The sequence below is a fragment of the Amblyomma mixtum genome, chromosome 2, assembly GCF_055824585.1.
Source record: "Amblyomma mixtum isolate Tamu chromosome 2, ASM5582458v1, whole genome shotgun sequence".
Taxonomy (NCBI): Eukaryota; Metazoa; Arthropoda; class Arachnida; order Ixodida; family Ixodidae; genus Amblyomma; species Amblyomma mixtum.
This window is the reverse complement of record NC_143013.1, coordinates 280,061,365-280,327,281: the sequence shown is the minus strand read 5'-3', so window position 1 is coordinate 280,327,281 and position 265,917 is coordinate 280,061,365. Positions and strand designations below refer to the sequence as shown.

Sequence of the window (265,917 nt, the reverse complement as noted above, 5' to 3'; positions counted from 1 at the left end):
TACACTTTATTCTGTCGCACTATATTAGACCAGCAGTTGTAAATCTGGGTGTTACACATCCTGCTCATGTCCAGATAATGTTTGCCCGCACTTAAAGACATTACATTCCTTAGCATATGTGGGAACACTTGAAGGCTAATGAATAGCGATTACTTCGGAAATAAATCTTTTCTTTTTGCTTTATTTGTCACAGTACAAATTCGCGCGAGCTTACAACGTGTGCACCACTTTCTCCTCTCTCTCCTGTTTCCCTCTCTCTTGTTTCTCTCTCTCTTCTTTTCCATTTTTTCCGGCTCCTCACTCTGCGTATGCGGCTAGAGAGCTTTATCGGCACGTCCATATTGTTCTTAGACATCCAAATAGCTCTTGATTACACTACACTGCACGCTATTTTTTCCAAATATTTTTTTGTGGACTAGTCCGGAGCATCACAACGCTGAGTAATTGCTAAAAATTGTTGCTTTTGCAAAAAAAGGCACTGTGAGCGGTTGAGGGTTACCATGGCAGACCAGAAAACTTACCAACGTCATCACTAACCATAAGCATAGTCTGCTCGAAGCAAACCATGTCTACATATTTCGCTTGTTACTATACATCCATAGCAATCGCTTGTATGCCATCGGTCCTAACCGGCCTCGTCCGAAGTACCCCCTCCGGCAACGAAGAAACTTAGTCCCTAAAACAAGGACTAAGTGCGGAAAACAGCCGCTCGATTACCAGATTCTAATTATTCTCAATAACCCATCTTTAAGGGTCATGTTTGGTCTCTCTAGAAAAAAATTAAAAAACATTAAAAAAGCAACTCATCAATGCTGACCTAAAATAACGACTTTTTCTTTTATGCCAAGCATCCTTTCGTTTCGCGTCAAGTGCGAGTCTTTTCTTCACTGATTTCGTGTCATCCTTATAACTGCTGCCTTGACTTTATAGTGTACTGCTTGTGAATAGATCTAATAATTATGCTCTAATACTGTCGCTTGTTGCAAATATATTGTTACCTATCATGCTGTGTTAATATTTGGAATTTTTGTGTTGCGCACTGTTGTATGCACTGTTTTGAAGAACTGTGAATTCGCCAGGCTCAACTGCCTTTTGTCACCTTCCCCTCGTTCAACTCTAAAAGAAATAAACCTCAGTATCAAAACCACTTCAACACTTCTAGCTACGCGAAAAGGGAACGACGCTTTTCGCACTCGGGCACTGAATACAGGAAATGAAGATGGCACAGTTTCGAATAAAGGGAATAGGCGTGCTACAGCCTCACTCTGAGCGGACACTTGAACCACGCTGTAAAAAAATGGATGAAGGGGGTGAAATATGGGAGGGAACAGTGATGTTCCATATAGTAACAATATTCCTTAATTACCTCAAAAATCCCTTTTCTTGCCCTTTTTACCTGCAGCAGGTGGAAAAACGAGAAAATTTCGGTTACAAAAATTATCTGAAAACCCATGAAAATGACATTTTTGCAAACTTTTACTCCTAAAATTGCCCGAAAAGAAAGCAAAAATGCCCCGAATGGAACATCATTGTAAAGGGAAAGAAGGGCAGTTGTGTCTACGGGTAACGCGGGCGGGTCCAAGCAACTTGTGCTTGGGATCGATGAGAGGCAGCTCATAGAATTCAGCACTTCCGAAAACACACCCTGGAGACACAACATTATAGTTGTGCAAGTGTCCATGAACAAGGTGGTTTTTCTGTCACTTTTCATAGCACCTTATTAATTCTTCATCACAGCTCACTCTTTTTTGTCGCAGAAGTAACAGATGAGATCAGAATGACGACTAATGACCTGCCACAAAGAAAAAAAAGGAAAATAAATAGAAGCAATTAAGAATGAAAGAGGAAAAGAAGGAAAGTAAAAGAAAGAAGGAAAGAAAGAAAGGAAGAAAGAAAGGAAGGAAGAAGGAAATGAAGGTAGAAAAAAGAAAGAAAGAACGAAATAAAGAAAAAATAAAGAAAGGAAGAAAGACAGAAAGAAAGAACAGAGAAAAGAAAGAAAGAAAGAAAGAAAGAAAGGAGGAAGGAAGGAAGGAAGGAAGGAAGGAAGGAAGGAAGGAAGGAAGGAAGGAAGGAAGGAAGGAAGGAAGGAAGAGAAAGCAAGAAGAAAAAAGTTTAATGAGAATAACAAAGAAAAAAGAAATAAAAGATAGAGGTAAAGGAAGGAAGAAAGAAATAAAAGGAAGAGGTAAGAGAAAGAAATAAAGAGAGAAAGAGAAAAGAAAAAAGAGGAAAGGAAAAGAAAGAAAGAAAGAAAGAAAGAAAGAAAGAAAGAAAGAAAGAAAGAAGGAAAGAAAGAAAGAAAGAAAGAAAGAAAGAAAGAAAGAAAGAAAGAAAGAAAGAAAGAAAGAAAGAAAGAAAGAAAGAAAGAAAGAAAGAATTTGTTTAGTGCAATGTGCAATTGGGGTTGTTCAGAGCAGGACGACGTAAACGACGCAGTACACCGACTCGTGTGCGCAGCTAACTTGTCGTCACGAACGAACGACAAAGAGAAAACAAAGAAGGAAGAAGGAAACAACGAATAACAAACATAAATCGAAGCAGCGAGCAAACAAATAACCCAGGGAAATGGAGGGCACATCGTGAGGAGAAACTAGCGGCTACAGAGCAATAGACGGATGCGTTCACGCGCGCCACTTTCACCCCACGAAGTGGATCAAGGGCTGCTCACTTGCGCCCTCTCCACTCAGCACGCGCGCAACCGGTGCACACGTCGCCGACAACAGTGAGGACGCCGGATGCAATTCGTCTGAGCGACGTACCGTACCGTACGTGCGGCGACATTAGTCGTGCCCGCGGCATGTGCGTCATTTTCCAAACAAAGCGTGGCTGAAACAATCGCATCTTTCACTCTGTGCTTGTTGTTTAGCTTTGTTGACAGCGTTGACTTTTCAGTGCGCACAATTGCATGGCACCGGCGCTTCCGTTGCCTGATATTTCACATTTGTACGTTGCAGCATACGGGGCATTTGGATCAGGGCGAAAGTTCCGCTCCCGTTACGTGGGAGGAAGCGGAACACGGTTAGATCGGAGCGTTCACTTTGTAATAGTTTCTGTGTGTAAACGAGTTTCTCTGGAGCACAATCGCTTTAGTGTTACGTCGTATTATGTCGTCGCAAAAAAAACTCCCGTTTTTACCTGTTGTCGATTGAGGAGGCCGGTGAGTACGCTGCAATAATAATCTTTACGATATTTTGATGTGGCTGCAACTAACACCCCTGCAGCCCCAAAGATAGACTTAAGGTTGTCTAATACAATCATACGATGAGTGATGGGCCTCAATGTCACACCTTTTGAACAATTACTTTACAGCGCACAAAGTGATCGCTTTGAACGGCGCTAGTCTTTTGGTGGTTTATTCACTATTAAAAGAAGAGCGGCAGTCCATAGAGAAAAATATATCAGCACCTTGTAATAGGCTTAGGTTGTCTTCTAGGTTTACGGTTACCGTGACTGTCGTGATAATAAGGCATGTTTTCCACGGCCAGCCTACACATATTTTCAGAGAGGCCGCACTTTTTATGGCCGGATCATGTTTACAGTGTCGTCTTTCTTGGATTATGTCCGGGACATAAAAAGAAAAGCTGTGCTTCCAAGGCGACTAACCTCCAGCAAGCTCACTTGCAGAGCAATACAACGCTAGCATATTCCCTACGAAGCGTCAAGGACTCGAGTAACTAGGGTTAGATGGTTACTAGTGTCTTCGTCCTTTCCTGACCCCTCTAAGATGCCGCATTTTTGAGCATTGGATTCGCTGATGACATTGCCTTGCTAAGTCACTCAGGACATGAACTGCAAAGCATGGTCAATGAATTGGACAGGCAGAGCAGAACGGTGGGGCTAAAAATTAACATGCAGAAAACCAAAGTAATGTTCAACAGCCTAGCAAGGGAACAGCAGTTCGCAGTTGGTAGCCAGGTGCTGGAAGTAGTAGGAGAATATGTATATTTAGGGCAGGTAGTGACAGCTGATCCAGATCATGAGGGGAAAATAACTAGAAGAATAAGAATGGGATGGAGCGCATATGGCAGGTTATCTCAGATCATGAATGGCAGTTTAGCAATATCCCTCAAGAGAAAAGTATGCAACAGGTGTATCTTACCGGTACTCACCTATGGGGCAGAAACGTGGAGGCTACCAAAGAGGGTTCAGCTTAAGTTAAGGACAACTCAGCGAGCTATGGAAAGAAAAATGATAGGTGTAATGTTAAGAGATCGGAAGCGAGCGGAGTGGGTGAGAGAACAAACGCGCGTTGATGATATCCTAGTTGAAATCAAGAGGAAGAAGTGGGCTTGGGCAGGGCATGTAATGCGAATGCAAGATAACCGCTGGTCCTTAAGGGTAACGGAGTGGATTTCAAGAGAAGGCAAACGTAGCAGGGGGCGGCAGAAAATTAGGTGGGCGGATGAGATTAAGAAATTTGCGGGAATATGGTGGCCGCGGCTGGCGCAGGACAGGGTTAATTGGAGAGACATCGGAGAGGCCTTTGCCCTGCAGTGGGCGTAGTCAGGCTGATGATGATGATGATGATTCCGACAATCAAGGCTCCGGCATCAAGGATCCTGGCATCAAGGCTCCGCAGTAGCTTGCGGCAGAACGCTACGTTTAGCCAGGTATGAATGCCTGCGTGCGTCCGACGGCACGCTCTTGTCTTTCTTGTCAGAGAGCCGGAGTGTATCGCCACGGCCGAAGTCCCCTGCAGCCGTTCCTCCCGCCAAGAGAACTCTTCCAAAAAGTTCACATTGACATCATCGGCCCCATTGCTACGCGAAAAGCAATATCTATACGTTCCAAGAATGGTCGGCCATTGTACCGGATGGCCTGAAGATGCGTCAGTGCAAGACATCACGTCATAAACTGCGGCAGGCGCCTTTGTGAGCAGCTGGATATCACGTTCTGGAAAAACTGAAGTTATCACCGGCCGATGCCTGCAGTTCGAGAGCACACTTTTCCGACAACTTTCCACTCGACTTGGTCCACTGCTCATCACAATGACTGCTTATCGACCCAAAGGGAACGGACTTGTCGAGCATTTCCACGCGCAGTGCAAGGCAGCAATCATGACTCGTGGCGGCAACCCGCAGCGGTGGTTCAGGGGTTAGGGCGCTCTTCTATTGACCCGGAGAACCTGGGTTCGAACCAGGCCGCGGTGGCCGCGTTTCGATGAAGGCGATGCGCAAAAGGCGCCCATGTGCTGTGCGTTGTCAGTGCACGTTCAAGATTTCCAGATGGTAAACATTTTCCCGGAACCCCTAAGCACGGCACCTCTCTCTGTCTTTGCGCTTTTACTCCCTCCTTCATCCCTTTCCTCACGGCGTGGTCGAGGTGTCCACTGCGAAGTGAGACAATTACTGCGCCATTTCATTTCCTCAAAAACATAATTTCAGTTTTTGTAGCGACATGGCACACTGTGTTCATTTCCTTCCGCTTGTCCTGGCTATGTTCTGCATTCAAGGAGGATTTAGAATGCGTCCCATGCTCAATCACTTTAGGGAACAACCGTCCGATTTCTGGCCTAGCTCGTCCAGCCGCTCTCTTTCTCTCTCTCCGCACCTTTGGACTTGGTTTTAGACCGCACGCCCGAACACTTCACCCTTGTCGGTGACAAGCAGACAGTCGCGTCAATCAATAGATTAAAGCTATGCTTCATCGACAACACCGATATTCACAGTGATTGCCTTGCCCCGTTTTCTCCACCTACGACCTACTTGCAACCACTACCTCCAGCCTCTAGCCATCGCAAGCACGTACCATCGGAGGCAAAAGTAACAGACCTCTCCCAACTCCCCTGCAAGTTCCAGCCCGTGCCACTCTGCGTAGAGGCGCCACCTGACAAGGCACTTCTGATGTCGAAACGGGGCCATGACGTAGACATGTGACGTACTCCACCAGACACCATGCCTCCCCTAACATCGGTGGAGGAAGGGCGAATTTCCCTTGCGGAGCCTACTCGACGAGGTGAGAGAGAGAAAAATCTCGGGGAGGGGACAGAAGAGGAGCATGGCGAAGTAGCTTGATTGCGATGGCTATAACTACTCTATTGTGAGTCTTTTCAAAAAATGTTTGCAGCCGCACCTTCCTGGAACGATGCCTCGCTACAAGAGAGGTAGAAAATATTTTCGACCTGAAGGTGGTCAGTGGCCCTTTAACATGTGGCCTAGTGTACGTGCAACCTAGAGCACATCCAAAGTGAAACTTAGCGCAAACAAAAGAAAAACCAGCAGACAAACAACGCCAAGCCGTGCTTTCGGACGTCTAATACGGTCCAAACTTATTAAAAACCCTTCTAAATTCTTTTTATTCTGAAAAAGGAGTCGCGAAGCCACCTTTTTCAGGTGCCATTGGTTAAGCTTCTTGATGCGATGATGATGTCACTAACGACGTCACGATTTTCAAGCCCCAGATTTGAAGACGCTTTTGAGGAGGAAATACTGCGCTAAAAGTTGCCCAAAATTCACTGAAAATAGCCTGGTGATGCTCAACTTCGCGTGCTCATTGCAGGTGCATGGAACATGAAATCATCTTTGCTGTCCCTTTAACCACCAGTTGCCGTTTAGCTGTGCATTTGAACCTAAAATATAACCGACAATGTGCTATATCTTGAACGCACTGCCGCTCCACTTGCGCTCTTTGCTTCGATCTTCTCTTCGCTCATCTTCGAATAAGTCAAGTGCGAACAGACTGAGTAGTGCCGGATGAAGGTACAACACCAAGCGCCCTGTAGCGCATGCGGTTGAAATCAGGGAGCGGCATCACGCGGAGACGACTGGTGGAGGTGTGAACGTGACAGCAGCTGTCGCGCACCTGAGGACGTCATCTCCGAAACAAGGAGCAACGCAGGGAGGACAGTGGTTCTAACTACGATTAAAAGCATTTTTGAAGTTTTTGAAGCTCAATGTATTTCCGCATTTGCGTGCAAGGTTTTTAGCACTTAAGCGCTATACATATAACTTTTTTTGAGGAAGTATACATGTCATAGAAAGAGGTACATACATACATACATACGTACATACATGCATACGTACATACATACATACATACATACATACATACATACATACATACATACATACATACATACATACATACATACATACATACATACATACATACATACATACATACATACATACATACATACATACATGCATACATGCATGGATGCATGCATGCATACATACATACATACATACATACATACATACATACATACATACATACATACATACATACATACATACATACATACATACATACATACATACATACATACATACATACATACATACATACATACATACATACATACATACATACATACATACATACATACATACATACATACATACATACATACATACATACATACATACATGCAAAAGTACCTACTCGGCACATTATAAAATGCACACGGCACAGGCATCAACGACTTTAGATTTCTTCTAAAAACTGTTGAAATGAAAGTGCACGAGTTGCAGCGGACAAGGAGTTGCAGCTTTCGATCACACATAAGGGTAAACTCTATATGTGTCAGTGCGAGCGTAAATGGGAGAGATATTTCCTCTTTGGTTGCGCCTTGTTGATAATGCTCATCAAAATAACTGACATAGGGGCTCAGTGTCATGATGCGAGTCGGGTTATTTAGCGTGTCTACGTTCTTGGGGCATTCTGGGTGCCGGCGTGTCGAAAATGGGGTTAGAGATAATGCGAGATTGCAGGAGGGCAAGAAATATCTGTTTTAACGACAGCAGATAAAACGAATTGCTTTCTTCTGGAAAGATTCATTTTTCTGGATGCTGGCTGTGTATAGGGATGCCATACAATTGAGCCGTAAACATTACGCGATCGGATGAGTGTTTTGTAATCTACAGGGAATGCATGCTGCAGGTACTCATGTCTCTGGAGTGCTTTGTTACGTGTCAGATTGATGTGTTTCGATCAAGAAGTAATGTAAGTGAAAAGCAAAGCAGACATTTGGGCTAGTTAGTGTGAATTCATGGTGCAAAAACAGCGCAAACTAAGACAGAGAACACAGAACAAGAGGGGAGACACTACAAGCGCTGACTCGCAACTAAGGTTTATTAGAAAAAGGGAACAGAATATATACAGTAACCACCTAAGACTGCTTGCGTCATAACGTCGCAAACGGGGCGTCAGCGAACTTTCAGTGGCCTTGTCAGATATGGAACTCAGATACTTGAATAACCGGGTGCACACGCGCGCCGGCGCCGCTCCTGTTTAGATTCTCTTTCACGCCATGCACGTAATCTGTTTCCCCGAGGTTATGACGTAAGGAGTCTTAGATGGTTACTGTATATATTCTGTTCCGTTTTTCTAATAAACCTTAGTTGCGAGTCAGCGCTTGTAGTGTCTCCCCTCTTGTTCTGTGTTCTCTGTCTTAGTTTGCGCTGTTTTTGCACCATGTAAGTGAGAAGCTGTCCGAGGTACTTATATTCCGTTACTCTGTTCGAGAACGAACAATCAAACAAATTTGTGAATAGGGAAGTAGATGAGGATTTACTAAAGGATATTAAGACGTCTATATCGAAGTTATTTTTAATTTGAACTTGTTACAGCAACGATAAAAGCTTGCAAAAGAATCAGAAAGTTGCGGTCCCGAGAAGAGGTGACGGTATCGTAGAGCACGCAATCGCCAGCATATAGGCGAATTTTCGTAGAAATGTTGGAAGGCAGGTCATAATGCGAGTCGAGTCACCAAAAGTAAAACAGAGCACGCGAGCGGTGGCCAAACTAGGAAAGACTGCATGCCAGCGCGATCTATCAGCAGATGTGCAGCACAGAGCGAAAGGGTGTCGGCACATCCGGCTGACCCATCTCGATGATCTGATGCTCGCCTCATCGCCGGCACCAGCGAAGCCGCGCTGCTCGCCAGAAGCGCTTGCAGAGCTTCAAGCAAGGCTTTACTGCTTCCCCGCATCGTGCAGAAAAGCTGGCCTTCGGCTACGTGCGGTTTCTTCTTCGTCAGTAATGGAAACATTTTCAGTTCCGCGTGACCGCAGTGGTTTTCGCTTCACTTGGCGGCGAGTTTGTTGAGCTATGAAGTATAAAAGCTAGTGCATCGGTTTTACAAGTGGGGCCAAAAATTTGCTTAGCTCAAGGGAACAAATGAAAAAAGGAGAAATTCTAGAGGCCCGTGTACTGTGCGGTGTCAGTGCACGTTAAGGAACCCCAGGTGGTCGAAATGTCCGGAGCCCTCCACTACAGCGTCTCTCATAGCCTGAGTCGCTTTGGGACGTTAAACCCCATAAACTAAACCAAACCAAAAAAAGAACAGTATGCATGTATTTGCTGCGTTGTCTTCATCATATAAATAAAATACAACCGATCGAGGATCACTCAAGCAGAGACAACATTATTTTCTATGAAAATTTGTTTAACTTAATTTTCTCCTCTGTAAGAAAGCTAATTAGTGTGGAAGCAAGTGGTCTTCAGTTACCTCGTTTGCTATGCCGTTGATAATCTATTTGTATCATAAAGACAATGGAGCCAATATATGCATGCGATTCTTTTTTTCGTGCGTTCCCTTTAGGCATGCAAAATTTTGAGCGCACTTTGAAACCGATGCAGAGGAGTTTACGCTGAATAGCGCAACCAACTCCTGCCAAGTGAAGCGCTAACCACGGCTGTCATGCTTATTGAAAACTGTGTTACTCCTGACGAAGCACTGAAAGCGCTCTTGGCGAGCAGTGCTGGTAACGGCGCGGCATCTGCTAACAGAGCGTGCTGACATGCAGTTTCTCCCAGTTTGGCCACAGCTCGAGTGCTTCGTTTTACTTTTAGGTGCAGCTGTACAACACGAAAAGAATTGATCCTAGAACAGACCCTTGGTGAACGCCTGATGACATATCCACAATACAAGAAAGGGTCGAGTTGAAATTTACGTACCGTGATCGAAAAACAAGAAAACTAGAAATTCAATTAACAACGAAGGGATTGTTTAATATAGGGTTGAGGTTTTGCATGCGATTAGGATGAGAAACTGTATAAATGCTTTTCATACATCTACGAATATGGTGTCAACCCGGTTACCAAGAAAGCGACTCAGGACAGCACTCGCCCTGCATCGCTTTCATCCTGTCGTTATTTATTTTGTGTTGCAGTTCAAATAGTGCAGAAAAAGACACGTACAGCAGTCGAGCTTCGTTTATAGAGCAAGAAATGAACATTGCTTGAACTGTGCTGAACTCCTGTGGCCATGTCGCATGGACCCTACTGTATTCTTCGGTTTGAATGTAGGAACTAAACGAATGATTACGCACTATGTCCCACGTAACTTGACCTTAGGAATTCGAAAAAAAGATACGATGCTCGGGAACCGGGCTAAAATGTAATATTGTAAGTGACTGCCGGGGAGGAAGCGAAATATATTTTTTTTATTCCGAATTCATTTTAATAACAAGCTTGGGCTAATTGGTTCATGCGGAAGATGTCATGCGAGGACAGCAGTAGAACACAAACGGCAAGAGAAGCGCAACTAAGATTTGAGTATTTTGCATACGCGCTGACGTGTCCTGAAGATGGCTGAAGATGAAGATGCTGTGTGTTAGCCTGATCGCCGTCTCAACCTGTCAGTCTCGAGTGGTGTCGTATTGCTTGAGAAAAAAAAACTAGTGCCATTGGGAGTACAGTCTATCTTCGGCGTTTTGGAGCCATTGTACGCAAAATACTCAAGTCCGAGTGGTGGTGGTTCTGTCGTGCTTGTTCTACTTTTGCCCTCGTTCGTCGCGCCGTTTTTTACTACATCTTCAGGCATTTTAACAACGATTTAAGATGAAACTACTTGGGCTAAAATTGTTGGAGGCGCATGAAAGGTTTAAATTAGAAAGGGCTGGAGCGTCGAAAGAAAACATAAATGATGTCATTGTGATATAGGTTCATTCCGGACGTTTTTTTCCGTGCCCTGAAAATAGTGCGTGAAGCCTCAGGGTAGCGCAACATTACAACCACTCATCATCATCATCATCAGCCTGACTACACCCACTGCAGGGTAAAGGCCTCTCCCATGTCTCTCCAATTAACCCTGTCCTTTGTCAGTTGCCGCCACTGTATCCCCGCAAGCTTCTTAATCTCATCCGCCCCCCTAACTTTCTGCCGTCCCCTGCTACGTTTCGCTTTCTCTTGGAATCCACTCCGTTACCCTTAAGGACCAGCGGTTATCTTGCCTTCGCATTACATGCCCTGCCCAAGCGCATTTCTTCTGACCGATTTCGACCAGGATGTCATTAACCCGCGTTTGTTCTCCCACCCACTCCGCCCTCTTCCGATCTCTTAACGTTACACCTATCATTTTCCTTTCCATAGCTCGCTGCGTTGTTCTTAGCTTAAGACAACCGCTCACATGTTGTCATAGTGATCGCGGCAGCACGCCGAATCCAGGGAAAACGGATTAGTTTTGACGCTAAAAAGCGTTGTAGTTAAACTTTTTCACATAATACATCCTTATTTTAAGGCTTTCGTAGACAGTTTTTTACGCATTGCCATTTCTGAAATACTAGCGGCCAATTCGTCACAACACAAAATCAAGAAAGCATCAACATGTGCACTTTACGGAGGTAATGGTGGAGCTTTCATATGCCATACGTAACCTATTTCATTTTGCACAAATAAAATTGATACTTTGATTTTTGTAAAATGCATTTAGAAGTATATTCTCATTTATTTTTCATCTGACTGATTTTTTGGTTTCATGATGTGCGTAAGCAGGTATCTTCCTTCATTTTTCATCGTAATGTGATTTTATGTTCTGTTGCAAATATGTTATTTCATACATGTTGAATATGTATTGAATCTACAATTTCGCTCTTATGATTTGGATGCATTGTGTGCAGTAGCCAGCGAAGGTCAACTTACCGCCGGCCGACTTCACCTCCTTTCCTTTCATTAAATTACTTTCTCTCTCTCATTTGTTGTCATTGAAATTCTGTAAGTAGTTGCCACTGCTGTTAAGGTTGGTATGGCCTCGTCAGGCGGGAAACTGCCTTTAGCCTACTCACCAAAGCCAAATTTTGTAAATGCTTGTCCCAAATACTACTACTACTACTACTACTACTACTACTACTACTACTACTACTACTACTACTACTACTACTACTACTACTACTACTACTACTAACCAGTACTCGCACGCGAAGATCCACAGACTCGTTAGTGTGTCTGTAAAATAATTTGAATTACTTCGACTAACAAATCCAATTAATGAGGTAGAGGCCACTTCTGCTTAATGGGCGTGACCTCGAGCAATATGCTGCTTCAGTTTCGTTTCCTGTGAGCATCATATCCCTTTTTTTAAAGCCTTGGCTAAAACGTTACGTTGGACGTCGTGTATAGCATGACCCGATAGGCTGTTACGCAAAAACCTCGTGCGATGTTTAGCCTACTCTTAACAAAGGCATGTTATCACTACTGTGGTATTCCGATAGCGTGCTCACCCTCGTATAGCAGGCATCTGTGGACACTTTTTCTCCTCTTACCAGCACGCTTTACATTCGCCAGTTTATATTTCCTGCGAAATGTCCCGACACACTCCAGCCGCGTATCCAGCAGATATTACGAAACCATTTATCGCACTCCAAATGGAGTGGCATTTCGCTTTTCTTGGAACCCTAACAATCTGCAGACTGCCTCTACTTCAGAGGCGACGATAAACTTTTCGCTAGTTCCGCTCACTATCACTGTATATCATCATGCGCCACTTTAGAAGGATACTACTTGTCGACTTTCAGAGAAGCAGCGCACTTCAGCTCTATCTGATCGCCTTGCCCTGCCTCACTATGACGCCGCTCATGAACTAAGCGGCTGAACGGCAGCACTGGCGGAGCTGTGGTGTTATAGGGGGCTATTTCGTGGCGCTAGAACGCAGGATCACGGGAGCTGTGGGCCAAAGGTCAGCCTTTCCATGATGTGCACCTCTGCCTCTCGAATCACGTGACCCTATGACGTCGCAAGAAATCGAACACTGAACGTCGCGAAACCAGCCAATGGCTCTTGTGCAGCTTGCGTTGTAATAGACTCCTCGCAATTCTGAAAGGCGAGGGAAGAACTGCACCACCTGTGCCCCCCCCCCCCCCCTCCACCCTTTCCGAAGGCATCTTGCCACCCAGGCTCAAATAGGCTGTGCCCTTCTCAATCACGTGACCACGCAAAAGACGTGCTCGAGTACTCGTTGTCACTGCAAATTGTCATTTCAAGCATTGCTGCCCAGCTGCTTCAGTTTGTTAAAGGCCCCCGACCACTCTGTGGTGGAAAATTTGCTCTACTCTTGTCAGATATCAACTCCTGGAGGCGTGGTCTCACTTTTTTTTGTATTCATTAACAGCAACCGTCACAACTGTCAAACCAAGGTATTGCGCCGCACTAAGCCTTCGCACGCGATATTATCCTTTCTCCTCTGCTTTTAGTGGAGAGTACGTCAGATGTCTGCGTTATAGTCTCCCCCCCCCCCCCCCCCCCCTCCTCTTCGGGAGGTATCTTTTTCTTGCTTTTTGCTTTCAGACTTACGCGCGTCTGCTGTCTCGAGAAAGTGCTTTAAATTAAATCACGTCACTTTATACGGCAATGCGTGAAACATTCATACTGGGGGACGGGGCCACGGACATGGCGAGCAGATGGTGCTCCTGCGAGAGCGGTGAAGTAGGAAGAAATGAATGACGCGAACGATACACGAACGTCAGAATACATACACGCACAGACATAAACGTAGCAAGGCAAAAAACTTAATTGTATGTTTTTATTTATTTACAAAAACGAATGGCGCAACGAAAAAGAGAGGAATCCATTAAAAAATTCAGGGGCACTTTGACTGTCTAAGTGCGTAGAGGCGAAAGCGTTTTCCGCACCACTTTGACTGCCTCTGTGGCAGTCTAGTAGTGGCAGTGGTGACGTCCCCGCTGGATGACGTCACACCTGATTATTGACTCATTACTAAGTAATGACTAATCACTATCAATGACGCTCAAGCTTCGCTTTTAGGAGTGGAACGCGCCAGCATGTTGCAACGCTGCCACGGAGTCCACGGAATGCCACCGTCCGTTCGGCGCGATGCCTTGCCCGTTGGAAACACCTTTGAACGCAACGCATTTTTGAGGAAAGGAAATAGCGCAGTAATTCTCTGTCCTCTAGGTGGACACCCGAACAGCGTCGTAGAGGAAGGGAGGTAGTGGGGGTGATCGAAAGAAGAAAGAGAAAGAAGTGCCGTAGTGAAGAAAATGATAATTGTATTTGAGGAAAGGAAATGAGGCAGTAACTGTCTCACATATCTCGGTGGACGCCTGTCATAGATGACGTCACCTTTTGGCAGCTGCGCTCGTCGATGAGCCACTCCAGGCGCTGAATGTAATGCCGGACGGATGGGAGAATGAGCCACTCAGGGCTTTCGCCTTAATGGCGGACGACAATACGTCATCCGCCATTCGCCCGTGACTAAGGGCGAAAGACCAACGAAATTTTCAGTCTCAGTGTCGGCACATCCGTGCCACGGGCGCCAGTAGCGTGGTCGACTAAATTGGCTGTGTCCAAAGATAGCCCGAACTGGCTTTGATTTGAATTTTCATCGCTCTTTGGGGCACGTGTGCTCTAATATTCTGCAGAGACTATCATAACGGCCCGATCTACGCAGTGATAGGGACAGATTTAGGTCCCCCCCCCCCCCCCTTGCCGCCTCACAGGCGAAAAATTTTATATAGAAAAACCATGCTGAACAGCATTCTTTAGGCGAAAAAATACCAATAAATACATGATACAAATGGCTCCAATTGGCTAGGTGACATGGCTCCACTCCCTCTCAACCGTTTCCTCCAGGGGCGACCCAAAATCTGCTGTTGATTATTTGAAAGGTCCATAACCGGTTAAAGGTTCTTCAATACCGGCTTACTGACAGCCATTTGCTCTGTTCGTTTCCTATGCCATTGCAATAAATCATATGCCAATGACGCTCGTAACTGAACCTACTGCTTTTCTAAATTGACGTAAAAATAAACTTTTCTTGTGGTCTCGTGCCCAAATCGTCTCTCGAAATTGATGTCGTGGTCTTATGCGAATACAATCCTCGCCTCGATGGTCGCATTTCCACGGAATCAAAATGCCAAATTGCACGTGCGCTGTGTGATGTCGGACCAATATATTCAAAATAAATTCAGTAAAACGGCGAGTTGAGCGAGTTGTCCCTTCCAGTGACAGATAGAAAGCATTTTAAAGGTTTTTGACGATTGCGGACAAGGCTTAAAATTCACCTTTGAAACACCGCAAAAGAATGAGCTACAATTCCTTGATATTAGATTGGTTTTAAAGCCAGACCATGTGTGCTGGTCTTTCTTTCAGAGGTCAGTGAAGCCCTTGCTCAGTTACCGTTCTGGCCAATCTAAGATAGTCAAATGTGGTATAGCCGTCTCTTGTTTAGGTTCTGCGATTAACAAGTCATGCGTGCATGCTATCAGTGAGGGTTTTAGTCAACAAGTTCACAGGCTGAGGTAAGCAGGCTTTCCGGATGATGCTATAATACTGGCATGCAATAAAATACTTTAAAAAAATCAAGTCCTCTTGTAGACACGAGACACCGGAGCCTTCAGGTCAGGTAAAATAGAAATTCACTGTCGTGCCCTACGTTCACCAGTTGTCCCACCGTTGAAAGCAGGTAGGCCGCAGATATGGAGTAAATGTGCTTTTTTCAGCACCTAATAAGCTGGGCAAAATTTTCGCCAGGGTTGATAGGCAAAGCAGAGAAGAAAAACAAAAAAAAAATGGCTGAGACTTAGCTAAGGTTAAGCCTAGTCAGATGCGAAGCATATTGATGGCTAGGCTTGGTAATACATGGCTTTCCTTGGTTGACGTTCATCCCGCTCTTCATCGGTCTCTGTGGCACGCTGAAGCTTTCGCTTCTCGTTCAAATCAGCCCTGCTTCTAGGCGGCATCCCAACACCTGGCCGCCTCGTAAGTGCCCGGAGAGCGAGGCAAGCTCAGCTTTATACCGCTGCTGTAGCGTCACGTGGTCAGCTGCAGCGCCTCTGATGTGGAGCCTCCACCGCCGCGGCCGACCGCGCGAGCCGGCAGCCCATCTCTCCTCTGCTGTGACGTCATGTTGTCACGTGGTCAGCCACCGCGCCTCTGATTTGGAGCCTCCACCGCCGCTGCCGACCGCGCGAGCCGGCAGCCCATCTCTCCTCTGCTGTGACGTCATGTTGTCACGTGGTGTCACGTGGTCACGCTAAAGGTCATAGGTAGCTCCACCGCCGCGCTCGACGGGCTGTAGTGTAGCTCTAGTAATATGCTTCGCATAAAAGAGTGTGAAATAAATCATGATTTAAAGTTCGTCCCTTGTGTCAAGGGTGTGGTGTATAGGGTTCCCTTCACGTGCAGCAAGAACTATATAGGCCAGATGGGAAGATGCCTGAATTCCCGCCTGCGTGAACACACCACCTCTTTGAAAGGGGCCCCTTTTTCGAACCTAGCCTTGCACTACAAAGAATGTGGTAGTAACACCTCCGCGCCTGCTGCCCAACCATGTATTCCACTTTTTAACGACACAAAGGTCTTGTACAATCACAAAGATAGATTAACTAGGGAAATCAGCGAAGCATTTCATATTCAGAAAAACCGCGACACATGTGTAAGCACCCCATCCGTCCTCGTTCATGACTGATTGTGACATCTTATCAGTGTTATTGGCGTAGATCATGCGTGCTCCTGGTTGTTTGGAGAGTATATTTTTTCTGTTCCGTGCAATGAACCTTCAGTTGCTAGCCAGCGCCTGTCCTGTCGTCTTCTTTTCTCTTGTCCCTGTTGCTGCGCTGTTTTCCTCACGAAATAAATTCGATGTCCTCCGCCACGGCTCCTCCTTTTCTATTCATTCTTTCAATCTCGATTTTATCTCTTCCCCCAAGGCGTGGTCCAGGTACCCACGAAGAGCGACGACCACTGTTGTTCTTGCTCTTCTCTTGAAACATTCTCTTGAAATACTTTTTTTTTTTGCATGCCGTTGCAACCGCAGAACACTCGGGATCAAAAAGTTTAAATGAGCGTACAATTCGTGTATTCTACAACGTCCTAAACGTCGATGTTGTCACCGCAACGTCCTCGTTCGAATGAGAACTGTTTGGAAACGTCATAACTTGCCAAGCATGCTGGCTTCCCCACGTTTCTCTTTCACTCATAACAGCTGGACAACGCGAGAAAGCCAACTTCACAACGAGACGAACATCTTGATTCGCAGTTTGCGACATGCAGTCCGAGTTCTTTCTCGTGTTTTTCTTTTCTTTCGTGGAATATTCATGGAACACCATGAATATTCTGAGATTTAAGTACAACCCTCATTTTCGGGCTGTGAGTTGGGAGTGAATACTCTGGTTCGAGAACTTACGCATGCGCCCCTGCTTGTCGCCGCTGATGCAGAGGAGCTCAAGTGCGCATTCATCAGGGAATAATAGTTGGTCAAATGTTTAGGGGAATCTCCCAAGGTGGAGTAGATTTTGTAATCAGGGAGTATTTACGCCTTGACGTCCACCCGAGCGCCGCCATACGGCTACAAAGGAAAGCTATACAGCTTTCGCAGAAACTTCCTAGTTAAAGCAAAAATTTGCCCTCATCCGGGGTTCGAACCCGAGACCACCGTTTCACCAGAGCAGTCGCTCTACCAATAATAGTGCACTGTCGACGCGTGTGTGCTGGGTGTCTCTTTTGAGGCAAGAGATCGCAAATCCAAGAAGCAAGAATCGAAAGGCAGTGGGACAAGAATGTTAGGCAAATGCGGATTTGCGTAAAATTCTACGTGCGCGGAGCGGAATTATACTGCATTCCGGTGGTGAAACTGCCGGGTGTTATCGCTTGTACATCGAAAGCTACGCTGCGAAGGGCGATGTAACACATACTTTTCCTATCCCTCTTCGACCTTCGAGTTTTTTGTTTTGTTTTTGTTTTGTTTTTTTCATCATGTGATGTTGGTGGCGCTATCGGCGCCTTCGGTTATCGCTGAAATGGCTCTTCTCCTCGTTCCTGTTCAGTGCACTGCAAGCCTCGCGAGCCCTACCCTTTCCGCTTGGTTGTCCAGGGCCGGGATAATTGGTACCAACGGCGCTCGAGCGACGCCACGCCACCGCTGTCGCAGGCATCTGCCAGTCGGAGCGGCGGACGACAAGAATTAGAACAGAGTGCACAGTGAATGAAAACTCACTGAAGTCTGCGGAACAGGCGTTATTGTAGCTTTTGTTTCCGCAAAACGATGAGAAGTTGCCGTGCAGGGCGGTAAAGCACGAAGGGAGTGACAATCGTCTACAGCGCCATAATATGGTACTGCCAAGGATGCACAATTTGAGACAAACACTTAAAGCTAACAGCATCTGGCGATAATTCACGGTGATGGCATCGCGCGAAGAGCTGAGGGCCGAGGAACCACTGTCGCTCATTGCGTCGCTCAGTTTTTAGCTTCGCAGAAAATTCCGCTCATTGCCAGTAGCAACTGTCGAGTCTAACCAATAGCGGAAGGCTTTGGGAGCCTGTACAGATAGCGGGGTCCTATGGAGCTGCGTGCGCCAATGGTATGGCGTGCGCCATACCATTGAGCCATCATAGCGGGTCGTCTTATCTGCCACTTTGTGCACACTATTTCATACATTTATTTTGTCTTTCTCTGATATTTTAACACCTGCAATGAAAATAGCCAAAATAAAATTATAGAGGAAGCCATTTTCTCAACAAGTATTCCTCCAAGGGTATATATTAGCGCCACACCGCCAGTAATTTTACTACCCTAGCGGCAAAAGGCTTGAACTAGAGCATGCGCGCTGGAGCAGTGCCATTTGTGCAGGTCTGTAGTTCAGTAGGTATTGTTTGGGAGTACGTAACTTCCAATCTAGCTATTATGGCAGTGAAGTTTGTTTTTCCAGCGCGGTTTAAGCGAAGAAGCAGCCGACGATCGCTACGTGTGAGCCATGCTTCGAAATAGTTCAGTGAAAGCTTGGTAGGAATAATAGAACAGAAAGGCTGCCGTGTCGTATATATCGTTAATGATTATTAAAAAGTGTGGGAGAGAAACGTCACTTTGCGAAAGTATCAGCCCCGCAGAAGGTAGTCTGGCACCACTATACGCTGCGTCCCTTAGAAATGCAGTCTATTACCAGAAGAGTTTTCCTCAGTGTTTTTATCATACTTTTTTATTTATTTATTTCCTCAAAGGTCTCGGTTGAGACATTACATGAGGGAGTGGACGGTATCTGGCAAACAATGGTAAAAAATGTTAAGATGAAAGGTTGGCGATGCTCCGCTTGAATTCTAGTGGGTTGATGATAGCCTGGTTGATGATAGCCTGATGATTAGCCTGTTTAGTACTAAGAACGTGGTACTATACTGCCATAATGACGAGAAGTCACTAAACGGTGAGGCGGCGGAAGCAGAGCAACACTGAAAACGAGCCACTCTACTACCACCTCTTTTCGCTTCGTGCGGGTTTTCCAGCGGCAGTGGTAACCGACGGTCGTCGCGCTGTCGTGGGTCGCGTCGGTAGGAACATCGCTTCAGGCGGTTACCGCCTCAGCGACTAACTTAGCGACTAATGATCATGGAGCTGTATAGGCCAGGATTAGTTCACAGATTAACCTTGGCAGTTAACTAGAAACAAAAGCGCTCTTCTTAACTTGCTACCCCATTAGGTCATGTAAGTCTTGGGACTAGCCACGCCATCCAGGCGGGAAGCATTGTCCGGGCTGACGCGGGGCGCCATTGTGCTGAAGAAGTCCTCCAGGCGTATGCACAAACATACCCAGAAATTCCGGACAAAAGCATTTTTCAAGTAAAAAGAGTGTATTAACGCAGTTTTTTAATATATTGGAAGATTTCACTGTAACAATCAATGTATCCGCAGATCGCCAGGCTGGCATTTTTTTTTTTCATATTAACGTTTTTGCAATCGTAAAAAACGTCCTCCGTTGGTTCTCTATGTCAGTCTTAACTATACTATACGAGCGATAGAAAAACCTTAAAAGAAGGATTTTGCTAAGCATCGGAAGAATCGACCTTTATACCTTTAAAAGTTCTATTACAGTACCTTACAGTATTCCAATAACCAAAATTTTTGTCCAGGAATGCTTGACTTGGTCAGGCGCACTGTCGTGCTTGCAGAAGGCGCCTAATGCACTTCAGTTACGTGAACCGCATTTGAGCAACTGACGCTCACCACCGCTGCGAAGTTGTCACAAAGGTCAATGCTATGTTACGCGCCGTCAATAGCTACAACAAAGCACGCCCAACGGTCGGCGCGATTCCTAGCTTCTAAAAGGGCTTTTCTGCGTAAAGGCAGCCAGTGCTTTTTGCTGAGGAGGAACTAACAGGAAGAGAAAAAATGAAGTCCCCGTCACGCAGATACATATCCGAATACTAAACTATGCAGGGTCGCCGTTTATCTGGTCGTATGAGGGACACAAGACAGCGCGACGGATTCAGTTCCCTTTTGAATTGCGAAAAAAAAAAAAAACTCCTGTCGCTATCGACGTGGCTAAACTTTATCCATGCCTCAGTAGCCTGCACATCCTGCCTAAAACTGGGCGTAAGCGTGAAGTTAAGCGCGAGCTTTTTAGTGTAGCTTGTGCACAGAGTAATGGCTGGCTATCAAGAGGCGCGATGGCTGCCATCGTGGTTAGTAATAATATGGACAAAGTGCGCACGCGAATGGGGCCGCCATGTTGGCGCTGAGTCAGTATCAAGCCCCGTCATGGTATCTATATTAATTCTATATATTACTTCCAGACACTCTAATCCTACACTTCCTCCGCCTCCTGTGCACGTCGACATCCACTAAGAGTTGGAATGCATTTTGTCTTCAACAAATTGTTATGTTTCAACAGCCCAAGAGCCTGCACGATTAGTTGAGTACGTATAGCAACATGGTTTTGTTCTTGCGTTCGGTCGCGTTGCCTTTGAATACGATATGGTACCTCATTTGGGACCCTGCAGTTCCCTCGTCTGCGCCGAGCGCCCTTTTAGCAGGGGACTGTCCTCCGCAGTGCTGGGCATTTCAACTCTTTGGGTTGCTTCCGGGAATCTTTGCATGAGCTCGAGTCCAACTGCAGCGGAGTGTTCGTCGAGTTGTCAGCGAGTTGCACGTGCTCGGGTGACGTCACCTTTTCTCAGTTTTATGAATGCGTACACGCCCTGTTCACATCTCTTTCGGTCGGTTTTCTTGGCGCGGGGTTATGGCTTGCGCTTGCGTATCTCTTCGTGTGGCCCGTGTGAGCTGTAGTCGGATACAACTCAAGAAAGCAGCTGTAGATTTCCCTCAAAGGAGTCGTCCCTCTAGCCAATGGCGTCGACCGAGTGGCACGACGTCGCGGTTAATCCCATTTCACGAAGGCTCCCTCCAGTCACCAGCGATGTCACGCAGAAGGGCTAGCCGCGACGTCACGAGAACCGGTCGTCGCCATTGGCTGGAGGGGCATTGAGTGGCATTCGCCACTGCATTTCTGAGTTGTATCCGACTGCTGGCCTAACACTGTGTTGGTGATCTTTGCGGGCTAATAGTAAGGTGTATATATATATATATATATATATATATATATATATATATATATATATATATATAATTGAAAAGTTAGCCAATTAAGCTTAACTAATTAATTAACTTTGAAGAATGAAAAAAATACTCGAGACTAGGCCATGCGACTCTGAACAACCTTCAGTTGGTTTCACTGGACTAGGACACTTCATCTTTTTTAAAAGGTTGGTTACATTTACCTGGGACACCCGGTATATATATATTAATAATAAACAACTTCGATTGCCTTTTCATCTGCGAACAAAGTCCAAAAAACGTCGGATGCGCTTCCAGTGACTCACTCACAGGAATGTTCTTTTTCTTTTTGTTTATTTCATGCGTGAACAAGACTGTATCTTTCTTAACTGTCTGCCTTAAACGAGTCGCCGGCACAGACGAGTCTTTTATGCATGTTTTTCCAGGGTAGCAAACCGATTATTCCTCTGGTTAACCTCCTTGCCTTGCCTCTTCTACCTCCTTCTCTTCCTTCCATCTCTAACGAGCGTCACTCAGCGGGCAGCCAATCACAAATCGATGCTCCGTTTGGACAACCGCGGCATTGCGAATCCAGTGTCTGAGATCCCCGCCCCTTTCCTCTCGCACCCCAGAACGGTGTTTCACTCCGTCGCGAAACAGCGCGTTGACCGCTTGCTATCTCTGTTCATGCTTCCTTTATTTAAAAGAAAGAGTTGTCTTCAGTTCCTGGTTCGGGGAACCGCTTCCGAGAAACATGAGTCGAGGACCGACGTAAGTTCCCTGCTCGGGCTCTCATGAAAGTGCTGCGTACACACCTATGGTACGCAGGATAAAGTCCTCTGCAAATCAGCGTCCCCTTATCTCGAACTGCGCCGCTGTGCTCCAAAGAGCCGATAGGGGCAGAACCGTGACTGAAACTGACCAAGATACACAAGGCTCGTGAGTGCTGGCGCTCCCGAGCTTCTTGTGTACGGCCTTCGACGTTCTGCATTTCTGCTATCACGATGCTTATTGTCCTCGCGATTTACGTATCCATCTTTTCTTTTTTTCTCTTTGTGCAATTACATGACGCTTATGTTCTGCGCTATGTGTGTGTGCACACAATGCGTATTAGAAGGAACAGTACGTATCGCCGAGCGCCCTATCGAGCCACGTATGCAGAAGACCCTTCACTAGAAAGAAAGCGCGAGGCGCTCCCAGCGACAACGTTTATCACCACGCCTAGATTACGCCTCAGTATCTCTATACTCATTTTTATGACCCTCCAGAGAATACACAAGATTGCGCTCGATTTGCTCATTGACTCCTGTACCTTCCTTATTGTGACTGCGCGCCAGAGACGGAGGCGTTTCAGTCGTTCCTTCTAGGGGCAGAGCTTTATCGATGACCTGCGGACACCCTTGGGAACGATTAGGTATGTGCATGGGCTGTGCATAGGACGTGTGTTTCACTTCATGCTTCACTGCTGTCAAAGGGAAAACCCTGCCAGGCCCATTGTCTGCGGAGATGTGTCCACTAACGATGGACGTTAAAAAAGTGCTGTTGTCTCTATAATTTATGAAATTAAATGTGTGCTGCCGAGTGAACCAAGAAAGCGATACGAGACAATTTAATCAGGAGCGCAGATGCTATGTTACATTTCCTCTTTGCTGCAGTTGAGGATTTCATAATAATGACAAAAAACTTTTTCAAGTTGAAAAAGTCTTCAAGGCGTCCTAGCTGATTTAGAAGTGGGTCTACATGAGGTTAGGAAGCTGCTTGACATATCCACACATCCTTCCTCATTATTTAGGAATTAGGAGCTAGTTTTCCTTTCTTCTCTTTAGAAGCTCCTTGGCTGATGACGACGCCAAAGGTGTCGATGGTGGCGATGTAAAACGTCCGGGCTTGCAAAAGGCAAAAGGAGGTTAAGGTGAGTAGAGGAGGCGCTGTTAGTGAGGACCATGTACGGTGTTTTGTTGCTTTCACTTGACCCCTTTGCTGCTGAGGTGAAATTTTTAATAGGAGTGCCATAAAAGGTAGGGATCTTGAACAAGGTTGAGCTGCTTTTGCCAGAGCTGGACTGTAACCACTAGGAGCCTATCTTTTTAGCCACCGTGCCTGTCTGAGCAAGATATTTGCTTTTGAAGACTTTCACTAGCCCCCCCCCCCCCCCTCCTCCCCCGTCAGCCGGTTTACGTGTAATGTTTTGTTAGGTAACGGCTAAAAAAAGAACACTGCGAACACCGCAAAAACGAAAAAAAAAACAACAACACGGAACTATGGAAACTTTAAAACCAGGATCGTTGCAAAAGCAGAGTCAACCCAGGCAGGAACGAAACACAATACACGGAAGCAGTTTTCTCACCTGAAATTAAAAATGAAGAAGTACTGGCTCACATGACGCCTATACATTCTGTATCTATTGTTTCACTGATAAGCCTGGGTTCGATGACCGCACTCAAGCGTTAAGTTTTGCGGCACCTATAGTGTGCTGTCATAATCGCATACAACTCAAGAGCTCAGCGGTAAATTACACTTAAAGAGGCCCTCCAACCGTTGGCGACGTCCTATAATTGTGGCATTAAGGGTAAATAAAATGAAAATGGAATGACGTCGTGGTCAACTGCCTTGCACCTTCTGGTGTGCATGGCAATGCAGGTGGCAAGGCGATTGTCCGCGACATCGTAACGATAGGTAGAAGCGATTGGTTGCAGGGCAAAGCACATGGGGCGTTCTTGAGTCGCACCCAAGATGACACTTTGCCGCGGCGTGGCCATTTGCTCTGCCAGCGCATTTTGCGCGTGAGAGTGCCAATTTAGGCACCGCCGGCTTCTGGCGAACGTTGCCTTCCGGGGCCTCATGACGACCTTTTCGGGCTTTCTGGTTGAAATGTTCAGTGAATTGGGAGTAAACCCGATTCATGGAAGCCTCAACGTTAACACCGCGGCGAACCACTTTGAAGCGAGTCTGAAGAGCGCGGTGAGCAACGTTCTTCTGATAGCGTGGCAGACGCGATGATTGACGGATCCTCTTGGAAACGAATTCGGTGCCGTCTTTTTGCTGCGTCCTCATATAAATTTGTTTGAATATAATTGGTAGCAGTGAGCCTAAAGGTGATATCAGATAATGAGATCATATTCGGGATGACGAAGTTCCCTCAGAAAAGCCAGCCCTCAACATCAACTGCTGTACACCGGAACGGTCATGTTCTGTCTTTGCCGGTTTACTGAGTTTTTTGTGCCGAGCAAGATGCCATAGGAATGTTTGCAATATTGTGGATGTTATTTGATGCGCGTCTGTATTATTTGGTCAGTTTTTTTTGTTTTCATAATATACGCATATTATATTGAGGTTTTGCCGTCGTTTTGATAAGCTTTCTATGTCACAGTTTTTCTTGTTTATCCTTTTTTGAACGAAGCTTTTGTAATCACCCAAGAAATAGGCAGTTTCTACCAGCTGGAAAAACGTGTCTTTTACGAAGTTGTGAGTATTTGTCGTAACTTGCACGAAACTGTATTTTGCAGATAAGACTACTACTTAATGGTCGTATACGAACTGCGTATCATTAATGAATGCATGAAAATTACGCTTAAATTTGATGTGCTCACGTTTCTTGCGCTAGCTGCTTTCACGTTACTCTAGCTATTATATAATTTCTCTCAAAAGTAAAAGTAATGTGCACAAAAATAAAATCCTGGTTTTCTACGGTAAGGAAGAAATTCAAGAAGTTCCGTCTGTGGGCACTGATATTATCGAGCTTTTAAGTGTAGTCAATTCTTGCTCAGCTAAATGGCCACAGAAGGCGGTAGGTGAACGTATGGAGTCTTCCGTTATGACATCATACGGCACCGTTGACGACGCGACAGGTCCCCAAAAAGTGCCCATACAGGGCAAGGGACTGCGCGAATGTTACTGGCTCCTCTAATGTGCCTTGAACTGAATACGCACCCGGCGAATACGGCATCGTCATAGCAATTCTCTCCTCTCGCTAGTACGAAAAGGTCTACCTGCCTGCCAGGTTCACGCGCTCTTTATAAGTGGTACACCTTGGCGCGTCATAAACGAACGACTCCGGTCTGTTTGCTTTATGTACTTTGCCTCTATAATGGACCGTAATGGAAAGATAGATCGGCTGCTAACGATCCAAGAGCGGGGTTTCCGAAACAAGATGTCTGCTCGATGCCTGCGCGCGTAGGCGCCACCATCATCAGCTATAGTTTAAAGCAGTTATACGATTGCCTCCACTCAGCACAACAGGCGGTGGAGGAAACATTTGTACTCGCTTCGATATGCATGCAGAATTATCATTTCGTCATTAGCGTGCGAAATGAAAGGATGTTAAATATATATTTCTTTCTAAAGTTTCTAAATGTCATGTGGACGTCAACTCTGTACGTAACTGTTTTGAACGATGGAGTAATGCTGTGGATATTGTGAGATACTTGGCTGCCTTTTCTTGCAATTCGGCAGTGACGACAGAAATTTAGGGACAGAAGAAATAACCAATATCTTACGAGCTCGTGAAAAGTAGAAATTGGGACAAATCTGTTCAGTATCTAAACTCCGCTTGTGTAAACTGGCGGTTTGAGCCAGAGAAGAGGAAAGAAACAGCGAAGAGTTATTATATTTTCTCCTCTACACACGCCGTTATGACGCAGAGGTGTGCGGCGACAGAACGGCGAGTACCGCTAGTGTTTCGCAGCTTGCGCAAACCGAGACGTGAAATCTGAAACCGAAACCAGTGGCGCGACGCGTACTTCCCCGCCTGCTGCAACAGAGTAACCATGGTTTTCCTTTCGCCGGTCTCCGATGTTCCTCGTTTTTCCGCCTCTAGCATGGGCCGAGGGACGCAGTTTTATTCCCATTCATCACGGCAGCTATTTACCCTGGTAAGCCGGCTTTCCAGAAGCCTCAGCAAGCAAAGTTTCCTGTGCCATTGTCCCGCTCTCGCGAACGGAAGCTCGCGGTGGTTGGTTGAGCGTGCTCTATTGTAATGCGGCGTGCCAAACAACATGGCTTCCTGTTGTTGTCTGCGAGCTCAGCGAGCGAAATGCAGGTAGGGGTTCGGCTTTCCAGTTAGCGGTGGCTGAGTGCTAGCATGCCGGCCCTGTTGGCTTTCACTCGTAGAGCCAGAAGGTGGGTAACCTCTTACCACCATTTTCCGAGTTTACTCTGTCTAGTTTCTCAACGCAGGCGCCGCAGAGCGGTCGGCTCAGTGGCCGAAGTTGGTGTCGCGTAGTAGTTTCCCCATGCAACCTGTTTACATTCTCATCGTTTGCGCAAACTGAACCGCAGCGTAGTTTTGCGTTCAAGTTCGATCCTCTCTCAGCTCCTGCTGAAGTAGGTAGCGTTGAAGAATGAGTTGGATGCTGTGCCTTTAGCTTCTGAAAGATAATTTCGTTGGCTCGTTCCCTTCGGTCGCGTCATGGTTCGGTTGCTTGCGGTCAGTGGTCATAGCCTGAGGCAACAGCGGTCGAGTCATATTTGAAAATGTCTACCTGCAGGGTAGGAAACTGTTGCACTCTTGCGAATGTTACCTGTAGCGATTGCACGAGTAGGCTCCTGTGTGGGCGGCTGCGTTGAACTCTCTCTTTTTTTTCTCCGGCAGTTAGTTTGGGTTTTTTGTTGACATGGTGACCAACGATTGGTCACCCCCAACGCGATCGACTCATTGGAAGGGAAGCAAGTGACGTTTGCGGATGCGTTCACAAGTTACGGTTGTAGTACGTGTTAAGTTTGCGAAATTTTGTATCGTGCGCCTCAAGTGCTTCTGTAATTTGAGATGAGCGCTGTGTTGCCGCCCCTTGATCATCGGAAGCACCCGGCGCCTTACATAGCTCAAGTTGTAAAAGTCACGTCGGTTATTTGTTCACCTTCGAATTTTCAATCAAATGTCAGGAGGTAAGCTTTTGTCTACTTTAGATGCCATGGTTTTCGGGTAGCGGCAAACCGGTGCATGCATCTCTTTTTTTCTGAAAGCAGTTAGCATTCGTGTCGGTAGAAATGTGTTGCTTTTCCATTTAACTTACATTTAACAATATAGAGCTGTAATGGTACGCTATGGCAGCAAAGTACTTTAGGCTGCACCTCAAGGTCATACTCCTTTTGGGCGGGTGCGCTGAAAATGTACTCGTCATAGGACCCCCAAGCGGCTATATTTCTTCACCGCTAGAAACTGTTGTAGTGCTTTGCCAGAGGGTATGCAGATGTATGGGTTTAATTCTATCCGAGCAGCGCATGCCAAAGCTACTTAGCTCATTAAGCACACTCAGATGTGTGTAACACATTACAGCTGTGTTAAAACAATTTCTTCCTCAAAAACATCAAGCTGCTGTAGTGAACTTTGCTGTTTGGCTGCACATCGTTCGTCTCAAGACATGTTTTTTTTTTTACACTTTTGCGAGTTACGTTTCTAAAAATTATGGCATGTTTTTGAGATCGTAGTCAAATAGGTGTGCAGCTTATAGTGGTAAAGTGTGGTCATGACTATGTTGCCCCACGTGAGTTGCGGTGCTGGCAGACTGCTGTAAAACCGCGGTTTTCACTCTGTTCTGGAATTATGTTCTCGCTGTGTTAGCTTTCCCCATGCATATTATGAGCCATTCGCAGTCCATAGGGACGAAAGTGTTCATTTGGGACCGTTCATGAGTCGGTGGCTTGCTGCTTCATCACATGGGAAGTCTTCAGCATGAAATCTTCAGCCCAAGAACCAACATGAGCTAAACCAACCTGACACAGGTTTTTTGTGTTACTGTGAGTAGTGCAGTGAACAGTTAAAACCTTTTACATTATGGTTGAAAGAAATGAAACATCTCTCTACTTATACGTGGTGGTTGTATGCATCATACTTACTTTACTGTTAAGTACAGCTAGTTTTAATCTTTAGAATATGTACATCCTTGGCCAGAACTCTTCAGGCTACAGGGTCTTTTTTTGAGCCACACAATTTGGTACTTATGGCACACCAGTAGTTACATATCTTTACAGGGGGAGGTAGTCTCTTTTCATCCCTCTGGCGATTTCGAGCTTCAAGGATATTGTAAACACCCCACTTTAAAGTTTGCAAGTGAAGCCTGTATACTGAAGACTTTTGAGGCAAGCTGCAAAGTGGGTTTAAAGGGTGTTCAACTCAGCTTGTTGGTTCATACTTCGCGATGGTTGTAGTAGAAAGTTTGTAACATGGACACAGAAAGGAAGAAGAAAGGAACAAGCAGCTTCATCCATGTCTGTTCGTTTCTTACTGTGACCTCGTTATAGCCTTTCTGCTGCAACCACCGTGACATAAATGTGGTTTTATCTATTTATCTTGAGTGAATCAGTTGTAATGCTGATACACTTTGCCTTTTGGTTTGGTTTGGTTTATTGGGGTTTAACGTCCCAAAGCGACTGAGGCTATGAGAGACGCCGTAGTGAAGGGCTCCGGAAATTTCGACCACCTGGAGTTCTTTAACGTGCACTGACATCGCACAGCACACGGGCCTCTAGAATTTCGCCTTCATCAAGATTCGGCCGCCGCGGCCGGGATCGAACCCGCGTCTTTCGGGTCAGTAGCCGAGCGCCGTAACCACTGAGCCACCGCGGCGTGGCGCTTTGCCTTTTGTCGCGTTGTGCAATAATTGCTGTGGAGTTTTTATTTAACCTGAGCTACGTACCTCTCCTCTCTGCTTGCTCACTTGCAGGATGGTACCATGTGCCGTCCGTGCCTTCTGCCGAAGATAGTGGTGTGGGCAGTGAGTGCTGTGCGTGGTGTGTGAGTGGTTGTGCTGTGCCATCGATGGCTGTGGAACTGGGCGTGCGGGTGGTCCGTGGGCCCGACTGGAAGTGGGCCAACCAGGACGGTGGTGAGGGCCATGTGGGCACCCTGGTGGAGATTGGCGAGCCTGGCAGCACCTCGTCACCGGACCGCACTGTGGTCGTCCAGTGGGACTCCGGCTCACGTACCAACTACCGCGTTGGGTACCAAGGGGCATACGACCTGCGTGTCTTTGACAATGCACCTGCTGGTGAGTTTGTACAACAGATTTGTGTTTTGGGTTACGGCTGAAAATTTGACGGTGCATTCCGTTATAAATACTGTTACTGAAGTAGCATAACTTGGTTCATTGCAAGGCATGAAATCACCAAGCTGGTGTGAGGTGCATGTGATACCCCATATTGAAAATGGCTGTGGGTAAAGGTATAAGGAAAAAGAACGAAGATGATGTGTAGATGTGAGTGTTTCTTATCATTGTTTTCAAGGTGTCTGACCTTTTAGTGTGAGACAAGCAGGATTTATGCCATTAAATTGTAATGTCAGCTCTTCCAAGTAAGTCAGTACTCTGAACCTAGGTGGTGCACTGGGGTACATTTTCATCGTAGTAAGTAAATGATTCTTGTTCTATTTTAACGCGATAATTTTAAAGGCCTCCTTTAGCAAAAAATCTGGTGTCAGCATTGGCACTGTGAGCGAAAAGTCACTCATTTGCAAGCCGGTGTGACTGTAACACCTTAGACACACACACAACATTAGACAACACACAACACACCTTAGACACACACAATGCATTTTTTGTTCAGCAGTTCTTATGTTACATTATTAGCATCAACTTCCGCATTGAAGACCACTAGATTAAGAGGCAGGGAGTTACTTGAAATGGTGGCGTATTGCACGTGTAACATAATTTTTTATACATAATTTTATACATAATAATGCTCCCTATCCCCTTTTAGTTGAAGAGAATGGAGAACCTGCTTTGAATTTCAGAGCCCTGAAGGGGATGCTGCAGACAACTTCATCCATTCGTTCTTCTCAGTAAAAGTTGATTCTCTGGCTCTTTCTGGTTAGGCTAGCGTTTGTCAAAGAGCCAAAAACCCATATACGGCTGAGAAAATTTATTTCAAAAATTTTTCTCTCACTGATTCAAACTAGTGACATCAGGACAGGTTGCTATCATCTTGAGGTGGATGGCAGCATCTTTGAAGCCACACAAGGTGGGGTCAGACTCCCGTTTTCCATGCATTCCATCCCAGTGAAGCTATGCACCAGGCCAGGGGAAAGCTTGGGCCCGTTGTGTCACTGGTGGGTGCCCGGCGAAATGCGGGGTGGGTCCATGCATAAAATTCGGTGTTGACACGTGCATTTTACTTGCGAAATCTGCCAGTGGTGGCGACACCTATTTCGTTTGTTGATCATTTCTAGGTTATGAAAGCTCTGTTCTGGGTGAGGGTGGTACCGTTTCCATTAGAATGCCGTATTCTGTCACTACAGGCCAACTTCAATTTGTCCTAAGTGCCCCTTAAAATTCAGGCCAGTACAGTGCTGCGCATAAACTTCGGGCAAAAGGTGCCTGCCAATCAGTCTTTCTGCGGGGGTTTCCATAGGTCACACAGGTGTGCGTCAAAACTGAGGGCTTTCCCTTGTCTTCACCACGTGCAGCTGTTTTCAGGCAGCCATCTATCCCGGCGGAAAATATCTGCGGGGGCTCGTTATCCTGTGTGAATGAGTGCGTGTTATCTGTTTGCATAGGGTTTTCTGTTTGGTTTCTGTTAAGGTGCAAAAATGTGAGCTTGCACTGGTTGCTGAACGTTTTTTTTTTTTTTTTTGGCTCGACCGTGACATGGACCTTGCAACCTTCCATAACCGTAACGGCTGTTTTTCAGGTTCACACAAAAAAATGTATTTTATTAGCTTTAAACTTCAGTTTCAATGTGTCTTACTGTGACATGAGTACTGTTCTTAAGTTTTATGTCCTTGCAGAAGGTGTGTGTTGTAATCACATTAATATTGTAATTTAATGAGGCTTACAGTAATTGCCTCACCATGATATTTTGTTTGAGGCCCAAGGTGGAATATCAGGCTAGCATAATTAAGAGTGAAGAGTGCATCCATATTTTTTTTTTTTTAGAGATTTACAGAGGGATGTGATGCCACTGAATGTGACTGAGAGCTTAAGAACTCTCATAAGAGCTGCCAACTATGCTTTGTCACTTTGCCGAAATGGTTTTCACATTGCCATAGCATCAGGCATTGAAGTTTATCTATGTTTGTGTTGCTCTGTTTGCGATAACTAGATGAATATTGATTCTTGAAGATTGCTTACTTCTGTATTTACGTTGTTTTGTTCCATACGCCAAGCAAATTGTATGTGGAGTTTGCAAAGTGCCTCGTGGTACGTGCATGTTACCTCGCACTGTGCGGCGACACAGTGCGACTTGAGGGAGGAAGAAGAAGTACCTTAGTGCTCTTAGCGGGGTTTTCCCAAGCGCGCTTATCACTGCAACCGGGGATGCCCAGATAGGAAGTGTGGCCGTGATAGGCCAAGCCCCCCCCGCCTCTCCCCGCCTCCTTCGCAAGCGCGTGGCCAACTGGCAATACTTCCTTATTCTCCCACCACACACCACCGTGTTCCTCTTCACGTCATTCTTGCCTGCAGAGTGACTGGAAACAGAGGTCTCAGACTGCCGCAGTTTTTGTGAATTTGAAGACAGAGAGAGGGAGAGGTTCGTTCTGCGTCTTGGCTCTGTTCAGGTCTTTGTTTGCTTATATAATAGAACTCTTGGATGATGGAGGTTATGCTTTCCTTTCTTCTGTAGTCCTCCCTTGTACTGTTGCCGTGAGGTCGTTGACATCACTCGCTTCATCTTGCTGTTTTGCTCCATTGATGACTGTCTTCACTGGCCTGCTGAGAAGCCTTTGCTTGGCAGTTTATTTCTTGCAGCTCAAAATGTTGTTATCCTTGGTTGGTGTTCATGGGCAGCACTTATTTGTTTTCTTTTTTTCGCCACACTCCTTTGGCATTTTGTGCGCCGTGTCTGTCTACGATTTGTTGTGAAGAGAGCCTATATCTGTGTGCAGTGACAAGATTAGCAACTCCTCAACAGTGCATGGCTGTCCGTACTCAAGGGGAATTTTCTGACTTGTGTTGTATGCTACTCTTCCATCTTTTCCTCTGTGGTGTAGGAGACGTGCTGCTGCATTTTGAGCAGAATTTACTCTGATTCTGAGTCATGGTCGCAGTTTGTTTGAGCAGAAGTTCGGCATTAGATTGCATGTTCTTGTAAAGCAGATTTGGCCTTCATTTATTTCAGTGTTTGTGTATAGTCCTTTTTTTTTATGTTCTCATGGCTGTTTTTGCATGCAAGGTTACATGCAGGGTCGAATGTTTTTCCCTTGTATCTTTTTGGAGAATCAGAAGGGTTGCCACTTGTTCCATCTTCCCTCTCCGACTCCTCTTGTATCTTGGCCTGGTCTTTTCATTCTTATTTACATACTTTTCAAGTGATTTTAAACTGTAATCGGGTTGTAGCTCGTCCTGCACCAAATCGGTTTGCTGCACTTCATTTTTGCTCTTTGCAGAGCCGACCTGAAGCTGTGGCTACCACCCTGTAGGGTTTGCAGTATTAATGGGAAACTAACAGTATATATCTTACGTGCACATTTTCTTTTTGTTTTCATTCATATTCATTTCATTCGTCTTGTTGCCAATCTTGCAGGCATCAAGCATCCCAACATCATCTGCGACGCGTGCTGCAAGCGAGGCATCAGTGGCACTAGGTGGAAGTGCATGCGGTGTTATGATTTTGACCTGTGCAACGAGTGCTACATGGCTGACAAGCATGACCTGGCTCACACCTTTGTGCGCTATGACACGGCTGGCTCAGCGGGGTGAGTTGGTCATTCATATGCCATTCGTTGCCCTGTCTTGTTGCATTGACTTTGAGCAAGAAATGCTTGTTGGCAGCATTCTGAAGGTTTTAAGATTTTACTGCACAGTAAAGTTACCCCGCTTGTTTGTGGTGCCGTTACTATTGTGCAATGAAAAGTTCTCTAGGGCTTTGAATGCTGGTGGCACGTAGAGTAAGAACTCCGTGTGGTCGATAGTTGAATGGTGGAGTAGCTTGTACACAGAACTTGCAAATGAAGTGTAGCAGCGGTGTGGTAGGGAGTGTGGGGCAGCACCAGATTATTATGCATCTGCCTGATGCCAAATGTGTTTGTGCAGTGCTAGATATGATGCGCGAAGGTGTTTCAAGCTTACACTTTCCACAGTGGTATAAACCAATACACCTGGGTGTTATGCTGTAACTCAATCAACCACTGTATGTCCATAGGATGTACAATGTACAGCCCTTTTCGAATATATGTTCTCCCACGGATATCCGTGGGAAATCTCTGATGGATCTCCCATGGATGTCCGACGGAGGTACATGTGTAATTGCAACTATCTCCTACGGACATCCGATCCGGATATCTGAGGTTATCCCCCGCGGATCTAATAAGGCCATTCTCATGTCATACCTTCTGCTACAGCTTCGCATCATGGGCTGGGCCTTGAAGGTCACCGCGGCCCAACAGTGCCCGGTCATCTAGAGCGGCCCGAGGGCCCGTCGCCATCCTGTTCAACACCCCTCCCCCTTATCCCACCCTCGCCTAATAAAGTTATTACCACCACCATCCTCATAAATCAAAGCCGGGACAACTTAATTCATAAGATAATTTGCAATACCAATGAATCCAGTGCAGAAGTAGGTCGCATACTTGTGCAACTGATCAGTAATTTGTGTACACACTAAGTGTAAAGTAAATAAGCATGCAGCAGTAATTATGGGCTTTTTTGACACTTACCTTACTGCATCTATCCAAAGTCACTTGATCGATGGCATGAAACAGCCCATGCAACATGCTTGCTACCATTTCTAGATGTGAAAATGCCGTCTTGTGTACAGCTGAAAACAGTGCTGCAGTTTTGAATTGTCTCCTTATCTTGCGCTGGAGAGGTTTTCTTCTTTTAACCTCTCTATGGCAGCTCTCAGGGCTGTGGGATGGTACCAAGCAAGGTAGAGGGGTGGTCAAAAGTTCTCAGGCTACAGAGTCTACTATTCTGTGGCATATCTTGCCATTTATGAAAGCAATAAAGATATCAAGTTTCTCAGAGGTGAGAATGATACTTCTCATACCCTCTACAGAGACTTTGGGCTTTGGGGGTGTCGTAACTACCTGACTGTCGCGCTTGAAAGCAGACCCTGTGGCGTGGGAACTTTTGATCGACCCTGGATTCCACATAGGTCGTGCTCGAAAACGGCGCCTATCTTACAGTTCCAGTGCAGTGATCGTTGACTTCACTGATGAGAGCGATGTGTTGGGTCTGGAGCACGGTGTAAGATATATAGGTGAGGGCACAATACGCGAACGTACTGTGGATGCCAGCAGTAAGACAAAAAACCGCTTAACACAGCTCCATATGGGGCTTGTGATCGCAGCGTCTGTATCAGCTAAGTGGTAAAACTTTGGCGGCAGAAGCAAAAATATTCACGGAACTATCTCATAGCCATAGTAACCTGGTGCTATTGTGCAGCTATTGTCATTTGGCCAGACAGCCACTGCTCAGTGCAACCATGCCATACATGTGTGGTAAACGTTCTTTTTTTTTTCTTTTTGAATCTGGAATATCCTCAGCCAATCAGGAAAGCTTGTTTAATGAGTTCCTCTGTGCCTCGTCGTCTGCGTATCGTCGTCTGTGTATCGTCTGCTTGTGGTATACACAGGTATGGTTAGAAAAGAGTACGTAAAAATCAATAAATTAGTGCTGTCTACGTGCCATAAGTATATGAACGCTTACGTACGGAAAACAAAAGCATTTTGCAGGATATCGCGCCATTTGTCACATTCACACATTTAGTTCTTCATATGCAAATAAACAAGAGGACAGCAGTTCGCAATTGGTAGCGAGGAGCTGGAAGTAGTAAGGGAATATGTCTACTTAGGGCAGGTAGTGACTGCTCATCCGGATCATGAGAGGGAAATAACTAGAAGAATAAGACTGGGGTGGAGGGCACATGGCAAGTTCTCTCAGGTCATGTGTGGCAGTTTACCAGTATCCCTGATGAGAAAAGTATACAACAGCTGCATCCTACTGGTACTCATCTATGTGGCAGAAACGTGGAGGCTAGCAAAGAGGGTTCAGCTTAAGTTAAGAACAACACAGCGAGCTATGGAAAGGAAAATGATAGGTGTAGCATTAAGAGATCGGAAGCATGCGGAGGGGGTGAGAAAACAAACATGAATTAATGACATCCTAGTTGAAATCAAGAAGAAGAAATGGGCTTGGGCAGAGCATGTAATGTGAAGGCAAGATAACTGCTGGTCCTTAAAGGTGCACTAAAGAGGAATCTGAATTGTCTTTTTACTGCAGGAACTCGATCTACACGTTCCAAGCATTCTTAAAAAATTTGAATTATTGTCCTGTGCGGCCGATTTCCCCAATTTAAATCTGGTTAAATGTCCCGGCTGCCTCTTTTGAACTCGCCGCTGATGTTAGGAGGAGTCAACCAACGCGTGGAGTGCTTTTCAGACAGTCACGTGGCGGCTTCGCTTTCGCTTTGATTTTGTTTTCTAGGTTTCCATGAATAAATAGATCTAGTCAGGGACTACATAGCTGCAAATTAGGCCCATGGAAATAAAAATGAGTGTGGGCTCTTTTCTTTCGCCGATCACTACGTATCTCTCCGCCGATAGCAGAGCGGCAAGCTGCCATGGGACTTGCTGAAAGGTTGGTTGACTCCTCCTACCGTCATTGGTGAGCTAAAAAAATGCGGGAGCCGGGACGTTTAATCCACTTTAAATTATGGGAAATTGGCCGCACAGGACAATAATTGAAAGTTTCTAAGAATGCTCGGAACGTGTAGATCGAGTTCCTGCAGTAAAAAGACGAGTTCAGACTCCTCTTTAGCGCACCTTTAAGGGTGATGGAGTGGATTCCAAGAGAAAGCAAGCACAGCAGGGGGCGGCAGAATGTTAAGTGGGCGGATGAGATTAAGAAGTTTGTGGGGATACGGTGGCCGCAGCTGGCAAAGGACAGGGTTAATTGGGGAGACATGGGAGAGGCCTTTGCCCTGCAGTGGGCGTAGTCAGGCTGCTGCTGCTGACGATGATGATGACAGTGACTGTCAAACTTTTATAGCTTATTAGGGCACCATCAAGAAAGACATGGGCATAAAGGGAGGAAACACAGAACGCCTTTTGTGCTGTTGTCCTTGTAATGTATCACCAACTTTCCTGTTCAGCTGTGGCATTTTAAAGATTGTTTATGCGAAGGAGCATGGCATACTGACGATCGCTGGGTCTTGCTTATTGGTTTTGTCTGCTTATTGGGTTCTGGTTTTGTCATTCACCCACTGTACAAGTCTCATCGTTGATGTTATTTGTTTTAAATTCTCTCCAAAGTCTGCTTCAGTGGGCTAACGTTCCATGTTCACACGGGCTGTTTTCAAATCCCTGACAGCGATCCTTTCATTGTTTGTCATTTTATTCCTTTACACCCTTGAGAAAAGAGGCTGTTTGTATCTTATCAGGTTGCTTCCATCGTCAGACAAGCGCGAGTACATTGTGAAGTTTTAAAACAAGCACGATACCACATAGGCTGAGCCTGGTAGCAGTCCTCCATAACGCCGCCTTATTGGAGCAGCTGAGGCGCCCCCTCTAGGGTTGTAAAAATGGCCAGTTGACACCATCATTGTACAGGTTTTGGTGTTAGACATGTGCATTCAAGTCACCTGACATATTAAGCAGTGCCATTTCGAGAACCAGTCTTTTTGTTGGCAGCTACTAAATCTGTTGGTGCCTGTAGTTGTGGGTCATTCATTCATTCATTCATTCATTCATTCATTCATTCATTCATTCATTCATTCATTCATTCATTCATTCATTTATTTATTCATTTATTCTATCAAAGCTTGCAATAAGCAAGCGCTCAACCTGTAGTTGTGGGTCATTTATTTATTATATTCTTTCAAAACTTGCAATAAGCAAGCACTCAAATGACTTTTTGGTTGTTTTTTTTTTGAAAGTCACCTTCAAAATGCTAGCCTGTGCAAGTGCACATTTCTCCCCCCCCCCCCCCCCCCCCATTTTTTTGTGCACATGTTTTGTTTGACCGTGACCCCTTGCTATCTGATTTTACCCCCCCCTTTTTTTTCTTTCTGAATTTTGATTTATACCCGCTTACTTCCCTGTGCACATCTGTTGGAGATCAGTTACACGTCCGACAAGGAAATCCCTTTGTTTTGATCGGCAGAGGAACGAAAGCCAGAGAAGGTTCGGTCGATTGCACAAGTGGCTGCAACTGTGAGAAAGAAGGAGAGGCACAGCCACTCTCGCGCATCTAATTATCCTGCCCCCACCCGCGCCTGTTCCTCGTCTGTTATCACTGCCTGCTGTGCGCTGCTGCTCCCCTCTTCAATCTCTCGATCTCTCACCAAGTTGTCGCACCTATCAATGCCGCTTTGCTCCTCGAGGGCTGGCCACTTGGTTTCCAGATGCACATAGAGTTGGAATCTTCCTGGACTACCATGTGTGCGGGGTAACTGCAGTTCACTCTCTGATTTCAATGTTCTTTTGGCCCTTTCTTTTTTTTTTCCATGAGGCTGATAGAATTTTTCTGTTAGCTTAGTTGCAGTTGTTTGGTTTGAGTTTGTTTGATTTTTAGCTGAATTTGGTTTGTTTCCAGCCTTCCTCATGCCGTAGTCTTTTCTTGAAGAATAGGAGTTCTCTGCTGGTCAGATGGCAGTGGAGTTTTGTTTTAGTATAACTGTGCATTACAGTAGAACCTGGACAACCTGTTCACGTAAAGTGTGTCCCTTGCATTTTCTTTCTTCTGCGTGATTAAGTGGAGGTTGTGACAGTGAGAGGGGCTACCTGTCTGGGTGTGTGGATGGAACATGAAGTGATTTAAGCCAAAGCCTTGACTGCCTAGCCATTTGCTTTTGTTTCACACATCTTATGCATTCAGTAACTGTAAGTGTGTTGCCTAGATTTCTTTGTATCTAGCTTCCTGCTATCGAATCTTATGAATCATGCTGGACAGCCTTGGCTCCTAGTTTCAAGTTGGCCTATTAACCAAGTCTTGTTCATCATGAATTGTGAGGTTTGAGCTGCTCTCCTTTTTCTGGGTCGTGAGGCATGGCTGAGATCAAGGAAAATGTCGCAAAATGCGTGCTGCGGGGAACCTTTTGCTGACTCTCTTATTTTTTTCTCTTGTACTGATCATGCGCCTCATTAAAAAGTTGAACTTGCCAGTTGCAGTGCTTTGCATTAAAATAAAGGTATTTTTAAATTGGTATTATTTTCTGTAGTTGCACTGTTTGTTGCCTGCCTTTCTAAAATTATGGCAGAGGATCTTTTAGGCAGAAAAATGTTTCTTTATTCGTGTTCTTGTAATGAGGCTTGCCTCAGTGGGCGGATCTCACTGGAGAGTAGTGTCAACTTTTGGTCTCTGCAGGATAGAAATGCCCAGGAGGCAGGGTGCGGTGAAAGTTCAAGCGCGTGGGATTTTCGCGGGTGCCAAGGTTGTCCGAGGACACGACTGGGACTGGGGCAACCAGGACGGTGAGTGCTTTGGCCTTTCTCCCTGTTGTCATTTGAAACTTGAGGGACTCCGCAGTGGTCTGATACTGTACCTGCTTGGGGTGAAAGTGTTACTGCCATTCACATCAGGTGAAGTGGCCTTATGATTTAATGAATATTTTTTGTCTCACAAGGCAATACAGACCTGAGTTATATGCGAGGCATGCTAGCAATGAATTCATTGTTGTCATAGAGGCCTTTTAGACAAAATTTAGAAGGTGTCATAGTTTGTAGTATCAAAATCAGAAGCTTGAAAGATTTGTTGCCTATACAATTTTTGGAATTCGTGAACTGCAGCAATTACATTAAGGATGCCTGGGATTTATCATTTGGAGTTTTCATTAAATTACCCGCCGCAGTGGCTCAGCGGTAAGGGCGCTCGGCTGCTGAGCCAAAGTTCCCGGGTTCGAACCCGGTCGCGGCAGGCGAAACACACAAGGTACGCGTGGGCTGTGCATTGTCATTTCGTGTTAAAGATCCCCAGGTGGTCGAAGTCTTTCTTTCTTCTTTCACTCCCTCCTTTATTCCTTCCCTTATGGCGCGGTTCAGGTGTCCACCGAGATGTGAGACAGTTCATTTCATTTCATTTCATTTCCTCAAAAACCAGTTTTCCAAAAACCATTTTTTTTTCCATTCAAAATATGAGCCAGCATATGAAGCAAGTGTGCTGGTGTAATTTTATCATAATATGCTGCAGTGACATTAGAGGTCAAAGTGTTTAATATGCTAATTGCATATTAAACAATCTAGAGCAATGGTCAGACTCAAATTTTCTTTCAATAAATGTGTCAAAATCCAAGGCTGTAATTTTCCGTCCGAAGAATAAAACTTGTAGTGCAGAAATAGCTCTCTCTTATAAATCACAAGACATTGAAATATTAAAATTATTCAGATCACTTGGTGTTTACTTTCACGAAAATATGCTGTGGGATGACCATGTCAGTCATGTCATGTTGAAGACATCCAAGGTTATAGGTTTTCTATCACACCACAGACATATTTTACCACAGACAGTCAAACTTGTCTTATGTAATTCCCTATTCTGTTCACACCTAAATTACTGCACATTAGTGTGGGCAACAACAACACATAGTAACCTGCAAAAGATATTCGTGCTTTAGAAAAAAATCCTTCATATAGTTTATGACTTGCCCAATAGACACACAACTCGGGCTTTGATAACTAACCTCAACATTATTACCATATTAAACCTCTATGCTTACAGACTGCTGCGCGTGTATACAGTTGAGCAAAAGTGCCATGTTGACACCATTTCCTCTCTGGCTCTTTTGCATCAGTTCGATTCACCATATCCTCATCGCCACAAACCACAATGGGTTTTACCATTTACAAGAACTAGCTACGGTCGTCAAAGAATTAATTACCAACTACCGTACTTACAAAACCAGTTAATTGAAGCAGGCGTAAACATCCGTGAAATCACCATCTCCTCTCTGCGTAGTATGATTGTTCATTTGGTTAAATGCTAATACGTCAACTCCTGTTTTATGAATTGCTCTCCACCCTTGTTGTTATTTGATGACTGGCCGTCTACTGTGCTGATACCCCTTTTTCGTTGCTGACACCCCTTGTTGATTTCTGCGTATTCTGTTCGGTTATAGACATTGCTTATATTGATGTTTTTATTCATCTATAACTTGATGTTCAATTTAGTTCCTTGTTTTTTGTCACTGCCGTCTGAACAGGAGAGGAGAACTCCGTCAAGCGGATAGCCGCTTTTTTTCTTCCCTCCTCCATCAAATTGTATTTGATTTGGTGGAAAGAAAGTATTATTATTATTATTATTATTATTATTATTTATTATTATTATCTCCCACATTGTTCATAACCTTTTGGGAGATCATCAGAGTCGTGTTCGAAATGTGTGCCGACGGAATTTTCTCTAAGCGAAGGGAGTAGCATGTTGCGACTGCCACCACTGTCTCAACACGTTCCACTGTTCAGCTTGTTGCGAGAAGAGTGGTCGCAAGCTTCATATCAAAGGAACACTGAGGGTAAATTGCAGCTGTGCTGTAGCTGTAGAATAGCACATTCTTATGACAAAGAGCTGTGTTCACTGAAAACGGAGCCGTCTTAAGCTAGAAAAGGTTAAAAAATGAAATATATATAGGCATTGCTGTCACAGGCCATTTTTGCAAGCCAACTGCAGTGACGTGAAGAAAATTTTTATTCGGATTCCTGAGGCTAGGCTGCCATGCTTTTCGCTTCCAGTCAGTGATCACTGAGTCCTTCTCTGTATTGGCGCCATGACTTTGAATCGAATGGTGGGAGTAAAAATGTTTCATTCTTGAATGCAGTGTTCACGACTATAAATATGTCCTTTTCTGCCAATTCAAAATCCACATAGCCGTACAGTTGATTTTTACTGAGAACAAAAATTGGATTTAGTTGTCCTGAGTCTTCCTTTAAAGGGACAGTGAGGAGAGCTCTGTTAATATTTTTTTAAAAGAAAAATCCGATAGTTCGGCGTTTCATGGCTTTGTTGCCACTTGGCCGGCAGCGAAAGATGCATTTATTTCTGAGAAATTTGGATTCGAAGTTGAAAAAGTTTTTCCCACCGCTATGATTCAAACTTGGGACTCTCTTATTACGACACAGGACTCAGTGACGTGAAACATGACGTGAACATGACGTAACGCAGACTCCGTGATTTCTGGTGCCAGCAGTGCGGCCTAGCGGCAGCCGAAAAGAAAGCTACTGCCGGCCGCACATTGAAGGCATCTGTCGGCTATTGCGGCCGTCGCTACCGTCACTTCATTTATGTTTGCACCGGCGTTTTGCGAGCGTTACGATGGATCCCGTTGTCAAAGTCGTCAACAAAGTTCTCTCAAATAGGCACCTTTAGCATACCGTGTACCTTGTTACCGTTAGCGGAATACCAGGAGCCCACCTACCGCCAGTGAGCAGGCGCTGATTGGTCCCAATGCTGCAGGCGCGTGCAAAGCTACCAGGTATGTGGCGCCATCTGGCGACGTCAAGGAGATTTGCGCATGCATTGGCTGCACCTCAGTGATTCGTGGCTTCTCGTGTCTTAGTGTTGCTAGAATCATTGGTTCTAGCAACACTGTTTTGTCCTAGGACGTCATCACGCTTGTACTTGCGAGTTTGGCCTGTGGCAGCGATACCTGTATTTTAGTTCTTGCTTTTTTCTATGTTACAAGAGCTTTGTTGTCAGTATGAGTGGCGTTTTTGTAATCATAAGCTGGTATTCTGTTGGTACTAGCCAACTTCAATTTCTCCTCAGTCTCCCTTTAAGCAAGTAGCTGGTGGCAAACCTTTTTGGTTCACAGCTGGCGTGGTAAGGCTTTTCATGCCTGCCGGCCATGTGCAGGCTGGCATGGACGTGGTGGCAGCCAGAGCATTTTATCGAGACCTCGGTTGACAAAGCGAGGTGACTGTGCAGGGGGTGAAGGCAAGACAGGCACGGTGACAGACGTGCGGGGCTGGGAGACTGAGTCCGGGCGGAGTGTGGCCAGTGTGCGCTGGTCGTCCGGCTCCACGAATGTCTACCGGCTGGGGCACCTGGGCAAGGTGGATCTGAGGTGCATCCAGGACATACCAGGACCCACCTACTACCGGGACCACTTGCCTGTTTTAGGTGCGTAGAGAGTGTACTCACTACTGTCTCTGTTGCTTTCCTGGAAGCAGTGAAATACCTTGGTGCAGCGCGTAGTTTCCCTTGTCACTGTTTCTTATTTTTGAGCAGCAAAGACTCAAACGAGGAGTACAATATCATGGCTTCTTGCCTCTTTCTTGTCTTTGTGATCTGTTGAATGCTTCTTGCTTTGAAGTCAAGAGACTTAACTTCTGAAGTGTCTTTAGATTAAACATCTGAAAGTTTCCTTTTGGTCCCAGAGAAGCACTTCAACTGCAAGAGGGAGCATTAGTTGGGGGATTTGGGATAATTTTAGCAGCTAGTGAGACTCTTGTGCGTTGGTTTTTCTTCCAATTTCTTCCATCGATGTGCGTTGGCGGTGATAAAGAATTGTACGTTCTATATCGCACAAAGGCATGCAACACCTGTGGCGAGGCGCTGATCTTTCGTAATAGAAATGTTTAATCTGTAGAAACTGTTTGACTTGGCATGGAGAGGCACAAACACTCTCAATATGGGCTACAGGTATGTGATGCACGGCTTATCAGCGGCAAGCTTCTCAAGCTGCAACTGAATGGGATAACAAAGATTGTGCGTCGGTCTGTAATAACTCTGACGTGCCAGCCCAGTCAGTGATAACAGGCCGCTATCAAGATTTAGGTGCCAGGAAGCGATGCATGCATGCCTCATGGCTTGAATGCTGCAGGGACGATTGACCTTTTCGAAGTAGGCATAAAGCCATGGTCAGGTCCTGATATGCATTGCGCCGATGCAGGCATGGGTTCCTCGTCGGACAGGGCAGCTGTGACACTGCGAGGTGCCTCTTCAGCCCAGCTGCAGCAGCGTTCACCCTTCAGCGTAGGAGACAGGGTGGAAGTGCTCCTTGACATTGAGTCGCTGAAGATCATGCAGGATGGGCACGGAGGCTGGCATCCCAAGATGTCCGAGGTCTGTGCTGCTCTTCAGATGTGCTGTCCTGTTGTGTGTGTTTTATGTGAGAGGTTGCTCTTTTTCGTCTCGACTCATTTTAACTGGTTAAAGGACATGGAAGCGTACTTTCACTTTACAAATCCTTTACAAATCCGAAAAAATTTTTGGGTTGGGACTCACTTCAAAAACGTAGGAAAGTACTGCGTTTAAAATTATTTCATAATATATTTCATTCTAGAACTGGAATAGACAGAACCAAATATATAGCCAACCCTGATTACGTGTCTTTACGTAGAGATCATTCACTTAAAGTTAAAGAATACAGGTGCCGGACTGACCTTTTTAAAATGTCTTTTTTCCCCAAAACGGTTTCGGAATGGAACAAGCTGCCTGAGGAAGTAGTGTCCATATTATCAAATGATTCATTTTCTTCCATGCTGTGACATTTTTTGTGTATAATAATTCCGTGTTCTTTCTATCTCATTGTTATCTTTTTTTTGTAACCACCTGCACGCGGTGGCATTTGTGTACTTTTTCTTCAACCCCCCCCCCCCCCCCCCCCCCCACTGTAATGCCAGCCAATGGCGCTGTGGGTATGATGATAAATAAATAAATAAATAAATAAATAAATAAATAAACAAAGCTTGAATTTGTTCTACATCCTAGGGTCTTAAGTGCCATTGGCACAGTTTGCACACGGTATGGAAAATGCACAGATTATAATGTAATGAAAAAAGAAGCTTGTATTCTTGTAAAAACACTCTTGTGAAATCATTGCAGTTAATAAATTTGTTAATCTGTAAGAGTCCCTGACAAGGCAGTAATAACTCAGCGTTCCCATATTGAAAAAAGAAAAGGAAGAGGAAAATGTACTGAGCTGAAAACACTCCAGCCAACAGATTCTCAGTGTTCGCCGGAGCTGTGAAATTAAAAGAGCGTTATCTGCTATGCTGACATGCAGTATCATTAATTGTAGTAATGTTAACTGCATGGCTTTGGTAATGGCTTGACTGATGAAAGAAAGAATTTCTGGGTAGAGACAGGGATGCAAATGAAGCCTGCGGTGTGCCTTTCAGGTGATCGGAAAGATAGGCACTGTTCACCGTGTGACGGATCGAGGGGACATAAGGGTCCAGTACGAGGGTTCCAACAACCGGTGGACCTTTCACCCAGATGCCCTGACAAAGGTGAGTGCTCTTATGCGCGCCTTTTCAAGTCTCCGAGCCCACTCTCTCGGTTCATATTAACTCTAGTGTTAACATGGACTTGAGTCTGAGTCTATGCAAATGGGAATTGTGAGTGAATTTGAGTCCATGCCTCTCCAAATCACCATTTAACCCTTTGAAGGTTTTTGCCATATATGTACGGCGGCGGTTTTCTGTCCCGCAAGGTCTTTGCCGTACGGGTACGGTTTCGATCTTGCGTTTGAAATTTTGCGCCAAAAGAACGATGCGTGCTCACTGGGGGGTGCTGCCACCTCTTAGGACTTACAAGAAGTGTTTGAATTTTGTGCTGCCTTCTTACGGAGATAAGCAGAACTTATGTCTAGCTTTAGCGCGCCGGTACAGACTGCGGCAACACCCCTTTTGTAGTTTTGGTTTCGCCGCGTGATCGCAGTGGAGTCGCGCAAAATTTGAGTTTTCTTTTTGTCAGCACTATCTTGCAGGGGCTGCCGAAGTTGATTTCTATCTTTATTGGCACTGCTCTTAGCTTGCTTATCACCGTTGCTCGCGAGGTATTCTCGCCCTCTGTGGGAACGCGCCAACGCGGTTTTGATTCCGCCGCGGGATCGCAACGGAGTCGCGCGAAACGTGTTTTCTCTTTGTGGGCACTGTGTTGCAGAGGCGGCGAAACTTGATTTCTATCTTTATTGGTGCTGCTCTTAGCTTCATTATCACCGTTGCTATTCTATTCTATTGAACATTTTCCAGTTGTGAGTGATGCTGTCACCAAAGTACTGTTCCTAATTTTTTTTTACTATTTATTCTCGATTATATACATTTTGTAGATTCAAGATCCGCAATAAAGTAATTTGACCACCTGGGAAAGTTTTCTTCAAAATAATTCGACCCTTGAAGGGTTAAGTGCTCTTCAGTTTGAACCTGAGTGTGGTCAGATTTGTGTGTCCATATCAGGAAGTCAGAGTGTGAGTTCATGCGAGCCTTGCCATGTGTTTGGGCATGTGAGTTCAAGTGTAAAGTTGGTTGAGCCTTGTCTGCATAGTTGGAGATCCATCACATGTAGCAACGATGTGCATTTGCGATTGGTAAATTGCTTTTGTGGATTGTTGTGCGGGCTGAAACCTCTTGTTTCCCATGCTTTATGTTTTTATGGTGGTATAGAGATTTGTTTACGCCCCTTTCCTTTGCCTGCACTGAAATAAAAGCTGCTACATTGAATTGCGAGAAATGCTTCACACTCAGTGCAGGGCCATGAGAGTGCATTAAGCAAGTGCTTCTCTGTCTTAATCTTAGTAGTGGAAGTGGATGAAAACATGAGATGTTCATTGTAGGGGCTGTTCTTCTATCAGGTGCTAAATGGAGAGCCCCTGTCATGTTTAACGTCCTCATCATACCTGTTATTACAGCTGCGGCAGTTGTATTCGATGCCTTCTGTGGATGCGTCTTAATGTATCTGCTGTACCAGCTGCCAGTTCGATGCCACTACTCATAGCTTTTAACGAGGGTTACTTGAATATTGACATTTTCGAATACGAATACAAATCGGGGTATGCATTGATTTATATATGGCGTCGGCTTTTTTTTTGGACAGCAAGGGGCGAGAGTTGTGGGGTCGACTTATGCGCGGCAATATACCGTATACATTATGACCTCTGTAGAGTTTTTTGGGACGTGTTTGAGAAATCTCCATGTAATTTGCGCACCCTCTTTTTGAAACCTTAACTTCAGAAAAAAAGAAGTGTGAAAATTGTGCAAGTAAATAGGGTAGTTGACCAAGACGAGATGGTGGAGCGCACACTGGAAGAGTTGTAGTGGTGACAGGATTAGTGCTGCCGTGAGTGCGGACATTAATCACATAACACATTACGAACAGAAAACCACGTGCTTGCATGTTCCGATTGTTCGAAGCGTATGTTTGGCCATCTTGTTTTTGTCACATATGGTATGTGGGAAAGCCCACTCACAGCATTTTGCGAGATGTCGAGGTCTAGCAGTGTCCGAATGTGACCGGTCCACATGCTGAAGGACACCTTTATACTGTCTTTCCGACATGTTAAACTCAGTCTTTAAATAATTTGCCCAGATATTGTGGCTTTGATACGATCGGATTTGTGAAAGTCAGCATAGTATTTGAATGTTGCTGAATATGCGGACATTTTTGGTTATTCAGGCATTCTCAAATGTCTGTTTCTCAAGTCGAATATGAACCGAATAACAAACACATTTGATTCATATTTGTAATTGCAAATATTTGCACATCTCTCCTTTTAGCACAGTTTTGTAGGGCCCTCTGAAGTATGGGTCCTGCAAGTTTTTCTGCACAGTTCGCTTTAGTCCTAGCTGCGTGTTTGTTCTCAAGAAATTGTGAAATGCTCCCTCTAAGTATTTTGGGTTCAAATTATGTTTCTGAGTGCGATGTTGCCCACCTGTGTAGGAGTTAGTCTGGGTGCACCTTTGTCCCATGTCCCGCTCTGGTCACCAGGTGGTCATGTTCTCTGTGGGGGACATGGTGAGGATTTGCGACGACCTGCAGAAGCTGGAGGAGTGGCAAGTCGGGCATGGCGAGTACATCGACGACATGAAAGGGGTGAGTCGGGAGGAGCGCTCGGTGCTCTTTCTGTGCGTCCTTTGAGATTTCAAGAATGCACTCAGAATACACAAGAATACACATGGAATAAAGCTAGGATGGCATTATGCACAGGTTAGTGATGTAAGAAAGTTGATGGCTGGCATTTGCTTTGGCAGCTTGGGTTGGTTTTATTTTCTTTCTCAGAGAAAAAATGCAAGTGCTTTGTATGAGCATTTTTGTTGTATGGTTTCATTTGACGGCGTTATCTGCCACAGTTGGACATAGGGGGCATCATTTTCAGTAAAGATAACTTGATGTTTCTCTTTCCAGCATTCGATATGGTTTAATCTGTTGTCACTCGGCAAAGCTGGTTTAAAGGACAGAGATTTCATTGTAATTTCAGAGGCTTGCTGTTGTTTGTAGAGGACCATTTTGCCATAAATGTGGCACTGGTGTCATTCTGTGCACTGGAGGAAGTGCCACTGCCGGCTCTGTACGTGGGGAATCGTCCTTCGTGCTGTTGGTAGAGGAAAATGTGTGGCTAGAAATGGGCGCTGCGTGCATTACCATCTGTTTGGCTGGCTGCCAGGGAAATGGAAATGACTTTCCTGTGGCATCAAAAGTGCAAATTCAGTCGAATGCTGCTTTACCACAGCCATAGTTGCTTCTCTTGTGGACTTCGCTCCTCTCTCTTCTTTCATATTCCCCCTTGCTTCCTTTTCTTTTTCCTGTCTCTCCATTTTGCATAGTGACCGCAGATCCGGATCATGAGAGGGAAATAACTAGAAGAATAAGAATGGGGTGGAGCGCATATGGCAGGTTCTCTCAGATCATGAATGGTAGCTTACCAATATCCATGAAGAGAAAAGTATACAACAGCTGTATTCTACCGGTACTCACCTATGGGGCAGAAACGTGGAGGCTAACAAAGAGGGTTCAGCTTAAGTTAAGAACAACGCAGCGAGCTATGGAAAGGAAAATGATAGGTGTAACGTTAAGAGATCGGAAGAGGGCGGAGTGGGTGAGGGAACAAACGCGGGTTAATGACATCCTAGTTGAAATCAAGAGGAAGAAGTGGGCTTGGGCAGGGCATGTAATGCGAAGGCAAGATAACCGCTGGTCCTTAAGGGTAACGGAGTGGATTCCAAGAGAAAGCAAACGTAGCAGGGGACGGCAGAAAGTTAGGTGGGCGGATGAGATTAAGAAGTTTGCAGGAATACGATGGCCTCAACTGGCGAAGGACAGGGTTAATTGGAGAGACATGGGAGAGGCCTTTGCCCTGCAGTGGGTGTAGTCAGGCTGATGATGATGATGATGTGCACGACAGTGGAAGCAGGTCAAGCCAGCGTTTCATGATCTGAGGATAAGAACTCGCTCAAGGAGTTAGTGCTATGGCTGGCAGAGCTTATCTATGGCTTCTCTGGGTCCGTGCGGTGATCATGTAAAGATGTCTGGATTGCCGTGAGCACATCTGACTCTTTGGCTGGCAGTCGTGGGCTGTGCTGCTCAACAAACGCTGTTGTCTTCCATGCAGTGCCTGGGCAAGTTGGGCAAGGTGATGAAGTTGTATTCGGACGGTGACCTGCGGGTGAACGTGGATGGCCGGACGTGGACGTTCAACCCACTCTGCGTGGTTCCTGTGCCTGGATCGGCCACTGAGATCAGCAACACCATGACTGCCAACACTCGCGAAGAGCACGCCAGTATGTCACTGATTTGCCTCTAGTCTGAGGGCTGCAGTATGTTTGAATCAAGAGATTAAAAAAAATATGTCCTCACTTGCTGTAATTAAGTTTCAGGTGCGAACGTTTTTTGAGGACTAAGGAAGTCTTGAAAATACTTCGCTGCTGCTGAGATTTCATCAAAACAGGCTTTTTTTACGGCGGGATTTGGCGTTATAAATTGTTTGTGACCAAATTCATGGTATTTCATGAAGTATTGTACAAAACACATTTCTTTCTGTCACAGTTAGCGTCTTGGGAAAAATGCAGTTCTAGATACCAAACTAAGATTTCTTATGGAAGGATGTATTCCTTCCTTAAGGAATACATCCTTAACGAAAAGGTAAAGTGCTCCTTCCTTAAGGATTCCTTAAGGAAGGAACACTTTACGGAAAGATCAAACGAACCAGCTGAAAAACGCGCTTTCGCAGTGTTATTGTTCGAAGCGGGTGGTCAGCCATCTTGTTTTCATCAATTGTCATGTGTGGGAAAGTGCACTTACAGGATTTCATATGAGGTCCAAGCCTAGCTGCATCGAAATTTGGTCAGCCCATGCGATAAACGACTGAGAAGAAAGCGAGGATGATGCCTTTGTACTGTTTTCCTGCGACTTTAAACTTGATCTTCAGATAATTTGCCCAGGTAGTGTGGTTTTGCCTTGGTCGGATTACGAAGGTCGCTGCGGTAGTACCACTGGCGGATATTTGAAAATTTTTTAATATTCGGAAATTCTCGAATATCAATTTCTCGAATTGAGCATCAACCGAATATCAAACATAATCACATTTGTATTCGAAATTTCGAATATTCGCACACTCCTATTTTTTAGGCATTCCTTATTACCTCGGCGAAAAAAAAAAAAGAATGGCTCAAAAATAATTTTTAGTGCATGTCTACATAGCCTGACAAGTAAAGAGTGCAGTTTTCAAAGCAGTGTTTTTGTTTTATCCTTATTAGTAATTTTACAATGCTTGGAATACCAGCGTTCAATGTCTGCCTCTCAAGCATCTATATGTTTTGCAAAATAAGAATTTTTTTAAGCCTAATTGAACAATTGCGCTTCGAACATTGCCAGCACTGCACCTTAAAATTACATCTCTGTCTATTATAGATGCACAGATATTGATGTACCAAAACAGTCAGGTATCCAAAGTTTGCATGCTGTTCTATTGTCTTCTCGTGTGCATATTCAGCCCACACTGCGATCTAACTTCGATATTATTAGTATTCGAATACTGGTTTCTGGAAGGAAAAAAACTGGCAGCCATAGAATTCAGAAATGCCATTTTCAGGAAATTTCATTTTGGGTCATTTTTTTGGCCCCAAAAACCAGTGCCCTCCTTACCTGCTTTACCTGTTTTCCAGCAGTGTGAAGTGGTTTCCTCAGTAGGGATCTCAAGTGTGCTCAATCCACACCTGTCGTATTGTTGTAGCTGTGAGCCCATGAAATCAGTTTACGTTCTCTCCTGTTTCAGTGTTTTCAATAAAGCTCAGCCTACTTGGAGCGCAGCATCATGTGAACTCTGTTGCCTGTGAAATGCCTGGTGACGCATCTGCCTGTTCTCTCGCTGCAGATCCGTTGTTGGGTCACCTGCTAGCCGAACAGCAGAGTGATGCTGGCAGCATGGATCGATTGGTGCGGGATGCAGCCCAGGGACACCTGGAAGTGGTTCGCGACCACCTTGCAAAGCATCCAGACAGGGTATGCACTGCACAACACATTGTCAATGCTGGTCAAATGTTTTAGGGGAATCCCCCAAGGTGGAGTAGATTTGTAATAAGGGAGTAATTACTCATTGGCATCCACCCAAGCGCAGCCATACGGCTACAAAGGAAAGCTATACAGCTTTCTGAGAAACTTCGTAGTTAAAGAAAAATTCGTCCTGGTCCGGGGTTCGAACCCAGGACCACCGCTACACCGGAGCAGTCGCTCTACCAATTGAGCTAACCAGGACGGCAAGCTTATGGTAGGACGAGAGCGAATTGATCAATAACTCAAAGTGGGAACTGTGTTGGTCAAATGTTTTAGGGGAATCCCCCATGGTGGAGTAGATTTGTAATAAGGGAGTAATTACTCATTGGCATCCACCCAAGCGCAGCCATACAGCTACAAAGGAAAGCTATACAGCTTTCTCAGAAACTTCGTAGTTAAAGAAAAATTCGTCCTGGTCCGGGGTTGGTCCGGTGTAGCGGTGGTCCTGGGTTCGAACCCCGGACCAGGACGAATTTTTCTTTAACTACGAAGTTTCTGAGAAAGCTGTATAGCTTTCCTTTGTAGCCGTATGGCTGCGCTTGGGTGGTTGCCAATGAGTAATTACTCCCTTATTACATTGTCAATGCGTGTAGGTGGCAAGCTGCGGCAAGAGAAGGTGGCAGCTTTGGACCGGATAATGATGTCATGTCATGCCCAGAGGGCTAAGTGAGTGTTTGAGGATACCGAGTACCAGAATCTGCTCATCATGAGCCAAAGTGCCAGAATAAGTCCCGTAAAAATGTTCCAAACTATGTAATAATTTAGCACTGTACAGATATCAACAGAATTTGTTGCAATTAGTGCCAGCAGTCCTCTCAATTCCTAGGTGACACACTTTGAAACAAGAGTGATTTTTAACAGCCTGCTCGAAGTTGCCTATGCTCCTTGTCCATGTTAGTTTCACTTGTTGCCAGTGGTTCCTCAGCACTTACTAGCAGGTGTGCTGAGGAGCTATTTTTTCACTTCCCAATGTCACTTGTAGGTTTTGCATGCGCTCCAAGCTAAGTGATGGGTAGTATATGCGAAGTACTAGTACAAAACGACCAATGCAATATAAAAGTGTGTGCATGAAGATAGTGGTGGGAGCAAGGTTATCTGGTACATCAAGAGAGAAGGGAGAAGAAAATTTGGTTTGAGGGAAATGGGGAGTAGTATTGTTCTTCAAATTCATTCCTTGGTAACGTTCCTCAGATTGTTTGTCGTGTGGGAGAAAAAATTATGCTGGGATGGCATCATTTGTAATGTACCCATGCTGATTTCAGTGCATCTTTTTGCACTCAGAAAAGTGCTTAAGTGCTCCTTTAAGCAATGCAGCAGAGGTTGTGTTATCCATAGCAGTTGCAGGTTTCTATATATTGAATAAAATGTGCTTTCTTGTAGTGAATGTTGGACAGGCGGGACAAATGTCGGCTGTCTCCACCCACAGGTCAACCAGAAAAGCTCTGGCAAGACAGCCCTGCAGGTATCCAGCCACCAGGGTCATCGAGAAATCGTGGAGTTGCTGCTCCAGTGTGGTGCTGCGGTTGATGCCCAGGACGACGACGGTGACACGGCGTTGCACTATGCTGCGTTTGGGTGAGCTCCCTTAGGCCTTGTCAGTGACTTGAAAAGGCGCATAACGCCTGTCATCGAAGCTGCGTGAGCCCTCCAGTTCGGAACTGACAGCATGCTGTATCGCTCTCAGTGTTTGATTGGCCATCCTCTTCAGAATTGACAGCACGCTGTACCACTCTCAGTGTTTGATTGGCCATATGCCATCGTGCTGTTTCTCTTTCATCTGCTTCTAGCATGACGCGCTCTTGACTGCAGTCCTGACAAACATTATTAGGTCATTGGGGATGTGTTATTTTTGAGGATGCGGCATGAAGGCTACGCCTTCCAGGCGGGAGATTGCGAGCCTGGACTTGCCCTATGAGGAACACACCACACGCAAAGGTGCAGCATAATGCTGGCTTATTCTGGTATAACAGCCTCATAGTCACTACAGCATCGCTTAGTGTGGTTCAAAGCGTTCTTGGGGAAAGTGTGCATCCAATGACAATGTCATTGCCAGACCCTGTCCCGAGTCAGTCCATTTCAGCCTGTGCCATGGCCATTGTCCACATGTACCCATTACCCACTGATGACACCCCTCTTGCTGCCACCCAGACACCGAACTAAAGCCCTTGTGCCCTGTGCACCTCCGGAGTGTCGAAGACATTGTAGTGTCCTCCTGCTCTGCCACTGAGTGCCTTTGGTGCACAGAAGCAGCTGCACTCTCCCGTGACATGCGTCACAGATGTGCCGAACCTTGCATAGGCCGGGTGAAGCAAATAAGGCAAATTTATCGCTCACACGTTTTGTTATAGGCAAGATGAAAGCCTGGTGCCTCATTTATGGCGACTGAGTGCACTTGAAATGGCAGTAACGACTACGAATTCAGTCTGAAGCGAGGGGTCCTGCTTCAAAGGGCAGTGCCATTTCGGAAATAATATTTCAGCATACACAAGTGCCACGCAAGTTAAACTCGAGAAATAGCGTATGTAACGTGAGCTTACGGTAAAGCTTGATTTGAAATAGTGTTTGGCGCATGTACACTACAAACCATGAAATTTTTTTTTAGTGTATACTATCTATTATGCCCCTTTTACACTGGCACTACATTCTGCAGCGTCAGAACGCCGCCTCTGCACTCATTGCAGCTTTGGTAGTGCTGCAAGGAACTACTGAGGTTTGGTTTGGTTTATGGGGTTTAACGTCCCAAAGCGACTAAGGCTATGAGAGACGCCGTAGTGGAGGGCTCCGGAAATTTCGACCAGCTGGGGTTCTTTAATGTGCACTGACGTCGCACAGTACACGGGCCTCTAGAATTTCTCCTCCAAAGAAATTCTAGCCGCCACGGCCGGGATCGAACCCGTGTCTTTTGGGTCAGCAGCCGAGCACCATAACCACTGAGCCACCGCGGCGGCGGAACTACTGAGGTGGAGTATATGTTGCATGTGATGTATGTAGTGGTGAGCTGACTTTTGAGGTGACAGACCTGCACCACAGGTGGCAGGGCCTGGAATTGGTGGGATGTTTTGCGTTTCCGAACTGGTGGTACCGCTGATTCCATATGCACAATTCCTGCTAGCTTTTGTTTGCATTAGAAATTGAAAGTCCTCCTGCTGTGGTTCCTTTTCTAGTAATTGCGCTCAAATGTCTCCGTTCTACACACTGCAGCAACCAGCCTGCAATTATGGAGATCCTGCTGAAGGCGGGGGCCAACATCAACGCTGTCAACCGGGCGAAGTGCACCGCGCTGCATGTGGCAGTCAACAAGCAACACACCAACTGCATACGGGTCCTCCTCAAGTTCCGAAGCATCCTCAACATCAACATACAGGTCAGCAGCTCAGCCTCCTTGTGTCCCTGCCCTGGCATGTATGCCACGGATGGCAGTGGGGCCCAGATGGTTAAACCATAAATAGTTTTCCAAGATGAGCGGTTAATAGGGGATATTCAAAATTCCTTAAGTGCGCTTTCTCACATAACTATGCTGCCCCAAACAAGATGGCCGACTTCGCTATACAAGAACTACGTAGGCTACAGGACAGGCGCTAAAGGTGTTGGCAGAATGTAAGAAACGTATTTTGGAAGAATCAAACAAAAAACCAGTGTTTCTTGCTTTGTTTCAGCTGGAAACGCATGGTCAGCCATCTTGTTTGGGACAACATTGTTATGCGTGAAAGCGCGCTTGCGGAATTTTGAATATCCCCTAAATTTGAGATAGAAACTTTGCAGTAAAACAAGAGAAGAAGGGACAAGCCAAGTGCTAGCAGAGAACTGAAAACTCAGGAAAACTCAGGAAGCAGGAACTGGTTACTGCAGCACAAATGATGCATATTACAGTAAAGATGGGCTGAAAAAATGCAATACAATTGATGCATTGTACATCTAGTAAAGCTTGAAATAACTAGAAACAAACTTGGCATTCACAATTTCTTTGGAGGAGAAATTCGAGGCCCGTGTACTGTGCGATGTCAGTGCACGTTAAAGAACCCCAGGTGGTCGAAATTTCCGGAGCCCTCCACTACGGCGTCTCTCATAGCCTTAGTCGCTTTGGGACGTTAAACCCCATAAACCAACCAACCAACAAGATCAATGCGAGATATCAGTGTGTTTAAAGAACCCCAGGTGGTCAGGCCTTTTGGAGCCCTTCACTACAGTGCTTCCCATAGCCTGAGTCGCTTTGGGACATTAAACCCCCATAAATGAAACCAAACCAAACCAAAAGATCAATGTGAAACAAAAGGATTTTCTAGATTTGGGCCGCGCGGATTCTCTCAAGGAGGGCAATACATGGAACGGTAATGCATATGTTATTTTCCTGACATGCGAATTAGTGACACCTCAATAACGCTAGCGCAGATATTTTAAAATTCTAAATATTGAATATTCTAATCAATCCGAATGTTTGTTGTTTGAAATATTGAAGTATTCGTCTCAAGCGAATAACGGTTCTGGAGTTCTAGCTTTGTATGGTTTTGGTTTGACGTACTTCCTTTTGAGTAAATATTCTTAGCAGGCGCCCCTCAGCTTCAACTGGTGCTCGTGCATGACACCGTTTCTTTATCAACAGCGAATGCAAGCACCACAGCAAACTTGCATCGGCCGTCCATGCCGGCTTTGCAGAAGCATTTTGCTGCTATTATGTTCCTCGATGCGTCCAACTGCATGCAGGCAGTAATACGGCATGTATTACAACGGTTACCTGAAGGAATGAAGTTGCACTTACTTACCAGGTCCACATCCTAGCTTGGTGCATTCAGCTTTGTCTGTGGTATGCACTTACTGGATATGTGAGTGACCACACCTTGACACTCACGCATGCCATACACATGGCATGCCTCGTAAAGGCTCTTCTCTTTTTCTGCATTGCCTGATCGAAAAAACTGCATGCGATTATTTAAGCCTTGAAAGCCGCACCGCAGAACGATGAGTAGAGCCATTCTTGCCAAGTGCAACCGGCTATGCAGCTCCCTCATTCCTCTCACGAGCGTTTTGCCACAAGCGGCGCTGTTCTGCTGAGGCAACTTCGGTGCCATGCGATGGCCACCCGGTTCCTATGGGGCATTAACTTATTACGCTACCGCGTCATATCCTTAAGGTGGAGCCTAAGTATCCCCTCCAATTTTCTTTTTTTTTTGTTGCTCTTTCTTTGCAAATTCAGTATGGCAGCCCATTTTTTAACCCTTTGAAGGTTTTTGCCGTATATGTACGGCGGCGGTTTTCTGTCCTGCAAGGTCTTTGCCGTACGGGTACGGTTTCGATCTTCCGTTTGAAATTTTGCGCCAAAAGAACAATGCGTTCTCACTGGGGGGTGCTGCCACCTCTTAGGACTTACAAGAAGTGTTTGAATTTTGTGCTGCCTTCTTACGGAGATAAGCAGAACTTATGTCTAGCTTTAGCGCGCCGGTACAGACTGCGGCAACACCCCTTTTGTAGTTTTGGTTTCGCCGCGTGATCGCAGTGGAGTCGCGCAAAATTTGAGTTTTCTTTTTGTCAGCACTATCTTGCAGGGGCTGCCGAAGTTGATTTCTATCTTTATTGGCACTGCTCTTAGCTTGCTTATCACCGTTGCTCGCGAGGTATTCTCGCCCTCTGTGGGAACGCGCCAACGCGGTTTTGATTCCGCCGCGGGATCGCAACGGAGTCGCGCGAAATTTGAGTTTTCTTTTTGTCAGCACTATCTTGCAGGGGCTGCCGAAGTTGATTTCTATCTTTATTGACGCTGCTCTTAGCTTGCTTATCACCATTGCTCGCGAGGTATTCTCGCCCTCTGTGGCAACGCGCCTACGCGGTTTCGATTCCGCCGCGGGATCGCAACGGAGTCGCGCGAAACGGGTTTTCTCTTTGTGGGCACTGTTTTGCAGAGGCGGCGAAAGTTGATTTCTTTCTTTATTGGTGCTGCTCTTAGCTTGCTTATCACCATTGCTATTCTATTCTATTGAACATTTTCCAGTTGTGAGTGATGCTGTCACCAAAGTACTGTTCCTAATTTTTTTTTTTTACTATTTATTCTTGATTATATGCATTTTGTAGATTCAAGATCCGCAATAAAGTAATTTGACCACCTGGGAAAGTTTTCTTCAAAATAATTCGACCCTCAAAGGGTTAAGAGCTTCGAGGGCTTCTCTACGATTGAAGCTTATCAGCCAGGTGAATTTGTCCATTTGTGCAGCAACATCAGACTTTCCTTCTGGCTTGAGCCTCACTTAGGGAAATTGCTTTGTTGAATGCAGGACACATTTGGAGATACGGCACTACATGATGCGATTGGCAAAGATAGCGTGGAGATTATTGACCTGCTTATCAGCGTGCCGGAAATCGACTTCTCCTTGAAGAACAAGCGAGGTTTCAACGTTCTGCACCATGCAGCGCTGAAGGGCAACAATTTGTGAGTGTTGCTCCACATATTGCAGTGCAGAGCTGTGCTTCTTTTCCTTTCTATTATGTCTTGCTGCTTTTGTCTGCTTCTTGTACAATATTGAGCTGGGTAGTGAAAGCAAAAGTTATGTGTGGCTTTTTTACAGTGGTGTGCTTATAGTAAGCGCAAGCTCATTAGTACTACTCACAGTGCTTTGGGACGTTAAACCGCATAAAACCAAACTGACCATTACAGGGACCATTGAAAAAGGATGTCTTTCACTTTTCATGTTTCGTTTGCACCTCAATGTCATTTTGAACTTCATTTTGCATAAAAGGCACAGTTTTACACCGCATTGTGGTTTTTACTTTATATGTTGCCTTTGCATGAAAAGGCATGTTTGTCACCTTTCTGTCCAGCTGACAACTTGCACCTTATTGCCAACCATCGTTTAGCTGGAGTGGAGGGTTTGAGCAAGTTGTGTGTACATCATCGTATTTTGTGATTCTTTGCAGCTGTCACACAATATGCATAGGAGTACAGATTGAGCATCAGCATGATGTCCGTGAACATTGCTCATATCTTACTCCTTTTCTTTAAAACGTTTTCATTTTTCTTAGCAGGTTTGCCTTTTGACTTTTCCTCAATTAGCTCTCTCTATTGTCATCTTGCCTATACACTTTTGTTGCTCCATTCTAAGGCAGAACTGGCTTTACCTGAAGGAACGATGCGCATGAGTTGTCTTCCTTTCTTAATTTGCTGCTGTATCTGCTTTTTAATTTTTCCTGTTTCAATGGCAATGCCCCCTGCATTTGTTTCCTAGTGCAACGGAGAAGCTGTTATCGAGAACACGGCAGATTGTTGACATCAAGAAGGACGATGGCTTCGCAGCGCTGCACCTTGCTGCTCTGAATGGCCACTTCTCGGTGGTGGAGACCCTGCTTACACAGGTAGTCCCATTTACCATCATTGCTGGCCTCCAACCTGTTCCTCTAGCTGTCTTAAACTTGCTTGAGCGCCCCTGTATTTTTGAATGTCGCTTTCAAGGAGATATCGCTGAGTTTTACTACCAACAGTAATTTGAAGTACCAGTGCAGAGTTCAAAGTAGTATGTACTAACTGGTTTTGAAACTGTTTATCGTTGACGTTATTCGTTTCAAGGAGCCGTAGTTGTAGAGTTTCAAGTCTCCAGTCTTGTAACCATTCCTGTGCTTTCCTCCTCTCTGGACAGGGCCAGTGCGATGTGGACGTGCGCAACAACCGCAAGCAAACGCCTCTGCTGCTGGCCGTCAGCCAAGGACAGTGTGGCATTGTCGAGCTGCTCATCGGCATGGGGGCGAACCTCGACGCACAGGACGAGGACGGTGACACTGCGCTGCATCTGGCCCTGCTGAAGCGACAGGCATTGCAGATGCCCGCCGACACTGGCGAGGCGCCTGCCACGGCCTTGGTTCGTTCCTCTGTGTCTCTCTCACTTGTGTGAAGCGGAGCTGATAGAGTGGGTAGAGTGGACTCTCGTTGAATTGAGCTTACTTGATTTGAGCATCCAGTTGATTTGAACTGGCACTTTGGTCCTGTCAACATGCATGAAAGATTAAAAATCTCCCCTTAATTCAAATTCCTCATAGTTTAAGCCAGGGGTTCTCAAACTGGGTTCCGCGGAACACAGGGGTTCTGCGGGCTGTCTTTTTGTGTTCCGCGAGAACCCTCACCGGCCCTGACCCGGCAGCTGATATGAGACTGGCTCTGAGTGCTACTGAGCCACGCTTTGACTTGCTCTCAAAAGGGAAGCAGTACCACCCATCACATTAGTATTTGTATTAATCTGTGCAATAAACATTTAACTTTTGCAACTCTCTCTTTGCAAAAATGCACTCGACAACATTGCTGGTAAGTAAAAGCGGAGGGGGTGGGGGGGGGGGGGGGGGGGGGTTTCTTTGGAACTTATTGAAGGCTTTTGGGGTTCCTCCAAGCAAAAAAGTTTGAGAACCCCTGCCCTGGTTTGAGCAAATCTTCGGTCTCCTCAGAGTTCGAGTTAATGAGTTGGCTCTAGGTACTGAGGCTGCTTGTTCAAACCATGAAGCATGCAGTATGATGGCGTACTGCCTGGTCACGCGGGCTCATTCTGAGTAGGACGTTCATCTTTCACTCTTTAACGGGAAGCGGAAATTGCGCGGTACCACCTTATTGAAGGCACGGCGCACGAAGGATGGGACTAAGGCAGGCTGTGCCTTCAGTTTGAACCCTGTACCGGCTAGCCCAGACAAATACCTTACCACCTTGCTGGTGATACTTTTAGGCAGGTCTTAATACTAGTGATGATGAGCACACGTTTAACTCTACTACACTTCGTGGTGGCTGAGTGGTTATGGCGCTCGACTGCCGACCTGAAAGACACAGGTTCAGTCCCGGCTGCGGCGGTCGAATTGCGATGGAGGCGAAATTCTAGAGACCCATGTACTGTGCAATTTCAGTGCACGTTGACGAACCCTGGGTAGTCTAAATTTCCAGAGCCCTTCACTACGGCGTCCCTCATAGTCTGAGTCGCTTTAGGATAATAAATCCCCATAAACAGTCCCAAAAATTTATCCGCATGCTAGGCTCAAGGGGGGCTGACTAGAACATCTTTTGTTCACACTGCACCTACTTGCCTCATTTCCATCACAGTAAAAGGTTTTTAATTCGATAATTAAAATCTGGATAATTCGATAATTAAAATCTGGATAATAATTATAAATCTGGATAATTCGAATTGCTGGCTTGGTCCTGGCCAGCACCCATGCAAGTCTATTGCATCGTATGCTCGTTAATTCGAATGCTACAGGTTTTGCACTGGTTAATTCGAACGGGTTCCCGAATGCCAGGTATAACCCGCGTAGCACGAGATTGTCAAAACAGCCCTACTCTAAACCTGAATTCCATGCTGTAGAATCACTCCCACCCACGTCCCTCTGACTCTGACATGCAACGGCACACCTGACGACAAACGGATGGCCTCGTCTCCGAGGGTGGTCCGGTCTCTTTGTTTAGAAGTTCTGCATCAATGCTCCCGACAGTATGCACGCAATAAAGCATTGATGAAAACGTGAACAATAGTCATTGCCATGTCTTTCTTATCTTGAAAGGCGGCATACATTTCCCAGTTTTTCACCAAATAAATTTATTGTGAAGCAAGCAGTTCTTGATAGCTTTCTAGGGGTTATTCGATAATTCTAACTTTTGGACAATTCAGACATTTTATTCGGTCTCTTGAAGTTCGAATTAATGAGCTTCACTGTATATAGTATTCTTCTCAAAGCAAGGTATTTGCTCGAAATCTTTTGTCACACTGGCTCTTTGCAAGGCAATATTCAACACCCTGATGGCTGCCTTTCGTTCACGGTTTGTGCACAGATTTCCAGTGAGCTGGCTTCGTCAGCCCCTCCCGAGATAGAGAACAGCAGCAGCCTGGCTCTCGCCTGCCTGCTCGTCAAAGAAGGGGCCGACCTCCACCGTGCCAACCTGGCGGGGCGCACACCGCTCGACCTCGCTGGCAGCCCAGCCATTCAAGAGCTGCTTCAGCACTGGAGCACCCTGCGGGAGTATGTGTTGGTTTCTCATTCAAGCTTCGACCAGAGCTCCTCAGTGTCGTACCAGCACCAGTACTCTTCTCCTGGCCTGGCATGCTGATGTGTCTAATGTTTTCAGGCCTGCAGATTTTCATGGCACCTGTGGCGACAAACAAAAAAGTGCTTGAAAGTTCTAGGTTAGTGCAATCTGCCTGCTAGCCGCGGAAACCTGCCTCAGTGAGCGCATGAGTTCTGAATCTGAAGTTTAATCACTAGCATACATTGGGAACTATGGTCTTCAGCTGGATCACAAACACTGCTTAGTCTCTGCAATAGTGTAGAGTGTGGCTTGTTTGAAATCCTAGTTGAAATCAAGAGGAAGAAGTGGGCTTGGGCAGGGCATGTAATGCGAAGGCAAGATAACTGCTGGTCCTTAAGGGTAACGCAGTGGATTCCAAGAGAAGGCAAGTGTAGCGGGGGGCGGCAGAAAGTTAGGTGGGTGGATGAGATTAAGAAATTTGCGGCAATATGGTGGCCGCAACTGGCGAAGGAGAGGGTAAATTGGAGAGACATGGGAGAGGCCTTTGCCCTGCAGTGGGCGTAGTCAGGCTGATGATGATGAATATGTTACCTACTTAATGCCCACACCTATGGCATTCGTGCTGTCGCCTTCATAGTTCTCCTAGCATGAGCTCCACCATCTCGGTTTGATCAACTATGTTATTCAGGAAAGCCCGCTTGCGGGACTTAGCGAGAGGCTCTCGAAGGTGCGAGTTGAGGTGTCACAGGAGGGCAAGAGATTGTACAAAAATCCTGCCTATTGCATGGCGCAATTGTAACCTGCACAGTGCTTAATTGGGCGTAGTGGCCAGCGTGACAACGTTTGGACGTCCCCTGCCGCTAGACCAAAAAAATAGCTTGGTCACACAGTTTCGGATTACCGAGCTTCACCGCTTGGCCGTGGCGACGGAAGCTGTCGGCCCACACATTCGCCAGTAGTCCAAACCCAGCTCTGCGGCACTTTCAGACATCGACTGGTGCGCCTCTGGTCATTTCTTTTTTCCTTTTTAGAAGCAGTGTTCCCGTTCCGACTCCATTGTGCATGCTCCCCTCACTTACGTCCGTGTTGTTCTTTCAGCACGCTGAAAATGGATGCTTGTCATGATCTTATAGGATGCCTGTGCCTCGTATGGCTGTACCGCTGTTTCGCAATTTCCACAGTTCTTTTTTTTTTTCTTCTAGGAAACAGCATTTGCTTGTTTATCATTTTCTAAAATATTTTTTTTGTACTGAACAGATATTTGATTCAATACTTGAAACCATTTTTCCTTCATATTCATATTCGATTTGTATTCGAGAATTTAAATGTTCGCACACCCCTAGTTTTGTTCTATTTCTTTCGCTCCTGCTTTGAAATGGGTGAGAGCCGTAACCAGCTTGCAGAATCTGGACTGCAATAGGTAGAGGCCTCAGCAACATGCCGTTTTCTCATTAGTGGCCCAGAAATACGTAGTTATAGGAGCTGGCATTGGGCTGTGTTTGTCAGAACTGAAAGCTGTAAAGCCGCCGCGGTGGCTCAGCGGTTATGGTGCTCGGCTGCTGACCCGAAAGACGCGGGTTCGATCCCGGCCGCGGCGGCTGGAATTTCTTTGGAGGAGAAATTCTAGAGGCCCGTGTACTGTGCGATGTCAGTGCACATTAAAGAACCCCAGGTGGTCGAAATTTCCGGAGCCCTCCACTACGGCGTCTCTCATAGCCTTAGTCGCTTTGGGACGTTAAACCCCATAAACCAAACCAAACCAGAATACTGCTGAGGCTACTTTCGACCCACCGTCAAAAGTGTGCAAGCAATGCTGACCACCGTTGTCTCTCGATGTGCAGGAGTGCGACTGCCCTGACGGCACCTGCCCTGGAGCCAGCTAGTGGTGGCGGGACTCTGCCCAGCGAGCTGCCTCCTCGTGGCGCCGAGTGCCAGATCTGCCTCGAGTCACCGGCTTCGGTGACCTTCGAGCCCTGTGGTCATCGGATGGCCTGCGAAGACTGCAGCGTGCGCATGAAGAAATGCCTCACCTGCAAAGAGGTCATCGCCCGCAAGGTCGATGCCGGTGAGTTGCGCTGAACATTGCAAGCAGGAAAGGTTATTTAGCCGTATGTGCAGCAGTAGTTATTATCGTAATGCTTGGCAGGGAGGGAAGGGCACTGAAATGTCCTTCCCTGAGATGATATGCCTTCTGAATAGGGGCAAAATAGGCCTGTGTATATGGGAGCGACCAAATTTTGGGAAGTTGAAGGGGACTTCAGCTTTGATGGCCCTTGCCATGCATGCTGTGTGGAAAGGATTGATCAGATGCTGTGCACACTTCCATCTTCTCGATTCTCCTCACATTGTGAGGGTGGGAGGCATTGGTCAATAGTTAGCCCCCCATTCCATATGAGCAAACACTGAAGTTCCTTGAAGACATTAGCATTCTTAAACAGTGAAGTTATTAAAAGTTTTTAGTACAGTTAAATCTGGATGTAGCGAACCTCCTTGCAGCGAACTCTTCGATATTACGAAGTTCCCCAACCCCCCTCCCCCCGACTGAAGCGTGTGTATTTGCACTCTTATGCAACGAAGATGTTTTAGTAGTTGACCTTGATATAACAAACTCACGGCGCCAACTATCTATTAACTAGCGCTATGTTGCTTGAAATATGGCTGGATCACATGAGTTTCATGACAATAAAACATGAACCGTCTTGAGAGGAACGTTTACAATCACAACAAGCGAATGCAGTTGTCATGACGCGCCACGCACCAGCACATTGGGTACCTCTCTCGTGGCAAACGAGGCAAACTCAGCAGTCTCCCCATCTTTTGGTTTTGTAGCTTCACACCAGGGGGCACTGCAGCAACTCAAACCGATCCTCTACATGCTCTACACGGCAGAGCTGGAGCACCTCTTGGTTCGGTCCGGCATCGGCTTTACCCTCCCATACACACAGGACGGCATCCCGGAGGTCTGGACTCTCCCGGGCCTTGTGTTCGCGGACGACATCGTGCTCTTGGCCGAAGATGAGGCGCAGTTACAGCAGCTGATCTCACTGTCCGCCGACCATCTAGGGCAGCTGGGACTGTGCTTCAACGTGAAGAAATCAGCTGTGTTGCGATTCGCGGGCGACAAGACCAGCGTCTCCACGGTGCACCTGCCAAGCGGAGAGCCCATACCGCAGACCTCTGATTACCGCTATCTCGGCGTCACCATTAGTGCCCAAGGGGGCCTATACGATGCACACGAGGAGCGTGTACGGCTCGCCTCCCAGCGCGCCTGCTGCATTCTGCGCAGACGTTGTCTGTGGGGGTGTAGTCGATATGTGATGGTGCGTGAGCTGTGGAAGGCCGTGCACGTCCCGGGCCTAACTTTTGCAAATGCCGTCGTGTGTATGTCGGCCTCCACACGTGCATGGCTAGAGCGCGGACAGCACGAAGTTGGCCGAGTGGCCCTGGGGTGCCATGGTTGTGTCGCCATTGAGGCAATACAGGGCGACCTCGGCTGGTCGTCCTTCGAAGCTCGAGAGGCCAGCAGCAAAATCGCCTTCGAAGAGCGGCTGCGCATGCTACCCGACACCCGCTGGGCGTGCCGAGTGTTCCGGTACCTATACTTTAAAGGGACCGGAATGCAATGGCGTGCGCGCGTCCACCGGCTGCGCGGCAAATTCGGTTTCCTTGCCCAGACCACCGAGAGCACCGAAGAAACCAAACGCCAACCGAGCCGCAAAGTAAGGGCCCAGGTGCAGGCTGCGGAAGCCGCCCGATGGCACTCCGACATGCAGAAGAAAATGACGCTTCAGCTGTACCGCGCGCATAAAAAGGAAATCGCCCCGGAGCAGCTGTACGACAACAGCGGGAGCAGCGCTCTTCTCTTCGAGGCGCGTGCTGGTGCGCTGCGCACACTCGTGTACCGCCGCCGCTTCGACCTCTCCGCCGACGTGCAAGCCGCTATATGCAGGGCCTGCGGAAAGGAAGAGGAGCTCCCGGAGCACTTGGTGCTTCACCGCGACGGGTTGTCCCCTCCACAGGCAGATGGCGCCACCTTCCCACGGGCGCTGGGATTTAAAGCAGGCGAAGGGGAACAGGAGGGAGAGCACGGTGCTAATAGGCGCACACCAACGAAAGCCGTGTCCACCACGAAGGCCCGGCTACAACGATGGTGGCAGATGACGCGGCGGTGTACTATTCCGCGAACTGAACCGACACAGACGTAGTCGCGGTGCACATACGTTGTGACTTCTGGTTGCGTGTGCTTCGTTCTTTTTTTTTTCTCTTCGTTATTTTTTTCTTTCTTTTTTTTCTTCGGCTAGGACACAAATTCTGTGCCCGCCCGCTACAAAGGGCAATGCCACAATATCATCATCATCAGCAGCAGCAGCAGCAGCACAAAGCGACAGGATGTAGCAAAGAACACACGGGACGAACAGTGTGCACTCATTGCCGCCACTTGGTTGCTCATACAATTCAGCCGCTGACAGTTTTTTCTTGTTTTTTTTTTTCTTTTACGGGAGCTGAGCACGTGGAAAGAGGCGGGTGCTTCTGACTTCCCCTGCCTTCCCCACCCCGCATGTAGCGGTTTCGTGTGATGCGTGGCAGGGACAGTGGCAAAGCAGCCGCATTGGCATTAGAGTTTTCACATGAAAACTGTTTGTGACGAAAACCTGCGTGCAACAAAAAATTTCACACTTTTCTCGGTTTTGTTATATACTCAGGTTTAACTGTACTGCCTTTTAACTTCTCATGTCATCATGCAACCTTACGTTTAAACCAATGAAATTTAGTCCTTATCAATTATTTGATCATGACTAATCACAGCAAACGACTGGCCTGAGTTGTCACTGCATTATTAACCCCCAACTGCTACTGCAACTGCAGCCAGTATGACTGAACATTGTAGTGCTGGCAGACGAGGGACGAAGGAAGGACGAGAGACACAGTGTGCTGAATGTTCCCTACATTGTCCTACAACATCCTACAATGAATGTCCTACAATGTTCAGAGTGTCAAACCAACTTGCCCAGCAACGCACCCTGCTCAGGTATAACTGAACCGTGTTCCATACTTCCCGACTTTCCGTCAGCCGGCAAGGTGGTGGTGTCGGGCGGCCGGCAGCATCAGCTGGGCGGCGGGGGAGCCGTCAGCCTGGAGCGCCTGAGGCAGCTGGAGTCCCGGCTGCAGGAGATGGAGGAGTGGCAGGGCTGCAGTATCTGCCTGGAGCGGCGGCGCAACGTGGCCTTCCTGTGCGGACACGGGGCGTGCTCTGTCTGCGCCCACACCCTGCGTCAGTGCCACATGTGCCGCAGGGCCATCACCCGCAAGATCTTCCTCTACTGAGGGGGCTGAAAGAGACTGCACTGCACACACACACATGCCACGCATTCACATGTGGTTGGACTCTGCTGGTTCTGAGGTGCGTCTCTCTCCTGAGGTCTGAAGTACGCGTCGAGTCAGCTCAGAAAGTTATCTTCTCGAAGTGTGGAATGAGGGGATATTCAAAATTCCGCAAGTGCGCTTTCCCGCATAACATTGTTGCCCCTAACAAGATGGCCGACTTCGCTATAAAGGAACTACATGGGCTTCAGGACAGGCGCTAAAGGTGTGGATAGAATGTAAGAAACGTATTTTGGAAGAATCAAACAAAAAACCAGTCTTTCTTGCTTTGTTTCAGCTGGAAACGCATGGTCCGCCATCTTGTTGGGGGCAACACTGTTATGCAGGAAAGTGCACTTGCGGAATTTTGAATATCCCCTATTGTACTCCGCAACAACGTCTTTCGGCAGTGGGGTGGAGGCTACGGAGCCGAATCCTGCCCTATTTTCCTATACAATTGAATTACAGTCCTTGCTTGCAGTTATTAGTATTCCCTTAAAGCTTATTATATTGTCAGTATTTGTTATTCAAGGCCTATTTTTAACGCAGCTGCCCAATTTCAGCATCGAACGTCAAGGGAAAAAGTTTTCTTGGTAACAAAAAATTTGTCTCGCACGTCTAGTTACAAGAAGCTTCTATAGATGGCGCTAGCTGCTACATTGACGGAATAAAGTTACCGCAGGGAGAGCAGCGTGCCATGCTGCCAGTAGTGCAGCCGAACTAGCTGGCAGAATGACACAGGTATGGACACTCCACCCCTGTATCCTTCCTTTCACTGCCAAAGAAAGCTGTCGTCGAGTATAGTCTCGAACATTTTTCCTTGAACTGTGCATCAAAAACTTCAAAGTTCTCTCAAAACTGGAGGGAAAGCATTTTCATTGAGTAGGCTTAAAATCAGTGTTTGGTTTAGCTTCATCACATTTGATAGTGTAGCCTGTTTGTGCAAGCTGTTTGTTCAGCTAGCCTGAGTTTGACACAACAGTTCTCCAGAAGCTTGAAAGCTGCCTTTTGTATGTATATTAGCATGCCAGCCAACACCTGTCTCTTACCCAAGAGCTAGCAAAGGCGGGGCACTGCGTTAGTCGGTGCTGTCTGGCAGTTGCAATTTTGCTTAGGGCTTGCTGATGGCCGAAAAAGCAGACTTATGCCATGAGGCACCCTGTTAACACCTCAGATCTTATCTTGCAGAGGATGCTGCCAAGGAAGTATTAATCTATGCTTAAAGATAACTGCAAGTAGTGAGATTTCAGCTTGAATCAAACAGTGCCAAACCACAGTTTCAGTGTAGACTGCCAGATTGAATTCCAATGTTGGAAATTGCACTTGGAATGCTCAGAAGCAGAGATAAGTTGTGCCCCCAAAGCAGTTCGTATCTATGCCTTTCTAACAGGAGACTTGTTGATTCATTGAAATTATTCTTGAAAATTATTCTTGAGTCAAAGAGTGTGTGTTGCAGGTTTGGAAACTGTGGTTAGTTGCACATGTCACCTGAAGGTTCAGGTCTCGGACCCTTGCGGAGAAATTCGAGGCCCGTGTACTGTGCGATGTCAGTGCACGTTAAAGAACCCCAGGTGGTCGAAATTTCCGGAGCCCTCCACTACAGCGTCTCTCATAGCCTTAGTCACTTTGGGACGTTAAACCCCATAAACCAACCAACCTTGCGGTGAAGAGCAGATAATATGAATGCTTGCTTGTTGAATTAGTTGCCAGGCGTGTACATAAATGCCCAACTTTCTTTTTCTATCTTTTGGTGGGATTTGCGGACTTTTTGCTCAGTGGTGCCACATGTTATAATGATCTTAGTGGGAACGTTGCAGTACAACAGTGTTCTTTGAGTATGACTATCTCCATTTTTGTTTCTTTCAGATTATGCTTATCGTTTGTCCTGTCTGAAAGCATCAAGCATCAGTAGAATCGCAAAAGGCTGAGCCTACAGCCTACACACACTGCCTGCACCACGAACTTTGTGCATGTTTCTTTTTCTTTTTTTCTTTGAGCGAGACATTTGAGATTGAAGCCGGTTTCGCGTAGTGATGGTCTGTTCGACCGACCGTGTGTGTGCATCTGCGCTCCTGCCTTGTGGCACGGTCATCAAGGCTTCTCCCAATGCCCGAAGACTTTGTGTTGCACAGTTCATGTCACGCACTGTTGACTTAGTTCGTCCAGGCCACAACCGCTTTTCTGTGACCACAAGTGCTGCTCCGCAAACAGGCGCAAATTTTCAGATCTCCAGTGTGAAGTTTGGAAGTGCATCGGCATGTATTTGTGCAAGACGTGGACTACATGGCATGCGGGCATTTTGTGTTTGTCCGCACTGCTCTGCTGTGTCCTTGAAGCACGGCGAAGGAGTAAGCCCACTTTGGAAAAATCAAGGTCACGGACTGGAGCTCGAGCAGCACGTTAAGTGTGGCTGTTTATGCATGCCTGTGTATAGTGAATTGTTTGTTGCTTGAGCGAGTGTATGTTTAATTTTATTTTGTTGACTAAAGATCTGATTTCCTTGCATTCTGTATATAGCACGGTACAATAGTTGTGGAATGATGTTTGAATTTGCCAGGTCTTCTGCATGTTGAAAACCATGTTCCGTCGAAAAAGTTCACAGCACTACAAGGTTGTTGTACCTAAACTTGTTTTCAGTATGCTTTGTGAAGTACTTTTTTTAGGTGCTTAGCCATTTATGCTTATTGTCACGACTTTGTGAATGAACTGCTCTTTTTTGTCCGGTGTTTCTTTCTGCCTTGTTTTCTATTTACGGGGCACTATTCGCTCATAGTCGTTTATGTCTTGTGATGGTTAGCATGACATATTTATTTTGTGGTGCACTTTGTTTTATTTTTACTCAAGTGCGGGCCTTTTTTAAAACTGTAGAATGAAATTTTGCAGGTGGCGGTGTCTCTCTTGCTCCCCACCTGTTGCGATTTGCTTTTTACCCATTGGGGATTACAAAACCAATATCGAAAAGCTAAACTTCCCAAAGTCTTATTGTTTTTTGATGGAGTGAAGCAGTGACAGCATCAAGGAGGCTTGTCCTGTTCTCATGTCAGCTTGAAAACAATCCGCTTTGCCCTAGTAATATAAGCAGCTATCGGATAGGAACGTGCCATTACGAAGAGCATATTAGTATGCAGGTCTAATCAAGGCGAGTAGCTCTTTTAGTTTTTAGCAGGACCTTGCTATATCACTGCCCGCCGATGGATTCGAAGTGGCATCTAGCGGACGTCATTTTTCTCGCACCTCAGCCTGCGAGTAGCTGAAGTTTGTCTTTCATCAGCCCCATTAGCTTATAGCAGCAGTATAGTTATAGTTGCTCACTGCTGTAATGCATCGTGCCTAATTGCTGCCTGCAGAAATTTGCTTGCTGTTATACCAGCTGATATGTTTGCTCTGCAACTTCTCAGTCCCATTAATCTTATGGGCCATGCATTTAGATTCAGCACTGCATGTACAGTTTACGTAGAGCTTACTTATCTCTTTCTTCTTCTCTGACACTTCGAAATTTCACAGTATTGTAGGCATCTTGCTGTGTAAAGGAGAAGCACCAGGGAGAGTAATGTAATTGTCATTGCAAAACAGAATTAATTTTAAATTGCTTTTTATGTTTTTCTTTTTCTCTGGGCAGACAATGAGGTATGTGTGCATGCTTGAACAAGTGTTCATTGCAGTATTGCTCCAAGGCCAGTGAGAATACGGGCAGCAGCTTCAAACTGGGCTGTCTAGCAGTATAGGCAGTTCTGTGCGAGATGGTGGGAATGTAGGAAGATGCAAATGCAGCGTTGTGCAGTTCACTTCCTGGATGCACATCTCTAGGCGCAGTATTGGGCTTTCAGTAATGAACCAGGTGCCCTGTAACCAATTTATACTTGAACAGTGAAAGTAGATGAGCCTTTCACTTCCCTTTGTGCTTTGGTATTTTACATTTTTTGGCAAAGCTTTGAAAAAAAAAAAAAAAACTTAATGAATGAGAGATTGGTCTAGTCAGCATCGCTTGTGCAAACGTCTTCCACAGTGTCTCGGTTTTGCCTGTCTGCCATAGGCATTACTCTTTGCTGCTCCTTAACTTTACCAATGAGCATTTAGTGCTAGAAGTTAGTGAGTTAGCTGTGATGCCATGCTGAGCTTTTCTGTCGTGCCACTGCGACATATGTTCATCATGCTTACGTTTCTTTCTGCACAGATAGTGTGTGGAACACAGTACTGATGGGCAGGCGTTATTGTTTGGAGCCTTTTGCTGAGAACGATTATGCCGTTTTCTCTTTCTTTAGAGGGCGACGTAGAATAGACTTATTGCTCAAGACGGAACAGTAGTGCTTAGTCTGGTTTCAGAAGAGTAAATGAAGTTGCTGAACTGTAGCAGCAGAAGGCATTTTTATGACATGCTGTGTAATACTGCATCTATACAACCAAGAGAAGTTGCTGTTCAGAAAAAAAAAAAAATGTTAATTTTCTTAGTCACATCCAATTACTTGCCCTTTCATAACCTTCAACAGTTCAGCACTGATCAGTAGCAATTTTTCTGCTCTACAAGGCAATGTCATTGATAGCAGCTACCATTTGTCACTAATCTTCCACTGAAAATGCTTATGTATACTAGTTAGTTATTGAAGTGTTTGCAAAGAAGTCACCACAGTGCTAGAATCTCATACTTACACCATATTTCATTGTTTTTCATAATATTCAAGGAAGTTTCGCACTATTCATCTGTGGGCTTTGGGGGGGTCATGTTCATGTAGATGCCATTATAATTTAGTCGTAATTGTGTGTCAGTATTTCGCTCTTAGTTGATTTTCCAGCAAGGTACCATGGTGTATGCTGTCTGAGAAGATGCCATTTTCTGTTGGAGCATTGCTGGAAATTGTTGCATGCTTGCAGTTTGTGTTCTCTTATATAGCAGTTCAATTTGAATCATCAGATATTCAGAGCAAGTTTTACTACACTAAAAGAAAATGATGTATGGGTCAAAGTGAACTCTGCTTAGAGGTCATGTTCTATCAATGAATTATGCTGGCACACCGACATCTATGGGAAATGTTATCAGACTTCTTAAGAGTTTTACCGCCTGTGAAAGAAGCATTTTTATCTGAAATATTGAGGCCTGCTTATTTTAGAAAGCATTTTAGTTTAGCGTATGTCGCTCGGCATTCTTTTGAATTGCCATGTTTCGGAAGCGCCATTTTTGTCGTGTCATTTCGCTTCGAGTGTGTCACACAGATATACCTCATAGAGACAAATGCACTTACAGTGCGCTTACTCTTTTATTATTATTTCTTATTATTGTCTGGAGAGTTAGATAAACCCTCTTGCTGCTGTCGTCTTATTTATAAACTTTTTTTCCTGCGTTCTCAGCCTGCTTTATTCAATTATACTTTAGTCAAACCTGTTTATGACGAAATAATGGATATAACGATGGAATGATGATTCCCCTTGTAAGCTCAGTCAACACAGGCTATAATAAATAATCGCCGGGCCCTTTAACTTCGCTGTAACGAGGTTCAAATGTACTTAACCCTGTAACGCCTGAGCAACAAAATTATTTTTAAGAAGGTACAAACATCCAGTATTTCATCACTAGTTGCCTCAGCATAGCAGAAATACAAAAAACGGTTGCTTAAGGAAATAATGATCACTGAATCATTAAAGTACAATGGACATATTATGATGGTTTGTGAGTGTGTAAGAACAATATAACAATGCACAATACCAAAACTGTTCCATCATCTGCCATTGCGTCAGTAAGGCCATAAAGATTTTTGGCTGTTTTGTGATTAGAGTTAGCTTTTTCGGTAAGTGATATATAAGGACGACCTGTTACGATTACTCTGTAGATTTGGCATTCGGCTGCTGATGCCAACGTTGTGAGATCAAATTCTGGTCACTGTAGCTGCATTTCGATGGAGGTAAAATACAAGAATACCAATGTGTGCGTTACTTGATGTCTGCACATGTTAAAGAACCTCGGGTGGAGTAAAGTCAATCCACAGCCCTCTGCTGTGACGTCCCTCAAAGGCCACGTGTCTCTTCGGGGCGTTAAACCCCACATACCAACATACCAGTGCGATATACCGGGAGACCTCCTGCGTATCTGACAGGTGGTACTTTGACCTTTGATAAATGTGCTGGCAAAGGCCATTGCTGCCATAAACTATTCATATTTTTACAGTCTGTGTCATACATGATACGCCGGGCGTTACAGGGTTAAGATTCCGCTACTTATTAAATTTCAAAAACCTTTTTCTTTGCTCCTAAAACTGCCTTTTCCAACACTTCCTTTCTTTTCATTTGCAGTGCTCTAAGAAATGTGAATGTTAAGAGTATGGGAGCGGGTATGTGTTTTGTTGAGCTACCATCACCAAGACAACTTGTCGGTTGCTTTGAAATCTGCTTGACGGATTGCATTTTGACATGTGTTCAACTTTTGAAAATTTTGAATCAGAGCTTATAGTTGGTCGACTTATCGCACGGAAGAATTGAAAGACTGCCTTAGCTGAGAGGAAGGGATAGAAGACGACTCTAGTGACGTCAAACCAAGACCCATGGCCAAAAAAAAGTTTGTAGAGTGCAGTAAGCTTGGATGTAGATAAAGACAAGACAGAGGTGTCATACATTTTAGTACATGAGCAGGACCCCTTGTGCTGTCCATTTCTGGCCAGCATAAATTTTTCCAGCTGAATAAGGAATCCATAGGGAGGGCATCTCAGCAGGATTTAAAAAAAGAAAAAGTGGTGCCGTGCAGTTAGGCCTTTCATAATTGTGATCATTAAAGGCAAGTCGATGTATGTAGGCCTTGTGTAGGCATTTTTTTCTGGTAAAAACCGTTATTAGAAATGGTGCCTTGCATAGGCTTGTGAGGGCTCTAATTTACCAGGTAGAAATGAGCTGACATTCTTGACTCCGTGTCATATTCCAAGCAGCAATGCAAAGCTTGCTGTTTGATGGAAAACTAAGTTACTAAGTTGTTAGATGAAACAAAAGGATGATCAGGCTTGCTTGAGGTGTAATCGGTGTGATTTGTGGCCATATTGTGTGTTTCCAGTCAGATCGGACCACAATGTAATGGTACGTAACAATGGATATTGCTCAAGTTCTCTCTCTTATGAGGTGAAATGCTGCTTCTTGTTTTTGAAATTGTTTTAAGACTTCAGATCTTTTAGCCTGTTTCCGATCAGTCTAGCATTGGTTTCCAGAGCGAGCCTTTAGAGTGTGCTGCTATTTGATCTGTTTAGGTTAGAACGCCCAGAGATTTTAATAGCAGATAATGTCAGCGCAGCTTAGGGCCTTTACAAAGTATATATATTTGTATGTGTGGCACTTACAACAGTGCTGCAGCCTATGCATGCCAGTAAGAATAGCTTTGCAGAGTCGGCGCGATTTTCTAGTTTTGAAGCGAGGATCATATCACACATAGAACGAGAGCACAGTCCTGTCGTTTGCTCAGTAGAATGTACAAGATTTTGCGAATGAAGTAGAGAGTGGTCTTCTGTCCTCTATCAACTGCAGTGTCTATCTACAACACTAGCCTAAGCCACGATTGGAGCCTTATACGAATAGACAGTAGCCTGTGCAGGAAGGGCCGTACGACATATTTTCCCCTACGTGGCCTCATCGCATTAGAAGAAGAGCAGGATAGGCCTTGGCAAGCTCCTGCACATATCTTACTCTCACTTAGCTTTTTTTGCGCAGGCAATTTGTGTGAGGCATGCTGCTGCTGGCTGCCACACTTTTTAAATGCGCTGTAATTTTTCTTTTAGCTTTAGTGGGCATATTGTACTTTATGCAGTTTTAGCAGTATTTTAACACTTCCGAGATGTCACACGATAAATTTTCACTGCGTGCTTGTGGTTGCTTTGCGTGTGGTTGAACCATATTCTGGAAGCGTAACAGCTCTTGACGCAAGTCTGTGGTGACTGTTTTTTGTTCTTGGCACCTAGTTCTTACCTCTGTGTGTAAATGCGGAAGTTTTAAAATGGAAAGAGACGTGTTTGCCATGCTGTCGCATGGTGGCAGTAGCGTACGCAGTTTTTGTTGTGTGCATGTTGTAGCAGTCTAAAACTGACCTCTTTGTCTTAGCTCCATTGTGTGTGTGAGAATTAGAGTATCTGCCTGTTTGTGCTTTGTGGTAACATGTTTGCGTGTATGTTTATCAATGTTTGCACCCTTTTCATGATTGTATTCGCACTTGCCGAGGTAATGCTGGGTTTGTGTTTTTTGTTGTTGCCGTTGGCGCATACTTCTGTGCGTATGGCAATTCTGCCAAAAAAAAAAAAACAGTACTTAAGTGAAGCAAGGTCATCACTGGCATGTATTTGGGTGGCCAACGTGTGGTTTGTTAATCGAAAGTGGGAATCAGTGTGCTAATTAGAAACCTTAATTTTTGTTTGACTAATGTCTTTACTTTGTAATTATGAGCATCAGATCTTGGTGTCAAAAAAAAAAAAAAAGGTAGTTGGGAATAGGCAAGTTGGTGAGCACTAAATTAGTGTTAAGCCTGTGTTACAAGACACTGGCACACTGCTTTCCACAGTGATCATGATGGTTTGATTCTGCAATGTTGTGAACTTACTTATGCTTTTTTTTTTTTTGCTATTATTATAGCAGAGCGACAAAAGTTTCAGAGCGCAGCGCTTAGGCACCCGTTCCTGCGCTCTGCATTGTAGTCATTGGCGTTGTCGGCGTAACATGCCACCTGGCAGGTGGCGTATCATACAGCACCATGTCTTGCTGTTTGTAGTAGTGTGTAGAGAGCACAATTGCTTCTGCACAGTTAGTAGGAGCCTGGTGAGTATGTCTTTATAAAACACTTATTTATCGCTTAGTTGTTGCGATAGTTTGAGCTTCTATCTGTGCTGGTCTTCTCGGTGTTTGTCTTTCCTTTGTCATTTGTCTCAGCTCGAAGCATTTCAACGTCAGTGTGTTTTAGCATACAGTGTTGTGCAGTACACAAGCACCGTGTGTTCTTGTAATGCACTGATTGCACTTGCTTCACCGTTTTAGTACAGGCAGCATTTTCTCAAGGCAGAGCAGGCCATGTTTTGTCCCCAAACGTGCTTTGTGGATAAAGCAACTTCAAATTATCTGGTGATCGTTGCTGAACTACAAAAACAAAGCCCAATATGTATGTACTTTCTAAGTGTGAGGCAAAAGTGCTCCTTTTTCTTGGGACACCGAGGGCAACTTTATCCAACTTTTGTTCTGTGGCAGAAGATGCATTTATTGCTGAGAAATTGATTTGAAAGAATTTAAAATGTTCTTATTCCCGCCACTTGAGTCAAACTCCCGACATCGACTTTTCTGAAAAGGACTTCGTGATTACCGTTTGGAAATGAATGGTGATAGGCCTATCGTTAGAGATCTGCATGGAAAAATGTTTTGGCATCACCACAGTTTACTTTTGAGGACGAGGTAAAGGTAATCTATTGAGGTAACTGAGGTAATCTATCAATGCAGGCAGACTTCATTTTGTTTTCAGTGTCCCTTCAAGTTTGTTTGTACACTATGCTGTCCACCGATATGAAAACTGATGTGCAAACATTTGAAAGAAAGTTGTGTGTATGTGCTTGTATGCGTTATATTGTTGTCATGAGAGACCTGTGCGTACTAGCCTATTTAAGCGACCTATGTGATATACAGTGGTGAACAATCACCTTTGCGACGACGACCATTTGTACTTTTTGTGTAGGAGTGTAACAGTGGTTTGCCCCAATTAGCCCTCGCCTCGTTTTGAGGGTTCTCAGGTTGTCCCCCTGCCCCCCACAGCCCCCCCTCCCTCATGTGCTCCTGTCAGACTTTGTCACACACACATACACAATGTCCGACAGGCACTTATTTAATGCATAATAAACCTCAAATTACAAACTTCCTGTTGTTTCACTCTCTTTGCAAGTTTGCCGCCGTGCAGGTGGGTGTGTTCATGAGATATGGAAAGAATCCATTCGCAGCATTTTTTTATAACTGTAGGGTGCGTTTGAAATTGCATTCCCAAATGACTGTTGACAGTGTGGTGACGATGTAAAGATATTTATGTGCAGGTTCTCTTTGAATGGTGACATACAATTGATAGAAGAGTGCTGAAGAAAGTGGTAAGTAATGGTCTTTACAAAGGAAAACTGCATACGGGTTTATATGTGGTCAGTGCCTGCTTTTGTGGGCAGTAACTGTGATCATGTTGTCATTGCAAATTTCCTTCAGCCCCTTATGTCATACTTTTCCATTCATCCTTAGAAGATGATGGCAGGAAAACCTTTCATGGCTTTCAATGCCTTTCAGACAGATATTTATTGCCACAGTTAGGTGCACTTCAGGAAACAAAACCACTTCCAACCAAAAAAGCCACTCCTGAGGTGACTGCACACATTTCCAGTTATGTGCATTATTTTCAAGGCATTTTCTACACTTTCTCACTGAAGTGAAATTCACTGCAAATATCTGGTTGAGATTAATTAGCAGGCTGACAAACCATTTATAAGCATTTCTGAGAACAAATGCAACTGCTGGGGACTTATTCGAACTCACTAAATTTGGTCTTCAGTTTATTTGAACTGACCTTTATGGGCCATCAACCCAACATGTAATAAAAGATTCCGCTCTGTTTGAACTTAACATTATTTGATGCCAGATTCATTCCTGCTTGGGTTTGAATTACTGAGAGTAGACTGTAAGAGATCCCATTGCCGACATGACAGAGCGAAAACACAAGTCCAGCAAACTAACAGAGTTTTTAGTGCAAGGATGATTTAAAATTACTATTAGTATATGTGAAGTACTTCGCTGCAGAATGTGTCACTCATATCCAAACTAATTTGCACATTATTATTGTGCAGAGTAAGTGTACAACATTTGTAATTTTCTGGACTAGCACATACTAAAAGACGGCAAGACTGTACTACACGTAGCAATGAATATTCCTGAGGGAAAACTAGCAGTGCTTGAAAAAAATTTCCCAAGATCATGACAAAGCAAACATGCACAAGTCTGAACTAAAGACTCGCCACATCTATAGTCTCTGTGCTTATATATCTTCCAGAGTGGATTGTACTTGCAGATTACTAAAACCTTCTATGCCTATTCTGTGGCAGGCCATTAAAGCATTCTTGCAGGTATCATAAAAGCATCATAAATATTGCTGCATAAAATGGCAGAATGTAGCACTACTATCACACATCCAGAAAAATATTGCAGCCAAGTCCTGAATTGTACAAAAGCACATTGATCAACATTTCATTACCTCAACAGCAAGTGGACGTGTGGCATTAAAGGGACAGTGAGAAGAGCACTATTAATATTTTTTTTTATAGCAAAATCCGATAGTTCGTCATGTCATGGCTTTGTTGCCACTTGGCCGGCAGCGAAAAATGCATTTATTTCTAAGAAATTTCAATTCGAAGTTGAAAAAGTTTTTCCCGCCGCTCTGATTCAAACTTGGGATTCTCCTATGACGACAGAGGACTAAGTGACGTGAAATATGACGTGAACATGACGTGACACAGACTCCGTGATTTCTGGCGGCCAGCAGTGCGGCCTAGCAGCAGCCGAAAAGAAAGCTACCGCCGGCCGCACGTTGAAGGCATCTATCGGCTATTGCGGCCGTCGCTACAGTCGCTTCGCTTACGTTTGCACCGGCATTTTGCCAGCGTTACGATGGATCTCGTTCTCGAAGTCGTCAACGAAGTTCTCGCAAATAGACACCTTTAGCATACCATGTACCTTGTTACCGCTAGCGGAATACCGGGAGCCCGCCTAACGATGGTGAGAAGGCGCTGATTGGTCCCGATGCTTCAGGCGCGCGCGTAGCTGCCGGGCACGTGGCGCCATCTGGCGACGTCAAGGAGATTTGTGCATGCATTGGCTGCGCCTCAGTGATTTGTGCTTCTCGTCTCCTAGCGTTGCTAGAAGCATTGGTTCTAGCAACACTGTTTTGTCCTATGACGTCATGACGCTTGTACTTGCGAGTTTGGCCTGTGGCGGCGATACCTGTATTTTGGTTCTTGCTCTTTTCTATGTTACAAGAGCTTTGTTGTCAGTATGAGTGGCGTTTTTGTAATCAGGAGCTGGTATTCTGTCGATACAAGCCAACTTCAATTTCTCCTCAGTGTCCCTTTAAAAGACTGAAAAGCATTTGGATTCAATGAGACTATTGTGCTAATGCACCAAGGCTGGAAAAAAACAACAGGGCTGGTTTATTGCGAGGAACCTCTAAGGAGCCTAAACTAAGGTATTTGTCAACTACAAGCCTACATAGAGATGGAAGAATATAAGGACCATGGCACAATGAATTAACTGCATTTTAAGTTGTGCATGGATGGAGTTCGACCATGACACCATGTTCCATTAACATTTTGTGCTATTTTTTACAAGCATAAAACAAGCTGACATAAAGTCCTTTTACAGTAAGAGAATGTTCCGAATAACACAACTTCACACACAGAAGCATGCAGCAAGCTGTAAAGTCCAAGAACTGGTACTCCAGCTCTGCTTTCTGAACGCAACAACGACACACTGAAATGTACAAGGCACAGGCATTCTTTCATGCTTGGAGAATGCTCAATAGTTTTTTTTTTTTTCAATTGGACATTGTAGTGTTTGTAAAGTGCTGCCCACAAATAAGAAAGCATTGCTGCATTTGCATGCAGATTAGAAATTCAATCAACATAAACGCAATTTACAGAAAACTACGAAACCAACTGCTTCTAGCATGAATGACACTGCCAGCCAGGATAACTCACAAAGTCCTTCACAATGGTTGAAATAGCACAGATGTGTGGACCTCTGCATTGCATCTTGCATAATTCAAATGCAATGGAGAAGTTTCAGGGTAAGGAGCCTTTGGTCACTGACCAGTTAGCCCTTTGTATGCCCAAAACAGCACCATCACAGATTTGGCCACTGCTTGACAGTTTGAATGTATTTGGGTTAGTTGTTGCAAGACCACGTTGGGAACACAGTATGGACACAGGACCAAGTAGAGATGACAGAATATGAATGCTGCACTGCGTCTGCCTCTCCTTACATGCCGTGCTCCCACTATTTTCTACACACAAACTGCACCTTGAGTGTTACAAATGCCTATTGTTCTTTACCTTCGTTATTAGAAAAAGTCGTATCGTATCCATTTGTTTCTTTACTATGGCTAGCACACCTTACCTTGTGCAGCACACATTCTACTTGACCCTGACAACAATGATATTTCATTTTCCATAGACACGCAACGCTTGCCACAAGAAATCTCTTCAACTTGCATCTATTCACATCTTGCACATAGAGATGCAAATCATGAACAAACACACAAATCAACAAAACAGAACAAGAACTTTCTCGATTGTTCTACTTCTATCTGTACGCTTCTCTAGCACTCTAGTGCCATCCTGTACTTCATAATAAAATAAATACTCAAACAAGTTCTCACCCTATGTACGGAAATATACACTACTCCAACATTTTAACCGAAAGTTACTTGCTGTAAACAGTGCACGAGCGTCTTGTAGTAATTAGCACACTGCGCTGCACTCCTTAATCCTTTGACGTGCAAATTTTAACGCAAGAGCATTACGTGCCTTTTAGGCAAAGAAACCTGGTGTTGTCCAGCAGTAGTGGTCCAAAAACCCCAATCACATCACCATGGCCTCACACGATGTCAGCAGTAGGCAATAAGATAGTAATGGATGATCATAACCAATGACATTAGGTGAGACAGTAGTAGTTTAGAAATGATAAAGGACCTTACTAAATAATGATGAGGGCCATTAATGGTAATGATAAAGGCCTTTAGGTTGAAGGCATTTAATCTCCTTTTTGGTGAAGGCCCTTCTGGTAAAGGCTTTTTAGGGTAAAGATTTCAGGCCAAAGCATGCTTTTGCATTCACAGCACATAAGGACCTTAAGTGCCCACCATAACCTTTTTTTTTTCCATCAGAAAGAAAAATTTTTTGTTAGTTTTCTAGCGCAAAATAGTAGCGATTAATTTCTTGCAGGGATGTGCAAAATTTTGCACAAAGTGTCATAATTGGAGGAAATAGCAACGTCGAAATTCCGCGACTTATCAAGTAAATACCTGAAGGATCGCAGAAATAATTGCTATTTCTACAGTGCACAATAAGCTTCAAATTGCAAAAAAAAAAAAAAAGTTACTACTAGTGGCAAAATATGCCTCCACAAATATGTTGGGTGACATGATACCCCACTTACTGTTTCGCGAAGAATTATTATGTTTGTTATATGCTATAAAAGAAACACCTTATTTGTGACATGAAAGATGTGCAATTCACCTGAAAGAAAGAAATCTCTGCTAGGTGCAGCCCACTCAGAAAAAACTTTCGCTTTGCACATAGCTGTATGCACATCGTGTCAAAGGTTTAAAGGGACTTAGTAAACCACGTTGCAGGGCTAGTTGGTTATGCATTCTCTTTCAAATTTAAGCAGAGCTAACTTTTAGGACGAATACACAGAGGACATGAGAGGACGGGCGCTGAGGGCAGGGACATTGAGGAGGACGAGGTACAGTGCTCTAATCACAAAGAGACTTCTCTGTCCTAAAACCCAAAATCTTCCTCCTTCTTAGCTACTACTTTTAAAACCCAAAAAAAAAAGACCATTTCAAAACAAAACTGTACAGTGTTTACTCTCTCTTTCTCTCACCAAAATCAGCTTTCATAAGGTAGGAAAGACAAAAAGCGAAATACAGGCGTTACCATCACAGACAGATTTCGCAATTCAATGCATGCGTTCACAATGATTTCTGACGCGGGTTCCAGAGGCTATGCTGCACCACTATTTATATCAAAACAGTGACAACCCGTCCTTTTTGTTAAGGATGTCAGAATCTACTGGCGGGAAGTTTTTAAATCCAATTTTCCCAGTGATTAATAAGTCTCTAGCTGCAGAACGTGAACATGGCCAGAAGGTGGCAGAGAAACATCGTTCGCTTAATTAAGACAATAATTTGATGCAATTGTCCTTCATGTCCTTTTCGAAATAATGGCATGCCGACGATGCTACGATGGGACCTTATGTTTATTTAATAACTCCACTCGCTCATTACCCAGTACACACCATCCCACAATGCTTCAGTTGTGAACATAGGCTTCAGAAGAGCTGAGCTCAAATGTGAGCTCCAGCAACAGGTGAAATAACTTTATTGCAACTCCACCACTCGTACAATCTGCCACTATTCTTTTGTATTCAGACAACACAGGAAATTGAAAGCCAGTTTGCAAGTTTTAACTTATTTCTTGCTGGCGTATTATGCTCGGCAATTACCTGCTTTTATGCAGCACTGCATTGTGCCTTTGGCTGCTAGTATTGAACTGGTAAGTCGACACATGATAGCGCAGTTATATGCATGAAAGTTCGACAATACAAGGGTGACCTATTTACCGATTAAACCAATGATCTCAACACAAAACACCAAGTGGCTGAAATATTCAAAGACATAGTGGTGAAAAAAATTCTGCTACAGACACATATACCACCAGAGGAGAAGGAATGTTCATCTCAACTACTGTCACCAGGGAGCCTCTGACTAGACTGAATATCACCACGAAAATGAACAATAGAGTCGATGCTGTTAGTGTATTCAATCAACCACAGTATGAAAACAGGGAATGCTGTTTGCTACAACGAAGTACAAATACGGAGCCAACACTGCAGCTATTTTATTGGCAGGTCTGTACTAAAGGAGTGACCTTCTCAGGCCCTGCAATAGTTGAGACAACCCACTGACACTACTCCATCAAACAGACTTAAAACTTGCAAAGTAATGACAGATTGATAACTATTACCGCAACTATATGAGACACTGAGCTTTCAGCACAAGCATAGGAGGAAACGGTTATTTTCATACAGAAAAGGTTGCAGTTGGAAACAACACAATGACAAAGTTTTATTGTTTCTACTTCAAAGGTTGCTCTTCAGCACATCACATTCACCTTTATCTGCGCAAAAACAAATAAGACTCGACAGCAAAGCCCCACAATGCACAAGAGGTCTCCACCAACACTTGACTATTCAGACTGTTTAATTTCAATACCCACGCAGTCTTGTTAACCTCCTTCATGCTGAGAGTATAACATGAGGTTCTACGATGAGTAAAGACTTTCTCAGATACTCAAAGCTTCTCAGTCTCCATCCATACACACGCACAATGTTGTGACACTTATTGTGCACAGCCCTGCAGCGTTTCCTTGCACCGGTCAACTTCAGCAGATGTCTGGGCATCTGCGCCATTACAAACAACATGTTTCACTTCTTGAGGATCCGTTTGATCTGGCTGTTTTGGTGCACCACCGTTCCTTCGACCAGGTCTGTCTTGTCTGTGAGCTTGTCCAGCAGCTCATTTTGGTCATCAAGCTCCTTGCCAAGGCCTCGTGCTAGGAATTTCAGCCTCCCCAGACCACTGTCCAGCTCAGCTGAAACAAAACATCAAACCTTAAACACCCATGTCATCACTCATGAAATGTCGCCCAATGTTACTTCTTCCAACAATGGTATCGAAGAGACACAACAGCTCTGAAAAAAAAAATATGAGTGCCTCTGTTTTGTTCTTAATCTCAACAAAAACAAGGACATTGCATTTAATCATTGAGATTAAACTCACGCACGTATGCTCAAAGATTCCTAAAAAATATAAAGCTTTGGTTCATCTTAGCACTGAACATCAATAAAGACATCACATTTCAACTAAGCACAACTTGTGAGAAGCATGGTTTATACAGTATATGGGATTGCAGCCATAATGGCCCGCAATGGCAGAGTGCTACAACTGTAATGACACTGACAATGAAAAGCAGAATGCAAAAACTTTTAGAAATGATGAGTAAGGTATTGCTCAACGTAACAGATGGTTACCTCCATAGTGACGAAATTCTGGGAGACACTTTGTTGACCTAAAGTGCAGTGAGGCGAAAGCCTCAAGCGCGGTGTTGCTGCTTGTGCCACTAATGTGTGGTTAAGATGCTAATTACGTACACAATTGTTTGTGAATCTTAAATGCTGGAGACACTGGAGGGCGCTCGGGAGGCATCCGTCTGATTTGACGCCTTTCTGGAAACACTCTCCAGTGTCCTAGACAAGAAGTACATATGCGTTGGCAGGAAGTAGCACAACCAATAACACGCTCGGCTGCGGAACGGAAGGATGGTGGTTCGAATCCTATTGTGCACAAAGATTTTTTTTTCTGGTCTGACAAGAAAAGCGTGACACCTCTGCTGACAGCCTTCTGTCGACAACGATGAAGCAATAAAAGCTTTCGCCTTAATAACTGAAGCCTGCACTTAATGGGTAGTTCCACATGTAGTACAGGTTTCGAGCAAGCTTGTGCTCTTCTATGTAACCAGGCTGACAATTTCTGGTTGTAATGGCAGTGACAACACATCCAATTAAATATCAGCATCACAAGAGGGAGCTTGGACACCAATTTAGGTTTCCTTCAGTGCAAGTGGTCACTGCAACTGCTGCGATAAGGCTTTGCAGAAAACACTAAATACTTGAAACTAACTCAAAGCTGCAAAAAAGGTGTAATTTCAAATCTTCAATGTTTACGAATGCAAAAACCTTATCAGTCAACAATGGCCGCGAATCTATAGGCAGCATCATACCAAGGTTTGAGTCCAGCTTCTGTTCAATTTCAGCAGTGCGACTTTTGTGTGGCATTTGTCGAGCAGGCGCAGCAAAATCCTCTTTCTCGTCTTCGAAGCCAGCCCCGAATCCAGAGGTGTCCAAGCCTCGAACGCGGAAGGCAGGATGAGTGGACGGCCTTGAGGCACTACCGTCCTGCTTCACTTTGTCCAGTGTCTTCTCCAGCTCAGTTGTGGGCCTTTCTTCTTCCTCGTCTCCAAAACCAGCAGTGGCACCCGCATTTCGGGAGGCATCGGCACTGCTGCCACCACGAAAATAGCTCTTGATGCTTCCAAAAATGCTCTGTGCGCAATAAAAAGCAAAGCAGTCATGATGAGCACATATTTCTTATGCAGGACAGCACATGCAGACAAAGCTTTTCAGCCTGTCGAGATAAAAAAATTTATACATTACAGGGCAAAAGATGTTACATTACAATAAAGCCTCCATACTAGAATGATACTAGAGGAATTATTAGTGTTCCTATTAACAACAATACACATAAGCACATAGCTATACTAACACCACTGCAGGTTAAGTTCATTCATGTTATGTCAGTTGACGTTTCTTTTTCGTGCCACAGCCGTCATCATGCCGTTACACTGCAAGTCAACTTATGTTAGAATGCTACGGTTGTTAAGACGCCACTCACCTTCATAGAATTCAGGTGCTTCTGGCTGACTTTGAGATTCGTGTTGATGTTGTCGAGTTTGCGGTCGACATTCCTCAGCTGTTCGCCCTGGTGCGCTAATTCCTACCGGTAGAAAGAGACAAACAGAAAATGCGCACGAATGCAGTCAGAAGAAACCGGATGCGCCGTGCTGTAGAGGACGGCGACGAACACAATTCATGTAACCTGAAACCGTCGTGAAGGGCGGTCTAGCCATGCGTGAGAGGCGTAGTTTGGGGCCGCTAACTCTGAAGGAGTCCCGTTTTGTTCGAAAACCAGAGAACAGACACCTGAACGCGTAGCACTGGTTCCTGAGTACGCAGTGGAGACTAATGACATGCATAGATAAGCATAGTGAGCTCGTAGTGAAATGTGAGCGGTTTGACCCAAACTGATGCAGCGAGCACAATATCGCAGCGTCTGACCATGGTCAGACTTCTCCAGTCGGTGCATAGAAATGCCAAGGTGCGTGAAATGGAATACGCAACGCGCACAAACGACTCACAAGGTGTTTACAAATGCAAATGTACAAGTGCGAATAAACAGCTGACTAGTGACTGCAATTGACAGCGGCCGCACGGTGCGGCCGTTCCGCTGCCCATCATAAAAAGACATCAGGCTAGTGGTGCAACACGAGGAAATCTCACCTCCGCCGTGGCTATGCCAACTTGTTCCGTGTCATACAGGACGCGCACGGCCGAGTTGGAGCTCTGTAATATGCTGTCCTCCAGCTGCTGACGTTCAAGCAGTAATTGATCCCGCTGCTGCTCCCACTGGCTATTCCGGGCATTTTGCTCCGCGCCGAGAGAGTACGGGGAACTGGCTTTCTTGGCGCTGTTGAGAAAAGTGAAGTCGTCCACATCTTCTTCGGTTTCGTCGTCAAAAAACGGGTTTGTGGCCGTCTTTCCTCGTCCAACGTTCGCCATCTTGGCTGCAATAAACACGTGACCACCTAGCACGTGACTATTTTACAATGTGGCCAGCATGTCAGCTCATTGTCGGCCTTTCTGACGCGAAGCCTTCTAAAAAGATTTCTCAAAGCAGTTAAAAATTTCCTTTCCGACAGAGTGGCCCAAATTAACTTCGGGGAAAGTAAATCAGACTACATAGAGCTAGGTAGCAAGGGGACCCCGCAGGGATCTGTACTGTCCCCGCTTCTTTTCAACGTGGCCATGATTGGGCTTCCTAGCAAACTAGCAGCGATTGAAGGTCTCAGTCATTGCATGTATGCGGATGACATTACTATGTGGATTGGCAAAGGAACTGACGGTCAAATAGAGGAGACTCTCCAAATGGCCATAGGAGAAGTTGAAAAGTATGTAAATGATAGAGGGCTTAGGTGCTCCCCGCAAAAATCGGAAATGCTTTTTTACCAACCAAAGAGGAAATCACGGTCGGATCCCCCGCGGATATCTCTTAAGGCTCAGGGACTCGATATCCCGACGGTGGACAGGATTAGAGTCTTAGGGCTGTACATTCAAAACAACGGTTTCAATGGAGAAGCAATAAAGAAGTTGGAGATATGCGCGCAACAGACTATGCGGCTCATCCGCAGAATCGCAAATAAGCGCTATGGCATGAAAGAAACGAATCTAATCAGATTAGTTCAAGCCTTTGTAATAAGTAAGATTGCTTACGTAGCTCCTTTCCTTAATCTCAAGGCAGCGGAGAAGTCCAAGCTGGAAGGGATCATTCGCAGAAGTGTCAAGCAGGCGCTGGGTTTACCAATTCGGACCCCCACCGCAAAACTTTTAGAACTAGGTCTTCACAACACATTGGATGAAATTGTGGAAGGCGTGACAGTCTCGCAGTACGAAAGGCTGTCGGGAAGCGTTACAGGCAGGCAAATCCTCGCGAAACTAGGAATAAATTACGCGAGTCAGCGAGGTCCGAAAGTGGACATGCTTAAGAGCGTGCGCGATAGGCTGATGATCCCACCACTACCGAAAAACATGCATCCCGTCCACCACAAGGATCGCAGAGAGAAACGGGCTGAAGCCCTCGGCAAATGTTTCAAAAACTATCCGATAGAAGACGTGGCCTACGTGGACGCAGCTAATTGCGGGAGGGGGAGAATGGTGATAGCGGTAGCTAGCGCCGAGACATATCTCCGAGCCGGCGCTTCGATCACGACGGACAGTCCCGAAATTGCAGAAGAAGCCGACATCGCACTTGCAATAGTGGGCACGGATGCGTCAATGATAGTCAGTGACTCAAAGGTAGCAGTGATGAACTTTGCCAAGGGGAGGGTCTCCCCTCTGACGAACGGAATCCTGCGGACTGCAAGGGACGACCGCAAAATTCGCATAGTCTGGACACCTGCACACGCATCCCTGGCTGGAAATGAAGCAGCTCACGAACTGGCTCGAGGTCTTGCTTTCCGAGCCAGTGGCCATACCGAGGGCTTCGCAGACAGGGATCGTCTTGTAGGTTACAGAGAAATCACACAACATTATAGGCTCAATCGAACAAAGTACCCCGCTGCTGATAAATCATTGACAAAGAGTCAGGCCACCTCTTGGCGCCGTCTCCAAACTTATACGTTTCCGAACCCGGTTATGTGTAGTCGTTATTATCCGGGACAATATTCAAACGAGTGTAAGCAATGTAAGGCCAAAGCGGATCTCAACCATATTCTCTGGAAATGCCCTTTTGCCCCCCTGGAGGGACAAAAAATAAAGTCACTTGAACAATGGGAGGCTCTCCTACTCAGCTCCGATCCGGAGACTCAAACAAAAGTCGTCCAACTGGCCGAAGACGCCGCCAGGAGCCAAGACCTTCTGGCCGTCGTTTAGGCGGGGGGCCTATATGCCCTTCAGACTGTTGGCAATAAACGTTTTACAATCCAAAAAATCCAAAATCAAAGCAGATGTTAAAGTTGCATTAAAGTTCATTTGACACTAACTTGCCAACATACGTCGGCACCAGTATCCCCTCCCCAGAATATTTCGTAGTTTCCGCCACCACCACCAGCTTCATTTGAAAGATCGCGAGGATACGGCATCCGCAAGTGGGCTTTCGTGAAACCTTATAGCACAGTATTCTGTACCAGCGCCTGCCTGAACTAAAACGTTTGCTACCAAGCATGGAATCCTGATAGGGAGGTGACAGCTTTACTATTACTCCAAGAAGTGCGATCGCGCGCGTGTATGTGCGTGTGCGTGTGTGTGCGCGCGTATGCGTGCGTGTGCGTTTGCGTGCTCGAAGATGGTACAGAAAATCCCAGCGATGTCAAGAAAAATAGGGCGACATCATCAAGCGACAGTATGACGTGCACACACAGCAAGCCGCCCCTATAAAAGGGGATGCATTAACAATGTAAAATCACTCCTGAAGAAGATCGGTCTTCCGATCGAAACGTCGAGTTGAATAAATATGTTTCCTTTAACGAAGCGTATACTTCGCTATATATATATATATATATATATATATATATATATATATATATATATATATATATATATATATATATATATATATATATATATATATATATATATATAGGTATATATATATAACAAAATTGTGACGCAACCGTTAACAGTACAACGTTCCGGGTGCCGTCGTACGATTTTTCGCTGCATATCTTACGTCTGCCAGTCAAGTTGGAGGCCAGCTTGCGATAAGGGTTCCAATTGACCACATATGCGCCTTTAATTGTATGCCTTCCCAGACTTTCATATCAAATCTACGATGAAACCGTCCATCGCAATAGCGTAAATCGCGAGGGGGGGGGGGGGGGGGGGGGGGGGGGCTGCACGGTCCTGACCTCCCTTTCGGATACAGCATGCGAGCCCCCCCCCCCCCCCCCCCCCCTCTTTGATTCGTCCCGGGTCTACTTGGTCGGCATCGAATGAGAAGAGAAGAGCAGCACACGCAACACGAGGAAGCCGCGGGTGCGAAGCGGCCCTTAGCTTCCGTTCCACAGAGTGGCTCAGCAGAATCAAATGTCCAAAAAACAGTGCTGTCATAATTATGATCTGCCAAGAATCAAAGGACATGTCATGACGACAAGTGACTGTGTTTAATTTAAGGGGGCTCTAAAAGAGGCTTTCAATAAAGTTGCGTTATGCCTATGATGTTAAAGGACACCGCTTCACAAATATCCTCCAACAAAGATTTTTTTTAATGCGTTTTGTGGAATCTAAGTTATATTTAGTCGAAATTTGAATTTCAGCGTCTTCGCGCTTTTTCCTCTCCTCTCGCCACTTTGTGCACTCTGATACGTCAGCGCTCCTTTCCTATTTTCCGGCATCACTATATCGCCGAGATTACTCCCTTACTACCAGCATCTCGCTGAGTAGCGCAAAGTGCAGTTCCTTCCTAGAATTTTGAACATTAGTTTTTTTAATAGTAACCCGTTGCGCCGGCACCTGGCACAATGATTGTATTGAGTCCATGGTTGCCGGGCCAATCAGCGCGGCGGCCGCATTTCTATGAAGGTGAAAAGCGAAAACGCTCATGTGCTGTGCGCTGTCAGTGCACATTAAAGAACGCTGAGCAGTCGACATTAATCCGGAGGCCTTCACAGCGGCCCCTTTCGTATAGACAATGCGCAGTTCCAGGACGTTAAATCCCATGCGTCATGCATCCGATTCATTACAAGCATCAATTTTCAGCCCTACCATTCCACTTCCAGTATTTAGGTATTCAATCACGCGCTGAAATTCCTTGTGTTGCTGCCGCTTAACAAACCCTTTCCCTACCACAAGAACAGCAGCTCGGGGACCAGCGTTACGGCCACTCCTTATCCAGGGGCATGTCGGATGAGGCGTGGCAGCATAAAATAAGGACCGCGACCTTGTCACCAACAAAGTTTGGCCATTGCTTACCCGACCCCTTCATCCAGTCTTCTTTTGTGATCCTATCTTTAGCGGCTCTATGGTGTGGCACCTGCTAGTCACACGCGATGCGAGTCAGGTGCCTGTCCTTGAAACTCCGTGTTGGCCCCTCTTCTCTTTTGGACATGAACTTGTTCCTTGTCGTAGTGCGATTTCCCAGATCCTGAAGTCCCGCCAAAGTAGGTAATGCTCGGCACAAGCGGCTTTTTCTACACCACGTGTACATCGGGCTTTATTTCAGAACGAATTATTGATGCAATCTACGATACAAGAACCACGGCAGGTGCAGGTTGCGACTGAGGCATCTGGGCCGGTCGGCACGACTGGGTCGTCTGGGGCACGCTTGGCGAAGCCACGCTTTGGACTACGACTACCTGCTGCACCGGTATGAACGGATTGACGACAAAGATGGGGCCCCTTGTAGGAGGGTTGGTCTTGCATTCTTGGTAGAAGAGGTAGATGTGATACAAGATGAAAGTCTGAAACGAAGAGATGGTTGAAGCCAAAAGTCGGGAAGGGAGGTAACGGGGCGAGTTGGTAAGTGTTCATGTCCACACGCAGCAAAAGGATAACTGTCAAATAAATAGTGCAGAGAACAGCAGCGCTTGTGTTGCCTAGCCTGTTTCCTCGTTCGTTGCCTTTTTACGGCGTCTAAAGTTGAAGTGCGTTAAGTACAGTCTTTGTCAAAAATATACAGCCCAAGGGGTCTCATTCCGAGGCCTGCAGTACGGCTCCTCTTGCATACTAAGGTGCCCTAATCCCACGAAAGCAGGAGGAGCTTAAGTCGTCAACCAACCCAAGCTTATGACTTTCAGATGTGCTAAAGAGTCCCTATACACAGCTTGGAAGCAAACCCCTCGGACCGTATATTTTTGACGAAGACTGTACGTACGCGGCCGGCTGGCCAAGCGAAAGCATACAGCAACCAATAAGACAGTCTCAGAGGAATTCAGTCATGTCTACAGATAATAACATAGAGCCCGCATTTTAAGCAGTATTGTCATATGTAATAGTACCAACCATTTGTACGTGACCAACAGTTTCTACAGGAAAATAGCGGTCGCTAATTGTGATGGCCAAGTATATACTTTGTAAGCAACAATGAAAAGCCGTCCGTTGAACGGCACGTGCTCCTTAATTTACATCTAAATGCGTACAGGCCACAACACGAGTGTGGCCAGGACTGGTTTAAGGCTTTATCTGCGAGCTGTTAATTGAAGATATGGGAGAGACCTTTGTCCTGCACTGGGCGTATTCAAGCTGATGATGATGATGATGAGCAAGCTGTGACGCCTTAGAGTTCTGGAGAATGGGAAAAAGCTGCGCACTGTCTCTTTAGACCTTGTCTGCCTCGTCCGCCCGTCCGTCTCTGTCTCCACGTGTGACAACTAAGCGCTTTCCGTCGGCATAAACGGCGTGGTTGAGATCTCGTCTGCTGTAAGAGACAGTTACCGCGTATTTTCCTTGATCTCTATAAGAACCCGCTGCTCTTCTACTACTTCATTCTCAATGTGCGTCTGCCGCGTGAGCCTTAAGCTGGCTCCCAATCCTGCTGCTATTTGGTTTCTCCTCTCCTACCTCCACATGCTGCTCTATTCTTTTTATCAGCTTAGCGCTAATGTCGATGCGCTCTGGAAAAACTCGATTCTGCGAAATGCAAAAGGTCTTGGAAAAATTGCAGTAACGCACATACACACAGGACGGACACCGACCATCTTCTCAATGTCGTGCCTGCAGCACACCAAGGCCACAGCACGTTCCTAAATCTTGTGCCTGCCCTGCGTGCAGCCTGCAAGTTTTCGTTTTTTTTCCCACATATTTCAAGATGAATTCATAACAACTATAGCTCAACTGGCCACTTTGATGGGGATGTAGCACTGAGGAACAAGGCTGCCATCAGCGAGCCATCGACACTGTTTTACAAGCGCTCTCCAAACGCTACAGGAGAATTTGAATCATGCTGACATGCAATTAGCAAACAAGTTTCTGCCTCGAATTTTTCCTGGGAACGCTGTCTCACCTTTACGGCGGCAATAATGACGTACATGAGGGACATCTGCAGGAAGGACTGGTTCTGTGAACATGGAAACAAAAACAAAAGCAGCAAAATTTAAAATTCTGCTCCTGTGTGAACTAAAATGCAGCCTATGCCTGTGCTCGGTGAAAGTCGAATTCTCCTCCTCGACCATTTCCCTAGCTGCGCCTGTTACACATTATATGGATTGATGAGCACCCCCGTGTGACCGCGCGTGACGCACGATCGCATACGTGACGCTCGCCTGTAAACAAATTACACGGTAAGGGAGTAAAAAGGGTGTAGACGGCCCTCTAGCGCACTCCCTAATAGAATAGGGAAGGGTATGCTGCCCAAAGAGTGGGGTGGATTTGGATTTGGAATTGGCCTCAAATAATAATAATTTGACGCACGTAACGATTGAACGAGACTTTTAACCGCGGCATCAGACGTTTTAAGGATAGCAATTCAAAGAGATTGAAACCGCAGTTATGATCTTGGTAACTGCAAGAACTTCGCATGCTATGAAGAAGGAATGAGGATAAAAAACGATCCGATTTTTAGGCTTCGATCCGAGAACTTGGGTCGCCAACTGGGCCGCTATTAGGGAGTGCGCTCCCTAAAGGAAGAGCTTTCCCTGATTGGGTAATTCGTCTTTAGAGTGTACCCTACGCCTCTACAGCTCTATCTCCCCACACCCTCTCAATCTCCGCAGCTACTCCGGCAATCTCCGCAAAAGGCACTCATTAGAGCTCATTCGTGACACTCTACCCACGCCCTTACCTGGACATTCCACGCTCTCACGCAGAGTAACTAAACACTACGACTGGCACCTGCATTTCGTAGCACCCCAGCTGCCGCTGAAGTTCGCATTACTATATGGCAAAATATCCAGCGAATTTTTTTGGACATGACGCCGGACGAGAAACCGGAGCCATTTAACCCAGAAAAACAAAGCCGCTGGAAGTGCGTGTCATGTACTGGTTATAACAATGGCAAATATGCTAACAGACTTGGTCACACATATTGTACGCGGCGTGTGCAGGCTGCGTTGGGCAACGCTACGGGCTCATCACTTACGCGCAGGGCCCCCACTTCACTGGCGCTCCGAGCTCCCGCCACACGAACCTGAAAAGAAGTGCGTCCGTGCACGATTGTAAGGAGTAAACACATCGCAATGAAACAGAGCCGCTTCGTGGGCTGTGGCTTGCGGACCCGATAGTTGCGCACTGTGTGAGCAATGATCGAGCCTGTAAAATTTTTTAAACGTAGGGCCTGAATGAGTTTTCCTTAGCTTTGTTGATGGCGTTTTTACATAACTGAATGGACCGACTAAAAGAAGAACGTAACACGAAGAGCCAACCTTCAAGCTCGCCCCTTCTGCCCACTGACGTCAGGACGCGCGGTGAGGTGTGTCGCTCTAATCGGTTGCGAGCTACTGCGAGCAGCAATTTTCAAAAATCATTTATAAATTATAGGGTCTGCGCAGAGCTTTCAAATTTGACTCGAATACCCGCAAAGATCACCTCTACAGATCTGTTGCACTAGAATATGCCCATCGAAATCATTGCAGGGTCCTTTTAAGTGGTCTGTTATGTCTGTTAGGACTACTTAGCCCAGTGAGAGCCTGCTATCAATTTTGTACGATGCTTTGAAGATGCGCTGACCTGGAATTGAAGCGCTGACGTTTGAACTATGAACGGGTTATGGAATTTTAATGGCTCAAGGGCATTTGTTTCCTCTACTCAAAGTGGGCACAAGACCTTTCCCAAGCAATTCGTCCTAAAGAAGCCGATCACCAGACCAAAGGAAAGCATGTAGTTAATAAGCACAGAAAGTTGGGCTAGTTGGTGTAGATTCATACTAAGCAGCGCAAAAAAAAATGCCATTGGTTTCTTTTGCAAGCGTGGAAATGGTTGTTGTGTTTCGCTTTTGTGTTTTCTAACGCCTTTAGAGCTTCCTTTTCGTGAATAAAAATTCAATTGATAGTCTGCGCTTGTGTTGTGTCTTCTCGTTCGCTTTGGTCACGTTTTTCTGCGCTGCTTAGTATGAAAGCATGTATCTGTTGTATCACCAATGGGTACACGGCAGCGCCAGGTATCGAACCTCGCACCTTCTGCGTGTGAGGCGGATGCTCAGACCCCTAGGCTACGGCTGTGGTGCACGGGCCATAAGTACTTACATTGTCAGATACGTAGTACGAAGCCGCCAAATGGCCCACACAGCAGACCGCGATGGTTCCAGTGTTCACCATGAGAAACTGGCGCAGGGTCTCCACAACTTTCTCCTGCGGGTAAGAGGTAACGATAGAAAGCACTTGCTTGATTCTACGAGAGAAGAAATACAGAAAATGTACACTTCTTATGCAAGGTTACACCCGCGAAAAGTATCGTCACTCCGCATTCTCATCCGCGAGAATAAAAAGAAATGGATTTCCAGGACAGACTTAGTTACTCTTGTTTTTTGAATTCGTTATTATTAGAATCCCTGCCAACGCAAAAAAAAAATAAAATAAAGTATCCGACGCTGGCGGCGTGCGAAACGTCGAGGAGGGGGTCGTGCTTTTCCTTTGAGACGATACGTTCACTTACTGGCAGAAAACGCGGCATAGCAGCGAAGACTGCTATAACAAGAGAAAAGACAGTAAGATAATGTCTAACATAAACTTACCGGAGTTGGACCCGCAAGAGCAGCGTCGGCCTAGGAAAACAAAAATGAAAAGGAAAAATATTAGAAATAATCAGTCCACTAGTTCGAAATGCCTTATGTCCCTCAGTTAAATTTTGTTCCAAAACGTTGCCTCAAGGCGATGAACAAAGATGGGAGTCCTTGTCGGTAGATTGTCTGTGACCATGAGCATTTTTAAGGAGCATATGCAGCCCCTCCCTTTCTTTCCCTCTCAGCGAAAAACTAACCATGATAAAACCGCACTGATTGTACTTTGCTAGACGAGGAAGTTGAATATGTGCAAATACGACCTACTTTCACCTCAGTTCCGCCTTTCCGCTTCCAGACACCCGGTAAAAAAAATTGCCCATGAATCCACCCGTCCGTGATAAGACATTGCAATCTCGACTGTTCAGCCTTTAACTTTTCACAACAAAATCAGTGTGTTTTTGCTCTGTAATGATGCGTACGACGTTGGTGAAGATGAATCAACTAGTGGAAGTAATCAGCTGTCAATAAATAACTTGTAACTACATTTCTTTGTGTAGCTTCAGTTTCGGTTTCAGTTGCCAGACGATGATTGCGACGCCATAAGTGGGTATGAGATCAAGTGAGGCATACAGAAAGTTGGCAGTGGCTTAGCTCTGCTATGCCAGGATATACGTAGCGTCAGCAATGACGTCACGTGGCTCTGCGCCGGCGGCAGCGGCGAGGCGCGCCAGCTGTGCGCAGTGACGTCGCTCGCCCTTCGCGCATGCGCAGTATGGACGACGGAGGGAGCACGAGAAACGGCGAGACTGTGAAGCTCACGCTACAAAACTGCGATATAACCATTGCTTTGTCATTTTAAGTCATTCAAACTCTCCAACTCACTCTCTAAGTCATTCAAACTGCTGCAGAAGCCGTAATGGCTACAAGTGAACAAATAGCCATTATATTTCAGCGCCTTAATGCCTTCTTAATGCAGTTTCTTAATGTTTCGACTGCTGAAGCCGAAACTGCAATGAAGAATAAATTCAGTTACAAGTTGGGTAATGCGCTTAGGCTATCTTCACGTGGCGATTCATGTTTCTTACGCGTGATTCGAAAACAATAAAAATTACACATCAGAAAATCTGGTGAAGATACGAAGCGAAAACGGCGAGAGATAGCATCGTCGAATATCCTCCGGGACGTCTGAAGTCCATTCGCGCCTAGAACTGGCTATTAAATATGGCTGCTTTCCGTGGACAGGGCAGGATCAAGTTTGTAGACGCAGAAGTATACCAGTACAGCTAACGCTTTCTAAAGTCTTCCCGGAGAAGCGATGCATATAGCGCTTGCACTTCTTCGCCTTGAGGGGGGGTGCATTTGGAGAGTACTTGCGCATCCTGCTTTCTTTCGTATACGTACTGGCACTTGGAGCACTCTGAACAGCATGACGTCAGATACCAGAGCAACGCCCGACTCAGCGCCGAGCAGGAGGTCGTAGAAGAACCCTGTGCCTGCGCCATTTGCAGCGACAAAAAGAAGAGGTAGGATAGATGAGAGCACGAAACTGCAACTAAAAACTATGGGGGCACTTTGGCAGCCTAAAGTTCGCTAGGCGAAAGCCTTTGTCGCGCTGCTTCGACTGCCAGTGACTGCCTATGTTTGTCACAGCTGCACCGCTTGGGAGTCATCCTCCTCCACTAGCTGCCGCACAATGACTGACGACGGAGCAGCGCTCGACGGCGCCGCGCCGACAGCTCCACTTGTCGACGAATATGACGTCACCTTTTGGCAGCTGCGCTCGTTGATGAGTCACCCCAGGCGCTGGATGTAACGCCGGACGGACGGGAGAACGAGCCATTAAAGGCTTTCGCCTTAAACCTCTCACAGGATGGTTACCACTGTGTAACGCGAGACTCATCGACAGCTATTTACAGTGGTGAATATGTTGTTCATTCATTACTTGTCTTCTCTGGTGAAATTCGCGTGACGTCACTATGCTGTCACTAGTGTCATCACTGGGTTCGGGCCACTCAGCGTGGGGTGTTGGGATGACGCATGACGTCATTGCGTGCTGGCCAATCAACGTGGCGCAGTGCTATGGCAGCACAGCAGAAACGGACAAAGCGCCCTTAGCAGTTGTCGCTGTGAAAAGCGTTACGAGTTCATGCAATGTTTGAAATAAGGTTGTTGCGAGGCTGAACCCAGTGATAAGAAGTCGAAAAAGTGAAGCATATAGACGGGCATAAGAAACACCGATGCGTATGATTTTATACTCAAACTGAGCAAAATTAAAAAAAATGAACACAGAAATGCTAAATAGATAAAGAAAATCCGTTTATTATTGTTATTTGCCTGGGCGCTTAGAAAAATGCCTAACTGTTAAAAAAAGGAATCAGTTATGATTTTCTGAATTTTTTAACCCCTTATATGCGTGAAAATAGTAAATTCTAAAGTAATAATCCTTCTCGAGTAACCGCCAAATGGTAGGTTCATTGAGAGCTCGGAAGCTCTAAAATAAATAACTGTCTTTACACGCTTGGCCTACCGCAAAGGCGGTTCAGTTGTTTAGTACTTAAACGGCCTTTGAGAGGGCACCTTTTAAGGGGAATAGGAGAAATGCTTTACACCTGCTCCGCCTTACAGCCGAGCGCGCACCGTACAAGACAGCAGACATTTTTCCACATTCATTATCAGCTTCTTTTAGCGTTCTGCGCATGCGCATTCTACATGCGCTATTTTATTGCGTACGCAAAGGTTTTGCGTACGCTATACTAAAACTGTCTACTACCAGCGAGAAGCTCGAAGGTTCGACTACATCTTCAAGCTCAGCCTAACGCTATACACAGCATATACTCACATCCGTCAAGAAATAGCGGGGGTTGGCTGTACAGTATGTGGTAAGCATTAGAACGATCAAATGCGTGTAAAACAACAAAAAAATAAACTCAAAGGCGTTCGCTTGGGCGACACGACGGAAAATGCGTGAGCGGTCGCCGTTACAAACTACGCTCATTGACTGCACACCCATTTCTTTTTCATTTTTCGTACCTGCCTTCCCATCACAATCTTTTGAAACGTCGCGACATCGGTTATTCTCTACTTTACATTCATAGATCCGTGGGAGTCATCATACCCCTACTTGCGTCACTGGTGCAGCGGTTAAGCGATGCGCCACTGCCCTGCGATGACAGGTGCTGCCACCTGTGGGGCTTGTGCGACCCAGGTTGCTCTCTCCAAGCAACCTCTCGCGACCGGTCATTAATTTAACTGCCACCTGCCACAGGGGGCAGTTTGCTCACAATACGGTGGGTAAGGCTTCACATGTAGGGCTTCACTTTCTCCGCGCATGTCCCCTCTAATGTTCGCGCATTCATAAATCGCACTTGCAAAATAGGCGCCTACTGTCATCCCCCGCCTAGCGACGCAGAGTGATTGGGAAGGTTTTTTGACTGGCGTGAGACGAAAGCCTGCACTCCGCAAAAAAAAAAAAAAATTACGAGGACCTTTAGCGGCTAAAGTGGTGAAAGGCGAAAACATGAGTGCTGCATTCTGCTATGCGATTGTTCACTTCACATTCTGTTGTTGCATCACCTAACTGCCAATCAATGACGCTCAATCTTTGCCTTTAGGAGTGGAACGCGACAACGTGTTGTAGCGCTGCCAGGGAGTCCACGGAACACCACCCGTTCGGCGCGATGCGTTGCCCTTTGAACGCAACGCTTTTTGAGGAAAGGAAATGGCGCCGTAATTCTCTGTCATCTCGGTGGACACCTGAACCGCACCGTACAGGAAGGAAGGAAGTGGAGTGAAAGAAGAAAGAGAAAGAGGGGCCGTAATGAAGACATGAAAATTGTATTTGAGGAAAGGAAATTGCGCAGTAACTGTCTCACATATTTCGGTGGACACCTGCCAAAATTCGCGCGCAGTGACGCCATGACCATTTCGACCAATCTGAAACGCGGACTAATTTGCGAACACGTCTTGGTCACGACAGTATGAGCCATTAAAGGCATTCGCCTTAAAAAGTGGTCAGGGCCTTTCAGTCTGATTTTTATGCGCTCCTACTCAGCCATTCGTCGCACCCGTAGTTTTTTTTATCGACCGTTAGTCTGTAGAGTTTGCGCACGGTACGCGTTTTGACACTACACGCGTTCCTTCAGAGTCTAACGGCGGATCTTTAGGAGTATAGTTGATATTACTCCCCCCCCCCCCCCCCCCCCCCCCCCCCCCCCCCCCCCGCGTCATCTTTTTAGATCCTTAGCACAGTGAGCTTCCTTTTCTTCCACGGGAAAAAATAAAGAAATAAAGCGGGAGGGGGGGCGGTGGTACCGTCCTCTCCCCACTTGAAATCATTCCATGCAGTGCGTGCTTATAAACAGACTTGACTGTCTCGCAGCGTAAGAATTCCACGTTTGGCTGTTTTTATCGCAGGAGCTCGCAGCGCATTCAAGTCGAATTTAGGTGGTCCAAAATTTTAGAATTATAGGAACATAATTATAGGAACAGCGATCACTTTTATTTTATTTTTCTCCCAGTCACGCTTTGTACGCATCTCGTCACGTGCGAATGGCAAAAATATGGCGTCAAAAACAGATAAATGAAAGAACCAATTCAAGTGCGGAACGAGTAGGTCAACAAAACGGCTGCAAGAGCTGCTGTATCCTATAAGGAGCAAATGCGCTTACACTCTATGAACTTACTCGATATATTCCTGTAGTAGCCGAAGATGTAGTAAGTGACGCTGAAGAAGTTGACACTCTGTAGGGATGATGACGAACGAATATTAATAACAGCGGCCAGGAGGAAGCATACTCTATAAGAGCACTTTGCAGTTCTCTATAATTTCGCAGAAGAAAAAAAATTCGCAGTGGCTTAGCTTGGTTAAGCCCGCTGATTGCGAAAGCAATATCCGTACCTATGCCATGGTTCAGCTGGTAGTGTAGCTGGTGGTGGTGCTTGTGGTTAGACTTGTGGTGATGCATCGGTTATCCAATCCAATCCAACCTAATCTAATCTAATCTAATCTAATCTAATCTAATCTAATCTAATCTAATGTAATCTAATGTAATCTAATTTAATCTAATCCAATCCAGTCCAATCCAATTCAGTCCAATCCAATCCAATCTAATGCAATCAAGGACAAATGAAGGTCAATGGTGGTCACAGCCGCGGCACGGCAAAGGCGTGAAAGTGCAAGTAGTATTGCTTTCGCAATAATAAGCGACTCGCGTTGGGGCCACTGATACGTATGTCATACAAGCTCTCCGGCATCCCGGTCACTGTGCCTGCTTTACAACGGGAGGAAAAAAAAAGTCCACCCTATAAACAACAAAATACATTTGAAAGACCCACTCAGGCAATCCGTTAAAAAGTTGTAACAAAGTGAGGAAAAATATTCCTTGAGTGGCACGTGCTTCTGGGTTAATTTTCGTAACTTTACTTGGATAGCGGCAAGAAGTGACGAAGGGCAAACATAAGAGAGGACATACGGAAGCGCTGAACATGAACACTTTTAAAAGGCATATGATCCTTCTAAGCGATCCCTCGTAATTTTGTCGTGCATTGCAAGGTAAAGATTGCTCAGAAAAGGAACCATACGTGATCCGACAGCGATGCATTGCCGTGTGATGAAACGCGAAACGCTCTACTTTGATAGGGTTTTAGCGTGTGATCCTTTAAAATGGTGCCTCATAACTCTGCCGTGCACGATGAGGTAAAGACTGCTCACAATGGGGGTAATGCTTGATGCGATACATAGCCCATGATTTGGACGAAACAAGAATTATTCGGGGAATCGGTTATATTGCCGGACGCCGACAGAACCGCTCCCTCATGTAAAGCCCTCACCCGAGGGCCCTTGAGGAATTTGTAATAAATAAAAAAATAAAAACCGCCCGAAGAACAGAATGCCAGCAGTGTCTTCTTATTGGCTCGCTGTTCTCAAGTGGCGTGCACAGCTTCCCCCGAGGATTTTTTTTTTTTACAAATGCGAGAAAAAAAGACAGAACAAATCAATATTTGTTTCCCCTGGGTGTGTGTCACCTTGAGGTAACATTCCGAGATTCTTTGGGTTAGGTTTGAATGCCGGTTGCCGGCAGCTTTTTGCGCAGGGTATTCTGCCGGCAAAACAGCTGGAAAAAGACTGCCGGCATTGTCGTTTCACTGGCTTTGTGCCGTGATGGGACCGGAATCAGCCAATGGGGTCATACTGCCGGCAAAGTTCACTGCAGGCTATTTTGACGGCTACCGGCACAGTAGTCTCGTCCTTATTGTTCTTATTGTTTGTTCTTATTTATGATGTTTCCCCCCTACAATAATGCCCCAGTGAGGGCGCTGTAGGTACTGTGTATAAATAAATAAATAAATAAATAAATAAATAAATAAATAAATAAATAAATAAATAAATAAATAAATAAATAAATAAATAAATAAATAAATAAATAAATAAATAAATAAATAAATAATATATTATCGAGCGCTGCAGTTTGTCGTCCGTCTCTTCCCTGTAATGTCGCTTTGTGCTATGACGAGTGTAATGGAAAGTAATATTACAACACACTTTACTCCAGTGAGGTCAATCAGCTGCATTAGAAGACGTTGGGGGGTGCACTGTGTTTTCTTGACACTTCGTCGGCAGTGTGCACGAACCTCACATTTGTTTCAAACACGTCCTAACCGAGGCAGGCGACACCCATATGCGTTAGGGCCAGTAAGCATAGGTATTCGCTGCATGCACTTACCATGCATATGATGAGGAGCCATACGACGTGCTCTCTCGCGGGCTTGATGGTGACGTTCTTCAAGTTGATGTCCTTCACGTTGATATTCTTCATGGTGTACCACCCAAAGACACGGCCCGTTGAGCTTCTTCTACCTTCTCTTCGTATAACCATCAAAAGATGGCCAACACCACAAGCGGAGTTCAGTGCACGGGTGGAAAATCATTAAGTGTTCAGAACGATGAAAAATAGCTTCCTGGCAAGGTTTTCTAGAGTGCTGGTGATGTTTTCTTTTCTCAAGTGTCAGCAAGCGCGTTCAGCGACTTTATCGGCTTCTGTACAATCAAGCAGTGTACTTTCATTCGAACAGGAAACAATGTCAGGTGCTGAGAACAAAAAAGATGCCCAGGCTTAGCTTGGTTAAAGGGAAGCTGAAGAGATTTTCGAATTCATTAAGATGCTCACGTATGGATGTGGGAACCTGAAAAATCATGCGGGTGAAATTTTTTTCCAGATTAATCACTTAGGAGCGACGTAATCGCCGTTTAAAATTGCGCGGTAGCTCCGCCCCTCGCTGTCCGCCGAGCGCTGCTGATGACACTATCGCGAGCCCAAACCGGAAACCGTGGGGTGGTGACGTAAACATTGGTGTTCCGTCGCCTCGCAGCCTCCGCGACCGTGCTTGTTTCTGCGTGCGTGCCATCGTAAGCTGCTTCGATCTGCCGTGTGTTCCTGTATTTGTGCGTTTTTATGTTTGTGGTGACGTACAGAAACGTGTGCAGCATCGAGTGAAGCGGTGGACCACCATGCCGGCGTTCTGCGCAGCCTTCGGCTGCACTAACACCAGCGGCCGCGACGATGTGGTCTTTCATTATTTGCCGCAAAATAAGGAGCTTTCCGCGAGGTGGGTCGCTGCTGTGAAGCGAAGGGATTTCAAGCCCTCAAAGACTACAGTGCTATGCTCTGACCACTTTCGTGATGAAGACTATAGCCAGAGCCTGTCGATAATGCGTTCATTAGGCCTGTCAACAAAGTCAGCTCGACTGAAACCCGGCGCAATACCGCCTGTCTTCGCGCACAGGAGCTAGTCACCGCCACCGAGGCGCTGACCGAGGCCAGCTTTCGCGAAAAGGAGGAAGCTCGAGGTAAGAATTTGTGTATTAACACTATGAGAATTTGACTGCGCGAACCGGTGTTCTGTGTAGTGTATGGCGCGTAATTTCGTGGATGCAAGACTTTCGGTAGTAGTGAGATGAACGGCGCTTGAATGAGAACGTCAGGACGGCAGCAAACTGCAGCTTACAAAATAAGTGCTTTGCAGTTAAGCTTGCAGGAATGCATCATGCATCTCGTACAGCATTACTCATATCAGACCTCGGCCCTAAATTTTTTGACTGTATAAAAATCTTAAACTGCTACTAATACTGCAAGAAGTGGAGCGACGCGAAGTGCGCCTCACAACCGGAGACTGCGCGCCGCGCGTGAGCAGAGAACTTCGTTCGGTAAGCGAGCTCGTGGAAAGACGTTATATGCAGCCTCTTTAATCAATTATGTTGGAGCTCAGACATTCTAGGATTCATGCGTAGCCCTTAGTGGCGAGAACATAGGGAGTAAGTAGTACGCGGCACATTTTTCTTCGGGCTCGGAGCGCCGAGAAAACTCTTTGCAGATGTTTCTGGTATACGGGCGCGCGGCGTTTCGTTTTCAGTTTGGTTTCGCCTGGGGCCTCGCTGATAGCCGCCTCGTCAGCGCCCAATGTGCGCAGTCATGGCGCTTGCAGTCTGGCCCCAAAGCGTACACTTTTTTTTTTTTTTTTGAGCGATCTACGTCGGACGCGCCCGCTGGCGCTGTGTTAGCGCGTGAAGTTGCCTGTCAGGGTGTAAGTTTTTAAAGAGATTTTTTTTTTTGCTTGGCTACAGTATTTGCAGGAGGTGCTCCAAATCTGCAAATACAACAGAATATGAAAATAAAAATTTAACTAAGATATGCAGTTTAGTGAGCTAATGGAAACCTTCTGCCTATTACTGGTGTATGCCATATCCCTCAATATAGCCCCAGGGATAAAATTAATACAAGGTTAGTTACCCATTTTTAAAAATAAATTTTGGACCTTTTAAAGAAACACTTGGTATATAATAAATGATCTCACTTTCCACAGAGCTCGCCAATCAACAAAATAGTTTGCGAAATAAACCAGAAGATTTTACTCATACTGAAGGACACTTTTGTTCTGTTTGCAACAATAACATCATATGGCTTATGCCTTTCAGGTCCTTGCCGAACTGCTGCAAGATCAAGACTGCACACCAGACGATAGTGCAAATCAAGACTGCATGGAAAATGACATCACACCTGGAGGCTGCGCACCAGACAGTCAAGAATGCACACCAAACAGCAGTACAAATCAGGAATGTGCAACAAGTCGAATGCCACTGGCAGATGGTGCTGAGGACCCTGCATCGAACTTTTCTAAAAGTGACGACAAGGCTGACAAGTCTGTTCAAGTTCTAATGCAGCCAATACCAGTAAAGTGTTCTGCCAGGAATACATTTATGATAACACATTTAGTCGTAAAAAATTGCCGAGTGCAGCATGGCTTCATACATTAATAATAATAGTATATAATTGTACGCCACGTGTGCTACAGCCAGCCTTGCGACTCGGCCTGCTCGGTTGCAGCACGAGGCCATCGAGTTAGTGAAAAAAATCACTGGTCGCTTGATCTGAGAACAGCACGATAAAGGCGGGCGCAAACGAATGGAGATATTCATACAAGGGCTTGCAGTATGAAGCAACTCGCCTAAACAAGGATTTCAATTTACTGCCAGGTCCCATCTTGTCACGCAGAACGGGAGGCACACGTTTGTCACCTCGACAAGTTCTGCCGCAAAGCGCCGCGAACTTCTGTTTTACGCGTGCGTTATGAACCGAGCCGGCACGCGGCGACCATGAAGCGATGCCAGCATAAAATTTGCGTGCAAAAAGAGCCTGAAAACTTCTTGCGCATGTCAGTGGTCTGTGAGGATTACAAGCAGATTTGTGGCAGCACCGACAAGCGGCAAGACAACAATGCCGACGATCGCATCCCGCTTACATTGCGTTAGGAAAATTTTGTGGAGCAGTGCTATACTACATTTGCTCGCTTCAAAATTAATTTATTGTATCTCTGAATGAAGTTTGGCTAGAAAAGTGTGCTTACTAAAAGACATTTCCAACACGTGGAGATGCTGACACTTCGCTTTCGTTCAAGCCAAAAGCACCGCTTGCGCCAGCATCGTTGCTTCCTTGGAGCGGTTTGCTCTTTGCGATTGGTTCATACATGTAGGGGATGACGCCAAGATCCTCCTGGTAATCTTCGATGTGTTCCATCGTGATATAAGCATCAAACCAACAGCCCGAACCACCGCGCGCCGCGCTTCTTGTACTACATCGGCGGCGACCGAGCCGGGCTCACCGAGCCAACGCCAGTGTTCACGTCACGAGGCGCCCAACCAATCACAGGCGGCAACGAGGCGCGCGAGCTGGCCCGAGGCTGCTGCTGCACTTTTCGCCAAAATAAAATAGGTTTGCGCTTTCCTTTGCCTAATTTGGATGAGAAATTGGAATTCCGAGGGTGGAAAACTGTAAAGTGCATCTCTTCACTCAATTTTTTTGGGAAACCTTTCAGCATCCCTTTAAGCCAAGAATGCGTTGCATATTGCGCGGTCTTTTTGCGCGAGGTATTGCTTGGCGGCACTCCATTTTCTCAGCAGCTTTTCCTCCGTGACGTATGGATGGATGGATGGATGCATGGAGGAAAAAAAAACTATATGGATGGATGGATCGCCCCCTTTGAAACGGGGCGGTGGCAACCGCCACCATGCTCAGACGTCTTTTTTTTTTTCTTTTTTTACGTGGTTTCGTGACGTCACGTCACCACGTGATGTGACGTCACCAAACTACGTGACGTCCCGTCACGTGGTTTGGTGGCTGCCCGGTCGCGCCCAAGGGCTGAACTGAGCGATTGCAATATGCTACGCATAAAAACAAAAACACGAAGTTACTAAGGCAGGTAAGAGGAGCGTTTGTTTTCACCTGTACGTGATCGTCACAGTCGTCAACCTAAGCGTTGATATGAAAGACATTTGCCTAAGCGCCAGAGCTACAGTGAACACAATGAAGAATGAAATATAGTCTTTGCCCGACCTGTACACGAAGATGTCCAAAGAACGGCTGCCCTAATTCGCTCACTGTATTCACTCTCCTCCTCTCCTTCACCATCATGTTTTCCAACTCGCACACCAGGAAGTGGCACTGATTTATTACCCTATTTATGTACACACTTATATACCTACGCTTTCGGCAAAAGCATTTACGAATACTTCAGCTTTTGCGGCATGATAAAAATAATATGTTTGGCTCTTCTAAAAATAGTAGTTTGGCTGAGACTACCGTTTTCAAATCACGCTGTGCGCGGTTATTGCGCATTTCGCATGACAAACAGGTTGCTCGGAAAGTTGCCTGCAATCAAGAAGATAATGAAACCTAACCAGCGAAGTGCGTATCAGTATTCAAACGAAGCGTTTAAAGAAATAACTAGACTTTTTTTTTTTTACATATACAGCGGTGGTGCCAATAAGAATTCTTCGACGAATGCCATTACTCTTGGATACACTTAAGTGGAATGACGCCGCCTTTCTTGACCTCGAAATCGAGAGGCGAGTGCCTTCACCCGTCAGCCCTCCTCGCCCGAGGTTGCGTGACGGCAGCCATTGAATGAAGACAGGGCGGAACGCGCGAGAACAGCGCCAAGAAAATGTCGAGATAAAGTCACGTCAATCAACACGAACGCACCCTGCGCGTGCCGCTAACGCGTTTCAAACACAGCTGTGTGTGCAATGCAACGTGCCAGTGCCGCCTGATTCTATGATTGGTCGAGAGATGTCACGTGACTTTGTGACATCACAACCTGCCCTGTTAGGCTAATTTGATAGGTCCAGAGAGATCACATGGCCCTGTGACGTCATCAACCTGCCCACTTTGGCAGGTGGCATTTAAGAGGTCTTGACACCTTGTGACGTCATCATACCCTGCCCACCGGACTATGAACAACCTAGCTTCAAGACAGCAACCATTTTTTTTTTGCTGAAGGTTTAGTTTGGTTTGGTTTATGGGGTTTAACGTCCCAAAGCGACTAAGGCTATGAGAGACGCCGTAGTGGAGGGCTCCGGAAATTTTGACCACCTGGGGTTCTTTAACGTGCACTGACATCGCACAGTACACGGGCCTCGAATTTCTCCTCCAAAGAAATTCAACCGCCGCGGCCGGGATCGAACCCGCGTCTTTCGGGACAGCAGCCGAGCACCATAGCCACTGAGCCACCGCGGCGGCTCTTTTTTGCTGAAGGTTGGTTCAATATATATCAATTAAATATTTAGCATGTCTTACTCTCGATGGACAGCGTTGTGGAGACCCTTTAAAGGAGAGCATGACGTTCGAGGGCGTTTTGTTAACTTAACCACTAAGACTTAATTTTCATTTTGCTTCAATAACATTGTTCCGTCGGGATGTGTCTTGTTCTCGTAATTTCACACTACAGTGATTTCGGAAGAAGACAGTACAACCGATGTGAAGTTTGGTTTATATTGCGCCACATCTTTGCGATGCAAAAATAATTGAACTGTACACAGTACATCGTGCCGTCGTCTGGGATACATTTTAACAACACAGCAAAAACAGTAGCCGCGTGTTAAGAACAGTGTAGCTGTTTAGCGGGAAAAGCAGCTTTACTGTCCAGTTTCAAGAAGGCAACCATGCATTTGGAGAAGAACAAACTGTTGTAAGGAACCCCATAAGACAGCTGGCAACAGATATGTATTGTAGTCAGTATCATGCTCGAGAAAATGCTGCAGGTACAGTGGGACAGCAGACAACATTCTGGAGCCATTACATATGTCTGCTATTCCTGCTGTCCCTGCAACATTTTCTTGAGCATGAACTGAATCGGTGCGCTGAAGTTCCCTGGAGTAACAGTTGTTAAAATGCAACATACATCGCAAAGCGTCCGCTCTCCACTTGAGCCTGTGATCAAGAAAAACAATCAGACATATCTTCACCAGCGAAAGAACGACAAAACCAGGAGTAATGTACACATGTACTTTCGCAAGTTATGTCTGATATATACCAACTAGCCCACATGGTCACCTTGTTGAAGGAAATATAATAGCTTTATCAGCTACCATGCTTTATATATAGTATTGCGCATGAAAAAATTCAGATATATAAACAACTAAACCTGCTTGCGAATACAGTGAATACGCGAACAGAATACATGCTTTATCACAAAAACATCGACGCCGCAAAGAGAGTGGCAGTGTTGTATTCGATCCAATTTCTCGTTTCCTGTGTATCGATGCCAGCTAGACTTAGAACGACATCGTTCTAGAAGTGTTCATTGCGAGCAAGATGTCTTGGTAGATTTTAATTATAGTGAAGTCGCACTGGGGGTGAAAAAAATTCGGCTCCCACTCTTAAACGCACGAAAATTATCACACTGAAGGGGACAGCTAGGAGCCTACGATTTTTTAATTACATCGGAAATCGTCAGTAGCCGCGATCCTCTATATAGTGAAGGGCTGGGACAGCTAGCTGTACAACCTGAAAATATGAACGCCTGTGTGCCATTGTATGCGTACGAACTAGCCCCTTGTTTCTAGCTTAATACACAGTGATCCTCTGGGTGATAGTCTGACGGCACATGTGGCAAGTCCTGAGGTTCGTTGAGCAGGAGGCACAGGTACCGTGGCCGCACGTGAATACCACGTTTCGCCGGTTTTCAAAGCAGATGGCGCAGTTGTGGATGGCCTCCAGCTCTCGCAGCCGGGATTCGAGATCTCCTTGGGCACTACGGTCAGCTTGCGCACTGGTTCCAGCGTGTCGTTCTGACGTCAACAACGTCAACAACGACAAAGAAAATGAGACGGACCAATCAGCGAATTTGGTGAAACGAAGGCACAGGGAATGGAGAAATTATCCAGAATACTGGCACCAATTTCGAGAACAAGGTGCTAACAACAAAACATATGTAATCTTCGCTATAAGAAGCCGAGCGATCGAGCACAGTGCCCAGTATTTTTATGCCAGCCTTTCGAGTGAATTCTTTGAAAAATTCGATTCAATGTTCTTGAGACAAAGAATACCGCTTCCACTAATTCGAAAGTAAATGTTGGATGATATTTAATGAGCATAAACGCCCCAGTAAGCCCATCATTGAATAGCACAGAGACGTTGAGCTACTGGATGGATAGTTCCAGGTAATTTATGCACAGATAAGCTGTAAGCTGGAAAAAAATACAACACAACTAGAAATCATTGCGTAAGTAGAGCTCACATGCGAGGGTACTCCGCATATATAGTATATTTAGAATACAATGCTAACACATTGACGAACCGGGAATTACTAGCTTCAGTGGCAACCTCTTCATGATTGAGACCTTCCTGGGGCTAAACATTTATAAACAGCATTACCGAACGCTGCTGCCAAAGAATTTATACTCCGTGCTTGTTCCTTTCGTACGGTACTAAACAAGCGCTCAGAAGGCAGCCGAACATTGAGCATGAATAATGCTATCAATAAGCTTAAGCCACCAACAAAAGTATGCATACCTCAAGACAAAGCAAGGCAAAAGTCAAATACTACGTTTAACCTGCACTATCCTAGCCGTGAGCGAAAAGCAGCGTCTCGTGATCCTACATACTATGTCACATCAAAGGATGCTCCAAGACGTTTTCTGGCCAGGATCTCATGCAGTGCATATCAACGCATGGTTATACGGATGAAGTCAATAAAACAGTCGTTTTACTGACGTACAACCCGGAAAACAAACTACGAACAACAAGACGACGAGAAATGCGTTCATAGCTAACATAAGGCATTCGTTACAGAACCACAAGATGCTAGTAACAAGGCGGGGCATATGACTTGTTGGATCGCTGAACAGATCATACACTGCACTAAAAATCTACAAACGCACTGATACATTGTGCGCCGACCTATTTCATGCAGGATGCATCTAACAGTTCCGGTGCCAAAGCGACTAGGCTTCTACTTTGAATCCTAATTCCTTTAATAGCAGATAGATGGAGTTCTCGTAATTCAAAATTCGCTAGCGTTTACGTTTTATTGATTTGGTTTTATGCGGCTTAAAGTTTCAAAGCTACTCAGGCTATGAGGGACGCCGCAGCAGAGGGCTCCTGATAATTTCGACCACCTGGGGTTCTTTAAGGTGCACTGACATCGCACAGTACACGGGCCTCTAGCATTTCGACTCCATCGAAATGCGACCGCCGTGGCCGGGATCGAACCCGCGTCTTTCGGGTCAGCAACCGATAGCCACAACCACTGAGCCACCGCGGCGTCTTGAGTACGTTTTATTGATGAATAGATGTTTTTAGCACACCGGAGACATATTAGCGTAGACGTATACCGGTTTACCAGGCGTCGCTTGCGCATGCGCAGTGGCTCCGCCTTTCCCCTCCCATATTACTGCGCGTGCGCAGGAGGCGCCCGTAAGCCGGTATACATCTTCGCTTATACGTCCCGGCATGTATATGCCTAAACTGAGAGCCCGCAGTAAGTTATGATAGGTTTGGTACCATTCGCATTAACAGCAACCACGGCTCAAGAAGGAAAAAAAAACCTTTCTAACCTCTTTGATGTCGTCGTCCGTCTTCGCGTTCAAGTCGCGCTTCATGATGCGTATCACCGGCTTGGGGACGAGTGGATGTTGACCTCAGAGGGAAACTTTGATTGGAACAAAGAATACAAAGTCTTTATAAGTTGTATGTGCACTAGCCGTTTTACTGATGCGGTAATCTCAAACGATTATCAGCAAGCTTGAATACAGGTTCGATCCATACGTGGACAGCGCCGGGGGTGAAACGAAGAGGTATGTATAGCTGCATCAAAATTACAAGCTTTGTCCAGCTTTTGCGTTTTTATATTCTCTGATCTCTACGTTCTCGATCAAAATTAGAACTGGCTTCAATGGGGTGCATGAGTGAAGTCAAATTGCGGTGCTTAACTCTTCAGAACACGTTTAGTTTAGTTACAAAGGCACACGTCCTGGCCACTATCGACTTATGCCAGAAATGAAAGATACAAAAACGACGCTATATTGTCGAAATGGAGTGGAAATGAATGGATGTTCTGAAGCGCACGCAATATTAATAGGGTAGCGATTTAGGAACACTTCGCGCACACCTTGCGTCGTTGGGAGGACCGTGGTACCAAGGTTCGTCATCCATGCTCGCACTTGAGGCAAGAGAACACGCAGTGCAGAGCACACCGGAGCCATCGCATTCGCATTCCAAGCCGGTCTCACCGATGCCGTCCCCAGTGCCGCGATGCGGAGCAGCTGTAAGTCAGCAATCGGAGTCGTTACACTTTCTCAGCCATACGGTAGGCGCTAATGAGACTTTGGTAACTATCTGCCAGTCAAAACAGCCCCCACGCTAAGCGACCTGGAAAAAAGTGAACTAACCTGGTCAGCTTTTCCCCTTTAGCTGCCACAGATGCTTACGAACATATGCGTTTGTATGATTCATGACCAGTGCGAACTGCTTTTCTTTTAATAATAAAAAGCCGAACTTTTAACGAAGTCGATCCTTTAATTTGCTTCGGTAGAAATATTGCACCTCTGTTGCCAGCAAAACAGCAATTAAAGTGAGCTTTTCTGTCGAATTCTGTGAGAGGTATACTGCGCGCAGTCTGAGGTTCTAAGCACGTGCCTGTTTCAGTGGCACAAACCGCGCACCGTAATTTAGATAGTAAGTGTGGCCCACAGAAACGCCAGAGGCAAATAAATGCGCGACCCGCGTTCATGATAGCAGTTATGTTGCTGCAGCCGTCAAAGTGTTTTGCGTATTATACACGCTGACAGAAAGCTCTTTTCTTTCAACGACAGAACGATGCCTTTTCACTTAGCCTACCTAAGAAGGTGCAGGAGGAAACTGCGCAAAAACATCGAAGTTTAGCGTTTAGCCTCGTACACCGTAGAGCAATGATTTCACGCTTCTCACCAGTGCATAGGATTCTTCAAGTTCATTTCACATGAGGATTCTTGCCGAGCTTTTCATTAATGCCCTAGATTGACTATGAATATTCGAACATGAAAGCGCGCTGTACATAGTTAAAGGAACACTCAGGACAACTCTGTCCAATCATTTCTCAGAGTAAAGATTGATTCCCTTCGTCTTTCTGGCTATGTTGACGTCCGTCTGGCAGCAAAAAATTCATTTCTCGTGTAATCCGCCGATTTAAGCTCCTGACGTCTTTACGGAAAATGGCATGTTCCTACCGTTTTGAGCTGAACGGGGTTAAGTGTAGCCTAGGGATCCGCAAAACATGTGCGAACGCATGCCATTCACTTGCGAAATCAACCGGGAGATGCGGACACCTGTTATTCGCTTGTTTTTTTTCTAGTTTATAGAACTTCTCTTCCCTGCCGGAAAAAAAAAAAGACCAGCATGGCTAAGCGTGGAATATCGTGCAGTAGCACTAATTACGGTGGGCACTTAAGATCCGTACCTGCTGTGAATGCGAACCCATCCTTTGACCTAAAGGCCTTAACTATAAAGGCTTCTGACCTAAAGGCATTGGACCCAGGTGTACCCTTCACCCATCTGAAGGCCTGGCAGGTGTACATACCTGGCAGGTTTCCCACAACGCGGTTGGCAGGTGGGCCGCCTGCTACGAAGCAAGCTTCAGGGACGTACATACGTATTCCCTAAATCCGTAAAGTGCGCCTAGCAGTGCTACTGCACTAAAAAGAAACATTCTTTTCCGTTGTCACAAGAGTTTCGTACCACTTTGGGCCATAAGCTTGCAACAAATTTTCGTAGAAACCATGGAACTTCTTTTAGTATTGTACTGCCCCTTGCCATGGCGGCAGAAATGCAGAAAAATGTTGCACTACAGATGAAAAAAAATATTTTGTAGTTTGAGCACGATTCTGACATTTTCTTTAGACTGGATTTTCGGTTTGAGTGGTCTCTTTCATTAGAACAGGCCAACTTCTGTTTGTCTTTGTTCCACAAGCGGGAACATGCTGTGGGAGAGGGAGGGGAATGATGGCTGCAATAGGTTTTGGAGGAGCTTCTGGTGGAAAAAAAAAATATGCATCTTGGAACTACTTAGAGCATAACCATCAACGTGTTCTGTAAACCCGAGCTCATTTTTTAACGCTGCAGCATTTAGGTTCCCATTCTGTAGAAAATCCGGCGTCGTCGGCGTTGTGAGCGCAAAAGCTGGTGACCCACCAGCTGCCACCTAGGTTATGCGACTGTGACGTCACGTGACCCACTATGACGAGCGCTAGTTTGGTTTTAGCAGTGGAGCGCTTACATAAGACCTGCACAGCCCCACGTGAGGATCGACGGTGACGCAGATCCCGCAGACTCACTGTTGATTCTTCGCCCTTATTCTAAGCTCTTTCAAATGGTTAGGTCAAATCGGTCAACAGCATCCGCTATGCAGAGAAAGCGCCAGGAACACGGAGCTCAGATGTGGAACAGACAACACAGCCTAGTTTTTCAGAACACAACTGTATGCTCTGCGGGAGTAACGCTTGTTGGGCGGAAGGTTCTTTTGTTGCGTTAGCTACACTACGCCAGGTCACGTAGCCGGAGTCCGGTAGGCACTAATGGCCTCGAACAGCCGTTGCCTAGCAACCGTTTCAGCCCAGCTCCGCCAGGTGGCGTCGCCGTCGCCGCGCAGCGCCGCTGCGCTCGCTCCCACCAGATGCGTGCTCTACGCCGAGGTAGAGGGCGAGGAGGTGGCTCTTCGCGGGGTTATATGCGCGCTTCGCCTCGGTGGAATCTTGGCGTTATGGGGAGCGCTAAAGATAACCAACGGTGACAGGACCAAGCTAGGAAGAGACAACGTGCTCGAGAGACAGCGGAAGAACGCGCTGCACAACTCGAAAAGCGTCGCAGCTAACGCAACTGACCAGGCTTAGCCAGAGCTAAACCACGCCTAATTTTTTGTTCGTGTGTGTGAGAGAGGGGAGGAGGGTTTGTTGTTCTTTGGTTTGGACACTGTTCAACATTACGGTTCCCTTCGTCACGCCCCCCTTGACAACTCTGAGGTGGCCATGGCTTTAACTTTTGCTGTTCAGAAGTATCCTGTCAATGGTTTAGTTCTCGCAAGTGGGAGACTTGCTTGCCCTCTGCGTAAACTACTAGAGCTGTGCTACAGGAAAAAAAACGTCTCACCATATAGATTTTGCCATTCCTCTCCGTCGGTCACATCGACATCACGTTCATCAAGGAGGCTGCGGTGGCTCTGCAGTCCGTCAAATCCTTGTCTTGAGGGAAGTCCTGTCCTGGGATTGCGAAAAAGTGCTTCGGTAGTTCGCGTCTCGTGGTTAATGCGTTACTGATTGTTAATATATAAACACACTAAACTGTGACGAAACTGGTGTGGCAGAAAACAGTACAATGAATAGAATTATGTTTATTCTTCGATCTGTCCATCCAGGAAGCAACTGGCCTTTATTTTGAGGATGGCATGTTCGCAGTCTTGATAGCAGATTTTCTGTTTCACGAAGGAAAAAAATCTACGCATTTTTTAAACAGGCACAGCTCTTTCAATAAAGTTCCAAAAAGTATGCAGAATACTATTGTATCAGTGGTGCTAGTATTTCTGTCGTAACTGAAATATAGAAGACGTAATCACTGAACGATCACCTAATCCCCTAACGGCGCTGGTGATTTTACTAGTGAGAACGGAGCATTGCCATATTATAGGGGGTTTACGAAGAGTACTCCTTCGAAACGGATTGAATATGAATAGTGTAGCTAAAATGAACTAATCAAACCGAATCTAATGTGTGATTATTAGCACCTTTAGCGAATATCCGTGCAAAACGAATATTCTTGTGAAAACGCGAAGCGCTAGCGGCGGCGCTAAGTCAGACTGAAAGCTGTAGCTTTCGAAAGACGCAACCATTAGGGGGCAAACAATACGAAATCAGTACACAGGGTGTTTCCCCTTAGACTGCACATTTCTTTAAAAATGGGCTTTTTGAGTGAGATGAGCGCTTTTCTGCGGCGTAGGATTATCAGCAGTGTAGTACATCCGAATACACCTAAGAAGTGCTAACAAGCAGGCTGGTTAACTAATATTGAATAGCTAACTTTTTAACTACTACTGTTAGGCTCCTTAATTACTGAGAAGCGTGTAGCCCACCGTTAGTAATATCCACCTCAGTTTTTATAGTTTCGAAAACGAGGTTACTCTCAGCGCTGTAGACCAGCAAATTTTGGCTCTTTCAACTAGTTACATGCATTGGCGTGGTTTCTTTGCCTGCAAGCTTATCGAAAGGGCATGTATCTTAACGCCATGTAGCCGCGCACTCAGCATGCGGAGGTTGGGGGTTTAGATCCCACCGGCGGCATGTGGCTGTCTTTTCTTCTACTTTCTTTTAAATTACGTTGCATCAAAGAATTCCTTAATCAGTTCTCACTCAACGAAATCAGTAATTAAAACAGCATAAAAACAACAAAGGTAACAGTCTATTTGTAATTGCTCCCTTATAACATTTCCTTACGCTTTACATTGTATCAAACACTGTTCGCTGCTTGCTAAGCAGTTAGTGTTTACATTTTAATGTTATGCCTGCAGTCACTGGGGACATATGAAGGAACGAAATATTGAGGACACTGTGGGGCTTTAACTTAAGGAGCGTCGACTTCCGACGACTTTCACAAACCGCGTCGAAAAGTGCCGGCCGTTCAACGGCTATTCGTGCACTTGTTAAGTGTTGCATGCTATCAAGTTGTTAAGCTTGCAGACTGCATGACTGCCTAATTTAACGTGTTTTCAGTCTTGCATGCGTTCAGAAAAATCTCGGATGAGATCGTTCACCGCTTACCTTTCAACGGTTGGGGCTGCGAAGTCAAGGCCACCTAGGGAATCGAGGGCGCGGTTTAGGCTGCCCAGAATGGGGTAGCGGCAGTATCGATCGAATTCCCCTTCGAATCCCCGGAGCACACAGGAAACATCATCTTCAATGCCGTTCCAGAGGCTTCCAAGGGCATCAAAACCTATAAAGCAAGAATTTAAGCTTTCTCATAAAGAATTATTAATGGAACAGCATTAGATATAAGACACAGCAGTGCGGAAGTCTTGCAGCTCCATGTCTTTACTCTACTTCCAGCCCACTCGCTTTACACAGCTCTGTTTACATCAAGAATTTTCCGTATTCTGAATCCGATGCCAGCATGACCTTTTATAGTCGAAAGATGGTGTTAACGACGCCGTAGTGGATGACTTTCGGCCACTTGCGGCTCATTAACGTGCACTTACACCGCACAGCAAATGTACGTTTTTCATTTTGCCTCCATTGAAATGCGGCCGCCGCGGCCATGATGCGCACATCGATGCGCACATCGTTTCGTGTCTCGTCCCGTCGCTCTCGTAAACACGATGACGATGCACTTTGACGGAGTGAGGGCAGCTTTAGCGAAAAAAAAAAACGACATGGCACGGTATTTTTCACACAAGGGTGGTCAAATATCTATTTCCCAAGCCTTCCACCCTTGATAAGTCAAGAAACAAGCCAGCGGAAAGCTTGCATCCACTGCATCACCTGTTGGCACCCGGAGGCTCTGGAAATCGAACCTCGCGTCTCCCGCATGCGAGACGGATACTGAAACCACTAGGCCACCGCTGCGGTAGATTTCGCAAACACGGAACAGCGCGAAAAAATGATCAACGACGTTGCCATTTCACAGTTACCAACCACGGCAATGATGAATTGCAGAATTTTAGTGTAAAACAAATGTACATCAAGGACTCACCATCCTGGACTATCCAACGCTCAGCATGCGTTGCCCCTTCATTGAAGCTGGATCGCCGGTGAAGCCCGGCAGGTCCCACAGGGAGCATTTCTCCTTGATTTACCCGTCGGCTTTCTTGGAGAACCCTCTCTTCGCGATGTGAATTGTGTCGGCGTCGGGAACTGGTGGGTCTCTGTCTCGGAGGCACATAAAGCCTGCAGTTATCGATAAGCAATTAGAAGTTATCTGCAGTCTACCCAATTTCTCCGTTGCGAATATACGGCATCTGCAAGTTCTACCACGTCGTAGGGACACCAGAACCTATACAGTTTCAAGCGCAGATCTGTACAGGAATGAACTAAAAAATGTTGCGCCGAAGTCTAATTTCCTGGTAGCGTTCAATAAAAGCAACCCCTTCGTTGCAACCGCGTTAATGACATAATTAAAAACTTCAGAGAACGCTTACTACATTCGAATCAGTGCGAGAGAATCAGTACGGAAGACGACGACGAGCGGGCAGTGTCGCGGGACGGAGTTCTATTTATTTTTATTTTTTATTTTTCTGACTCAAAAAGTTATTTCATTATTTTTTTTCGCTCTCTTTCAGTCACTGCAAAATTGAACCATTACGTGCATTGCATTCGAATTTGCACAAAAAGCCATCGTCCCGTCTTCGGTCTCCCAGCTAACAGGTCCCCTGTCATTGCGTCGTCCAGTCTGTCAGCCTATACCCTATTACTACTCCTTTTCCTCTATAAATGCTCCTCTTTCCATCAGTTCACCGCCTGTGTCTTGGCCACTCCCCCGTAGTGGGTATGTGCCATTTTATTTGAGGTCAACCAACCAAACAACGGAGCGCTCGCGCTAAGCCAGCTGCGATCAGACAATGCGAAAACGGATGATTTTGCTCGGGGTTGGCACCCATCGGATTAGTGTTTACGCGCTAACACCCTGGAATTTGAGAATAACGGATAGTTGGGCGAGTTGGTGCATGATGCTAGACAACAGCGGCGCAACTAACACCCAAGAAAGAAGGCGTCAGTGTTCTCTTGCATTAATACCTTGATGTAGCCTTACAGCTAGCCGTTCCGAGGTCCAGTACAGAAGAAACACAAACTAGGCATACCGCCAAATGAACACGCTGCATGACATGGCCGCATTCGTTCGAATCCCAAGATGCGCGAGCAGATACTGGAACGGCAGAATGACATCCAGACTCACGAGTCGCTCCACATCCTTGTCGCACCCGGCGGGAAGATATTCAGGGACACTCACCCTGTGGTCTCGGGAATGTCAATGCGCCAGAAGGCATGTTCCTGGCTGTGCTCGCTGTTCCTGTAGCAGACGGTGCACAGGTCGAAGTCCCGGCACACGTCGCATTTCCAGCGAGTGCCGACGATGCCGTCCTGGCCACACTCGTCGCAGACTACACCTGAGAACCGGAGAGCTGCGCAGCGAAAACGAGGAAACTCTGGCGCACAAGTACTACAGCTAGCTGACAACAGCTAAAGAAAGGGGCGCACTGCAACTTCGAGCTGGTCTGACTTGACGCCGTACAACAACACAAAAAAAACGTCCTGTCGAACATTCACAATGAAAACTTTTATATAAAAAAAAAAGGCAGTTAGGCAATAAACAGGCGACACCTTACAATCAACTTCTGTACTTTGCGATTAGCCACTGCAAGAGCAGCCACTGCATCTGGCGGCCCATTGCAAAAAGTGTGACGCAGTACCACCTGGCCATCCCCCGTTCGATAAGACAGTCATTTTGTATCGGCACCATAACGACTTGACCAGAGAACTCAAGGAAGCGTGTGAGATAGCACGGGCAGGAGATCAATGCGTCAGTAGACCGTCTGTGCATTATCGATGAAAAAGCTCGATTTCATGGCATGACGGCATGCGGCATTTTGTCATGTTTCTTTTTCTTTCTATCTGCTCTGTCAGTAGTGTATAGACTATATGATCCTGATCTGCAATAAATCCGCTGTGTTGAAAGTTAGCGCTTGTCCCGTCTCGTCTTTGTCCTGCGTTCCTCCCGCGCTATGATTACTGTGTTGCAATGAATTACCAACCTGCTCAAGCCTATTCTGTTCTTAAGAGCAGCTAGAAGCATTAGTGACGAAAGTTTCTTTTTTTTTTTTTTACATTAGCTACCCTCGTCTATGTAGCAGGGATGGAACGGCAAGGAAACCCAGCTGGAAATGTAGAATTGAAGCCCCCTGTGTCAGCCATCAGCCCCCGGTAAGAAAAATAGAAAAGTTTACACGTTGCTATGGGTTGGCAGTACTCACTTGCACCGCGTTGTCTTCCTTGCCTTGGAGCAGCTCTTCTCGTCGAGTTGCTGTAATAAGCCATTCTGGAAAAAACGTGCGCCAGGAGGGGGTGCAACGAATTCCCTGTTGCTGTGCGAATTCACTCAGAAAGGAATGGGGTATACGCCAACAGGCAGCAGAAAGTATCGACTGAGCTGTTTTGCAGAGTGGCTTAGTTGGCCGAGTGGCGTCGCTGAGAACCAATACGCGTGGCCCGCGAAGGCCAGTGCCACGACGTTTACACAATCGTCACGCAGCTGTTATCTTCTTATCATCAAGAAAATGCGACACTGCTCGTAGAGCTTGGCGGTACAGCAACCGTAACGTTTCCAAGTCGTTTTCGAAGCGCATGACTGCATTTTCAAGTGATCCAGTTGTTTGCACGTAAATTAAGCGGAGGCCCAAACATTGTATCTGAAAACTACACCCTACACAGAAAGGAGTAAAAAAGGGAGTAAACTGTGCTCTAGCGCACTCCTCTGCTCCCTTTTTACTCTTGTACAGGCGTATTCCTGTTTAGAGTGTATTGGCGTACTCGCAGTCGGAAACGTTACACATCCTGTCGTTTCGCGGGAGAAAAAGGAAAGTAAAGAAGGCAGGGCTGTCACACATGTCTCAATGGTGGTGGTAAAATTTTATTTCCCACAGTAGGGGTCCTGAAGGACACTCGGCTAGGCGCCAGGTGTAGAGGGCAGCTCCCACGTAGGCACAGAGAGCCCGAAGCTCTCCGCCGCCGCGCGGGCCTCCTGGACAGCCCGAAGCTGGTCGTGAAGTGAAGCACTTTTTAGTACTTTGTCCCAATGTTCCTTGTTCTGGGCGTAGGCGTCACTTGATGCACAACCACACAGCATATGAGTCAAGTCTACACGTTCACTGCACTGGTCACACACATGTTGTCCGTCGTAGTCACATGTCTCAATGCGATTGTCGATGAATGTTTCCCCGGCTTCATACCACGGGTAATATCCAACACGCGGTGGCCATTGCCGCCTGGAGGTCTCCCATCCTATATTCCATATTGCTGACAAGTTTGTTTTTATTGAACGGTAAACGTCTCACTAAGCATGTACATTTCAACTCGATACCACTATTCAAAAAATAAAATATTTCCCCCAATCAATATTAAGCAAGTCTAAATCACATTCCGATAATGAAGCAACGAAAAGTCGACAGGACACGTGCCACAATAACACGTGACAGAATAATAACGCCAGCAAAGTGGAATGTTTCTACGGTTCTTGTATAACCTTCTGTCGTTCCCTGACAAGCCTTCGATAACATGACCTCTTTTTCTGTGCTTTTTTGTTCGGTTATTGTTGATCTCCTCTCTCTTCTTTGCTCCTGTTCTTTTGTTTAGTTTTTACATGCGCTTATCAGTCTTCAGCCTAGTACATTTCATGCTTTCCACTGTCTTTTCTGTTGCGTTCATGTGTGCGTTTTTTAATAATTTTTGGAGCGACAGGTCTACTTCATGACCAAAGCTGCAAAAGCCAATTCATCGCTGAACAAATAAATAGTGCCGCGACTGGGATTCGAACTCGCGACAGATTAGCTTCGTTGATCACTCCACGAGAGCGCTATGCTAAAGCTGCCTTTTTTTTCAACATGGTATTTATTGCAACGATGAGATGTTTTATGTACACGAGTTATCTACAAACATTAAGAAGACAGTGACACATCAACACACATAAGCAACGAATCACGAGAAAAGAGTCAATTCGGTATGCAGCTGATCACGCCTCGTGTTAAACTGCAACGCAATTTCGCACTGCGCAGTGCACATCATCGTCTCCGCCAACTTTCATCAGCGACGCGAGCAGATCAGATCAGGTTGACCTCGATCACAGCTTGACCTGAGTCTAATATTGTTGCCAGATGTGTCGGTGACCCAGCAAAGCGAAACCATGAGCCAATCAAACTGAACACACGCTTTCTCACTTCCACTAGGTTTAACTACGTTAAAACCGTACCATTTTTTTGCATGTCGCATTGCTTGGACAGCGTCTATCTTGTTCTGTTTTTGAAATCAAGCTGATAAGCACTCGATCACCATCTTTGTTTCCTCCCCATGCTTTCCATCACAAGATCCCGCTGAGGTCTTCCTGCTCACCTTGACAAGGCCTCACGAACTTCTATTTTGGTGCTCAATTTTTTTCTTTATTCGGAAGAACTTTTTCTCTTAAATTTTCCGCTTTGGCCAGCTTGAGTACCCGATTATATTGTCTTTCATTGGCCTAAGCCCGCGACAACTGTTAACTGCGGGCTCCCTCCAGTTTTATTTTTGCCCTCTTTTTTTTTCTAGGAGGGCCTAAAACGCAGGAACACGGAACGCATGCTAGATAATTTTGTGCTGTATCGGACGATCTCGATCAGAAGGATGGCGTGACGTTGAGACGAGCTGAGCAGAGCCCACGCCTTAAATCATGCGAGGCAACGAAAGATAACGTCGTTCCAGCCGCGAATCGATGCAAGGCGTGCGCTGTTAGCGAGAATATTGTAACCTTTGAAGCAGCCCCAGCGTAGCTCAGGTGTCGGGATACTTTGAACCCTAAAGTGGCAGGTGTACGTTGCGGAGTCAGTGATGTTCTTTACCGGCATTTTGATCAATTATACCGAAATTTTCAACGCGTAGCAAGCGTGAGCAGCTGACTTCCTGAGTGCAAATGCGCTATGGATATCGCACAAGGACCCCTTGCAGTACAGGGGGGCTTATTATGAAAGGGAACACGCGAGCGCGTGGCCCCCGCGCGGCGTCGAAGGCGCATGCTCAGTAAGCGCGGCCGGCTGCTCTTTCCGCAGATGCGCCCGGGTGCCGTCAATTCCGGAAGGCTTTTGGCGTCAACGCTTCGCGAAGCGCGGTGGTCACGTGTTCCCTTTTATTCAGAGCTACTCTGTACACCCTTCCAATTTTTTAACGGTATCACGCGAGCATCGACCGTTCGCTTAATCAGTGCACTATGACGGAACAAATCGGCAAACTCGCCGAGTTGCCGCACGCGCACGAAACGCAGGCCGCGGCGGCCGTCGTCTGCCGGGCTGTTCCTGGAGCTGCGCGCTGCCCCCGAACCTTTCCTTCGCTTATCGCACTACCTGGTCCCGCTTATCAAAAGCGTGAGCCACAGCCATATCCGCATACAACTGCAAACAAAACAAAAGCAAACGAGAGATCGATCACTAGGTTCGTTCGAGAAAGGCTGAGTAAAGCTATTTGCAGTTGGGTGGCATGTGGCTTCTCCTGAATAACGGCGGCGCATATGCCGGCAGTATTACGGTCGAAGGAACGGGTCGGGGTTGCGCGCAGCTCCTGGAACAGCTTAGCAGACGACGGCCACCGTGACCTGGTCTTCGTACGCATGCGGCAACTCTCGGCGAGTTTGCTGATTGTTCCGTCATGGGGCGCTGATCAAGCCAACGGCCGATGCTTGCGTGATACCGTTAAAAAATTGGAAGGGTGTACATTTAATATCTCTGGGGAAGAACAAAACGGTCGACGAGGAGAAGACAAGAGCCGCATTGCAGAGTGGAAGCGGGGTCGAAATTGCACCAGGCAGCGTCTGACTCTTCCATCCTACCCCTCCGGTTGCGTATGTACTATCATCCTTTGTCATATCCATATTTACGTACTATCACGATGTAAATAAACGCAAACAGAGCGGAGCCTGGGCGCTCCGCTGTTCGCATTTATTTTAAACACGATTTAACTTGGGTGGTAACAAAAACATGCTAGAGTTGTCCGCGATGCATTCTAGGACGACTCTAACGTCTTTTTCTTACAACCAAAGGAAAAGCGCCATCAAAACAAATTCGATCAGCGGAGCGCGCAGGCGGCGCGCTGTTCGCGTTTCGTTCCATCGTGATAGTACGTTTAAGGAAAGGCGATGACATTTTGATGTTGTCTCCGCAATGATAATAGTAAAATCGGCAATAAAGCTACTGGCGTTGCTCATAAGAACCGCTTCTAGCCGATTAAAAATGGGAGGGGACACTTAAGTTCCGCCTTAATGATATGACGTGATAGCGTTAATTATTTAATACCCATATATGCGGTACTGGTCAACTTTCAATGGTTCAGTGGTTAAGGGATGCTCCACTGCCCTGCTATGGCAGGTGCTGCTACCGGTGAGGCATGTGCGACCAAAGTTGCTCGTCTCGAGCAACCTCACGCGATCAACAACTAACTGCCACCTGCCAGGGTGGTTAGTTTGCTTAAACTCGGTGGGCAGGTTGTATGTCGCCACAAGGTCACGTGACCTGCGCAGCCCACCTGGGTTGCTTCTCCGGCTGGTGGTTGTCTGGGCCACCCTACGCCACCCTATTTATCGCTCACAACGCCGACAACGCCGATGCCAGGTTTTCTGCTTAGCGCGGCCTTTAACGCTGTCTCGTTAATATTCAACTCTCGGGCGGAAAGAAGAAAGCCAACAAACCGAAAAACCATTTGTAGCTCAATCAAGAGGCTTCCTGCCGAAATCGATTTGAAAGTGTTGCGGAGGCTTATCTGGAGTGCATGCATGCTATGGAAGTGATGTGCCCACTTTTCGCTAATAAAGCGCTAGGGGCTCTACGCCGTAGTAGAGTGAGCCTTTTATTTTTTCTCCAGTGCCAACCCTACAGGCCAATGGAAGCAAATGCGGCACGTACTGACATCCTCCCCCCCCCCCCCCCCCCCCCCGTCCCTCCCCCAAGTTACAGTTGGCTGATTAACATTGAAAGCATCCATGCATCGCTTTTATTTATTTATTTACAGTACTGCTGGTCTTATTGCAAGACCATATCAGGGGCAATTAGTACAGCGCAAAAAGAAAACAAATATAAACATATTCTCAAAGGCAGCAAACATGGCATAAAAGTAAAGGTAGGGAAAAATGCATAATGGGCCATAGCAAAATCATATACAGAACAGATCTTCGACAATGGCAGGCACAACTTCAGAATGCAGTCAAATTCGCATACGTGACAAGTTAACAGGGCTGTTTTCTTGCCTAGATTTGCGGTCACGGTTGTTGCATTGCCACTTTGCATTACGACAAACGCTCCATCTGTGACTCGAATGATGATAAGGATTGAGTGCAGGTGATGTTACGATCCAAACGATTCTATTCACTAATGGAGAGAGGGAAAAATGAATACTTAAACGCGTCATTATGACACACATACGTGGTTAGTGTGTTCGTATGTTTGCGCCGTGCATTGCGATGGGTTCATCGTTTACATCAAGACGAACCCACCGATGAACCACATACGATGGGTTCATCATTAACATCACGATTTTAGCAAAGGACCAGCAATAACAGGCAGCAACCGTATGCGTACTGTCGGCTCGCTTAGCTGCTCTTATCAGAAGCTGGTGGAGGTACTTTCATTCTCCTGCGGCCAAGTAAATTCTGTGCTGATTTGACTGAGCAAGCATAGAGAAGTCATATTGAGGCGTACCGCTCTAAGCTGCTTAACAAGGAGTGCCAACACATGGCAGCTACAGATACTCTTCAAAATGTTTAGCAGCCTCACAAATATCCACAGGAAAGAGTGATGCATGATAGCGGCCAAACGCTTCATCAGTGGCACGGATAACGAGGGGGTGATAACAGCAGGATTAGTCTGCACCCTCTGCTTCCACGGAAAAGTGACAGACCTCAGATAAACGGCAGCAGTTTTTAAACGACTTTATGCCGTCTTTCTTTTAACCGGACGCGTATATGTACCATGGCATCCCCGCTCTCCCAGCGCAGAGACGAAAGAAACTTTCGACTATGGCTCTGTGGCGCTGCGGACATGTTGCAGCACCATAGTTACATCTTCACGATCCGAAATGTTTACTCAGTTTATTCTTGATATCGCGTTTAGGTTTGGGCCGGTCTAGAGATCGTAATTCTTGCGTGAAAGAAGTATAGGCAAGTCGAATGCTCCGGATATATTGGACCGAAAGACGCAGCGGTGTCAATTAACACCCGTGGCACATAACTAGCTTCGATAGGGCAAAACACTTGCTGTGTGAAAACGACGCCGCGCGGAGCCATGATGACGTCAGAGGTAACGTAATTCTTCATTGTCGCCGAAGGGGATTCAGCCAACTTAGTTATCAGGGGCTATGATTAATGCAGTGTCGATTATCTCATATGGTATATATTGCTACATCCGAAACTATAGGCACATGTGAGCTGTGGCTATATCCACAGCTCACATCATGTCATCATGACGTCATCATGTCTCCGCGCGGCGTCGTTTTCACACAGCAAGTGCTTTGCCCCCTCGAAGCTAGTTCTGTGCCACGGGTGTTAATTGACACCGCTGCGTCTTTCGGTCCAATATATGCGGAGCATTCGACTTGCCTATACTTCTTTCACGCCAGAATTACATGCAAGCAAAACTGAATATATTCGTTCTGCGTACCGCTTCACGTTGTATTCGACCGATTGTATACCTGAGAGGCTGGTGAATCATCGACATGTTGTCATAAATGACCGATAATTTATCTGGACACCATCGAATGCCAGCAATAACGGCGCGTCAGTATATGAGCGACACCGTCCATACCCATGCCAGTAATGGATGCATCGGCCTCGGAACTTTTGCGCCAGGTGGTTGGTGTGCAATCGCATTGTGGCAATCGTTCCGGTAGAGTTGCATTGTTGAGATAAAAAGCGATTTATACGTTGCAGCATCGGGCCTGTATGTCAGACGGCGCGTTCGAAGGGCAGCGTAAACTTGGCGATAATCAGCGAACCGTACAGAGCAGAGGCACATACCAGGTGGGTATATATTATTCTTTTTGGGGAACGTTCTTTTTAGAGCAGTGTCTCGAGCTTTATAAATGCAATTGTTTGTGTAATTATAGCTATAAAAAGGCCTCTTGATTTACCATAAACTGTAAACATATGTATAGCTTCAGGTGTATGAAGTGAGTCGCCGTGTGTTCGCATACTGTACGAGTACAGTCGGGTTATTTTACCTCCACCTCGCTTTTCCTAGCTGCTCATTGATTTTGGCGTAGGACGAGTAGCAGACAGCCAGACGATGGACACACGAGCCCCGCCGCGGTAGCTCAGTGGTTACGGCGCTCGGCTGCTGGCCCGAAAGACGCCGGTTCGATCCCGGCTGCGGCGGCTGAATTTCGATCGAGGCGAAATTCTGGAGGCCCGTGTATTGTGCGATGATGTTAGTGCACGTTAAAGAACCCCAGGTGGTCGAAATTTCCGGAGCCCTTCACTACGGCGTCCCCAATAGCCTGAGTCGCTTTGGGACGTTAAACCGCAATAAAACATTAAAACATGGACACACGAAGATGACACACGAAGGAACAAAGAAACTGGACTTTAAAATACACTTCAACAAGGATACAAGAACATGTTGGTCAAATGTTTAGGGGAATCCCCCAAGGTGGAGTAGATTTGTAATAAGGGAGTAATTACTCATTGGCATCCACCCGAGCGCAGCCATACAGCTACAAAGGAAAGCTATACAGCTTTCTCAAGAAAAAAAAAGGAAAGCTATACAGCTTTCTCAGAAACTTCGTAGTTAAAAAAAAAAGCTGTATAGCTTTCCTTTATAGCGGTATGGCTGCGCTCGGGTGAATGCCAATGAGTAATTACTCCCTTATTACGATACAAGAACATATACGCATAGAAGTGAGAGGATGTTCACTCAGCTACCAAAGCTGACTCAAACCTTAATGCTCGGCTATATTGAATCTGACACAATGTAAGATAAACTTCAGCTCAACGTTCACTTTTCGTGGCTTCCTAAAGCCAGGGCCCTGTTCGCTGAGTAAAACCTGAGCATGAACCGCTTAACACAACGCGACACACTAGTCAATAGGCAGGCACGAAACTTTTAGATGCGGGCGGAGGCACTGAGAAAGGGAATAGACGCCACCGCACGCGCGCTAAGCTGCGTCCGAGTCCCTCCATCCGTCATCTCGATAGAGCTTGAATCATCTCGAACTGCTCGAAACCTCAGCCCGCGTTTGTCGCCTCGCCAGCGTCTGCGGGAGAAGAGGACCAGGGCTGTGCGCTGAGATGACTGAGATGCGGCTGCAGGAGCACGCGCTTTCCAGTATGTTCCCATTTCTTTCTCTTCATTGCGATAGCATTACGAGGTCCGTGAAGTTCGGCGAAAACTGTCCAGTGGCGTCGAGCCTTGTCCTGCCAGATTATGTTTAGGGTGATTTCTTACTCTATACCTGTCACCTTCCAAACAACCCCTCTCCTCCTCCTCCTCCTCCTCCTCCTCCTCCTCCTCCTCCTCCTCCTCCTCCTCCTCCTCCTCCTCTCTTTTTGTAGGAGATAGGAGGGAGACACTAGACGAAGAATGATTCAGCGAAAGTGAAAATGACGAACAATTAAACGACTCCGACATCAAAAAGGCCTAAATGCAAGATAGGAAGCCTCCCGTAGAGCTACCTCTGCAAAAATGAGGCTTGCAGGAGCTATTCCTTCTCGCACTGCTTGGGAAGAGCAATCTGCGTATCACAAGCCGCGTCGAGGACTGTGTTTGAAACTGCCGTCTGCAGGGGCAGAGGAGCATCGCTCAACCACAGCGCCGATAGTGCAGTGGCTTCGCGCCGAACGAGTGATGGCGTTCCGTGGACTCCCTGGCAACGCTGCAAGACGCTGTCGCGTTCCACTCTTCCACGCGTTCTCCAAAATTTTCTTCTTGTTATTTGTGGCCGGAACATTTCTCCTCTATCACTTCGAAAAATTTAGGGAGGCACTTTGTTCACCTAAAGTGCGGTGAGGCGGAAGCCTTAAGTGCGGTGTTGCTGCTTGTATCACGGATGCATTGTTAAGATGTTGGGCTTCGCCTCTAGGAATGAAACGCGACAGCGTCTTGCAACGCTGCCAGGCAGTCCATAGAACGCTATCGCCCGTTCTGTTGTACACCTGGCTCGTCGGTAAATTGGTTTTTGAGGAAAAGAAATCTATCTGTCTCGCGTATCTGGGTGGACACCTAAACCTCGCCGTAACGGAAAGGAAGGAAGATGGGAGTGAACGAAGACACCGTATTCACTAGACGCGCCTTTGTTCATTCCGAACCATCGAGCTGGCATGGCGGAGTGGGTAGCATGCTCGTCTCACACTCTGGAGACCGGGGTTCGAATCCCGAACTCGACCAATTTCCTACTCGGTTCTATTTATTATTTATTTATTTGGCCTGACTAGAAGGGTTAATCAGGCTAATTGGGCAATTAAGCAATTAACTAAACTCAGTCCCACTTGGAACATCACTATACGATCCCTTTAATTGGTTACTAGCCAAAGTACAATTTGCCCCGTTTGAAATTCGCGCACTGTGACGTCACGACCATTTCGACCAATTGAAAAGCGTGACATTTCTGTCGACAACTCCTGCTTGCAACGACGAGGCATTAAAGGCTTCCGCCTTAAAATTTCTCTATAGTAAGAATCATCCGCCTTAAAATTTCTGTCACTTAGTAAGAATCATATAAATGTTTCATAAAACCCGAGACTGAGAAAAATAAAAAGTCCGCAGCACTACATAAAGTCTGGAAAAAAATTGCTGTGGTTTAGCTCTGGTTAAACCTGGTAGAACAGCGAGAGGTAGTACATATCCATGGCTACGCTTAGGTTTCGCTTGAAAGTAAGACACACGGTTTACGTAACGGCATTTATTGTTTATATCAATGAGGACGCTCCCGTGGTCAGTAAAGTAGTGCAATTTAAGGAAAGTAATTGTGCATAACTGGCTCCCTGGGTCAGTGGATGCCTCAATCTCGCTTATAGGGAATGATGAGTGAGAGATGTAGGCTGCAGGCATTGATGGCGTTGTACCAGAAATGCGGCGCTGAAGCCATAGGCCGTCGGCGTTCATTGGGTTCAATGGCGTTGACAACGTTTTACACTCCGATCATTTTAAGGAAAGGAAGTGCGCATAAATGGCTCCCTGGGTCAGCGGACGCCTGAATCGCGCTTATAGGTACGGAGTGTGATGAGAGAGAGATGTGGGCTGCATGCATTCTGACAGCGCCATCTTGAATTCTGACTACGGTGCTTGCTATGACGTTACTCCGCGCATGCGCACAGCTGGCGGCGCATGGTGCCACGGCTCAGCGCGCAGCCACGCTGACCTCGCGAAGCGGCTAGCGTAGTGTAGCTATCGCTACAAATAAAGGGAAACTCGTGCCCTCACAACGCTAGTCAATAGAGAGCTGGCCACTCAGCTCCAAGGATTTACAACAAGAGGACAACAAGAACGCGCGCACTTTAAGGTCTGTATAAAGTGAAAAAACAACGACTTTTAAACCAATTTTTCCCCCTTGTATAAAACGATGTGCAAAACAGGCCGCCAGCCGCTTTCTCTCTCTCCATCTATATTTTCCTCTCCACCTACTTTCGAATCGCTATATAGACCCTTTTGAAGCGAGAAGCTTCGCTACGAGGGTCGGAGCCGAGCTTCGCGTATGCCGTGAAACGAAATCGTGAGTTCTGCGCATGCGTGAAACCGAGTGACGTCACGCGCGGCGCAGGTGGCCGCAGCCGTCGCCGCCGCCGCGTCACTGCTTAAAAACTGCGTCCAGGCTGGGAATCGAACCACTCCGCCACGAATTCTCAAGGTTTGAGCATGAATAAAGGCGCATCTAGTGAATGCATGGGTTTCGTAAACGAAATAAAAGAAATAAAAAATAATAATAAGAAAAAATTAAAAACAATAAAGAAAAAGAGCAGAAATAAAAAGGAATTAAAAATTTAATGTAAACAAAAAACAATTAGGAAAAGAGAGGAAAACAAAATGGGAAAAATAAAATAAGAACAATTTAAAAATAAAAAAATAATAAGAAAGCAACAAAGCAAAAAAATAAAAACAAGACGACAAAAATAAAAAAACGCAACGAAAGAAATCAAATTAAAAAAAATGAACAAAATCAGTAAAAGACAAACAGTGCACAGGGAAACGCTTTCGCCTTGCAGCCTTTTAGAGAGCAAAAGTGCCCCTGAATTTTAACCGCACCGATTTCCGTCTCCTCCGCCTCCGTACAGGTAGTGTGTGGACGGCCGAACGCCTCCACTGTTATTGTGGTGCTCCCAGTGCATTGTACGCGAACTGCGACAGCCATGACGTCAAACCAAGCGTAACTGAAGCTTTTCGCTTGTATATCCAGGCTTAACCAGAACTAAGCCACTGCCTAATTTTTTTAATAGAGCCAGACTTTGAGCACTACATGATCCAAAGCTTTGGATGCCGCGGCCCCGAACATGCTGTTTACGGCTCCGGCTTTCGACAGCTATACTTTCGTGGCCATAAACACGTCATAGCCTTTGCGCTCTCCTGCCCTTAGATCGTGCAGCAAATTTCAGTCCCACTTTGTACCGGCGACCACCGCAACTTCACATACCTCGGTTGTGGCGGCGCCCAGCGCGCTTTTTATCAATTTAGGCTGGTCAACCGCGTCGTGCTCGCAATCATATCCGCAACGCGTCGGAAAGTGCCTCAGATACGACAACGCGAACATCCGACGCGTCATATTTCGCTACGCCGAACGCGTCGTTGACAGCTCTGGCCTCGGACAGCTTGATTTCGTTGAGTACAGCGGCCTTAACCACGCCAAAGCCATTACGCTCATGCGCGCTTGCATAGTGCAGCGGGTTCCTGTCTCGCGCGGTCAAGATCGCTATAATTAGCTGTGCGCGCCTATCGTTTGACACGTTGTTTGCAGCGAACAACTTTGCGATCTCCTCAAATCCCCACTGGACTTTCGACTCGCCCGGAGATGTAAGTACCTCAAATCTTTTTGTAGTGACAAAAGCTGCACTCAGCTATACCGAAGCTGACTGAATACTTAATCCTCAGACACTGAAGCTGATGCAGTGAATTATAATTGAGCTCAATGCTCATTTTTCATGACTTACTGAAAGCGAAGGCTCGCCAACTTCGCTGTGTGAAGCCTGAGCACGCTACACACTGCTTAATAGGCAGGCAGAAACGCGTGTGGCGGCGCTGACAAAGGCAGTAGGCACCGCAGCGGGCGCTAAGCGGCGTCTGTATCTTCACCCGTCTTCTCGATAGAGCTTGAACCATCCCGAACCCCCAGTCCGGTGTCTGCCACCTCGCCAAGGTTGCCGGGAGAGGAGGACCAGGGCCGTGCGCTGGAGTCCGCTTGCGGGACTGCGTTTTCCAGTGTGTTCCAGAAAAATAGTTTTCCCTTTTTTTTTCTGCGGGCATGCCGAAAATGCCCAGGGTTAGCCATGGCGACCATACACTAGACTTTGTTTTAATCCATTAGTTGGTTTGGTTTGGTTTATGGGGTTTAACGTCCCAAAGCGACCCAGGCTATGAGAGACGCCGTAGTGAAGGGCTCCGGAAATTTCGACCACCTGGGGTTCTTTAAAGGCCCCCTGCCCACCCGCGGCCAGCAGACACTCTCTACCTCACTTTGAGCGAGCCTCCTCTCCTTCCATTCCCTCCTCGAAATTTTTCTCTCCCGCTCCTCGTCGAGTAGGCTCGGCAAGGCAAAATCACCCCTTCCTTCTCCGGTGTAAGCCGGAGGCGTGGTGTCTGTGGAGTGCGTCACAGGGCGACGTCATGGCCCCGCCTTCAATAGAATTCTTTTCTTGGTTTTTGCATTTTCTCCGCACACTGAACGATCGAGAGGCGCGATCGGCTCGACCACCTAGACTTGTTAGCGAGCGCATCCTTTCATACATCTGTTTGTCATTCCCAGTTAACGAGCCACCTTTTCATTTTCTTTTAGGCCTCCCCACCGTTTCACGAGCGGAGGGGCGGAAGTCGGTTGTGTTCGAAACACACGGCGAAGCGCGGACCCGGCAACCGCCCGTTTGCTTTTCTCCATGCGTGTTTGTGTTCTGTGTGTTTGTGTCTTTTCTCCGCTCCAAAGCATATGTCATTCATTGGAGTCAAGGCGTACGCAAGATGCACGAAAGATAAGCGGTATGTGTGCGGAGCGGTAAAGTGGGCGAGCGAGGGAAAGGCTCGGCTGCACTACTAATTAAAACCTTGTTGTGGGGGGCTCGCGTAGAAGAAAAGAAACTGAGAAGGGAGCGCGCACGCAGAGCGTCTCGTGACGGGATCACGGCGGGGGGAGGGGGGGGGGGGGGCGAGCCAACTCCCTCAGTTTTACTGTTTTTTTACTTTTTATGGCTAGGGTTCAAGGCTGTCGCCGCACGCTCCCTCCGCAGTTTTTTTTTTTTTTGTTCCTTCATGCGGGTTTGTAGGCATGAGCCAGAACAGAAGGCGCTGCGGAAAGCGTTGTGCAGACGACGCGACGCCAAGGCTACGCCCAACCTTCTCCCGTCAGTCAGAACGATGCACCAATGGAGTGCCTTTAGCGAAAGTAGCCCCCCTTGACGTCAGCGGGGTGCAGAGTAGTGGGCCGGGCCCGTTTTTGAAGGAAGGAAAGAACGAACGGGCTTTGATTTGAATTTTCGCAGCTTTTCGGGGCGCGCATGGCTCTAGTATTTTGCAGAGGTTATCTTCGATGCCTCATCTATGCAGTGGGCTTGTTTTTCAAAAATGTCCGGACCCTGGTCAGTGGCCCTTTAAGCCTCTAGAATTTCTCCTCCAAAGAAATTCCAGTTAGTAACCGATACAATGTATTCGTTGTATGATAAAACTGCCACGAAGACCATAGCCATAACTTGTACACGTCTTAGTTGGCGGTCATGCACCGGTATTAAAATAAATTTTGACAGCCACTCTCGTAGTTTTCAGTTGACATGACCGATTTATTTGCCGGTGGCGGCGCTTCTCCAACGTGTAACCTCCCACGCGGCCATCGTTCTTCTAAACTCTATGACTTAATACCTAACGAACTTGCGGGCATGGTTTTTTCACTGGGCTGTAAGTGGCATGCCATATGAGCGCACGCTTCCATTTCAATAAATAACACGGGTTGCAAGCGTACGAAGACGTCCTAATATGCGATTAACCGAGTTCAACAATGAGCGGTGAAAGTTGTCGCGCAGATAGAATACAGAGCGGAATTTTAATGCTAAGAATATAAGCACGGTACTACACTGTGTGCTTCTCTAATGCGCCCCATTTGTGTGCGTGCTGCGCTGGGAACGGAGCAGGCGGAACAAGGGAACGGAGCACGATCTGCATCTAGATTAGAATTCGATGCGTTCCAACGAGCCGAATGTGTGAAACGTGCAGGTAAAGCATGCGAAATCTTTCTGCGTTATGATTCGAAATGGTGACGTAATCGCCGACTGAAGGAGTATCTACGTACTGGTGAACAGCGCAAAAAAAAGGCGAGACAACGACAAGACAAGCGCTGACTATCAACTGGGTTTATTGAAGGACGGAAGGGTATATATACGAAAACATAACACAAAGAAGTAAGATGATAGTGTAAAAGGGCCGTGAAAATCAAAACCTATGTCACATGTGAAGTGATGTATGCTAATTCCTTGTTGCTAAGTGCCACGGAAGGACTGCTGATGCATTCGTCACCTTGCCTGTGGATGTGATGCGCTTCCATTATTTCGCGCGTGAGCTTATCTTTATGGCGGAACAGAACTTCGGTTTTCTTGTACTCAGGTGCGCACTTGCACTTTTTGCAGCGGAACTTTGTGCGCGGAAGCCCGCCATCTTGTTCCGATTTCCTTTCTTGCTCCCTTTCATGTTGGCATTTGCACTTTTCACAATGAGCGGCAACGTGGCTAAGTTCTGTTCCGCCATAAAGATAAGCTCACGCGCGAAATAATGGAAGCGCATCACATCCACAGGCAAGGTGACGAATGCATCAGCAGTCCTTCCGTGGCACTTAGCAACGAGGAATTAGCATACATCACTTCACATGTGACATAGGTTTTGATTTTCGCGGCCCTTTTACACTATCATCTTACTTCTTTGTGTTATGTTTTCGTATATATACCCTTCCGTCCTTCAATAAACCCAATTGATAGTCAGCGCTTGTCTTGTCGTTGTCCCGCCTTTTTTTCGCTGTTCACCAGTATGAATGCATACCAACTCGCCCAGATCTCAGCCCTACTAAATGTGAGTATCTACGTTCAGGCTTCTCTGCAGTGCACAACGACAGGCAGGGGCCGAAGTGATGACGTCACGTACGGCGGCGCTAAGTTTCCAGCGAAGAAGCGATTGTTTCAAGGAAGGAAACGAATGGCGTCGAAGGGGAAGCTCACGAACGATTGTTTGGAGGCATCGGAAGATACACGGCAGCACGTAGACGAAGCCAGTGGACATCTGAAATTTTGGCAGCTATGACGTCACCGCGAGTTTCCCCGCACTTCTCTAACAACGCCCTGATGAGAAGCCTGAACATCATCACGGTTTTAATCGGTGATTACGTCGCCATTTTAAATGTGGACGCAAAACTACTTCGCGCGCATTAGCAAGAAGCTTCAGAGATTCGAATTCTCGAAAAATCTCGAATTCTCAAAAAACCATTTTACCTTCCCCTTAAATAAATCACTGTTTAGTTTTCTCTGATCACCGTCCCGTCTATGTTTCCGCGACCGCGTCGCGTTGTTCGCTTGCCTGCTGCAGTCGGCCCAAAGCTACCCATTGGTCCGCTAGCGCAAAAGAGGCAACGCAACATGAGATGGAGACGTTAGGCGATATGTACGCCCATTTTGTATTTATTGCACCTGAATTCACTGTCTCTTTGTCAGGGGGGGAAATCCGACTGTGCGGCCTGCCCGTGGCCCCCCCTGCCACCGGATACGGGCTGGTGTAGTTTCGGCTACTAAGCTTTGTTCCGGTGCAACGCACAGCGGTGGGTGGATCCGCCGGAATCCACTCTTGGGGTTGCGAATCCCCAGGAAAGGTGCAGCAGACTTTCCGCGACATTGTGAGCATGTCGCGCCCACGATGCCCTATGCCTGTGTGGGAGGGCAGGTCCGAGAAGGGAGACGGACTGGGCACGTGGAATCCGGCTTAAAAGCAGAACTGGTGACTAGAACGGCTGTTTGCTTTTGGCGTGGTCGACGCGGTAGACGCGGTCGGGACTTTGTCGTTTTGCCGTTGGTGCTGGCGCCGCGGTAGACGCGGTCCCGACTTAGCTGTTTTGCCGATCGACGAGATCGCCCGGGCAGACGCGGTCGTTCCAAAATTCGCAAAATTGAAAGTCACGGTTCCCTCTCGGTACGAGGGCGTACCACCCGGCCGCGGACGCGTTGGTTTCCGATCACGAAGAGCTCGGTGCCTCGCGGGGGCATGCGGCTGGGCGATCCAAGCTTGGGTTTTGGGGAAGTCGCCCTTGGCCTGAAAGCACGAAAAGAGATGGAGTAAGTAGCAGCAAACTCCAAGGCCAGTAAGCTCCGAAACGCGGGAAAGCCCGGCGGCTGTCTGAGTAACGGTTAGTAGACCTGGCAAAATCGCAGGGAGCATCAAGCCCCTAAATACCTCGACGGGCTCAGTAAAGCCTGCTTCGCATTGGGTTGATGGGACCCGTGCAGATATACCTTGTGGTAGCACGTGATGTCGCTGCGGACATCAATCGAGACCTCAACCATGAAAGAGTGGTAGTATGGCTTGAGGCTTCACATACTATGCCAGGGCGATCGCTACGGTTCCCGATCGCCGCGAAAACCGTGAAAGGATGGCTGCAGCGTGTGCGAGTACTGCAGGAGTAAGAGCCGAAGTACCGAACGAGTGCTGCGAAATATCCGTCTCTTAGTACTGTGGGAGGGTCGGGGTGGCGGAACCTGGCTTGGGGGAGGGGATCCTAGTCGAGCCCCTGTTAGGATTTTCCCTGTCTCGGACGGTCGGAGATCGCCGGCAAAACGTTCTCTGTGGTGTGGGAGTACGTCCAACGCCGAGGGCCCACAATTGGTGCACTGAGTGCTCGCCCTTCAAGGAGGCCTGAAAAGGAACTCAGGATCAAATCAAGCCAAATCTGGTCAAAATACCTGCTGTCCCCAATCCCACCTAATTCCCACAACCCAAACCAAATTCCAATTTCCCATTTCCAAACGCCCATGCCATCCCTCTACGTCCCAGGGGAGATCAGGGGAGTCTCCCCGGGCCCGCTTCCTCGGCGGTGGGTCGCTGAAGTAGATTTCCCTATTGATTTCTTTCCACCTTCGGGTGGCAAAATCACAATTGCCCTCGGGCCAAATCTTTTATTTTGCTATTGGGCTTATACCCGCGATACATTAGTGGTGCGGGAGAGGCAAATTTTTCTTATTCATTTTTGTCGCCTCAACTACCATTTGTCTCTTTGTCATAGCACAACAATATATCGTACGCATGAGTAATGCAGTCGTTACCACAATATATGCAGGGACAATATATTAGGCGGGCTTGGCCAGGGAAATTACCGCGGAGCAGCCGCGCCATTTGACGTCACCGCATTGGCATGGTGTTTGCATTGTACCGAAATGATTAAGAGAGAGCGCAGTGAAGTCAAAACGATACAGATCTGTTCGAACTGATATAGTGGATGTCACAATGGTGCGTTATCACAGCTCGCTCGACTGTAGGCACATGTCCAAAACAACGCGCATTCCACTCGGGCTACGCGGACGATTTAGCATGGTTAGGCCAAATCCCAATCAGTTGTAGGAGTTCGATTTTCACTTTGGTTCCGGTTCGGGGCTCAGTTTTTAAGTTCAAGCAGGCTTCAGACAAATGATCGGCGAAATCGGACTTGAGTTCCGCCTTAAGGGCACGACGCGGTAGCCTTAATGGGTTATTGGTCATATATGCGGAATTTTTCATTCTCTACTTTACTTTCATAGACAGCTTTTAGTCCTCATACTACTCCTGGCGCAGGGCTGCAGAGGTTAAGCTATGCGCCACTGCTGTGCGATGGCAGCTGCTGCCGTGGGTGGGGCTTGTGCTGCTCAGGTTTCCCTTCAAGATAGAGGAAGTCTCGCAAAAGGTGCCCTCATATTCTGGGCTCAGCTGTGGTCGGAAAAAATCAGTGAAAATGCCTCTTACGTACAAGGGCTGATCCCCGTCAAAATTTTAAAAAAAGGTAAAACAGTCCTGCCTACGGTAGAAAAAACGAGCAGTAAAAGTTTACAGGTGGCGGGTGTGCGAGAATAAAGCTTTGGCACTGTCACAACATTTCCTTTCTTTTTTTTCTTGTAGTGATGGCGGTTGTTGTTTTTTCTTACTTCTCGTAGGCAGGTTCCGTCTCCTTGTTTCTTCGATTAAACGTAGATCGGGCCGGATGAAATAGAGCAAACTGATTGACTGAAAGATGACGTTGACTGAAAGATGCGCACTTTTTTTTTTCTTCTCCTGTCCGTTCTCCCTGTGTTCTGCGTGTTTTTCTGTGCGCCGTTTTTAGATGCTTCTGTAAGAAACAGCTCGTTTCGAAGGGACATCCCTGCCATCACCATTTCGCATGCGTGATGCCATTTTTAGATTACAATTACCAAGCTATGTGCGCGTCAAAGGCCAGAACACATTTTCTTCGTCGGCAACTTCGGGCCTCTACAGTTAAAAACAGAAGCAGAAACCGATTAATCAGCTATGCCTTTGGCAATGAAAGCAACACAGCATCAGGCTCGACGAGTGTGTCTCGTCAAACGCAGCAGCGGGGTTTGAGTATTTGCCTCGTATGAGGGGGTTGCGGGGTTCGACTCCCAGTGTCGCCGGGCACCAACGGGTGATACAATGGTGCTCTTTGGCCGAAACTCATCTTACGCCCTAAAAAAAAAAAATATCTTCCTCATCACCAGTGTGCCTTGTAATTGGCGATTTTAGCACAACGTACGATGACGTATGCAGTTAGGATTTGGTAAACGAGATGACAGGTGATATTGATACGGAGTTCCTAATAATCCCATTCTCTTCAAGTTAGAAGTCTAGATGTGGTGATGTCTAAGAAATGGATTTTTGGAAGATGCGTACGTTGCAGCCTGAGTTGTGTAAGCGTTGTGGTAGGAGAGAGACATTGTTAATGACACCGCTGCAATCTGCTTCCTTTCCAGAATTCGAGGCGGTTGTCAGAAAAATGGCTGCGGGCGAACAAAACTTGGAAGAAGAAGACAACGATGGAAATAGAGCAATCCATCGTGCAGTTCTCGGGTGAGTAGCTTTAGGTGCACAAGGTACAAGAAAAGAACTGTGCAAGTTGCATGGGTACTTTATTGCAAGGCGACGTAAAATAAAGAGAGCGAAAAGAAAAACTGCAATAGCAAGACTGACCGCATAATTAAGTGGGAGTGTTTTCCTAGTGTTTTTTAGTTTTTCACCCCTTGCTGCGTCACGCTCTTTCCTGTTAGTGCAGCCCACTGCTAACGCTACGACACAATTGCTTTCCGTTATCGCTGCCGTTTCGCCTCACTAATCAGTAAGTGTTTCGGTAATGTAGTACGGTCCACTAACTCACACAATGCTATACACAGAGCGCACAAAAATCCGCAATTAACCACCGAGGAACGCTTCTCTGATCCTTTTCTAGGCCGCTCGCTCGCGTTTCTCGGCCCGCCAGGGACATTAGCCCTCGTCACTTGCGCTCTCGTTCTATTCATAAGATAACATTCGAAGCCTCATCGGTGGAAAAAAAAAATGGGTCGTCGGCCATAAAATTTGCTCTTCGGTCGGAAAGAAGTGACGTAACCAGGCAGGGTAATTCTCATTGGCTGGGAGGGGGAAGTGACGTCAATTCCGGTAAAGGCATCAACAGCTACTTTAAAGCTATCGCATTGGCAACGCATTATGCAATAAGGTGTGAATTTTACTCTCCGTAAAGATGCTCTCACGTGTTAACGATGCGTATTATGTTGCTTCTAATTATCGTATCTGCCCGTACTCTACCTCTTCACCCGCACCGATTTACACACGCATGGGACTATGGCCGCCAGGTTTTGTTGGGAAGACTGTTATTTATAGAAACTACGTCCTGTCAAACCTGCCAGTAATTTTGTTACGTCATCTTGGAAAAATATGCAACTCTTGTAAAGAAGCTAAGAACAAAATTTTGTGCAAAAATTGTGAGTCATTGCACATATACTCTTTTTTTTTTCAGGAAAAACCATGACGAATTACATCGGTTACTAAGTCTTGGAGCGGAAATAAATGCTGTTAACAACAACAACCAGACGGCACTGATGATTGCAGTCCATGAACAACTTCTGGACTGCGTCCGTGTTCTAGTCAACCACGCTGAGAACTTGGATGTGAACATTCAGGTAAAATCTTATGACTTTTCACAGTAACAAGCTGCCAAGCCAGCTTGCTGTCTTTATTCACATTGTTAGTTTACAATTGTACCGTGATAATCGCACTCATTGCATGTTGTCACGTTCAGTTACCATGTGGTAAATATGTTGAACTTCCCGGGATGACTACAATGAACGGTGCCATTATTTCGATTTCGATGCAATGAGACTCGATATGTGACGTGCGCTTGTAGGTGTGGCTAGAGCCCTTTCTAGTCGAGCGGTTTCGGCCTTGTGCGACCCCAAAATTACCTGCGCTGCAGAGGCGACAAGAATTGAGTTTTCGAAAATCTGAGAACTGATGTGGATATCGCTTGCGGTAGCCTACAAGCCTCTCAACAAATAAGGAGCCCAACAGTAATAGTTACAAAGTTAACTACTGAGTATTAGCTTACCAGCCAGCTAGTCACCGTGTTTTAGCTCTACTCTGACGCACTGTACCACTGGCAAGCCTATACGCAAAAAGAGCAAAAAGTCAATTTTTGAAAACTGCTAGCAGTCTTGTAACTTTCACTGAAATGGCCAAGTTAACCTGGAGGACCAGATGGGCCAATTTTGAGAGCGCACAGCCTATCTAAACACATTTCAAAGAGGACATCTAGGGAGACACCGTCGCTCTACAAACCAGCACATCATAGATTTCTTTTTCCTAATGATAACACTTTCCATATGCTATAGTCTGGGCTGACTGTATAGTATAGAAAGTTATGTAAGCTATTTTCATGCAGGAGATGCTACTTATACCCTCACCTTCAAACGAATACCATGGACTCTAGTTTATATGCTCAGCCACGAAATGTATAGCATATGTGATTGAGGTGTATTGATAATAAGGAATGTTTTGATCAAACCTTTGAGAGTGCACGAAATCTATGGCAAGCACAATCGAAGGGATTTTTCTGCTAAATTCAGCATTTGAAGAACGTCATTATTGCAGAACAGTGGTGAACGTTATGCCCTGAGGTAATCAACATCGCATCTAAAAAAAAACAAAGTAGTTGAAATATATAATGTTGTTTTGCAAAAGAATTTGGTCATTATAAAAAATATAGAGCCCAGCGTTAGCATAACTCATAGTTGCGACGCTAAACTTTAACGTATGACATACCTATATAACGTTTTTGTTGATTTTTAGCACTATTATAATGTTTCAATTTTTTTGCATATAATGTTACTGCAGTTTACACAATTTTATAACATTATTCTAATACTTTGTGCGACCTCGCAGACCTGCCTTCGTGACGCCACAAAATACCTGCCTATTGATCTTTGCCCCGCATTGCCTTAACGAGAAAATGTCAAGCTTGGTTGCGCCCATTTGAGACATTTCAACAACGGGTTTTTCGCTTGCGAGAGCGACGGCTCTGACGACACTGTTGGGATGTGAATTGTTGGTTGTTTGTGATATTATGGGCTGATAGTAACCTGGCTCGGTTTTGGGTTTCCTGTTTTTTAGTGCCTTAAAATTGTTTTGTCTACTATTCTAAAAATCGATCAGTCGCAACGAAGATGAGCAGGTGCAAGAAATATCGAATGCTTAAGCAAAGCCGACCACTGACTTTTAAATATAGGCTCTCTGAGATATAAAGATGGCTTTTGCGGCATAACTGCAGTAATACCGCCGTAGGCGGAGGTCACAAAAGAGGTGTATCTTCAGCTGGTTTATTAAATTCTAATAGTCAACCTACTATTGCACGTGAGCGCTCGGCTGTTATTAGAGATTTGTAGCTCACAGTTAGTAACAGCCGTATCTTTTAGAATTTAGAAAACACGATTACCTCGGCGCGGACCAAAAAAAACTTTCATTGGCTTATTCGTTGGGCTCATTTGCCCGCCCGAAACATAGTGCTGCTATCATTTGAGCCCAACTCAAATTCTGCAGCGCCAAATTTCGGCATTGCCCTAAAGATGCCATGGGGTTGCTGCGGCAATGCCCGGCGCATTTTTAATCACTTTTTATTCATTTTTACATTCGCACCACCTGCAGTACGCGGCAAAACGTTCGCGCGTGTAGTAAACAAATCACCAAAAGAACAATCCAGGTCTGTGTTCATCCGGTTCACAGTGAAGACCGCTCTTCATTTACAAGTGCACACTGCATAAATGGGCACATATTGCTTAGACTGAATACATGCCGCATATATACAGGTGCGATCGTAAGTAAACGGATCACGTGATTCCTTTCTAAGTGCAGTCCTGCCTTCCCTGTAGGAAATAAATATTGCTTGTCCATAAGAAACGTCCTTGGGTAGACTTCCAATATGTACGTGTAGTGGGGCTCGTGTAGAGTTCGTGGAAGTCCTACCCATTGGAGGGGGCCGGGCCAAAAATCTTCTTACCTTCAGGAGACACTCATCACTAAGGATGCATTACAAGCCGCATGGTGTGGCTCAGAAGTGAATCCCTTAGGCTCTAAAATTTTCACAAAGAGGGTGCATACCATAGCTGGTAATCTCAGTAAGCCAACAAGTGCAAAATATTACAGGCCAGTAGCGTGCGCCCTTTTGCTTCTGTCCGCATCGGTACAGGAGGTTAAGTTATGAATGTTATTCACGTAAGCTTGGATGAATAGGAAGACAAAGAAGGGAATAGCCTCTGCAGACTACGGTATGTGCCATCCTTTCAAAGTCTAACAACAACAACAACTACGGGAGCTTCTGTCAGCGCTCGGTGGGAATTCTTTCCTGCCTTAGTTGCTCCCACCCCGCAGCGTGCGTACAAGAAATTTTGTTTGTTTTTGCGTGGAGCGTACGACATGAACGATGAGAAATTAAGGAAGTAGGCTTCGATTTTTTTTTTTTAAGCATGTGGGCATTGAGTATTGAAATATTCTATTTTAGGCCTCAGAGTAAAGCAACAGGACGCTTGTGCTGTACGTTCATTTACGCTCCTTCTTATCCGCATGGTCACCAGTTTGACGGAAAACGGATTATGCTTTGAATAAAACGGCATATGACAGGTTGTGTCGGATTTCTTTAGGGTCGATACAATGAACTTCCAGCGCTGCCAAACGCCAACTGCATTACTAGAAAAATACTGTTCTGCCACAGCGAGCACTTAACTACTGCCGAAACGTCTTTTTGTACTGTATCAATTGGAGCAGGGAAATGTTGCTGGCTCCGATGATTCGGATTAACAGGGTAGTTGTAACAGGGCGTTTATGTCATGTCTTTTGGTTGTGCTTTCGCATCTGAACAGGATAGATGGGGCTACACTGCCCTCCATGAAGCTGTAGAAAAAAATAGCTTGGACATCGTGGGTCTTCTATTGTGGTTTACTGCTCCCGATTTGGCCATCAGGAACAACAAGGGGTTCAACGTCCTTCATGCAGCAGTGTACAGTGGAAACAACTTGTGAGTTGGAATGAAACAGGTTTTTTACACAGCGCACCTATTTTCTGCATTCTTACCTGCATGTCATACTCAATAATTTTCTTTACTTTTTGTGCCCCGAAAATTCTCTTTTTTGTTCGAAGCACTCCTCAACTCTGAATTGCGCGGGTCACCTGTGTGGTCTTCTCGAACAGGATACTGATATGTGTGAGCCCTCTTGCCAGGTTTCTTCCGTCGATTTGTAAAAAAAAAAAAAAAACTGCATGATAATTTATTTAAGCTACAGAACGCTTATCTACCGATATTGTCAGCGTTTTTACGGCTTATACTGTACACTAGCTGGTTGGACTTTTTTGCTTATACCTTGCCAAGCACAGAGAGAATTCATCAACGTGTTGTTGGCTCTAGAGCACGAAAGACTGCAAGGTTGGTGAGGCGATTCCACCCTTTCTTGATAATAGAAAAGAGCTTATAATGAAAAAGTTCTCTTTACCCCGAGTTTTGAGGAAGCAATGCTTGTGCGACCATCACGTTCTTGTTTTCCGACATCACAGCTCATGCTTGAATGCAGGTAGTACTCTGAAAACCTTTATGAAAATGAAGAGCGTGAGACAGTGTCCAGTCCTTATGCCTATATGTCCGTCGATTCGTTGCGATAAAACTTAATTCACCATACGAGTGCGCGCTTTTTTGCCCCTGGGAAGCGGCACGGAAAACATCCTCCTGAAGAGGCCGGAGCTTGTGAACGAGAAGGACGCCGACGGTGACGCTGCCTTGCATCTAGCCGTTGTCCAGGGCCACTATCGCGTCGTGGAGACCTTAATCACTCAGGTGAGGTGGAGATAAAACATCAGTTTCTTAACCTGTCCCCAGTTTTGGCCTCCTATATAAATTAACAGCTGTTCTAAAATATATTTAGACTAAACAATTTTGTAATTTTTGCGCCCCAGTAGGAGCACTTCGCCCACGTGAATGATTTGCTTTGCCTCGCACGGGGATCAGGTACGGAGAACTTGTACGGCCCTACTACGTACAGGCGCGGCCATAAGTAAACGGAGCACGCTAGTGCGTTTGAAGTGCAATCACGCTTTCTCCATTGGTAATGAAGAAGCGTTGTTTGTCTACAAGAAAGCCCACTAACCCACTCTACCAGCATGCGCGTACCACTGCTGGAAATTTCAATTAGGTGACGCGTGAAAAATATTCGAAGACAACTGCATGCTCCGTTTACTTTTGTCAGCGCCTGTACATACCTTTGGTATTCAACAGCTTTCTTAATGGCGCCTTTGTTTTAACAAGCCGAAAACTTGTAAAACTTCTTCTAGAGCAATAGTCTTCAGTTACGTCTGTTTTTTTCTTTGTGTTGTATTGATTTCTTTTTGTTTCCTCTTAAATTTAGCAACTTTTAAAAAAATAATTGCGGCTATGAATGTTATTGACGTCGCCAACTGCCAGACACTGCCATTAAGCTTGTCTTGGCTTTGGCAGGCCCGAATTTGTACTGTGTTGTTTGAAAATAAACAATTATTATTAGTATCATTATTATTAATATATAGTGCTGCGCGCAAAGCTAGTGCCACAAGCATGCTCTGCGGAGCAGAGCCGAGAAACGGAAAATCAGATATTTCATATATATGCACCATATCGAGTATTGTTGGGCAATTGAAGGCATAACGGGATCACTATTTGTGTAGTTATATCACAGGGGAAAAGTGATGAAAGAGAGCCCCGAGGTAGGGTTCCTCGAAAGAGCGCCACAGCTATCGAAGCGATGTTTATTTTCATGCCTTCTAATACCGTGTTTTCCTGCTGCAAGTCGTTCGATTCATGCATACAAAGGTGAAGCAGTTGCAATTTTCACTCCTCACCACATCATCGTTACCATTCACTCCTCGATTTCAATAGATCAGCGAACCTTTTTTCATTTATTTAAGCATCTCCGTCATCCACCATTTCATCCTTCTATGCCCTGAGGCAATAAACATCGCTTAAAAAAAAATGGCTGAGGCTTAGCTAAGGTTAAGCCTAGTCAGATGCGAAGCATATTGATGGCTAGGCTTGGTAAAGTTCTTCGCTTTGTTCTTCAGTTGTTGTAGAACGTTGTCGCCGAGCCGCATATTGAGCACGCCGCTTAGCCAGACGTTCATCCCGCTCTTCATCGGTCTCTGTGGCACGCTGAAGCTTTCGCTTCTCGCTCAAATCAGCCCTGCTTCTAGGCGGCATCCCAACACCTGGCCGCCTCGTAAGTGCCCGGAGAGCGAGGCAAGCTCAGCTTTATACCGCTGCTGTAGCGTCACGTGGTCAGCTGCAGCGCCTCTGATGTGGAGCCTCCACCGCCGCGGCCGACCGCGCGAGCCGGCAGCCCATCTCTCCTCTGCTGTGACGTCATGTTGTCACGTGGTGTCACGTGGTCACGCTAAACGTCACGTGGTCACTTGATCATGTGGTCAATGGTATCTCCACCGCCGCGCTCGACGGGCTGTAGTGTAGCTCTAGTAATATGCTTCGCATAAAAAAAAAAAAACGGCTCGAAAAAATGCCCGAAATCACTTAAGGAGCCACGTTTTTCTTTCCCGTCGACTAGTTTTAAGCGGCTGATGTCTATTCGAAATGCATGCCTAATTCGCGGAAACTTGTTAGAAGAGGTTCATAACTCTCTTCTTCTTTTCTTTATTTCCATTCATTCTGCCTAGCGCCACTGCAGGATCAACATCCAGAACAACCATGGGCACACTGCTCTCTTGCTCGCCACTCAGAAAGGTCGATGCGATCTCGTCGAGCTTCTCGTCGGGGCGGGTGCGGACGTGAACATGCCAGATGAGCATGGCCACACGCCCATGCATGTTGCCTTGTTGAAAGAGCGGCCCATGCTATACCCATCGGTGATCGGAACCCGCTGCGCCCCTGCCATAACAGCGGTAGGTTACACTTCCGGAATGCATTTGTGGAGCTACAGTTTCGTGCGAGATTTCAGGGTAATATGTGATTGATGCACTTTCTTCAGTGTAAACGGCGTCGGTGTAGTGATAAAAACAATCGCCCGCTCGCAGTCGAATATTAACATCCAGGCATGCCTGCGGTTATGCCGTTGCACGAAAATTTTTGATCTTTGGTCATGTCGCCTGGATGGATGTTATGAATCTTGTGAGAAGGAGAATGAGCGTTTTGGAGAAAGTGTCATCTCCATTCACGTTGTAAGGGTGCATTTTAGAGAGAGCGCTCACATGCATAGTGCGATGCAGGTGACTATGAGCTTCAAAACCTTCAAATGCCTTGGCGTTTCTTCATTCGCTTCAACTATTCTTTATGAACCGCACACATTGAGTATATTATCGCGAGCCACTGTCCTAGTAGAGACTCTTCCAGCAACGCGTATAAAAGCAAACGCGTTTAGAAGATCGCATCTTATTCACTCTACAGATCGCGAACGAAATTATGAAGCTCCGTGAACCAGGACTGGACAGCCGTCTAGCGGTGGCATGCTTCTTGGCAGGCAAAGGAGGCGACCTTCACCGAAAGAACAACGCCGGCGTGACACCGGTGCAGATGGAAACGAACAGTGCCGCCTTGAAACTTCTTTTGCTCTGGAAGGACCCGGCACGGTATAGTACCGGTCGCATCAATTATATTTACTGCCGTGGGCGTATCGGTAGTGTTGCTCCGGCTCTCAACGGCCGTGTCAGAGATAGACTAATCTCTTCGAAAAAATGCCTACGATTTATCATGTAGGCACGCAAGATGCTATTATTATTTTTTTTTTTACTGTGTTAGCTCTACGAAAGACTATCTGCCATACCATCGTCGTAGCCTATCGTAACCGAAAACGCTTCAAATGGTGCCCAAAGGCAACGTCATTAACTTTGGGCATCATCACCAAAGGGTATGTGGACTGGAGATTGAACCGGCACGCGTCATGTGGTCCGAGCGCGGCCCTAAGTGGTTATGCTTTTAGAGGTGGGGCGTGGAGTGTTGTATAGCGCTTGATGGCATTTCGTCGTCTCGGGCGAGGAAGAAAAGTCAGAACCATATTTTTTTTTTCTAATTTGTTAGACTGTTATACTACTGTGCTGTGAGATCAGACCTTCCAGGACAGTGTGTTTCGTTTGCTTCCCGCTCCCAAATGCTAGTACTGAAGTTAGGAATTTGCAGTGTCTAGGAAATGCTGAGGCATGACTCCAAGTTAGTACAGAAACTTCAATAACCAGTGTAGACGATATGAAGTATTTGTCGCGCCTTATCATAGTACTAATACTGGTTTAACGGACTAAACAGCCTGATAATCGCTTTGAGGCCATTTATTTTAACTAATTAGTAATCTAGGGCCTCTTTTTTGTGTCGTGAGTTCGCAATGGGCTTGTAAAAAATGGGAAGAAAGCCTGCGAGAAGAGCTGTGAAAATCTGGGATCCTCACGAGGAAGCTCGATACGTTCTCAACGAAATAAAGATATACAGTATTATTTTATGTGACTATTTATTATGCGGTAATATAAGATAAATAGCTAAGGGAGACCAGTAGACATATTTTTGGGTTTGTGGGTTGCGGTGTGCCTTCCTCATTGAAATGTCTTTTTATGCTGGCATTTAGTTTCTTGTTTTCATCTTCTTTCAGCGTTGAGGCGATTCTCAAAGCCTCCGAGGAGAACGGAGCGGGTGACCAGTAGCACGACCGAATTGCAAGCTGGGCGATTCAGTAAATATAATTTTTTCCTAAAGCTGTGACTGTGCAGCGATGAGAACAAACACTGAAGAAGATCGTACTACCGCTGTCCTGTCCATTCAGGAGCTCTGTCTTCATAGTACACTTTCGAGGAACATTGCCTCCGAAATCTGCTTTGATGCCGCCGTCGATGATTGGTTGAAACACTGCGCTTTCGGTTTGCACTGTTCGAAATGCTCACGAGACGTATTATCACAATCCTCCTGTTCCGGTCATGGACAGTGAGTGTTTGTACCCCGAAAAAGGATGAAAATAATATTTATTCGCACACTGAATTAAAGGTACGTTGTGTACATCAAGTGATACGGAAGAGCGCTCTTGTAAATCTAACGATGCCAAGAGAGAAAGTAATTTGATGAAAGGACCGGTGGTGAGGTCGGCTGGCGGTAAGGTGACCCTGGCCTGCTACTACACACTGGGGACGGAGGAAATGCCAAAACCAGCCCAGTAGCCTAGGGACAATGCGCCGGGGTCCGAGTTGTGTCGTAGTCGAAGAGGCGTTCGGTACCATCAATGACTGCTGAACAGTTTGGGAAATTCGACTTGTCGGCAAGACAAAACAAAGCCCGTCTGACATAAAGAGCGTGTCTTTTGTGATTACGGTTATTTGAGCATGTTCTTCAGAGAGGTGGCAATCCGAGCGGTGGACGGAGTAGTCCGCGGCGTCCGCTGAGTAGACGGCGTTGGCATAGCTTTGGTCAATCTTCTTTCACAACTATGCACCTTGTTACTGCATTGGGTTTGGGCAAGGGCATCGAGGTACCCGGTGATTTTTTTTTGTGTGGGCTGATGGATCTGCGCACTGCCTCTGACACCCGCGGGGCCAGGTATCCAGTAGAGGCTGTTTGTATATTGAGGCATTCAGCCTAGGTCTTCGTTCAGTGTGTTAGGGAGGCTAAAGTCGAGCTTTCACCTTTGAATATCCTTGATGGCTTGCTTAAATTGGCTCACTATATTTAGGGTGCTGTGCACTTCTGGGAAGTCGAGTCACAAGATTTCAGGTATGTCTTGCGTGACGGAAGGCTCTAAAGTACTACGGCTTTCTGACCTATATGGATTGCTCTTGAGGAAAGTAAAAACAGCGCTAAATTCTACACAAAACATACAGAAAGACGGACAGGACGGGCGCTCTTGAGCACATATAATAGAAGCAGAACAAGCGAACGCGCCTAACTATGTCTCAAGAAGCACAATCACACGAGGAAGTTCTTGAGCAAATAACCTCGATACACGTTAAAATCGGAGCCACTCGAAATTTCCTAAAAAATGTAAGGGTTTTGTTTGTTTGTTTATTTGTTTCTTTCCAATACAAGGAAAAAGCTAAGGGAGAGCTAAAGGCTACTAGTCTGACGAGGCAACATTACAAAAAAAAAATAGCTAAACCGAATAGACACGCGAAAGCATGTGTTTAGCCTGATTAGCTCATGGTTTTGCTTTGCTTGGTCATGGGCATGTCTGCCGACGACATTAAACTCCGGTTAAGCTCTGATCGAGGTTAAGCTGCTCTGATCTGTTGGCACCGCAGATAGAAGTTGATGAAGACGACGATGTGCAATGGCCAATCCCCCGCCGTGGGTATGGGCCATTAAGCCTCAGGACATCATCATCATCATCAGCGCGAGGGAGTATATGCTGCCCTGAAAGAGCCGTCTAGCTGGCTCCCCTATCTGGATACATGTGTGTGTCTCCCAGACTTTTGATATTTCGGAAGGTGGGGTCATGCAGGGGTATAGTGGCCTGGTGTTTTGAGGAGTAAGCAGGCTTAGATTTTTCTTTTTGGCAATATTTCCATGCAATAAAAAAAATAACTGCAGTGACAGCATAATGCTCTCGTGCAGTGGCCAACGAAACTGATACGTTCGCGCCGCCGTGGGTTCGAAACCCAGTCGCGGCCATATTTATTTTATTTCTGCATGGGATGTTGCTATGATAGGTTTTGCCAAGGTCACCTTCAAGGTCATACTTCACACAAAATCGGTGAGCCGGTTATGCCTCGTGAAGTGGCGAATTCGCACGAACACGCTTCCCTATGGCCGGACTCGCATAGCTAAAAGCGTTATTTTGGCCCCGAGTGCCAGTGTGATACAACGCTTTGAGCTCTTTTGTTGGATGTGTAACGTTTAAGGCGGTTATAAGTTTTGGTTTTTATTTTTCTTGTTTACTTTGATAATTGCAGGGTGTAAGTTTTATCACTCACCTTACGCAAGTACTACATATTCTCCCTGCAGTGATGCCTTCGGCTGCTGCAGGTATTTGTGAAGAAATCAGCAAATGAACAAACAAATAAACAATATGGTTGGTCAGATTATTAAGCCAACATTTTCGTCTAGGTGAAATCAATAATTAAACATCGGAAGGATATACTTGGCACAATTTTTATATAATTGGCTGTTATGATATTCTTTAAACTGTTACGCATCACTATCCTATCCATTCTTCTCGATGCGGACAGTGAATGTAAAATGACGACAACTTCCTTAGCAAAATGCTTTTGAGCCATACACGTGGGCCCGAGCTAGACATCTAAAATTTCAATCAGTTTTAAAATGCAAACAAAAATTTCAGTTTCTGTTCTTTTTTCACAAAACACGAAGCTTTGAAACAACAACAATAAAAAAACTACAACGCGCACTTTCATTACACGCATTTATTTCGTAACTCAAGAATCTTTGCACCAAAACGGAGATGCTGTGAAGCCTTTTCTCTAAAAGGTAGTGACGTACTGCCTGCTATACAATGATGCAATGCAGTGCACCGGTCTGACTCTTCACTGCTGGGTGGGGAAATGCCTGCTTGCGCACCGTTTCCGACAAAGAAGTTCTAGTGCACGTACAGAAGTCGTTGCACGCGCTCTTCCGCACCTTCACACGCACACTACCGACTGCGACCAGTTTCTTTCACTTGACGCAGAATAATAAACAATTCGGAGCGGGGACGTGCGACCGACGTCATGAATTCGTTAGTGCAAAGACCTTGCCACCATGTGGACGGCTAAAGATGCTTAGCGGACTCCCAAACGGTTCATTTCGACCACATTTTACAGCATGTGGTGAGGTAATACTGTGCAGAAAGCTTCGTCTGGAAATTTTGGTGGTTTTATTGCTTATTGTGGGCAATGAAAAAAACAGTTTTTGTCACCTACTTTTTGAAGGTTTCACTAAATTTTTCTAGTTTTTTTTTCTTCAGGCACGTACATCTCCAGCCCTGGCTGAACAGTGGAAATCACATCTATCGTGTTGAAATCATACAGCGGCCCATCCTGAGTGCCATCTTTCAACAAACTGTAAATTTTCCACTGCTAGCGAGGGTTGAAGAGCCCCAACCTGTCACGAACCTAACCTAACCTAACCTAACCTAACCTAACCTAGCCTAACCTAACCTAACCTAACCTAACCTAACCTAACCTAACCTAACCTAACCTAACCTAACCTAACCTAACCTAACCTAACCTAACCTAACCTAACCTAACCTAACCTAACCTAACCTAACCTAACCTAACCTAACCTAACCTAACCTAACCTAACCTAACCTAACCTAACCTAACCTAACCTAACCTAACCTAACCTAACCTAACCTAACCTAACCTAACCTAACCTAACCTAACCTAACCTAACCTAACCTAACCTAACCTAACCTAACCTAACCTAACCTAACCTAACCTAACCTAACCTAACCTAACCTAACCTAACCTAACCTAACCTAACCTAACCTAACCTAACCTAACCTAACCTAACCTAACCTAACCTAACCTAACCTAACCTAACCTAACCTAACCTAACCTAACCTAACCTAACCTAACCTAACCTAACCTAACCTAACCTAACCTAACCTAACCTAACCTAACCTAACCTAACCTAACCTAACCTAACCTAACCTAACCTAACCTAACCTAACCTAACCTAACCTAACCTAACCTAACCTAACCTAACCTATTATAGTCTTGTGTACAACGGCCTTACACTTTAGCCCACATCAAGAATGGTCCTTCTTTGATTGCAATACATTTTACTGCGTGCCAATGCAGACTTTACGCTGAGTGTTGGGGATATGGTTTTTCTAATTTTTACTCTTTCTTGCTGCTTACTGCACTTATCCTCGACTCCTTATGTGTTTGCTTGTGCAGCCAGTGGGCGCTAAGGCAGAACGATAAAAGAGTTGGAGCGCCCACTGTCATTCATTCTTCAGTTGGTGCCCCCTTTCGATGCTTCGTTTAGGCTCACTAAGATTCATTCAAACTCATTCAAAGTAAACTTACTCAACAGTCTCTTTTCCTCTCTCATTCACTTTCAGGCTTTATTCTCCGCAGGACAGGGAGCAGAAAACAGGGAAAATAACGACAAAGTTCATCATAAGTTCGGTCAGCTACAGTAGGCACTACAGTGTGTCATATGGAGCAAGGAGTGTCATCGCGCCGTGGGCTTCCTTTGGCGGCCGTGCTTGCGAAATATGTGTTGTAGCTCTGGAATTCTGTCTCCTGTATCGCGCGGTCATCGGCAGAATGATCACCTAGTTTGGAGGCAAGCGTAAAAGAAGGACCATTTTAAACTGATTACAATAAACTGGTTATGAATCTGAAGTACCCTGTCTTCCTGGTCTTTAACGTGAACTTACTGTGCAGGTTATGCATGTTTAAAAGAAATGCCGCAGGAGAGCCTCTGTGAATTGAGCTTTCTGACACAACGAACAGGTAGAAGCAGTGTAAATGGGAACACTCTGTTCTCAGAAAATAACCAAATGTACTTTTAATTTTTGATCCAATGTGACAACGTACAAGGATCATACATCCAAACAACAACGAGCCCCTCATTCCCCTTTCCTTGTCTGCTTAATTGCTTAGCGAGGGCCTCGGTTCTGGCAGCCTTGATGCCTTAGGAAGCATAAGAGGGCTCTCACACAGCTTCCACCCTCGCTGTTCGATGACGTTCTACGTCACATCAGCGGTAACTCAGGACGTGCTACGTCCGCCCCTTAAGAGCGTGGGTGGTGCTGGTGAACACTCCCTAGGTTAGGTTATTTGTAAACATAAATACCCCCGAAAGCCGAAGGTTTGACAGCCGTCACCGTAGCTCAGCGGTAGAGCACCGGACGCGTAATTCGGAGGTCGTGGGTTCGGATCTCACCGGCAGCATGTGGTTGTTTTTTCTTCTGCTTTTCTAATCAATTAGCTTTAAGCGATAACATATTCAGTAATGTTATAAATTGATCAATACCACAAAATAAATAAATGAATTAAAAAAAATCCCCTGTGCCCCTTGGTTTCTGTGGCTGTTGGCTTCTCTCATATTATATATATATATATATATATATATATATATATATATATATATATATATATATATATATATATATATATATATATATATATATATATATATATATATATATATATATATATATATATATATATATATATATATATATATATATATATATATATACACACAGCATGAGCGTAGACCAACGTTTGAAATGCTGGAAACATTTTTTCAAGCATTTCAAACGTTGGTCTGCGTTCATGCTATTACACACCGTGCCAAGATTTATTTCTCTTTTCTTGTCTCGCCTTCCAAGGAACGGGGTCCGCGAAACATGGTCTCGCCCGACGAGTGACCAGCAGTCAAGGAAAAAAGGAGACCGGTTTATTCCGGAGCAAAATAACGCTTCAAAAGGGACACATCATAGAACAACGGAACCAAGCATGCAATACTTCTCGGGACAGAGCAAGGCTAAGGCTACAAGAAAACAGGCGCTACACCTGAGCGCAGAACAACAAAAACGCGGACCATTTAATCACCTTACAGGCATCAGCGCTCAACCCTGTCGAGAACTTTGGTGTTACCATGGCGCTCGCAGCAACCTCAGCACGTCACTATCTTCGCGCAACAAGTGTTTCGTTTTTCGTTCGCATTCTGCGTGCACCCCTTATAGAAATGCCCTATAGACTTTGTAGAAAAAAAGTTTTCTAAAAGTAGATGGCGAAAAATCTACGTATATTCTATAGACTGTCTGCAAGATTTGTATTGGCTACAAACTAGTCTATATGATTTGTCTACAGAGTATCAATAGACATTATAGACAAAAGTCTATGGACAGTCTATGGACTGTCTAACAAAATTTTTGTAAGGGCGTGTGTTCACTGGCGTCATTGCGTCTTCCAAGCCCAAGTGAACACCGCACTCATTCCAGCTATGCCTCTTTCACGCGAGCATTTCATGCCAAGCAAACGCCAGCAAATTATTTGCACCGGTTGTTCTGTGTTGTATTCGACTGAGTTCATATCCTACAGGTCAATGTTTCGTTGATGCGCTATCGTAAATATGTGACAATTTTTCTAACCTCGACAGCAACATGTACGAGCATTCACCTAGCCTCAGTTGGCAACCACGTGCCCACACTGGTACCGGGCGCTCTGGCCGCGGAACGTTTGCCCAAGGTGATAAGCGTACTCATGTGCGAATTCATGCTTCGTAAACTGTTGTGATACGATTTCATTGCTGAGATAAAAAGCGATGTATATGTTCTAGCATCTTATCCGCGCGTCCGACGATGTGTTACGACAGGAGCGCCAACTGAGTGAAAATCATCGGAGGCCACAGGATGGGGACACATCGACCAAATACGTATTTCCTTGACTTTAAGGAAATGTTATTTGGTAGCGCAATTCTCAGCTGCCTAAGCGCAATTGCTTCCGCCGTTAGGATTTCGATGCAGCATCCGAGTTTTGCTCAATCGTGGACACCTGCGCGGCGTTTAAGGTGAACCTTGTTACACTGTGCGCTCATGCATACGTCGTCGATTTAATGCCCACGTTTTGCGAAAATGCTGGCGCGAAGGAAATTTTTAGACCAGCTCAGCGCTCTGTAGCTCGACTGAACGATCTTTTTGCCGTGTTCGGCGTTTTTGTAGCGGTTAACACTCTACGCAACTAGCCAATCTCAGGTCAGGACTCAGCGACGACGTTCTCCTATACTTCTGGTTTTCATGATCTGAATGCCATGCCATGCGAGCTTATGTGCTCCACTTACTTTGCTGCGGCACTTGTCAGGAATAAGAGAAACCATCCTGATAGACCAGAGCTAAGCGATATAAACGGCAAATTTTGTCATTACAGTGGCACAGTCATGAACTTTAGCATGAAAGGTCCTTTTTTTTTTGTTTCACTAAGTGCCATTTTCGCAGAAAATATGGAGTGGTATCTTTATGCCAAGAATGGGAACACTGCATTGATTTGAGCTTTTTAAATGCACCCCCATTTCTGTGGAGGCTGCGTGGGGAATGGGATCGGCTTCTGTCAGCAGACCTTCCCTCCTAGCGGTTCCCTTCTTTCACTTTCTTCGCTTTGTCTTGGTTTCGTTCATGGGGTTTAACGTCCGAAAACGACTCGAGCTACGAGGGACGCCGTAGTGGAGGGCTCCGGATAATTTCTACCACTTGGGGTTCTTTAAAGTAAGTTACAGGGACTCCTAGCATTTTGCTTCCATTCAAATTTTATCGCCGTGGCCGGGATCGAACGCGCGTCTTTCGTGTCAGCAGCCGAGCAGCGCAACCACTGAGCCCCCACGGCGGCTTTCGGAAAGCTGGATTTCGGTTCTAGCTTTTTACATGTCAAGGAACTTCAACGAGCTACTTAGGAAACACATTGTGTGCTTATCCAGTGCAACGATGCCCGCTGATTTTTTTGCACGTTTGTCCTGCTCCATCGGCTCCAATCTGCGTTCTACGCCGCCGCGGTGGCTCAGTGGCTATGGTGCTCGGCTGCTGACCCAAAAGACGCGGGTTCGATCCCGGCTGCGGCGGCTAGAATTTCTTTGGAGGAGAAATTCTTGAGGCCCGTGTACTGTGCGATGTCAGTGCACGTTAAAGAACCCCAGGTGGTCGAAATTTCCGGAGCCCTCCACTACGGCGTCTCCCATAGCCTTAGTCGCTTTGGGACGTTAAACCCCATAAACCATAACCACCAATCTGCGTTCTCCAATTTTCGGGAAAACGACGCCATGAGCTGCAACGTCGACCACGCTCTGTTCTACCACTCGACACAGGTACAGATCAAAGCAACACAAAAACTAAGCCTTTGTTGCATGCAGTCAATGCCTATTTCGCAATGATGAGTGAGAAGGACCAATCTCGCAATTCTGACCAATTGTCGCATGAAATCATGTTCCGTTTAATGCCTTTTTAAGTTCCTTATAGATGTACAGAAGCAAAAATTAAATTTCGACTTTGCGCAATCTAGGGGTTTCATTTCAAACTGTTTACTGGATACCTCCACAGACCCGACCTATCTTCTCAGTGGCGTACCCTGCGGCTCCAAACGTTCGAACTGTTGATAGAAACGACTGAACAGCGCTGACAGACAGCACGGAAGAGACTACCACAGACACATGCACTGCGTCTGTGGTCTTCTCTTCCGCCCTGTCTATTAGCGCTGTTCCGTCGTTTCCATCAACATGCACCGACCATCACGACTAAGCCCTCTTCCTGAGTACAAACTGCGCGCGACGCCTGGCGGTAGCTGCTCACTACGAGATCTGTAGCACGCATTCGGGGCAGATGACGATGCAGGCCTGCGTGATCTGTGGGTATCAAGCTTTGTTTCACTCGAGCGTTCTGTGTTCATGCCGTGAGTGGTTCGCGGCCCTCGTGATGCTTTTTCAACTCTGCGCTTGGTTTAAGAAGCAACCTCGCATGACAAAGCAGGCGCGCTTGTTCGTGGCGGTATTGCGTCGCGCAAGCTCTTTGTGCGACGCTGTCAGCGCGACTCCGACGACAGCGCGCCCATCGACAGTGCTCATGCAGCACCGCCGCTTGCGACCCACAAACACGCAGGCCTGTATTTCGATTGGCGACAAATGCGCGCCGCACTGATGTCGTTAACACTATTGGGAAACCGATATCGCGCCCAGCGACTGCAGCTATGCGTCGCGCACCCAGTTAGAAGCAACCAGTCGGTCGCTCCAGACAAGTGTAATCAGGTGAGTGTTCGTGCGCTATGTTATAAAGGATTGCATGCAAAAGAAGAAATAGGAACTGTGGTTAGCGGCCATATCGACAGGTGACATTGGGACCAGGTTTAAGTCTTGCCTTTCCTGCGCCACAGTGATACGTGCCATTCATGGCGTTCTGCGCAAGAATTCTAAGAAGCCAGTTTTAAAGCAATCGCTTTAAGGGCCCCGTGTCGCAGAAATGTCTGCGTCATGAACAGAAAGTGACTAATAATTCATTTTAGGCCAGATATTCACCGATATCACAGTGGATACTACATTAATTCAATGTAATTTTGTACTTGGTGACTATTCTCGTTTGCCTGACACTGGGATGGTTGTTGCGACTGAAGTAAGGATGAAAAGGAAATTGCACTGGCCTACCTACTGGCTCGGGCTGAGCCACAATCACTGCCACGTGCAGATAGAGGTGTGTTGAAAGGTATAAGAGGAAAGATTGAAAGATTGAAAGAACAGACGCGCGTCGCAACAATCTCGTCCGCCGAAGCGACGACGCCGGCTGTATCAGATATGCCGATAACACGGGGGGCTCAGACGAAGAGAGGTCCTCGTCTCGAAATGTTCGGCAGCGGACTGAGGCTCGCCCTTAACTCATGTCCAGTTTTGCTTTGTGTTATCAGTAATCCGAAATTGCTGCCTTTAGGCACGGGCTTTCTTCAACTTTGATTATTGTTTTGTTGTACTATGGAAATTCTACACCAGGGATATGCGGTGTTTAACGTACCGAAGACACACACTTGCTATGAGGGATGGTGGTGGTGGTGAAAACATTTATTACATATGAACAGGAGTTATGTTTGGATCAGCCCGTAAGGGACCGATCCTTACAAACACTAGGTGGAGGTCCCTAGTATGGGACCCCAGTGGCGGTTGCCGCCGCCCGGGCGCGCCCGACTAAGGCTTGTTGGGCCTGTAAGTGGTGGCAGCCGAGCAGAGTCGCCTCCCAGTCCTCCCGGGTTGGGTTGGGGATGGGGGGAATAGCGGGGTTGGAGGGGCAGGCCCACACCATGTGATAGGTGTCAGAAGACACTGCACTACAGTGTGGGCAGCTGCCGTTAAAGGACGGGTCAAAATGTTTTAGCGCTGCCGGGCACAGCAATGTATTGGTGAGAAGGCGGAGAAGGAGCCGCTCATCCGCCTTCTTCAGGCCTTTACATGGGCATGCCGTAGTGGAGGGCTCCTTATAAATTAACACTGCCTGGGGCCCTTCTTTAACGTGCGCTGACTTCGCGCAGCACACGGGCATTCATGCATTTCGGCTCCATCGAAGTGCTCCCGTCGCGGCGGGGATTCTTTTCGGCGTAGTTGGGCTCCGCAGCCAGACGGCAAAGGCAGTGAGCTACAAGGGCGGGTTGTTTGCATGACTGAAGCGTGGCTCGCATGGATAGTGATACGCAAGCGGCCGTGCCACCAAGCTTGCATTATCGCGGGCACAAGGATCGGGGGCGACAAACGGCGCCCATGTTAAAGGGTACTTGCCCTGGGTCCGGACATTTTTGAAAACCAAGCCCACTACATAGTTGAGGCATCGAATCTTAAGCGTAATTAATTAGCAGTTAATTAGTGTTTCGTCATTAATCAGTAGTTAGTTACTAATTAGTAATTTGTCATTACTTCGTCATCAATTACGTGTGACGTAATCCAGTGGTGACGTCACCAGTGTCACTTAGGCAAAGTGGTGCGGATAACACTTTCGCCTCTACGCACTTTGGACAGTTTCGAATGCGCTGCATATACATTCTTGTCAGGCATGCGTCTCGTCGTGTCCGCGTACGCTTCTGCATCGTCTTGCATTTCAATGCCGCCACCGTCACAGCTGCTTAAGCCGAGCAATGAAGCCTGACGAGAGGAGAGGTAGGAAGCGTCTTGCGGAAAGCGATCGCTTCGCGAGTGATACGCCACAGCAGAAGACTGCTCGCCCCTGCCGACAACGCCATGATAATCAATGTGTTATGCCTGTAAACATTTCGTGCTTACTCTACTGTGGGGAGGTGTCTGACACCTTCCACATGGTTTGGGCGTGTCAATCTAACCCATCTATCCCCCCCAACCCCAACCCCACCAGAGAGGACTGGGAGGCGGCCCTGCTCGGCTGTCAAGATCTAAAGAGCCAAAAGGCCTTGGTTCAACGGACGCGGGCGGCGTTGCTTGCCAATGGGGCCCCGGAATAGGGGCTCCACCTAGTACTGTGAGGGGAAAGGGCCAATAGGGTCCTACCCCAATCACCTTTCTGTAAAAAATCTAATTGCCCATAAATGTTTTTCACCACCACCACCACTCTACTGTGGCTTACGGGAGAGGCAGAGATTACGGCCCCGCTTTCTCTTCTTTCACTCCCACTTCGTTCCTTCCTCTACAAACGGATGACGGGTGTCCACCGAGATATGTGAAACAGTTAATGCGTAATTTCCTTTCCCCAAATACAATTTTAATTTTCTTCATTACCGCCCCTCCTTCACTCCCACTTGGTGCGGTTCGGGTGTTCATCGAGATGACAGAGAATTACTGCGCCATTTCCTTTCCTCAAAAAGCGTTGCGTTCGAAGGGCAAGGCATCGCGCCGAACGGGTGGTGGAGTTCCGTGGACTGCCTGGCAGCTCTACAACGCGCTGTCGCGTTTCACTCCTCTAGGCGAGGCTTAAATGTCATTAATTAGCAATTGATTAGTATTTAGCCATTAATCCCTAATTGAAAATTAGGAATTTGCAATTACTTAGTAATTAGTCATTAATTATGCGTGACGTCATCCAGTGGGGACGTCACCAGTGCCACAGAGGCAGTCAAAGGGGTGAGGAAAACGCTTTCTCCTCTAGGCACTTTAGACAGTCGAAGTGCCCCCTGAATTTTTTCTGGTGGTGTTTACTTTTCTGGGCAGTGACTAATCACCACCCGGCCAGAGCGGTCGCGATCATTTTAAGTTGACAATGGCGCGCTATCACGATTTGCACAAACATTGGGGCTAAATGAACACGCCTTCCTTTCGGATAATGTGTTATTGCGTGGATCTAAAACAACAATAGGAGCCACAGGGCGAGATACGAAGAAAGGAACTCAACGGCGTGCGCGACAGGTTCCGCTGCAGGCGATGCAAATGGCGTCATTTAATTGGAATGGCTTGCTTCGCATTCAAAACAGAAAGAAAAAAAAAACAGGCCCATCGTGGTTCAGCTACGAGAGTGGCTTTGACAAGGGTGAGGCGACCCCGCCTTATCTCTGTTTGTCATATATTTGCGTGCTGATAACAGAGTATTGGCTTCACTGCGTCGAAACACGGAGGCCAGGGTTGAGCTTGGTGATGTAGAGCGCGACGAAACGAAAATTCGTTATCTGCGCTGCCCAGGCACCGCTGTCATCATGCTACTGCACTACTAAGAACGACTGCCGACATACAAGTAGCGAAAGTCGTGCGACTGCATGGACCAAATTTTGAACCAGGGCAGACGAGCGCGTTTGACAGCGTTCCTCGCTCTGGTACGCCCGACGCAGCTTTGTCAGGCAGACGCACGCTGCGTTTGCATTCGACGATTGTCCGAGTGCTCATGGTTCAAGGCCCGTAGTGGCGTCGTGAAAGCGCTGCTGCGCGCTCTCGTCAAACGCCGTCCACCTCGTGGGATGTTCATTCAATGTGCTTCGGCGCTGCGACCGACACTGAAATCTCCAGCGCAACTTCCGCGTTAGCTAGCAGCCGCACCTCCCATAGCTGCTCCTAAATACCGGCTGGCTTCGCAAGCTTGTACGAGATGGATTCATTTGGGATAGAGATCTCATAAACTCGTGACCTTTGCTGAATTCTCATAATAAAGAAGATTGGTTTAGTTTGGTTTTTTGGGGTTTAACGTCTCGCAGCAACTTAGGCTATGAGAGACGCCGTAGTGGAGGGCTCCGGAAATTTCGACCACCTGGGGTTCTTTAACGTGCACTGACATCGCACAGCACACGGGCCTCTAGAATTTCGCCTTCATCGGCCGCCGCGGCCGGGATCAAACCCGCGACTTTCGGGTCAGCAGCCGAGCGCCGTAACCACAGAGCCACCGCGGCGGGGTCATAATAAAGAAGAGTTTAGTAACGAATTTTAATGGGCTAGCATGAGAGCCCCCTTGTTGAAAAAAAATCTGTCCGTCCGCCGCGGTGGCTCAATGGTTAGAGCGCTCGGCTAGTGAGCCGGTGTTCTCGGGTTCGAATCCGGCCAGTCGCCACGTTTCGATGGAGGCGAGATGCTAGAGGCACCCGTGTGCTGTGTGATATCAGAGCATGCTAAATATCCCCAGGTGGTCGAAATTGTTCGGAAGCCCTCCACTACGGCACCTATTTCTCTCCTTTCACTCCCATCTTCCTCCCTTCCCTCATGGTAAGGTTAAAGTGTCCAGCAAGAAGCGAGACAGTTACCACGGCTTTCAACTATGTTTTTTTTTTGTAATTTTAGGTCGGGAGGTGGTGTTAACAGTGAAATAGATTTGTTTGTTTAGTAGTGTTGTGGTAGCAGCAACAACTGATTTATGGCACCGTTCCAAACTGCCGGCTGTCCAGACTTTCAGGAGGTTGTAGAGGAAATGGCTGTGGTGAAACAATACCTGGAAGAGAAAGACAGCTACTGGAATAGGACGCTCCGTCGTGTTCCTCTCAGGTGAGTGGCTTCAGGCACGTGAGGCATTCACACAAATTGTATACAAAGGTACAATACATTTTTGGTAGCCAGATTAGTTTAGAACATTTTAGTCTCTTAATGCTTTGCGCTGCTGTGTTCAGTTTGCCACTTTACTAGAGCTTTCAGTTCACCACGCATACGGATCTGTATACCTGGTAGTTTTCTTACCCTTGGCAGATATGTATTTTAAGAAAGTGTGAGAGATACGTCTATGAGATACTAACAAACTCTTGCATTTTTCATTTTAAAGGCCAATCTAATACGGCAAAATTGTGGACCGACAACATCAAAGGTAAGCAAACTTTTTAAATTTTCTTAATCGGCAATGTGGTTCGAAATATCGTATTCCAGAAATAAGCATTCGACTTATCGATGCGTTGGCTTTCTCGCATTCATTATTTATACAATGACGCCGCTTGCATTTCTCATGCATCAAATACGAGGACGTGGTTGGTGTATTTGATTGTATAAAATAAGTTAACAGGAATTTGGCGACAATACCACGCACAGCGACGCCATTTTAGAAATATTCAATGCGGGAAAGCCCTCGCAACGAACCTTCATATGCTCATATTTGACTTTCGATACTTCGAACCACATTGCCGATTAAGAAAATTTAAAAATACAGCTTTCCTTCGAAGTTGACGGCCACATATTTTGCAATGTAATATTGCCCATTAAAATTGCAAATTAAAGGTTCACAGGTAATTCTACTTAACTAATCGCTTAATAATTACACTCTATCCAGTATATACTCCGCCTTGCTATAAAACCGACCTGGACAGACCGCACCGGCGTAACAGTCCTATTTCTTAAAATACTAATATGTAAATGTTAAAAAAAAATAACCCGGCATAGAAGGCTATTTTTGCGTCTTGGATATTTTAGTTTGCCATCCGTTTCTTCTCGTTGCGATGCTGCTTGCCGTGTTTTAACGTTAACGAGGGCTATCGAGTGGTTTCTTTCTTTCTCTCCTGTCCTTCGCCTCTTTGTTGCCACCGCAGTTCCCGGTTAATGCAGCACGCTTATTGCCGTGGAACATTACCGAAACGTCAGTGTAGGGAAGACAGTTATTTATGGCAGCTACATCCTCTTTGACTATTTAAAAGTTTCTTCATGCGACGTATGAATGAATTGTGCATATCTGGAAATGACATGCTGATGTCTTAAGGAACGTCAGTGCCAAATCGTGCGCAATATTTTCAGTATTGGGCTCTGCGTTCTGAGTTATTACATTAATGATTTTTTTTTCAGCAACAACCCTAATGAATTACGCCGGTTACTGAGTCTTGGAGATGAAATGAATGCTATGAACAGCAACAAGGAGACGGCACTGATGATAGCAGTCCGTAAACAATTCTTAAACTGTGCCCGTGTTCTGGTCAACCACGCTGCACACTTGGACGTCAACATTCAGGTAAAAACTTCGGTTTTTCGCGTAGTCCCAAACAAGCTTGCTCATCTCGTTCATAGTGTTAGCGTAAAAATGTGCCATGACAACTACGTACATTGCCTGTTAGCAAGTTCGATGACACTGTGGTATGGTAAATATTCCTAAGTATCACGGTGTGATTCTGGCTGTTTGTAGCCGTAATTTCGGTTTCGACGATCACAGAGTGATTATTGTTGAGCGTAGCTATAATTTAGATTTCGAGGGAGCTCCGCGGGCCTTTCAGTGCGCACGCATTTTGGCAAAACGCTCACCGTACGTACTTCTCAGTCTTTAGATATATTATGGGTAATTTTGCAGCCTTGAAGGGTAGTCTCTCATCCCTAGTGAATTTCAAATCGTCCCGTTTTGTTGCCCAAGTATAGCCTATGTCTACCGGAAGTCCTGGATTTGTGGCGTCACCAAATAACTAACGTCTGATATTTGAAAGAGAAAGCTTTCTTAGAAAAAAGTAGCTTATGTATTTCGTTATCGCGGTGTCAGAGGCGCACTTCATCTCGCCAAGAAGAAAGATCTTTATTCGGGCGCTCGTGTCTTCAGAACAACGGCGCCTTTGAAACAACCAGGGGGGGGTATCAAGTAGACAATGCTTGAAAGCAAACAGTTTTTTATTGACCCATCTTGGAGAGCCTAGAGGATGGCCATGATGAAACCGAATGTTCCTTGAGAACTGCGCAGCAATGAGCTGTTCAGTATATGCATACTGGCAGTCAATTTCGTTTGCATGATCGTCAAGTAGAGCTTCATCTCCTACGTTATGCGCTCGTGGCGTAGACGGCAGACTATGACGTCTCCTGCGCAATCCGCGCACACAATGTGGCCACACAGGAACGCCGCGTTGCATCGTCCTTCCATGCATTGCTCCATTTCCTTCAGCTGTGTCACTCGCCAGCTCATTCGGGACACAGCGGTCTCCGTCAGGGCTTCCTCTCTTCATTCCTGATGTGGGAAATCAACGGAACCCATTGATAGCAGAAAATTACTAGAGACTAGGCACAAAAAAAAGGAGGAAATGTTAGACTGCTCTAGTTTTGCGTACTCTGTGAAGAGCAGTCTCTATAATAAACCGTAAGGAATATAGCTTGAGTGGAAAAAACGTCGAATCATGACTAACGTTAGTGCTCTGGATTAATCAGTTCATGGCCTACCATTCTATAGCTGGGGCTTGAGAACGGCGTGCTGCATGTTCAGCTAATCAAAAAGTAGCGTGTAAGGGAAGGCAGGGGGCAAAAGAGGCAAGACAAAGCGTTGAGTTTGGAAATTCTGCGATGTGTCTCATCTACCGTATACCAATGTGCAGTTATGATGAGGCCTGCCTAAAACGCTCTAGCTATGCTCTGTGGCATTTAGGAAGCGAAAGCTTAGAAGAGATGCTGGGTTCCCCAGCCACAACTACACAGCTTCTGCTGGCGGCGACATCGCAGGCCTAATACGCCAGCTGATCCATAGTATAGGTTTCTTTTCACACGAGATTGGTATGCCCCATGCCAGAAAAAAATTGTCAGTGGCTTAGCTCTGTTTAAGCCTGGATATACACAAGCGAAAAGCTGCAGTTATGCTTTGTTTAACGTCATGGCTGTCGCAGTTCGCGCACAATGCACTGGGAGCACCACGAAAACGGTGTAAGCAAGCGCGTTGTAAGCAAGCTCCTTCCACATCCGTTGTAACTATGGTAAATACGCGGCTGCAACGAAAGGCCGAACGGTGGCGAGGAGGCGAGCGCGCAGTAGTCGCGGCGGTGAGGAGGCGGCGCACATGCGCAGTAGCGGGCGGCTGCGCCGAAAGGTCGCAAGGTCAGGCGGCGGCGACGGCTGCGGCCACCTGCGCCGCGCGTGACGTAACTCGGTTTCGCGCAAGCGCAATACTCGCCATTCGGTTTCACGGCATACGCGAAGCTCGGATCCGACCCTCAAAATAGTCCGGCTTCGGCGCCGGCGACAGTTTGCAGCCTCGCAGCCAGAGCGGCCGGCACAACCGGTGCTCCGGCAACCTACATGGGCCACCTTGGTCACGTGACCCTGTGACTTTATCGCAACCTGCCCACCGGAATTCTTATAAAACTGCCCACCTGGGTCGCACAAACCCCACCGGTGGCAGCATCTGCCATCGATCGGCAGTGCCGCATCGCTTAAAGGGCAACTGAAGCGGTTTTAGAATTCGATGAGTTTAATGTGGCCGAATGTGCAAAATGTGCGGGTAAAGCCTGTGAAATCGTTTTGCTCTAGCATTTGAAATGATACCGTAATCGCCGAATAAAGTCGTCGTCGGCGTTCAGCTTCTCTGATGTGCACAGCGATAATGACGTCACGTATGACGACAATATGCTTCCAGCGAAGAAACGGTTATTCTATGGAAGAAAACCGACGCCATCGAAGGAGAAGCTCACGATGCATTGTTTGGCGTCATCTGACGACGCACAGCTGCATGCAGGCGTAAGCAGCGGACATCTGAAAGTTCGGCAATAATGACGTCACTGCCGAGTTTCCTCGCACTCCTCCATCGTAGTGAGGAGAAGCCTAAACGTCGTCAGGGTTTTAATCGACGATTATGTAAGCATTTTAAATGCTAACAGAAAAATGCTTTGCATGCTTTATCACGAAGCTTGATAGATTTGAATTCTTGAATAACCTCGAATTCTGAAAAAACTGTTTCAGCTTCATTTTAAGCGCTGCATTACTGCGCCAGGCGTGGTGGGAGAACTCAGAGGGATCAATGATTGTAAATTATAGAATGAGCCATTCCGAATATATGGACATTTTCCCATTTACGCTATTGCGTCTAACCCTTAAGGCGGAGCTCTAGAAGCGGAGGCGAATCGAAAAAAATAAGTGCGAGACCACTAGTCCGATGGGTAAACCCCGAGCAAGATCTTGCGATGTGTGTGGGTTTGAGCTACGTAAGAGAAATAAGTAAAAATAAATCATGCAAATATTGCCGCGGCTGGGAGTGGAATACGCGGCTGCGCCAACAAATCGAACGGCGGCGGCTTTGCGTTTCGGCTTGGGCGTGCGGGAGAAATGGCACCAGGAGCGTGCGCAGCTACAACAACGCGCTGCCCCGGCTGCGAAGCTGGTTACGACGGACAACGGCGACGCCGCGAAACGCAGGAACGGGCGCCAAAGAGCTGCGCTCTAAAAATTGGAGAGGACAATTATGCTACGTCTTAAGGATACGACGCGGTAACTTTAATGTGTTAATGCCCATACATGCAGAATAGGTGATTCTCAACTTCCCAGTCATGAGTCCTTGGGACCACTCGCCCCAGTCTTGGCGCAGTGGTGCATCGGTTAAGTTATGCTCCACTATTCTGCGATGGCAGGCGTTGCCACCGGTGGGGCTAATGCGACCGGTTTTGCCTTCCCCGAAGAACCTCTCGGGGCCAGTGATTCAAATCGAGTGGTCTTCATGAGGCAGTTTAATTCTCTTTCATGTAATAGTCCGTCTAGGTAGTACAGTGGGCTACCGGGCTCGTGGAATCTTGAAATGACGTGGTCGAGGTAGTGCACATCGGTCCCGAAAGCACACTGAGAGAGAAAGAGGCACACCGCGCACTTCCAGCGCGTGCCCACAATGCCGCACCGCCACCGTGGAACGGCCAAGACATTGCTGCAGTGTGGCAAGCTTAGCTTGAATTACATGCGAAAATGCATGACGGATACTTGTGGAAATTAATCGCGTTCATAATTACCTGTTTGCTAGATTTCATTTCCTCCCGTTCGAAGAGAGCTCTGTCATCTAGGATGTCTGTTGGTTACTTTTCGGCAAGGAAGTTGGCCCCTGAAATTTAAACGAGGAAATATTAAAATCGCCCATTTTCATTTCAGTCCTATACTTTGGTACCAGATAAAGAAAAAAAAAACTTGTAAGCTCCGTGGTTACTTACCATACTGCTGTTTTGCTATGTCTTAGTAAGTTGTTCAAAATTATGAATAGTGACCAGCCCTCACCTGTCAACGCCTTTGCTATCATACAAGCGGAATTGATGGTCAAGATCGTGCATGTAATTTCTATAGCAAGCTCTGCAGAGGTTGTATTTCGTGCACTGAGTGCACTCATATCTATCAGACACTAAGTCCTGACTGCAGGCGTTGCACTGGAGACCTTTGAACACATCTGTAATGAAGAGAAGAGAATAAAAAATGTACTTCAACTTTTTAAAATGAAATGTATTTTCTCCTGGGAAGGGGAAAATATACTTTTCTATAGTGCTTTCTGTCCGAAACATCGAGAAAAGGGGACGCAGAGTAGCTGCATCACTTACGGTTGATTCCTCAAGCGCGTCTTAACGGCAAACAACAAAGATAGTCTGAATGGAAGGAGACGAACAGGCACTTCAGTGGACGGCTCCGGATTAATTCTGACCGCTTAATAACTGATACTTGTTTTAACATGCAGTCTTTACATCCACGTCTTCGTTTAAATGAAACTCGGTTGCAGCCGTCTTCGTTTCAATGAAACTCGGTTGCAGCATCGACTTTCACTTTTCGAACAACAACGTCAAGTAACTGCGCTATGCTGTCTGACGAAGAACCGTTCATTTCTGATTTGTAAGGCCGACAATTATGCCTACCGCACCTGAGTCGGTATGGACATAATGAAACATGTGCAGTTCTCCCCAATATAAAAGGGTACAAAGTTTGAACATTCGGTTTTTGATTACTGTCTAATTATGTGCGAGAATTAGTTTTTTTTCTGTCTTCTGACTAGTTCTCCACTTGGGGTGTAAAATCCAAAGGTCATTTCCAACTTTGGTGCAGAAATGACGCAAAATATTGGCTGTGGCTTAGCTAAGGTTAAGCCTGGATATGTCGAAGCGAAAAGCTCTCGCTGCTTTTCAGCCAACTCCCAAGCTACCATTTCTGGATCGGTGTTTCTGCGCCGTCCGACTGCTGCTTCTTCTCCTTCCATGGCGAGTGTCTGCGCCTGTTCTATGGGCAAGCGCGCCTTATATACCCCTCCTTTCAAATGAGCACTGCGCACGGCTTCGGCCAAACGGTGGCGAGGAGGAGAAGCGGCGGCGCAAATGCGCAGTAGCACGGGGGGGGGGGCGACGAAATGTCAGGCGGCGGAATCAGCGGCGGTGGTCACCTGCGCCGTGCGTGACGTCGCTCGGTTTCGCGCATGCGCAGAAGTGGCAAATCTGGCCTCCTGCTCACGCGAAGCGCGGTGTTGACTAGCCTAGTGAAGCTTGTCGCTTCAAAAAACTTGTCTTTTTCTCAGAACTGGTTGTCCTTTTTTCCTAGCAGAGGGACTTGCACATTGTATACTTTGTGCCTAGTTCTGGTCAGGGAGAGCATGTCAAGAAATATACGGTTACAGCCTCACGCTGTGCGAACACTTCAAATGAGAGAGTGTTCAGCAATGTGCCGGGTACTAGGCCATGCCGGATCATGCCTGAGTGATGAATTATCTCTGGACGGCGGTCAGGGAAATGGTGAGCACAGAAGGCTTACAAGCCAGTGTTTTATTTCATAACGGCGCCACGAAATTGCGACAAACTGCTACAAAGTCCCCCCTGAGGCCCCCCTTTAGGCCCTTCACACTATCTTCGTCCTCCAACAATGTCTTGCGACCGGAGCCGATGCTTGGACCCCAGCGTGAGTGGTTGAGTAAATGAAGCTCGTTGTGGTAGTTACAACGAGCTTTTTTTTTTTATGACCTGATTTTAGTATTGTGATCGTTTTGGTGCTCTTTCTTCATTTAATTAATTCCCTGTTGACCATGTTCACTGATGACTTGATAGTAGTGTATTTATATGCCCCAAACCTTATTGTACTTTTTTGCTGTGTTACGTCATTGAGCCTTTCATTTTTGCTGTTGTGTTTTTGTTGCTTATTATTAATTTGTGGTCTTTGTACTTTTTTTCTTAATATTTTTACTTACCTATATTCTGTATGCTCACCCTGCGAAAATCCCTTCCTGGGATTGCAGTATTAATAAATAAAATAAAATAAATAAAAATCCCCAAGCCGTACCAAGCCACTCGAGAGAAGAAGAGAAAGAAGAAAAGGCGAAAGGAGATGAAGAGAGAGAATAAGAGGAGAAGAAAGAATAACCAAAGAAACTAGAAGCCAAGCGAAGAGAGAAATAGAGAACCAAGGCGGAAAAGAGAAGCCAAAGAAGGAGAAAATCAGCAAAAGAAAGAAAAAGCAAAGGAGATAGAAAATTAAGACAAGAGAGAGGAGATGAGGAGAAAGAAGAAAAGAAAAAAAAACGAGAGAAAGCACAGATGAATGGCATGCAATCCTCCAATGATGCTGGGACGCGTGGACTGTCTCGTAGGTTTCTCTTAGTCTTCATTCTATCATCTGGTTTTGTTCATATATCGTTCCCCGTATTTATTCACACAATGATTTCCTTTTATCAATGCGAAAGCATTGGAAGTCCCATCCAGCCGCGAACCCGGCGTGGGCACGAAAAGTGGCGACACATAGTTCATAGGCACTAAGGAGTACTTGGTGTCCTCGACTAGAACTAAAAACAAAAACCTAGTACAAAAAATCTTTCGCATTAACCGCACGAACTGACCTTAAGTTCATCCGGTAATGTTTTTCTCTGAGCCAAAAAACACCGATAAAAAAAAACGAAGGGAACAAAATGGAAGGACATATAGGATTTCGTAGAATTTTTTAGCTAAGCCGTAGGTTTGCCTAGTCCACCTTTTATTTCTCATTAGATCTGTATCTACGCCCCGCGATGGCTCGGTGGTCGCGGGTTCAATCCCGGTGGACGCTTCTGTGTTGCGGTAAAGGTGATACCCCAAAACGCCCGCGTGCTGTGCGATGTCAGCTCGCGTACTGCGGGATGTCAGCCCACGTTAATGTAAGAGAGTTCTTGCGGAAGTCTTGAAAGTATCCTTCAAAAATCGTCTCACAGAGGCACCTGGTCAAACAGACTTAATATGGCATGAGATAAAGAATTTACTGCAGCCAGACAATGGACTTACCGAAAGTTTCGAGATTGCAGTCAACTATAAACAACGGGTGAGAAGTTAGCACATCAGTTGAACGAATATCTCGCAACTGTTATAAATTGTCACAATAGCGAAAGACAAAATTTTGGTGCGGGGAGGGGGGCCCATTGCCGAGGTCTGCATTCTTTGAATCTGTTACGCCAAACGGAATTCATTCAGTTTTTATGTTTTTGCAAGAAGAGCAAAGCGTGAGACATAGAACAGTCGGTGATCAGTCCCATCCACTTCGTCGTTTACCTTATGGTGAAAGTTATATCCGATATCTTCATGTGTGCTTTGCTGCAGGATTTTTTGTCCATTAAAATGCAACGGGCTGCAGCGCTCACTTTATATAGATGGGGGGACGGGGACAGTAATGAGCTCTTAAATTCCCGCCGAGTGTTAGTACTACCTGTTAGTTTAAAAACACTGGAAATAATTTTTAAAATGTCGTCATGATTTTCTGATAAACATAATTTATTGTCAAATGGCCATTTCTGCTTTCGTTAAAACATGCCCACAGAAAAAAACGATATTAGGAGTGCCTATCGACACTTCAACCCGTTTCGACTTAGAGTACTATCGTTTCTGGCGGCATTCCAATTGCACTTCTAAGGTCATTTTTCGAACACAGAAAAAAACAAATTTCCATCACTGAAGAGCAGTCCGTGTTACGAAACATAACATTAGGTGCGCCACAGAGCAGAGCATTCGGGCCAATACTCTTTAATATATGCATTCGCAAAATCACACGAACATGTCGAAATACTTTTTCTTTCTTTCAAAAATATTTCTTTCAATGAAACGTGGTAGGGAGCTAGATAAATTAAGAAATATTGGGCTCAAAAAACTGTCGGTCCCGCCGCGGTGGCTCAGTGGTTACGGAACTCGGCTGCTGGCCGGAAAGACGCGGGTTCGATCCCGGCCGCGGCGGACGAATTTCGATCGAGGCGAAATTCTAGAGGCGAAATTCAGCCGAGCGCCATAACCACTATAACATACGACAGCATATCATACCGCACATGTACTCCTTCCTTTGAGTCGTGCATGGTACCCAACCATAATCCTTTACAGGCTAATGCTAGGCAGTTTTGTTCACGACTAACTATTCTGTCGATGCGCCATGGCAGGCAATGCTTTCTTTCCCATCCGCTCTATTGGGCAAAACTCAGAATTCAGAAGAATTTTCAGAATTTTCAGAAGAAAAATTCAGAAGAATTTTTGGAAAAATAAAAATAAAAACAAACAGCTAAGTCAGAAAGATAATGCATGTTTTTTACTGCTGGACAGGACGTTAAAAGATATCTTGCCATGACGATGTGTTCACGGATTTGTTTTTGTTTTTGTTTTTGTCTTGACAATGCCTATATATACATGCACTCAGAAATAAACTTGCAGTTGATAGTTTGCGCACATCTGTTCTGTGTCGTCCCTGATTGTGTCCAAGTTCCTTCGTAAGCGCAACAATGCACGAGAATAACAACCACCAACTAGCCCAATTTGAAACTCTCCTAAAACTCAGCAAATGTAAAGACCACCTCTAATGCTGCAGTTTCTCTTATTGGTGCTGCTCCCGAACACCTTATAAATGCTACACCTTTGAAACACCTGTGGGAGGCAACAAGAGGGCATTCTGATTTCGTGAAAAAATAGACTAGGCGTACGTACCCATCTTAGCCAGAGGTTTCTGCGTATCTGGAATGCTGTAAACAAAATCACAAGGTAGTTATCGCTTTCAAAATTTGATTGCGTTGAAAACACTGTTAGTGATGCATCAGCTCCACTGGGACCCATGCATAGGTTCCCTGACCTTGACAGGCTTTCTTGTGTAAATATTTCCCTCTCTGTGACCCAAGACGCCGGAATTTCGTGCGTATGCTTTACGGACGTTGTTTCTCCTAACGGGCCGGTTCTCCCTTTGATACTCCGTCCTGCTTGTGCTGCTCTTGTTTTGATATTTTGATAATTTTTAGTCAAGTGGTCGTTCTTAGTTTTATGATGCCTACTTTTGGTAGAGCCTGATAAGGTTCAAGGCACCATATGCGAATGATACATGCAGTCAACAACCAAATAAACGAGTCAACACATTTAAAGGGAATACGTCCAAGCGCAGCTAATGGTGTCTACAGTGCGATTAAAAAAAGATTAGCACAAGTCGTATGGCTTTATATCTTCAGCTACGTCTTCAGTTTTGTTGCTTTTTTATCGATGTTTCATAGCAAGTGTGCCTTAAATACAGAACAAAAATTTGTGGGCACTGAAGCCGCTTGCGTGTTGTGTGTGTGTGAGAGAGAGAGACTCTTTAATGAAATACAGAGAATTTAGCCGGCGTTTAAAAATCGCTGGCATGCTACTCTGCGTAGGAAGGGGAATTTTGGAGATAAAGACAGGAGAGGAGTGTGGAAGAGGTAAAAAAAAACGAAGATAAAATGTGGCCATGAAATGGGTACTAAGGATGCAACGGCGAGTATTGATGTAACCTATGGAATGATGGAGTGCCTAGTCCTACAAATGTGTTGACGAAAAGTTCACTGCATGAAGAATGCATGAAGGTAACGTGCAAGTGAATTTAAAGCTTATCGAGATGTCCAATGTCTTTTAAATATGTAAATAGAAAGTTCATTGCAAGTCTCTGTTGCCTAAGGCAGGCTAAGGGACCTAAAACTTTGTCCATTGTTAGGGGCACTGAGCAGAGCTTCTGCATGCAATGATCATAGTACGCACGCTCGTTAGCATACGCAGGGCACTCAAGCAGGATATGTTCCACAGTTTCTATCGAGGCACAGTTGACACAATGCGGACTGTGAAGACGAAAGCATTAGTGTGTCATCGTGAACGTTCGACCTCGACGCAGGTTGCGCGCTGAGAAATGAAACGAAGATGCACCTCCGAACACCGATTCCACAAATACTGAATCCATAAAGGTCCGAGTGAAACACTCGCCCATTCGGTTCGAATGCCCGTCTCTAGGTAGCCTCCAGCCTGACTAAGATACGTATGCTGCATACAATGAGAACCAGTGTGACACTACCCGCAAATGCGTACGAGGAACGGCTGCGTCACAATTGTGATACGAAAATTGGTTTTTCAGCAAAGGAAACGCGCAGTGTCTCTCATCTCTGTGGATACCGCAACCAGGTCTTAAGCACTAAAAAGGGTTTTGAGCTCATTTTTTTTTTTTTTTTTTTACCACAGAAACTCGATCTACACGCTCCGAGAATCTTAGAAACTTCGAATGATTGTCCCGTGCGGCCAATTTCTTCATTGAATCGGAATAAACGTCCCGGCTCCCGCCTTCATTTTTAGCTGACCTCCGAGAGTAGGAGGCAGAATGCCGTAGGCAGAATAAATAATTCTTCGTTGGCGATAACTGTTTGCTGAGCTTCACTTTAGTCTGAGGAATGGGAACTGTGCTGCAATCTTGTTACCAGCGTAATCTTGAACCGCAGCGCAACGTGTTGTCATTCCGTCGCTGCGGTAGTCTGTCACTTGAGCTAATCTTCTTACTTCCCACTGTACCAGCCCTGACCCGTCCAACACCGGAACCACAAACACAGTTTCTTAACGAAGGAGTAAATCGAGCTATAAGACTCAAATGACGCCAGCTCTGCCTAGTCTTGATTCCTTAACTAAAACTGAGTGAGAACCGCTAAACTGGCCACACCTGTGGTACTTATATTAGTGCGGTAAGGATTCGACGGAAGTTCGAACGTATATATGTGTGGTCGAAGGTCTCGCCTCACATCATCGAAGCTTTATGCTATGGAGCTCCTGCTAGCTGTGGCAACTGGTGTATGGTAACTTATTAATGTGCGTTTTAAAGGGAAAGTTCACGTAAGCGCACAACAATATAAATATGAGGGCCTGTAGATTCTTTTTTTGCGTGAGAAAATCTACTCACCTTTTCCAAAGAGGCCTCTGCTGCGCAGCTTGTTTAGGCTGCTTTAAGCATCTCGTCGGGTCTTGCACTGTCGGAGAACCGCCAGACGTCTAGAGGGAGGCCGCAGGGGTCTTTTCTACTGCACTCAAGCGATGACGCATCAAGTGCGTCATCACCGCCACAGCATCTCGCCGCCACAGCGAGAAGCTAGCGGACGGAGGCAACGGAAGCCGACCGAAAGATATGGCGCCATGGAGTGAGGAAGAACTCACAGAATGGAAAAAATTACGATTAGGCCATGATATGAAATTGTGTGAAGTCCCCTCGACACCGGATGTTGGCTCGTCTTTCTCTGTGCCTTAATGCGACACCTCCGAGCTTTGAGGAGTGGACGCATGCGCAATTAAGGCTCGGATAACGCCGTTTAGCGTGCAAATGGAACTATAGCGAAACTTTTGAAGGCGTAGTTTTTAGACGGCCGGGGCTTGCTTATGGAGTGTACCGCGTTTTCAGTACTATATTCTCCACATGGTGTATAGCCCGCATGGAAGAATTTCGGCTTAAAATAATTCCTTTAGAATCTTCGCAAGCAATGTAGAATCGGTACCACTCTTACAGTCCGGCCTTTCGAGTGCTAGCCTTCCTGCTCAATTCGACCCACAGTTGTGCGCTGTCGAACACTCAGGCGATTCTATTTTATAAAGCTAGCGCATAATGACACATCATCCTTGAATTCCAGGGGCCCCTCCTTCAAAAGCCATAGTAGGAGCGGTCATTCTTATTTTCACAGTCGATACCCGCATTCATCGCTTACCGGAACAGTCCTGCCTGTCAGCTGCGCTTGCTCGTTCGTCCCTTACAAGGGATCTTAAAAAAATGCAATCATGTATAGTCCGCACACATAGATCATTTGCACAGCGCAAATTTTCAGTTTTTTAACATCTGTAGCCCGCTATATGTAGTCCGGAAAATTGGGTAATATGTGGAGGTTGGACATTTCGGTTTTCATTTTTGAAAATTCGGTGGACATTTTTGGGTGTTTTTCCGGCGGGAAGTTTTTTTTTCGGCGTATATATTTAACGTGGAAGAATTACTGTTTCTTTACGATGATATATGAGCACCCCTGCGAGCTAAGAAATCATGTGTAGCTCATATGGGCTTCGTTTTTAGAAGCAGCCATTTTTGTACGTGTAATCAATGCCCAGACGGTCTCGTTTAGATTAGGAGTTGCAATATGAAATCTATTCACCGTAAAAAAAAAGAAGGCTTTTTACGTAGTTAAACCGAGTAGACAAGCGAAATCATGTGTTTAGCCTGTCTGTCTCTTGGTTTGGCTTTGCTCGGGCGGCGGCACCTCTGGCGTCAATATTAGACTCAGGTTAAGCTCTGATCGAGATTAAGCTGCTCTGATCTGTTGATGAAGGCGAATATGTACAGTGCACAATGCGACAGTGTTGCAGTTTAGCACAAGGCGTGATCGGCTGTGGCAATAGTGTAGAGCGCACGTGCAATGGATAGCGGAGCTGATTTGTTCGCGCCGCCGCGGGTTCGAATCCCAGTCGCAGCAATATTTATTTTATTTATTCAAGGTCAAGGCTTCAGTGATGTCCCGGCTTTTGCAGCTTTGGTCGTGAAGTAGAGCTTTCGCTCAAAAATGAACACCTTTCTTACTAACAGGGCGGGCTTTAAAACAAACACTTAGAATCAAATTTGTTTCTAAATGTGGCTGCGTAAAGACCCGTATATGCGACAAAAAAAAATTGACAGTCGATTTGCATAGTTAGGTCAAATGCGATTAAGGAGCACTATAGCACTTTCGGTATCACTTCGGTTGTTTTGGTGTTCGGATCCATTGTTGACTGGTGGAAGTCGGTCGAATAGCGATAATGGGTTAATACCCGTATATGCAAAATTGTCATTCTTTACATTCATAAATCAGTGAGAGTACTCGTAGAAAGTCTGGTGCAGTGGTTGAGCTACGCGCCACTGCCCTGTGATGGCAGGTGCTGCCGTCGGTGGCGCTTGTGAGACCCAGGGTACTCTTCCTGATTAACCTCTAGAGACCAGATTCACTACCAACTGCGACGGTGCGCATAATATGTATATGTATATAATATATATATATATATATATATATTTAAAACAGTTTACAGATTTAAAAAAAGGCGCTGATAGTATCATGAATGCCACCTTCACTGAATTATATTCGGCTCGGCGGACACAAGATAAGGACATTGTGGTCAAATTTATTTGATTAATTAGCCAACTTTCGTTAATTATCTTTTCAAATCTTCACTGTACGCTGCATATTGCAATCGAAATATTGAAGACCGCAAAGATTCAAAGCTAATACAATTTGCAGCATGTCCCTAAGTGGAACAGATATTGACATATTCACGATTGAATTTTCAGCCTTTTCTTATTAGATTCCGGAACTGAACGCTCAGAGTGCGACGGAAATCCCGCGCATGATACTACGTAAGAGATTGACGAAATGATGACGACACCCGACGGCACCAAGTCTATAGCTCCGACTGCGGCAGGCAGGCGCTTGAGAAGAGCGCATAGGCAGTGCCTCCGTGAGCAGCACGCGCTCTGTCTCCTTCAATGGGAGGCACATTTCCTGCCGTCAGCGGCTTCGAAAAAGCAGCACGGTGATAACGCGCAAGACTTCCCTTTCCGCTCTGGCTCGTACAAGAAAGGTCCGGTGGCTGATCGGCTTGCAATTTATTATTTTTCACCGGAATCTCCACTGGTCCGCTGCCGGCTGTCGATTCTGTCAACAAAACGAACAAGACTGCTGCAATACTATACATGTCAACTCTGAATGCGCGTTGGAATGGCTGGGCAGCTGCAACCGCGATACTCGTTGGCCCAGAAGGTGCAGATGTTTGTCGGCTGTGTAAAAACGAATGGTAACGCCCGCCTCGCCTCAAGACTCTACGCCTCCGAGCATCCTGGCCGCCCGGTTCCGTCACATACGATGTTCGCTAAAATGCACAAACTGTTACGGACCACAGGATCTGTGCTTTATTCAAGGAAAGCAAAGGGAGTTTTATCCTGAGTGATGAATTCGCGAGAAATGTTCTCGCCTACGTTCGTGCATACCTCGAAGCCAGCATCCGTCAAATCGTCGACGTCGTTGGATGCTCCCGCTATTCAGTCTGGAGAGTGCTCAAGAAGCATAGTTTTTATTCGTACCACATATCGCTGCACCAGGATCTCAATGAAGACGATTATAAAAATTGGTATGAAGTCAGCAACTGGGCTTTGATCAAATGTGAAGAAGGCTCAGGCTTTTTTAGGAAAGTTTTGTGGACGGACGAGGCCCACTTTTGCCGTAATGGGGAAGTCAATGTACACAATGCCCACTACTAGTCTGAACAGAACCCGCACTGGCTCCGGGAACACCATCACCAAGTCCGGAGGTCAGTGAATGTCTGTTGTGGCATTTACTCAAGTGGGGCCGTACTTTCTGGAAGAAAATCCAACAGCAAAGTCATACACAGCGAGAATTCTAAGTGGTGCTGTCAGCGATTTCATGTCCGAGATCCCGTTAAGTCAAGTCCCCGGCTCGTGGTTTCAGCACGACAGGGCGCCTGCGCACTTCTCGCCGCGTGCAAGGGATAGGCTCGACAACAACTTCCCCGGTCAGTGGATAGGGCGCGGTGGAATCATGTTCTGGCCGCCTAGGCCATGCGACCTAACTCCATTAGACTCATTTATTTGGGGTTACGTCAAGAACGAAGCCTACGCAACTGAACCCGAAGACGTGGCAGACCTCAAAGAATCATCATGGCATGTGCGAATTTACCCCCGCGGGTTGTGAAACGAGTGCTGCAGTCCATGAAGGAGAGATTCATGGCATGCATGGCGGTTGAAGGCAAGCACTTTGAGCATTACTGATGCATAAAACGTAGCCACTCAGGTACGACGGGGCAACGGTCATCAGTTCACGTCTTTTGAAATTACTTTGGATGAAAAATAACAAAGCACAAGCAAACAACTTGCACACCATTCCTTTCATGGCCGAACTAGAGCGGAAAGGGAAATTTTACGCGTTATCACCGTGCTGCTTTTTCGAAGCCGCTGACGGCAGGAAACGTGCCCCTAAGTTCAATGCCAATGACGAAAAAAGAGCGCGTGCTGCTCACGGAAGCAGTGACTTTGCGCTCTTCTCGAGCGCCTGCCTTCCGCAGTCGGAGCTAGCCTTGGTACCGTCGGTTGTCATCATCATTTCGCAAATCTCTTGAGTAGTATCGTCAGCGGAATTTTCGGCGCACTCTGAGCGTTCAGTTTCCGAATCGGATCCGAAAAGGCTGAAAATTCAATCGCGAATATCTGAATACCTGTTGCACTTAAGGACATGCTGCATATTGTATTTGCTTTGGATCATAAGTCTCCTAAACTGCGATTGCAATATATGCAGCGTAAAGTGAAGAGTTAAAAAATAATTAACGAAATTTGGCTAATCAATTAACTAACTTTGACCGCTATTTCCTTATCTTGTGTCCGGCGAGCCGAATATACATTCCGTGAAGGCGGCATTCACGATACTATCAGCGCCTTCTTTTTAAAAATCTATAAACGGTTAAAAAAAACACCCTGCATATATATAGATATATTAACACCATGCTTCAATCGGAGGACCGATCTTTTTCAAGAATTATTTGTCTTCATTGGCTTTTCAATTTTTATAGGAGCTGGACACAGAACAGGCGAGCGGGAAACGGGTAGAGTACAGAATTATACGAGGAAAAGAATATTTTGCGCACAAAACTTTGTAGCATGTGTACCGCGATTTTTTTGTTCATCAAGATTTTCCAGCAGTACTGTGTCTATTTTTCTTCTGCACTTCTCGCATCATGAGCGTCTTGCAGCACGGACTGATTTCACGATCCCTAGATTCTTGATTACCAAAATCCCGTTGTTTTAACTTTACGGTTCCTAACTTGTCAAGCGCCTAAAGGGTATATGTAAGGAGATAGCGCCACCCAGCGGCGTTCGTGAGGAGAAGACAAAGCACGAGGAGCGCGTGCGGAGGGGAACGCGGGGCAGGTCGAAGAGGATTACGTGGCAGAGAAGAGAAGAGCCCGGTGGGCGACGGATGTGGACGAGTTCTGCTGGCTCCCCGAGTTCCGGGCTTGGGCCTCAGCCGCAGACGTCCGGGCCACCAGACCTGGACATCCATCGTCGAGAGCCTCAACCACCAGGCCCAGGCGCCACTCTTCTCCGTCCATCTGTCAGCTGCTCCACACAGGCCGCCTCTGGCGCCTACGTGACCTTTTCCGGGATACCAGACCTGGGAACCGTGCCGGGAGCCCACGAACGCTGACGCTGCGGTAGCGTTGCATCGACGTTGGAACGCCAAGAGACTCCTTGACTGCCCGACACCCAGCCAGTCCTCCCCGCTCGTTGCTCGAATAAGACAAGTAGTGTGAACTTTCCTCTTTGACTCTTTTTCCTGCATTTTTCGTAAGAACTTTGTTCTGTTCCCCTGTGTGTTTTTCCCGTGTGTTGTTGCGTTGCTCTCTTGTTCCTTTCTTCTCGCTCATATTGAAATTGGTTTCCTTTCCGATAAAAGCCGCCTCGTTTATTGTTTGTACTTTTGTGTTTGTTTAAAATAAGACCTGCAATCTCACAGATCCTCACAAATTTGGCGTCCACGACAGGACGAGGTCGGTTTTTATTTATTTGCCTGTTGTGTTAATTTAGGAACAATATGAGCGCTTCAGATTTTGTTGCTTTAGGCGAGCGCATGGGCTTGTGCGGCGCGGAGTTACGAGCGTGGGTGGAGGACGAGCTTCGTAAGGCACGGGAAGAGAGAGCCGCTGACCGTGAAGCTGCGAAGCAGAAACTGAAGTTAGAGCGAGAAGCTACGAAGCAGAAATTGGAGTTAGAGGCACGGAATTTGGAGTTAGAGGCACGGAATTTGGAGACGGGGCGTGAAGCTGCGAAGGAACGTTTGGAGTTAGAGGCGCAGAACTTGCAGCTACAAATAAGGCTCATGGAGGGTGGCGCAAATCCTCCGAGTGACCGTGGAGAGCGTAGCGTCGCATCGGCTAGCTCCATTAACCCGCACAGCCTCATACCACAGTTCAATGAAGCGCGGGATGACCTCGATGCCTACTTAAAGAGGTTTGAGCATGTGGCCACGGGGCAGGGCTGGCCAAAAGAAAAGTGGGCAACGGCGTTGAGCTTGTGCCTTGGCGGCGAAGCACTTAGGGTCTTCGGTCGGCACTCGCCTGAGGATTCCGTGGATTATGACAAAGCGAAGCTTGCCTTGCTTCAGAGGTTTAGGTTTACCGCGGAAGGATACCGAGAGAAGTTTCGCCAGAGCAAGCCCCAGGAGCTTCTTTGACCGTTGGGTCGAGATGCGGGGAGAAGGCCGCACTTTTGAGGTGGTTCGCGAGATGGTCGTGAGCGAACAATTTCTGAACAACTGTCATTCTCGTTTAGCCCTTTTCTTACGTGAGCGGGAGGGCAAGACAGTTTCCAAGCTGGCGGAGGCTGCCGATCATTTTCTCGAGGCACAGCGGCAAAATAACTTGTTGTTCTTTAAAGAGGAGGGTGAGCACACGATAGTTAAAGCCAAGGACGAGGTTTCACGTTCACAATCCCGCCTTCGATGTTTTCTTTGCGAGAAGACTGGGCATAAGGCGTCGGATTGTCGGACAAAGCCGAAGCATTTGTATTGCACCTGGTGCCGCGAGGTAGGACATGATGCCCAGTCATGCAAAGCTAAGAGACCAGGAGATCGTGAGGAGTCCGCCTGTTGCATGACACCTCGATATTCACATCCCGATAACCCTGCAGAGGTAACGCGCGTAGAGGGCCAGTTGGGGGAGATGGTCTGTCCTTCCAACCCGGTGGAAACTGCTATGCCCGTGGGGCACGGTGAGGTGTTCGGCCAGCCTGGTTCGGTATTACGGGATACGGGCAGCACCGGTATTGTTGTGCGTGAGTCTCTTGTACCGCCAGCGGCACTAACAGGGAAAAAGGCTACATTATTCTTGGCCAATGGGACCCGTGTAGAAGTTCCGGTAGCGGAGGTGGTGATTTCTTCTCCATACTTCTCGGGTAAGGCCATCGCGCGGTGCTTGTCTACACCCCTGTACGACATCATAATAGGCAATGTCCCTGGCGCTAAACCTCCATTCTCGGTTGACCCGCCAGTTCTCACTGATCAGGCAGTTTCCCTTGCCATGACGAGTTCGGTCGATGTTCCTTCCCTTACGGTGACAGTAAAAGCCCCACTTTGAACACACTCCACTTGTCACGGCCGGAGTTTCGCCTGAAACAGGAAGAAGACCCGACTTTAGAGGTGTGTCGCAGGAAGTTGGGGCAAATATTTCGTGGCAAGGGACAGACCGCCCACTCCTCTGATACTGATGACGGTGTTCTCTTCCGGACATACCAAGTGTGTCCCGGCCAAGTCGTTGAGCAAGCGGTGGTACCGAAGGGCTTACGCACGCAAGTCCTTAAGTTGGCGCATAAGAGTGCATTATCCGGCCATCAAGGAATACGGAAAACAATAGCAAGGGTGCTCAATGAGTTTTACTGGCCCGGTGTACAGGCTGACATTAAGAGTTATGTCAGATCGTGTGATATGTGTCAGCGGACTGTGTCGAAGGCAAGGGAGAACAGAGTGAATAACACCGTAGGACGGGAACATGTAAAATCATGGTGGAAACCGAGGTCGGTTTGGAGAAAACGGTTGCACAAAAGAAAACGGAAGTACTAGCTGAAAAAGTTCTCGCGACGGTGAAGTGGTTTGATATGAACAATGGAATACAGAAGAATGGAGCCCACACCTGTTCTTGTTGGAATTGTTTTTGTTTGTTCATGTTTGTTTTTGAGTGTCGGCTATCTACTTTTTATGCCTTCCGTGTTTCTTCACCCTCTATGGACGCTTTACGTTGACTTTCCATGTGCTCTCTGTGCTGTGTGTGCGAATGTCTGTGAACGCTTCGAACATTGACGACCGTCGTATTGTGTGTGGTGTGTAGTGTGCGCGCTGTGGTGCGGTGTTCTGTGTTGCGATCGTCGAACGCGTCTGGTGTCGCTCTCCTGAAGTTGAGTTCTTTCCCTTGGAAAAAACTTCCGAAGAGGGGGCCTTCTGTAAGAAGATAGCGCCATCCAGCGGCGTTCGTGAGGAGAAGACAAAGAACGAGGAGCGCGTGCGGAGGGGAACGCGGGGCAGGTCGAAGAGGATTACGTGGCAGAGAAGAGAAGAGCGCGGTGGGCGACGGACGTGGACGAGTTCTGCTGGCTCCCCGAGTTCCGGGCTTGGGCCTCAGCCGCAGACGTCCGGGCCACCAGACCTGGACATCCATCGTCGAGAGCCTCAACCACCAGGCCCAGGCGCCACTCTTCTCCGTCCATCTGTCAGCTGCTCCACACAGGCCACCTCTGGCGCCTACGTGACCTTTTCCGGGATACCAGACCTGGGAACCGTGCCGGGAGCCCACGAACGCTGACGCTGCGGTAGCGTTGCATCGACGTTGGAACGCCAAGAGACTCCTTGACTGCCCGACACCCAGCCAGTCCTCCCCGCGCGTTGCTCGAATAAGACAAGTAGTGTGAACTTTCCTCTTTGACTCTTTTTCCTGCATTTTTCGTAAGCACTTTGTTCTGTTCCCCCGTGTGTTTTTCCCGTGTGTTGTTGCGTTGCTCTCTTGTTCCTTTCCTTTTTTCTCGCTCATATTGAAATTGGTTTCCTTTCCGATAAAAGCCGCCTCGTTTATTGTTTGTACTTTTGTGTTTGTTTAAAATAAGACCTGCAATCTCACAGATCCTCACAGTATAGTATGCTACGGTCAGCAATTAACCATCGCAGTTTTTCATTAGAAAACAAACGAACTGGTTTTCAGGAGGCCTCGTTGTGCTATTTAAGCAGAAGAATATTTTTTAAGTCAAAATGATAAATGGCGCAGCCTGGAAGGGTCTTCTGCCCAAACCATAAGAACCATTCTGATCTGGCTCCAGACGAGCCACTATCTGTGCCCAGGGCGATGGGAGCGAGTTAGAGAATACAACGCTGCTGGAAAGTCATAGAGGAGCTCCGCGCCGCGGCGATACGTGCTGAAGCGATTACGATGTCTGTGGCAAAAGTCTGCCGTCTGCACGGTTACCGTGGCTGTGCATGTGATCGTGCCCTTATCTTTCCCCTCTCTCCCTCTTGAGGAACGTAGACGGCCTCTTTTCTTAACTGTCCCGTGTTCTGACATCACTATTCATTGCTCAGGGAGGTTGCCAATGTTTCGGCAAGATGACTTGTCTACTTCTGGGCAAAGTGTTCATCATTGGCGGGTTTATAGACAGGGCCTTCATTCCGAGGTGGAAGGCTAGGTGAGGGCAATAGTCATTAACGCGACAGCTGTAAAGGCCCCGTTCACCAGAGAATCCGATGTCAGCGTTGTCGACGTTGTCGACGTTGTGAGCGAAAAATCATGCAGGTAGTCCCCAGGGAGGAACGTAGCAGGAAGATGAGCCACCTTGCTCACGTGGCCTTGCGACGTCTTCACAGCCTGCCAACCGGAGAGTGAGCAAACTGCCCACGGTGGCAGGTGGCAGTTAAATTAATTATTGGACACTCGGTAAGAGCAACCTGGGCTCCACAAGGCCCACCGCAGGGAGCGCCTGCCATCGCAGGGCTATGGCGCATCGATTAACCGCTGCACCACTGCGCCAGGAGGGGTATGAGGACTCCCAGGGATCTATGAATGAAAAGTACAGAATGACCTTCCACACAGATAACCGATTACGCTGTCGGCTCATAAACTAAAGGGGATCTGAAGTGTCCCCTCCATTTTTTTTTTTTTGAGCACGTATTATAGCAATGGTTGAGCAAGCTGAAGAAACTGAAGAGAACTAAAGCCACAATGACAAACTTCCGGGAAGAACTTCGGCGTTTCGGAAATAAGAAAGCTCCCAGTCATGCTGGCCTCCAGTGAGGAAATTTAGAACAGTAGTACCGTGTTCTTCCGCGCTTTCTCCAGATGCTCTACTTAGCAATGCGGAAGAAAGTGCTTCCATGCGAGTCCTGGAAGTCCTGCCGCTTTTGTAGACGTGCAGCATTGCAGAGGGATGCGCTTGGGGATTTGTTCACATTACTCTAGTAGAGACCTTTACGGTAACGCTATGCTAAAACTCTCTCTGCTCTGTATATCCAGCGCTGTTGATCAGTGGCGACGTGTTTAGGCTAATGATGATGACTTTGCAGGTTCGGTATCGGCGCCGGAGTTTCAATGGCTGATACGATTTTTCACGTGGCAACCCATAGCGTTTCGTGGACATTTATAGATATATAAGTCAAACCAATGATGTCCACCCAAATCCATCGCCTGCATTCTCTGAACAGTCTTTTTCCCTCGCTCGTTCTCTTTCCTTTTAGAGCCAGAGCTATACTTCTCGCGGTACAACTTCCGATTTCGATGTGGATGAGACAATGACCTTCAATGCCTCACAAGGTCAAACCGAACTAAACTGCTTGGTGGTATGGCCCAAGTTATGGTAGTATCACCACGTGGTCATATGACTATGACCATTAGGTAACTGTCCTTGACCTTTTTAAACCTTGGTTCGAGCAGTCCGTCTTTGGCGATTTCAAAGGGATGTTTCTCGCTTTGTTGGCACAAAATTACGCTAAAATTAAATCACATTTTAGTAAACTTTTGTTGTCGATGTGGGAAGCATCGTGGGTATTTGGCAAATTGCGAGCGCTTGCTTGTAGGTCAGTGCCCTGTCGCAGGGAACAGTCCACTGATGCCTTTCTTTGTAGAATGTTCGAGCTTGCGTGACATTTCTAGAAACCAGCCCTTCAAACCGATTACAGCCTCACCTCTTCCCGCCCAGCGGTCGTGAACGCTGGCCATTAGAGATTTTCCGGGCCACGGAGGAACTGTTAAGATCGGCGAACGCGGGCCTGCGGGAATTCCTAGCAGACATGAGTCATCGTGAAGCAAAGCTGCGGCGAGGACTGGCGACGTCGGCAGCAGCGGCGGAAGCCGCGACGACGGCGATGGCGGCGGCGGAAGCAGCGGCGACGGCGGCGGCGTCAAGTTGCCGAGCCTGCTCTCGGGTCGCCGGACGGAGTGATACTGTGAAAGGTCAAGCTGTTGCTGTTATTTGAAAGACGGCAGTGTCCTCGACAGAGGTCTCGAGTTTCGGACATCCGGCGGGGGAGTACGAGGTAATGGTGCAAAACTATCGGAAAATTGGCTATCGATAGTATCGAGTGAGTGAGTGAGTGATTGAGTGAGTGAGTGAGTGAGTGAGTGAGTGAAAACTTTATTAGCTCTAGATTCCGTTGTATTCGGCAGTTTTGAGATGGCTTCGTCCATCTTGCTCAAAGGTCGGTTGCCCTTAGTCCAGGGCTCCGCTCGATGCTGCTGCCAGTTTAAATTTTTTGAAGCTATCGATAGTGCAAAAAACTATCGATAGTGCTACTACCGATGGACTGTCGGTAATATTATCGATAGTCTACTATCGATAGTAATACTATCGGTAGTGTTGCTATCGATAGTATTACCAGCGATAGTACCGCTATCGATAGCAAGACTATCTATAGTGAAACTGTCGATGGTAAGACTATTGATAGTAACAATATCGATATTATGCATTCGTTGGCCAGCGACACAACCAAAACATTTTCGATACCTGATTGGTTTCACGGTCTCATGAGGCTTAACATCCAAAAGAGACTCAAGCTATGAGGGATGCCGTAGTGAAGGTCTCCGGGTAAAATTCGACCAGCTGTGGTTCTTTAACGTGCACTGGGAAAGTTTGGAAAAATACCTGGAACTGCATCCGATGAAAGAACAAACAGCACAAGTTGTGCTGACTTACACGACACTATTGTGCACTGCAGACGTCGTCTTGCTGACGTAACCACTGCAGAAAGGCTTTTCGCACACATGCTTCGCAACTAGGACATTAGCACGCTAACATTTTATCCAGCAACTTTACGTAAGGAACATCTGCAGAGCTCGATGACGCATAGGCCGCGAGAACGAGCGACTCCTGTCAGTTTCACATACCATCACCTCCATACCACACACTCGGGAAACCATGTTTAGGGTGCAGTGGCTGCGCGTGGTTGATTTTATAGAATTGATAGTACTATATATAACAATTAGTATCGATACGGCTATCGATAGTACTATCAATACAACTATCGAAAGTACTATCGATACTACTATCGAAATTACTAACAATCGATAGTGCTATCGATAGTCTTTTTTACCATCGATAGTTTGACAGTGACTCAGCTATCGAGAGTATCGATAGTACCATCGGTAGTTTTGCATCACTAGTACAAGGACGTTCATTCACCTGCTGAGAGACTGCGGGAAATTCCCACGGAGGCATACGAACAGAAGACTTGCCGCAGTGGTCAAATTGACACATTAGTGTTTGATGACTGTCTGTACCTCTTTCCGTCGACCGAGCTGCGAGAGACCATAAGCATTGCCCTCTGCCGTGGGTGGTACACCAGTGTCCTCAACTGCCCACCTCATTGGACATCGCTCTCCAAACGTTATTAAGGCGAAAGCCTTTAATGCCTCATACTGTCGTTAGCAGACGCGTCGGCAGCCGTGTCGACAGACGCATCGGCAGCCGTGTCGACAGACGCGTCGGCAGATTCGCCCGCCTTTCGGCATCACTGCTTAAAAGGCTCAAGGTTCCAGCATGAATAAAGGCGCATCTAGTGAATGCATGGGCTTCATAAATAAAATAAAAGGAGTAAAGGCAAGAAAAGGAAAATAAAAAATAAAAATAAGAATAAACAAAAATAAAAACAAAATACAAATAAGATGTGAAAATAAAAATAAAAACAGTAAAATTAAGAAAATGAGCAAAAAATAAATAAAAAACAAAATATGAAGAATAAAAAAGTAATTAAAAACAAACAGTGGCCAGGAGAGGCTTTCGCCTTGCAGCACTTTAGAGAGCCAGAGTGCCCCCTGAATTTTTCCCCAGTCATCCGGGGAATACGAAGCGTATTTAGCGGGATGCTGTTTTGTGACCGAGACACTCCTGTCTCGACTGTAAATAGGCACAAATACACCTACTCTACAGTTTCCTCTATAACAGAGTTCGATTCCGCCCTTCGGAGCCGGGACCTGCGCGGCTGAACGAGTCAGTCAACTCAAAGCCCCTCCGTCTCCAACGGAAGCAAAACCCCTTGGGCTGTATAGTTTTGACGCAGGCTGTACTTAAAACGACGTAGTGTATGATATGCTTGACCTGCCGCGTTGGGTCAGTGATGAGGGCGCTGGGCTGCTCAGCCGGAGTTCCAGGGTTCGAACCCGGACGCGGCGGCCGCGTTTCACTGTCCGCGAAATGCAAAGGCACCCGTGTGCTGTGCGATGTCGGTGCAGGTTAATGATACCCAGGTGGTCGGAATTATTCCGAAGTTCTCCGCTACTGCACCTCTCTCTCTTTTTTCTTTCACACCCACCTTCCTTCCCTTGCTTGGAAACTTCCAGAGTCACCCGGCGATCGCGGTGTCCGCATTTACGTACCGGCGAAAGCCTGCATGACAAGTTTTGCATACGACAGCACGTCCTGGTAATCAATACACTACATCAGTTACAACCTTGTAGACTAATCCAATGTACGACCCGAAAGACTTTTATTTATTAATGCTTCTGGGATTTTTCGCTTCCGGCCAACGACGCCAACGACGACATCGGCTTTTCTGCGACGCTGTACTGAGCTGTTCATTCAGTTGGCACTCAGCTTGCGAGTTGAGCATCTTTTTTTTTACAGGATGATCGTCTAGTAGAGCATGATCTTCTTTCTTATGCGCACACGGCACATGTGGCAATATTTGAGCTTCTTTGCGCAATCCGCGCACACAGTGTGGCCGCACAGGAAGGCCACGCTCCGTCGTCCTTCCATGCAGATGCCGCATTGAAGGGTTTCCTTCAGCTCCCGCAGTTCGGTTGCCAGCTTCTTCGGGGCACAACGGTCACCGTCAGGGCTATGTTGCCGCTTTTGTGCTGTGAGAAATGAACGGAACGAATAAGTGGCGGGAAATGATCACTGACTGGGCAAAATGTACAAGAAAATGTTCGTCCGGTTTCATTTTGTGTACTCTAGACAGGATTCTCTACTAGAGCACTGCAGGGGCTCGGGCCGGCCCGTAAGCCCGGGCCAGGTCTGGCCTTGAAGCTTCGGTCCCGGGTCGGGCTCAGACCAGTGCGTAGAGGGACTGTGTTGGGTTTTTGATGCATTACAGAAGAGTTGCGATCTGGGTCAGTTGGCACACTGTCTTGAACGAATGAACCAGCCAAACGCCTTGTCTCTTCTCTGTCCTCCGTCGCTTGACTGGCTTGTTTGTTCAAGTTTTGATTCATTGTTGAAGGGCGAAGTATACGTGTGCCATTCTATAGCAGCGACATGCATGAAGCAGAGCCAAGGTGTTGGCTGAGAAAAAGACTACTCAACAATTATTTACTTCTCTTGATGTCTCCTATAGTCACATTTTTTTTTCGCGTGAGAAAAATTAAAAACAATATTTTTCTTTTACTGTTGCCCGGAACGCCCCGGAAATATAGGAATCCCGGCGCGAAAATTTTTTCAGCGGTTTATTATAATGAACTAGTACTACTTTTTTGTTGACGCGGAATGGCAGGTAGATCATTTGTAGACAGAGTTTTATCAGCGTCACTCAAAGAATTATGTTCAAGCTCCAAGTAACTTCGGATGAGTACGCCGGATGAGTACGGTTTATTTGCGTGAGTGCATTCGCCTAATAAAATTCACAGCACCGCCGACATGTGCTGCTTCAGTTATTAGCGAGCACACGTCCTCGGATCTACCAGAAGGCGCTCCGCATCCGCTCGGTTTTGTGTTACCGCTCATGACTAGACATTTAAGTTCTCAGAAGAACCCCTAAAAAAAGGACTTTCATTTGATTGCTTAATGGGCAGCGATACGTTAAAAGACAGTATGCGATTGTCTGTGTTTGCCTCCCAAAAACACATCTCTTGGCTACGAGGAACGACGTAGGAGAATAGCATATCGATTTAGGGCACTTCACGTCTTCAAACACAATCTACGCAATAAACAGGTGCATTAGCTTTTCGTCTCAGAGCCATCTCTCCGTTGCAATAAAGGCTGTATTGATTTCATCCCATACAAACGCGGCCAATGCGGCCGTGAATTAAAACCGCCAAATCGCGCTCATTAAAAAGGAAAAAAAAGTTACTGCTATGGCTGCGAGGACGTTTCTACATTTACACATCGCGGCCCTAAAAACTAATTGATAAAAAAATTCTGGGGTAATACTGGGTTTATTGCGAGCCTATGCAACCGTTTTCATTTGGTTCTAGAAACTTCGGGGCCGTTCACAGACAAGATCGGTGCTCAAAAAGCTGAGCACGTGATCCGTTTTACCTTCTCTTCTTTTTTTGTTTACCAGAACTATTTTTTTTTTTCCAAATGATATAAGCGCCTTTGCTGGCCACTTGTTCTGTAGCAGAAGACACAGCAATTTATCTCTTGAGCTGCTGCGGGAACGGGTCCGGGCCCGTGTCGGGCTGGGCCTCACTTCGAGCTTGGCTGGTCGGGCCCAGGCTCTTTAGAATGATAATGTAGTGGTCCCACGCCTAGAAGCGCGGGTCGGGCCCGGGCTTGAACTCTTGGACCCGGGCCGGGGACTCAGAATACGGCCCTTGCAGTGCCCTACTCCGTACAACAAATCGTAGGTGATCGCAAGAGAGAAAAAAAACGCAAATCATCACCGAAGCTTGAGCACTGGATTGCCACTTGCGCATCTCGGGCCCGATACTTGGGCCCGCAGTATTTTTAGCTAAGCCAAAAGGAGGCGTAAGGCAAGACCGAAGCAAAAGCTGCAAGGCACTGTGGTGAGTATGGAAAATGAGGGATGTGTTTAATCTTTCCTATACCTATTTGCAGTCATGAAGAGGCCTGCCTAAAGCGCTCGAACGACGCTCTGTGGCACTAAAAAGCATAAGCTTAGAGGGGGTACAGGGTTCCTCAGTCAACGGTGGCGCTAGAACCAAGGCAAGAACTTTTACTGCCAACAACGTCGCACGCCTAACACGCCTGCTAATCCATAATTCAGATTTCTTTTTTCGAAATACTAATTTCTAACGCTATATAAGCTTTTTCACCATTGTATGTCTTACGTGCAGTTCCTTTATTTTTCAAGGTGGGCAGCAATGAACGTTAAAAGTTCCTGTCACTTTCTACTGCCCCCGTCTCTTCGCCCAGACACTACGATGTGTATTTCTTTGATTTTGTTTTCTTTTTGCAACAGTAAGCCATTTTACAAAATGAAGGAGCAAACAATTGGTCCCCCTCGTCGTCCTTTAGCAAATACTTCTAGCTAGGATTCTCATGGTAGAGATACGCCGAGTAATGTCCGACCAGTCCTCGCAAATAAAATAAAGATATCATTTGAGATGCACTCTGCCATCGTATCAGGGAAAGAGTGTCTGTTGCTCCTGATTTTCTTTGGTGAAATCAAGCACTAAAGGCTGCCTCGTCAGTCTTTTGGGAGAGCATGGAGGAAGGAAAACTAAGGAGAGGCCCTTCGTATTCCCAATGCATTGACGAGAATGTGGCGGAAGTGACGTCAAAAGTTAGGCTTAAAAAGTCGGGCCACTAGCAACGTTGTCGTTGTTGCTAAGAAAACTCGGGCCACTAGCAACGGCGTACGGCGTCGTTAGCGTCGTTGTTGCTAGGGGCCCGAGTGTTTCTCGGTGGGGGTGGACGGGCTTTCGGCACGGTGTGTTTGGCCTTGCGTGTTAAAGTCTATATGCCTGGCGTCGTGACCTTACGCACGCATCTAAGATTGCTTTTAAATGCAGCAAATAACCGCTCATTTGATATTTTGTTCGTCAAACTTGGTGTCTTTACGCGGAGCGATCGATGCATTGAAATGAATCTCGCGAAAAGGTGGCACTCCGGAACCGCGCTTAGAAACGCGAAGAAGCGTTGATTGTTTTGATCAGCGAACTTTCGCACCTCACCAAACAGTACAGAAACATGAAGCCGCTCTCGGCGATGCTGAGCTGCGTTTCGAAGGCCACACGGCGGGTGTACGGTAGCCCGAGAAGGATGGTGAGCTGAGCTATAAGCGGCGCGCAGTGTCGTCTTTCTTCGCCTGGCGTCGGAAAAGGTTCACCGCACCTGTGCGCCGGTTTGTGTATAGGTGCGTGTTTACGGGGAGGGAGGTGTAGGAGTGTAGCGGCGAGCGGCGGTTTTTTTTATACCTTTCTTTTACGAAGCGCTTGCGAGCCGCGCGCGATCCCCGCCCCGTAGCTTGGTGGAGAAAGAAGATAGTGAGGAGAGCCGAGCCAACTTCCGGTTGCAAGGCGGCTTCACAAAACGTGACGTCAGGGCCTCTCCTTAGTTCTTTCCTTCCTCCATGGGGAGAGGAATAAAGAAACACCGTAGGCCCACACTGACGCCTTACCATGCTTGCCCTCTTGCCGCGCTCCACAGGCGTCCTCTTGTTTGGCGGAAGTGTCTGTAGTTCGTTTGCGTTCATAAATCCTCAGCGGAACTACGTGAACCCTGGAATAATAAACAGGTTATTACTATAAAGTTTTTACCAGTCATGTATCCTTCACTCTTGTGTTGAATGTTGAGGGATCACACTGCATAACACAGAACCACTTTGGCTGCTAAATGCAGCTCTTGTACGAAGGAGCGTCCTTTTAACTATTTCCGTTTTTTTTATTTGTATCCTTGTCCCTTAACCTCAACGCATTGTCATTTCACACAGCGACACATGTGTGCGGGACTTTCCGCGAGGTAAGCAGCGCAGCGGGTGCATCGAAGGGACACAGCCAAACCACCCCTTCCCCGAAGGAGAGGGAAAGTTAAGTAATTGTTTTTGATCTACATAGGTTTACATTTTCGCCTGTGCCGCTCCAAATCTGAAATGTTAAATTGTCAATGTGCTCCGATTTCTCTGCGCTTCAAACACCGCCTTTGTTGTAAAAAACAAAACCTCTTGCCCCTGTAGGCAGGGACACTCTTTTCTCTTTCACAGCCATAATCATTATATGAAAGACCACACGACACACATACAAAGCCCCGCTTTAACCAAGAAGTACGAATGTGTTTGTGTTACGTAGCGGTAGAGTGTCTTACTAGCAACCCGACGGCCCGAGGGTCAGAGGTTTCCGATCCGCCGCTGGTGCGGCTGGCGCCACCTATGGGAGCCTCTTGAAAACGACTAGTCCTAAGTTTTTCGTCACGGCGACGACAACGCCGACACCGGATTTTCTACGACATGGGGTCTTTACGCTTTCACTTAAAACCAGCGGGAGTCCTCCGTTGCTACGGGTTTCGTACGTCACAGTGTTGCTCGTGCCTGTAAAATTCCACCCATGCAGTCAAGAAGGCCTCACCCTGGGCTACCGGGCTCATTGAATCTCAAGAAGACGTGGTCGAGGTTGTGCACGTGGTCCCTGAAGCACGCCGAGCAGAGGTCGTAATCGAAGCACACAGCGCACTTCCAGCGCGTGCCCACGATGCAGCGATGGCTGCAACCTTTGCAGGTGATAATGTGGACTGCGTTGAGAAAATTTGAATCTTGGAATTCACGTATCTAAATGACCGCAATTGTCCAGAGATGCGACGATGCTACTTCCTTGTGTTTCTGTTCGCGCTGTTTTGGATGCCGTTTACAGCTTTTTCAGTGTGCGATTTTACGGCTGTGTAATTGTTCATTATGTGTAAATACATCATTGTGAAATTATATTGCAGTAGTAGTACCGCAATTCACCATTCTGTTCTCCACAACAAAATGCCGCGGACTGTGTCCTTAAACCTCTGGCGCGTCTCTGCCACTACCACTTCCGTCTAGATCTATCCTTTCCCAACTGTCGCTCCCTTTATGCTAACCTGGAGCATCGCCTTGTCCTTTCTCCCGTTGTCTTTCGGTCACCACATTACCTTGACCCTCCCCCTGTCTTTTGGTGTGCTTGGTTGGAGTCCTCCGCAGTGAAAGACCAATTGGCTAAGGTCCGAAAAGCCACCGACCTCCTTGGCGCTTAACTTTGCAGCCAAATAAGGTTTATTACTACTACTAGTCGCTGCAGGAGCCTTTGTGACATGTTACTCGCCTTTACCTATACTGCCCTTTGCTTGAAATATTTCACGATTATTGATGACAAGATTATTTCAGTGCACTGAAGTATCTTATGAACTCACCGAGACTTTTTTTTTTTCACCCTCTTATTTTAGAAAAAAGAAGCATTCACTTGTATAGCCATGTAATCGGCATGGGTTCCGATAATGTAAACTTATGAGCACTAGGAGGAAAGCAGAGAAGGTAAAGGGATGAAAGCGGCGGAGGAAGTGCCAGAGTTCTCATAGGAGCGAGAGTGGTAGAGCGAGGGAAGTGGCTCAGAGCAAAAACGATGCGGCAATAGGACAATGGTGAACTGACCTCCCTACGAAAGCGGCGCTTGCCTCGTCACACCTACGTTGTCATCGGATGAAATGGGATGTAGACCTAACACAAACCCATGCAGCGTTGCTTACACTATACAGCGGACGGAGCTTTTAGAGCGAAAGCTCTATTTCTCCCGTACAATGCTGAAGGTCATGTGGCTATGCAATTTGACCTTCAAACCAGGAGGAGCGGAGGCTTGGCTCTCAAGTCTTCCCACGTGACTCACTGCGCCTCGCCACAGCTGTGCACGTGGAGCCGACGGCACTCTCACAGCTGCCGGAAATCGCGTGAGGCTGCGTCCACTATTATTTATTTATATAAAAGCCTATGGCATGTGCTTATCTTCATGCGCTTACCTTAACAGAGCTTTCGCTTGTCTTACTAGCTTCAGCCGGGTTGAACCACAGCTAATGTTTTCGCTTTTTTTTTGTTGAAAACTCGGCGAGCTTTTTTTTCGTGTTTTTTTTTTCAGAACACCGTTTTCGGATTTTTCTTTTCTGAGAGGATCCGTATAGGAATGGCTTTTCGTCGTGGTCCCATTCACAATGTGTACGCCATGTTGTGATGAAGACAAAAAATTATGAATGAATGAATGAATGAATGAATGAATAATTGAATGAATGAATGAATGAATATTCTAATCGACGGGGAAATTACTGCTGTTTTTTTTAAAGACGAAAGCCTTACTAACCCGATTAGACGAAATTCCTTCGGCGACCTTCGTTGCTGACGCTGAGAGATGGTCCCATAAAGATGGCGCCGTAACTGCTGTCGTGAGCGCGCCGAACTGAGAGGGAAGGCACGAAGATCAACGCCGAATGCCCTCTAGTGCGCGGCAGTAATGCTCAAATATGACAGCTCTGCGACCTACGATATTGGTTAAGCATAAGCAAATGACCAACGCTGCAAAAACGCGTCGACATACCTGTAAATATGAAGAGTCTAGACCACGCGAACTGTACAAACTCAGTGGCACGCAGGAAGCTTAAATTTTAAAGCCACCAGTTCTTTCACAGAACTGCTGTTCATGGCCCGCTCTATGCGTGAAATTGGTTTTGAAGAAATGAAAGGGCGCAGTAACTGTCTCGCATCTCGGTGGACACCTCAAAAGCGCCGTTAGGGAAGTAAGGGAGGAAGGTGGGAGTGACAGAAGGGAGGAAGGAAGGAAGATGGGAGTGAAAGAAGGAACGAAGGTGGGCATGCATGAAAGAAGGAAGGAAGGTGTGAGTGAAAGAAGGAGGGAAAGTGGGAGTAAAAGAAGGGAGAAAGAGGTGTCTTAGTAGAGGGCTCCGCACAAATTTCGACTACCTGGACATACTCAACATGCACTGGCATTGCACGGCCACCTTATGCGTTTCTCCTCCATCAAAACGCGCGGCCAATGTGGCTGGGTTCGAACCCAGGTACTGCGGGTTCCCATGAAGCATCGAAGAAAATTTAGAGAAAAGAGGAGAGGAGAAAAAATTATGAAAAGTGTGGGGAGTGGCTCGGAACGGACAGATGGTGCACAGTAAGTGACATTCGCTCTTGCTGCTTTGAGCCAACTAGTTCCGCCTGCGTTCGTCGTGCTTGCATTCGGTGACCCCACCCCACCCCAGTTTTCTATTCGTATTTCCCAGACTCGTAATCCGGTTTCCAATTTTTCGAAGGGCGAAACGGACTGTTGTGCTAATTGGGAAAGGATGACATCGACTTGGCTCGCCGGACTGCGCACGGCAAGCCAACCAAAGCAGAAATATGAAGCTATCCGCATGCTGCGTGATCGATGTGCGCCTGAAATGCACACGCATTTGCGCATACTGTTGGTCAAGTTGATGACAGATCATTTCAGGGAAAGGTTGCGAGAAACACTGCGCATAGGGGAAAAAAAAAAAACATTTTTGTTTTGTTTGCCCAGCTATGATGTATGAGCCCCATTTTTGTTTTTGTTTTTTTGCTACTGATATGGTATTGAACGTGACGTAGACCTTGCTTGCTTTTACGAATATTGTCTACCGTTAACTCTAGGCCAGCGCTTTTCAGTTCCTCGGGTAGTTTACCTTTTCCTTTAGTACACTATAAGTTCGCGCTAATCTGTTTTTTTTTCTCCCTCTGCCCTCTCTGTTTTGTGCAGGTTTTTTTTTTTAACACACATTATCGCTGAAATCGAAAGACGTGCACGCTTATAGGTTAAGGGATGTAGTCGTTGCTTCGCTATCTTAAAAACACTTTGCGTGCTTCCATCTTGAATAAAATATACCGGCTTCCCTTGTGAATTTCTCTCGCTGTAAAAAATATAATTCCTGTGCTGGTAACACAAACTGTAGTATTAAACTTAATGCCAGCTTGTAGCTGATATGAGACTCGAAGCTCGAAGTGCATACCATAGTGCGTTACGCATGCTTGAGGAAATTCGTCTCAGTCATAGATACCTGCAAGTTCGTTGAGAGTTCTTTCATGACCGCTCAAGGAGCCACCATAAATGACAGATGAGGACCTCGGAGCAACTTGGTACCTGAAATTGTATACGAGCAACCGTCAGAAACTCGCGTTTTCGTTTTCAACGTCACACGTTGGTAGAGGATCGAGAGAATAAAAATTGACAGAGTAGGAGCCTCTTCATGATGTAAAAAATAGCGCACAGGGAACACACGCGACGGAAAGTAAACGACGCAGACAAGCGCTAACTCGCAACTGAGGTTTATTGCTGACGCGCGCAATATAAGGTAGTCACTTTAAAAACATAAAACAAAAACAACCACAAACAGTCCCTCCTGGAAAGACCAAGTCAGAGGAAGTAGGAGAGTAGGAGCCCTCAGCGTGGACGCTTGAAATGCTTACAATCGAAGTTCCAATGAGGTGTTTAAAATCGTGAGAAATGCTGGCAGCCCTCACCTTTTGCCTGGTGCATCCAACCGCGCGAACATGTGGCCATAGTCGTGAACGCCAGTCAAGTAGCACGTGGTACACAGCTTGTAGCTGGAGCAGTCTTCACACTCCCAGAGAGCGCCGTGTATGTTGCGCGCGTCACAGGAGTTGCAAGCGATTCCCTGGAACTTGTCAGCTGTAATATATGGAACACAATTTTAATTTATTCCGGTTTTTGCCACGAATATCGAGCACAGCGGCGGCCCAGTGGTTTGAGAACCCGTCTCACATGTTCGAAGTGCTCCTTGCTGCATTGTTGTTTTGTACTGTCTTTACATGTACCCAAAGTACTTCACCATTCTAACAATTTGCTCGCACTCCCCTCTCGCACACTAATGCCGACCGTGCGATTCGCACTTGTTCAAAAAAATGGAGGCTCTTCAGACCGCCACTTGGTAAGCGTGGTTTAGAGATTAATGGGCAACGAATACCGTATTTACTCGCATAATCCTCGCACTTTTTTTCGCAGAAAATCGGTGCGAAGTTAGGGGGTGCGATAATTACGCGGGGAAAATTTTTGAACAATGCTTTGGAGTGCTGGAAGCAAATGTAAATAGGCTGTGAACCGGGGTTCTCAAGCCAGCTATTGTAAATTTAACCAAAACTTCAATTGCAAGCAGGACTTACGTTTGTAATAAAACCACAGAGACGACAAACACTAGCTGCAGAAACACTTTATTTGCGAAGGCTGGCCGCCCGCAACATCACCATCACTCAGAGTCCGCGGAGTCCACGTCGACCGAGAGCACGGTGACAAAAGTAGCACGCACTGAGCGAGGCCTACGAAAGTCTTCGCAAAATGGCAGAACTATGCGCGGAACTCGGGAGAACGTGCGGCGGTACCAGTGGAACAAAACTGACGAAACACCTTCTCGCCTTCTCGCTCTCTTGAATGTTTTTATCTAGCCCAAAGATTCCGCTTTGCTTTGAAGTAATCATTTTCTTTCCTATCTGAGCTGTAGTTGTCTTAGGCTGTAGCTGGGTCATCCGCTCCTTTGTATCTGTTAGTCCTTTTATCATTAGTTTGGTAATGCTATATTTTGATAGTGCATGCACTTTTCCTTAGTTCTGTCGAGTGATGTTGGGGATGCGATGATTATGCGAGGAAAAAAAAAAATTCCAATTTTCGATAGGCAATGTGGGGGGTGCGAGCATTATGCGAGTGCGAGCATTATGCGAGTAAATACGGTAAAAGAAAATACTTGAAATTCCCTTCCTCCTATTTACACAAAGGGGGCGCCTAAGGTTTCGTGTCTATAGCTAAAGAGACCCACAAATGGATTTCAAGTAGCCATTTGTTTTCGCCGCAACGAAAGCTTCCTCTCTCACCTGCTTGTTTCCGACACAGTTTGTTAGAAACTCGTTAGGACTGTAGAAGATATTTGCTAAGCTATGCTGGGCGAGTTGGAGAGGATGCACTTTGAAAAATTCAGCACAACAAAGGAACGAATACAAAGAAAGAAGGCACAGGCGAGCGCTGTCTCACAACATTTCTCTAAGAGTGAAACTGCCTACATGGAATCAGTTTGGGTCTGTTTTATTGTGACTTGCTTTTTTACCGTTGTATCACTTTAATTGTTTATTCTTTTTTTTTCGTTTTTCTTCCTGTATTACTGTAGCCTTCATAATAAACATTCACTTGTCAGAGAGCGTTCGTCTTTTCCTTCTTCCGTTGTACTCGTCCCTTTGTCGCGCTGAATTTTTCAAAATGAGTCTATGAGCTCGCCGAGGAGTCGTTTCTGCCGTAGCCGGCCTTCAGCAGCCGGTTTCTACACGCAGCATGCTCGCGAAGTTTGAAGTTCACCGCGGTACATCACTGTACCTTGGTGAAGCTGCTCCTTGAGCTCCAGGCCGATGATGCCCTCGCAATTACAGCGGTGCGTACAAAAGAGATTGCGCCGATGCGCCGATAAGTGGGTGCGGCCATTGTAAACAAACCGGGTGCCGAGGCGTGACGTATTCGAGGGTAGGGCGTTTATTTCGTTTATTTTACTCGTGTATTTAGTTTTTCGAGGTCGCGGGAGTGTATGAGATAAGAGGGAGAGGAAGAGCATCACTTTTAATCGACGATACCATAGGTGTTATCAAGCTACCTCTAATATCATTGCGCTTTGTTGCCCAATGATGGAATACATATCACTCATCTGTGTTACTTGACCTAGGTAAATACCGTTTCATGGCCCCTTTAACAGAAAATCAGTAATATTTTACCTGTATGTGTTCATGTTTGGAGATACAGGAATAATGGTAAGGTTTCGCCTCAAGATGACACTTCGATTTGTTTTATGCGAGAATTATAAATGCTCGTTTCTTCTGTCTCGATCAATTATGAGGGGAAAAAAGATTCACACAGATGCCTAATTATAATACGTGTTGGCAATGCATGCGACAGCATTAGAAGTTGTTGATCTCTTTATTGCTAGTGGCATCGGGAGACGTCACTTTCTGTCTGCTGACGTCAGCTTCCTCCAGACAATGGAAATTATTCGATCTGGCGACGAATTTTACAGTCAACGACACATTTTTTTTCCCCGATGAGGCTTCTGCTCATATCTAATTAATATGCACCACTAGCCCGCGGAGACTGCTCACCCTTTTCGTTCTGCTGGCGATCTTTACAGACATCGTCTTGGTCGGAAGTGTCCGTAGTCTGCGAATTTCCAGAGGCCCCCCATGGAGGCACGAGCATCCTTGAGCGATAAGGAAATTTCATATTTATTATTAGTCAGTTATCTTTTCTCTTTAAATTACTGTTAGTGGCATGTGGTGTGTGGGGTTCGACGCCCAAAAGCATGCGCACGGGCTATCACTGAAGAACTCCGGATTAATTTAAACCTCCGGACAACACACATCACACTTCCTTTTTCAAAATTCGCGACTACAGAAATGAGACCGCAGCAGCCGGGATTCGGTCCTGTATACTGCTACCACCGCGGATTTTTGTTTTAAAAACTGCTTGACAAAAACAACGCGGAAAAACTTGCGTTACACAAAGTGAAGGAATTGTACGAAGTCTCCTATCTGTAATCTATTACCGTTTTTTTTTTTTATCTTACTCTCACGCTGCAGCCTCTCACGGAGTGTGCTGCCGCAGAGAGCACGTATAGCTCGCGAAATTTTCAACCGCCGTACACATGCGCTCTTTTGCTCCCTCAACGTGGTTACGTTAATGTAAATCAGAATACAGCAAGCCAGGTGACCAGGCAAAACCACCTCTTGCAAAAGTCCCCGCTCCGCCTATATGCTGGATCAGTGGCTGCGGCGTCTGGCTCTTGAGTCAAACATAGAGGTCCTGGATCCCCGCCTCGGAGCGTGAATCTGGATGGCGGTAGCAGTCAGATATCGCTACACCGTTAGGTGTGGTCCGTTGGTAAAAAGTAATCCGTCGTACTTCACTACGGTGAGCTTCACAGTACAAAGTGTCGCTCTTGAACACGGAATACTCACCCGTAGCTGCCGGGCGCATTGAATCGCAAGAAGATGTGGTCGATGTTGTGCTCGTGCGCCCTATAGCACCTTGTGCAGATGTCGTAGTTCGAGCACACTGCGCACTTCCAGCGCGTGCCCATGATTCCATTACGGCAACCATTGCAGGTGATGCCGTGTATCTCGGCTGCAGGAGAGTAAATTAAAGAGCAATACGTGTAAATTTGAGACATATATTAGTGAGAAAGCGCACTCATACTCTCACCAATAACGACAAAGAATCTCTTCCCCGTAAGTACGTTTACTGTTCACCGTACATACTCATGATATTGTGCCGTTGCGTAGCAACCCGAGTTACCCCCCGAGCCTACCAGTATTACTCGGGTAAGCTGGCGTTAAGTTCGGAGGAGCGTCACGCCAACTGCGCGAGAGGTTGCTCGGGAAGAACAACACAGTCCCTACCGGTGGCTCGGATATAAACAAATGTGATATAAACGCCAATGCAGGGGCGCATCTCTTAACCGCTGCATGCGCCACTGCGCTGGTTGGTATGAGGACTCCTAGCCAGCCATGAATGTTAAGTATGAATGGCCAATTCCGCTTATATGAGCATTAGCCTATTAAAGATATGCAATACCCTGAAGGCGGAGCTTAAGTGTCCGATCCAACTGAAGAATGAACACCTGCTTTCGCACGTCTACTTGGTTTAACTACGTTAACAACGTTAACTACGTTGGTTCAACTACGTTAACTACATTGGTTTAACTACGTTAAACCAAGTAGACGTGCGAAAGCATTCTTCATTTCTCAGTTCATTCTTCAGTTGGATGGGACACTTAAGCTCCGCCTTCAGGGTATTGAATATCTTTAATAGGTTAATGCTCATATAAGCGGAATTAACTATAAGCGGAGTTAACAACGTTAACTACGTTGGTTTAAATACATTAAACCAAGTAGACAACGTTAAAACCCTACTAAAATTGATTACAGGCCTTCAAGACATCTGGAAGCTTTTTTGTTTGGAAGCGACTGATAGACGACTTCTGAACTAGAAAGCGAAGAGCTTTGTCTTCTTTTTTTTCTGTTGCGGCATTATCTGGTGTTATTTGCTGCTCTTTTAATGTGTGATAGAAAGGCTGTAGAGTGATAGTTGATTATGTTTAAATGCATCATTATGAAAATCCTATGTGACGTAGCAACGGTATCCACTGCGTTGAAGACGGGATTCTTTCCAACACGGAATGGATAAGGGGTGGGACAGAAGCATCACTCTATTACAAAATGTTTCGACGAGACGGCATGTCGGGACGTTGCCGCTTTAAGACGCCCAAATTGTCAAGTGCACTTGTCGAAATGATGGCTAGCAGAATCTGGCTTCCTTTCTACCTCTTATTCTTTACAGCGAGCAATTTTAAATAGCCCGATTTTGCCTCGGTTTTCTTCAGGACCCCCGCAGTGGCTTAGGGGTTTGAGCAAGCGGCGAAAGCGGCGCAGGAAGTACGAGTGATAGCTGTACAAAAAGACAGGGTTTCATACACTTGCTCGCCCGAATTGCGCGTAGGCAGCACGCAAATAAAAAAAGACCACGCTGTCCACACAAAAATATATTTAAAATGTGCAGACAGTTGCACAGAAAACAATAAAAGTGCATGTCCATGAATGCCTTAAAACTTGTTATAGACGTTACTACAGGATCCTGAAGCGTAATCTTCTAGGCATCATCGTCTGGCGCTACAGGTCGGTTGTTGATATGTACTGTATTTGTATACTGGAATGGGAACGTTGTTTCTGCTAATGTTACTACCAGGTGTTTGAGGGAAGGTGATAGTAAAAAGCTAAATATTAGAATTTAGTTAATCCCTTTGCTAGTTTACATGATTAGCCTGTTTCTTGAAGTGCGCTAACACCGGTATTACTGCGCCGCAAAAAGCTTCCATTTACCTCAAGAACCCTATTTTTAAAAATTGTCCTTATCCCTGAAACACCTTGAATATATGTGCGTTCCGATCTTTATTAAATAGATCTGTTTCTCTTTCCGAAAAGAAAAAAAAGCAATCAATTCTTCTGCTGGTCACAAAAACCCTTGCCTGAAACTGACCGTCACCGTGTAACGGCTAAGTCACTGGTGCCGTGTGCAAGTTTGGCTTGAATTGGAAACCAAAATTCGTGATGAAAACTTGAGGAAATTCGTACCGTCCGTAGTTACCTCTTTTCTCTTTGTCATTATCTTCATGACCACCGTGAGTTCCGCCAAACATGACAGATGTTGCTCTCGGGAAAACTAGGTGCCTGAAATTTCATGTCAGCAATTATTAAAAACTCGCACTATATTTTGAGCGGTATAGTTTGCTCAATCAAGAAAACTTTCTAGCCATGCCTGGAAACCTTCGACGCGATCCTGCCCATACTCCTATTTTGCTCAGTTGTAGTTACACTCTAAAAAGGAGTAAAGAAGGAGTAACCTGTCCTTTAGTGTACTCGCCTTTTATAAAAAGGGAGTGCGCTTGAGGAGAGGTAACTTACTTTTTACTCCTATACAGTCTTATTTGTGCTTAGAGTGCAGGTGATTGAAATAACATTGCCTTGCTTAGTCACTCAGGAGATGAGCTGCAAAGCATGATCAATGAGTTCGACAGGCAGAACAGAACAGTAGGCCTTAAAGGGACACTGAGGAGAAATTGAAGTTGGCTTGTATCGACAGAATACCAGCTCCTGATTACAAAAACGCCACTCATACTGACAACAAAGCTCTTGTAACGTAGAAAAGAGCAAGAACCAAAGTACAGGTATCGCCGCCACAGGCCAAACTCGCAAGTACAAGCGTCATGACGTCATATAACAAAACAGTGTTGCTGGAACCAATGGTTCTAGCAACGCTAGGACCCGAGAAGCACAAATCACTTAGGCGCAGCCAATGCATGCGCAAATCTCCTTGACGTCGCCAGATGGCGCCACGTGCCGGGCAGCTACGCGCTCGCCTGAAGCATCGGGACCAATCAGCGCCTGCTCGCCGGCGTTAGGCGGGCTCCCGGTATTCCGCTAGCGGTATCAAGGTACACGGTATTCTAAAGGTGTCTTTTTGCGAGAACTTCGTTGACGACTTCGAGAACGAGATCCATCGTAACGCTCGCAAAACGCCGGTGCAAACGTAAGCGAAGCGACTGTAGCGACGGCCGCAATAGCCGATAGATGCCTTCAACGTGCGGCCGGCGGAAGCTTTCTTTTCGGCTGCTGCTAGGCCGCACTGCTGGCAGCCAGAAATCACGGAGTCTGCATCACGTCATGTTTCACGTCACTTAGTCCTCTGTCGTCATAGCCGAATCCCAAATTTGAATCACAGCGGCGGGAAAAACCTTTTCAACTTCGAATCCAAATTTCTTAGAAATAAATGCATTTTTCGCTGCCGGCCAAGTGGCAACAAAGCCATGACATGCCGAACTATCGGATTTTGCTATAAAAAATATATTAATAGTGCTCTCCTCAGTGTCCCTTTAAACTATCATGCAGGAGACGAGAGTAATGCTCAGCAGTCTATCAAGCTATCAGCAGTTCGCAGTTGGTAGTGGGGGGCTGGAAGTAGTAAGATAATATGTTTGTTTAGGGCAAGTAGTGACCGCTGATCGGGATCATGATAGGGAAACAACTAGAAGAATAAGAACGGGGTGGAGCTCATATGGCAGGTTCTCTCAGATCATGAATGGCAGTTTACCCATATCCCTCAAGAGGAAAGTATACAACAGCTCTAACTTACCGGTACTCGCCTATGGGGCAGAAACGTGGAGGCTAACAAAAAGGGTTCAGCTTAAGTTAAGGACAACGCAGCGAGCTATGGAAAGAAAAATGATAGGTGTGACGTTAAGAGACCGCGGGCGGAGTGGGTAAGGAACAAACTCGTATTAATGGCACCCTAGTCGAAATCAAGAGGAAGAAATTGCTTGGGGAGGGCTTGTAATACGAAAGCAAGATAACTGCTGGTCCTTAAGGGTAACGGAGTTGATTCCAAGAGGAGGCAAGTGTACCAGGAGGCGGCACAAAGTTAGGTGGGCGGATGAAGTTAAGAAGTTTTCGGGGAGACGGTGGCTGAAGCTTGAGGAGGAAAAGGCTAATTGGAGAGGCATGGGAGAGGCCTTTGCCCTGCAGTGGGTGTAGTCAGGCTGATGATGACGATTAAATTCATGACGAAGGGCGATCAACTCTCACCTTTTACTTCCTGGTGCATCATACCGTTCGAACATATGGTCCTGCTCGTGTGCACCAGTCAGGTAGCAAGTGGTGCACAGGTTGTAATTGGAACAGGCTGCGCACGTCCACAGCGCACCGACTATGTCCCGTGTGCGGCAAGAGCAGCAAAAGGTTCCTAGGAACCTGACAGCTGTAATATACCGAAGACGATGCAATAAGTAAGTCAACTTTTTTCCGTGGTGTGTACTTTCGCTTCAAAACGGAAAAATATACTTTCGCTTTCGGATTTTCCCTCGGGCGCCATGATGGCAAACCCCACATAGCCTCGGCAGTGTGGGCCAGAACAGGGTTCTACAAGCGGATTATAGAAATATATCTTGCGAGAATGATCTAGCAGGCTATATTCCGTTTCATACAGAGCAGGCAAGCTGCAGAGGTTGCTGAAGTAGTGCGTCCGCGAAACTATATTACTCCGCCACGTATCCTTCGTTCTTCTCGAAACTCCGGTCATTGTTTGGATGAATACAAAGAGCGGTATAAAAAGATGTGGTAGCATTGAAAATCACGGTCGAAGCTGTGAGGCGCTCAGTGTTCGGGCTCTCTGGCCATAATTTTCACGGAGAATGAACAACTTTTTGGGCGCGGATTTAGTAGAAGCGATTCGCACTACCAACCGCGTATCATACCACCACGTGTACTTTTTGCTTCTCGAAATCGAGACGAGTCGCAGGACGAAAATGTGGCAGGAGGTAAAACGAAGTCCAGGAGCTGCCAGTCACGGCACTTGAGATTTGCCGCTACGAATTACGCTTGTGTTCGCTTTGGCTGTGCGGCGAACTACTTTTTGCGTGCGGACTTAGCCTGCGCGAACAGGCGCGATAGCTTTGGCAGCGTTACCTGCTATGTATGAAACGCAGTATAGTTGGTGCACAGTTTTGCTGGACCGTTAGTGCAGAATGCCAGCGACAACACGTCTTTTTCGTTTCTGTTTCACCGGCCATTCTGCGTTAACGGCCCGCTAAAGGATCGCAGAAACGTGCACCTACTAACAGTGCTCTTAGTTCGCCAGCATTATGACTGCTGTGAGCTCGATGCAAGCTATGTATGCCTTCCAATAGCATACCATGCAGTACCGCTCATCTGCTTTACCATTCGAGCCATGCACGATAGCCAACAGTAATTTGTTTCAGATTAATTTTAGACTGTGCGTCGATGGCTAAATAATCCGTGGTTGCGTCACTTCAGTCAAAGCTTTGGTTTCCAGTCATGTTTGGAGGAAAAGCTGAACAGGGTTAAAGGCAACTTCTATTGTTCTCTCATAGGTGCGGCTCACAAATGCTTTAGACATGTATTACAGAATGTTAAGCTAGTTGATGTATTATGCAAGAGAACGGCAATGCTACTACGACAGCACAAGAAAACAAGCCATGTGCGTTCTATTTCTTGTGCTGTCGTAGTTGGGCCGACGTTCTCTTGCGTCATAAATTCTAGGCGTTTAGAACGCCTGTGGGAGGTAACGAAGAGGAATTTTATTTTTGTGATCCGTAAGCAAGGTATACTCACTTCGTATTCCTGGCCTATCCATCTAAAGCAGTGATTTCTGCGAACCTGGAATACCAGGAAAAAAAATCGCAATGAATTTATTATCTTCATGGAAGCCAGACGGTCGATGTTTTGCTGCCATTTTCTACAATGCAGTTATTGCTTTCAAAATTTGATTTCATATGAAAATACACTGCTAGTAAGTGGCAGCTGCAATTGGGCCTAACCAGTCATAAGATACAACAGAAATTTTTTTGTGTACATGAGAGTTTTATGTATTATTTTTAGCGGTTAACTTGTAGTTACCACCGAACATTTTGTAATGCCAACATAATTTTCTGCAGTAGCTACATAGAAGTACCACTGAACTACAGACCACAGAAAAATACGACAGAAAAATAGGACAGAAAAATACTACAGATCATACTACAATACTATAGAGAAGTCTCGTTGTGACAGAACGACAAGACATTTTGTCGTATTTTGGGCACGATTCTGTTTGCACTGGGCATGCACAAACCTTTCTGAACTTGATAGAGGGCGTTCTTGTTCAAATCTTTCCCCCTCTGTGACATAAGGCGCCGTGTTTTGTAGGTATACGTTATGGACATTGTTTTTACTAGCATGCAGTTTCTGATTTTGACAATCTATCTTGCTTATGTTTCCAGTGTTTTGATACTTCCATATTTTTCTCATCACCCCCGTATCCCTTTCCTTAACGCGATAAGTCGGCGTTTGACAAGGGCGTATAGGTTAAAGTGTAGGAAATGCTTAAGGTCCGCTTCAGAACGCAACCTTAGTCCATTTTCAGTTGGCCTCCAATAAGTATGTGCCATGGGAGCGAGGTTAGCAAAGCAATTATTGTTGTATTCTTAGTCCTGTGACTGCAGAAATCAATTAATATTTGGGTTGGTATAAAATATTACAGCAGAGTAGGCTAAACAGGCCCTGAGCAGAATTATACGCTCAAACCGGCTCAATTTAGCATTTGCTTTTTTCTGTCTGGCCACAAGCAGGAACCGAAAACTACCGCTACAGTGAATCAGAATAGACAGGGAAGCAGACGGGTTCACCGCGTCACTCCAGCGGCGTCGCCAGTAGCTGCCCACTTTGAAGAATGGATGGATAGATAGATGGATGGATGGAATGTTAGGAAGGTACTCTTTGAAACGGAGTGGTGGCAGGTGCTATCATGCTCTATATTTCCTTTTCTTTTTTAAAATATTTTCTAATTTGTCATAGTGAACAATATTATCATAAATTTTTCTTTGTAATTTTACTTACACCTCAATTCTATTGATTTCACACTTGAACCATTTTTGAACCCTGAAATTGCATTCTTACGTCACCGCCCTGCTTGTTCAACCCCAGTGCCGCCAGAAACGCGTGGATCACAATGGCGTTCGAGTGTCATCGAGCAGTCGTGTTTTTGCGCCTAAAGCACCTAAAAAAGGCGTTCTATTGTTTTATGCCCCAGGCACGCGGCCTAAATCAAGTTGCCAATTCTGTTCGCAGACAAACTCAGGAACACAATATCAACGCTTTCAATAGTGGACGACATTTAAAGAACGTTTTAACATAACCAAGTGGGACGTGCGCGACCACGTGAGGCAACACCGCCTCAAAGATAACCCCCTGTAAGATCTTATCGTCAGCCACTATCGGCACCTGCGCGTGAAGGGGGGCTGTGCCGGTTCCGAGAGCTGACGGAGTAGCCGAGCAAGGCCTCCCCCGCTGACGCTCAGTCAAAGGATGAGGCTTCACACATACCTCTGGTTTTCAGCTTTGTTAGTGATATGGTGTTTTCGCACTAAAACGGAAATTGGGCTCAGATATAAACACCAAAAAATCTACCGAACTTTCAAAAACGAAATCGAAACGTCCTACCCCTAATCACATCTCACACTCTTGTTACACGAGAGTGTGATGCCTTGTGGGGAAGTTACGGAAAAGAAACATCCCCTGAAAAAACGTCTCCATATGTGAAATAGGAAAAAATCTGCCCAAAGAGGTGCCATCAGACGTCTCATAACCCGCAGTGACTTGTGCACCCGCCTGGCGTGCGGGAGATGCCACTAGTAGGCGTTACCCCATGAGGCGGATTTAAGTTGTTTGAAGGTGGAACAAATCACTGACCCGTAAACGCGACGGTAGGCTCAACGCAACGCAAGTGTGCCAGTAATTTTTAGCTCAAGGCTCGGGAGATTTGCAACGGAACACTATATGAGAAGTACATCTTGACACGCAGAGTAGATACAGGCTAAATACGTTTATTGCCAGGCGTCGAATTTATAGGATAAGGATAGGATGGCACAAACTGGGCATATCCTGCACCCTATCATCGAGCTATCGCAGGAGCCTGATGCTATATTCAGGGGGCGGTAGTTCAGCGCCTATGCATGGCACCTGGAAAAGCAGCCTCGTGTTTGCACCGGCGCTTGCGAGGTATACATGTACGAATTAGAAGACCTAGTATAAAAGCATGCAAAGCGCTAAAGGTTGGATACCTGTCCCAGAATTCATTTAAACGCTTCTGTATTTAGTTTCAGAATGGAGGCTGCATGACCGTGGTATGATCTGGTACTGCAGAATACTTCATGCTTACATATATTCTCAAATTAAAGAGAGATACCAATAAAGAGGGCAATTATTTGTCAAGTGGATTCCGGAACAATTAATTCTTTCTGTAGTTTTTCACTTAGAGGATTTTTTTTTTCTAAAGGGCGCTTCGTAGGGGTACCTTTGACTTTGACCTCTTTCTGGAGACGTATTTTCCGGGGCCGTTTTTCCCGGGGGCGTTTTTTCTTACTCACGCCTTGTGGGACGTGACCAAGCTTGCAGTCATGCTTTCGATGCGGGCCAAGTTGTGTGCTGTGGCGCTAAGATATATGTGCCGTATCATCAGTCACCTTTGAAGCCCTCTGTGTGCAGACATCGCAGATACAATAAAAACAACGCGACGCAGTTGCCGCTTGTCCAGTATGCAAAACATCCGGCTACTGGCGACATACAGCGGCACGTACAGGGTCAATCACACTTAGAGGGAACACGGCTCAGCGTGGCCACGTACCTGCAAAGTCCCATTGCATCTAACCCATTCATGAATCGATGCAGAGTGGCGCACGAGAAGAGAGACCTCGACGTGGTGCCTCGTGTCATCTGCCCCTTTGCACGCATCCGCCACCGGCTTGGTCGCAATAGTGCTCCACGTGTGTGGAGCCACGAGAAGCAGTGTTTCTTCTAAGTGTGACTGGCACTGTACCTCGGCAGCTCTAATTGCGGGAAGAAAGGCGGAGGGGACTTCTTAGAAGGTTGAGTTTCGTATTCGGCTTGGCTATTGTTAGGCCAAGACACAGGCGGCGGGGAAACGCTCGACACATACGAGAAGAGCAAACACGGATACCGATGTAATATTTTCAGCTCTGTTCCGACTATTTTGCGCTCACTGTTTCCACCAGATGTCACCAAGCGCGCACTCAGGCACGTAATGTGACCCCGTTACTTTAGCCCGTTACTTTAGCACGTAGAGAAGCACAGATACAAAGTCGCAATGACGGTATACAGTGCATATTTCAGCCCCGCTGTCCTTTTTTTTTGGAGGACGCAGTTTGTAGGACGCAGTTTAAAGTTTCCCAAAATTTCATTATCCCATAGTTGCTTCGGCTGCTCGGTGGTCATGGCGCTCGACCGATGACTCGGGTTCGATCCCGGCCGCGGCGGTCGAATCTCGATGGAGGCGAAATTCTACAGCCTCGTGCACTGTGCGACGACAGTGCACGTTAAAGAACCCCGGGTGGTCAAAATTATCCGGAGCCCTCCACTATACGGCGTCCCTCATAGCCTGAGTCGCTTTGGGGCGTTAATCGCCCATAAACCTTACAAGTTCGGTAGAAGTTTACGAAAAGAAGTACCTCGAAAACGGCTTTCCTGTGGCTTGTCTTCATAAAAAGGCTGCCTTCAATCCTGAGCACAGTGCGGCACCGATGTCGCTGCCCCTGTTGTCGCAGGAAAGTTTCACACACCCCTTCATATTCAATAGAGTGCAGGAAAGAAATTATCAGATAACGAGAAGAATGCTTTCTTCATGCCGTGCTCCACGTCGGGGGCAGGATATCAGATATGGACGATACCAAGAAAAGCACGGAGTTCTGCCGGGCTGTCACTGCATAGACCTTGCCCCTCGGAGGCCTCGACGTCAAAATGAAACGTGACCCAATCGCTCTACCGCGCTGCCAGTCGTGCTTGCCGAACGTCGGTGGCCGATATAAGCAACGTTTAAACGAATAGTCGTTTTAAAGCTCTTTCAGATTGAAGGTACTGAGCGGCGCGGCGAAAAATTTCCAACTACTTGGACCCTTGTCGCTCTGGCCGCTCGAGCCGCCGCGACCGCTGGTAACAAGTTTTTGCGCCGCGGCGGCAAAAATCGCGAGCGCTTTCGCTTGCATATGAAACTGGCTTTGCTCGCGGTACCCAGAGACAATCGCGCGGCAGCACTCGAGTTGGATGTCACCGCATAGTGTGTCAGGTACACCGTTACCGAGGAAAGCAATCGAGAGCGCTTTTCCGAGTAAAAGCAGATTAATGCCATTTGAGATGCGACATCGGCGGCGCCGCACGGACGTCCAGCATGTCTGGCGAATTTTAATAAAGTGAAACGTAGACTCTTTAGATGTCCAGTGTTCCGTCTCATTTCCTCAGGACAGCGTGTCAAATTTTTGGTTAGTGTGCTAGTACGCCGTCTCCGCGGTGGCGAGTTTTCCTGTGCACTGCGCCGGTCGACTTTGTTAAATGCTAGGAGCTTCCGTTAGTCTAACAAAACGCCATTCGAACTTTATTCATTTTTTTTCGTTTCCCGATGTTGGCCGATCTGCAGCACTATCCATCAACCAGTGTGCGAGTAAACACGTGACAGTGCGTTCTTGTAACGGCGCAATATTAAGGCGTAAGCCATTCTTGGCTCATGAGTGGCGTGTACGGAAGTTGTGGATGGAAGTTGTCCGCGCGAACTGCCAATCATAAGTTGTATGGTGAATAAAATAAAATGTGAAAGTTGATGAAGCGGCGTTTGATAACACATATGTAATGAAATAAAAACCAAAAACAAACAAACAAAAATAAAAATAGGTAAGGAAAGGATAAACGAATGAATAAAAAATGAAAAATGGAGGCAGAAAGAGAGGACAGGGAAAGGCTTTCTCATTTCCGCTCTTCAGCAGACTTTAGTGCACCTGTAATTTTTTTCAATTTTAACGCCAGGGGCAAATTTTCACTTCGATTTTCGCTAGAACAGCTGGTGTTATATTCGAGTAAATAAGGCATATTCCAGTGCCTCCCTCTGAGTCTGGAAAGGCACACCTCATTCGAGCGGCCGGACTAGAGCACTGCACGGGCCTCAATCTGAGGCCCGGCCCGGGCCCGAGACCTGAAGCCCGAGCCCGGCCCAGGCCCGCGGCTTCAAGCCCGGGCCCAGCCCGGGCCCGCTAAATTATCGCTCTAGCGAGCCCGGCCCGGCCCGTGAATCCCGGAGTGAAGCCCAGCCCGGGCCCGGCCCGGCCCGTTTCACAGTAACGCTTCAGGTATACTGCTCACTCTGAGCAAGTAGACCGCTACTACACCGATAAGAAACTGGCCGACAAAGGTTCTGAAACCGCAGTTTGGCTTTCAGAAATTTGGTTCTTTTTAACCCAGAAGGTAGAGATGAAGAGTAGTGCTCGCCAGGCCCGTCTTTTGGACAGTGATCTCGTGTAGGTGGGCAAAGATAAACTCGGAAGTACCGAGAGCTAAATAAAAAGGGCTGCATACACTGTTAGTAGTCTACTTTGCGTTCCCCCCTGATTTTAATCAGTCATATTATGCCGCCCGCGAAGTATAAATATTAAAGCTGCCTAGCAAGCAGTGGGATGACATTTCTTTTAGTGAACGCGATCTCATAGGTTGACCTCATAGCCGAACTGGTCGCCTTTCAGCAGAAACGAAAAGCTAAAAGGCTTGAGTATTTCACGGTATGTGCTTAAAGACTATAAGCGTCCTAAACTGATATGTTCTTCCCGAATGAATTTCTAGTAGTGTATAGGTATGTTTTGGGATGACGAACGATCAATGGCCAATTAAGGCCGGTTGAATTTTACTCGTTCTGCACCGCGGCGTGGAAATAAGGAAATAAATAAGTCAATGAATAAAGCTTAGTTTTTTTTTTTTTTCTCGGCGCGTACTATAACCCATAGCTCATCCGTGTCGCTGCTTCAATGCCGCAGTTGTGCACTTCACTCTGCAATAGCGAATGAAAAGTCGGACACCAGCCGTTTCTGTACGGACCCAAGCCCGACTCGGGCCCGCAGCTTTAAGCCCGAGCCCATCCCGGGCCCGCAACTTCAGGCCCGGGCCCGGCCCAGGCCCGGCAATATAAATCACGTCCCGGCCCGGCCCGGCCCGCGGGCCGGGCTCGGGCTTTCGGGCTGGCCCGAGCCCGTGCAGTGCACTAGGCCGGACACATGGAAGCTACGAATCAACACTGGGCGCCCAATGGCGCACTTCCGTTTCCGGATTTGTTTTCGGCAGTGTTGCGCTCCTTCAGCGATATTGAGGGTAATGTTGGTCAAAGATCTTTTTTTTTCGTTTAGCCTCTTTGGCGCAAGAAGGGGGGGGGGGGGGGGCAATCTTTTCGTGGTGCAGTTTGGAGCCGCACTTCCATCACTGAGCTGCTGCTTGCATTAAACACCCCAGAGAGATGTCCCCCGTGTGATAGTGGTGAATAGGCAATACGCTAAGCTGTCTTATGAAATTTTGGGGCTGTACATGCACTCTGTGACGGGAATCATCTCCGATATGCAGCTGTTTAGATTTGATGGGTGACAAACATCATTACGTACTTACATAATCATTACTTGCATTACGTGCGAACAGTTCAAGGATTCTAACATATAATGCTTGAATAATATTGTTAATGTTGCTTTATAGTTTATTTATAGTTACGTGTGATAAGTACAATAAGATTTAAAACTTTAAGTAAGAATAACTTTTAGACTTCGCGTTAAGCTAACGTTACGATTCAACGTAGAACGCTTGTTGTGAGTTTTTAGCATTAGTAAAACGGTCCAACGCAACTTCTGACGTTACTACAACTTAGAGAACAAATTTACAGCATTGTTTTAATATTCAGCGCTAGCTGGGTAAATCCGGAGCTACTTGAAGGCAGCTTTCCTTTCGGAGGTGGTATGTGTGCCGGAATAGGTCTGGTTTCTGAAAGAACCTGAGGTGATTGCAAGTGAAAGAAAGGAGAATCGACACGAAATGTATGTTTGTGAATGCAAGGGTTAGAGCCTGATAACGCTCACGGTATCAGAATCAAAATAGTAAAGCAGTCAAAAATGAAAGAAACATGTAAACAAATTTACAGAAAACATGCCAAAACGTGACTAATGGTACAGTTGGAAATAAAAAGGGTCAGCGCAAGTGACGGATGAACGGAGCGGCGGAATCGCATAGCGCAGCGCTGCGGCCCGCGAACAGGCTGATACCGACAGTCCCAGGGCATTTCCACTTTTGTAGCAAGGGGAGGCCGGCAGTAAGCAACTTACTTCAGTCCAGCGCGCCGCTTGCGGCGTCTTACGCAGAAAGAATTAAAAATGTTTGTTAATGGAGGAGTAAATTAAGCTGCAGGGCTAGATGCCACCAGTTCAGTCTAGCTTTAAATCCCTGACCAAATTTGAGCAAAAGTGGCTCAACTAGCCGCACCTGTGCTACAGATACTGTTGCGGCAAGAATGCAATGCCATTTCGAACGTCTGATCTCAGGTCTCGCCTTACATCATGAAAACTCTGTGCTATGAAGCGCTTGCTAGCTGTCGCAGTTTGCATATGCCGACCTATTAATGCGCATCTTAAATGCAAAGTTCACTTAGGCTCATCACAAAAAATATAAGCGCCTGTGTATAGGTTTGTGTGCTAAGAAATCTGCTTACCTTTGCCAAAGCGATCTCTACGACGCCGCCTGTTAGGCGGCTTTAAACTCCTCGTCTCGGCTTGCGTTCCCAGCATCACCGCCAGAAGTACCGTGGAGGGGTGCAGCGGCCAGTTCAAACTTGAAATGGTTCAACGGATCCAACGGCTCCTATACACCAAGTGCAACTCGGGAGGCTGGTAGAGGGGTATGACGAAAGAGGACATGACGTCGCTTTCTGTGACGCCGCCTTGCAACAGGTAGTTGGGTCGCCTTTCCTCACGCCTATCCTCCTCCGTTGGTACCCTTACTCTTCCTCCCTCCGCACCTCTTTCCTTCTCTGCAGAGCTTTGACTTGCCCTTCCCCCATGTATGGGACGCATATGGCGCGCAGCTCGGATAATGCCGTGTCTTGTGAAAACGAAACTTTCGGAGGCGTGGAAGCGTAATTTCGCAGACGGTCGCGACTTGCTGGTGGGGTTTTGCGGTTGGAATGCTGCGGTTGGTTTTTAGAAAATCAACAACTTCTCTCACAACTACTCAGCATTGGCTTCGCATTCTCTGTGGATGTGAAAGATTTGTTTTATTCGATACCCCACCAGGATTTGTTCGCGTCACTGAAACAGTGCATTGACAAGGGTGGCGTCGTCCCTTTCCAGAATTCAGCTGGTATGTCTGCTGACAATTTTCCAACACTTTTAGAATTTTACCTTCAAGGAACTTTGATCGCTTTTGACAACCAGCACTACTTACAAGCCAAAGGAATGTGCATTAGGTCCTGCGTTTCACCCATTTTAAGTGATTTTTTTAGCCAGTATTGAGCAGATTTTTGCAACTGTTTTTAATCCGGACGTGGTCACAAAAGTGTACCGTCGCGAGCAAAAAATATTAGCACAGATCACTGGCGATTAGAATTCGTGTATCTCACCACGCGGCGCTGCGGTACGCAGACCTGCCTAACGGGCCGCTTCCATGTTTGCAGCCTAGGGGGGGGGGGGGGGGGGGGGGACGGCAGGAAGTAAGCTTTATCAAGCGGGCACCGCCCGAGCGTTGAAGTGCCGACCCTACGTGACTGTGCTTGCGGCATTTATTTTGGCTCGGTTATCATGAACAAAGATTGCCTCTTTTTGTTACCGTTTTTTTTATGTCCGCGATGGTTTGTCAAAAGGAACTCGCGGGAACAATAAATGATAGCGCTGTTTTTAGCCAGCAATTTTGCTGTCCGTGGCAGTCCACTGAACCCCCCTAATACTGTAGAATGGGAACAGCCCGGCACTCTCGTTATCAGCCTCTTCGCCACCCGCAGCGCCACGCGTTGTCATTCCGGTACTCTGGTGTTCCGTCGTGTGTACTAATCTTTTTTACCCGCGACTGTACCAATATGTTGACAATTTTTTGATCTTATTGGACAAGCAGAGGCCTTTACACTACTGCGCTATTGTTGGCAAGATTTTAGACGCTTTTAAACAGCATGGAAAGGGACTGACCTTCACTTGCGAAGTTCCTAACGAGAATTTGCCACAGTTTTTAGATATTCGTACACTTCCGACGTCCACAAGCACAGACACTCCCATATATATCTAAGTCACATGCCATAGACCCGGACTCCTTTGATCGGGAAGGCCACTTCTTTGGCAAGATATACAGTGTGTAACACATTGTCTGTGTCTGTGGTGCCAACCCCAAAATTACTGCGCATTTGTCAGCCAACGACCGAGAGGTGGGACGGGCTTCTGACTAGCTCGCACCTCGAGGGCCAAGTCCGGCTCCTCGACCGAGCAAGGGTGTGCGGCAGCATCACCCAACAGACTTCCGGGCCAGGGGCCCCGTTCACGTCAATCATTCAATCGTAAACATGCCAAAACATTTTCACCTCCACCTGCGAATTCGAATCCTGCAAGCTTTGTTCCCCACTGTACAATTAAAGAGAAACAGGGTGACTTATCTAATGAGAAGGAAATCAATCTGCCCTGCTTTGCAAGGTTTAGAGTTTTCAGCTACCTTATCTTTAGTACCAGCATACATGTGCAGATGAAATCGATGGGCAAGTACAATGTCAACGACAAAGCTCCGTGCGCAAGGGCGAACCAAAGTGATCAAGCAAGCAAGGAGAAAAACAACAATAATATGGACACATTCAGAGCGTGTATGCAGATGACAGGAAAACTGATGATGAAGTTTAAGCATGCGAGTTGAAGCAGTTATCAAATCTAAACCTGACGACATGCTTTGCCGTTCCCCGAGGCCGAGTAAGAGAAGTGGACCGGGCGCCGTTTGTTAAATGGACCGATACCTCGCCGGTGTTTCGATATATCAGGGGGCGACAGGCAGGGACTGATAGGCACGACGAGTGACCTTTATCATGCGCTGTGTACCTGCTGGCCAAGCAAACACTCCGATACACGACGAGACGATTACAAGCGTGCGCCAAGCTAAATTGTTCCGCCATCCATACTGGGAATTCTATTCAACCTCGCGATAACTCCCCAGCCTTCGGTGCCACAGCAGACACACTGGGTAAGCCAAGACGAAACAGACAGGAGCATAACTACGCTGATAAACTGCAAGTTAAGTGTCATTCAAAACAGGAAAACATGTATATACATCAGCTGTGTCTTTAATCACATGTTTTATTACCAGAAGTGGTATAGAGGACGAAAGCAAGTGGTGGGACGAGGAGACGGAGGAGGCACACCTGAATGCTGCCTTTGTGCTGTCTGCAAAACCTACGGCTTGGAAGTCTTGAGATAGAAAGCGATAATAACTACTGCTTTTCCAGCTTTTGGCTGGAAAAAGTCATTCCTCGTGAAATTTCTGGTGTTTATACTATGCGCAGAAAATTCACCCGTTTATCTTTTTTCCATACTCTCTACCATAAGAACACACCATTTTCAAGTTCTCATATTCTCCCGGCACCGCACTCATCGGCTCGTGTAGATCACATGATGAAGACTAAATCTATTTTCACTCGGTCAAAACGATACAAATACTCACCACCGTAAAAACTTTCCCCGCTCAGCATTGCGTGCCTGTGTGTGCGTGTGTGCCTTTTCCTCCAGTATACTTTGTCAGCTCGGCTTTTCTCAAGATGGTACTGAACGCCTTGTTTCAAGGCATGGGTGGAGGGAGGGGGGGGGGGGGGGGGGAGGGTGGTATAGCCGGCAGGCAACTGCCATTTTTTTCTCCAGGGAAAGAGCAATATATCTGGCAGTTTATTATTTTATACTCGGATAGCTATTAGGTGCATGCCGCCTTCGCGAGGACAAGTCGTTACGAGGTCTGTTAGAAAAGTATCCGACTTTATTTTTTTTTTTGCGAACACCTGATGGATATGAAACAAGCGCGCTTACAGCAGCCGACCTTGAACCCTCGTGCGCATGCACGAATTTTTTCCCGCCTGCCGATAGCGTCAGTCGCTGGGAAGCAGCGTTTGAGTGAGGGAGTGCGCAGTGCTCTCGTCGGTTTTTTGTTGCAAGGAAAATGGCGGAGCGAGGGGAGCAGCGCTACTACCTCAAATTTTGCCAGAAACTTGGCGAGAGCCAAGTGGAAATTATTCGAAATGTTCGGACGGCTTTCGGTGATGATGCTATGAGCAGCACACAGATTAAGCAGTGGTGCAACTAGTTTAAAGACGGCCGCACATCCGTGGAGAGAGAGCCACGCTCCGGTCGGCCACCAACATGCCGAAATGACCAGGTAATTGCCGAAGTGAACGCTGTGGTGATGCGGGACTGTTGTGTGACTATCCGAGAAATTGCGGAAGAGGTGGACATCAGCAATTTTTCTGCACATTCCATTATCACCGAAGATTTGGCCATGGAGAGAGTTGCGGCGAAGTTCGTGCCGAAGCTGCTGACGGTGGAGAAAAAGCAGCTTTGTGCCGAAGTCTCACAGGAGATGCTGGATTCCACAAACAGTTACCCTAACTTCACCGACGCCGTAATCACTAGTGACGAGTCTTGGGTGTACGGGTACGACCCGGAAACCAAATCCCAGTCGTCACAGAGGACGCATTCCACGTCACCAAGACCAAAGAAGGCCCGACAAGTGCGCAGCAATGTCAAAGTGATGCTGACTGCTTTTTTGACTCCCTCTGTGTGGCAAACCACGAGTACGCACCCCACAGGGTCAAAGAATGACTGAACAGTACTACAGGGATGTCCTCCATCGCCTACGTGGTGCTGTGCGGCGCAATAGAGCGGCATTGAGGTCAACAAGAAATTGGCGCATCCCTCGCGGCATTGCTCCTGCACATTCTTCGCATTTGATTCAGACTTTTCTGGCGAAAAACCAGACTCCTGTAGTTCAACAGGCTCCTTACTCTCCTGATATGTCCCCCTACGACTTCTGGCTGTTTCCTAAAATCAAGAGGTCATTGAAAGGAGCGCGATTTCAGAAAAGAAAGGACATTATGGCTGCAACGACAGCAGAGCTTAATTCCATTCCGAAAAGGGCCTTTTCGGAATACTTACAACAATGGCAGCACCGCTGGGAGATGTATATGGAGCCCCAAGGAGACTACTTTGAAGGTTATTAGGTTTCTAACGCTCCAGTTATGCCAGTTTTTTTTCTTCGGCCAAAGGTCGGATACTTTTCTAACAGACCTCGTATATCCATCACTCATATTGCTAGCATCGAACACGACCGTCTAATACGTCTAATAGATGCAATTACGCGCCAAATCCCTGGCAACGTAAAATATCACTTTGTCTTTCTCTCGCTCTGATTACTTCACCAAAATACCTCCAGCCCTCAGGTATTGTAGGGATTTCTTCTGAAAATCACCCAAAAACAAACCTCAAGAGCTGGCTTCAGCCAGTGGCGTTCTGCTTCACTAGAGCCTGCTCTGCAAGGGCGTTCGAGGACGTGCGGACTTGGTTGACGTAGTTTTCGCGTTCTCTTATTCTTCTTTTAAACGACATCAACCAAGGCCCACGTCCCGCAACGTCTTTGAAAAACACGCTGTAGTGAAGCAGTGTGCCATTGACTGAGAAAACGCCCCAATCTTGGACACAGATAAATCTATGCCACCACGATTGCTTTTGGAATCGCTTTACATCCAGACTACCAAGAATGTCATTAACAGGAATAAGGGCGATCTGGTTTGGTTTGGTTTATGGGGTTTAACGTCCCAAAGCGACTGAGGCTATGAGAGACGCCGTAGTGAAGGGCTGCGGAAATTTCGACCACCTGGGGTTCTTTAACGTGCACTGACATCGCACAGTACACGGGCCTCTAGAATTTCTCCTCCAAAGAAATTCCAGCCGCCGCGGCCGGGATCGAACCCGCGTCTTTCGGGTCAGCAGCCGAGCACCATAACCGCTGAGCCACCGCGGCGGCATAATAAGGGCGATCTTCCCGATAACTATGCCTAATCACCGCTCTGTCAGGTGCACATATAAGAAGTACCCCTTTCCGTCCAACCTCGGACGCTTGAAGGGCCTGGAACGTTCTTCTTTCTTTCTTTCTTTCTTTCTTTCTTTCTTTCTTTCTTTCTTTCTTTCTTTCTTTCTTTCTTTCTTTCTTTCTTTCTTTCTTTCTTTCTTTCTTTCTTTCTTTCTTTCTTTCCTTTCTTTCTTTCTTTCTTTCTTTCTTTCTTTCTTTCTTTCTTTCTTTCTTTCTTTCTTTCTTCCTTTCTTTCTTTCTTTCTTTCTTTCTTTCTTTCTTTCTTTCTTTCTTTCTTTCTTTCCTTCTTTCTTTCTTTCTTTCTTTCTTTCCTTCTTTCCTTCTTTCTTTCTTTCTTTCTTTCCTTCTTTCCTTCTTTCTTTCTTTCTTTCTTTCCTTCTTTCTTTCTTTCTTTCTTTCTTTCTTTCTTTCTTTCTTTCTTTCTTTCCGTCCTTCTTCCTTTCTTCCTTTCCTTCTTTCTTCGTTTTTGGCGATTGTGTGGTTTTCTTCATCCAGTATGCTCCCTCCTCGCCAGACAGGATTCATTGGAACCCTTGACTATCTCCCCATTAGAGTTTCTGTAAATATTCACTCTCTTTCTCTGTACCCAACCGACATTAGTCTGATGCATTTGGTCGGCCTACTCAAAGTTCTGCAGGTAGCACGTTAAAGTAAAATGTTTTTAGCTGTGATACAATGTGATGCCGACAGCGATGGAGACGGTGGTTAAGGCCGTTTAATTTGGGAAACGACCTTGTGTAGCTATTGCTGCCATGAGGAAGAAAATTATACTTAGGCGCAGTCCCTCAAGGCCAAATAACTGGAATGAGTAATTGCTTCCTTATCACACCTTGGTTTGAGTGGAATTCATTCGACACTCAAGAATGCACCATCGGTGGTATTCTCACAACACAGGCCCCATCCGGCTACACCAAGAGGGTTGTCGAAATGTACGAGTAGCCCTGCTAGCCAGCCTTGACACAGTTAAAGCCTGGGGCGGTTTATATCCGCCGCCTTCTAGAGCATTGCCTGCGTCGCGCACTAGGCAATCTATCCGTGACCGTTGAGTGGTGTCATTGATGCACTTACACTTCTATGTTTAGCGGTAAATTTACAGATGTACTGGTGCACTTCGATTTCCAATCAACACTAAATCTTTCTGTTTCTGAGCGCGATTTTTAAATACAATCTATCGTATTTAAAAGTCACTTGAGAAACAGCAACATTTATTTATAGGATTTCTTTAAGTATTCCCTCTTCCCCAACCGATAAATCCAGAACTCATGCGGGAATGATTTCGCAAACAGGAGGCGTTCTTTGGGTGGCAAGGGTATTCAGGTTCGCTGCCTCAGGATGCAGTCCTTATCGCCATAAAGCATATAGCATTAGCGCCTCATTGGTTAGATCAGAGTGAGCGCTATTTCTTCTTCTGTTTCTTTTTTATTTTATTTTTATGCTTGCACAATTCTGTCAGGAATTATTTTCGAAGTTAACGGCGTATAGTTGACCACTCCAGGATCACCTTGTAGTTTTACACTGTTTGTATTTTTTTTATTTTGCTGGTTGTGACATACTGTACTCGATTCCGAGGGTATAGATGCGTAGCCATGGACGACATCAGCGTTTAGTGTGCAGTGTGCAAAATTGGGCCCGAGGGGGCGCTGCTCTCACAGCAGTGGGCTAAACAGAGATCAGTGAGGAGTAACCTGCTTTATGTGGCTACGATGAGGGTGGCACATTGTATTACTTCCATTCTAGTGTATTGACTACCGATTGTGAACCTGCCGTGACCTCATCCCCTTTACAGGCGTCTGTTCACGGGCAGACAGTTTTTGTTACATATACTTATAATCGTAAGCTTCGGGTAGCCACGCATGCATGTCGGTCATTTCGCCGTCATGTGACTTTGGTGTCCTTGGCAGTGCGGGAAACAGGTGTTCTGGGAGAAAGTTAGAGGGCAAAGGGACTTCCTGATGTAAAAAATAGCGCACAGGGAACACAAGGGACGGAAAGTAAACGACGCAGACAAGCGCTTGTCTGCGTCGTTTACTTTCCGTCCCTTGTGTTCCCTGTGCGCTATTTTTTACATGATGAACGTTATCCAACTTGCCCAACTTTCCGCTTTGCAAAGGGACTTCACCTGTATGATAGAGGGCGCGAACTTTGAAAGTTCCTTTAGGATCTGTACATTGCAAAGTAAAAAAACAAAATTGGCCGAGGCTCAGCTTGGTTAAGCCCGGAAATTGCGAAAGCAACTTCATCCGTTTCTTCAGCCCGCATCCGCCGTGTCTACCGCCGCTCTGCGCCGACGGCACGAGCTGGAGCTCTGTTTATACAACTGGTATGACGTCACTCCGACCGCAGCGCTCCTAGCGGGAGAAGCGAGAGGCTCACCGCCCGCCGTGTCTACCGCCGCTCTCCGCCGACGGCACGAGTTGGGGCCCTTCTCTACCACAGATGGTGTGACGTCACTCCTACCGCAGCGCCTCTAGTGGGAGAAGCGAGAGGCTCACCGCCCGCCGTGTCTACCGCCGCTCTACGCTGATGACCCGAGCCGGGGCCCTTTTCTTCCACACATGGTGGGACGTCACTCCTACCGCAGCGCCTCTAGTGGGAGAAGCGAGAGGCTCACCGCCCGCCTTGTCTACCGCCGCTCTACGCTGATGACCCGAGCCGGGGCCCTTTTCTTCCACACATGGTGGGACGTCACTCCTACCGCAGCGCCTCTAGTGGGAGAAGCGAGAGGCTCACCGCCCGCCTTGTCTACCGCCGCTCTACACTCACGAGCCGAGCTGGGGCCCTGGTTTTTTGCCGCTAGTATGACGTCACGTCTAAGGTCACGCTAAAGGTCAAACGTGTCCACCGCCGCGCTACGCTGAAGGGCTCAAACTGTGAGCAGTATTGCTTTCGCAATTATATGCTATCGATTATGCTTTATAGATTTATGGAGTAGCGTGCATGACGTAAGATTCATGTAGACGAAGATGCTATAATACTGTTCGGTCTTGAAGGAAATTACAAATAGTAAATGAATTCTATAAACTCCGTTAACAAGGCATCAGAATGACTTTCCGTTTAGCAACGAAGAAATAATCAATTCACGTGCTGTCAAGAAGGCGATAATGTTATGATAGATGTCCTGTTGTTGTGAAGTCATGAGCACGCCCAGGTTGATTGCTGTGAGCAAGACAACCATAAGCAAAGTTGAAATATTTTACTGAGCAACCTTTACCCTCCTAGCTGCTTTCTCGTGCAATTCGGAAACGACTTAGGCCGCTTGCGTCCACCAGCAGGTAAAAAAGTAAAATGTTGGGCATTCACTAAACACCCAATTATTGTAGAAACACAGAAATAGCCAGCAGACTTCGAAGGCTGCAAAGTAGACCTTACTGATTTACCTGCCTGTGGTGTTGTCCTGGCCATTAAGCTTGAAAAAAAAAAAATACTGCGAACCTTCTCACCAGAGCGTTAACAAGCTGTGAGCTGTGTGGAGTAGCAGGCCAGGGCCATGTTACCACCGGCCGACCTCTCCTCCTTTTCCTCTCATTAAAATTTCTTTCTCTCTCTCTCACACAGCATCACAATCGCCCCTGTGTTAATATGTACGAAGTCCTTTATTGTGCTGTCGTCTAGTAGAGTGTGATTTTCTTGGATATGGTCTTGCGGCACATGTGGCAAACGCTGAGTTTCTTGGCGCAGTCCGTGCACGCGCTGTGGCCGCACAGAAAGACCACTTCGCGCCGACCCTCCAGGCAGATGGAACACTGGAGGGCATCCTCCAGCTCTCGCTGTTTTGCCGGCTGTTCCTTCAGTGTACCCAGGCCTCCGTCATGGCTTTTAATGGGTCCTCTTGCTGCTGAGAATCAGTGCAATCAATAAAAACACTGAGCCACCGCGGTGGCTGACGATAGAGAAGAGAGAAAAAGGTTTTAGTTCATTGAGTTAATGTGACGTCATGATAGTCATGGGACCATCGCTGCCAATAGAGGCGAAACAAAACGTTCGCAGCCTCTATACAGGCATACAGGGTGGTCATACGGCCAAGCCTGTGACTTTTAGAAAAATAAATGTCTCAGTAGCAGTACTGTCCCAAGAGCTACGGTAGCTATGTGCCAAGTATTGCTTGACCAGCCCCGGCTAGTCGAAAGAAAACAAAACGCGTGTAAGGCTTTCTTCTTTGATAATTCAGGGCTGATACCTGGTTTTTTATGATTCTTTTTTTGTATTCGGCTAAACCAGACGTAATCAAAGAGATCACTATTTTTCAGGCAGGGCAAAACAACCCGCCCTAGCGACTTACGGTGGCACGAAGCACCACTGGTTCATGACGTATCATAATATCTTCGTATTTGCTGGCCCTTACAGGCATTCTCACCTTTGGAAGTAGTGGCTCCGGTTTGTACGTTTCTAGAATCCTTTCTCGGAAGTACAAGTATCCTGTAATGATAAACGATGTACAGGGGTAGGTTTGCCATCAGTCTAAAATTTCTCATTCACATAAGAACTAGACTGCAGGAAAAAAAAAAAGTTAATAGCGCCCGCATGGACGACAAGCCGGAAAAGTTTCACCGGACGCCGCTACCAACTACGCTCATAGACCAAACACCGATTTCTTTTTAGTTTCTTTTATTCTTGGTTCTTTGCGTTTTCGTTGTCGTAATCTTCTGTTAACGCCGCGACGTCAGTCATTCTCTACTTTAATTCATAGATCCCTGGGAGTCCTCATGCCCCTCCTGGCGCAGTGGTGCTGCGGTTAAGCGATGCTCGACTGCCCTGCGATGGCAGGTGCTCCCAGGGGTGGGTCTTGTGTGGCGCAGGTTGCTCTTCCCGAGCGACCAATCACTGAAGTAACTGCCACCTGCCACGGTGGGCAGTTTGCTCACTAACCGGTGGCTTGTTGTGATGACGCCTCAAGGTCACGTGACCTAGGTGGCCGTCCTTCCTCCTAGCTTGTTCTCTGGGGACAACCTGCCAAAGCCGGGCCAGTGATTTTTCGCTTACAAAGCGGACACTGACTACACCGACAGCGGATTTTTTGGTGAATGAGGCCTTTAACGTTATCGCGTTAAAATAATAGTCTATGCTTTCTCTTTTATCGGTGACTGTTGACTTCCTATATATCTACGTCATAACGAGTACCTCATCTGCATACAAAGATCTCTTCTTAACTTATTTATAATGATATACAGCGGAACAAAGCTTCAGCCACCAAAGGCTTTCGCAGTTCGGAGTCTGCGGAATACTTCCGCCGCGCCACACTGCTGACCCTCGATTTTGTAGCCGGAGACAGCATACTGTGGTCGCTGAACTAGCGCGGTGGCCAGGTGCGTGGCCAAAGCTGATGTCGACCTTGTTTCCTCCTTATATTCCTATTGTGGAAAGGAGTATGAATGTTATGCGGGGCGTTCTTAGGTAATTAAAGTACTGCGTGCCTGCGCATTATAATTCTGCTTCTTCCGCACTTTATAGTGCTCGCTGCAAAGAACATTTCCAGCCTCTCGTTGACATAACAGCACGGGAGACCAAATCAAAAAGCTCGAAAGTTTAGTATTAGATTGATCGACGGACTTTTTGGCATGCAAAACACCAGGATTTTTTCGAAGAGGTAGAACTTGGCTCAGAAAGACAATAGCTAAACAAGTACTTCTGCTGATTTAACACGCATTATTACTCACTATACTTGGTTTTAATATGTTAGGAAGAATAGAAAGCTGGACAATTTGCTTACGATCCATAGTACAACAGCGCGAAAAACGAGGACAAAAGAAGAGCCAGACAACAGGAGCGCTCCTGTTGCCTGGTTCTTCATTTGTTCTCGTTTTCCGCGCTGTTATACTATGATGTCGTAGGGATGGAAGAGGTGATTGGCTGCTTCTAGTTAATCGTTTACGTAAAATAACAGTACTTGGAATATAACAAAAGTTTCTTTGTTTAAAATGGTTCCTTGAGACTGGTTTAAAAATAACACGATGCGACGCTCAGAAATTCGTGAAATCTATGAAAACGAAGCCCTGAGTGGCGTATCACAGGTTACAATTCCAGTACTAGCAGCGCGCGGTCGTGTTGCGCCCTTTTGGCCTTCAGAAATTCTACCTCTGTGGCACGTAATACTAATACGCCAGCTACACTCACTAAGAGTTCCTTATATAAAGCGCAGTTTCCTGCGCCGAGGAAAGAACGAGGTTATGTCGGAGCTTCTCCGAGTCGAGCTGAGTTTGTGTCGCTTTTACTTTTTGGACTGATTCCCAATGGGCACTGAAACTCTCTTCGACGTCCTATGGACGTTTAGGACATCCGTGGGACGTCCGAGAGAATTCTAGTGCTTATTGGGTAGAGCTCACTTTATTTATTCATTTGCATAATAATTCGTCGCATTACAAGCAGAGTGCGCAAGGATGCCCAACACCAAAATAAAGAACGCTGTTTTCTGCAGGAGCATCAGCAATGTTTTCGGGGCATATAGCAATTATACGATTCAAAATATAAGGCAACCCTCACGCTGTAGAACCGGGCTCGTCGATGCGCAGGAAAGCATGGTCGAGGTAGTGCTTCCAGCCCCAGTGGCACCTGGTGCAGAGGTCGTAGTTGACGCATACTGCACATTTCCAGCGTCTTCCCAAAATTCCTTGCTGGCCACACGAGTCGCATTTAACTGCTTCGAATTTGACGCCTGTAAGATAGCGACAAAAATGCAAAGAGAAGGCAGAATTTAACCGACATGAAGAGTCAGGTTTCGATGTTGATGCTCAATATCTCTGGGTGCTGATCCCTTAGTCACAGTCAACTACACAGCTCTCTTACATAGCTCTCTTAAAGACATTAGAGGGATATTGAGCTAAACATTTTCCGACGGGACTGGTAGTCTTGGCAACGAGGAGATGAAAACACTGCTTTCTAGGACAGATAAGGGAAAAGTGCTTATTTTAGTTCCCATTTCATTAAACGACGCACCTACAGGCTGCGTGTGGAAGCTCTAACAATATCTGATATGGTGTGTTTTGATGGAGAAAGAAAAAGTTGCGAGGGCGTCACCCGGCAATCGTTAAGTGTAGTAAGAATAAAGGGGAGAAAGTCGGCGCCCACGTGACAAGCTTTAGATGGTTTTATTGCTCATGTCTGGGTAACAAACCTTCATATGGGACCATGTTTATCTAGCCCGGAGAGAGAAAGAAATAAGTGAACGATTTCAAGAGGGCTTGGCTTGTGGAAGCCGGTAATAATAATAATAATAAACACCTTTATTTTCAGAGAACAAAACACAATCTTTAAGACAAGTCTGCCCAAGCCATAAAGGTTTGTAGGGCAGTACTCGGCAGTCGATGAAAGACAGATATATTAAACAATAGGCGTTACAAAGCAAGCAAACAATGATAAACCGCAATACCTAAGGCAAACAAGAACAAAGAAACAGTTTAGGTTGCCGACATATGTGTTTTTAAGAAGTTCTTTAATTGAGACAACGAAGAAACTGAAAAGATTGAATCAGGCAGAGAATTAAACATTTTTGGTATGTAATAATTACGAGTGAAGTGGCCATAGTGAGTGTAGCAGCGAGGTACCGTAAAAAGGGGATGATGTCGAAAAGGACGAACAGGAATGAAAGGAACCAAAAATTTACTATCCCACAGGTGAGCACGAATGACTACATGATGAAAGAGCGCATCAAAAGAGGGCAGCTGTAAAAGCGAAAACAAATTGCAGTCTGGTGAAGCATTTGTGTTGTATGCCACGGATCGAAGGATGTTCTTTAGTATCGCATTTAATTTCATTCGCCAAGTCTTTGAGCAATGATAATAAACAGTGACTCCATATCTGAGAACACCATAAATGAGAGCATGTGCAATAAGCTTGCGAGTCCGAAAAGGTAATAAATAACGAACATTGTATAACACACATGATAAACCACGAAGCTTGTTGCATACTAGGGTAAGATGACTGTTCCAAGACATATCACTGACAAAAAGCATACCAAGGTACTTGACACTATTTGGAAAATTAATTGGAATGCAAGAACAATTAAGACAATGCGAAGAATGTAAAAGCAATGCTTCAACAAAAGAAAGCTTTTTATGAGGATTACGAAAACAAATGAGTTTAGTTTTCTGTTTATTAATTGCAATATAATTAGTTAAGAACCAGTTCATAACATGCACCACATCTGTTCTAAGAGCATCCATGGCCAGAGGCAACGAAGTATTTGTTGACAACAATAACGTGTCATCGGCGTATTGAAAGATGTAACATTTTGCGACAGCATTCGATAAATCATTTACAAATAAATTGAAAAGCAAAGGCGATAAAACTGAGCCCTGTGGAACACCTGCCGACAAAAGCTTCGTGTAACCCTTCCTCCCGGGTTTCTTTGCCTCCGTGCGTGAATCATAGGGGGCTCGATCTGGTGCATCGCCTTTGCCATCCATCGCCCACATCTTCCACACGAACGAATGATCTTGTTTCGCTCTTGCACTTTACATGTCCCTGTCTATAGGATAAAAATTCACAGCGGGCGTCTCGTGCTTTTCATCTACGATTTTTATGGTTTTTACCGAAACTCTAAAGACATCAAAGAAAAGTTAGTTATAAGCAGGAAATGTGGACAAAGTATTAACAATGGTTTCGAATGGGCAAACTTTATGACCACCCTCGTACCCTCTCCGCGGCTACTGGAACGGGGAGACTGCCTACCTATAGCCCCAGAAAATTCGGCCCCGGAAAAGCACTGCGGTGGCGATTAAATAGGAAATTACCACCCGCCCTCTCCGCCCATGAAAGTAAAAGAGATAAACTAGAGCTTCCCTTGACATCAATTTTCAGTTTTCCAACTCGTTGAAAGTGATGCCAGAGTTCCTCATTCCCCTTCATATAGTTAGTTACCCACGGATTGCGTAACATCACGCATCCTACGCGTGATTCTTCGTGATTCTAAACAGACCGGACGCCAGCCCACAAAGCAATAGCACCTGACTCCTCTGCCACGCTCAACGGCCCATGCGGTAGCTTGGCTGCATGATGCCCGTCCCGCTCACTGTAAAGGTACTATAGAAGAAACACTCTACATCGCCGTAGAGCTAAAAATAGGCTTCCACGCAACTCGCAGACAATCCTACAATAAGCAATAAGGCCCATAGAAAGATAAGAAAACGACTTCCCGAACCTTACACTCTTCGTCGTCCTCTCTCCGCCTTGCGGCGATCAGTATGCGTGAGGGGACATCAACTCAATCGCAGCCCTGCGCGTGCTGCATGCAGCCAGGAGCCAGTTCATAAAACGTGCTTACTGGATGCCCGTTGCACAGCTAGGCGGCCCAGGTTTGCAAAAAACGTATTTCGGAAAGATGTGGTGAGCCATGCCGCCGTCACTTCAGGGAAGGTGTAACCTGCCAAGGAAGGTAAGCCGGTTAGTTTCTCAGACTCCGTATTCATACTGTTTTTATACGCTGAATCTTTAGTCCACACTTTAAGCGCTGGAATAACAACTGCTGCTTTGGGGCTTGGCGCAAAATAAGCATTTTAACACGTCTCTATCTCCATTTCCAATCAAACGGAACGTTATAAACATGTGCGAATGCAGGGCTGGGAGATTTATATGACATTTTCATGTATCTGTTGAGATGTCCTTTGACATGCGGTTATTTGGTTCGTACACCCATTTCGTCACGTACAGCCGCGCACACTACCACAATGTTATGACAGGTGGTATTAAGGTGATTCGAGTATCTTGCTGGTCCTCCTGTTATTTCATCAACGCAGCGTATATTTATTGCCCCATGAGTATCACAGCGTTGTCTAATAAAAACAACTCCACCTGGTTCTTTCTGTGACTGCTGTTTCGAAGCGACCTTCATTCTGAAAAAAAAAAAAAAATGCAACCTTTATGTATTTGTTCTTGACAAGAAGGCACTATATATGTGTTGGAACAATACGTTTGCAGTGTAAATTTAGTAATCAGAGAAGAGTAGGAGGTTGGCCACTACAAGTGCTGACAGAACAGTCGTTACTTGTAAAATAGACGAAATAATTCCCAAACCAAATACGGCTATCAATCTATTGCATGTAATACGTTGTTATTAATCTAGTGAATACATAATGAGGTCTCTTTGAAAGTGCTTGAGGATAATGATCGTTTATATTACAGGATGTTTTAACATGTCGGACAATGCATGACATAACAGCTTATCTTGCGCGAGTCTCTTCTCATACACCTGTTTATTGTTTTTTGTTAAATTTCTTAAACGTATCAACTGAGCCAAGCTTCTTATATAGTGTTTCACAATAAATTTTGAAAGCAGATATTGATGACGCCCTACATTTTACGGTACAGCAGTTTTCGTGCGGTATTTAAACGAATGCATGATCACAGTATCGGTGAAGTTAATAAAAGCCATCAAGGCAACACTTTTGCATGGTGCTGCTATCCTTATGTTGCAGACCGGCCAGTTAAAAGCTAAGCTTTCTTCCCCTGCTCGTAGTGTGGTAAATGGCTCTCATAGCAGTGACCAGGATGTCAATATCTGTAACGCGGGAAATTTTAAAGCTTTCGTTATTCTTCACGTATTGTAACAGATATACTTTAGCTAGAGTATGCGCTCTGTTCAATATTAGTACTTTCGAGCACGTACTGAAATTGACTTTATAACGCATTTACGCATACACTGATCCCATGATCGACATGTATAGCTACGTCTTCTGTTTACTGGGCCTCGAAATCTCAGCTGGTGAGGACTGTGAAAACCGAGAAGTGATGTCCTGATTGCAAAGAAGTCAATTCAAACTTTGAATACGGCCTATTCAACGCGATCACGGAATGAAAGCATTACAAAGCAAGGGTTACAGAGAAGTGCAAGAGTTACAGCAACAGTTACAGAAAGTTGCTGCATATCCCTTGAGGAAGCCCCCCTCCCCTAGGCTGCCTACAGAAACCTGCCTAAAAAAAGCTCCCCCCCACCTCCGGGGAATACGTTATGAAGGTGAGACTGTATAAAATGCAACTCCAGGCTATAGCTAGCCGCGCACTTGTCAGAACGGATTAATAGTGTGTTTTTTTTTTGTATTGAATGCCTTGGATGTAGAGATAGCTGGATGGTGTTATTGTGTGAGGTAGAGATAGCTACATCGTCTTGAATTGTGGTCAAAAATACATGTAAATAGCGAGCTTCTTCGCTAGCAATTTCCACCCGCTCATATTCAGTAGATCAATTTTCTTCCTACCTGCCCCCTAGATAAAAAAGAAAGGCACATTGTGGAATGATTATGTACTTACCTGGAATCTACAGTTTGACACATGATATAGCCCTAGCCGCTTATCGGTTAAAGAAAACCTAACGAGCCTTCATTGAATGACGCGCTGACTGATATGGTGAGTGACCTTCTCAGAAAATTTTTAGCCAGTCTTCACCTAGCACGAAACATACCTAGTACAAAGCCTCGGGTGCGTTCTCATAAAGAAAGTTAACCCCCATGTAAGGTAGCGCGAATACGTAGTATATGGAATAATAAGACGTCTTATGCATGCCACGAGACGAAGCATGCTGCGGCTGAAACAATTTCGTCATTCCATAAGCATGTCAAGAGTATCTAAAAATGTGGACCAACACTCACCCTTCGACGCCCGGAGCATCGAAGCGCACGAAGGAATGTTCAGGGCTGTGCTTGCCAGTCAGATAGCAGCCGGTGCAGAGGCCGTAGTCAAGGCACATGCTACACTTCCAGCGCGCACCGATGATGGGAAGCTCGTCGCATCCATTGCAACCGACGTTGCCGAAGACCATACTCTGCAGGCGTCGAAAAAACAGTAAAGAGCACCGTCATCACTCCATCCTCCCCGTTTGGTGTCATCATAAGGGGAGAAGGCGGACGAAGAGTCGCCGCGGTGGCTCAGTGTGCATTTCTTGTTTCGTCTGCGTTCTGGTTTGGTTTGCTTTGGTTTATGTGGTTTAACGTCCCAAAACAGCTCAGTCTATAAGGGACGCCGTAGTGGCGGGCTTCGGGGTTCTTGAGAGTTCACTGACATCGCACAGTACACAGGCCTCTAGCATTTCGCCTGCATCGAAATGCGACCGCCACGGCCGGGATCGAACCTGCATCTTTCGAGTCAGCAGCCTAGAACCATAACCAGTGAGCCACCATGGCGGTTGTCAGTTTGGTATTTTCGTGTATTTTTTAACGAGGTCTTATTGTGCTTTCTATAATTCTTGGTGCTTCGAGATTAAGTGCCACAGTACAATAAATTAATAAATAATATGCGAACATGGCCAGTTGCGAATAAGCGTATTCGCGCAAGACTTCCATTAGACGCGGAGATATGTAGCTGTTGCTCAAGGATGCAACCATGGAAAATTCCCTCGGTCAATTTAGAGCGAGAGGGGGAATTCCTTACCTCCCTTACCAATGAAAAAAAAAAACTCGACCTTTATCAGGAAGCCCAGGAGAAGCTGTCTTGCGCAGTCGGTTCCGGAAGATGAGTCCAACATCCACTCATCGCGTTTTCGTTCTCGGCAGCATTTCAATTACACAAAACATTCGTAATCTGTCATTAAATCATAAGAAGTGCCTCATTTCGCCGTGCTTATGGCCAGCGGCAAACAAGACTGAACACCAAAAATGAATACCTGTACCGCGTCTCGTCTGAATATTTCCGTGCTGCGCCGTCGCTGTAGCGGGAAATTTACGGTGGTTAAGGAAGCATTCCTTATTACGCATCTCATAGGCCAAGTAAATCTCGGCAGCATTTCTTGGGCTACTCTTCCCTTCACTTCAAGGTATGCGAATTGATTGGAGAGCTGCACTGTCACTCACGACGCCCTATCACAAATGTCAGCAAGCGCCCAGAATGATCCCACATGTCTCTAACAGCTCTAAGAACGGGCAAACCCTTTGCTGACCATTCTATAAATGGCGCCAGCAGCCTTACTGAGTTCTAGCCATATCCGTCTTTGTTCGTTCGGTCAGAGGCGCTGCGTCACAGAACGTGTTGCTCTTAAACGACCAAAGAAACATGCATGCCAACTTCTGTCGATGCGTGGAACATGCATTCTACGCTGTATAGAAAGTTGCTTCAGATCGTCTGGTGGTATTAGCCACAAATCAAACAAAGCAACATATAAAACACAATTCCGTCTAAAATATAGATATTTTTCACCGGTCCCACTAATTGAGCACATTTCGACGAGGAAAGGTTTCAACATCACTTGGAACGCCCGGTCAATGAATTTGCCTCGTATAAACAAAGCGCGATGCTATGAAGGTTTTCAGAGGTGTCGAGTTTTACGTATAGTGCCCTATAAGTGTACTCTAAATGCGAGCTTCACAGCCGCTCACACCCACAGAATGAGGCGTCTCAGGTTTTTATCTTTCAGGTAATGTGCTCACCTTTGTTTGCTGCTTTTCCGCCCGGACTGCGTTGTAGTGTCTCCGTCCCCGCTTATGTGGTCGGCACCTCTGCTCTACCGCCAGCAACAATCGCGTACCAAGCTCCGACCCCTTATCTTGTTGTCAATGGCGCGCCGCGTGAAGCCGGACGCAACTGTTCTGCGCGATTAGGAAGAACGCGTAGCTCAGGAAGTTTCGCTTGAATTCTCTTTGCTTTTTTCTATCTTTCGGACTGCCATTAAGTAACTTTGATTCGAAGGTGGCTACAACGAAGGCCTGTTTATGAGAGAGGGGAAGTGGGGCAAGGGAGATTACATTTGACTCAATGCCTGCTCTCGCTTGCACATTCGCAGAGGGACATCAGCGTGGGTTGGACACAGTGTCTTCGAGGTGCTTTTTAATGACCATTTCTTGCCTCGTGAGTGGCGTGTATAGGATGTGTCACCACGAGCTGTGGACAGGAAGTGTGGATAGCAGCGTGTCCTGATTAATTGATGATCGTCCAGTAAGAGTGTAATTATGATTTGTAACGATTAACACCGATTGAATGAAAAGTTCCAATAACCGAGTTACTAATTAAAATAATATTTACATAAGTAATGAAGCAATTAATGTTTTTAATTAATGAAATTAATCCGGGCAATTAAATAAATTGGTGAGTACTAGTAATTCCTTCAGAATTGAACGAGAAAATAAAAGTAATAACGAAATTAATGATAATAACTAACAAAACAATTAATTAAAGAATAATTAATCAAGAATAGTTAATAATTCATTATTAATTGACTAATAAGTTAGTGCGGAAGATAGAGCGTAATTGTGTATAGAAACGGTTACCAGGTAAAGACAGAAGATATAGTAACAGAGGAGGCAACGAAACTCGAGATGCTTTCGCATTTCCTGATCTAAGGAGATTTAAGTGAATCTTTAATTTCTCCCTTTCTTGTTGGTAGCCGTGGCAACTCCCGCAACATTTGCTCCCCTGTTGGGCGGACAGCCGTGTTAACCTTTGCACACGCGATTGCGGCCGCTTAGTTGTCGGCAGTTGTCTCCAGGTTGTGATTCGAGGCGTTCATGCGCATGGTATACAGCCGTCGCCGACAGGCCGCGGAATAAACGCGGAGATAACATATATCGGCGCGTGCTGCCGTAACATTTTTTCTGAGCCAACCTTTCTTGGGGCTTGTTGCCTCTGAACGGGAAAATACACTGCAACGATCACCTTTATCCAATCCTCCACGCTGTTCAGCTCATTGAATGATTTCGGTTCACGAACTAGGGCCCGACGACAACATTCCTAAGGTCCAGCTGTCACCGAAGGTGTCAAGGTTCGTGACGAAAGCAAGCGCATGATTTACGCAGAATATTAAGGTGTTGGGCATATGGCGACAGATATGAATGGCGCACGTCAAATTTGCTGCTCGCAGAAAATTTCAAGGCAGCGCGCCGAGCGGTGTTATCTCCGCTTTTGTTCAACGGGAGGCGATTGCAGAGGACGGCAGAGGCGGAAAGGCAAGAAGGTGAAGGGAGTAGTATCTGCTGCGGCGCATAGTGAGAGGCCTGCTATCTCAAACCAGGCGTTATCGGTAAACGTCGCCTGTTCGAGCGCCCTAGACATCCGTGCCGACGACTGTACAACTCTGGTGTAGTGCACGTCTGAGCATTAGCGATCCAGGGCGCCGGCTGTTGCTTCGGAAGAACTGCAAAAAATGCACGAAGAAAACAGCGATGGTGTCGATTAAATAGTAGTGGATAACCGTGTGTTCACTTAATCGCTGCGATGAGCCAACGAACTCTTAATCTATAGATCTTTGGGAATGATCGCTCGATTTTGTAAGTGTCAAAAGCAGCAGCGTAGAGATCTCCTGCCTGTTTGCAAACAAATGAAGTGGCGCTGTAGTCTCTGAAGGGCTCGCGGTATGCAGGGAGCCGCGTGGCGACCAGTTCTTGAGCGAGGGCTTTGGAAGCTTAAAGGCGCTGCTTTACTTTTTTGGAATCACAGCACTGGTTGGTGCTTTGAACTTAAAAAAATTAGCTTTGAAATACACGGGCGTGCCTTGACTACGTGCGACGTATTCTGCAAAGTACTTCGCCAGTGTGTACGCTGCTAGTACACGTTTTGGAGGCAAGCAGAAAGCATATCTGCCATTGATTTTTAGGTTGGCATTGAATACATTCAGTAGCGTGTGTTCTCTTTGCCCGCTCTGTACTGGTATAGTCTACCGGGCCTAACTTCGTGGCAACAGTTAGGAGCAATGCTGGATTCGTCTAGAACGAGCCGTTTGTGGACACACCTGCCATGCGATCCGCTGGCTTTATCCGCTTATATTAATCACCGACTCAAGGACACTGCAGAACCGGACAACGTCTCCTCCTGTGGGGAACATGCTATTGGAAACATGGGTGTTTCAGCATGGGCGTACAGGACGCCAGCACTGCACCTAATTGCTAGCCCAGAGTCAGGCTGAGCGGTGACTGTACAGAAATTTCCGCCGCTTAAGGAAACTGCCTTGCAGGTTTTTCTACTCGTCTATCAAAGTTTTCGCTCTTGCTGAACCTCACAAAATTATTAATATTCTCTAGATCTGCACCGCAGTGCTTCGCCCCACAGTTTATGTTGGTTTACCCGCTTCACAAACCGGTTGACGAGTAACGCAACTGTCTCAGCCAGAACCGACGGCTGAGGTCAGAAAGTACGACGCGCCTGCAAACAGCATGTGGCGGTCACGACTAGACATGCTAGCAAGTGTTTTGCCGGTATTTACGGTACCCTTTGTTCGTTATCTTGTATTGGCAAAAACTAAGGGAAAAAAGGCTATGGTACCCCGAAAATACCCCTTCCCGAATGTCTTCCTGGCGTACATTAAAAGCTTGCGATGATACACCACGTCATGAAGCAGCGCCAAATCAATCATCATTGAATGAAACGAGCTACATGTGCTTGTTTGCGTAACATGCCATTCTAGCAATACCAACGTAACCCCGTACGAATGACACAATTTAGGAGACCTCTTTACACGAACCGTTCACAAACTTGGCTATAAAAGAACGCCTGTTTGTGAGAACCGAGTGAGTTGGCTAATTGCCCGCGCACACGAAAGAGCGCCGAGAGATGATTATGTGCGCAGCAATATGTTTTGTTTTTCTAGAATTTTAAGTGGTATGCTTATGTATTTGCGCATGACAGCTCCCCACTAAGCAGTCCACGCCGCACACTCGGCGACAGCGGAAGTGTCGAGACCGAGACTTCGTTCTTTAGTACCGCGGTGTCCGCAGCGGTCCATTGGCTACTGACGCATTTGTCATCGAGAAACCTCAATAAAATGGAGAGTTGAGCTAGTTGGTGCATACTGCTGGGAAAAAAACAGCGCTGAGAAGAGGCTCCCATAATTTTCCGTGTGTGCTACTGGGTGCATTCCACGGTGATACAGCTGCTCGACATGCTGCGTCTACTGCGAGCGAGTGCAATAAATCCGCGCAAGTTCTGGTGGTAGCTGCATGCGATAGGCACGGTCAGGCAGATCATATTTTCTCTAACACGCAAAAGTCGCTATTGACATCAGCGCCGCCTCGTCGTGGTGGCTTAGTGGTTACGGCGCTCGGCTGCTGACCCGAAAGATGCGGGTTCGATCCCCGCCGCGGCGGCTGAATTTCAATGAAGGCGAAATTCTAGAGGCCCGTGTGCTGTACAATGTCAGTGCATGTTAAAGAACACCAGGTGGTCGAAATTTCCGGAGCCCTTCACTACGGCGTGCCTCATAGCCTGAGTCGCTTTGGGACGTTAAAACCCAATAAACCAAAACATCAGCGCCACCGCATATTATTGACGTCGCGGCCTGAACGAGATGCTGGTCCACCAGCTCAACTATAGATGCACAATTTGGGAAGAATTACGCTTAAACTCAGGGTAACGTCTAGCTTCTAGGCGCTTACACGCTTAAAGGAGACGTTATTACCACCTCACTGAGAGTACTTTTCTTCACAAAAGCGTAATTCATTTCGGTCCCTAGCGGCTGGCATAGGACAAGGTAAGCGTGAAAATAGCAAGACACACGCTTAGCTAGTAGAACACGCATAATGCTTCTTTCCATCAGGCAGACTGTCTCTCACGAGTCCCAAGTTTGACAGAGCTGATCGCTCGCCCCCTTGGGGCTCATCAGAGCCAGCCCGTTCTCTCAAAAACAACATTTGAACGCAGAGCTGTGCAGCTTATTGAAGTACTTGGATGGTAAGACGTACCACTTCACTGCCTAGGGCATTCAGGCGCGGATTGTCTCTTTTCTGCCTGTAAAATGACGTCCTCATGAAGAATGCCCACCTTGCCTTTGCCCACCTTGGTTGCCGATATTTCTGACACATGTTTATTTAAAAATGCCGCGGAAAACTATGTGTTTGACTAGGCTGTTTTGTTACCTAATCTGATATGTATTTTGTTCAAGCTTACGTTTTTTCTTGCTTTGCTGTATTACACTACATTTTGCATTTTCTTTTTGTTTTCATTTTGCTGCATTGTCTATACTTTTTTTAACCACTCCCTTCTGTAACGCCCCACTGGGGCCCTGAAGGTATTGTAATAAATAAATAAATAAATAAAATGTCGCTCCTAAAACAACGCTTACCTTTTTGTTGTGCCTGCAAGACTTCGAGACGAAATTCTGCAGGCTTCACACGAAAAGCTGGCCGCTGGACACCTGCAATTTGCTCGCACCACCCGTCAATATCGAGAAGAGTATTACTGGCTGCGGCTATCCGCCAGCGTCGCACTCTACGTGCAAACTGTTCTGGAAGCCTCTGCACGCGAGCTCATCGGCGGCCGCACGAGTCACGTGGTCTTGTATTGTCTATGAGCTTCTTGTATCTCTAGCGGAGCCAAATAAAGGCACTAATATTTCCACTCTCGCTGGCAGCGGACGTTTGGTCTTGTCTCTCGAACGAGGGCGAGAGGCGTGGTGTTGGTTGGCGTCATGGGAACGGCGCCTATGTGGCGCCGCCGCAAGCTACATTGCTTGGAAAAAGCCAACAGGAATGATAGCCAACATGAACGACGCAGAAAACGGAACAGATGACACCCAGACAGCCGTCTTAGTAACGCCAGCCTGGCCACAGTGCAGTTAGCAAGGAAAAGCCGACACCACCGACGGAGTGCCGAGCATACGTACCGCCTGACCAACCGATGTCTCGGCAGCTCTGATGACTGCGTTCACGATAGTCTTCACAAGCCTTGTGCTTCTCTTCGCCCAAATGTGGCTGTTCTAACGTTTTATGCCTGTTTTGGACTCAGTGAACAGCCTGATGAACACGTAATCGGCGCCCTGCTTTCTATCCATCATGGGTTACCAGGATGAGCACATCTTCAGCACCTTGAACCTCACCAGTGAGAACTCCAAAATGTTCAGTGATGTGATGGAACACTTTGATAAATACATCACTCTCTGTTGCAATGTCATCGTTTAAGGAGCGCCTTTCAGCAGTTCAGCACAACAGGAGGCCGAATCTGCTGAAGAATCCGCTACAGCTCTTCACACATTCCGCAAGCACTGCTAGTATGGCAGTCTACAGGAAGAGTTTGTCGGTGATCTGTAAGTCATCGGAATTAGAGACAAGCAGCTACCAGAGAAACTTCGAATAGATCGCGATCTGACACTGCAGAAAGCCCTAGACTCAACGCGAAAAGTCGAAACGGTTAGGCAGCAACAGGCGGAGTTTAATCTTGCCAGCTTGGACACCATCGATCGGCGCTGACGACAGCAGCATGGCGATGAACGGACACAGTCTCTAACAGCAAAGACTAGTATACAGTGCACACTTCGAGGTGAGTGCAAAATCCGTTCGACCACACGTGTTGGGTGTGCGTCAGACTACGGTTACTGCGGTTTGGTGCCCCTGCAACCGGAGCACTTTGAGCACTTGCATGGGGACTTCCCCACGGCGTATACAAACGGGTTTCAACTATGTGCCACGTGCATAAACACCTTGCGCAAGGGCCACGTAGAGCACTTTTCGGCGTCCAACGGTTTTACCCGAGTCATGCGTTCCCGGCTCATCTGCCACCCTTCAACAGTGCCAACATCTCAACAACATATGGTCAGCTTTGACTCACCTCAGCGTGTTACGCAATAAAGCATAACCTTTGCGTAATTTGCTCTCTTTTTCTCTGTGTGTGATGGCGAGATGAACTACCTGTGGCCACGTGATCCTGCATCTTACGGGCCTAAGACTGGTACGGGCCTTTCCCGTGGAGGTCGCGCTACAGCTATCAAGTGTCCGTCTCAGCGAAAGATTAAAAACTCTTTCTTTACTGCTTACTGCCGCCGGCTGATTACTGTAGATTGTTCATTGTAGAAATTTATTTTTTTTCTGCAAATTATTTACAACCCTTTTTGAGATACCCCTGCTATACCGTAGAATTTGTTGTAATATGATTAATGGACAATTCATGATATCACTTTAAATTGCGGGACATCTGATATTGTGAGAACCAGCTGGTGTTTGAAAGACGGTCTGTACGAGCCGACGAGAAATGTATCGAATTCCGTTTTCACCAGAAACAGACTGGCACCTCACTGTGCCTCATGTCCGTGCGTCCTTTTATTCCGCAACACCTCCATTAGAAGAGGATGGATGAATCATAAGGCCAGCTTGATACTGAAGGCATTCTCCAGAAAGCAACAAGCAGCAGGCTGTTCTGTCAGCCTGCCTTCCGCCAACCTGCTGAAGAGCAAAATTAGACACATATAAGTTTAACGACTTCGCTCACAAAGGTTGCAGCGAATGCTCCTCTCTTTGCATGGCCTCGTTTAAGTGTGCCGTGATTTGTTCCTGTCTCGTCGCACTTGCTTCTCCTACTCATTCTACCCACTTATTTCTTTTCCTTCCATTTCGTCTCCCTTCTCTTTTTTTGCCAAAGCACTGATGTATTTAAACCGACATTGTTAACGATGCATTAACCGATGTACTGATATACTTAGTTTCTCGGGCAAAAGAAAATCCAGCTGTTTCTGCTGGCGACTTTGAGATGCGATAGCGCTTCTTCAAGAAGCCCTTCCTCGAACACAAGTTCGGGACTCACGTAGAAATGTTCTGGCGGAAGAGAAGGTGATTTAGCCGGTAGCCAGGATATTCTAGCGCCTCGCTTAGGGTGCTGTCGCTAGGCCTTCGCGTTAACGCCTCATTGCCTTGACAAAAAGGAATGTTGATGTAGGCACAAGTTTATCAGGAATGCATTCTGAAGTTTACGACGTATAATTTTCCACTGTTTCATCACTTCATAATTTGACCTTGTTCGCTATACTGTATAATGCACTGGATTCTAAGGAACGCGTGGCCAGAGTCATTAGAGTGTCAAATGAAAAATGGAGAACAAGAATTTGCTGGGTTAGGGAGGGTGGGGCTATGTCAGGGGGGGCTACTAGGACATAAGTACTGAAATAGGTTTTACGCGCAAAAAACAGACAAGGGGTCTCGGCTGCGGGAGGTGGTTGGTTCGAAACCCACCGCCGGGCACGCACCGGTAAAAAGGGCACAAGCGTCCCCCGGCCTGGCGCTCGGCTTTCTTTAGGGGTGTACGTTTGGGAGAAGTCGTAAAATGCTCTTAGACTATGTTTCTAGTACAGTGGGCCCTTGCTTTTGTGTGTCATCTCCACGTTTCATTGATGATTGTATCACATGCCAACACCTGTCGTGCAAGGACAGTCGCCTTTTGCATCAAGAACGGCTTGGTACCCGTTGAAGCAAGTGCGCTTTCCCGTCCAGTGCTTCCTTCATGGGGTCAAGTAAAAAGAATTAGCAAGATCCTCAGGTCGGAGTTATGGCGCCAGAATCGCCTTTTTTATGAACTTCTGCGTGTTGCCTGCTTCGCACAAAGTCCTGCATGTGTCGCTGAGAACACTTTTCGGTCCATCACGAAGCTGGCCTCAAAGATGACTGAGCAACAGTGGACGTGCATGCTCAACTGTTTGCTGAGGGAAGCAAGAAAGTACAAGAAGAAGAAAGGTGGTGAATGATTAGTGATAATGGGTGATGTACATCTGCCAGAGAAGATGAAGTCTGTTTTGAAAAAGGACCGAAGTTCGCAGTGGAGCCAGAAGTGCCGTCTCAAAATCTATTAGGCATCAACCGACAAATTGCAAGAAAAGCCACAGCGGAGACGCGAGAAAAATGCCTGCTGGAAGGCGTTGAATCCCTTCTAAAGTCAGGTTGTCCGAACACCACAAGAACCATGGGAATGTCGACGGAAGCCATTGTGTCGTACTGCAGAAGGAATCAACTGCGTCTACTACAAGCTGATAAGGAGGGCGGATTTGTAGTCCTCTCGGATGATAACTTCTCAGCGAGAGCAACTCAGACGGTTAGAAAGAATTTTGTTCCAATATCTAAAAAATCGCCTAAAACCTATTTCAGTATGAACCAAAACCAACTAGCCCAGCATCAAGTGCTCTTAGGAGATAAGTAGCTGATATGAAGTCTACTTAGGTAACATACTATACTTGTTGTACTCTGCTGTATCGGCCTTTCATCATGGTGAATTATTGTTTTGACTACTGGTACAAATCGTGCCTTATTGCGACGGCTGTGATGACGTTATGAGGTGTATTGTGCCGCTAAACCCAAATGATACAATATTGAACTGTTAATAAACACTGTCCAGAACATAGCGCTTTTGTTTTCGGTTCCTTCTTGTTTTCTTGGTCTCACTACTTGTAACGAATGCCTCTATTCAACTACACCAACTATAGGTTAGAGTGGAAATGTTTTATTCATCAATCTTCAGGCACTTGTCTCTATGACTGGACAGTTTACAAAGCCGATACCGCTTTTCTGTATTGTACAAGGTATTGTACTGAGCTATGAATGAAAGGCCACTTTACATACAGGCCAAAATTACACCTTTTAGTTAAGAGCTCAAGTCTTCCAAACCAGTTTTTAATAACTGTATGCGCGGTGTGTTGTAGTGCCAAGGATCTATAAAGGAAAAAAAAGTTGGGACACCGTAATACTTATCAACTGCGCACAAATCAGCACTTAGCTCTGAGGATACTGGCCTCCTTATCCATGTACACAAGGCCCATACACTCCAGCTAGTAAAGGGCAAATTTTTTCGCTATAGAATCGTGGCACATGCTGCAAACGCTGCGGTTCTCGGCGCAATGCTCGTCCGCGTTGTGTCCGCACAGGAAGGCTACGTAGCGTCGTCCTTCTGTGCCGATGAAGGACTGTACGGCATCCTCCAGCTCTCGAAGCTGCGTCACCATTTCTTCCCGGGTACCATGGTCTCCATCAGGGCTTTCTAATGAACAAAAGGCAGTAAAATGTCTTTAAAGGGAGGCCAAACGAAAGTTAGCCTTCATCAATAGAGTACCGCGTTATAATCATGAAGAGACCTCTTTAACTGGAGCTTTTATAAACTAGGAAACACAAAACAAGGAATACAGGTGTCGCCATGATCGGGAATACAGGTGTCGCCATCACCGGCACATTTCGGAAGTTAAGTGCATGCGTAGACAGAAATTTTTACGCGGATTCCAGAAGCTATGAAATATTTTCATTCGTTTCTAACGACAGTCATGGAGTCCTCAACAGTGTGTACGGCATTTTTTAAAGTGAGTGGGGGCAAAAATTTCAAATTCTATTTTTTCCCCCAATAAAAATATGGCTTGATGCCGGACAAATGTAAACATGCAGAAAAAGTCATAGATTTGGCTTTTACTTAGAACAAAAGATGGCTGAGATTGTCCGGATACCCTTTGGCTCCTCGGAAAAACCACAGAAAAATTTTAATTGGCTTTATTTGCTGTTATATGTAAACAGGAGTCGCCACGAAGAATCTGGCGGATTGCATCTGTCGGAAAATTTGAGAATGATGACTAAAGTTGAGGCATTGTGTCGCACGCTGTAGACGAAAGTTAAGTAAGTAAATATGCATAAGAGAGCACAAAGGGTGAAACGCGACAAGGGTGGATACTTGGGAAGTTCGGTAATCCTTTACTTTAGAGTCTAGCACAAAAACACGAAGGACGAAGCGTTTGTGGTGTGCGGCTCGGTTCTCCTCATGTACAATCAAAGCACCTGATTTGTTCTATATTTTTCGACTCAGACATGCGCCACCTCAATCAGCTACGTAGAGAATGAAGAAGCATCATTGGCGACATAACGCCTCACCATATTCTTCGTTTTTCCGGTCTTCCCAGATGTCCTCATCTCCGAGAGTACTGGCCCATGGTTGCGTGTTTGTGGAAGCCTCCCTCGGAAGTACATGTACCCTGAAACAATCGACGCAGTACCACAACATATTTGTACGCAACCCAAGGTCTCTGCATTTTGTTTTTATAAGAAAAGAATTTACAGAAAAGATCCTCGTGCCAAAAGCTCGGAATTCTACAGCGTCTAGCGCTGAGCTTTTCAGGTTGGCGTTTGAAAACTCTCTAACTTTTTTGTTGCCTATTCGCATTTTTTATATCGCCGCGAGGCAAATATTACAGCTGCCCGTTTTGGACGTGCTCGGACAATAGTGCTAGAAACGCAGTTATAGCACCGAAAAGGGCATTGGGAGTAATGCTCTCTTTCTCTTTATGGCTGTGTAACTTCACGACACTTCTCTCGTAAGGTTGCCCCAACGATTTCAGCTCGACTTCGTCCTCCACAGTCTAAACTTTTCTCGCTGCGAATGCGAAGTATGTACTGTAATAAGGGAGTAATTACTCATTGACATCCACCCGAGCGCAGCCGTACGGCTACAAAGGAAAGCTAAACAGCTTTATCAGAAACTTCGTAGTTAAAGAGAAATTCCTCCTGGTCCGGGGTTCGAACCCGGGACCACCGCTTCACCGGAGCAGTCGCTCTACCAACTGCGCTAACCGGGACGGCAAGTTTATGGTAGGGCGAGAGCGAATTGATGAATAACTCGAAGTGGGAACAGTGTTGGTCAAACCAACACCGAATTATGCATAGTAGTTTATGAAAGCGGAGAGCTATCGTTGCTATTTCCTCTACTTTAATACTGGCCGGTAGTCAGGGCGCTAGCAAAGAGGACAAAATAACACATATTAGAAAATGAAAGTGGTTCTGAGGATGCGAAATACGCAGTCGCTGCCTCACTTCTCGGTAAACATGAATGCACCGAACAGTCACTGTCAGGGAAGCGCTGAAGGAGCCGTGAAATAAGAACGAGAGAAAGGGGTACCATAGTGGACGGTTTACGAGTAATTTACACCACCTAGGGCTATTTAATGTGCACTGACCTCACACAGCACGGACACGTCGCTGTGTCTAAGAGAGAGGCAGACAGAAGATGGCATACAGAGGGAGCTTAACCTTAGGCAGCTTCCGGTTGGCTACTCAACACTTGGGGAGGAGGATAAACGAAGCCAAAGAGAAGAGAAATGAAGGCTCTCCCTTTCATGGCATGGAACATGCTTTTGTTCTCTTTTAGTCTGTACCATTGTACTTGAAATATTTGAGGAGCGCTCTCATATCGTTCCTAGCAGATGAGGGTTGAGCTGTTTAGTATGTCTTCTTTGTTCTTGCCAGAATGAACCACCACCAGCTTGCTTAATTTGCCGTCCTCCTTTCCTTAATTTGCCTCCAAATGTGCGATATCGGAGGAATCATGTCAGGTGCAGGAATTAAGAGTTTATATGATTATGTGCACCCTTCCTTGTGCTCATGAATTTTGGCGAGCACCCTCACCCTTCAGCGCCGGGTTCGTCGAATCGCAAGAAGACGTGGTCAAGGTCGTGCTCGTCGCCTCTGTAGCATTCTGAGCAAAGGTTGAAGTCGAGACACACAGCACACTTCCAGCGCGTACCAACGATGCTCCGCTGGCCACAACCATGGCAGTTGATTCCAATGAATTTGGCGGCTGCACGGCAGAAGATGAACTGGTGATAAGTTCACTTAATTGGAAAGTTATGCTAACTTAACTATGAGACCGCGAGCGTTCAAAAACATGTTAAATGCATCTCATTAGCCAGACATTTATTGTCCATGTTTCACCTAGAAAACGGCTTATTTCTTTTTCACTGTTTTCTGCGGCCTTTGACCATTATTTTCACTTTTTTTCAGTGAGCGATTCGAACGTTTTATAATAGTAGCTTATGCGCAAAGATGTCACTATGAAAACTCTCGCCTGTAACAAATATATTAATAACAGTGTTATTCATGCCAATGTTCTGACCGCACGGAAGAGAGGATGTAGGCGCGGGAACCTATGTGAGGTGTTGTTGGCATCATCTTCTCAACGCGCAATGCAATTTTTCACTATTAATAAAGTTAATGTTGTTAAGTTTCGCGTTATACACAAACAAAACTGGCTTTCCCGACACCTGACTACGTCAGCACCACCGCACGCCGCCACGGCGCTCGGTACTGCACGAAAGGAAAGATGGCGCAGTCGAGGCCTGCTGTATTACGTGTGCAAAGGGCACATTAAACTACCGGCGTGCTTTGTGATGCAAACATTTCACCTGTGAACACATTAGTTCCGAAAGCAATTTGCGCTCATTTCAATGCCTGGTGCGAAACATCTAACAGGATGTACCAACGGGGTCGAATCCAAGTTAGCCACGTATCCAACGTTGTCTAGTGCCGCACATCAGTTCTTGTATTTTATTGGACTCCGTGCATCGTTTAAGCTGTCGCTACTATATCTGTGCTCTGAGCTTAAACAAATATGCTTGCTCCTTTTCTGCATTTTTATGTTTGCGAAGAAAGTCTGTGAAGAAGGCGCTCACCGAGACGCGTTGCTGAAACTCGAAGCCGCCCTGTGTGAAGAAACTGCTGCATGACTTGAAATACATACAAAATTTCGGGACGAATACATACGGGAATTCGACTCATCCATATTTACCTCTTCTTTCATATTTGGCCTTCTCGACATCGTCCAGCACTTCATCAAACAGGGCACACTTTATCCGCGGGAGAACTTTGTCCCTGAAATTTTGCGTAAGCAGTCATTAGATCTTCACGCTTTTCATTCAAAATTATGCGCCTCGAACAAGGAGCACATGTTCGCACGCAATGCAAGACAGGTTTGAGTTTGGCGATTCCAGTCTCCACAAATTCAGAACCAGCCCTCACCCTCTACTTGCGGGTGCATCGAATCGCAGAAACACGTGGTCAAGGTCGTGAACGCCATCCATGTAGCAAATGGTGCACAGGTCGTAGTTGCTGCACGAGTCACACTTCCAGAGCGGGCTGACTATGTCGCGCTCGTCGCAGGAGTCGCAACTGATGCCGCGGAACAAAACATCTGCAATGCATGAAAGTACAAAACATAACTCATTCAGCTGTTCTTTTTTTTTCAAATGCACTTTCGCTTATTTAATCGTGCGATGTGTTGTTTCCGAGCTGCATACTGATTCCAATCTCTTCGGGCTGAAAGCGCTAAAAACCGCGAGGCTGAGCGGATGCTCAATATTCGCGGCTGCATGCACGAAAGGAAGAACAGCGGGAGGATGAACGCCGTCTCTCATAGCCTGAGTCGCTTTGGGACGTTAAACCCCATAAAAGATACGACCATAAACGGAGATGTTGATCTCTTCTGTTTCTAATGTTTTAAATATGCGGTTTAGAATCCATTTCTGTAATTCTTGCTGATTTGAAGCCTGCTTGGAGAATGGATAGTGTGTGCTCGTCAAAGTTTTTACCATGTAGATTAAAATGTTGGCTAACTGTTTTTCAGGTGTTCTTTCCTGTCAGCAAGGTGGCCATTTAGTCTCACGCTCATTGATTGTCCGGTTTCTTCAATATGTTGTTTCTGACGTAAGGAGCATGGAAGAATGTAAGTCTTCCTAGAGCTTACCTTGGAATCAAGCCACACTTAACAGAAAAGTATCATTGCCCAGCGAAGTCCCTCAAGTCACTTCTGGAAGGAAATCCTCGATTGCGGTAACCCATACCTTGCCTAATATTTTGCGCAGTGAGTCTTTTTCATCATCACCACCCTTTTCTACACATCACATCACACATCACTGCAACCTTCGACATTGGTAAGAAAACAAGGAAGACCTCGAAACGGTTAGGGAAATATTCGAAATTGTTCAGGGGTAGTCCTTCAGGAATATCGGGACTGCATTTTAATTTAGTGATCTTAAATGCAAGTGACTTTTCTTTTTAGTTTGTCTGCCTGAATGCCGTGGTAGTTTAAGGGCGATAGAAATAATAGGGTTTTCTTTTTTATGAGAGGATGACTTCGGCTTGAAAGCAAAGCTGCAATTAAAAGCTTGCTTTCCTGTGGTAATACTCATGTTAACGAAATTGTAGATGTGCAAGCCAGTCTATCACTCCGGCCAAATAAAGCCCACGTATCTGCTCTGCTTAGTGGGGATCAATGGGCATGGATGCTACCGTGACCCACGTAGTCCCTGAGTGTTAACTTTATTTGGAGTTTCCCACAAGGAAGGCACTGGATAGCGCGCTCAGACCCTGACGCTCACAAATGAAGCGGCGCACGCAAGTGCCGCAATTTTTCCCTGGGCGACCACAGCGGAATTAGTTTCCTATGGTTCAATCAGGATGCTTTGCGGTAGTCGACCAAACCTACGTTCACTTTGGCCACTGCCGCTACTGTGTAGCAACGCATCGACAAGTACCACTAGGGGCAAAAGTAAAATACCCCCCCCCCCCCCTTCCCCCATCTTCTAAGTTCAGGCCCGTGCTACTCTGCGTGGGGCTACCACCTGACAAAACACTTCTGGTGTCGAGACCGATGCAGTGGGTCCGTTTCGACACCAGAAGTGCTTTGTCAGGTGGCACCACTACGCAGAGTGGCAGGAGTCTGAATTTGGAGGGGAGTATGTTACTTTTACCCACGATGCCACGTCACAAGCTAAAGTGGTTTCGAAGAGCATGGAATAAACAGTGTTCTTGAATCCAATTTGTGCATGAAGGTCTGCCACACCAAAACGCCTTCATGACAAACGCTGTCGTTATTTTGGTCGAACTGAATTTATAGATCAATCAATCAATCAATCAATCAATCAATCAATCAATCAATCAATCAATCAATCAATCAATCAATCAATCAATCAATCAATCAATCAATCGATCGATCGATCGATCGATCGATCAATCAATCAATCAATCAATCAATCAATCAATCAATCAATCAATCAATCAATCAATCAATCAATCAATCAATCAATCAATCAATCAATCAATCAATCAATCAATCAATCAATCAATCAATCAATCAATCAATCAATCAATCAATCAATCAATCAATCAATCAATCAATCAATCAATCAATCAATCAATCAATCAATCAATCAATCAATCAATCAATCAATCAATCAATCAATCAATCAATCAATCAATCAATCAATCAATCAATCAATCAATCAATCAATCAATCAATCAATCAATCAATCAATCAATCAATCAATCAATCAATCAATCAATCAATCAATCAATCAATCAATCAATCAATCAATCAATCAATCAATCAATCAATCAATCAATCAATCAATCAATCAATCAATCAATCAATCAATCAATCAATCTCTTACCTCTTTCTGAGGCTCCTCTATATTCAGCTCTGAAGAATTCTTGCCTTGGCGAAACTTTTAACCTGAAATAGTTGACCCCCAAGTGCCTCTCTAAGTCACTCAAATAATCAAGGTCATCGCAACACTGTGAAAAGAATGATCAAACTGCCATTCAAATCCCTCTAGAAGACATCGAAATGATTGAGCCGAGCTACGAACCAGCTGCGCCTGCATTCCTTCCTAATCACGAAGGAAAAATTGCAGGCTTCTGTCACCGCAGTATGTTTTCATTGCTGATTTTGATCATAATGCCACGTATCATTGTAGTGTCCGTTCGTTCGCGCAAGGCCGCAGGAAAGGGGTGTTATCATTTTTGTTCGTGACGCGAGAAGCGACCGGACTAATCTCGATTGATCACAGCCATTCCGAGCTGCGTCTACGTGTTTCCAGATTAGTCTAGATGATCTTGACCTGTTATCTCGAAGTTTCCTTCCCGGTTTTAAATTGAACGATGCCGCGAGCATATTTTGATGCCTACATTCCAAAGCATGCGTTTAGGTAACTGAATAGGGGCCCGAAGATGCCGTACCATCTTTTTGCGGGCGTAGATGTACTAAAATCGTACACAAAACCTTTTGACCTGTGGATGCGAGGTTTTTGACATGTAATCAGAGAAGCTTGTTAACTTGAAAAAAAAAAAAATCTATGCTTATGTATGCTGGCCAACTGGTCTGGCGGTGTCTGAAGGTGACAGAAGGCGACGCTCACCCCCTTCTGTTGGGTGCTTCGAAACGCAAGAAGGCGTGGTCGAAGTTGTGTATCTTTGCCATGTAGCACGCCGTGCAGAGGTCGTAATCATCACACACAGTGCACTTCCAGCGTGGTCCGACAATGCCACGTTCGTTGCAACCGTCGCAGTTGATTCCGGGGAAAGTGGTGCCTGCCGGGGAACAAAAGAAGGTGATACGACTCTGTACGTCGGCAATCTCGTATCAAATTTTATAATAAAACGGAAAGGTATGCTTGCGGCTCTTTGCAAAACAACATTTCTATATCCCACACAACTTCTTAATACTAAAGTTGTGCTGCTCAGTAAGGGCAAGCATTCGGCCTGGAAGTGCTGCGGACTCTGCACTTCTATGTGTTCTGCAGAAAGTTCATGGACATAAAACCTGCTCTTACTTGGAAGGCGTGAGTTAGGAGTATCATCCTAGGGTGAATAAAGCTCTTTTGACATTCCACTCGTCGCACTCTGAACTCCTGAAAATAGCAATCGCTAAACAATATTTTAAACTACCATAGATGCGACACGGGAACAGACGCGCATTGTGTTAGTGTGATCACTAAAAATTTCAACTATAAAAAAAACCAAGTTTCTGTCGACGACCACCATACCTAGGCATTTAAGTCGGCACTGCCATGAAAGGAGTGTATATATGCCTGAACAAGAAATAAAAAGAACAGTTTGAAGTTAGCGTTCGCTCTGTCTTTTCCGTCTTCGTTTTTTCTGTGTGCCTTCAAGTCCTCAAGAAGGAAACACGAGATGATCTAACTTTCATGGCTCCTGTGGTCGATTAGCTGGACTTCTTCGTGTGTTAGAGAGAGGGGTTTGATCGAAACATGTCCTGGGTTGATCACTTTTTTGCGTTATGATATACTCTCTTACCTTCATCAAAAATAGGTTCGACTGGTAAGCCGCCGGATCTTTCTCTCGGAGCGACTCTTATTCTGTAAGGAATGAGAAAGTCAACCTTATATCTTTCTTTCAGGCTAAGAGTTTCTTTCCGTTAGGAAATACTTTTGAAATGCAGATGCCTGGCATCATGCTCGTATAGAAGGGGGTCTGCCAAGCGAGTGAATGAAGGAAATAGAGGAAGATTTATTGCCAGCAGAGAGGAGATGTTGACCAGGGCAAAATGTGTCTTTGGTTTGGTGTTTCACTTTGAAGAAAGGGGAAGGGAAAATTCCAGAAAGCGTGAGAAAGCGCAGACGGGGGCGATAATTGCTTAATAAAGTTAACTTCACACACGGTGTTCAAGACAAAATACACTTGTGCGCAGACGCATCATATACTCATATGTAAAAGCAGGTTTCATGAATGCCACAGAAGCACATCTCGTACGTGGCTTGTAAAGATTAATATACCGTTGAACCTCGTTATTACGAATTTGAAGGGGCCCGACGATTAGTTCGTTATAGCGGTAACTTCGTTATATCCCGTGTTTACCGAGCTTCAAAGCAAAATGTGTCTTTGGTTTGGTGTTTCACTTTGAAGAAAGGGGAAGGGGAAATTCCAGAAAGTGTGAGAAAGCGCAGACGGGGTGATAATTGCTTAATAAAGTTAGCTTCACACACGGTGTTCAAGACAAAATACACTTGTGCGCAGACGCATCATATACTCATATGTAAAAGCAGGTTTCATGAATGCCACAGAAGCACATCTCGTACGTGGCTTGTAAAGATTAATATACCGTTGAACCTCGTTATTACGAATTTGAAGGGGCCCGACGATTAGTTCGTTATAGCGGTAACTTCGTTATATCCCGTGTTTACCGAGCTTCAAAGCGGAATTGTTATTCCTTCGTTACATCCAGTATTTCATTATAAACCGCTTCGTTGCAACGAGGTACGACTGTATTCACGGGCACGTAGGAATCACTCCACAGCCTTAAATTGACAATCAGGAGAACTCCATCCACCTTTTGCTCTAAAAATCGATTCTTTGGCCGTTTCTTCCTATATCGACGTTTGTCCCATAGCTAAGGATTTAAATTTAAATTTTTCTTCCCCCGGTCGATTAAATCTTGCGTCGTCAAGACGGACGGGAGCTCCGTGATCCCCGTTTGTAAGTGAATGTCACTGTAGTGTAGCCTTACAGATCCGCGTGCGATAAACTCTCTCGACGCACCGCAGTTGCTTGCGAAAACTGCCTGTAGTGGCGACGCGGTATTTCATTTTTTTCGACTTTTATAGCTTACTAAACGTCCGTTTTCAGTCAGTGTACCATCGTTTTGGTGAAAACGTGCTAATATATCAGTACAGCCCTACTTCTGTTTATCCCATGTTCAGCATTCTTGGACTAAAATTTTGAATATTGGAAATCTGTAAGGTACTTGCACAGAAATTCTTCCGATATGTTGCGAAATCTTTCTTTTATAGTGTTTCCACTGCTCGCATCGAGCAGTAAAGACTAGCGTAAAGAAACCTAAGGGGAACGCTTTTGACAATAGCAAAAACGTGAATAGCAAGAAATTTCTAGCCTGCCGACGGGAGATCTGCGAATATGTTGATTGTTATAAAAAAATCTTACAATATATTAGAAATTGCGCTCATAAACTCTTTCCCGTTCAAAAATACTTTCGTCCGGAATTGTTGGGTATGCCAGTGCCGCTTTAACACACGCTTCAGAGGCGGCCATCTAGCCCGGTGTTGCACATAGTTTAAGTACACGTAAACATTCCCGACACAGCCTTAACACTTTCTTCTAAGACCGACACGCAGTGTTTGTAATTTTTTCAAATGTTTGTTCTTGCGAAGTTTTATCGAAATAAGCGAAGAACAGTTGCGATATCCCAGCTCTTCTGTTCAGTGAACATCACAGGAGACAAAGCAAAAACATGGGCAAACGCTCACGCGGATGCACCAGGAACGTCGACTCGCAGGAACATGTGGTCGAGGTCATGCTCTCCTCCCTTGTAGCATGCGGTGCAGAGGTCGTAGTCTACACACAGTGCGCACTTCCACCGCGCACCGGCTATGTTACGCTGCCCACAGGCGTCGCAGTTAATTCCCGGGAACTTGAAAACTGGGAAATAGGCATGGTAGCAAAAAAAAAAAAAGAAAACATTACTCTAAATATATTGATGTGACCAGTAGGGGTGTGCCATGAAAAACTCACAATTTTATGTATTCAGCTTCGAATCTTAGTGTAGCTCATTTCTAGTGGAGATTCTATGACTAACACAACCATCTAGTTGCAACAAAGAGTTGACGGGATAGTTAGTTCTGCATGGTAAATATAGAGCGCAAGGCACAAGACATGGAACAGAAATAGCGAAAGGCACATACGGGCGCTGACTATCAACTGAATTTCACTTCGGAGGCACAAACAATATGCAGTCGAAGAAGGGGGCGGTACATGAAGAGATGGCTACGCGATCACCGGATTTCAGTGTAGTCATGTCAATGACTATACGATGAGAGCGATAAAACCGGTATAAGCCGTGAGGTGTAGACGGCCGTCACGCAAATAACAAAAAAAAAAGAGTAATATGAAATGTAGTGCTCAAAAGTGGCCAAAAGGGGCTGTAAAATGAAAAACAAAGAACTTTAATAATTAAACACTATTTAAGAAACGTAAAAGATTACGAGGAAGGTGACCACACTTAGAACGGACGCCCAGCCGCGCCAGGGTCTTGTTTGGACCAAAACAGAGAAGGTGGGCGTTTACACTGTTGTTTGGCACGAAGAATTTCGAGGGTTTCGATCACCTGCCTGGTTCTATGATCTCGTCCTTTTCCGATAATGGCACATTCTACAAATGCAGTAAGGCTTGCTCTCCAGAATTCAAATAATGTGTCATTATCAGAAAAGGACAAGAATTTTTAACGTCGTGCGCCTACCTTGAGTTATACTATACCTCTGCACGCAGCCTCAGAAGCGACACGGTTCTGATGGCGTCTCATTTGTGAGGAATCAATCATCAGCGTCCACCCGAGAGTAGCCGCGCGGCTGTTAATAAGGGCAGGTACATAACTTCTTCGGATCGTCGTTTTTTTTTTTTTAGAAAGCTTCCACCTCATCAACGACTTGAACTTGGATCATCCCCTGTCCTGGGCAGTCGCTCCGATAACCTTACCGTGTATCAATTTGGCTGCGCTCAGGAGGGCACTGGCACGTAGTCGCTCGGTTAATCGAAATATATTCAACTGTGGGGAATCCGTTTAAATACATTGCACGAATATTGTGTTTTTTAGAACTTACCATTTTCCGCGTTACTGTCAAATGGTACCCAGGCCGGATGTTTTCTCGGGGCCACCATTTTACTAGAAAAATAAGAATCCAAGCTTAAAAACCTTTACCCTTTGTTATTCACGTGTTTATATCTTGTCCCTATATCAACAAAATAAAAAGTCAATGAACAGGACAAGCAGCAGGATGTGGCTCTATCGTGAGTGGCCGTGACGAGACAAGGCACGAAACAACAGGAAGGGTCCTCTCACTCGCTAGTAGGAGGTCAAATGTCGAAATGTGACTCATGAAACTTCACCTTATTTCTTCATTCAAGCCTTATCACTAGTTCAGACGCTGCACAGAGATCACCCACACGTTGTAAATATGGCGCGGCTTCATTTAAACAACCACGCAAACTGCATGAAACACCACCGTTCCGGAATACTTGCCGGAAGCGCTCAGCGTCAGTTCTGTGTACCTGAAGACTTCCATTCAGATCAAGTACAATGGTGCTCTGTTTTTCGCGCTTTAACTCAGCGGTACGATGTCGAATTGGCGACATTCAGATTTCTCAAACTTGAGTGCAGTAACAAAATTTTGCTATTGTCTTTTGAATGTCGGTACATTAGATCCTAACCTCCTTCTTCAAGTTCAGTTTAGCATAATGTAGAGGTAAGGATTTTTTTCTTGGATTCCTTCATCATTTAAGAATTTTTATCTCCGGTGTATTTGTTTTCATTTTTTACTTTCTTGCCCTTGTAATGCGAATTTAATGTCCTCTATTGCCTAAATGTTTACTGTGTTTTTATTGCGCATTCTTGCTGTTATTGTAAAAAAATTAGATCTTTCTAAAACAGCCTTCCCTTCAGTAATGCCCCAGGCGATGCAGGTATTCTGCAAATAAATTAATAAATAATTCAACTTTATGAAATTAATAAATAAGTCAGGTCCTGCTGAGCCCTCCGCAGATACTTTCTACCAGCGCTTAGAAAAAAGATAGAAATAAGGCGTGGAATGTTAGTTACCACCTTGACGTATCATATAGTGCTCGCCAAAGCACAGCCAATCGGAGGTTTATCGTAAGTGCTGCTTGCAGTGCTGCTCTATATATAAATAATGTATAATTGGTAATGGTGCCTCCTAGCATATCTGCCTCGTACAGATCGCTTCACAAAATATAAATGAATACTCACGCAATTCCACCTGGTACGTCCACCCGCAGGAACATGTGGTCCAGGTTATGTTTGCCTCCCACGTAGCAAGTGGTACAGAGATCATAGTCAACACACACTGCGCACTTCCAGCGCGTTACAGTTATGGGACGCTGGTCACAGGAGTCACAGTAGATTCCTTGGAACTTGATGGCTGTTAAAAGGCATGGGAATGCTAAGGGTTGCTTGCTACCAATAAATTAGCGTCCCCAATAATATCTTTTCGTTTGCGCCTTTTAATTATTAACATTCGGCCTTGAATCCTGGTGCAGTCAGTTGCGGTTGAAAATTATATATAGCGTATATAGCGAGTATATACGTATATAGCGTATATATACAGACGTGTATAGCGACTCGCCATAGTTTGGCGCAAACTAAAACAAAGCAGCAATAAATGTAGCAGCTCTCCCCTGGACAGCACAATGAATGCTTCCATGTAGGATATCAGCATCTGGACTAAATTCCAGATTATGTGCGAATGGTGAGGTTTAACGTCGTCAAACGGCACCCGGGTTATGTAGGACGCCGCATTGGAGGGATCCAGATTAACTGAGAGCATGTGGGGTTCTTTAATGCGCGCTGACATCGATTAACACATGGGCGTTTCTGTATTTCGTTTCCACCGAAATACGGCCTGGATCGATACAGCGACCTTGTGAACAGCAGCCGAAATCCAAGGTCCCTGGATCATCCCGGCCGGTTCCAGTTTTAAGCATGAAATGCTTTTAGCTCCCGTTGTCGGCAGTGTGGTGACGTCACGCCGAGACCGAGAGCCATCATCAGGGCACTGAAATCCACTCATCCGGGCACTGAAATCCACTCATCCGGGCACTGAATTCCAGTCATCCGGGCTCTAAAACGAGAACATCCGGGCACCGTACGAGACTTAACGAGATTTAACGAGACTCTCTAAGCCCTCCTACGCGACCGGCATGCAAGCGCCGGTTGGTCTCCAAACGAGACAAAAAATAACTGCTGCCAGTGCCTTCTCAATGTTTATCAAGATATCAGTGGAGCTGTGGGTTTGATAATGCACGGAATTATAATATCCGATTTCTAATAACGCGTGCAAAAAGCACATAAATGCCATGTTGCACTTCGTTGTCGTACGTGATCCGGGGGAGAAGCGCTGCGTTCAAAGGGCAAGGCATCGCGCCGACCGGGTGGTGGCGTTCCTCCCTTCCTTTACGGTGCGGTTCGGGTGTCCACCGAGATGGCAGAGAATTACTGCGCCATTTCCTTTCCTCAAAAAACCTTGCGTTCAAATGGCAAGGCATCGCGCTGAACGGGTGGTGGCGTTCCTCCCTTCCTGTACGGTGCGGTTCGGGTGTCCACCGAGATGACATTAGGCCCGTAAACATTTCATGCTTACTCTACTCTCGTTTACGGGAGAGGCAGACATTTTTTATTGCTAACTGTTGAAGCTCTCCTGCGAAAGTCGGGCCAAAGGTTTTTAAAAATACTGCTTCGTGATGCAAGAATATAACTTAAACAGGAATGTTGATAGTAATCTGAGGCCACTAGAAGGATAATAGGATTTCATTGGAATGAGCTCCCAAATATAAATAATGTACTTTCAAATTCCAGGAGGTGTGCAGGAGGTTTCAATGAGACTATTTCATTTCATTTCATTTATTGGTTTTGTTTGGCCAGTACAGAGACTGCAAACAAGGGAGAGCAAGCTAAAGGCGCCTAGTAGCGCCTGACTGAGGCCTGCCCTCCCCATGTAAAAAAAACAAAAACAAAAACAAAGTGGCACTTGGCAATGGTACAAAGTTTTCGTAAGTAACAGAAACTAGAAAAGCAGCGGATATACTGACAACGAAACAGAGATCAGGCATGCATAGAGCTAAGCACAACAAAACTAAGATCAAAACATAGCAAAGACAATAACTGATTAGGTAAAAACACACCACAACTAGCTATAACAAAAATATTCATGAACAGTTTTCCTAAATCTGACCTCGGACATATTTTGTAGTGACAATTCTGTTAAATATGGATAGGTGTTTAATGTATGAGGAATTATGTGAGTTAGTTTTTGGAACCCATAGTTTGTACGGGATTTTGATGCATGGTATTGAGGGTGCCTAAGACTGTATGCTGTTTGGGCAATTAAATATGTGCTCTCGAAAGTCTGCCAGTTTCTTTTCATAAGGTTTCTGATATAAACAGCAAGCTTCTTGTGGTAAGCGGCCGTGATGGTTAGCAGTCTATGGTTGAGGAAGGAAAGACCCGTGCTCTCACTGTAATGTAAATTATCAATCGCTCGTACAGCTCTTTTTTGTAAAGTAAGTACTTTCACAAGATTGGTTGAGGTAGTCGTTCCCCAGATCAACAAACAATATTGTACATGCGAAAAGACTAGAGAGAAATAAATTTGTAGTTTGAATTTCCGAGGCAGTATTGTGCGAAATTTATTTAGGATACCAACAGAGCGAGCCATTTTAGTGCAAACGTAGTTTACATGATCTGTCCAGAGTAAATGTTCTTCAAAAATGACTCCAAGGAACATTGTAGAGCTGACACGAGTTATAGGAGCTTGTTCGAAGTGAATTTGGAAGTTGTTCGGAACTTCCTTATTTTTGGCTCTAAACAGTATGTACTTTGTTTTCCTGACATTAAGTTCTAACCTATTTGATTTTAACCAAACAGACAATTGGGATAACCAACTATTGGAGGCTGCTTGCAAAATATTACTATCTTGCCCTGAAAAAAATACGTTAGTATCGTCTGCATAGATTATAATGTTGTCTGCTGGACGAAGGTTGACGATATCATTAATATATAGTAAGAACAACGTTGGTCCTAGAACGGAGCCCTGTGGCACACCAGACACAATCTGACCGATCCCAGATGAAATACCGTTAATGATAGTTGTTTGAGATCGGTTGTCAAGGTAGCTAGCAAATAAGGTTAAAGGAACGCCGCGTATTCCATAACACTGCATTTTTTCAAGCAATATCTTATGGTTAACGGAGTCAAACGCTTTCCTCATATCAAGGAATATGCCAACTGTTAGCAGTTTATTTTCTATGTTTTCAATTAGCTTTTCTTTGATTTCCAGTAAGGCGGCCTCAGTTGTTTTGTTTTTTTGAAATCCGTACTGTTGCTTGGAGATGACATGGTTTTTCTCGAGATATTGAGAAAGACGTGTGTTGATTGCAAGTTCTGCAATCTTAGAAAAAACTGAAAGAACGGAGATCGGCCGATAATTATTTAAATCATTAATGTCACCCCCTTTGTGAATGGCAGTGACACGAGCGTAAAGCAATGACAGGACAACGTGAAAGCTTTGGCAAATTGTTTCAGCATTATCCAAAGGACGTGAAAGGGAGGTGGCACACAGACAGGGTGCCTCTTTTCCTAGGGTACATTCTCGTTCCACGTTCCGATAACGTTAAAAGAATGCAAGAATGGCATTGTTTTTGAACATAAAGGTTCAGTCTAAGTGTTTGCGTTTTTTTTAATGATTTGCAGCCAGTGCAGAACCACTGCCCAGCGAGGAGAGAGAGAAAGGAATTATAATGAGGGAAGGTGGATAGATGCTTGAAACAAACATTTGTAGCTGGGATTTCCCGAATATTGCGGAAAAGACGTTTCCAGTAAGGCAACTCTGAAAAACCTTTGGCTATGTATCACTTCTTCTTATTCATGCAGCTTTGTTATTGCAACTTTTCGGGTACGCTTGAAGATTTAAATCTAACTGAGTCCATTTCATTTCAACACAATACATATAATAGCGCGATTTAAATTAAGCCATCATTTGTTTAGCGAACGCCACGAACGCTTGTTTAGTTTCCGCAGCATTGAACAGCTTCTTTTTTTCAGTGGTTACGTTTGCACCACATGTGCATCAATAATGAAGGTTCTAGGTGTATTTTTTCAACTATGCACCTGTCAAATATTTGATATACTCGAGCAGTTTCTGTCGTGCCTTTTTATCGCTGAGAGAAAAGAGGGCCCTGGTGCGTCAAGGCGAACCAATGGTTTTCGAGAATATATGCTTTCGGTTGTAAACGTTGAGCAAGGGAGTGCTAAAACGCCTTTATTAGCAACGCATAATTGTGCATCTAACACTACCAGCCTTGCTTCAAATACCCCAGATTTTGCTGATCGCGAGGCGTGTTTTGGCACAGTGCTGAACACCTCAAGTCTGACCCCCTGATGGTTTGAGCCAAAATTTGCGAGAAGTCCATGAAATCGCGCTTTACAACTTTATGGTCTCATAACTACCAGGACATCGAGAAGTTGCACTTCTCATTGCCTCTTAAGACGTAAAATGTTTGCCATTGTTTCTGTTGTTGCACGCGAGTCCCTCCTGTTTTTATCTCCACATCGCAATGGGCTGCATGGGCTGCATTATGTTCGCTCCTTTGCTTCAGAATTATTCCCAAGCTTGTTTTTACTCGGTTCACAGTTTCATGTATACAGCAATTACGATGTACAGTCGGGGACAAAAGTCTCCGGACCACGTGTTCCTCAAACGAAGCTTACAGCTCTACTACCAGACAGCGGCTGGAGACCGCACGTGTGGAGATGAAAGAACAAAAAATTAACTTTTACCTTCACAAGTGTGGTCTCCAGCCGTCGACTAATAGCAGAGCTATCGGCTTTTTTAGAGGAACATGTGGTCCGGAGACTTTTGTCCCCGACTGTACGTTGTACAGCGTGAGTATTTTTTTTGTATACCCACCCACTCCCCCCCCCCCCCCCCCCCTCTATAGAGGTCGTCTGAGTGATACCTAGGATTTGCCACGTGACACTGAAGTCTGCAGGTACTCAAATCTACCGTACCCAATAATTCTGGACAAAAGCGTTTTTGGGAGAAAAACCTTTTACGAACGCAATTTTTCAAACACAGATTTCACTATAACAATCAATATATCCAGAAATCACCCGTCGGCAGTCTTTAATTTTTTTTTCTATTAAGGTTTTTATCGTCAAAACCGTTCCCCATTGGTTTTCTAAGGCAGTTTTGGCTGTTCGATGCGATACATGGAAACATTTTTTAAAGAAATATTTTGCTGCATATCAAAGAATGGACCAGTACCTTCAATATTCCGTAAAAGTATCTTACAAAATCAATTTTTAAAATTTTGAAAAATTTTTGTTCAAAATTGCTGGACATGCATGGAAATACTGCGCAGGACATGTTTACGCAAGAAGCTATCTTAAATACTTCAAATTCTTATTAAGAGTCTTACCTCCGGCTCTCACTGCTCTTCGCCTGGGGGACACCTTAACTCTGAAATAAAAAAAAAAACCTGTTCTTTAGAAGCCCACACATGCGTCAGACTGATTAGAAGCACTGTATCACAAAATGAACATGTTCTCCTATCACGTAGCTCCGACACCAACGTAATCATTTCAAAAGAAAGAAACAAGTAACTTTGTGGACATGAATCAGGTGTGCATATCTTGGTGATAGCATGTCACGGCAACATATTCCACATGCGACAGAGGGCCAGAACTTGTGCATGCGGTGAGTGTGCACCCATATGCTCACATTCTCCTAGTTAGGAGCCCCTGCCAGTGACTAACATTGAATATAAAATGTAGGCACCTTATACATGGTGAAAGGAGAAATGAACAATTAACCATTACAGGCACTGCGTACCCCAACGTCTACACTGGTAAATCGCAGCTTTGTAGGGGAGTGCGCCGCAGCTAGCGGTTATGTTCTTACCTGGGGCAATTTTAGCGCTGTTTGTAGCTCAACTAGAGTCCAGCGATTGCAGTAAAAAATATAATTTTATCAAGACAGTGAGCTCGATCGACATACTCGTGCGAAAATTTTGTTACCCGCAAAATTATCCTGTCTTTCCTTGAGTTTCTAGCTCCATATGTCTTCTTCAATGAAATTATGTGATCACCAAATTCCGCGACTACTCACTTGAAGAATTCAGGTGCTTCTCTGTTTCAACTTGAAGCTGTTTTGACACTGTGCGGCGCCAAATTTTCTCTTTTCTCTCATTGGCGCGTTCATCTTCGCGTTCTCCCTGTAAATTACTTGTAGCCATTCGATCATGGAGCAAGCCCCCTGACTCAATTTGTTATCACACGTAATCAAGAAAAATTTAATTATCTAGTCGTTTATCATTTTAAATGTTTTGAATTGCCATTTATGTATTCGAAACACCCGGGTGTTTCGATGTGATTTTACTTCAAAAATGTTATTGTTTTCTGTTTTTTAATTGCGCATAAGGTGACCATTCCAAAATTAATTCTACGCTTTTAACACTGGACACAGCAGTGACGCGAAGAAAAGTGAAAACCAATGCTCACGCTGTACCACCGGGCACGTCGATGCGCAAGAAGACGTGGTCGAGGCCATGCTTGCCTTTCCTGTGGCAGGCAGTGCATAGGTCGTAGTTGAAGCATACTGCACATTTCCAACGCGGTCCAACGATTTGTGGCTGGTGACAGGCGTCGCAAGAAACGTAATCAAACGTCACACCTATAAGAGATCGATGAAAGAAGAAAGAAAACCCAGAATTGTAACCAATGTGGAATAGTAAGTTTTTGCATGAGTGCTGACTAATTCTCAGTGGTTATTCGCGACTTATAACGTATGGGCTGTAGCGAGCAGAGAACGCTTAAATAGAATTAAATAAGCAAGTTTTTTTTTCCACTTCAACGTCGAGCTGGAAAAGATATTAAAGGGGCTCTGAAAGGGACTCTAGTGACGTTGCGGTATGCTTGGCATCTTAAAGCACGCCGCTTCACGAATATTGTACAGCACGAATTTTTTTGGTGCGCTTTGTAGAAGCGGAGTTACCTGTAGTCAAAGATTGAATTTTAGCTTGTTCTCTGCTTTACCTCCCCTCTCGTCGCTTTTTGCACGCTGGAAGGTCGGCACTCCTCCCCGGCTCTACCTCCGTAGGCGGAGCTTCTTGACCCGTCGGAGCTACGCGACTTATTGGCCGCGACCATGGTAGCTGCCTGAAGTCTGAAAGAATCTAACCAATAGCCATCTCTCAACTCGTATACGCTGGTGTGAGCGACGGAGGAGGGTGCGAGCATGAAAAAGGCGCCGGGAAAGGCTCGCCAACTTTCGCGCCTGATTGTGGGTTCACTGCTGCGTGTAGCGGTGTATTACTTAGCTCGGGTATTCATGACAGCACAATGCGTGATTCAGCAAGTTGATAGGTTCTTTTCGGAAGGTGTTTCAGAGCCCTTTAAGGGGACAAAATGTCCGCTAGTGGTAACCTACATGGAAAAATTGCACAGGCGATCATTTCACGTACATTTCACGTTTACAATGGTCAGATTTCCATTGCGTGTTTGAATTTGACTTCGCCGTCGCTTTTTTTTTTCGGTGATGCATAGGCTTGTGGTAAGTCGAGGCTTGTAGTTTATGGTAAAGTTACTGCATAGGTTTCCAATGAAAGCCTCGTAGGGAGCCTATAAAGTAGCTCTTGTTCATGGAGGTAGGGGTGAGAATCTGAAGGATGAGGACGGGTGGTAGAGCTTCTGTAGAGTAAATTGGATGAAGGGTGGGTTGGAGTACGTGGGGATGGGTGAGCGGGTTGTGGGTGGAGGCTCGTTGGCGATGCCCGGAGGTCCACTCATCGGAGAGTTCTTCCGGTAAGCGGAGGCTTCATATGCACTGCATACGCAACACACAGATTTCTGGGGGAAACCGCACTATACTGCTGACACTGTAACAAAAAGCATGATTTTGCTTCATGTCAACGAAATATTCACTGAATGCGAGCTGTGCCCCTTTCCATGTGCCGCATACATGCACGTGGCCTTGAGCAGCTTTCAAATACCATGACGCATGTGGAGTATTTGCTGCCGACGACAATTTTTGTGCTTAAGCAGGCCAAGAAAAAAAAATTTTTACGTTTGCATTTCTTACGTTCGCAAGTTCTGTTGTTGAGATAGTGGCTGTAAATATCCTATTGGTCATGCATTACTATTTGTAAGAAGCGTTTTAATGTGTTAGTATTAGAACATCCATTAGTACAAAAACTGTCTGGCGTTGGCGGCGGCGTGTGGATCCTCGAGGGGACGAGGCAAAGTGAAGAGGGAAATGGCGAGAGGGAGAGGGCAGGTGGAAAGTAGAGAGAGCGAGATTTTGTGGGTGGTGATGGGCGGCGAGATTTAAACCACGGTCGCCAATCACAGTCGAAGGGTGGGGCGAGTGGTGAGAGGGGGTACTGCGTGACATGGTGATTGATAAACTGGATGACGTCACCCGCCAGTGTCAGAGGGGCCCGGAACGCTAATGCTAACTCATACTCTGCCGCTTGAATCGCTTTGATCGTCTGTGGCTTTCTTATTCGGTAAAAAGTTAACGTAACATAAGAGGAACACAGTTCACAGGAAACAGAACACACGGCGTTCTCTGTAAGAGATTACCTCCTTATGAATTTAGTGAATTGCTCTTAGCATTGCGCTTTTAATGTTAAGCCCTGCTGAGACGTCATTTTCTACTTTCGCAGAATGGGGCAAACGCAACCTCTTACAGCATTGATATTGAAAGAATAGAGACCGGGTACTCCTCTGAAGGGTTGTCTCTTAAAGGGCAACTGCCCACCTCCTGGTCGAAAATATTTTCTACCTCTCTGATAGCGAGGCATCGTCCCCGGAAGGCGCGGCCGTAAATATTTTTTGAAAAGACTCATTAATAGCGAAATTACAGCCATCGCAATCAAGCTACCTCGCCAAGCTCCTCTCCTTCCATTCCCTCCTCGAGATATTTCCTCTCGCCCCTCGTTGAGTAGGCTCCGCAAGGGAAAATCGCCCTTCCTCCTCCGATGTTTGCCGGAGGCGTTGTGTCTGGTGGAGTGCGTCACATGTCTACGTCATGGCGCCGCCTTGAAAATAATTCTTTTCTTGCTTTTTGCTACCCGGTCTATTTAGTGGGGGAGGGGGGGGAGGGAGTGGCGGGTCTCCCAACATTCTCTCTATTTTGCTTTTTGGATCTCCTCGCGGTGTTTCCTCGCGTTTATCTTTCTTTGCCTTCTTCACCCCAGTTGTGTTTGTTTGTTTGAAGCTTTTTCTTCACCTTCTCCGCTCCCTTCCCTGCCCTTCCTGGTTGGGTATGCAACAAAACTGCTTGACTCCCGTCTTGTACCAGCGTGTGTTCGTCCCCCGCTTCTCCATCGTCATTGTGCATTGCTTGGTGCGCGTGCCTTTGCTGCCTTGCTCCGCTGTGCACACACGTTTTTCCGCACTCCGTGCCTTTCGTGTTGTCTTAGACTGCTTGTCCTTGGCGACGTTTTTTTTTTTTTTTCGCGGCCGGCATTTGAGAAGTCAACACGTGCGTGGTTTCTCCCTGCGCTTTTGATGTTTTTGTTTTTTAAAGCTATTTTTTGCTGCTTCTGGCACCCTGTGCAGTCTTGCCCTTTGTCGGGCTCTCAGTTTCCGCTCCTCGATCTACGAAATAAATGTCCAATGGAAGGCCAGCGCCGGCCATGTCTGTCATTGTGTCCTGTCTTTCCCGCGCTGTTGTCCGAAGTTGTCAATGGACTCTTGTTTGTCATTATGATTCCAAAGTTCGCGATCGTCCTCGCACTGAAATGGACTCCGCCGTGCGTGAACGGCTGGAAGTACTGGCCCAACAAATGGACCCGTACGGCGACACACCCGTCCGGAGTTAGTGCCTTCCGCAAACCACCACATTCTTTACCGTTGTGTCTGGAAGGCCGATACGTTGGAGCCAAACACGCCTCAACTCATAATCTCCTGGCAATCTGTGCCGGATCGTGGCTCGACTCCAGTCGCTGCGTGCGCATCCAGCAACGAAACAGCGCCATTGCATTTTCTCTGCACACTGAACAATCGAGAGACGCGATCAGCTCGACCACTTCAACATGTCAGCTAGTGCATCCTTTCATACATCTCTCTTTTTTCGTCAGCGTCATCCCTAGTTTGCGAGCATCCTTTTCATGCCTGCACGTTTTTTCTTTTTTTTTTCTGCCCGTGAGGCGTCCCCACAGTATTACTTGTGGGCGACTCTGTGTGTATTTGTGTGCTCTGTTAGTCTGCGACCTTTCTTTCTGGAGCCGACAAAAACCAAGACAGCGGCAGTGTAGGCAAGATAAACGTGCGATAAGCAGTGTGCGTGCGGAGCGTTCGAGTGTGCGAGAGAGGGAAAGGCTCTACTACACATGACACGGCATATGCACAGAACACTCTCAAGCATACATGAACTGGCACAAGTAACTAAAACCTTGTTTTTGAGGGCTTGCATGGAGGAAAAAAAGAACTGGGCAGCGCAATCTGTTTCTCTTTCCTCCGAGATAATCAGTTTACTTCTGCTCACTGGCGCACAAGTAGACTCTTTTACCCCTGCAAAAAACTTACTCGTGCCCTACGACTGTAGACACTGCTACCTCTTCGTTACTTGTGCTGGACATTGACATAAAAGCTGCTGGATCCGTTTGCTGACCCTCGTTTGGTCTTATCAGGACAGCATATGTTAACCTTGGTGCGCGTATAAAACGCGAGTAGGGTTGTCAGAGCACTCGAATGGTGTGTTGAGAATAAATTAAAGTGGAAATCTAGCGGACTTGTTCTCTTTGGGATACAGTTTCTCTGCACTTGTCGCTCAAGTACCTCTGTTCCTTCACTTGAAAGCAAGCCCTTTCTGCGAAAAACAAACTTATTTGAAATTCAGTTTTATTTGGTCCAAGAGTACCACTCGAGAGCTCTAGATACCCGTGCTCACGGATGCACATTCGGCGGCCTTGGCTAACTCTCGTAATGTCTTCCTCACCATTGGTTCTTGAGACTGCCTCTCCGTATGGTTCAGTCAAGTATCCGCGCTTTGAAATGACCTTTATTCTGAAAAAAATATACCGAGGCCGTTAGGAGTTTGTAACGCAAATGGCCCAATGTCAGCTGGCTTTTCATCATGAATAAAACGAGATATATGACTTTCTTTATAGAGTAGACGTTCTAATATAACATCGCAGCTGTGGTTTAGCAGCACATCCGCTTCATATTCAGGAGGCGCTGGAAGGTGCAGGCTGAGAGGTGCTGGGATCGTATGGGGAAGCTACATTTTGTTACCGGTAGATGTCGAAAGGTACAGTGCTCCATTCTGGCTGAGACATGACATTTCAGCCATAATCATTGGAGGTCATCGTCACCGTCTTCAATCATCAGGGATCATCTTAACCATCTTCCTGCCACTGATGCTTTTTTACTCTTTCTCCCCCACTGATCACGAAAAAAGAGACATATTAGAGTCCATATATTAGCGCGGATGCTCTACCCAGTCACCCGCTGTAGCGGAGGCCGAGGATAATTCGTCTCGTATTCGACAAGTGCTGCCAGGTGGGGGAACTCCTGGGTGGCGGTGGGCTGCCCCTTTGTGCGCTGCTGGTAGCGGAAACACAACTGGAAACAATATGTCGTTGGTCTCCCCCTGCTCCGGTACGCACTTTTTTTAAAAATGAAACACCCTGTATGTATTACTAGGGGCTTGCTATACCTTGTACTTCTCGAGCTGTGTAGTGTTTATTGAGAAATGGAAGTGGAAGATATCAGATTCAAATAAAAGTTTCGAATCTCCTATTCACGAGAAACGCATCACTTCATTACTTCTCCCCACCAGCTATCACCGGTGCTGCAGCCTTTACGTGCCGACGGAGAGGAATAACGGTGGCTTATAGCGCCGGCGGCACGCTTCTTCAGTGAATTCTACAGCGGAGATGAATAGTACACTCTCTCCATCTTGAGAAGCAGAAGTTCGGTAGCACGAAGTCACGGCTGCAAGGTGGTTATGGCAGAACTGTCTGCCTCACTTCTTTACGTCGCCTGTGTGCGCTACCGGTGGTGGAATCGCATCGTCGCTGGTGGGAACTGCAGTGAAAAGTAGCACGCTCGTATGCACACTATAGCTATTATAGACCCCATATTCTGTAGTCTCCGCATTCTGTGGTACCGGTGAGGCGATGTGCTTTCACCCTCGGCAGCCCGCATAGGTAGTACAGCATAGGGCGAATATAGTACCGGACGTGCACTAGACTCTACAGTTTGTGGTAACAGCGCGTGCTACCAGTAAAACGCATCGCTGCTGGTGGCGGCTAAAATGAACACTAGCACCCATCCAATGATACAGAGGTAAGCAAGGACGTTAAAAATAATGTGCGATGTTTTATGCATGCCACGAAAAGCAGCATACTGCTAGTAGATGAATTTCCTCATTGTATACTTCATCCCATGACTAACTTGCCGCACTACCAAAGGCAGACATCTCCGCAGCCAGTAAGGAGAGCACGTTAAACGTGTTCGTCCGAACCTAGCCGTTTGCGTGTCGTCTGGTAGCGGCGCACACAGGTTTGGTTAGCAAAGAGTATAGAGCGACGCTGTCTACGTACCGTAAGCATATGAACGCTTACGTATGCTAAACGCACGCATTCTGCGGGGCATTATGCCATTTGTCACATTCGCACTTTTAGTTAAGCATATGCAGAGACGCGCCGATGCGCTCAGCTTAGTGGCGCCATCTCGTTGTTAGAGCGGGAAGCATTTTTCTCAACAAAACGACGCTCCTCTCTAGGACTAGAAGTGACAGAATCATGGCTTTAAACAAAAAAAAAGATAAAGCAAATTTATCCATCATGCGTTTTGTTGTAGGCGAGATGACAGGAAGCGAAAGCCCCGTGCCACGTTTATAGAGTGTGAACGCACTCAAAACGGCAGCAGAAACGATGAATTCAGTCCGAGGTGAGGTGTCCTGCTTCGAAGGGCGCCACCATTTGGAAAAGATGTTTTAGAGCACGCAAGAGTCGCGCACGATAAACTAGGGAAATAGCGAATTACGTACCGCGAATGTTCGTTAACATTCGATATAAAATAGCGTCTGGCGCATGCTCACTTAAAGCAGGCTATCCCGTATGCCCGTATGCGTATTCTATACTGACACTACATTCCACAGCGCCACAACGTTGCCTGTGCACTCATCGCAGCGTTGGTAGTGCGGCGAGGAACTACTGGGAAGGTGTACATGTAGCACATGACAGAATTCACACTTTCCATGCAAATTCTCAGTACTCACCCTTCACACTCCGGTGCATCGAAGCGCACGAAGGAATGCTCAGGTGTGTGCTTGCCGCTCAAATAGCACGCTGTGCAGAGGTCGTAGTCGTGGCACATGTTGCACTCCCAGCGCGCACCTATGATTGGATGCTGATCACATTCGTCGCAGACGACGTTGAAGAACATGATTGCTGTGTCGGTATTAAAAGTATATAATTAGCACTTACGATACCCCATGCTCCCCCTGAGGTCTCTGTATTAAGCTCTAATAGCGTGAAGAAGAACGCGGACCAAGGAAAAGACATGGCAACGACAGGCGCAGATTAGGGCTGGCAAGTCAGGAACGCAAGGAGATCGGCACAGATGGTTGGATCTTGTTTTGACGCAACACAGAGAAAAGAACCCGCAGTGAATCTGTGGTATAGTGAGACATATGGGGTAATTCGTTGCTGCACTAAGTTTAAACTGCGTTCACGAAGGCAGAAAAATGACTTCGCAGTAAGGGCCGAAAGATATGCCTTGAGCTGTTCAGTCGAGGAACTCGCATTGTCGAGAACCGAAAGAGGACAAGTTTTGAAGCCAGCGGCTGTCAATTCGGCAGCTATCACCGATTTCCGTGACGCTGTCGGCTTTACCAGCGTCCGGTTTCGTCTCGGCATGAATACAGAGTTCCCGTAACGTAAGGGTTCTGTATAATTACAGCCCTCTAAAACGTGAATTAATCTACCATTTTCAGGCAAAGAAAGGAAAGAGGAGGAGCTCGTTATGACATACATACGATGGAAGCCAACAGTCATCCAAATCAAGCAACGTAGAGGAATAAATAGGGGTGTTGAATAAAGGGACATAATGCACTGAGGGGAAATAATAGTATGATTATCATACCATTATTTCTCATTATTCATCACCACTAATTAAAAATAGAGAGAAAAGTACCCTATGCTTCTTGTTTTCATATTCCTACCATCCTTAGCCTCGGATGCCAACGTTCCTATCAAATGGCAATTCCTTAAGAAATTTGCTCCTTCCCGTAGACACACTGGCCATGACTGGCTGTTTTAATCGTTTATCATTTCCTTTTATATAGCCAATCTTCAGTGACTTTCTGGTGCATGTCTGTTTCCTGTTGTGTTACCCTCGGTGTAGCCTTAAAGAGACTCTAAAGAAAATCGCGAAATTAAGATAATGGATCGATTATTCCTCGGAAACACTGCTAGCGTTTTTTCGGAGCGAAAAATTGGCCGTGTTCCAGAGAAAAATTTCAAATTAAATCCCCGAAAACCCTCCACATTCAAACCGCCTGCGAAGTTTGCTCACGTCTAGATCTGGCTGGCTCTACGGCGATCCAGAGCGAAGTATCAAGCCTGTGTCGTGTGACATCAGGC

At 46.1% G+C, this 265,917-nt stretch overlaps 6 protein-coding genes and 1 long non-coding RNA gene across 13 annotated transcripts; 3 read left to right on the top strand and 4 right to left on the bottom strand.

Annotated features, from left to right (window-relative positions):
• The first annotated feature begins 26,258 nt into the window (after positions 1-26,258).
• Positions 26,259-75,826, top strand: LOC149364147 (E3 ubiquitin-protein ligase MIB2-like). 6 transcript variants are annotated; one of them, XM_089574137.1, is made up of 19 exons: positions 26,259-26,379; positions 29,170-29,493; positions 32,963-33,134; positions 38,746-38,852; positions 42,295-42,489; positions 43,262-43,434; positions 44,493-44,603; positions 47,080-47,184; positions 48,701-48,869; positions 50,462-50,589; positions 52,067-52,215; positions 53,842-54,004; positions 56,904-57,058; positions 57,852-57,978; positions 58,260-58,478; positions 60,422-60,609; positions 62,458-62,681; positions 65,688-66,017; positions 67,844-75,826. In XM_089574137.1, the coding sequence occupies exons 2-18, from the start codon at positions 29,265-29,267 to the stop codon at positions 65,939-65,941; spliced, it is 2,868 nt and encodes a 955-aa protein (XP_089430263.1). In that variant the 5' UTR covers positions 26,259-26,379; positions 29,170-29,264; the 3' UTR covers positions 65,942-66,017; positions 67,844-75,826. The 6 variants fall into 6 exon arrangements, with proteins under 6 accessions (XP_089430263.1, XP_089430262.1, XP_089430261.1 ...); XM_089574136.1 differs by lacking the exon at positions 26,259-26,379 and adding an exon at positions 26,424-26,546; XM_089574135.1 differs by lacking the exon at positions 26,259-26,379 and adding an exon at positions 26,505-26,626.
• A 2,296-nt stretch (positions 75,827-78,122) lies between these two features.
• Positions 78,123-85,201, bottom strand: Snap29 (Synaptosomal-associated protein 29kDa). Its single transcript, XM_089574140.1, has 4 exons — positions 84,896-85,201; positions 84,231-84,332; positions 83,560-83,881; positions 78,123-82,371 (listed from the first exon to the last, which is right to left on the bottom strand). The coding sequence occupies exons 1-4, from the start codon at positions 85,172-85,174 to the stop codon at positions 82,205-82,207; spliced, it is 870 nt and encodes a 289-aa protein (XP_089430266.1). The 5' UTR covers positions 85,175-85,201; the 3' UTR covers positions 78,123-82,204.
• Positions 85,202-89,199: 3,998 nt separating this feature from the next.
• Positions 89,200-116,890, bottom strand: LOC149364145 (uncharacterized). Its single transcript, XM_089568642.1, has 9 exons — positions 116,558-116,890; positions 114,376-114,547; positions 109,150-109,244; positions 95,163-95,254; positions 93,774-93,803; positions 93,286-93,390; positions 92,184-92,231; positions 91,110-91,163; positions 89,200-89,568 (listed from the first exon to the last, which is right to left on the bottom strand). The coding sequence occupies exons 1-9, from the start codon at positions 116,592-116,594 to the stop codon at positions 89,350-89,352; spliced, it is 852 nt and encodes a 283-aa protein (XP_089424768.1). The 5' UTR covers positions 116,595-116,890; the 3' UTR covers positions 89,200-89,349.
• An 8,665-nt stretch (positions 116,891-125,555) lies between these two features.
• On the top strand, positions 125,556-145,734 carry LOC149364144 (uncharacterized). 2 transcript variants are annotated; one of them, XM_089574131.1, is made up of 8 exons: positions 125,556-125,651; positions 136,481-136,577; positions 137,521-137,683; positions 140,912-141,066; positions 141,750-141,876; positions 143,739-143,963; positions 144,466-144,647; positions 145,655-145,734. In XM_089574131.1, exons 1-8 carry the CDS (start codon positions 125,615-125,617, stop codon positions 145,704-145,706), a joined length of 1,038 nt encoding a protein of 345 aa, XP_089430257.1. In that variant the 5' UTR covers positions 125,556-125,614; the 3' UTR covers positions 145,707-145,734. The 2 variants fall into 2 exon arrangements, with proteins under 2 accessions (XP_089430257.1, XP_089430258.1); XM_089574132.1 differs by lacking the exon at positions 125,556-125,651 and adding an exon at positions 129,095-129,326.
• Positions 145,735-154,355: 8,621 nt separating this feature from the next.
• LOC149364142 (uncharacterized) lies at positions 154,356-211,377 on the top strand. Its single transcript, XR_016289150.1, has 4 exons — positions 154,356-154,734; positions 159,291-159,387; positions 160,663-160,825; positions 211,228-211,377. It is a non-coding gene; the product is annotated as an uncharacterized LOC149364142 (long non-coding RNA).
• Positions 185,433-207,176, bottom strand: LOC149364143 (uncharacterized). Its single transcript, XM_089574133.1, has 11 exons — positions 207,106-207,176; positions 203,216-203,260; positions 201,671-201,842; positions 199,677-199,759; positions 197,492-197,657; positions 196,637-196,734; positions 194,012-194,180; positions 193,549-193,631; positions 190,089-190,251; positions 189,146-189,246; positions 185,433-185,699 (listed from the first exon to the last, which is right to left on the bottom strand). The coding sequence occupies exons 2-11, from the start codon at positions 203,235-203,237 to the stop codon at positions 185,476-185,478; spliced, it is 1,281 nt and encodes a 426-aa protein (XP_089430259.1). The 5' UTR covers positions 203,238-203,260; positions 207,106-207,176; the 3' UTR covers positions 185,433-185,475.
• Positions 211,378-220,110: 8,733 nt separating the features above from the next.
• On the bottom strand, positions 220,111-257,984 carry LOC149364141 (uncharacterized). The gene is made up of 19 exons (XM_089568641.1): positions 257,819-257,984; positions 251,513-251,684; positions 250,350-250,411; positions 249,000-249,171; positions 247,033-247,136; positions 246,135-246,306; positions 245,388-245,449; positions 242,959-243,130; positions 242,729-242,811; positions 242,210-242,247; positions 241,570-241,760; positions 240,043-240,143; positions 234,504-234,600; positions 228,115-228,285; positions 226,322-226,362; positions 225,795-225,893; positions 223,016-223,187; positions 220,893-220,954; positions 220,111-220,373 (listed from the first exon to the last, which is right to left on the bottom strand). The coding sequence occupies exons 1-19, from the start codon at positions 257,865-257,867 to the stop codon at positions 220,147-220,149; spliced, it is 2,247 nt and encodes a 748-aa protein (XP_089424767.1). The 5' UTR covers positions 257,868-257,984; the 3' UTR covers positions 220,111-220,146.
• Between the last annotated feature and the right edge of the window lie 7,933 nt (positions 257,985-265,917).

Bases quoted from the DNA above. Each gene is read 5' to 3' on its own strand.
- Snap29 (XM_089574140.1), bottom strand. From the start codon at position 85,174: ATGGCGAACGTTGGACGAGGAAAGACGGCCACAAACCCGTTTTTTGAC. The intron at 84,333-84,895 runs GTGAGATTTCCT...TTCTACCGGTAG, and splicing joins TTGGCATAGCCACGGCGGAG to GAATTAGCGCACCAGGGCGA. The intron at 82,372-83,559 runs GTATGATGCTGC...GTTTTGTTTCAG, and splicing joins GAAGCTGGACTCAAACCTTG to CTGAGCTGGACAGTGGTCTG.
- LOC149364141 (XM_089568641.1), bottom strand. From the start codon at position 257,867: ATGGCCTCGACCACGTCTTCTTGCGCATCGACGTGCCCGGTGGTACAG. The intron at 225,894-226,321 runs GTGGAGTTGTTT...CTTCCTTGGCAG, and splicing joins GCAGTCACAGAAAGAACCAG to GTTACACCTTCCCTGAAGTG. The intron at 220,374-220,892 runs GTGAGAATGCCT...ACTGATTCTCAG, and splicing joins CGGAGCCACTACTTCCAAAG to CAGCAAGAGGACCCATTAAA.
- LOC149364143 (XM_089574133.1), bottom strand. From the start codon at position 203,237: ATGGATAGGCCAGGAATACGAA. The intron at 197,658-199,676 runs GTAACTACGGAC...ACTCTCCTGCAG, and splicing joins TAATGACAAAGAGAAAAGAG to CCGAGATACACGGCATCACC. The intron at 189,247-190,088 runs GTGAGGCCTTCT...TTATTATTCCAG, and splicing joins AATGAGCCCGGTAGCCCAGG to GGTTCACGTAGTTCCGCTGA.
- LOC149364147 (XM_089574134.1), top strand. The intron at 38,853-42,294 runs GTGAGTGCTTTG...GTGACTGTGCAG, and splicing joins GGACTGGGGCAACCAGGACG to GGGGTGAAGGCAAGACAGGC. The intron at 62,682-65,687 runs GTGAGTTGCGCT...ACTTTCCGTCAG, and splicing joins CGCCCGCAAGGTCGATGCCG to CCGGCAAGGTGGTGGTGTCG.
- LOC149364145 (XM_089568642.1), bottom strand. From the start codon at position 116,594: ATGCCTTCTGGCGCATTGACATTCCCGAGACCACAGG. The intron at 92,232-93,285 runs GTAAGTACTTAT...ACTTCTTTTCAG, and splicing joins CGTACTACGTATCTGACAAT to GTTCGTGTGGCGGGAGCTCG. The intron at 89,569-91,109 runs GTGAGACAGCGT...TCTTCGTTTCAG, and splicing joins TCATTATTGCCGCCGTAAAG to ACTTTCATCTTGTATCACAT.
- LOC149364144 (XM_089574131.1), top strand. From the start codon at position 125,615: ATGACTGAGATGCGGCTGCAGGAGCACGCGCTTTCCA. The intron at 143,964-144,465 runs GTAGGTTACACT...TTCACTCTACAG, and splicing joins GCGCCCCTGCCATAACAGCG to ATCGCGAACGAAATTATGAA. The intron at 144,648-145,654 runs GTATAGTACCGG...ATCTTCTTTCAG, and splicing joins CTCTGGAAGGACCCGGCACG to CGTTGAGGCGATTCTCAAAG.